A 288,358-nucleotide genomic window follows, 5' to 3' on the forward strand; every position below is an offset into this window, starting at 1 on the left:
TCTCAAACAGTCTGACAATACGCAGGTGGTTCACCGATTCCACACAAGTAGAATTCTACTTGATCCGAGTTAAAGATGTCGTCAAACCATGCCTTAAGTGCATTTTCGTCCAGAAAAGTGTTTTGATGACGGTTTTTCGATAAGGAGCGAGAATGGTAAACATTTGAGATTAATTATGGAAGGAAATAATTTTAAAAGAAACTCCTGGAAAGTTTTGTTCGTGAAATCAGCAGAGCGCATTATCTTATAGCTGCAACACGTGATGAAGTTTTGTAGGTGTTTTTTGTTTACACTGCGACCGAAAGGTGCGTCAGTTGTTGGTAAAAAAATACCAGCTGCGATTGGGAGGTCCATGGGGAGTTCTGCATAATGCACGACTCATTTTTTAAGCCACTGGATGTAGATGAAAGTTCACACTGCCATTTGCTCGAGTGCATGTCTTTTGTTGGGACTCAGCCATTAATTTCTCCTTAAGAAGGTAACCTAAGGGCAGCATAACTCATCACCATTAATAATACTGCATAATAATCCTCAAAGAGCGAACTAATGACGTTTAAGGAAAAATGCGGTAATAGTCATCCGTTTTTACATTTATTGGTTTGAATTAGAGCATGCAGCATTCGTACTCCCAACTTCTTAACCTTGTATATTGAATGATATAATGCAAAAATCGCACAACGTTTAAATGATCACAGTTCATGACACCTGTCTGTTATTGAGACCTAAATGTGCAACATCATTCATGCCAGAACGATCATTTTTGAGAAAAAAAGTTCTTTTCTGAGATCTTTCCCCAAAAGTACTCACCCGACACACAACAGAGAAAATCCGAACTGCCTTTATCGCCTTCACTCCACAATTAAACCTACGGCGAATAATGTGTCACAAATCTTAAACCTTTTTCCACTTGAGACACTGATTTGCAACTCCTGAAGAACATTCGTAAGTTTCAAGCACGCAGAATCCAATATGTAACTACAAGACAAATACTAGAACGGCAAATAAAGAAACGACAGTTGATAATAATTTCACATCGCGACGTTCATCAGGTCGGGCAGTGCCTGGTTTCAGGCGGCGAGTGGCTTATGGTCGACAGCCGGTGCCTGGCGGCCGCTGTAGGGCGAGGAAACTGTCGACCGTGAACTGATCCTGACGCAGCCACGAGCTGTTTGGAGGAAATTTTTCTGGAAGTTGTCGCTGTTACTGGTGCGTCGGATAGTGAAGCGAATTATCTTTGAGGTTCCATCAGGCATAATTTTAGCAGACTTCCAAAATACGGTCTAAAAAAAGCAAGACATCGAGGGGTCTCGAGGTAGCGATTTTATATCTAGATATATTACGAGCAGTTACAGCTTGGTAACGGCTCGCGAAGAATGGTAGCACTTGCTTCATACACATCTGCATCCTACATTGTTGTCTGATCGTGCATATAGCTGGACTTAAAATTCTGAGGGGCGGTCAGTGCATATAGCTGGACTTAAAATCCTGAGGGGTGGTCAGTTATATTGGCCGCCTCAAGTGAACGATTCCGATTTAGTATCTGCGGCAGACCACGATCGGCCATGTTTTGTATCTAAGATTGCACTTTTTATCTGAAACCATTTATCCCAGAGCAAGCTGAGGAGATTATTTCCAAAAAGTGCCAAACAGGAGAGACAAAAATCGTTTCACGACCACCGTACTATCAAATATGTTCTGTAAATTTGTTCTTATATTCAGACAGATGATGGGACACATTACGCCAAGTAACTCTGTTAAATGTGTATTTTTTAAATTATTACTGGATGAATGAAAATGGATTCGGTACCTTTTGGCAGAAAATTGTTAAGTTTGTAACTGTTGTTCTGGAGTTTCTATTGGTGATTCGCGGTACTCATCTGACATATCTGGCTCCATAACTAAATTAAAAACTCACAATGAACATAAAAAATTCCAGATACGCTCTTAAAACATACAATGTCATGTAAAGAAGTGTGGGTCATGTTGTTGTGACATCATTACCAAGACGAGCAACTATTGGCTGCTGGGATTTGATACTTTCTGGGAACGACACAAGACCGGATTTGGTACTCTTCACCATGACCAGCCAGTTTTAAAGTGAAATATATAATGCATACGCTATTTTTATGGCGTACCTAACAGTTTTTATGACAAAGGTAATGGTTCTACGTAGTGCTGTCATGTGTTATCTCAGTTTTCAGTTTTTCGAAATTTTTACGTTTTGTAAACGACCTTCTCAATTGTTTTACTGCACATGCATGAAGTCCCACTTTTTTAACCTTCTATCTATATCCCTATGTGCTTTTTAGTTTAAAATTTGCACAAAAAACGTTTTATAAAATTACAGTTTTATTACGTTATTCTTAACATAACGTCAATTCGTTAGCAAACAGAGTACATGTGTGTGAAAAATTTCAGTGTTCTGCAGTTAATAGTTCCAGAGAAAAGGTGCATTATAAACGGTCAGTTAAACATGGCGGAAAACAATTTTCCCCTTAATAGTCTGCGTATATCTGAATGTCCTAGTCGCGTACAGCAGCAATCCATTTCCGACAACGGTAACTAACTACTGACAGATCGCCTATCGCTGTTCGATGACAAACTACTTGGAACTTACAAGGTTCTGCGATCTTTTTGCGATGCGTTCAGATCCAATTGGAACCCCCACATGGACTGCAATCTCAATACAAATATTGGTAACATTTATAGGCGGAGGCTTCTTCTTCGAAATCAATTAAGCTATCGTGGTGGCATTCCCTGACAGAAACACCCCTACATTTAGCAGAAGTGATTCAGAGGAAATCCAGAAATCATAAATCGTGGTGACCAGTAGAATAATTTGTTACGGTGCTCGCTTATTTCCATGTCCGTATCGTTGCTAGTGCTGAGTTTTCACTCAGATGGCGCTTTGGCGTTAGGTGATTGTTTCCGCGTGTGATCGCTGGCCAGGGCTTAGCTGGAGGCGTGTGAGGAAGGAAGAGGTGGCTGCCTTGGCGTGAAGACAGTTCGGATCGGCTGGGGCTGTTTGCGTCTGGACGCCGAGTGGGGCCCGATGGGAAGACCGGACCGTGATTTTACGGTTAATAGTGTGGACAGCGGCGTGGTCTGCCGTTTAACTTGATTCGCAAGGGGAGCAAAATCTCGCCTGTTGTAGTTTGTCGAGCCTGAGTTTGAAATACCTTCGATGTGGGACGGGATGTCATTTCGTCCTCCTTTCTCTCCGTCGCTGGGATTGCTATCCTCGTTTACCGTCCCATGGATGTATATCGATGGGCTACGCTGCTCTCCGTATTCAACTAGACGCTGGTTATGGAAGTGCGTCGTTCAGCGGCACGTTAGTCTGGGTGCTTTATGTTCGATCTTCAAGTGCATAGTCTTCGAGTGGCACTCCTTAGAGTTTGCCTTGCGCAGTTAGATTGGAGTTTATTTTGTCTTGTGGTGCTTCCGCTTTCCGTCAACGAAGGTTAAGCTTCATTCGGCACTCCATACGACGCTTAGCACCTCAGCAAGCGGGTCGGAGCCACCTTCCCGACTAGACGGAAGCCTTTGGATTGAGAGGTGTTTTGCGTAGTGTTCATAAATTGTTGTTTTGGTATTAAGTTGGCTGAGGTTTCTTATGGATTTCCCGGGATTTGGTCTGTTGTCCGGCCCGGGCTAGGTCTCGTTATTTTAAATGTCGGTCCTTGTTTTGGCTTAGTACGATTATGGTTTACTGCCTGGGGGTTCTGGTAGTACGCCGGGTCGCTGTGGTTGTGTTGCATTTTGTATGGGGCTGTGTGCTCGGAGCCGTGGAGTACCATTTGTGTGAACTGCTTCTCTGGGGAGTACTGATCGGGCCATTCTTGGTCCTCTGCTGTATATTATTTTAAAGTAACATTATCACTTAAATGATTCTATTTTTGTCGCGTTAATTAAAACTTGGGTACTGAGAAATTTAATCTGTTAATTACCGGAAGACCTTAAGTTCATAGTCTTATGGTGTGATTTTCTTAAATTATTGTATTTTTATGTCATGTTATTGCTTTTTTTGTTAATTTGCTGATCACTGGTGTACTGTTCCAAGTATTAAAATGTTTCAGGTAGCTATTACTTGGGTGGAACGCGCGGAACCGCAACGGAGAGAGTAGTTGCGTGCCTTATTGTCCGTTGTTGGCGCGGCCTGGTGTCCGTTGTTTGTTTTGGTGCACCTGAGTTAAGTATTGTGTTGCCTCCTCCCTTGCGGAGCCGTAGTGTTCTTCTCATAAACATTTCCTTCAAGGCATTTTAGTTAATTTTATGCTAGTATTTCTTTATTTCTTACGTTGGTAAAATTGTTCAGCCTTCATAATGAACACTGTTTGCCACAGCGGAGTTGATGTGCCATTGTAATTTCTTAAACTCCATTGTGTGTGCCCTTTGAGATACATATTGTTTATTGATTGAGTATGGCAATTATAATGTCTCGTGTATCATGATGTGCGTGTGTAATGGGGCAATAAATGGATGATTGTTATTTCTGTTTTGGCGCCCTTCATGCCTCCTTTCTTGTCCATATTGGTACGCTATCCTTGTACTTGTGTTGGTAGACCACATCATAATTGAATTGATTTTTTTTCCGTAACAAAGTCCCGTGTTTTAACCTCTGAACAATCTGCTTCAGGGAATCACGAACGAAAGCTGCAGAGGACGAGTACTGATCTCACTGCTGTCAGATAAAGGGCCGTGCGTCGTTGTCCCTCTCGGCAACAGAAATACCACTGGGGGTCAGAAATTCGGATCGACCGTGTTTGCTGTGACAGTGTCATGAAGAGAGCAGCCGCCGCAGCGCGACGCCTGATGTGTTTGCCGGGTGAGCGGTAATCGCTGCGGCTGCTCACCAGCCCCGCGCTGACAGGTGACGGCGGGCGAGGCCTTATCACGGGGCAGCCAGCCAGCGACTGCGCCGCTGCCCACTCGTTATCCCGGATCAAGCCGTCTCCGCTGGACCCCCGGGACGTGGCAGCGAAAAGACCCACCAGTCCAGCTGCGCCAGGAACGCGGGAATAAAAAGCTCTGGGGCTGACGTACAGTGGAAGCATTCTTCTGTCCCAACTAGCCATTTCTCATCGTAGAGCAGACTGAGGTGTCAAGTCAGAGGGGTGTTCTGAACACAATTTCCACATAAAGCAGCTCAATAGGCTGTGGAGTGGAAGGGGTAGGCTAGCAATAGAACAGTGGATTACCATTGACTAGACACTCATTTATTGAACACATAAGTCAGGTATTACCCAAAAGGAACAATCAGTACAAATTACAAAATAATATTCTTTTCCTTTAAGTCACTCAAACATTTAAACAGGCAAATAGCAATAATTTAACTGAAAGCCTTTTAAGAAAGCAAGACGAGAAAATTTGAATGATGAGTTAAAATCATATTTAAATAGGCTGTGACCGAGCACATATTTTAAAATGAAATACTTCCTTTAAGGAACCAGCGATCAAAATTAATTACATAATCCTCAACAACCATATTACATCCAAGACATTTAAGATTAAACAGTAATATATAACATCATAGAGCTGCAGTCCCAAGTTTTAAGCAGCACGTTTCAGATGGACTGCACTGCTACAGTACATTACAAGTCCCTCAGAGGATCTCCCCACACGGGAAGCTATTGCCGCAGTCGACAAAATATCAACATCATTCCATGTACAGACCTAAAACAAACTAAACGCTCTCTTAAGTTTGGTACAGTTAATTCCTTTCAACATAACATACATAACAAGTCTAGCCCTAGGACGGCACCGACATCCTGCAATTTAGCACGCGACAAACTACAGCGATGCACTCATCACGTATCCTTATAAAATCCAAGAACAGAGAGCCGGCTCGCCAATAGCGGAACATTTAACCATGCGCAGCGTGCGGGTTTGCGGGATGCTGATCTCGCCCTAAACCTCAACACCAGTTCAAATACTAGTCAGCCTGCAATCTTGAACCACCATACACATTCCTTCAGTTACTGCATAGAAAGCCAATGTGATAGGCAAAAAGACCAGCATATGATAAAAGCTTAAGCAATTTGCTTACTAGGCAACCCTTATGAATAGTAGCCGTAATTTTTTTTAAGCGTGAGTACACCCACAATCAAAAGACAAACAATGCCAATCATAAGGACAGTAGCACATAAGCAAGTAGCAATGGTAACTTCTGCTTGGATTGGATACAAATCAGCGTGTGATTTAACACACCAGAGAACAGTCTTTACAACATAACCATCAATACAATAGCAAATTACTCACACATGTACTCCCCCACGATTTCGATTCGCAAAGCCACAGACAAACTTAGACCAACATAATGGTGCTCCCTCAGTTACCCCAAATAACTGACTCCCTTAGTTGCACAACAGAGAACCAGACGTAATGAAACCATCACAGTTTTCGCCTCTAAATTGTCACAGTACAAGTGAGACTCAATCACAAATGTAATTTTACATCACCAGTTCCCGTATAGTCAATACAAGCGCCTGATTTTCACCCGTTTATAACGGCAGGCAGCAACATCGTACGGAAAAGAGCGTAGACACAAGTTCTTACCAATTCTCTTCTCCGAAAGCTGCCACCGTAACTCTCGGGAACCACTGGGACATCCAATGCAAAAACGTTACTCCTTCACACAAATTACAGGACGCCCACTTCCCACTGCTTGCTACGGCGCCTTCCGTTCAGAGCCAACTTGTATATCTCCATGCGATAGGTCCGGAACCACACTCGCTGCGTCAACTCGACAACTGTCTTCTACTACGTCCCGAAGCACCACTCCTCACAGGACCTCGCCTCGTTACTCCTCGCGTAGGCCCCAGAGGGCGCTGCTTACCGCCCTGACCGTGGCAGGGAAGGTAAACCAGCAGAGTGGCACTATCGATATGAGCCGCCACGGCTCGCAGACCTCTGCAAATCATAGTAAAGCGTGTGGCAAATGACGTCTCGAATCGTAGTATATTTATATCCATGCTTTTAGAGTTGCTGTTGTTGCAGTCTTCATCCCCAAAGACTGGTTTGATGCAGCTCTCCATGATAGTCTGTCTGTGGTATCGCAGATCGATATCACCCGACAGTTGTCTTACAGCTGGTAACGGCAACGTAAGTTTCCAACAAAGGCCGACAGCAGTGATACGGGATCCAGTGCACTCAATGGAGCACAACTGCTGAGAAACACCTCCAGCAGCTCCGTACCACAAGTGCCCTCAGCCGTGGCAATATAGGATGGTCGGCGGCAGCCACACAAGTCTATTCATTACAAGGCATGGCCCAGTCACAGTGGATTCGTCACTGCGACACAACCTAGTCACGGTCCTGACTATCACTCATGCCTTACTTAAGAGAGTCTCTCCCTAAGATGAACTTGTTGCTGTTGTACCAGCTGGGTATTGTTGTGGTATGTTCATTTACACTACTGTCCATTAAAATTGCTACATCACGAAGATGACGTGCTACAGACGCAAAATTTAACCGACAGGAAGAAGATGCTGTGATATACAAATGATTAGCTATTCAGAGCATTCACACAAGGTTGGCGCCAGTGGCGACACCTACAACATGCTGACATGAAGAAAGTTTCCAACCGATTTCTCATACACAAACAGCAGTTGACCGGCGTTGCCTGGAGGAGCGTTGTTGTGATGCCTCGTGGAAGGAGGAGAAATACGTACCATCACGTTTACGACTTCGATAAAGGTCTGATTGTAGCCTATCGCGATTGCGGTTTATCGTAACGCAACATTGCTGCTCGAGTTGGTCGATATCCAACGACTGTTAGCAGAATATGGAATCGGTGGGTTCAGGAGGGTAATACGGAACGCCGTGCTGGATCTCAACGGCCTCGTATCACTAGCAGTCGAGATGACAGGCATCTTATCCTCATGGCTGTAACGGATCGTGCAGCCATGTCTCGATCCCTGAGTCAACAGATGGGGACGTTTGGAAGACAACAACCATCTGCACGAACAGTTCGACGACGTTTGTAGCAGCATGGACTATCAGTTCGGAGACCATGGCTGCGGTTACCCTTGACGCTGCATCACGGACAGGAGCGCCCGCGATGGTGTACTCAACGACGAACCTGGGTGGACGAATGGCAAAACGTCATTTTTTCCGATGAATCCAGGTTCTGTTTACAGCATCATGATGGTCACATCCATGTTTGGCGACATCGCGGTGAACGCACATTGGAAGCGTATGATCGCCATCGCCATAGGGGCGTATCGGCCGGCGTGACGGTATGGGGAGCCATTGGTTACACGTCTAGGTCACCTCTTGTTCGCATTGACGGCACTTTGAACAGTGGACGTTACATTTCAGATGTGTTACGACCCGTGGCTCTGCCCTTCATTCGATCCCTGCGAAACCCTACATTTCAGAAGGATAATGCACGACCGCATTTGCCGGTCCTGTACGGACCTTTCTGGATACAGAAAATGTTCGACTGCTGCCCTGGCCGGCACATTCTCCAGATCTATCACCAACTGAAAACGTCTGGTCAATGGTGGCCGAGGAACTGGCTCGTCACAATACGCCAGCCACTACTCTTGATGAACTGTGGTATCGTGTTGAAGCTGCATGGGCAGCTGTACATGTTCACGTCATCCAAGGTCTGTTTGACTCAATGCCCAGAGGTGGTTGTTCTGGGTACTGATTTCTCAGGATCCATGCATCCAAATTGTGTGAAAATGCAATCACGTGTCAGTTCTAGTATAATATATTTGTCCGATGAATACCCGTTTAACATCTGCATTTGTTCTTGGTGTAGCAATTTTAGTGGCCAGTAGTGTATAAACAGTCTTTATATACTCGGAGAAAGCTCAAGTTAAGTATTGATGCTGTTTACTTTATTTACTTATAAGCTAATCATTTGTGCTCCTGTCCAGTTTGGCTACAACGACAGCTGCTACACCACCTGTAGCCCATTCTCCTTACTGTTATGTGCAAAGTAGTACACAACACTATACTGCAGAAGCCTCTCCATAGCAAGTGCAGCTTACATCCATTTGAATGTGGTCACTCTCTTCAGTTGAAATCCTTCTACATTTTTTCGCCTGAAAACGGTGTTCCAGTACCAAACTGATGATTCCATGAGGAATCAGGATGAGTGCTGTTGACCAATCTCTTCTTTTAATAACGTTCTGCCATAACTTTTTTCCTTACGAATTCGATTCAGTACCCTCTCAACTTCTTCATTAGTTGTTTGATATACCAATGTAATCTGTCATACAAATAAAACAGAGTGCATGTATGTGAGTATATTCAGGGTCTCCTCCCAAACCCTGGGATTGATTTCAGTCAAATTTCACAAAGAAACAGTAGGCCTCACAAGAAACAGCAGGCCTCACAACTATCAGCATAGAGTGGTTTATGACCTTCTAGCTCCAATGTGAGTGGAGATACAGACAAAAACGCATTTTCTCGTGTAACTGGAATTTAGACTGCCCTACAAAACACGCTTGTTTGTGGGGCCAATACTGGCTTGCCAAATCAACATGCTTTGTGGGGCAGCCTACATGCGAGGGGTGAGGAACTGTTTTCGGTCTGCCTGATGAGTAGGATGCAGTCCATGACATGTATGTTGTGTTGGACGAGTATTGCCCACTTTATCGACCTGCATTGCATGGCACCCTGCACATTAGAGGCAAATAAATTATTTTCAAGCCCCTGCGTGATAGATGTGTTGTTGGAGCAGTAACAATCTGCTTTATAGAACTTTGTTTCAGGGGTTTATAGATAAAAATTCGCTTCAGTTGCCAGTAACCTGCAACTGAAGAGGGTATTTATTGTGCAAATACGCTCCTTGATTGTAGATGTCCACTTAATCAGATACTGTGTATTGCAGGAGCTACATTGCCGATGAGCATGGCTGGGAACAGGTTGAGATGGATAGAGAAGGAGAACAGAGTGAAGGGAGTAGGATACAGACAGAGAGAGGGGAGGAGGGGGACATGAATGAGGAAGGTGGAGGGTATGAAGAGTGGTGTGCAGCTGCAGAAGGAAGAGGGGAGACAGAGATAGAAAGAGAGGGGGAGAAGAAGATGTGGTCAGAAGGAGGGGGTAGGAAGGTATGGTCTTATAGAGGGCGTTGAGCTAAACAGAGGTGAGGGGAGCTGAAGAGACAGGGAGAGTTGAGAGGAAGCACACTGCATACCATTAAAACAGCAACATTAAGTAGAACGAATAGCAGATTTTCACTCATTGTGCGCATACGGACTATTGGAAAAATACGTGACTAAATTTATAGGTTATTTGGGGGTGTACAAAGTGAGAAATTTACTAGATAGAGCTGCAAAGTCCAGCAACAACTATGGCTCTAACCATCCTGTGCATCGAATGAAACTAAGCTTGGACGCCCAATTATGGTATGTGATTCTATGCTGAATCGCTAATCGTAGTATGTGGTAGGTGGTGACGTGCATCGCTCTCGCTAACGCACGTCCAAACACTTTAAATGGGTGGAGAAACCGGGAGAACGCGCTGGTCAGGTCATACTGGCATGTGTTAGGACACCATGGAAAACATGTGGTCTCTTGATGTCTCACTGAAAGATAACGTCACGGAAACCTCAAAGGTAGAGCACTGCTACAAGCCTTACTACGTCAGATAACCAATACCAACTGGCCAAATTAACGGCTGAACAACCCAGAGGTGATCGTGCTGTGAATCTAGTGGCATACCATATCCTTAAGCAATCATCCAGACCCGTATAATGAAGATGAATGCAATATTATAACGTTCATTGTTCTAGGAACCTCCACACTCGGATACGTCCAAATGATACTCTACGAAGGACTGGGACTCGGTGCCACTCCTGTGTCCAGAGCTGTAGTTCCGCACTCCAGTTTGCTCGACTCTCTCTGCAACCACGTCAAGAGAAGTGCAACAATGAGCTCCGTGCTGACAAACTGTGGCTTTCCGGATGATGTCACACTGTTCAAGTGGATACTCGTCGGTATGAACAAGGCCGTTTTGTGACTGACGGTACATATCGTAGATGTATGGTACTGCACAGCTGAGTGAACAACAAGTCTGTAAGTATAGCCTTTTCGGCGCTAGCAGCGTGGAGCCAACATGGTATTGAGTACTGCTCCACAGGGACCATTACTTCCTTATTCGGATGACAAACTTGAGATACACGTCAACTCAAACAGCAACGGAGCCGAATGATAAACCGCTGTCTCGATAGGTCACGAGCATGGCACTATCGAATTTTAAAATTCATTGGTTGACGTGTACCCTCCCCACACGTGCATAACAGCTTAACTCTGAAACAGCCAACATGTAAGTGCGATATCTGAATTATTAACTCCTTGGGTTATCTCTCCTTACACACGACAGACACTAACACTCTGAAACGCTTGTAAGGCTGTTGCGGAGTAGGCTGTTCTAAGGAATAACTATTAAGAAAAAAAATCGGCACATCGCGCCATTTCCGAGTTAATTAGCGTCGAAGTTAGCCAGCTGGGACGATGGGTTCATAAATTCAAGCGCCCCACAGGAGACGGTGTCTGAAAATCGGGCAAGGCAGCGATACCAAAATTGCTCTTGGGATGATACTAAGGATCGAATCTGAGCCAAAGGCTGAACAGCTATGAGAACGACTGACACTAATTGTATCTGACAGGCCACTTGAATTTGAGCACACAGCGGCCTGATTGGCTAACGTCAGTGCTAATTAGCTTGGAAACGGCGCAACGGATCGAATTTTTTTCTTAACACTTATTTCTCAGTAGAACCTACCGTGTCCAACCTTACAAGCTTTTTAAGACTGTTTTGCGTGTGAAGTACATGTCATGCAGTTTGACATTTGCTTCATTTCTCCTACATAACGCTGTAATTTTAATGTTCAGCACTGCATTTTTCAGTTTATTTCTGTGAAAATGTTGTCTGATTTCTCATAGATGCTAAGGAGGGAATACCAAGATGATCTAAAGTTAGTTAAAAATGATTGGCTCCTTAGACTTTGAAACTGAGATGTCCAGAGAGATATTGTGATGTGCCTGATAATATATACAAGACTTAAGAAAAATAAAGTTGCGTTAAAAGGATCTGACGGCTTGGAACGATAACGTAACTAGTGAAAGATGTTTGTAATTCTCAGGTATAAGCTATTGGGGAAGACGGATGTAGCTCGCGCAGAACACGATGGCCGATGCGCAATGACAAGTTTTCGTCCAAAGTGCTGGGCGAGTTCATTCGTTTGTTCAGAAGGGAAGGCCGACAGTGTCTGGAACAATTCGGACACTCGGCAATTACGGAATCGAGGCGCACGCTCTGCAACCATTCTCAAACGATTCTACAGAAACTCTTTGGTAAAAAAATTCATTTTTGCTTTACTTATTCCTTTTATGTCAGGTTCACGATGATGTGCGCATAATGTCATTAATGGTCATGGTTATTGTGATATTTATGCGAATGCAAGACACTGGGCGAAATTTGAAAAAAGTTTGCAGTGAAAAATAGAGATCACTATGTTTTTGTGTTTGACGCATTTATATAACATGCTGCAGCATATGAAATTTAGCTAACATATTGAATTTTTCTTTAGACTTGGGTGGAGGTGTCTACCTATCACCAGTCTCGAGAAAACTGACCTGACGTAGCACACTCATTTGCGATCACACTGCGCAAGCGATAAAGCCAGAGTCAAATTTCAACAAAACGTTCCTCATGTTTTATAAACGGTTTGAGGTATCGAAATGAAATTTTGGCAAATGATAGCATGCAAAGAGGAGACTATTTTGCCATATGGTTACTATGCAAAAACTTTCATTATCTACCGTGTTATTCCACTAACTACATACTTTTTTGATGAAAGAATACTATTTTTAAGTACCTTCGATAGCTGGCGAAACGAGAAATGCTATGGGTTTTGGAACAGCATAAGTGAAGATACTAAACATTTATTTTGTACGGAGAATGTGCATTTTCATAAGCTACTAAATTAACTTTCCCGTGGTTCGTCACTTAATAAACCACTGCATCTACACAACGTGTTAGTGAGGCGAGACTGCGTAAACTTCGCTGTGTTTTAGCAAAAGAAGCAAATTTTAACATGGCAACCAGAGAAATGTGTAGTTTTTACTCAAAATTCGCCACTCATGACGCTTCTCTGAAAGTTACAAATGCTTAAGAAGCCAGGAGAAAATAAATCGCTGCATATTCGGCGAAAGTATTTGAATCGTGAATTTGCAAAACGACTTAAGTCCACATTTTCATGGTTTTGAGTTATGGGCACTGCAATGTTCCAATACTCAACAAGCCTCGCTTAATACCAACGGGACTTTAGTCCCTAACTTCTGTATATTAATTCCAGTAACAGAACATTCGTGTTTACCGGCAAAACAGCCTTAGTCCAGGACTTAAGTTGTTTTGGTACTTTAAACATAGCTGCGCTACAGCAACGGTTCCACGTAAATCAGACTAAGAACAGCCGACCAGTTGCAAAGGATAAAGTAATCTTTACCTAGGTTTCAATAGATATAAATCTATCTTCTTCAGAAGACGGCAGTATTATAACATGAAGTGATATGTCCTTATCGTTTAGGCGGATGTTTGCCTAAACGATAAGGACATATCACTTCATGTTATAATACTGCCGTCTTCTGAAGAAGATAGATTTATATCTATTGAAACCTAGGTAAAGATTACTTTATCCTTTGCAACTGGTCGGCTGTTCTTAGTCTGATTTAAGTTGTTTTGCTTATCAAGTAATGATAATTGTTAAGAGATTCATGTATAGCTTTAAGTTGGTAAAAGTCTATGTTACTTTTGTTTGTGTTAGTCGAAAACGAAAATGGCGTCTAACAGCAGTTCTTTATATATTGGTGTTGTTGAAAATGAAGAAAATGACCAAAAAAGGAGGAAAAGAATGAAAAAAGCTGCAGAATACAAGATAGCTACAATAAAGTGTGCTAAGTTTAAAGAAGTTAGTTTCAGCTAAACAAACAGGACCTGCTTGTAGGTAAGCAATTTGGATTTAATTTTGTTTCATAATATTGTAGTACACAGTATTCTTGTACACAACATTGTAACTGACTGAGACCGGTAAATTACTAGTAATGCAGACTATTGTTTATGAAAAATTGTCATATACTGTATTTCAGATGCAGGAAACAATGTCTCAACATGATTTCCGAAAATGCATTGTTAGAAGCAGTTAATTACATGACAGATTTTGACACTAATTACATGACAGATTTTGTCTTATGGGGAGAAACTGAAAGCATTGCCAAAAGAATACGAAGATAAAGGAAAGACGAGCCTGGTACTAGGGCAACTATGTTCAAGTATTATGTTAAAAATTCAGACAAGCAGATAGAGATATGAAGAAAGCCTTCCTCAGTGTTTATTGTGTTACCGAATCCAGGATGAAGAGACTGTGTAAGTTGCTGCGTCACTGCATGTCTCCTAAAGACCAACGTGGAAAACACAAACCAGGGAACGCAAAAGAGGCTGATAATAATTGCTTCTATTCATACCCGAATTGCATAATTTCCAACTAAACCAACAAACTATGGAAACACAGATGTTTTCTACATACACAGTGAACGAACTGTGAAAACTGTGCATGAAATGTTTCTTGTTCTTGTCAAATATCCCTGACAGTAACGTGTCTTACCGCTGTTATCACAGATATTTCAATAACTATTTCTATTTGAGATTTGATAGGTCCAGTGTAGACACATGCATTACGTGTGAAGAACTGAATGTTAAAGTGAAAAGTGGTGAACTAAATGATTATGTTAAACTTGTAGCCGCAGCAGAACTCCTAGTTCACAAAGGTCGCAGCAAACAGTTGTACAAAACACTAGAAGATGCAACCGAGTTATGCACTGAGAGAGAGGAATTTCTTGCTTTAACATTTGACTAAATGCAAAATTTATGCTTGCCTAAGATACCAGTTCAGGACATGTATTATTATCGTCAATTGACAATTCTAGGTTTCTCTGTCCATAACATGAAAACTAATACAGTATAATTCTACATATATCATGAGGGGCAAGCTAAGAAAAGTGCACACGAGATATGCAGTTTTCTCCTCCACTATTTCAATACCTGTGTCTGATATAGTGTTAAGGAATTCTGGTTGTTTTGTGACGTGTGTCCAGGCCAGAATAAGAACAACACTCTCATTAGGTTTTTAATGGCTATAAGTGCTCAGGGGCGTATTTTGAACATCAGACTCCTTTTCCTTACCAGAGGACACTCCTTTCTGCCAAATGAGAGGGACTTTGTAGTGTAAAGACAACTGAGTCGTGTGGACAGACTCTACACAATGAAAGACGTGTGTGAAGACATAGTCAGCTCTAGTGCTAAAGGAAATTTTAGAGCTACAATCGTCGAAAGTGACAATGTTTATGATTGCAACAGCTGGTAACCACATTATTATAAATAAAAGCCAGTTCCATAGAGACGTCTGTTAAGGACGTTCCTAGATATAAAAAGGTGTCTTTCACTGTTTCAACTTTTATGGAATTCTACTTTTCTGCAGAACAGATCGGAATAGTTGAGGCAAAACCATTCATAAGAGGAAGAATTCAACATTCTTTCATCCTTGGGCCAACATACCCACACATCCCACAACTGTCACAGAGGCATGCTTTTCCAAATGGTGTGTGCCCAATCAATGAAAATAAAATTAAAGATATACTCAAAGTGCTCAAGTACATTCCCAACCCTAATGAATCCGAAGCACTGTATGAGAAAATTGCAGCTTGGGAAACAAAGACAAATGAGTAAAACTGCAATTTCGTTTTGGAAATTTTGTCTTGTATGTTCATTTCCCTGGATTTACTGTTCTATGTATTCTGAAAGTTTTTACCATAAACAAAATATATTATTATGTGTTTATCTACCATAAATTTTTTACATAAGGAACAAAACTGAAGTTAATTTCAAAAACTATTTAATTCCTTCTTTTTTAAACCAAAATTTGAACATGAAGAAAGTACAAGATCATGCTTTTATAATGACAGTAGTTACAATGTATGTAACATATAATGCAATAAGTAGTGCAATATTCGCTTCCATAAGATAATAGGCAGTTTTTTGTTGCTTCTGAAAATGTACCTTGGGGGACTTAAGTCGTTTTGCAAATTCACAATTCATTTATAGATACTAACCAAAGCAGAGGTGACACAGTAAATCTTTCTGACTGACCACTATGCAAGTATAGGCGCGGATACCCACCCCGCCCCCCTTAATATTTACAGAAATTGTGAGTGTACGCTTCAGCAGTCTAGAATGGCACTTCCCTCCCCCTCCCCCCCCCCCCCACACCAGGTCTTGGCATTTCCCCTACAGTGCCTCCCCTTAACCATCTCCACTACCGCTTTCCCCATACATACCCTGCTGTCTGCCCATCTGACGGCCATGGCATTCTTCGCACACTATAAGAGGGGACAATTACAATAGCGATCAAGAACTAAGTGCTTGGATTAAGAAATGTCAGACAAGGGTGCAGTATTTCACTTTTATTTCTCAAGCAAAACATCGAAGAAGCTGTAATGGAAACAGAAGAAAGATTCAGGAGTTAGTTTAAAATTCAGGATGAAAGGAAGTCAGTGATAAGATTCGCTGATGACGTTGCTGTCCTCAAGGAAAGTGAAAAAGCATTGCAGTACCCATTAACAATTTAATAAACACATAATGTTGAATGAAAATAAATAAAAGAAAGGCGAAAGTAAGGTGTAGGAAAAATGAGTGTAGCTTTAAATTTAACATCAAAATTGCAGATCGCGAAGTAGAAAAGAAGGAATACTTGTTCCTTGGAGGTAAAACGACACATTACAGATGAAGGAAGGGGGACATGAAGAGCAGATTGGCACAGCAAAGAGATCGGAATACACTGGGTGTGTTTAGCACTCTAAGATGAAGACTTCAGCAGAGGAGAGGGCTGCATCATAATTAATAGGCTGATAAAAGAAAGCTGGTATGATGCCGTCGACGATCTACTTAGAGCTTATCTCAGTCTCAGTTGCACAGTGTGTCTCTTTCACAGTCTCAACTTCAAAGAAAAACGATATTTACAAAAGCAGTGGGACTGCTCTGTTAGCTATGGAACTGTTTGCTGTGGCATATTAATGGACGACTACTGTCCGATCTAGAATTGTTTTCTTACACTTTCACAAGATTAACCAAAACTGGACTACACAATAGCAGTAGATGAGAAAGTTAAAATGGTTGAAGTCTTATGAAGGCGGATGGGATAAACAAGCTGCATGGAGACGAGACGCCGGGACCTGGCGCCCGCGGCTCTCCCCTCCCACCGCGGGCCACCGCGCCAATTCTGCTCGCACCTGATTGGCCCGACCGACGCCGAGGACGCAGAGAAGCCCGTGGTCCCGCGGTTATAAAGACCCGGACGAGACGTGAAACCATCACTTCGCCTGAAGATGGCAAGTCAGAAACTTGCCGAAACGTTGCCAGAGAACGATGCATTGTCTCGGCTGTCAACCCGAGAAGATTTTATCATCGAGATTCGCCAAGAAGGCCAGCGTTCTCATATCACTGCATGAACTTGTTTATAGACTAAGTAAACTGAACTCTCATTTTAGATGTCCTCGGGGAACACAGAATTACTGATGAGTCGTGTGCTTCAATACAGGAGTGGAAAGTTACAGGGAGGGTTTTTAGAGAACAGGGAGGTGACCAGGGAGAGGCAAGCTATGAAACGGGAATTGATAAAATATTTTGAAAGTAAGATGAAGTAAGGACAATACTGTACATTAAAAACTGACATAGCTGCATGAGAAGAAGACACGTAAAAAGTATTATTCGAAGAGAGATATTATAACAGATGACTCTCAGAGTCCATAACACTAACGAAAAATTGAACTGGGAAGAGGTACTGTATCCTAGGCTTTTTCCACTTGGATGCCATCGCTGCTTTTCTAGACCGACACTTCGTTCTTAGTGTCTCTGGGTGTAGTCTGTTGTGGTTTCTCTTTTCATAACAATACTTTTTACATGTGTTCTTCTCACGTATCTATGTCAGACTTTTAAATACCACATTGTTCTGTAATGTATTTTACTTTTACATCATTTTATCAATTTTTGTTTTATTATTTGCCTCCCTCGTTCCTCTACCACCGTTTCTGTAACTTGTCCCTCAGCTATTTAAGTGCCACCACCTTCTACATCTCATCGGTTGTGTGTTTTTTCAGGGTTCCTGACATTTAAATTAGTGTTACATATATCGATTTCTTAGATAGAAAACAAGTTTATACATTGATTTTGTTATTACGTTTTTTCTTCAAGAGTTGTTTCTCAGCATTATTTAGTTCATTTGAAATATAACTTTTTTAAATTGTAAACAAGTTTATGTAACATTTTTTTTATTATTTTGCTTTTATGAACTTTCTGGGCGAGTTGATTTGCAACATTCATAGATTACACTTGCTGTGGATGATGCCTTTGCTACATTTTTCTCTATCTGACTAATTCAGTTGTACTTTGTTTTAAGGTACTCTGGAGATACCTTCGATTGTGGTCTTGGGGACCGAAACGGGTAGTGGTTTTTGAAATAGAAAGAGAAGTGCAACGGGTTCTGGCAATGTATTCAAAATGCATACGTTTATGTTACATTTTCTTTACATTCTAGTCGATACATACATAAATACACAAAAGATATAAGTTACATTAGGTCAACGTTACGTACAAAGTGTATCACTAAAGATAGCTCTGGTAATTAGAAATGGAGAAAATTTCCGTCACACAGTTTGTTGTAAATGTATTCCAATGCCAGGAAACATTGAGGGCGGAGCTCCTGCGCTGCCTTTACGGAAAGAGATGTTTAGGACTAAAACCCTGACTGAATACAACTGTGTACCAAACCTGACCTGAACCAGAAACTTAGCTTTTCAAGCGATATTCTCTTACCGGCTGAACTATCCAAGTATGGTTCATGACCCCTTCTCACAGCTTTAGTTCTACCACTGCCTTTTCCCTACTTTGTAAACATAAAAAATCTCTTCCGCATAGTTCGCTGCACTGGTGCTCCCTTCTTCCAAAATTGTTGCCTTACCAAATCTCAAGAGCGATTTTAAGTCCGTTCAAATGGCTCTGAGCACTATGGGACTTAACTTCTGAGGTCATCAGTCCCCTAGAACAGAACTACTCAAACCTAACTAACTTAAGGACACCACACACATCCATGCCCGAGGCAGGATTCGAACCTGCGACCGTAGCGGTCGCGTGGTTCGAGACTGTAGCGCCTAGAACCACTCGGCCACCCCGGCCGGCTATTAGCGCCTGTGAAGTATTTAGCAAATTGTTTTAAACTTACATAAATAACTTGGAGAGGGGTACAGATTGTTTAACTGGTTGGCAGTTTTAATAAGTTGCCGACACTACGGCTCGAAATAGCCGTCATTACAGGGCGTTTGTGGTCTTGGAAATGGCGCTGCTTGGAGCGAAGTGCCTTAGCTAAGACAGGGAGCAGTTCCACTTGTGTTGGCAAAAACACAACTGATGAAGTAGTCGACACTGTCCACATGACAACAGGCATTACGTGTTCCACCTAGAGATATTTATTGCAAAAATTCCACAAAGAGTCCTCACACTGTTATGCACTCATTAGAAGCTGTTTATTTTTGTTACCATTAATTACGACTAGTTACTACTTTGTTGGGTGAGTGTAAGATGTGTAAGTACTGTGGACCCAATGTAACTAAGCATCAAGCAAAAATGTAAGTAGTGCAGAGAGTAGTAAGTACTTTGGTTAAGAAGATATACCTAGTGTCTCACCTACAAGTTAACAGGTACTATTTCTCAGGTGTTCCGACGAAATTTTGTATCTAAATTTTGTAAGATGTAGGTGGAGTGGTTCCAAAGGCTGTTTATTATTAAGAAAATTGTCAAATGAAATGATTTTATAGTTCTCGTAGTTGTTTAGGCTGTAAATGTATTTGTCGAATTAATAACAATGTATTAATTTAGTCTGGGATGATATTAATTTAAAGGATGTTTACTTACGGTGGCAATAAAACAAAATGAAAAACCATTATTTCCAGCAACAACAGGCTAACCATATTGGGACTATTGGGTCTGTGAAATTAATACGGAGCCGTACACTCTACTCTTACAAAACTCTCCTGAGATTTTTTCTTAAATGTTGTAGCCCGAAACTCTTATTAAACAGAATTAATCAAAGAGATGATGAGTTCGTTTAGTGAGACAATATCCAGCTGGTGAAGTATTTACCTAAATACGCGGAAAGCTTCGGAACATGTTACATAACAGAAAATTTGTAGCTGCAGTTGTATATAAGTGAGGTGTATCAAGGAAACTGTATATCAAGCAATGCAAGAGTACTCTGGGCTAATGTCTATTTGGCTCCAGTGCAGACACCAAACAATACGTACCTACCAAAGCAGGAAACTAAGCACCTGTGAATTATCATATGTAATGTTTTTTTTCCTCTATTAATTGCTTTTATTAAAGGGAGAGTATTCACCAGTTCTACAAAAAATAAAATTCTTATAACGATATTACATTTGACATCAGCAGATTAGACTCCAAGCTTCCCAGCCTCTAATTAAAGAGATTTGGTGGCTAGCATTCTTAAATCATGAGACAGTGCTGAAAATAATATTTTTTTCTTAGTCGGTGTTAAGGTTAAACCTTATAAAAAAATCAGTGTTAACAGCTTGGATGACGCACGTTATCTACACGACATAGGTCTCTTTGACTCAAGTCGTATTATCAGAACGCAGACGTTTCAAATGCGATTACCCGTTCCTGCATTCAGTGCCGATACCGAAGTTAAAACATTACACTGACCTGTTAATCGCTGAAAACTGTGATGATCAAGTTTGAAGATACAGGCTAAAACGTGGGCAAGAAACGGGAGACACGGGATATCATTTCAAGCTGTGATTACAACCGAATGTAAAACCAATACTCGAGATTTAACTTCTGCACAAACGTGACGCAAAAATTCCTAGACGAACTGACATTTCGGAGATGAATGTACAGCGTACATTTAGGATCACGAAGAAGAGCTATTGTCACACAAACAGCCTTAGAATGGAGACCAACAATTTTTGAAATACTGCAAGAATTAAGAAATCGGATTCTGTATAGAGCAAAATAATTAAGCCTGGCTGTGATATGTTCTACATCCACTTATCAAGCAATATGAACACACAAAGTTGTTGTTGTTGTGGTCTTCAGTCCTGAGACTGGTTTGATGCAGCTCTCCATGCTAATCTATCCTGTGCAAGCTTCTTCATCTCCCAGTACCTACTGCAACCTACATCCTTCTGAATCTGCTTAGTGTATTCATCTCTTGGTCTCCCTCTACGATATTTACCCTTCACGCTACCCTCCAATACTAAATTGGTGATCCCTTGATGCCTCAGGACATGTCCTACCAACCGATCCCTTCTTCTAGTCAAGTTGTGCCACAAACTTCTCTTCTCCCCAATCCTATTCAATACCTCCTCATTAGTTACGTGATCTACCCACCTAATCTTCAACATTCTTCTGTAGCACCACATTTCAAAAGCTTCTATTCTCTTCTTGTCCAAACTATTTATTGTCAATGTTTCACTTCCATACATGGCTACACTCCATACGAATACTTTCAGAAATGACTTCCTGACACTTAAATCAATACTGGATGTTAACAAATTTCTCTTCTTCAGAAACGCTTTCTTTGCCATTGCCAGTCTACATTTTATATCCTCTCTATTTCGACCATCATCAATTATTTTGCTCCCCAAATAGCAAAACTCCTTTACTACTTTAAGTGTCTCATTTCCACACAATAACAACTCATTTATTCAAGAGTGAACTGATGCATAAATGCGGGATACAAGTAGCGTGAACCAATGGCTGCATTACGGTGCGTTTTCACTGTCTCTTACATTTATTTCATTGTTGGTCCGATCTCCCGCAATGCGATTCATGGAGATAAGTTTTAAAGCTATTTATTGTACAGATAAACATAATATTACGTTTAAAGTTTCTTGCACTCACATTCAAGCAGAGTGGAACACATTAACACATCATATGCCTTGTCTCAGAAGTGCTACAACGGAAATTTGACCTTAGCAGTGCGGTGCACCTGTTTCTCGTACGAAAGGCCACAGAAAATACACATTGTGACTTCCCGTTGTAGACCTCCTCCAAGTCACAGAGATTAGCTAAAGGTTCTGACCATGTTGAGAGATACTTGCAGCCATTTTTCGTCTCCATTAACAATTGAAGTCTTCTTCAGTACTGAGCAGTAATGGCCGTACGTTGTCCCAAGTCTGTTGTTATGAGTTTCCGCCATCAAGCTGAAAGAGTGTCGTCGTAGCTTCGTTATGAACTGCTCTACGTCTTAAATAAGACACTAATTTACATATGCGCTCTTGGGTTATCGTATATCAAGGAATGTCAGTGAATTCAGTTTAAAAACAGCACAGGACATCAAGCGGACAAAGAAAATTAACATGCTGAATTTGAGAAAACTTAATAGAACTAATAGCAATTCCTTGTAAATTTCCAAATATTTCACGTTCGTTTCCCAGATTGAAATATTTTTTGGAACAGGCGATCTGTTGACTGTTGTCCAACTAATCGAAGTAACATGATTTCTTGCTCTAAAGGGTCATCAATCAGAAAGGAAATGTATATACTAAAAGGTAAATCATCTGAGCAGACCTAAGTAGATGTTTTATAAATACAATGCACCATTTATGTCAGTATATTATTCAACCTATAATGTTATGATCGTAGTATTTGTGGTTAACCTCTCTTATGGCACCTGGATTTACACTCCAACATCTCTACGACTCCCTACAGATTCTCAAACACCATGCAATCCTCCTCGCCTTCCTGTGTCGGTCAGACCCCCCCTCCCCCCCTCCCCCCTCCCCCCCCTCCTCCCCCCCCCCCCCAGAGCGATCGTGTAAGAACTTACCGATTTCCTCTATCTTCTCAGGAAAACTTTTGGACACTTCCGAAAACCTTGGCACCGGTCACCTACCATTTCATCCCCATACTCGTGCTCTGGCGCATTTGTATCAACACTTCCCCTCTCCACATCCTGTTCCAATGAAACGTTAACTACGTCCGCCGTCCTGACCACGAAGTCCGCCCAGGGCTCTACCGATCTATGCAGCTTCTGCGGAACACCCTTCTTCCTTTCCATGTCTGAATTCGTCCTTCCCCTCTTCCTCTCTCTCCCGTTTCCTAAAGCTTGGACAGTAGTCCTCCTTCCCAACTCTTCCGTCGCCTATTCCTCTCAAGAGACTCTCCCTTTCCAACAACCCTCCTCATCGATTGCTCACGTCCTTAAACTTGGTCAAGTAAAGTGAAATGCTTCGGCTTTTTAAATAGATTATCATCAATTTTCAAGATACAACAGTATTATTCATAGAATCTTGAGCATACAACCGCCCAAGTTAATATTCTTTTTTTTTTTTTTAAAAAAAAATAGCCTTTATTACGTTTTCAATTTTTTTAGAATATTGTACTTTTATATTTTATAAATGTTCACTCCTTATGGGCGGCAATAAAACAGAGCATCGTCCGGATTCGCCCTAACAAACAAAGAAATTGAACAACAAAAGAATTTAAAAAACGCGGTGTCAGTCAGTTTCTCCAGTGAGGTAATTTACGGCTGCCAGTAGTTCTTGCAATGACTAATGCTACAGAACCGTTTGTGTGTTCCTTCGACGACTTATATCAGTACTTCATGGGTGTATTATCTTATGTTTAATAAAAAAAACAGTGTGCTGACACTATCAATACACACATCGTACTTTCAGCAACTTGTACCAATTGTACAAGTATAGGATTCCGATAATCATAGGCGTAAACGAAGGATAAATTGGGAAAAGGAAGTAATTTCATGGAGAAAAAGTAAAAATTTGACAGTTGGCCAGTCGACGAAGGGCCTTAAGAGCAGCTGAACAGAATTGGTAGTGTCTTAAAAAAGGATTACAAACTGAATATCAGTAAAGGAGGAGCAAGATTAATGTAATGTAATGTAATCGAATTAAATATGATGATGCTGATAGCAATAGATCAGGCAATGAGACCTAAAAGCAGTCAATGAGTTTTGTTATTTGGGCAGGAAAAATACTGATGATGGCAGAATTAGAGGGGATACTGCAGATTGGCAATACCAAGAAAAGAATTTCTGTAAAAGAAATTTTTTTTAAATCGAATGTAAATTTAACAGTTACTAAATTTTTGCGGGAGGTATTTGTATGCAACGTAACCTTGTCCGGAAGTGAGTTGTGCACGATAATCAGCACAGAAGAGGGTAGAAGCTTCTGAAATGTTCTGGTACACAAGAATGTTGGAGAATTAGAAGAATGGATAGGTTCTGGATTGAACTGGGGAGAAAGGAAATTTATGGTGCAGATTGACTAAAAGAAGGTGTTACTTAATCGTCTATTTGGCAATAACGAAAGTGTGTGGGTTACCACTGTGGAGGGAGACTAGAGCTTGAAAGCAGTAAGCAGCTCCAAAAGGATGTAGGTTGCGGCAGCTATGGAGAGTGTAAGAGTCTTGCACGGTATCAACTACCGCGGTGAACTGCATCAAAGCAGCTGAAAACCACAATATCAACATACAATGTGACACTCTCATGGAATGTTTTCAGCAATCATTTCGCCGAAAGAAATCGTTAAAGTATTCTGATGCTGTAGGGAACTTCTGAAGTTCTTGTGCTGCACCTAGTTCTGCTAAAACGACATCCGCTAGTTGATTAAAATACGATATGCGTAGACAGGTGGAAGGAGGTCAGGATTAAAGACTCTTACTAAAGAGTATTCGCATGGTATATGTAGCGAATCGTTCTTAACAAATATACTGATAATTGTGACTCTTCGCTGTTCTTTGTTGCATTCTACTATTCTATTTGTTCTTTGTCAGGGAGGCTTTTGTTACGGTAACAGTTTTCATTAATTTAGAATGATTTGAATACACACACAATTTCTCTTAACCTTCATCAGTAGCACCTAGCCTACTGTTTCAGTTTTCATTGATCAAGCGTTCTCAATTACGCAGTGGTGCACTGAAGAAAAATCTCACTCTTAAACAGTGCAAACGCATAATATGATGGAAGACGTAGATGTGAACATGAGATCAGTAGCCTTCTAACCTTTTTGCTGGAAATCTAGGCTATTCAAGCTTCTCGAAATCTCGCTTGTCGTTGAATTACTCGGAACGCCAGTCAGCGGACAGGCTCGGAGTGGAGCGGATTCTTGTCATGTGTCACGCCCGTGACGCATCGCCGACTCTCCTCTAACGAGCACGCGTATCACGTTACGCGGATGAGGTAATTTCCCTGATGTAATTGCGAGAAATATTCCGCAGCCGACATAGAGCCGTCTAGCTGGAGGCGTACACCGAGAATCCTACGCCCTGTCACCGAGGCACGTCGTTAGGCTTGTGTCGAAAATTACTTAACTCATGTTTCCGCCCGGAGTTCACTGAAGCACGCCACGCAATGAGGGACTAACTTTTTAAATTTTGGGCTAAGATTACACGTTTCAACATGAGAACACTTCTGTTCGTTGATCTTTCAGAAAATTCGTATATTCACAACTATTCCATCGATTTCCTTCCTTCTCCGTAAAGTAGTGCAAAATTTATTAAAGCAATAATAGCAGAACAAAGACTCATACGGATTTCAAATGCAAATAGGTGCCAGAAACATCCTAAGTAGGGGAGTTCGTGGCACGTTTAGGGATGGCAGAGCACTTTTCTCGGGAACCAATCTTGCTAGAGCACTACCCAGGAGGGAGGTCTAGTACTACCATCTTCTGAGAGCCCTCACAAGAATACTCCATCAGGTGAGTGAACGCCTTAAACACGAACAGATTTGTGTTTTAGTACGAAATGAGTAAATTTTGTTACTGAACTATCGAAGCTCCTAGGGAGCTTACCTTTTAGAAATGAAAGTAAATATATGTTCTGTCCATTATAATTATCCGGGCTGTTATGCCGTGGTTTGATGAATTCTGTGTCGATTCCCAACGTTTCGTCTCCGACTGCGGGAGACATCTTCAAGGGGGTCCGTAGCTCGATGGAAGGTCCAACACACCCACTGGCTCGCTACTGACTGCCGCTAAATTCCGTGTCAGCGCGCTCCCACGCCGCGGCGTGACGTCACGTGTTTTGAAAACGTCAGTGCAATTGGCCGTTGTCCGTCGCCGTCGATCGCCGTTGCCATCACCCAGTAGTGGACGGGTGGTACACATCTTCTTTAACACCGGCATCCATATACCGTTAAATTTCACGCCCTCCTCCTTTCGGTTGAAATTATTTGGGTGTTTAGTGATTTCGATTGCCTCCCTGTAGAGCTTTTCGTAATATCCGCTTGTGGCCGCTAGTACTTCCGCCTCCTCGAAACAAATATTGTGGTTCCCTGGCTGGAAAGCATGTTCCGCAACAGCTGAGCGTTCCGTTTCTCCTCTTCTACAATTTCCCTTGTGCTCTTCCAAACGTTTAGAAACCGTTCTTTCAGTGGTACCCACATAAACATCACCACAGCTGGATGGGATCCTATACACTCCAGCTTTTTCCAATGTTTTGCGAGCGTCCTTGGCAGGCTTAAGGTATTCCTGTATCTTCCTGGTGGGCTTGTAAATTACGGTAATATTCCGCTTCGTCAAGATCCTCCCTATTCTTTCCGTTACATTTTTAACAAACGGCAGGAAAAACTTAGATTTTGCAGTAGCCTGTACGTCAGTATGATTTCTGCGTGGCTGCCTCAACGGACGTTTTATTTCGGCGGACGGATATCCGTTCTTCATTAGTGCATTGTGGAGATGTTCCATCTCAGCGTCGAGCAACTCAGGTTCACAAATGTTTCTAGCTCTGTCCACTAACGTCTTGATAACACCCCGCTTCTGTTGTGGGTGGTGGTTCGAATCCCGGTGCAAATAACGGTCCGTGTGCGTGGGTTTGCGGTATACTGAGTGGCCCAAACTACCATTATCGTTTCTAAAAACAAGCACATCGAGGAAATGTAATTTGCCGTCTACCTCCTCCTCCATTGTAAACTGAATTCTCGTGTTTATACTGTTCAGATGTTCGTGGAACCGGCTTAGTTCCTCCCTACCATGTCTCCACAGCACAAACGTGTCATCCACGTATCGGAACCAAACATTTGGTTTCTTGCTGGCAGTACCTAAGGCCTGTTCTTCGAATTTCTCCATAAAGAAGTTTGCAATTACGGGACTTAGGAGGCTTCCCATAGTCACTCAATCCATTTGCTCATAAAACTGTTCATTCCACTTGAAATACGTGGTCATCAAACAACACTTAAACAGTTCTGAAATGTCGGCAGGAAAAATTCGATCCAGCTGTTCCAATACATCATTAAGTGGAACCATGGTAAACAGCGATACCCCATCGAAGCTGACCAATATGTCCTCCGGCTGGACCACTATGCCATTCAATCTGCTGATGAAATGTGTCGAATTCTTTATATAAGAGTCCGAACGGCCCACATGTGGTTTTAACAGCGTAGTCAAAAACTTGGCTAACGAGTAGGTGGGTGAACCAATGGCACTTAGTATCGTTCTTAACGGCACATTTTCTTTATGAATTTTGGGCAATCCATAAAGCCTCGGTGGTAGCGCAACCGAATTGCAGAGACCTTTATGTACACTCTCTTCAATGGAGGACTTTTTTATTAACCGCGACACAGTTCTGAGAACGTTGTTAGTGGGGTCCTTATTCAGCTCCCTATATGCTTGCGGATCCAGTAGATCAGTAATTTTACTCTGATAGTCGGCCACATCCATAACCACCGTAGCCCTTCCTTTGTCAGCTGGGAGAACCAAAATACTATCGTCGTCATTCAGGAGTTTTAAAGCTGACGTTTTCAAAACACGTGACGTCACGCCGCAGCGTGGGAGCGCGCGGACACGGAATTTAGCGGCAGTCAGTAGCGAGCCAGTGGGTGTGTTGGACCTTCCATCGAGCTACGGAACCCCTTGAAGATGTCTCCCGCAGTCGGAGACGAAACGTTGGGAATCGACACAGAATTCATCAAACCACGGCATAACAGCCCGGATAATTATAATGGACATGATATTTCCGGCCGTGAAAGTCTACATTTTAGTATTAAATATATGTTCGTTTACAGCATATTATTCTGCTGTACAAGGTACTTTTCTATACTCTGAAAGCCTAAAAATTGCTACTGTAGTTTCCAAACTACAAAGCGTGGCGATGGGGCGAGTTTACACAGTTCCGTTGGGACACATTTAGCGCTATATTGCTTTGCGTAAGAGAGGAAATCAGCCATCCTAATTCATAAGGCAGTCAACATTTAAAAACGCAGTCTAAGAATAATGAAGACGTGGGAGAATGAAAGAAAGAAGTTGCTAACGAACTATTTGAACTAACAAATCTGAATCAGAAAGAGTTAATTCTATGAAAGAAAAGACTAATAAAGAGAAGAAATTACTAAAAGGAAGAACAGGGAAAATGTGGGTAGGCCTACTTCTACTGATGTGGATGAGAACTGCCTTATGTATTCACTGCTTGAAAGGATACAACCAATCAAAAAGTAATCAAGAATCGGTCCAGTGCCTTAAATGTAAAATGTAGTCTCGCGTCCGTCGGCTGTTTTAATTTATTATATTATTTAAGACAAAAAATTATTGGTGATGGTGATTGTTGCCGACTTACGTGGTGGGTCTTAATAAAAATGATAGTTCATTTTATTTTGATTTACAATTAAATGCTTTTGTGAACTTCTCCCTTTTTTAACAATATTAAACTTGAGTGGAAATTATCTTTCACGTTAATGAACGTTAGACTCACTGAATCTTAAAGCATGAACATGTAAGTTGAACAATGGAATAAACTTTTCATATTAATTTCCTCGGCTAGTCAGTTCACTTTAAAGCAAGAAATCTTTAGTTATTAATTACAATTACGGTCCACACACACACGCGAGAGTATTTTTTCTTACCTCCGTTAACCATTGCATTGTAGTCGGAGTCCTGGCTCTGGCTCTCGGCTGTTGTACTGAAAATAAGAATCTTGCTGTGGAGAAAAATGTATATTATGTTAATAGCGGGCGAGTTTTTCGCCTCCGCTAATTTTTATAAGTTAATATCGCCACGTAATGGCGTCGTTGGCTGCATCGACCGCTGTGATTGTTGCAATGTAAGTTACTCGAATGCAGGTAAATTCAAGGAAGGCGGACATGAAATCGGGATCACCTGTTGCAAATTAAAAGTGATCAATAATATTAAATCAATATATTATCTGCTCAATTAGTACAAATATGCTTACATTTGCCAGCACTCGCAAGATGTCCGTCTACACGCAACCAAGACAAGAGAAGAAGTGAAGACGACTAAAAAATTAACAAAAGAGCATGTCTTGTCGTCTCTTTAGATCATTTTGCTATATTTCTTTGCCCTCGAAACTTATACAGAGAAATTATTATAATACGGATACATGAGGAAAATGTATATTATTCAATTTTTAAATGTCTCTTCTTTATAAATACTGTTTTTTAAGTCTTTTATTATTATTTCGCTTGGGACGGTATAGTGGACTCACGCCGATGGTGCCACAAAAAACACGTTGTTTTCTGTATGCGTAAGTTGCAACTCGGACACTTATGATGAATAGTCCTTTACTTAACATCAAGCATCTAGGTAGGCCATATTATGCTAACAGGCGGAAGTTCACAAAAAAATAAGGAAAGTGAAAAAAAGGAAAAGCAGAATAAAATAAAATAACAAATAAAAAAATTGTTTTCTACTAGCGCGATGTCTGTATTTTACGATTATAGTTGGTGTAAATAATGTTGTAATTTTGTTCACTGCAAATAAAACGTATTTCGAAAAATTGAGTGCTTTGTTTTGTTTACTCATTATTGTGTTCTACACTGACGGAAAAAAAAAAAATCGCAACACCAAGAAGGAGTTTTGTGACATGAGAGAAAGTTGATATCTGTTGAGATTTTCCGCCAGTCGCGTAAAAGTGACGTTAATAGCGCCACTATGAGGATGCAAGTTAGCTACATTTGATACTGGACGTGGTGAGTTGTTGTTTGTGAAGAACTCCTCTAAGGCGACACCCGTTATCAGCACCTCACTGGGTTTGAACGAAATCGTACGACAGGGCTACAAGAAGCTGATGTTCCTTCTGCGAAATGCAAAAAGACGTTTCAGGGATGTAAACACTGCGCATGACTGCTGGCACTGGTGATCACGAGAATTTACGGTCGCAAGAAGACTGGGGGCCCGACGCCCACATGAGACTAAGGAGAAGGAAGTCTATCTTGTTTAGTGTATGGCTCTGGCGCATCGAACTGTGTCTACAGCAACAATTAGAGCAGCAGTTGGTACCACAACGACAATCCGCTTACTTCAAGGACAACTCTTAGCCAGACGCTCGGTAGCGTGCATTTCACTGACCACAAACTACCGCTATTTGCGACTTCAGTGGTGTCAAGCGAGAGATTATTGGAGGGCAGGATGGAGACGTGTTTTCTGATAAAAGTTGGTTCTCCCTCGGTGCCATTGACGGCTGTGTGTTGGTTAAAAGAAGGCCAGTAAAGATCCTGCAACCAATCTGTCCGGGTACTAGACACACTGCACCTACACCTGGAGTCACGCTTTGGGGTGCGATTTCTCATAACACCAGGAACATTCTAGTCGTTATCCTACACACCGTCACTGCAAATTTGTACGTCAGTCTGGTGACTGGAACTGTTGTGCTGCTATTCATAAACAGAATTCCGGGGGCTGTTTTCCAACACGATGACGCTCACTCACATATCGCTGTTACAACGCAGTATGCTCTACTGAATGTCGACATGTTGCCTTGACCTGCTCCATCACTAGACCTATCTCCGATAGAGCACATGTGGGACATCATTGGACGAAAACTCAAACGTCATCCACAGACACTATTATCTGTCCATGTATTGACCGACCTTGCGTAACAGGAACAACGGCATCTGTACCACACAACGAACGCACGTTTGCATGGTTGTATTCAATATTCTGGCAGTTACGCCGGTTGTTGATGTACCACCATTTCACATTTGCAATGGCTTATCTCGTGCTTAGATTAACTTGTGATCTTGCAATATTGGTCACTTAAATATGTTACCTAGAGAAATGTATTTCCGACATTTCATTACTCTGTATTAGTTAGTTTTTCGGTGTTGTGATTTTTTACCGTAAGTGTGTTATATGCGTAAGCATGTTTATGCACTCGACTTAAGCTTACATAAAATTATTTTGCACTCTTGAAATGTAATGAGAAGTTAGAAGTATATTTACCAAATTGTATTTCAGTAAAGGCGTTATAAGACTAAACGATTTTAAATAGGATAAAACTAGCGAAAAAATTTAAAATTCCGAAAATAAATCGTCGTAAATGTGCCCCTGTCTTCCACACACCTGTCTGAAGAATCTACCGGAGGATTTCAAAAGTGTTGTCGATAGCAGAGTATAGAACCACCTTACCGTTCATTGCTAAATGTCCCATTGCATTTTCTCTCTGTGCCACTGTTGTTATGCAGGTAAATATCACCGCTCGACTCAAAACTGATCATCCATCATCCATCGTCCACTCTCTTCTTTTCAGTGAAATTATCATTGTACTGGTCCCAGTGGTGGTTCGAGTCCTCCCTCGGGCATGGGTGTGTGTTTCTGTCTTTAGGATAATTTAGGTTAAGTAGTGTGTAAACGTAGTGACTGATGACCTTAGCAGTTAAGTCCCATAAGATTTCACAAACATTTGAACATTTTATCATTGTACTCTTTATGTCGATGCACAACGACTTGTAATTCAAACGCTCTCACCTCGAAAGCAGGCTCTTGCACCCTACGAACTCATCTGTATGTTGGATGTGTTCGAAACCCTTATTACTCCTAGACTGCCTCTAGTGCCATGTAAGTTATTCCCTGATATCTTAGCACATGTCCTGCCATCCGGTTACTTCTTCAGGCGACCGTTTTCCGTATCTTCGTTTCTTCGCGGGTTCTGCGGAGAACATCCTCATTGCAAAGAGGTAGCCCAAACTAATCGAAGCTGACTGTAATATGATGGAAGAGAACATTAAAAAGACAAAGTCACAATTGTAAAAAGCAAAAGTATTGCGGGAAGACTGAAAGCAAACATTGAACAGGCAACATTCCAGTTGTTCCTGGATGATGCGAGGGTCAACGTTTTTACAAACACCATATGCTTTACTTTCTTTTTCAGTACAGATCGTTTTACCATTTCTCAAAATGTTTGCTTTTAAAATTTCCGAGCTTTTTGGATCGTTCGAAATAATTCTGGAGACATTCTTTTCCCACAATGAAAACATAGTTTGTATGAATTGAACAGGTCCTTAAAATGATGAAAATCTATGTCAGAGGGTTTCTTTTCTTGACATACAGAAACATCAAGAAGCTTATATGTGACAAATCATATAAATATGGGCAATAAGAGAGTAATTCCTTGTTTTTTGTCAAATAATCAATTCTTTACTTTGGTTTATGATGGGTGGTGGAGGGTACTTCTGCTCTCACTATCATACCCCACCGTACGTGTTCAGTGGCGGGTGGTGGGAAACGGCTGTTGATCAACTTCCGTATGAGCTCTAATTTCCGTGATTTACTCGTCATGGTCACTTTACCGGATGTATGGGGGAGGAAGCAATATGGTGCCCGACTTCAAACGCACTGTCTCGGAATTTTTACAGTAAGCCATTCCTGTCTCTCACTGGAATTTATCGAGAATCTCCGTAACGCACTCGCGTGTACTGAACGATCTCGTGACGATACGTACTACTGTTCGTTGAATCTTTTATATCTCTTGTGTTAATACAACCAGGTCAGGTCCCAGGAGTAATGAGAGATTTCAAGAATCGGCCAAACAAGGGTTTTTTAAGCGACTTCTTACGCAGGCCAACTGGCATTATCACAATCGGAACTGTTCAATGAAGTTCGTAAAGTAGCTGAAGTTGGTGATGTAGTAGGAAAGGGGGATTACTTGTAATTTCGCGAAGCTAAAGGAAAGAAATGTGTAATCAATATAGCGTAGGGGGGATCCCTTTCAAAGGGAGGTAAGGCAGATTGCTAGATTACGTTACAAACTGTACGACTAATCCTACAACGGAAAAGCATGGTTGCCGCTTTTCAATGTTTCTAAGAAACAATAAGTGACGGAACTAGAAGGAATTTTAATTATCCACAATTTCTTATTATTGTCTATTCTCTTCGTAAATTGCAGAGTTAACAAGCTAACGCAATATTATAAAGCGTCGCCTATCGTCTATATCTTTCGGCATTGGCTGGATCACTTCTGCACTGAGGTAAGTGTCAACTTTTGCAGTACTCCATGGTACATATCTCTCACTTCCCTGCGTTGTTAACCGCCTTAACCCTTGCTTGTCATTACAGACGCTCTCGTCGTTTTACTACATCTTACACCAATGTCTCCTTTTTGTTACCATGATGTCCCCAGCATTACTTACTTACAGATTTTGATTCGGTGCTCCCTCTACATAAATTTCAGACCTGACTTCGTAGACCACCATTCACATATTTAAAGATTCTTGGAAATTTATTTTTGTTTACTTGCTACGAGCCTTTAGTGTCACGCTCACGGCATGAAGCTACATAACTTAACTTAGCGTTAAACGTTTATCAACACATGAAAATGTGTGATTTTATGTGCGGCTTTAACTTACAGTACTAAAATTGCGCGAGTACAGTTCGCTGACCTGCGCGGTGAATTTCATTTTTTGTGATTTTGACCTGAACGGAGACAAATACAGTTTCATTCAGACTTACGTGTGATAGACACATCACGTTACTCCAAAAGAGTCGTTTAGCCCATTAGGGAAAACTGAGACCTGAGAACTCGATTTGAAATACGTTACACGCTAGTGCGTGACCGAGCTGTCCAGTGAATCACATACAATAGTTGCAAACGCGCTTGGACTTAATGCACGAAGTTGGAATTTAATTTTGAGACAAGTGCTGATTTTGACAAAAATGAACCGAAAGTTTATTCAAAATATCGTGGTTCTGTTTTACTTGAGACATATAGCCTTGGTGATCGCGTTGCTTAGCAACACTGTAATGCGGGTTAATTAAATCATTAGAACGATTTGCGACGTAATAAGTTCCATTACACATACCAACTGTTACACGAAATTTGCTGACAACATGAGAGTATGAGAGTGATTTTATTTCCAGAATTGCCAATAAACCGGTGGTTTCGGAATTTAAATTACTAACTGCTGTGTAAATTCATTGATAGTCCCACGTCACCAATCAACGTGTTGTATCGTGTCTCTTCACAAGAGATCTCAAGAAGCCAGGATAAACAAGAAATAAGAAGAAGTCTTAAGAAGAGGCATCGATATACGCTGCTTCCTGGACTCGGGTAGGACTGCCAGCCCCGGATCGACTCCGCCTGGCGGATTAACGACGAAGGGTCGGTGTGCCGGCCAGCCTGGATGTGGTTTTTAGACGGTTTTCCACATCCCACTAGGTGAACACCAGGCTGGTACCCACGTTCCCCCTCAGTTACACGACTCGCAGATATTTGAAATACATTCGCACTATTTCACGGTTAACACTAGACGCAACAGCTGGGGTGCACTACTTCCGTCCCAGGTGGTACAGGAGGCGACAGGAAGGGCATCCGACCACCCTCTGAAATTAACATTGCGTAAATCCGCAGTAACAGCCCATATCGGGCGGTAGCTGGAGCGGGATCTGGATACAACAATTCTATTTGGCTTGTTACAATAGCATTGTCGTTAGCATTCGTGATTTCGGGATTAGAAGTACCTTTCAGCATTTATTTCTCATCCACGATTTACTTCTCTTTTTTCTTTTGTTCACTACTTCCTCGTCTATACAACTGTCGCGGAGCAGACGCCGCTGTTTCATCGTCGATGCCAGCTTATGTCCCACGTATACAGACACAATAGCAAATTTTCGATATATGAGAGCTTTGAACGAAATATGTAGTCACGACAGAGTAACTGTTGAAAAATGTGCCTTTGTCGTATGCTGCATTTTTCTGATGGTAATCGATAACTTTTAGCTTTCATCACTGGAAGTTGAATAGCTCCCCCCTCCTGTGTCTTCCTCTTTCCCAGTTGTTCAATCCATCAGCAATTAAGCCCCTTCCCCATTTTTCCCAGGGGCTTACTCTTCAGTGCATCGCATGGTTTACTAAAGGCTTGGCTTCTAGATACATGAGGCACATTTCAGAAATAACGCTGAATTGGATATAAAAAGCAGTTGGTATCACTGATTAGATTGAGCACGCAAGATAAATTCTAGAGGTCATTAGGGCATTTATCTTCCAGTCTACTACTGTTAGTTTCGTGTGACTGTATTTAGATTATGATTATGAACAACTCCACCAACTGTAAATTCAGCTTAGTGATCCGAAATAGTAGCACTGCTGAAATTAATCCTTTTTAAAATACTCGGTAGCGACTAAAGAGAAACTGAGGCTATGGCATTGTGAATTTACGGAATATTGTTCATCCATTTACAATCACGTTAGGGCAAGCAAACAAAGCGTTCGAAAGGATGACATTTTCACTAATTGTTTACATATCGGAGTGAAACAATTTTCCTCATTTAAACAGTAGCCAGTCTCCTCCAATGAATGGAAAATTATATGATAAATTCTTTAAGCTCTTATAATACCACGTTTTATTAGTCAGCGAACATTCCACAGCGTGTCTTCATCTTCAAAACAGCAAGTCGATATTGAAGAACCACCATTGCGATGTTCATACTTCTTGTAATATACCTTTTGATTCTGTTGCATGTGACGTCGAGGAATAGTTTATTACACATGATTTTCTTTCTGTAGATGTACTGTTTCATACACACTATTCCTTTTAACTTATCTTGTCATATTTGTAAGCTTTATCGATGAAACAATTAATTTGCATTGAAAGTAATATTAAAAATTGCATTGTTATTTATCTGCGTAGAAAGGTAAATGATAAGTTCACTAAAACACGTGAGATACAGATATTTATCCTTATGATGTCGCAGTGAAGAGTATTACACGGACAACTGTAGCTTTAAGAATGAATATGATGTTCGAAATGAAACATGAGCTAAAAATATAGGACAGTGTAAGACAATCTACAGATTTCATTGCTTAACATGCTACCGAAAAGAAGCGTCATTTCAGGTGAATTATGTCACACATTTACTGAAGTTTCAATGTGGAATCGGAAACTAAGGTTCTGAGCTATGGTTGGTTGTGAATGATATGAGACGCATCTGCCGACGAACATTCACAAAGATGAAACTTCCTGGCAGATTAAAACTGTGTGCTGATCCGAGACTCGAACTCGGACCTTTGCTTCTAGCGGGCAAGTGCTCTACCATCTGAGCTACCCAAGCACAACTCACGACTTGTCCTCTCAGCTTTACTTCCTCCAGTACCTCGTCTCCTATCTTCCAAACTTCACAGAAGCTCTCCTGCGATGCTGCAGAACTAGCACTCCTGGAAGAAAGGATATTGCGGAGACATGGCTTGCCACACAGCCTGGGGGTGTTTCCAGAATGAAATTTTCACTCTGCAGCGAAGTGTGCAGTGATATGAAACTTCCTGGTAGATTAAAACTGTGTGCCGTACGGAGACTTGAAGCACTCGCCGGCGAAAGGCAAAGCTCCCGAGTTCGACTCTTGGTCCGGCACACAGTTTTAATATGCCAGGAAATTTCATATCAACACACACTCCGCTGCAGAGTGAAAATTTCATTCAGGATTCACAAATATCACAGACTAACATCTTAACGCACATCTGAACTCGAGAATAACGCGTTAATATAGTCTCCGGCAACGAAAAATGTAGCTCGCGCATCAAAGATGTGTAAAAAAGTAACTTACACCTACTTTATATTGTGGAAACAGAACGAAGTTTTCTTGTATTTGAAGGAGGATGTAAAATTAATTTACATCTTTACTGACAAACACTTGCAGGAGGACGAGGGAGTGTTCATTACGGCAACCAAAAATTTGATGTGTACTGTAGTTACCCCAAGAGATAAGACGATCCGCAAAATTCCTCCGTGCATAGAGACAATTAGAAACTTCAGAGAGAATTTTTCATTCTTTTTTTCTTTTAAAGCTTCCATTGCAGAAGTGATGAACCCACGCGTCCAGAAAACTGCGACATCTCTTACTAAACTTCTATTTAACAAGAACATTGTTAAAATTCATCAAGATACCGACTTTTACAGCTTTCCCTAATTCATTAAGATGAAACTAGTAATGGTTTGTTTGCAATGGAAACGGTCGATTTCGTAAATCATATGTCCTGAGCGAGATTATGTCCCGTCTTCAATGACTTCGTCGTCGACTGAATGTGAAATCTAAAATGTTTCTTCTGTACTGTATATCTTATTCCTGTATCTGTTTCTCCCTCTTTCAGAATCGTGCCTGCGCCTCAGTATTGAACAACAGGCCAGTAAAAACAAATGGCAGCGACAGAGTCTGCTTTATGTTTTTGCTTGAGCTTGGAACAGTAATATCACATTACGAGTTTCTGAACACAACCCGCTAGTTAATGGTCGACACAATCACATGCACCCGTACGTAATGGCATCCTTCGCATATGACGGAAGTGTTTTTTTTTTTTAAATTTATTTATGAGTTTGGCCAGCTTTGGACCGCATAGGGTGTTTCTTTTTCTTCCTCTCTTCCCAATACGTCTTCATTTTCTCTCCAACTGCTCGTCTCTGCGCATCTGTCCATACTCTCTTGGGTCGACGTTATGGCTCATCTTCTTTGCGTTTTCTATCAGTAGCCTGAAGGGATTCTGTTACGTATTATGTCTTCTGTTACACCTATTTTGCTGGCATCTTTATTTACTGTTTCTATCCATCCTACTGTTTTTTCAGCTTACTAACGTAATTAAAATTTTTCTTTGTAATCCGTGTTTCTTCCATTCTTTTTAAATGTCGATAAAATTTTAGCTGTCTCCTCCTCACTGTATCTGTGATCTTTTCTGTATTTTTGTATAAATCTTCATTTCTCCTTTTAATCCACCTATTTTCATTGTTTCCTCAGGATCCAGAATTTTTTTTAGTATTTTTCTCTTTTTCTAGTTCTCTTAGTTCACCTTCCTTATTCCAAGTTAGGCACTCTGATCCATATGTTGCTTGTGTCCTAATAACTGAATTACGATGTGTAATCTCCGCTTGTATGGATATTGATTTCTTGTTGTAGTAGTTTTGTGTTAATTTATATGCAAATTCTAGCTTTTTTATTCTTTATTTATTTGTTGCGTTATACAGTCCATTAGCTTGGATCCACTCTACAAGGTATTTGAATTTATCAACTCTTTTAATTTTTCCGTACTTTGTTTTCACAAACTTTTCTGTATTATGTTTGTGTTCTACATACTCGGTTTTTTCATTGTATATTTTTAGCCCAGTTTTTTCAGCAGTCTCGTGTAACAGATTTTTGGTTTAGGTTTTTTCGGTAGGAACATGGTCTTTATTTCAGTCAGATAATGGTCTGAGTCTATGTTTAGGCCCTTCCTCACTCTGCAATCCAAGATTTCTTTGTAGTTACGAGTTGTTATTGCCACATGGTCTAATTGATATTCACCTTGATTTTGATTGGGCGATACCCACTTTTTTTTTCTTTCTTGCAAGTTTCCCGACTGCAGTAATATTAGACTAACAAAAACAACTCACCATGCCAGGGGTGTCCTCAAATCGTTTCAAGAAGCAGGCTTCTAAGAATTCTAAATAGCTCGTTGAGTTGCTAGGTGAGCTGGAAAGAGGACATGTTTCAGGTTAAGGACGAAAGTGTAAAGTGTAGGGTTAGGCATTTTGGCAGTTAAAGCTAATAGGTTCTGCACACTGACCTGTGATTTTAATCTTATATCTACCCTACTAACTACATAATTGTTAATATAAGTGAATGTAACGACCACTTCGTTTAAGAACATATTATGATGCCATTTTGGCTGACTGTGTCCGACTGTTGATTTACTAGCATCGAAATAACTAATGTGAATTTGGCCTGCTCATCTTATTCTGTGATTATAACAGAGATGATATCACAAACAACACAGTATGATAATTTGAAAGGCATTGCTGTAGGCTTTCCTGTCAAAAATTCTTTGTTTATATTATCCACTATTTAAATTATGACGCTTAGGAATTTTCAAGAGCAAAACAGTGAAAATTTTACGTTTCAGCCCATACAAAATTTTAAAAATGTCAGTCATACATTGAATTTCATCCTTTGAATAAATAACTCGACGGTGCTGCACATGTTCATCATTAAACATCTGATATTTCTAAATTGTGACAGACACTGAAGCGAAAATTTGAAATATATTCTTCTTGAAAATAGCTCAACGGCAGAAACTGCGACAGTGGCTATTACAAATAAATTATCTCTAGCAGCCAAAGTCGAGAAGACGATGACGTATTTAAAAAAGTTTTGTATGAATGTAAAACCCATAAACAAACTTAACGCTGTACACTATTTCAATTGTTCCAGCAACATTTTCCACAATCGAGCTTCAAAAATTGATCTGTTTGATACAGGACGTCTTACTGTCCGCCATCAACTGTGCTTTATGTTTGTGTCACACCGGAAATCGATCATACAGCTGATTAGCAGTGGAATTTTATACAGGGGACAGGCAAACGAATGGATGCATATCCATCTCGGAAACAAACTAATATTTTGTATTGAATAAAGTAAAAACATAAAATAATTTACATAATGTATGCATCGACTTGCAACGACGTCTTTGTGAAGTGTAAAATAATTTTTTACTGTTATAAAGATTTATAATTGTCAGATACGTTGTTTGATGTAGACGCCCAAGTATGTAATTAACCGTGTGTTTCTACTTTAGGGTACACAAAATGCTTTTTGTAGCATCATCGATAATCATATTACTCTGCAAGGCGAACTCCTTACCTGGCCAGTTTTGCAGTACCGTCTTGTTTACGCCCAAGAAGTATGGAGGAGAGGGGAGGCAATAGCTGTAGTGTACACTCCACTACGCTCACAAGTGGACACCTGTTACAGTTACACGCTACAACTGCACATGCCACTGATAGCGGTGCCTATTAATAACGAATACGGAATCAAACTGCGTAGTTTCTGATGCTTCATTCTTTCGAATAAAGACTGATGTGATATTCCAGTATTGTACATCTTGAGGGCTAGAGGTAGCAGTTATGGAGATAATCGTTATTGTTAGTTTAACATATGACTCACAAATGTAAGGAATTCTTCATATTTGTTTGTTAAATGCTAAAATAACTATAAATAATGTAGTATGTTCTGCTTAACACCTCTCGTCTACCCATAATTGCTTGTTTATTGTGGCATCTTTTCAGATCAAATCCTATCCAAGTAACATTTTTTTCTCAGAGTATCTTTGCTAGGCTGGAAGTCCGATTACAACAAAAGCTGTGAAATTATTGTAAAGATGGTATTTCCTTGTGTTGTTCGTTACTTCGCCGTCTACAAATACATTTGCCTACATCATGAATAACGTATTGTGTGCTATTTACTTACTCCACTTTGGAGCAAGTATCTGAAAATTGCTTCACTAATCGTATCCCTTCGTGTGTAATATGCACACCGTTGCTTTACTTTACTTTCTCATGTCAAAATTTGCTCGCATATTCCTTCGCCTCCTCTGTCGGCACTGTCACATCTTCCTCGTTCTAGTTTTGAGTAAAATTCATGACGATATCATCACGTTGTCGTGACTACCCGTGACTGTATTTTCCACGATCACTTTTTATGATCATTATCCGCGCCTGCACTGCCAGGTAACAACGCGCGCTACCTTGAATTGGAATGTGACTGTACCTAGTCACGCGACCAAGTTAGTTACCGCGTCATCAAGTAACGAGATCGGCTTGCCGAGTAATATATTGGTCTGTTTGTTCTCTGCGTAGATGCCACTGATGACGTACTATATGCTCGATTTCAGGTCTAGTAAATAAATTCTTTTGTAGTGCAACTGATGGTGTACAACAAGATACATACAAGCTGCGGAGAATATGTAAAAGTCAGATAACTATGTAATTCCAGAACATTTTCGAACCACGCCTTCTTATTTTGTCCCTTCGTAACGATGTAGCGTTAAAGGTATTCGCTGGCTTATGAATTTTACGTATATGTTTCTTGCTACTATTTTCTACCACCGTTAACTAACCTTGGTTTGCCATTACCATAATACACTCCTGGAAATTACACTCCTGGAAATTGAAATAAGAACACCGTGAATTCATTGTCCCAGGAAGGGGAAACTTTATTGACACATTCCTGGGGTCAGATACATCACATGATCACACTGACAGAACCACAGGCACATAGACACAGGCAACAGAGCATGCACAATGTCGGCACTAGTACAGTGTATATCCACCTTTCGCAGCAATGCAGGCTGCTATTCTCCCATGGAGACGATCGTAGAGATGCTGGATGTAGTCCTGTGGAACGGCTTGCCATGCCATTTCCACCTGGCGCCTCAGTTGGACCAGCGTTCGTGCTGGACGTGCAGACCGCGTGAGACGACGCTTCATCCAGTCCCAAACATGCTCAATGGGGGACAGATCCGGAGATCTTGCTGGCCAGGGTAGTTGACTTACACCTTCTAGAGCACGTTGTGTGGCACGGGATACATGCGGACGTGCATTGTCCTGTTGGAACAGCAAGTTCCCTTGCCGGTCTAGGAATGGTAGAACGATGAGTTCGATAACGGTTTGGATGTACCGTGCACTATTCAGTGTCCCCTCGACGATCACCAGTGGTGTACGGCCAGTGTAGGAGATCGCTCCCCACACCATGATGCCGGGTGTTGGCCCTGTGTGCCTCGGTCGTATGCGGTCCTGATTGTGGCGCTCACCTGCACGGTGCCAAACACGCATACGACCATCATTGGCACCAAGGCAGAAGCGACTCTCATCGCTGAAGACGACACGTCTCCATTCGTCCCTCCATTCACGCCTGTCGCGACACCACTGGAGGCGGGCTGCACGATGTTGGGGCGTGAGCGGAAGACGGCCTAACGGTGTGCGGGACCGTAGCCCAGCTTCATGGAGACGGTTGCGAATGGTCCTCGCCGATACCCCAGGAACAACAGTGTCCCTAATTTGCTGGGAAGTGGCGGTGCGGTCCCCTACGGCACTGCGAAGGATCCTACGGTCTTGGCGTGCATCCGTGCGTCGCTGCGGTCCGGTCCCAGGTCGACGGGCACGTGCACCTTCCGCCGACCACTGGCGACAACATCGATGTACTGTGGAGACCTCACGCCCCACGTGTTGAGCAATTCGGCGGTACGTCCACCCGGCCTCCCGCATGCCCACTATACGCCCTCGCTCAAAGTCCGTCAACTGCACATACGGTTCACGTCCACGCTGTCGCGGCATGCTACCAGTGTTAAAGACTGCGATGGAGCTCCGTATGCCACGGCAAACTGGCTGACACTGACGGCGGCGGTGCACAAATGCTGCGCAGCTAGCGCCATTCGACGGCCAACACCGCGGTTCCTGGTGTGTCCGCTGTACCGTGCGTGTGATCATTGCTTGTACAGCCCTCTCGCAGTGTCCGGAGCAAGTATGGTGGGTCTGACACACCGGTGTTAATGTGTTCTTTTTTCCATTTCCAGGAGTGTATAAGCACCTAAGAGCATACGTGCCTACGCTGACAATGGATGTGCGTCAGAATACGTGCGTGCTCCTAGAGTGCAGTCTCTGGAGATAGCGTAAATTCGCTGGATCTCTTTTCCGCCTGGTTCGACTACTAGGCTGTTTGTTATTGACATGTACAATAAACACTAGTTTTATTTCATGTGTTTTTATTTTATCTGTCACACAACGGTAATTTTAGTGTAGAGTGTTGGATTTACTCTGAAGAGCCAAAGAAAGTGGAATACCTGCCTAATGTTATGTAGGGCCCCCGCGAGCACGCGGAAGTGCCGCGAGACAACGTGGCATGGAGTCGACTAATGTCTGAAGTAGTGCTGGAGGGAACTGACATCATGAATCCTGCAGGGCCGTCCATAAATCCGTAAAAGTAGGAGGGATTGGAGATGTATTCTGAACAGCACGCTGCAACGCATCCCAGAATTGCTCAATAATGTTCATGTCTGGGACGTTTGATGGCCATAGGAAGTGTTTAAACTAAGATAATATGAATTAATGAAATTTTCCCGGGCTTCCAGCCTCGTCAGGTTATTGAACACCCACGAGCCTTCGACCGAGATCTCCCGGTCATTGTCAAGTGTCGCCGTGGCTGCGTCGTTATGTAGCCGCTACGTCGGCTAAACAGTACGCACGGTGGAGCAATGCTGGACAGAACAGGACGGTACACGAGAGGTGCTTACGCCAACGCTATCCAGAAAAATCAGCCTTGCGGAACACGCCTTAGAAAATGGACACCGAAATCTATTCGACGAAACATCTGTCGTTATGAAGACGAAGGGATTTTGGGATAGCGTAACACAAGAAGCTATTGAAATAAAAACCTCTGAAAAAACCATCAACAAGGACGGAGGTTTCCAGCTCAGCACAGCCTGGGACCCAGCTATGGCGATGTTAAAAAGGGCGCGACGGACGCGGAAGGAAAACATTCCCATATATGGCAAGGAAGAGAACACCAGTGCCGTCACAGCCAGCAGTGCGGCTAGATAACGACGCAGGCAGGGCGACACAGCAGTCAGTCTTACCACTTGACAATGACCAGGGAGAGCTCGGTCGAAAGCTCGTGGGATTTAAACCACCTAACGCGGCTGGAAGCCCGAGAAAATTTCATTAATTCATATCGCCATGAAACCATGCATTCATATAAGAACAGTGTTACTGGAGCCTCTCTGTAGTAATTCTGGGTATGTGGGGTGTTACATTGGCCTGCTGAAATTGCACAATGGAATGCACAATGGGCATGAATGGACGTAGGTGATCAGACAGGATGCATAGGTACATGCCATCTGTCACAATCTTATCTAGATGTCTCAGGGATCCCATATCACTCCAACTGCATACGCGCCACACCATTACAGAGCCTCCCCCAGCTTGAACAGTTCCCTGCTGACATGCAGGGTCCATGGATTCATGAGGTTGTCTCCACACCCGTACACATCCATTCGCTAGATACAATCTGAAACGAGACTCGTCCGACCAGGCAACAGCAGTCCAAAGTCGATGTTGACGAGTCAGGCGAGCTGTAAAGCTTTGTGTCGTGCTGTCATCAAGGGTACATTTGTGGGCCTTCGGCTCCGGAAGTCCATACTGACGATGTTTCGTTGAACGGTTCCCAAGCTGGCACTTGTTGATGGCCCATCATTGAAATCTGCAGCAATTTGCGGATGGGTTGCACTTCTGTCACGTTGAACGAATCTCTTCAGTCGTTGTCGGTCCCGTTCTTGCAGGATATTTTTTCCGGTCGCAGCGATATCGGAGATCTGAAATTTTACCGGACTCCTGATATTCACGGTACACTTGTGAAATGCTCGTACGTGAAAATCTTCACTTCGTCGCTACATAGAAGATGCTGTGTCACATCGAGCGTGCACCGACTGTAACACCACGTTCAAACTGGCTTAAATCTTGATAAACTGCCATTATAGCAGCAGCAACCGATCCAACAACTGCGCCAGACCATTTTGGTTTTATATAGGCGTTGCCGATCGCCGCGCCGTATTCTGCCTATTTACATATCTCTGTATTTCAATACGCATGTCTGTATACTAGCTTCTTTGGCGCTTTGGTGTATATGTGTGGTTTAGGATGCTCAATGATAATATATTGATGCATTTTGTACTTTATTTGTATAAAATACGTTTCTAAAGATGATCGAGCTAACTAACACACTAAAATACCTCAGACTAACACTTTATCGCCGACTAACATGGAAGCTTCGCCTATTAACCATTCGGCAGAAAGCTCACAGTAGACTAAACTCACTGAAGCTACTAAGCGGCCACACATGAGGATTGCACCATTGCACGATCCTCCACAACTACATATCCCTGATCCGATCTATCCTCTGTTATACAAAATTGTCTTGCGGCTCCTCTCTTCCCTCCTGTTATCACGCCCTACAGATCCTCTAATGCTGTGTATCCGCCTGGCCTTTTGAATCCTGCACGAGTCATCTACTAGCTTATAAAATTCCGGTCTGCACTCTGCGTGTATCCTACGTTTCCCACATACCTGACTCTATCCATCCTCTAGTTTCTCTGCTGCTCACTGCTGCTGGCGCTCTGCTGCGTCTCTGCGATCACTTTCCTCCTACACCACTCTTCCACCTTTCCACCCCACCCTTCACCTCCTATTGAAACTTTAATCCCCTTCCCTTACCCGGCCATGAAATACTCTCTGATGTAGGCCCGTCCTCCCAGATCCAGAAGAACTCACCCCTCCTCCCCTGGTTGGTCAGGTCTCCCTCTCTGCCACTCCACCCACATCCTAAAGCTTGGTCCAGAACGGCATCCCGCTTCACTCTCTCAGGTTCCTCCTTCAAAAATCCACTACACAAACACCCTCTTATGCACTACCCCTGAGAGGCACCCACATGCCTTGCTCATACTGTGGCATCAAGCAGTCAGGCCTGCAAGATGAGTGGTCTACCAAGCTAGTGGATTCATTTTTTATTTATCAAGTAACATGAGCTCTAGTACTCACAATTAAGTTACAAATTATTCTCCTGTTTGAATATTAACCAACGGAAACGGATAACGCACATCTGACTATTAAAAATTTACACAACTCTGATTGTTCACTACGCACTGGCAATACCACATTTTCTTTCTTATTCAACGGCTTTGATCAACACGTGGGCATCGCACTGAATAAGAATGGCGCACACATTATAAATTCTGGGTATCATGACAACATACTATTCGAAGGCGAAGACCACCAATCTTTTTCTTTTCACTATCTTATTTATTCCGATAAATTCTATAACCTAAACACACAAATTCTATAACTTACAACAATAACACATGAGAATTTCCTCCCAGTGGGTATGGCTTTACATTCGTGATTCTCTATCTTATGGTCTCGTAATTATTTAACGCTACAGTGCACTTTCTGGATAGGATGGTGGATCTTTTGCTATATCTCAGACTTCGACTCTCACACCCATCATCACGAAACTTTCCTCCAGGCCGAGTGGTACAAAAAGGAACATGCAATACCCACTGCCTCTGAAACTATCTTGTTACTCTCCCATGCCAACCACACATACTTAAATTTCATGAAATACATCACACTGGCGACATACAATACAAAACAAGGAATAGTCACAGCGTTATAATCACATCACTTTCAGCTTTCCCACTTCAATTAAAATTCATCCCAGTTTCACACTACACTGCCCCACTTCGTAACTTTTCTTTCCTACTACGAAGTCTGGAGGATATATGCACGTCTTCCTGTGCAATGCAAGCCAAGTGGCGTTGCTGGATAGACGGCTGACTCACCTTGCTTCACTCTCAGAGTATTGTAGTTTGAATCAAGCGTCACACGGAAACATAGCACGCAAAGTAAAATTAAGAATATATTCGTCACACACGCGAGTCCTCAACTAATACCATGGACGAGTACTTCTCTTTATCCTTTGTCTCATAAACAGATTGAGACTCACACAGTACTCACCACTTGGAAGTACTCGTCTCTAATTTCAAGTCCTGCACACGCCATTTCTTAAACATTTCCAACTTACAGTACACACGCTAGTAATTCAGCTTAACTTAAGCACTCGGAAGTATTTCAACTTATTGCTACACGTGGTTTCATTGTGACCGTTGGTCACTTCCGAATATCACTACGGTCCCCTTAATATTACCTGCCTGACATTTAATTCTCCCCACAAAAGTTCCTGAAATAGAGAAATTATTATTCCAAACTACTCTTAAGTATTTCACATGCATACCATGTCTCCACTCTTTTGTCTTTACGGAGCACACCTAAGACAGGTCTTAACAGCACAAGATCCAGCGGCAGAGTGCTGAAACATGGCCGTTCTTCAGGTCATCTCGCATCTCCGTCGAGGTGGGGGAAGACCATGCTACCCATTGGTCAGCCACATTTCAGGCGCTCAAAGCTCCGGTAAATTTAATCTCTTTGGTTCCACCAAAGGTGACCAAAATATCATCTTAAAGATGATCACATATTCACATTCACTATCTGCGGTTAGCAGACGACCATACATTCATTCATTTCACAGATCTCACCAAACTGGATGTAGGGAGTGCACATGTGATCAATTAAATAAATTGTCATTCTTTCCCACACTGCTATCCGGCTTCGCTGTATTAATTGAAATTGAGTTATTATTAGAAAAAATATGTTGTACTGACAAGAATATCGAGGAATGTTGTACCTATTTTCAATGTCGGGCAGTACTGTACCCTTTCACCCCGACCACTGCGTTCCCTTGATACGCCTATCCCTCGCAGTCTATAACCACTCACTACTTTTCTCATCTATGTCTCTGTCTTAATCATTCAACAAATTAGCCTTTTACCTTTTAATTTATGCACCTGTCCATCTGTCTATTATATTTTACGAAACATTCGTTTTCCGTTTCATCTGTATCAATATTTTAATTACTCAACAAACTTTCTTCTTCTTCTTCCGCTACTGTTGCTCTACAACTCACGATGAGGTTTGTCCTCTACAACTATCTCCTTCCATTCATATCGGTCGACAACGTCCTGTCTGTTCACCTGGCTTTCCTTGTAAAATATTTTGTGGTATTTCCATATCATTCTTCCATGCCACGTGTCCAGTTCACCTCAGTCTAGACGACTTCACAATTCTAAGAGGCTTATCTTCTTAAATGGGTACAACTCACGGCCATATCTCGTCCTTCATCTTTCCCTTTCGCCACCTGGGCCGATGATTCTCTTGAGCGTCTTTCCCCCAGATGCATCCAGCGATTCAGCATCCTTTCCTGTCAGAGCCTGTGTTTCAGAGGCATATGTAAGCACTGCTGTCATCAGTGTTTTATAGATGGTTAGTTTGTGGTCCTAGTCAAGAGTCTAGGAGATAGAAGGTTTGTTAAGGCGAAATAAACTTTATTGGCTGCAGTTAATCTCTGCTTTATTTCACAGGAGGTATAATTTAGATTGTTTACAGTCTAACCCAGGTACTTGAAAGAATCGACTCTTCCAGAGATATAACTACCCATCGTTATTTCGGCTGACATGTTCTCCTTGTGCGCCTTCCTAGCTGCCAGGTATTTTCTTTTCTGTTCGTTGACATTTAGTCCTAAATTGACAAACCAGCCTTTAAAATTTGAACTTACGCAACTGTCGATCTGTCTTGTCATTGTGTCAACCATATATTTTCATCAAACAACCTGGCAGGTTAAAACTATGAGCTGGACCGAGGCTGAACTCGGGACCCCTGTCTTTCACGGGAAAGTGCTTTTAGAGACCTTTTTCTCAAAAAAGTGCTCGATTTTTGTTCTCCTACCAACATTTTTTAAGGATTTTCTTGAAAGAAGTAAATGAATTCCCTCTTATGTTAAAAAAGGGTAACGTCTTCCGCGTAAAAAACAAAAATTAAACACCTTCTACATTAGTAAAATGTTGTAAGTAATGACAAAGCAAATGCGCCGGCCGGAGTGGCCATGCGGTTGTAGGCGCTACAGTCTGGAACCGACCGACCGCTACGGTCGCAGGTTCGAATCCTGCCTCGGGCATGGTTGTGTGTGATGTCCTTAGGTTAGTTAGGTTTAATTAGTTCTAAGTTCTAGGTGATAGTGCTCAGAGCCATTTGAAACATTTTGAACCAACAAAGCAAATAAACGTCTCTGTTGTTCAAAAATAAAAGACGCTGTTCTTCATTAAATAAATTTTTTTTCCTTGAAAACGTAAATGATTATACTTTTTCAACATCACTTTTTTCCGGAGCATGTATAATACCACTTTTTGTTTTTTGTTTTTTTTTATTTGTTAGACCACGTACGACGCCCTCCAGCTGGAAAATAATGATGCGCAATTACCATCAACAACAAACTAAAGATAAATGGATAAAAAGTCCTCCAGGCAGAACAAGAAAAATGGCATCCGGGCCCTACCAACTTTTAGGTAGCCGCACTCTGAATCCCAAGGCAGTCAGGCACCATTCGGGCATGCCTTCTCTAAGAATACATAATTTTGCCGATACATTGCACCAAGTCCCGGTATTACATAACCACACTGAAATCACCTGCTCATACCTGGGACCCCCTCCCCCCCCTCCCCCAGCTGCAGGAGATTCGAAGAAGGTTCAAATGGTTCGAAATGGCTCTGAGCACTCATTCCCGAGGCAGGATTCGAACCTGCGACCGCAGCGGACGCGCGGTTCCAGACTGAAGCGCCTAGAACCGCTCGACCACTACGTCGGGCTGTCGAAGGAGGCACTACCCAAAAAGTTCGCATAGTGTTGATGGTATCGCGGATGGTGCATGAGAAAAGTAAAACGATCTTGCAGCAACGTCCAGAAATCAAGAATACTCTTATCGCTTCCGTGGAACAAATAAGAGATCTAGAGGCCCTTTATCCAGTTCACCGCATTGGTCTTCGTTCGTGGGAAGTAAGTCTCAATTGGGAACAGAAGTGTCTTCGGTGTAATGGCATGGGGAGCCGTACGTAGAAGAAAGACAAGCATTTTGTGAATCAACTGCCCACCTCTGCAGAAGGTCCGAGCATCAGTGGAATGTTCGTTCGTATCAAGAAGGTGACAACGAGGGAATAACGACGAATCTGTCGTATTTGTGGTCCAAGATGCTACTCGAGGAGGGTGGAAAAATGAATATGCGCAACGGAAAATACTGAACGTGGAAATGAAGATTTGTCCCAGTTTGACTACTCCCTGAAGCAGGTCTTAGGTTCTCTTAATGGTGATATTATCTCCTCCACCTTGCTCTATAACATATAAATTACAACAAAAATATAAATGAATGATCAAGGGAACTAGTAACTACAAAATGATAAATGCTGTTTCTACTTATACATTTATTGTAGCATAAAATCCCATTATGAATGTCGAATGGACGTAAAGAGATACCAATGATTTTCCTAACTTATACAACTGATCAGTTGCCCAAGTCTGCCCCTTTTATGGGTACGCGACCTAATGTAGCTAACGCGAGATGACTTCGTACCAAATACTAGAAGACTCTATTTTCAAAGATGATCTACAATGGTGTGCAACCTCACTGGAAATAAAATTTATGTGATCACAGCTGTTTAGCTTCATAGCCCTAATAAGCCGAAGCAGTTAGCAATATCACCGTATATACTGCGCCCGGAGCATCGGAGTGATGGTTCTGGTACACGTCTGCGACGACGGAAGAACTCCGGCCACAAAATAAAACAAATTCTCATTCAAACACTAGGAAGCAGAAGACGGTCCTCTTACTAGTATAATCTAATTCTGTCTTTTCCTCACTGTTCTACAGACGAGAAACGCGAACTCCCAGCCACAAGGATGGAGTTCAGATAATGTCTCAACGTGAGTGCAGGCAGAATAAGTGCTCTCAATCACTGAACGCTCCATACTCAACGACGACTCCCTACCGGGAGGCGAAGGCCAGAATCGTATAAGTCCGCAAAAGTACAGTGTCTAACCGTTCCAACTATAAAACCTCCTGAGAGCAAAGACAGCAAGTCCGTCTGTACCAAACAAAGCTGATACTGAGCGATCGTCAAACATCGGTGCTCAAAACGGAAGACAACTTTCTCTCCACCGCTAGCTTCCCAGCAAAGCTCGGCTCCCCTCCCACGTAACTGCAGAAAGCGAATCATATTCTGGTAAGCACATAATATTCTCCTTCTCTACAGATTCTTCCGAACGCCAACAAAGCATATTTTAGTCTTTTGTCGTCCAGCACGGAATGTTGGCGAGGAAATACTTATCTTCGTCAATTAGAAATACGTTCAATGGTACGCTTCTCAGAGTAAATATCCTGGGAAGTAATCCAGCCTGCGTGATTTCCGCGGTACCGCATCCTCTTCCCTCTATGCTGCGTCCCAGATTTCCAGAGTTTCCGAAGTATTATCCGGCTGTCCTTCCGGCCCTGCTATAAACCCGCCGGCCGCCGCTGTGTTGTACTTCAGCGCTCAGGTGCCATGACCGTCCGTCTTAGCTACTTACCGTGTCAAGCGGGACAAACACACCTGTGCACGCTTTTCCACCCAGGGCTTGAGTTACGCCCGCCGTTTCATTTCCACTGGCATTCCAACTGCTACTAGTATAGGCAATCATTCATTACGCTGTTTTAACAATAAAGACACTCCGTCACCTTTCATTCAATAAGCATTAACAACTATTTACGAGGTGTACGGGACAATGTCAGTCTTCTTTAAATATTCATATATACGATGTACAACCTATCAAATGATACCTAATTCCGGTTGTAAATCATGGCAAAGTATGTAGATGAGTGCTTGTAATGTGTGAAATTATAGCCAACTTACAATACCCCCATCTTATGAACTATTTTGTACTTGGATGGGGTAATTCTTACAGTATTACCTCATCCAGTACAAAATAATATAACTATCAATTTTCTGTACAAGCGAACTAATAAGAATACGAGGGCAGACCAACAACCGAATCATGATATGTTCTTCTACAGTTATTCTGCTTTCATTCATGGGCTTACTGCCATAAATTTATTTACCACACATTTATTATCTACTCTGTCTGGTTCTTATGTTTTTGTTTCTGGAAATTTTTTTCGAGATATGACAATTGGAATATGCAATAACTTACTGAACAATCCATGTTATCAAAATAAATTTAACGAACATTACAATTTTTTTATACTCTTTCAAAAGTATCAGTTCTCATCTTTCTTTAGACTTTAGGCCCATGTTCTCTGTCATCCATCCATCCCTAGGACATAGGTTCAGGCAAGAAATATTAAAGTGTCCTAATCTTCTCAAGGAGGTCCTCCAATAAGTTACATGTGCCTCATTTAGCCACTAATATGCAGAACAAGTAGTTACATCAAATATTCTAGAGGTTATCTGTTGGTCATTATCCAATTTTATAAAATTCTGTGAAATATCCTGCATAAGTTTTATACATGGTCATATTTATGCTCTTGGCTTACATTAAAAAAAAAAGAAATCATTTCACAAAGTGATTGTCAAAGTCTAGTGTTTCCCTAACGTGTATACTCTTCAAACATTTCACAAATCTTATGTTCTAAAGTGTTCTTTGACAGGCAGCATTTACATTTACTGCGGCATCTGATTTTTGTAATAAGAGTTCAGATCGACCACAAATTTAACTAATGTTCTTGTTCACAGTTTATAAAAATGTAATACATTAATACTTTAAAACTCATAGCATCATTATAAAAAAATGACATAAGTAAATACAGAAATAATTAAAAACGTTGAAGCGTCTGGCATCATTATGAAAGAGAATGACGAACAATAATTTTACATGAATAAATACACAAATATTTTCTTAAGACTACCCTGTAAAATAAGTACAAGAAGTTTACAAAAATAATAAATATGTTGTAAACTGTGAGTTTGTGGGTGTAACTCTTCACTATTTATTAAATTACACAGCTTTTGTATTATGAAGAGCCACACACTGATTCGGATATCACAATACACTTTCATCCTCATTTGTGTATGGGGATGGAAACTATAGTTTTTTTTTAATGTTTAGGAAGCGATGATTGGTTCGAAACATCCTGGCAGATTAAAACTGAGTGCCGGATAGAGACTCGAGGACGGGGCGTGAGTCGTGGTTGGGTAGCTCAGTTGGTAGAGCACTTGCACACGAAAGGCAAAAGGTCCTGAGTTCGAGTCTCGTTCCGGCACACAGTTTTAGTCTGCCAGGAAGTTTCATGTCAGCGCACACTCCGCTGCAGAGTGAAAATCTAATTCTGGAGATGATTGGTTCATCAACTGTTTGAGATCAGTCATGGTGGCTTTTCAAGTCCGTCTCTGGACTCTCAGCCCATTGTTGATCCTGTCAAGTTACAAGTCTCTTGCAGAGCTGATGATGTGGAAGATCCTTTATACAGCAAGGTAAGTGGGTGTATGTTTTGAAACAGCCAAGTTTTCGTCGAATTTGCACACAGTATGAGGGAGGTACAATCAGGTAGGATCTTTATAGGTCTCCTAAAATTCTTCTGCGTTGGCTTAGAGAAGTGTAATGGTATCTAGTCTTCAGTTCTATGTGTTTCTTCATTTTACTATGTTTGTGTTCCTACTCTTCTGTTCTTCATGTCACTTCTTTCTCTTGATATAAATATTGTATTTTGGATAAGGATACTGGTAATTGTGGACAGGTAGGTTATCTGTTTGGTGACATTATACATGGAACTTGAGTCATTGTGTGTGACTCACACTCCTCAGAAGTCAGTGCCAGGTGACTGACTGCTGCAAATAGAGTTCACAGTTCCATACAGCATTAACAGTTGCTGTAGGCTTAACTGACTATCATCCCATCTCCATCGTGTAACAGAACAGTGGAAAGTCATTAGTACCCGTTTCAACGCCCATCTTGATCCGCCCAGTAGGGCTGCTGTGGATGGTCGTTTGCTACCTGCTCTGTTGTCGCTGGCCACCCGGCAGCGGCATTTGAATAGGTCTGCTGTTTGCTCTCGTCCACGACATGGTTTTGGCTTACCCTCGACATCCCTTGCTTCCGCCTTTCTCTGCAGCTGTGCCGTTAGCCCCCCGTTCCATCTCCACATCTCGTTGTTGCTTCCAGTGTGTCCTGCGAAGCTTTTTTGTAAATCCTGTACCTACTAATACATACAATTAATTTTCGATTAACACAAATGCTTTTCAGTACATAGCAAAAAATCACTGACATGGTTCCGTTATTATATGCAGGGTGGTCCATTGATCGTGACTGGGCCAAATATCTCACGAAATATGCGTCAAACGAAAAAACTGCAAAGAACGAAACTTGTCTAGCTTGAAGGGCGAAATCAGATGGCGCTATGGTTGGCCCGCTAGATGGTGCTGCCTTAGGTCAAACGGATATCAGTTGCGTTTTTTTAAATACGAACCCCCATTTCTTATCACATATTCGTGTAGTACGTAAGGAAATATGAAAGTTTTAGTTGGACCACTTTCTTCGCTTTTTTATAGATGGTGCTGCAATAGTCACAAACATATGGCTCACAATTTTAGACGAACAGTTGGTAACAGGTAGGTTTTTTAAATTAAAATACAGAACGTAGGTACGTTCGAACATTTTATTTCGGTTGTTCCAATATGATACATGTACCTTTGTGTACTTATCATTTCTGAGAACGCATACTGTTACAGCGTGATTACCTGTAAATACCACATTAATGGAATAAATGCTCAAAATGATGTCCGTCAACCTCAATGTATTTGGCAATACGTGTAAGGACATTCCTCTCAACAGTGAGTAGTTCGCCTTCCGTATTGTTCGCACATGCATTGACAATGCGCTGACGCATGTTGGCAGGCGTTGTCGGTGGATCACGATAGCAAATATCCTTCAACTTTCCCCACAGAAAGAAATCTGGAGACGTTAGATCCGGTGAACGTGCGGGACATGTTATGGTGCTTCGACGACCAATCCTCCTGCCATGATATATGCTATTCAATACCTCTGAGCTATGTCCCGGACATCCATTATGTTGGAAGTACATCGCCATTCTGCCTTGCAGTGAAACATCTTGTAGCAACATCGGTAGAACATTACGTAGGAAATCAGCATACATTGCACCATTTAGATTTCCATCTATAAAATGGGGGCCAATTATCCTCCTCCCGTAATGGCACACCATACATTAACCCGCCAAGGTCACTGATGTTCCGCTTGTCGCAGCCATCGTGGATTTTCCGTTGCCCAATAGTGCATATTATGCCGGTTTACGTCACTGCTGTTGGTGAATGACACTTCGTCGCTGAAAAGAACGCATGCAAAAAATCTGTCATGGTCCCGTAATTTCTCTTGTGCCCAGTGGCAGAACTGTACATGACGTTCAAAGTCGTCGTCATGCAGTTCGCGGTGCATAGAAATATGGTACGAGTGCAATCGATGTTGATGTAGCATTCTCAGCACCGGCGTTTCGGAGATTCCCGCTTCTCGCGCAATTTGTCTGCTACTGATGTGCGGATTAGCTGCGACAGCAGCTGAAACACCTACTTGGGCATCATCATTTATTGCAGGTCGTGGTAGTCGTTTCACATGTGGCTGAACACATCTTGTTTCTTTAAATAACGTAACTAACCAGGGAACGGTCCAGACACTTGGATGATGCCGTCCAGGATACCGAGCAGCATACATAGCACACGCCCGTTGGGCATTTTGATCACAATAGCCATACATCAACATGATATCGATCTTTTGCGCAATTGGTTCAAATGGTTCAAATGGCTCTGAGCACTATAGGACTTAACTTCTGAGGTTAACAGTCCCCTAGAACTTAGAACCTAACTAACCTAAGGACATCACACACATTCATGCCCGAGGCAGGATTCGAACCTGCGACCGTAGCGGTCGCGCGGTTCCAGACGGTAGCGCCTAGAACCGCTCGGCCAACCCGGACGGCCGCAATTGGTAAACAGTCGATTTTAACACGGGTAATGTATCACGAAGCAAATACCGTCCGCACTGGCGGAATGTTACGTAATACCACGTACTTACAGGTTTGTGACTATTACAGCGCCATCTATCACAAAGCGAAAAAAGTGGTCGAACTAAAACATTCATATTTTGTTTGGTACTACACGAATATGTAAATAAATGGAGGTTCCTATTTTAAAAAAACGCTGTTGATATCCGTTTGACTTACGGCAGCGCCTCTAGCGGGCCAACCATAGCGCCATCTGGTTTCCCCCTTCAAGCTAGACGAGTTTCGTTCCTTGTAGTTTTTTCGTTGGACGCTTATTTCGTGAGATATTTGGCCCAGTCACGATCAATGGACCACCCCGTGCCTATCACACTTCATTGTCCGATGGAACCAAGAACACCACGTCATCCACGTAAGCACACGAGATGAAAGCAAGCTCCCTCATTTTCATCCCTGTCAACCGGCTCCTCAGACCGCGTAACAAAGGGTCAAGGGCGATGGCCGAAAGGAGTATCGACAGGGGATCCCTGGCGGACAAACCGCGTGATAGTAATAGGGCCTGCCACATGGCTATTGACCAGCACTCACGACGTAGCACCTCGGAGTAGTCGCAAGACGATGTGTATAAATGCGTGGGGGAAGGTCATCCGTCGGAATACGTTTTCTAGAAAGTCATGAATCACTCTTTCAAAGGTGTCGCGGCTGCGGCAGGTCCTAGCCATGGCTAAGATGTCACGGTAATCGCTGAATGTCGTTTGAATGTTACTGTCACCACCAAAGCACGTTTTATCCGTAGAGTTCAAAGCTGATGTGCCGAAGGTCAGCGGCAAGAATCCGGGTGAAGTAACAATTTAACATGGTCAACTGCCGTAATGTCCAACTCTCCAACCTCCCGACGGCTTGGGGACCGGGATAAGCAAGTCTTCTATGAATACCAGTGGGAGGGGAAGGTTCTTCATACATCGCAGCCCAACGTGAAGCCATGATGTCGTGAAATGGCTGTATAACTACAGCGGAAAACCCTCGGGACCTGGAACTTTGTTCACTGCACCCTAATGAAGAATATCAGCGAGGTCATCAGCCGTAATCGTGGCTCTGAGAATCTCCGCAGCAGCCCCATCATGGATTCCTGTCAACAAACGGAGGACGTCAGTCATTACCTCAATGTTCTGGTCCTCTGCTTCATAGAACTGTTTGTAGTGGTACACAAAGACATGTGCGACATCAGTCTGGGACGTCAAATGGCGACTATCTGGTATGTCGAGGGCATTGACCAACTTTCTCCAACACCGCTGCTTCTCTCGGGTAACATGATGCATGGACGGCGGTTGTTGTCGTTGAAATGAGGGGGCATGGCCTGAGAGTTCACAGAGAATTTTAAAATAGTATTCCATGGTACGTCGCTGCCACAGAATTTTGTCGCGACCGACTATAATTCGTCATCGAATGAGGTAAAGCGGGCCTGGTGCAGTCGAGCCTCCACTGAGGAGTTGAAGGATATGCTGGAAGGCGTCGCACACATTTGGTCCACGTAGTCTCTAAACCTGCCTGCGTTCCAGATCGTTGAGATGGGCTTCATATAGCTTCCGCAGGCCCCGACAGCACTACAAGTTCTACCTCTGGAGCGATACAGTGCAAATGTAGGCGATATGGTCAGAGAAGGCGGTAGGCCACAACACAGCGTCCAGCGTGGCAATTACGATTCCCTGGGAAACACAGACACGGTCAAGACGACTTACTGAATGGTAACATACGTATATCGAGGTCGATCACCATCCATGCGGTCCCAGGTATTAGTGAGGCTCAGTTCATGCACGACAGCTTTAGTTCCTGGCACGTGATGAAATGTTGCTGTTGGCCGAGAATAATATGGTCATAGGGTCCACAAAAAAAGGAACGACCTCTTCTGAATTCCCGTTGTGTGGCAGTGCCCGAGGGAGTGTAAGCATTGATGATTCGGACACCATGGGAAGTCACAGCAAGAGCCCTAGACAACAGTGGGTAAACCACGTCTACCTCAATGCCTTTCTTTAAAAGGATAGCCGTCCCACTGCCACTGTCAGCACACGGCTTAAGGTAAGAAATATAACCACAGATAGCAGGAAACGTTGGTAGGCGAACTTCCTGCAGAAGGGCAATGTCGAGGTCCTACGCCCTCAACACTTCTCGGAGAAATTGTAGTTTGACAGGGGTGCCAATGCTGTTGACATTTGGAGCCAATCCTGTAAGCTTGTCGCGGAGCTGGAACTACTGGGACACACATGAACGTACGAAGAGCAGCAGTGAACGGGGAATGTTGTCCTAGCAGGCAGCACATCCCCATCCAGTAACCCTGTTGATTAACAGTCGTGGTTTGGAGCAGCAGCATTCTCTGCTGTTACAACAATGGATGTTTCGTCATCTACATCATCAGACCACGCAAAGATACCTAGGTAAGGTGCACCCAGTTTAATTGCACAAGTGATCTTTAGTGTTCGAAGACGCCTGTGGATCCAGATGGTCAGGCACAAAAGCATCGGTAGGCACAACAATGGAGTCAAGGGTCATCCCCACACCAGAGACGCAAGAGCGTCAGTGCGACCGTAACAGCCTGAGGCATTACCGGAGGCGACAGTGTGTCAGTATTAAGAGCCAGTGGTGATCGCGGTCAGGGGTCGTTATACAGAACTTCGAGAAACGTCAGCGGGAGCGTCGACGGAGCGGTCATGGCCTGCTGGTTCCCAGGCGTTAACTGTGCGATTCTGCGTTACAGACAGCTAGAACGGCGGTGTCCTTTTTGGCTACATCCAGAGCACGTCTTCGGCTGGCCATTATAAATTACGGCAGCCACCAATACATAATTAGGACGGCACCTGTTTGGTTAGCTCTATGCGGATCTGTCGTAAGCCATCGAGAACAGGGTATGCGGTGAATTGCACTCACTTTTCAGCTGTGTGACTAATCACCTTTCCATATGGATGGAATGTGAATACCACCACCTCTGAAGGTACCTTGAAAGGGAGTTCAAATACACGAAAAGAGTGCAGTCCAAGTCCCTCATATTCCATAGTTACGCCACCGATGTGTCCATCAGAATGACGGAGCTTATGTTCACTTAGAGTTGCACGTACAATTTTGTCACATAATTGTTCATTAATTAACTTCACGTATACCACACTGCTAACTACAGAGAGGTTGATGCCAATAAGATCGTTGTAATCAATCATGGCTTCTTCTCCGATAAACTGATTTGAAGTGCTTTTCGTCGGGCCTATTCAGATGGAAAGCTAACCTTCAGTGCCGATTTTCTGTGGCCATAAGCCACTCTCTTTCTAAGGAAATATAGCACGTAAGACGGCAGAATCACGTAAACAACTCCGCCAGCTAGCTGCGCGGCGAGGACACAAAAAGATGTCCATGCTGCTAGCCTGCTGAAGGGCGCCTGCCGATGGAGCTACACATACACGACTCGCAACCCATCCTCACAGCTTTAATTCTGCCAGTACTTCAATCGGGTGATCGATGATAATTCTGAGCCAACACCTAAGTCTACTGCCGTTTTGCCTTACGTAGGAAACACGTCCAACAAGATCGGTCGTATTTTCCGGAAATACGATGTGAAATGTGTTTTCCGACCTCCATCTAAAATTAGAGCACTTTTGAGTTCCGTTAAGGATGATCTTGGACTGCGTAAGGCGGGTATATATCGTATTCCTTGTAGCTGCGTCATGGCATATATTGGTTAAACTATCAGGACCGTGGAGGACCGATGTACTGAGCATAAACGGCACACACGATTATAGCAGACAAGTAGATCTGCTATTACCGAACATTGCTTGGATACTGGTCACTCCATGTTATATAATAACACCGAGATATTGGCATGCACGTCCAGCTATTGCGAGAGTGTTATTAGGGAGGCAGTTGGGATTAAATTAGAGAGCAACCTCATTAACAAGGATGGAGGGGTCTGTTTAAACTGTTTGGAATCCGTCTCTCTCCCTTGTCAAAAAACAGAGGGACAGAGTCAATGCTACCTCACCTGCGAATTCATATTCTCACTATCGATAGCTCTTAGTCATCTTAGGTGGCACTAGTATTCAGTGCGTGTGTTATCTTTCCTGCTTCAGTCCGAGAACCGAGGTTTTAAATTTGGTTGTACGCCGCCTGTCCGTTGCATTTTGCCTTGAAAATGGCGGGGTGTTCTCCCGCCGAAATATCGGCGGTCGCTGAAAGTGTTACCTGGCTGAATTCCCGGAAGTTATTTGAAAATTATATACACAAGGTCAAACAGTCCACCAACGTAACACATAGGTGTTTTACAGTGCAGTCACGAAAATCTGGATTAAAAGATATTAAACATTACCTACATTCATTGTATACAAAGTAGTCATCAATAAAAGGAATAAAAAGTAGTAAAAATTGAAAATTGTATACGCCAGGAGAAACTCAGGTCTCACATTGTGTATATAATGTTTGCATCTCTAACTGACCAAAAGTTTGAAACTGCAATACTGGGCTTTTTAATAAATGTGCAATCAATGACAAACATGAAGTCTGTCAGAGAATTTCACGAGACTATGAACCAACAGCAAATACAAATTGAGTAAAGTAAACTTAATTCATCTAGTTTTACTGACGGCGTGGTATTGATGTCCTGCAAAGCTGGAAGGTAAAATAGCAGAGTAAACACAACCTATGCAACATGAGACAATGAGAGCGTTCCATAAACATGAAAGTCATGAGTATTCATTCAGCGTACCGGAACGGAGGCACTAAAAGAGAGCGAGCGACTTTACTTTCAGTGCCGGAGACGGCCGCCGCTGGATGAGCGCACGGCAGCGGAGATAGGCATCGCAGACTGGCGCCACTTGCCGGATTCCCGGCGAGGCGAGTTACGGCGGCCTACCGGAGATCACGCGCCATTAATTTGGCGCAAGCTGGGCGCCGTTCTTGGCGGCGACGCCCCGCCGTCCTACCGCTGAGGTACGCCACGTCGCCCCCACCGCTACCGCCACCGCCGCCTCCACGCGTCGGCAGCTCCGCTCTTCAGCCCCCCAGCACCGGCGGCCGAGATGGACGGCGTAATAAGCGCGCAGCCCCCCACCGCCAAGCACCGCAGGGCGCGCGAAGACTTCACGGCCCGCCGGGGTGGGAACAGGTGAAGACTCCCGAAATGCGCGCCTTCACCCACGTTCCACCGGCAGCCCCACTCGATGCACGCACCCCAGAGAAAAATTCTGATCTATAAAATGAGTACGTCGGTAAAAGGGAGAAGATATTAAGTGAAGCGAGCAGTGAGTGTACCATCTCTCGTCGAATTTGCTCGGATTAATCTTAAGACCGAGCCGTACAGCAATACACCTGTTTGATAAGTCTGCAGTCGTTTCAGAATGCGTCCGTGCATGCATATGGAAGCACGTAGCACGTAAGTGGCGTAATAGGATTAAAGCAGTCGGTATGCGTGGACTGGGAGACGTTTTCGTGAGGGTGTAATCTTACGAGGGGTGGAGAAGCTTGAGAGGAAATCCTTAGGAATGTGTTGAGCAATAGCTCCTTAGCATCTGTCACTGCGTGGTATGAAGACGATTGTTCCTTCTTTTGGGCTTCGAAGCCTTTGAAGAAAAGAGAAGCAGTTGAACAAACATTAGGAGAGCCAGTACTAAGCAAATAAGGAAAAGGCGAAAGGTGGAAGGAATATGTAGAACGGCTATACTGGGGCACTTGAAGACAATACTATGCACGTTATTCGATTTGTCTTGATCACATTTTGTTCATAAAGAAAACAAAAATTGCGTCACGCAAATGTTAACCGGCATTATTACCTTTTTGAATGAAAAACGGTCTTGATTGCAAATTATTCTTCAGTTAACAACGTGCTTCGCCTTCGTGGGGCATCTGCAGATTATCTAAAGGGATGACAAAACAAGCCAAAATTAGGGTATGGTCCTAGCTTGCGAGATTCTAAATATCAATAAGAAGGTGTTACTGACCTTAACTTTTCCTTTTCCAACTTTCAACCATAAAACGGCTCTATGCTAGACTAAAGCCTGAGTGGAATCAGATTAACCCTCAAAGACCTAGTCAAAAACAACTAATATAATGTCATTTAACAGTGGGACACAACTCTAAATAAATTATCAAATTGAACGATACGTACCGTGAAGTCGTACCAGCAGGCCACAATGGAGCTATAGTAGGACCACACTCACAAAGAAGTGTACAAGTTTAAACATAATACACAGTTCTCCCACCGTAACTTCATAGCAGGAGCGTCCAGCAGGGACATTAGCGAGCAGCGGAATGAGGCTTGCATAGGCTGTCTGCAGAAGACGCAAATAAGTGGCGGTCAAAGCAATAACATGACAGCAGATTTAACGCTTACAAAAATATCTGATTCATTGTAATTAAATTAAGCGATTACAATTAATCAGGTCATAGTCGCCCGTAAAGGAACCTTTAAATTACTCCAAGTAGATCAAGCAGTAACATCTGCTGTAAATAAAGACAGCCTTGCGGACATTTTTATGAATTCCCAGGTACAAAAATACTTTAACTGAAACTTCCATAATGCGATAAAATACTTGTTTATCGGCGGTATGTAGATGGCATAATTATGATATTCGATGGATCTGACACGGATGTTTCTAGGTTAACAATGGAATTTAATGCTTTACATCCCAATATGTCCTTTACGCATGAAGTTATCAACAATGACGGACGTCTTCATCATTTAGATTTACAATTGCAGTTCGATAAAAACACTATTAATTTTGATATTTTTAGAAAGCTCATAACTAATTATTTAAGTACCCATACTTCATCATGTCATCCGTGTCAGCACGAACAAAGTTTCTCTATAGCAATGATGACCGCCTCTGCAGTGTCTTTCTCAGCAGATTATCTATAAACGGAGAGCATGATAATTTAAAGTTTATTGCATGCAATCGAATCTTTTGTGATCACCACAGAAATATACAAAGCATCCGTTTGTGGATAAAATATCGTAACAGTACCTACATTATTCCAAAACCTTGACATCCGTGTAGATTTTTCACCACATAACGAAGCTGTAAACTCTTCTGTGCATAAAGAGCGGCCTACTAAAGATTAGTATACCCCCTTTAGGTTTATAAATTGGAACGCAATGCCTGCCATAAATTCTGTATTGGCCAAACTGCAAGAATTGTTACCACGAGATTTACCGAGCATTTGTTAGCCACAAAAGTTCAAAAAAAGTAGCGCTGTACATTTCCTGAACACCTGAAGAACGCAGTGCTCCAGCCACGCACGCTTTATCTTTTCTGCGTCTTAATTGTGCTCGGAAAGGCAAAAATCTTTATTTATTGGAAGAGTTGGATATCCTTAAGCGTATTGTGCGATCGATGAATAACTGCTGAGTTTCAGCTCCTTAGTAAGAACATAGACTATTATGATTCAATAGTACCAGTTTTTTTTTAACTTTTAGATTAGTTTCGTTATGCTCTTCTTATGTTCCATTTCTGTCTTATTAATTCACTGCTGCCCCCCACCCCCCCGTCACTCAAATGATTCATTTGTAGACACTATAATTTTAAAGTCGAGTCGGGATTTATTGTTTTACTGTTTTAGGAATTTCTTTTATCCTCGGTTATTAGGATGGCGCCCGTCTTTGGTGGTTATCTTACGGTTTTATTTAGGTACTACTGATGTTACTACTTTATCTGTTATCAATCCTTTAGAGGTTACTTTATGAGTGACTATGGTCTAATTAATTGTAACCATTTAACTTCGCTATAGTGAATCAACTAATTTTAGATCTTTTGTAACCATTAAATATCCTGATCATCACATAACTGCTTTGTGCGCCAGTGATGTGGATCCTTTGCAGATACTGTATGCAAGCCTCATTCCATTCATCCAGGTGTGGCAGTTGGACGCTCCCGCTGTGATGTTATGGGTGCCAGAATTGTGTATTATGTTTAAATGTGTACACTTCTTTGTGAGTGTTGTCGTTCCATTGCACCATTTTGGCCTTGGCCTGCTGGTAAGACTTTAAGGTTTGTCTCGTTTATTTTGAATATTTATTTAGCATTCTGTTCCTTATCCACACGACATTATATATTTAAGGTGTGACGGCCAATGATCTATTCAAAGCAAATGCACAACAGACTCGGACTCCTACGGGAATCGGCGAATTGCCGCGAATTATGAGGATAATGGGAAGGGGCACTACATTTGAAGTGTGAGGATAAGCTGAGATTTTGGGTGAGACAGGAAGCGTACCAGGGTATTCCGTGCAATTGAAGAGACCACTGGCTTAGTGGTCATATCATCTGCCCAGTAAGCAGGAGAGCCGCGTTAGAATTCCGGTTCAGCACAAATTTTCAATTTCCTCCATTGATTTCAATCAACGCCCACTCGCAGACTACGTCTGTAATTCCTTTGTGTATTACACGACCTTAAATTATTGGTTTTTGACTAGGCCTCTGCCGGTTCATCTGATTCGATGCATGCTTCAATCCATCAGAGAGCACTTTTATAGTTTTAAAAAGTTGGAAAAGGAAAATCTCTTTGCGGGTTTATCCGATTTGAGGCCTGCTTCATTCTAGCAGAGAGTCGTTTTATGATTTATTTAATATGTTATAAAAGGAAAATTTTAAGGTCAGTAACAATTAATTATCCACATTTAGAATCACGCAAGTTAGGACCTTGGCCCAATTTTTGGTTTTGTCATCCCTACAGATAATCTGAAGATTTCCCACGAAGGTGAAATGCATTATTATTGCATAGGCTTCCGCTGCCAGAGTCAGTCGACATAAAAGTTTTCTGGGTACGTTACCGCGTCGTAATGTATAAAACTACTGCTGCTCGAGAAAAATCAACGTTCCGGCCACTGTTGCAGCGGCCTTCATCTGGGTCTACACATTATGACGCGGTACCATACCCAGAAAACGTTTATGTCGAGTGAAATGCATTGTTAAGAAAACAGTAAGCTGCAACCAAAACTGTTTTTAATTCAAATATTCTATATACGATTGCTGTATTAGATGGCCTAATGGAGTGGAAGTAGCATTATGGTTACCTTTCTTCTAAATTTATTCGTTACGATGATATTGAAAGCAGTACGTCTGTTTTAAACAGTATTCTATGTTGAAATTCTTCACGATAAAGGATGACAGCAAAAAACAGTAGCAGGATAAAAATTTATTAAAATTCTTGACCAAGGTTTCGGTACATATAAATATACCTTCATCAGAAGTAAAAAATCTAAAATTACATCATGCAATGGAGATTAATAAAACTATTGTGCCAAAGGCGTCGTCAATAATTAAGACATCTTCTCCATTTCTACAACATGACTATAGGCACAGGGCCTATGAAGGCCTATGAAGGCGAAGTAATGGTGCTAAACTGTTCGCTTTGACCCTGTGCCTATAGTCATGTTGTAGAAATGGAGAAGATGTCTTAATTATTGACGACGCCTTTGGCACAATTGTTTTATTAATCTCCATTGCATGATGTAATTTCAGATTTTTTACTTCTGATGAAGGTATATTTATATGTACCGAAACCTTGGTCATGTATTCTATGTGTTTTATTGAGTAACCTAGCTCCGCTAGTCAGTACCTGGTCCAAAACGTATCAGAATAAATCATTCACAGAAATATGAAATTCACTAAAAACTTAACACTAAAGAGACTTCGACTCTCCCATAGTATCACACAGGCTTAGATAGCCATAACAACGTAACTGATCCACTTGCTGGTATTGACAGTAAAAAATATGGAAACAGAAAGCAAATGCTCACCAGACGCGCAATCAACCATCTATACGTGAAAGTGTGCGTGAGTACAGACTACACCAAAAAAGAGCAGGCGGCTTGATACTCATCTATGGTAAACACAAGTTAGCAGAATGGTTTCCATTGGTTTACTGTTAACTCCAGTAGGTGCACAAGGTTTCCTGGCTACCTACAATTTATTGTAGTCCATTTTGTATGGTTTAATAAAAAAAAATGGTTCAAATGGCTCTCAGCACTATGGGACTTAACTTCTGAGGTCATCAGTCCCCTAGAACTTAGAACTACTTAAACCTAACTAACCTAAGGACATCACGCACATCCATGCCCGCTGCAGGATTCGAACCTGCGACCGTAGCGGTCGCGCGGTTCCAGAATGGTTTAATAATGACTTGGTTAAGTGAAAGGTGCACTCTGACACTTTTTTGAACAGGCCTAGAGGAGAGGAAGTAGAGTAGCGAATACAAAGTATGGTGTGTTACGTAGAAAAACACTTACACCTTTTGCTATCTTCATATCAAGGAAAGTTAAAAACAGGTAATCATGCTGGTTAATATCCCACTAGCAGCTGAACAACATTTGTTTGATACATTTTTCTATTTTACTTCTGGAGAAATAGTATTTTCGCATGGTCAAGATAAATGGGACGCCCTGTAGATAGGGAGGAGCAGTTACGTGTGACAGGAGATTTCATACTTGCTGTCTCGGGACACTTCGTCCAACAGCAATACAGGCCTGTTCGGTGAGTTGCTGAAGCCCAGTCCTGCAGGCAACTACCTCGGGAGAATCACATATAAACACATACATTAACACTGGCTTGTTTTCGTGTAAAACTCCAGCAGACGCCACAGGTAGCGTTTGTGTCGCCGCTAGAAGCATGACTGGATCAGTGGTACTTGCTTCAACTGTCCCCAGGTAGGCCGAGCAGTATTCGACAACCTGAGCCGTAATTAAGAGGCCGCCAGTTACGGACCCATTACATCCAGCCACAGCACCAGTCTAAGGGACAAACCATAGCAGCCACAACTAGCATCCAGTCATTGGATCGCAGTGCACGTTGTATGTGAATCATTTCATTTTATGTGTGTTGGAATAGTGCGTTTCTTTTATAACTACCAGTGAATCTTGTCTTGAGGTGTGAATTCATGGAAGGTCATTGCAGGCAAAGGCAATGATGTTTTAAAAACTCTAACCGTTCCTAGTTGTCAGCGCATTCCTCAGATTTTTCATGGCGTTTAGCCAGGGTGCTAATGCGACAGGCTATTTTCAGTATGGCCGCAGCCATTGCAGACATGAGCACCCAAACTTGCAGATGCCACAAAAATTACTGCTGGGCCATATGGCCGTTATCACCATAACGCTGAATGTGTCTAATCATCTCTCATGGACTGAGTCCTCGGTCAAACGTTTCCCGCCCGCAACGCTGACATCTCCCGCTTTTGAAAACGGAATGGAACTACTTATCGCGCCTTGAGCTACATTTCATTGCAATTGGAATCACAGGTGATACTCATCGATGAGCTTTTTTGTCACCTTACAACGGTGCCAAATCGGAAGATTATTTTGACTCCGAGATCTATGTGCCCTCTACTGGCCAAACGTATTACGAGTGGATAGCCGAGTTGAAAGATTTTGCTAGGGTCTGTGTATTGGTCCTTGGTGCGTGACGTGATCCTGGTACATCTACCAGACGAGGGACTTTGGAGCGACTTAATGAAACTGAACGACTCATCGTTGGCAGCATGTCTGTCACTCATTCGCACATTTGAAAAAACCATGAGGTGATTGTCAGCCTCACTTGTCCCCCCTTCCCGCACGTCAGCTCCCCAGGAACCTGGCCTACTCTCGTCGTTCATGGAACACGTTGCTACTGGTCACAGCAGCCCAAGCTCAAGAGGATTCTAGAGGATGTTCTTCAAGAAAGCTACATTCTTGCCCTAGTTATTTCATTACTCATCATCGAGGGCAGTGTTCCTTCAGTATGTCATGGTGTATGTTGTGGAGCAAGCTACGGCACAAAGCAGAAGTGTACCGCTCTGCTAGCAATATGCATGTACACAGTGCACATCTTCAGAACTCAGCCTCCGATAGTGCTCCAAATTCATGCAGTACTGCCCTCTTCCACCCACACATTGACTCTGGACGTGTTGATCAACGAGACACCTGTCAATTTCCAAAAAAATACAGACTCCTCGGCAACGACCTTCAACATGGTAACTTTTATCGCCACCCTTTTTGCCATTTCCAAAGCAATTTCATAGTTACACCAACAATGATGTCGCCGTGATAGGCTTATTTAGCCACACAGTCTACTGTAAGGGGTCATCTATAAGAGACAATTTATCGGTAGTTCAAACAAAAGGAGACCAAAAGTTAAATGTTTTAACAAGATGAGGCCTTGAAGTGTACAATTCTACCAATCAGATAAGGGCCTCCTTACCAACTCCGGATCTCCACAATCCTGCATTTTCGATGATCAGATGACTTTTGTTGCCAACTATGTGGCAGACATAACATTGCGACCGTCAGTAGTTCTTAAACTTTGCAACACATTGAATATTCCATTCGCCTCAAGAGAAAAGTTGCGATTAAAGCTTCCATGGCTACAGGACCAAGGGATTCTCACGCCAGTGACCAACAGTTTGTGAGATAGCATCATCGTTTATATTGAAAAACCAGACAAGTATATATTGGTTTTCGGTCGACCATGAACGCCCAGGCAATAGTGCACACCTACCCTATCCGAAATTGGAACACATTTTGTCTGAACTAGTGGACAGTACTATTTTTGTGAATACTTACCTCCATCTTACCTACAATTACCTTCGGGTTCAGCATCCAGACACACTCTGGTGACCAACACTCTATTTGGGATATCTCAGAACAATTGTTTGCCATCTGAGAATTCAAATGAACCAGCGATGTTCGACATTCCCTGGAACAGTTGACCCACGAAGTCCCAGAAACAGCAAACTATTTGAATGAATTATAGACATGGAACGAAATTCAAGGGACGTATCAGGAAATTCGTAGATGCTCTTCCAGTTGTTGATGAAAGCAATTCTCAGATGCAATATCTAGGCCATATGTTCAGCACTTCAGACATCCATCCAACACCTGAAGCTATACAAAAGTTGCTGGCACGCACAAACACCAAACAATTAAAGTTGGTCCTGGAGCAACTTAATTATTACTAAAAGATTATGTCAGACATCGTCACCATCACAGGGCATTTGCACCACCTTCAATGCAAAGATATCAAGTGACATTGATCACCCACCTGCCAGAAAACGTTCCGGATCTGAAGCAGTGTCTCTTCCATCCCCCATATCCGATAGCACATGATCCACAAAAACTGCTCAGAGTCCTGGCTAGCACATCGGATCAAGGGTTGGTAGCAGTTCTTTCCATTCAAGTGAATTGTGTGGAATGCCCTATGGTCCAAAACACTGGCGCTGGCGCCAAGGAAGTACAGCTAGACTGAGAAAGATGTGCTCGCTTCAGTTGTCGCCAGCACACTGGTCGGCAAAGATGTAGCAAGAAGAACGATAGTAGGTGTTGGATCAAGCACGCCTATCAAGACAGAGGCCAGAGACAGACTCGCAAGCAACATGCAGACAACGCCCCCTCAGCAGCATCTATATAGGCCGCTGACCGTAGGGTCTCACTGACACACTCATCCCAGTTGATGTCAGCATACTCGCCGAGCGGGCTCAGTGTACATTGCAGGTTACAACGGTACACAGCGACCAGCACTATTACTGATGAACTTGTACCACGAACATGGACTCTATTCAAGTTAAGTAGCAGCTTGATTTAAATAAAAAACCGTATTAATTGAGTGTGCATTTGTGTTGTAGAAAGAGGATACCAGCCACCCATGACAACATCCTCTCCCTTGCTTCCTTGCGGTACCAGATTCTACACTGTGACGAGGATGAGTTACTACAGTGGCGAACGAGGATAATTCAGTAGCGATCGAAGTTAATCAACTTGACCGAAGATTTTGCTTGCTTCTCTTGTGTTTTAGCTTGCAGGGGTGCTCATATTCAAGTGTTTATATTTCCTAATTTGTTGTTCTATTATTACCTGTATTCCAGGAGGGGAGCCGCAGAAATAATCAAATATCTCTTTTCAGAGGAACTGCTTGCTTTTTGATATGACGTATTTGTGCGAATCATGCATTCCCCGTCCCCTCCACTCCGTGCCCCCACGCCACAGCCACAGACAGCCAATGTGATGGATCTAACACAAGCTTTTCAGCTGCAGAACAAAGAAATTACAACTTTACTGACGACGGTATAACAACTACTCGCTGCACAAGCTGCGACGTCCACACAAACTACCAACCAACCAGCCCAACAAGTGCCGCCTCCCAGTGCACCAACGTTCCAGCAGTTTAAGTACACAAAAGAGGAATGGATTGAACACCTGACTCAGTTCCAAGCACATTGTCAAGTTTGTGGTGTTGAAGGTACTGTAAAGTTACACTTCCTTTCAATTGCGGAATTCCAAGTGTTCATGCTAATAGCAAAACTGTCCCCAACAGTGTCTCCCAACGAACACAGATATGACCAAATAATCGCTGCTTTAACTCAAAATTATGACCAGCAAGTCCAAGTAGCTGCAGCTAGACATCAGTTCTTTCGCTTGCAGAAAAAGCCGGAACAGACGTACCGCCAGTGGTATACAGAATTAATGGGCATGACTAGGAAGTGTAAATTTAGGTGTAGTTGTGGCGCTTCAGTCCGGAACCAAGTGGCTGTTACGGTCGCGGTTTCGAATCCGGCCACGGGCATGGATGTGTGTGATGTCCTTAGGTTAGTTAGGTTTACGTAGTTCTAAGTTCTAGGGGACCTCAGATGTTAAGTCCCATAGTGCTTAGAGCCATTTGAACCACTTGTAGTTGTGGCAACTTTTATAGTGGTTTAACGCTATGGGATGCAATAACTTTCAGTGACCCGGATAGCGGAATACGGTAACAGATCTTAAGGTACTCTAATCCATCACTTCCGCAAGTATTGCAAATGTTAGATAAATATGATTCGGGTGCCGTATCGGCCGATCTGTTTGACCATGCCCCTATTTGTCGGGTCGAGTCGCCCCTTGCTGGCTACCTCCCCAAGCAGCCACAAAAAGGAGCTGTCCGAAATAATAGATACTGTTAGTGATCGTGCAGCTCTCGAAGAATCAAATTACAATGTAATCCAGACCATTATCTGCTCACAGGCGTTGATAAATATCAACGAGAACAGCTGGAAATATGTTCCCCGCCTGGGACTCGAACCCATGATCTCCTGCTCACGAGGTGAATGCTCTATCCGACTGAGCCACCGAGGACACACAGGCTAGTGCGATTGCAGGGACGTATCTCTGACACACTCCCTGTGAGATCCACACTTCCAACTTCCACTGTTCAAATGGTTCAAATGGCTCTGAGCACTATGGGACTTAACATCTGTGGTCATCAGTCCCCTAGAACTTAGAACCACTTAAACCTAACTAACCTAAGGACATCACACACATTTACGCCCGAGGCAGGATTCGAACCTGCGACCGTAGCGGTCACGCAGTTCCAGACTGAAGCGCCTATAACCGCAGGGCCACACCGGCCGGCTCCACTGTCCACACACCACATTTGCAGTGACCTGCGCACTATACACATTACTCGCGGTAGTCAATCTATCGACTCCCGTAAAAGAGAGTGCATCGACACTGAAGAAGCTCGTTGACCGGTAAGCCACATGTGTATGAAGATGGTATCTTTTAGGTTTCGTGCGTGTCATTTGACTTGTGACTCTGCTGCTTCTCTTCCCTCCAATTCACGTCTTCACAGGACAGCGCGGCCTTCACAGCCGCCAGCTGGCGCCACCAGGGCACCCCAGGGGGAGCGGATGCATGATGCAGCCTCGCCCCTTCGTCCCCGCTCACCGACCCAATCGACGAGGACCCGTTGTCGCCGTCGCCGTCGCCGTCATCGCACCAGTACACGCCCTCAGGCCTGGACGTGTGCCCTGACATGAGATTTCCGGAGGATGTTCCTGCTGCCTCGCCTCGCAAGGCAGATGGCGGGGAACGATAGGGAGTACGCCGTCCTCCACAGTCACGGCTCCTAGCACTTCTCTACGTCCAGCTTACTGCCTACTCTACCCCTCTCCCCGTTGTCGTTTGCATCCTACTGTGCAATAATAGTGTGGCATTTCCGGGGTGCGAGAGGGGTAGGAGGGTGGGGTGGAGACATGGCCTGGCGTTAGCTGTTGCCAGCATGCCAGACGTCAAATGTGTAGAGCAAAGATAGACAGTAGGCGCTGGATTAAGTGCGCCTATCACGAGAGAGCCAGAGAACGGACGACAGCATGTACTTAGGCCGTCGCCGCTGACCGGAGGGCCTCACACTCATCGCAGCTGGCGTCTGTCAGCATAGTCGCCGAGAGGGCCCAGTTTACATCGCAGGTTATGACAATTCGTAGGGAACGGATTAGTGCCTTCAGCGAGGCTAGCAGTGAGACTAAACTTTGTAATAGCAAGATAACCGATATTACTGATTAGCTTGCACGAAGAACATGGACGCTATTCAAGTTAAGTAGTAGCTTCATGTAAACAAAGAACAGTCCACGTGTGCATTTGTGTTGTAGAAAGACGATACCAGCCACACATAACAACATCCTCTCCCTTGCTGTCTGGAACCACGCGACCGCTACGGTCGCAGGTTCCAATCCTGCCTCGGGCATGGATGTGTGTGATATCCTTAGGTTAGTTAGGTTTAAGTAGTTCTAATGTCTAGGGGACTGATGACCTCAGATGTTCCGTCCCATAGTTCTCAGAGCCATTTGAACCATCTCCCTTGCTTTTTGGGGGTACAAAACTCTACACAACTCACTTAGGCTGTTCGGACGATGGATTCTCAGCCTAGAGACCTGGCTCACGTAGAGTCTTCATAAACTATGTAGTCAAAAGTATCCAGATACCTGGCTGAAAATAACTTACAAGTTCGTAGCGCCCTCCATCGGTAATGGTGGAATTCAATTTGGTTTCCGCCCACCCTTAACCTTGATGACAGCTTCCACTCTCACAGGCATACGCTCAGTCAGGTGCTGGAAGGTTTCTTGTGGAATCGCAGCCAATTCTTCACGGAGTGCTGCACTGAGGGGAGGTATCGATGTCGGTCGATGAGGCCTGGCACAAAGTCGGCATTCCAAAACACCCCAAATGTGTTCCATAGGATTCCAGTCAGGACTCTCTACAGGTCAGTCCATTACAGGGATGTTACTGTTGTGTAACCACTCCGCCCAGGCCGTGCATTATCAACAGGTGTTCAATCGTGTTGAAAGACGCAATCCAATGGCCATCCCAGAACTGCTCTTCAACATTGGGAAGCAAGAAGGTGCTTAAAACATCAATGTAGACCTGTTCTGTGATAGTGTCACGCAAAACAACACGGGGTGCAATCCCCCTCCATGGAAAACACGACCACACCATAACACCACCAATTCTGCTGTGGCACTACACACTCTGGCAGATGTCGTTCAAATGGTTCAAATGGCTCTGAGCACTATGGGACTTAACTTCTGAGGTCATCAGTCCCCTAGAACTTAGAACTACTTAAACCTAACTAACCTAAGGGCATCACTCACATCCATACCCGAGGCAGGATTCGAACATGCGATCGTAGCGGTCGCGCGGTTTCAGACTGTAGCGCCTAGAACCGCTCGGCCACTCCGGCCGGCAGATGACATTCACCGGGCATTCGCCATACTCACACTCTGCCACCGGATCGCCACATTGAGTACCATGATTTGTCACTCCACACAACGTTTTTCCACTGTGCAGTCGTCCAATGTTTACGCTCCTTACACCAAGTGAAGTGTCGTTTGGCATTTATCGGCGAGATGTGTGGCTTATGAGCAGGCACTCGACCATGAAATCCAATTTTTCTCACCTCCCTCCTAAGTGTCATAGTACTAGTAGTTGATCCTGATGCAGTTTAGAATTCCTGTATGGTGATCTAGATATATTTCTGCCTATTTCACATTACTACCCTATTCTCTGTCGGCGGTCCCTTGTCAGTCAACAGAGGAGGTCGGCTTGTACGCTTTTGTACTGTACGTGTCGCTTCACGTTTCCATTTCACTATCATATCGGAATCAATGGACCTAGGGATGTTAGGAGTCTGGAAATCGCGCTTACAGACGTATGACACAAGTGACAACCAATCAACTGACCACGTTTGAAGTCCGTGAGTTCCGCGGAGCGCTCCATTCTGCTCTCTGACAATGTCCAATGACTACTGTGGTCGCGGATGAATCTTGCAGTAGGTGGCAGCACAATGCAAATAATACGAAAAACGTATGTTTTTGGAGGTATCCGGATACTTTTGATCACATAGTGTAGTTCTTAACCTATGTTGATGCCTTCCAGAACCTCAATGATACCCTTCCGGCACGTCTCGCAGCGGTCCGCTCTGCAAAAATGCGGTTATTCAGGCTTTTCGCAGGAGGCCACGTCAGTGTGATTCAACAGAACTTACATGGGCTAGAGAAGCATCTGTTACGGTTCACCAATACAGAATGATCTAGAGAAACTACATAATTGTCTATACAGAGGTATCGGTCTGCATTTAAGCATTCATATCTTCCCCAACTAATGCGCTGCTGGTGGAAGCAAATGAAATGGTGTTAGAACCACGGAGGAAAGCATCATAGCTAAAGTCATTTAGAAATGGTTCCACTACTTCCATTAGAGTTTATTAACAAATATCAGAGAATGCGCAACAAATTGATATGTAGGCATGTATTGGCTTCACAAGAAACTACGACCTTAGCAGATTTTAGTATACACCCATCAAAAAAGTTTTGCATCACCTCGGTTCCGAGAGTTCCGGAACCTTACAGAAAATTGGAATAGAGGTCAACATAAACATCACTTTCGCCCTTTTTATTGCTCATATTGCATGTTGTACCACCATACAGCGAGACCTTCAGAGGTGGTGGCTCGGATTTCTACGCACACCGGTACCTCTAATACCCAGTAACACGTCCTCTTGCATTGATGCATGCCTGTATTCGTCGTGGCATACTATCCACAAGTTCATAAAGGTACTGCTGGTCCAGATTGTCCCACTCCTCAATGGCGATCGGCGTAGATCCCTCAGAGTGGTTGATGGGTCACGTCGTCCATAAACAGCCCTTTTCAATCTATCCCAGGCATGTTCGATAGGGTTCATGTTTGGAGAACATGCCGGGCAATCTAATTGTGCTATGTCGTTATTCTGAAGGTAGTCATTCAGAAGTTATGCACGATCAGGGAGTGAGTTGTCGTCCATGAAGACGAGTGCCTCGCCAATAGGCTGCCGATATGGTTGCACTATTGGTCGGAGGATAGCATTCACGTATCGTACAGCCGTTACGGAGCCTTTCATGACCATCAGCGGCGTACGTCGGCCCCACGTAATGCCACCCCGAAACAGTAGGGAACCTCCATCGTGTTGCATTCGCTGAACAGTGTGTCTAAGGCGTTCAGCCTGACCGGGTTGCCTCCAAATACGTCTCCGACGAGTGTCTGGTTAAAGGCATATGCGACACTCATCGGTGAAGAGAGAATGATGCCAATTCTGAGGGGTCCAAGAGGCATGTTGTTGGGCCCATCTGTACAGCGCTGTATGGTGTCTTGGTTGCAAAGATGGATCTCGCCATGGACGTCGGGAGTGAAGATGCTCAACATGCAGCCTATTGTTCACAGTTTGAGCCGTAACACGACGTCCTGTGGCTGCATGAAAAGCATTATTCAACGTGGTGGCGTTGCTGTCAGTGTTCCTCCGAGCTATAATCCGTTGGTAGCGGTCATCCACTGCAGTAGTAGTAGCCCTTGGGCGTCCTGAGTGAGGCATTTCATTGACAGTTCCTGTCTCCCTGTATCTCCTGCATGTCCGAACAACATCGTTTTGGTTCACTCTGAGACGCCTGGCCCTTCCCTTGTTGAGAGTCCTTCCTTGCACAAAGTAACAATGCGGACGCGATGGAACCGCAGTATTGACATACAACACGAGCCGTGTACCTCCTTCCTGGTGAAATGACTGGAACTGATCGGCTGTCAGACTTGCTCATGCATGGTTGTTGACATCTTTGGGCGGGTTTAGGTACATCTCTGAACAGTCAATGGGAATTTGTCTGTGATACAATATCCACATCAACGTCTGACTTCATGAGTTTTTGGAACTGGGTGATGAAAAACGTTTTTTGATCTGTGTAGATGCTTTAGATTTACGTGAATATTTCGCCATATTTCCAAATTTAAGGTGCTGCAGCACCTATAGTGCCTTTAAAATTAGTTGCGACTTTTGAAATTTCCGTGCGAAGTTAGTGAAAGGAAGCGTAGTTACCAGTGTATGTTTAGCGCGTGAGCAGGTGAAGCAAGCGCCAAGCCTAGTCGGCGCGGAACCCGTCAGGCTCGATCGCCTGCATGAACACGAAGCCGCGAAAGCCGGCCGAACTGCGATATTTCTCACACGATTTAAAGGAATATATTCGTTAATAAACTCTCATTCTCGCACATTTTATAGCTTATATAGTCAGCTTCAGGATGAAAAGTGCCTATCACATCAATAATGTTCGTAGTTATTGTGATATTTCCATATTAGGTAAACTACTACAAGAAATTCTTAAACTTTGCAATGAGAAATAATGGTTGATATGAATTTGTTTTTGCCGCATGTTACGTCACATGTTGCTGCGTATGAAATGTAGATTACACATTGACTTATTCTTTAAACTTCGAAGATATCGCTATCTGTCTGCCGTCTCAAGAAAATGGAATGCATGTAAAGAGCGCTGTCACGTACTCAAGTGCCAGTGAAAAGACCAAAATGAAATATTCGCAAATCCCTCGTAACTCATAAATGGTCTGAGATACCCAAACAAGATTTTAGTAGACGATGGCACACAAAGAGAAGAGTATTTTGCCATTTGATTAATAAGTGAAACTTTCATATCCACCTCGATATTCAAGAAAGCAGAGATCTTTTTTCAATGAAATAATGAAAAAAGTACAGTGAAGGCCTCTATGAGTGAGAAGACTTGTCTGATGACGTTATAGAAGAAGAAACAGGAGCGGATGTAGGATAGGGGATCCAGAGTTTAACAGAGCTTTGGAAGTCTTAAGATCGTATAAGACAGAAGGGATAGATCAGATTCCATTAGAATTTGCAGAATCGTTGGGAGGGGGTGGGGCTGTGTGTAAGGGCTACAAAATGGGTATTCACGTTGATGCGTAGAATGGAGAATGTATGAGTATGGCGATATACCACGTGACTTTCGAAAAAAACGTTATCAACACAATTTCGAAGATTTCAAGAGGATTAACGCACAATCAACTTCACATTTGATACGTCCTAGGTACTGTGGCGTGCGAGTATTGTGGTTTGATTGTGTGCCGAACAATTTCAATAGGATTACAATAAAACTAGTTACTTATTATCGATGTAACACGAGGTTTTATTTAAACACTGCTTTTCCTGGCTTATGATCGTTGTTTTTTTATATAAATCTCCACCTTGTTGTCTGTCAAGCAGCGTAAATGGCACTAATTTGCAGATCGTTTATCGAATTTAACGCTATTGCTATTCAAGGTGGCAGCACTTTTCTTTTAGTAAAGTGAACAATTTTGTCACACAATACTATCCGCACACAACACTAATGTATTTTTCCTGTCGAAATATTTCATACAATTTGTTACGAAATAACCAAGCTTCATAGATCAGCAGATAACATTTATACCACGTAAGATGCTTTTTGCACCGATTCACATGACACTGTGTCACCCAAACTACCGCCAGTTACTGTAGTAGTATTTCAAACTGTAGAAGTAGAACCCACACCATTTGCGTCGGAGTCTCCTTCAAATACTAAATAACGTATGTTTTTTTCTTTTTTCTTTTCCTTACTCAGCGGTCTTCTCAATAATCTAGTGCCAACCTCTTCATCTCAGAGTAGTACTTTCGCCCTACGTCTTCAATTATTTGTTGGATGTATTTCAGTCTCTGTCTTCCTCTGCCTCTCACCTGTGACATTTCACTGTTTCTGGATTAACATAAAGCGAAATAGAAATAATCTAGCTATTCTCTGTAGAGTAAGCATAATTCAAGCAAGATGGAGAATCAGCTCCACGCCGAAGAGCATATCAACTCATTGCCTTTGCTTATGTTGACATCTACTAATCCCTGGCCCAAACCTATATTCTTTGCAAGTCGCGAAGTGAAGTTTTTCAATCGCTGTAGTTAAGATAGGAAGAACCAGGCCTCTGAGCATCTGGTTGCCATGTGTGAAGCGAGCATCAAGAAGATTGTTCTGCTAGAACGAGACGCATACAGACAAAAGAAATGGAGCCTCAAGATAGCTGACCTAAGTAACGGAACTGTTCGAGGATGAGGAGGAGGAGGGAGAAGAAGAAGAAGAAAAAAGAAGATGAAGAAAACATTTTCAGTAGGGCTACGTCACTGGTAAGTTCACACTACAGATCATCCATTCTCTCAAGAAGCTGAGCTCTTGGCGTCAGCACACGACAATGCCGACAGTCTGAATCGAAAGTCAGGAAGAGCAGCGCACGGCGCGGTTTTACATTTTCTGGCGGAAGAGCAGCCGTTTGCGTCCGGCGGTCGTCGCGTGCCGCCATTACCGCTTCCATTACGCGGCCGGCCACAAGTGTTTAGCGTGCAAACGACCGGCTGCTGCGACGGCCGAAATAAATGCAAAAACATACCCGCTCTGCCCCATAACGAGAACCAGGCCGAACGAATTAAACACCCTTTCTCAAAGTCTTGTTCGTTCACACGGTGGAGACACCTTGTAACACCTACCATTCGCAAAACCGTGCAACTAATATCTTCATAACCATTATAAATAACAAACTTTGAAATACTACAGTTGATTCTGTTAGAACAACTGCCAGTGTCGATCACTGAGAGCTAAAAGTACGGATGATAAATGCACACCTAAGAACAATTTCGGAAATATACTCGCCAGTGCGAAAGTGAGAGAAACTCTGCCTGAACTTTTAGCAAGGTTAATGAACCCAAATAACATTTTAAATTATCGGTACTCTTCTTTTATTATTTCAAATTTCACCAGACAGCGAAAAACGTTAAGTATTTCTGGCAGCATCCAACACAGACTACCTGCACAGTGCAGACCAGAACTAGACTTAACGCAGACTAATTTGGCTGGCAGCGCTGCCGATGTGTAAATAACATACAAATGTTCAAATATTTCAAAGTATTTTACATGAGTGTATATTTGAAGCTATAATTGAAACTTCTTTTACAGTTCGGACACAGGATCTTCTACTAGAGAATAAGGTGGCAAGTTTTATGTAAGCCAAATTTGGGTAGCCAAATATTTTGTATACGGGGGCTATCGCGGAAGTAACAGAAAAAATGGTTCAAGTGGCTCTGAGCACTATGGGACTTTAGAGGTCATCAGTCCCCTAGAACTTAGAACTACTTGAACCTAACTAACCTAAGGACATCACACACATCCATGCCCGAGGCAGGATTGGAACCTGCGACCGTAGTGGTCACGCGGTTCCAGACTGTAGTGCCTAGAACCGCTCGGCCACCGAGGCTGGCAAGTAACAGACAACTGGTCTTTCGCGGCCGGGGCAGGAGGGGGGGGGGGCTACAGCCGCCATTGGGGTGGCTACAGCCGCCATCTTGGTGCAGTTACGTGCCTACATTCAGTACGCATCCGGTGGTAGTAGCGTGTTGTCTGTGACTCTGCTAGTTTGCTTTCTGCGAAGTGTTAAAATGTGCACTGCAAAAGAAAGTCCCGCAACTTGTGAGGTGCTTTCTGTCATTATGATTGGCTGGCAAAAAACTGCAAACAAATTCAGATTAATCGCGACCTTTTGTCATGTTTATGAGTGAAACCCGAGTGTGGCAATGGTGCACTGATTTTAAAAATGGCCGTACTAATGTTCAAGATGAGTACTGCAGAGGCAATCCTAGCCCTGTGACTGTCGAGTGCAAGGAATGTGTCAGAACACTCCATTACATTGAAAACAATATAGCCAACCTAACGCTATTCTTTGCATTGCGAAAGCACTAAGACATCGATAGTAACAATCTGAGGGCGAAACATGGGAGTGCGATTCTAAGCATTGTTGGGAGACGAGGTCTGTCTGCGAGAGTGGAAGTAGTAGCGTCTGTCGAGAGCTCGGAAGCAGAAGACGTGTCACGCTGCCCTCACGTCGGTGATGGGAGATCTTACCACACTCAAGGCCTGATTTCATTTATATAGTCAAGAGAGATTTAGATGGCTTAACTACGTAGAGGGAGACCAAGAGATGAATACACTATGCAGATTCAGAAGGATGTAGGTTGCAGTAGGTACTGGGAGATGAAAAAGCTTGCACAGGATAGAGTAGCATGGAGAGGTGAATCAAACCAGTCTCAGGACTGAAGACCACAACAACAACAACAACAACTACGCTTGAAGATAGATCTCAAGTTAAAATTCGCAAGCTTAGCGCAATAGCAATTGCAGGGTTAGGCTCGTGATTTTTGGTCCGAGTTTGCAATAATCCCATGTTTTTCTTGTCAGTTAAAGGAGCCACCTTACCCTCCAAATAATAATAATAATTATCCTCATCAAATTAATAAATATGCTGCGGTTATTAAATGTTAGCGTAGCTTTGAAATTGAAATAATTTGTTAATCTGACGCTCAGCCATTATTGACACCTATGTCATTATCATTTAAATAGAGTTAATGTATGAAATCCTTTCTCACAAGTTATTTAGTAGTTCAGAGAACAAAGCAAACTCCTTTTCATTAAATTCATTTTAATTAACAATAAACTTTAGCCACTGCTGCTGCGAATTGCGGCAAACCACATGGAAAAAGGCAGTCGTCTAAAGAAATGAGTGCAAAACTTAGGGCCAAAACAGAGACACTGATACATCACAATATGTCATGTACTCTAATCCAGTAAATTCCATGGCACAAGTACATTCTTGTTCAAATACGCAGTCAGAGAGCTTATCCAAATGTTAGTTTTAAGTTTTTCATGTAACGATCTCTTAACGGCTTAAATGACACTAATACAACACTCACACTGTATTAGGCAGGTTAGATTTCGTTTACTGATAGCTCAGGTTATTTATCGAGTCGATTTTCACAGACGAACATAGGCATATATTGGCTGTAGTTACGTTAGATATTGTCTGTGGGATATACGTTACGCGAGATGGTGATGTAAATCAACGGCAAAATTCGCGAAAATCGTCGTTTCACGATTACGGAACTTTAGCAATACTTTCTCAAATTTCAAGGATTTTGGTGTATGAAATTGTGGCGGAGAAGCCCGGTTACCACCAACTTTGTGCAAGGTGGGTTCCAAAACTCCAATAGCAGGCGGCAGATTTCTACAGAGACAATACTGAAAAACTTGTGCCACGGTATAAATGTTTAATAGTGTACTTTTAAAGTGTAAAAAAATTTGGTTTTCTCGTATTGCAAATTTTTTACTTGAAAATGTCTCTTAGTTTCTGGATAGCCCCACTAAAAAATTATAGAAATAGATCTCGTAAAGGATTAGCACGATAAATTTAATTTAAATGTTAGTTACAAAGTTATTTACCTGCTAATATTCGCCCTAGATCTTTCACACAATGTTGTTGTTGTTGTGGTCTTCAGTCCTGAGACTGGTTTGATGCAGCTCTCCACGCTACTCTATCCTGTGCAAGCTTTTTCATCTCCCTACTGCAACCTACATCCTTCTGAATCTGTTTAGTGTATCCATCTCTTGGTCTCCCTCTACGATTTTTACCCTCCACGCTGCCCTCCAATACTAAATTGGTGATCCCTTGATGCCTCAGAACATGTCCTACCAACCGATCCCTTCTTCTGGTCAAGTTGTGCCACAAATTTCTCTTCTCCCCAATCCTATTCAATACTTCCTCATTAGTTATGTGATCTACCCATCTAATCTTCAGCATTCTTCTGTAGCACCACATTTCGAAAGCTTCTATTCTCTTCTTGTCCAAACTATTTATCGTCCATGTTTCACTTCCATACATGGCTACACTCCATACGAATACTTTCAGAAATGACTTCCTGACACTTAAATCAATACTGGATGTTAACAAATTTCTCTTCTTCAGAAACGCTTTCCTTGCTATTGCCAGCCTACATTTTATATCCTCTCTACTTCGACCATCATCAGTTATTTTGCTCCCCAAATAGCAAAACTCCTTTACCACTTTAAGTGCCTCATTTCCTAATCTAATTCCCTCAGCATCACCCGACTTAATTACACTACATTCCATTATCCTTGTTTTGCCTTTGTTGATGTTCATCTTATATCCTCCTTTCAAGACACTGTCCATTCCATTCAACTGCTCTTCCAAGTCCTTTGCTGTCTCTGACAGAATTACAATGTCATCGGCGAACCTCAAAGTTTTTATTTATTCTCCATGAATTTTAATACCTACTCCGAATTTTTCTTTTGTTTCCATTACTGCTTGCTCAATATACAGATTGAACAACATCGGGGAGAGGCTACAAACCTGTCTTACTCCCTTCCCAACAACTGCTTCCCTTTCATGTCCCTCGACTCTTATAACTGCCATCTGGTTTCTGTACAAATTGTAAATAGCCTTTCGCTCCCTGTATTTTACCCCTGCCACCTTTAGAATTTGAAAGAGAGTATTCCAGTCAACATTGTCAAAAACTAACAAATTTATTCCGATGTGTTGTTACGCCTGCTAGTCCGACAACACATCATACGTCGCGGCGATGGGAGTTGCCTGCTTGCCAGGCAGCCAAATTTCGCTGCAATGTTGATTTCCTCGTTTTCTACTAGCCGTCCCTACAACGTCGCCATATGTTGTGGGTGGCGGGGACCCTGCGACCTATTTACTTCGTCAGTACTCGTGGCCGAAAATAGATCTCAAGATATTCTGCCGCTGCGCAGTATTTAGGCTGGCGATCGGCCGTCAATCGGCATTTCACACCGAGCAGACATTCAGCCATGCCGACCCCGCCATCTCCACCGACGACCAGCTGCCGCCGACAACGTACAGCGCCTTCGGTCGCCGCGACTCCGCTGACGGATCTGTCGTCAAGGTTGTGGATGTCGTAAAATGGTACTGAAATTATTCTTGTGATAAACTGAATGTAGACTGTTCCAAGGGATCTATAATTCCCTGCCTACACCGAAGAACCTACACCACGGCTGGAAATCTACCTCCGTGCTTTGATGGAAGAACTGAACGTTTGGTTGAACTTGTGACCAACTTGTTTCTAAAGTACGGCCTTCAGTTTGTCATTTTCAACGTGCCAGTCTTCTATCGTTATTCGTTGCAATAGACGAACAGTGTCCCTTGGTTTTGGTAATTAACATTTTTGAAGAAGAATCTTTGACTTGTTTGTGTCGCCTACGGCGGATTTTTCATATATAGTCGAAAGTTTCTTAGAAATTTTGTAAGTAATTTTAAGCTGAATTGCTACAAATTAATTTTTATGTACAGTAACGATTTCGACATCTGACGGAATAGTATTCAGTATATTTACATTTCAAAAAAATGTTCAAATGTGTATCAATTCCAAAGGGACCAAACTGCATAGGTCATCGGTCCATAGACTTACACACTACTTAAACTAAGTTAAACTAACTTATGATAAGAACAACACACACACCCATGCCCGAGGGAGAACTCGAACCTCCGCCAGGAGTGGCCTATTTACATTTGCATCTTGGAGAAACATCAAAATTATGAATCCCAGGAAGGTAACAGCAATCAGAAATATTATCATTGCACGATCTATGTATCGGGTTATAGCCTATATTTAACTTGGGCGGCCAGACTGTATACTATTCTGTACCATCGACCACTCCATTATAACCACAGTGATGAAACAAGTGGAGTAAGCACCAGTAGAAGCGCCAATGCACAGTTTAGCTTACTGGGCGGTAGACTGGGCGGTATTTACCATAATTGTTTAACAATGGAGAACTTTCAAGTTTACTGAGTTTGTTTATTATGGGAAGTAACAGACTTTGTGGCCAAATTTCAAGAAGAGGCACTGTGACATGGGGTGGTCGTCGGCTGCTGAAGCCTATGCAGTGCATTTGCTCCCGTACGGTCCTCGCATAAATGTCTTTCTGACGCCCCACATTGATATAGGCTGCGTTTTCCCTCTCAGCTGTACGTAAGCTCCGTATGGCTCTGTGGAGGCGACGTGACACTTACGATCGCCTCTTGCGTAGGTTTACACAGTTGGGGACGTATTGTCTGAAATACTGAAGATACACTCTTGAAACTTTTAATCTCGGAAATCATAATTCTTGTCTTTTCCGAAATATTATGACTCATGCATCTCGCACCGATGATCAGCTCACGCTCAAAGTCGTTTAAACCGCAACCTGCTGCCTTCCTCACCACATACCTGTTGAAACTACTCACAAGGGAACCTCCCCATCGCACCCCCGTCAGATTTAGTTATAAGTTGGCGCAGTGGATAGGCCTTGAAAAACTGAACACAGATCAATTGAGAAAACAGGAAGATGTTGTGTGGAACTGTGAAAAAATAAGCAAAATATACAGACTGAGTAGTTCATGGCAAGATAGGCAATATCCAGGAGATCGGGATCACAGGAGCGCCGTGGTTTCGTGGTAACGTGAGCAGCTGTGAAACGAGAGGTCCTTGGTTCAAATCTTCCATTGAGTGAAAAGTTTAATTATTTATTTTCAGTTTATGTGACAAACTCTTATGTTTTCATCACTTTTTTGGGAGTGATTATCACATCCACAAGAAAACCTAAATCGGGCAAGGTAGAAGAATCTTTTTACCCATTCGCCAAGTGTACAAGTTAGGTGGGTCGACAACATATTCCTGTCATGTGACGTACATGCCGTCACCAGTGTCGTATAGAATATATCAAATGTGTTTTCCTGTGGAGGAATCGGTTGACGTATGACCTTGCGATCAAATGTTTTCGGTTCCCATTGGAGAGGCACGTCCTTTCGTCTACTAATCGCACGGTTTTGCGATGCGGTCGCAAAACACAGACACTAAACTTATTATAATGAACAGAGACGTCAATGAACGAACGGACAGATAATAACTATGCAAAAATAAAGAAAGTAAAATTTTCGCTCGAGTGAAGACTTGAACCAAGAACCTCTCGTTCCGCAGCAGCTCACGCTACCACAGGACCACGCCACTCCTGTACACAAAGCGTCCATTATGTTGCATATGTGGGCCATGGACTACTCAGTTTGTATATTTTGCTAAATTTTTTCACAGTTCCACACAACTTCTTCCTGTTTTCTCAATTGATCTGTGTTCAGTTTATCAAGGCCTATCCACTGTGCCAACTTATAACTAAATCTGAAAGGGGGGGGGGTGATGGGGAGATTCCCTTGTCAGATACCATATCTACAAATATGGCACCTAATCGCTATATTCGTCCGTCATGCAAGACACTTATTTAGATGTAACGTCCCTTCCCATTACCTTTGACCACTCACAAGGGGACAACGTCTACTCGTCAGCAACTATTTCATATAAATATGTGGTATATGCAGGGCTTGCAAGAAACGTGAGGGGGCTGGTGGGAGCTCCAGATGGCACTTCTGGCGTGGGTTGGACGAGACGTAAGTGATTTATGCCTCAGTTTCAGATCGATTCCGTATTCCTGGATTTCCGGAGGCTTTTGATACTGTACCACGCAAGGGGCTCGTAGTGAAATTGCCTGCTTATGGAATATCGTCTCAGTTACGTGACTGGATTTGTGATTGCCTGTCAGAGAGGTCACAGCTCGTAGTAACTGACAGAAAGTCATCGAGAAAAACAGAAGTGATTTTTGGCGTTCCCCAAGGTAGTGCTATAGGCCCTTTGCTGTTACTTATCTATATAAACGATTTTGGAGACAATCTGAGCAGCCGTCTTCGGTTGTTTGCAGATGACGCTGTCTCTTATCGACTAATAAAGTCATCATGAAGATCAAAACAAACTGCAAAACGATTTCGAAAGATATCTGAATGATATGAAAAGTGGCAATTGACCCTAAATAGCGAAAAGTGTGAGGTCATCCACATGAGTGCTAAAAGGAACTCGTTAAACTTCGGTTACACGATAAATCAGTTTAATCTAAGAGCCGTAAATTCAACTAAATACCTAAGTTTTACAATTACGAACAACTTTAATTGGAAGGAACACACAGAAAATGTTGTGAGGAAGGCTAACCAAAGACTGCGTTCTATTGGCAGGACACTTAGAAAATGTAACAGCTCTACTAAGGAGACTGCCTACACTATGCTTGTCCGTCCTCTTTTAGAATACTGCTGCGCGGTGTGGGATCCTTACCAGATAGGACTGACGGAGTACATCGAAAAAGTCCAAAGAAAGGCAGCACGTTTTGTATTATCGTGAAATATGGGAGAGAGTGTCACAGAAATGATACAGGATTTGGGCTGAACATCATTAAAAGAAAGGCGTTTTTCGTTGCGACGAAATCTTCGCACCAAATTCCAATCACCAACTTTCTCCTCCCAATGCGAAAATATTTTGTTGACACCGACCTACATAGGGAGGAACGATCACTTATATAAAAATAAGGGAAATTAGAGCTCCTACGGAAAAATATAGGTGCTCATTCTTTCCGCGCGGTATACGAGATTAGAATAATAGAGAATTGTGAAGATGGTTCGATGAACCCTCTGCCAGGCACATAAATGTGATTTGCAGAGTACCCATGTAGATGCAGAAGTAGATTTACGTCAATCGTAGCTTCCAGTCAGCGGTTGGAGTAGCGGAATGAATACAGAACGATAACTCCAGCGTCATGGGGTGAAGTCGCTACGCGTAAAATTTACTAGTGATGAAAATAAACCGAAATAATGATATATCGCGTTTATTAACATTTTCATAAAAGGTATGGAAGTGGAAGGCAAAGGAAAAATTAAAACTGCAGGAAAATTTGCGAGAAAGGATTGTACTGACAATGTCCACGAGGATTATACAAGGAATTATCAAGAAGAGGTTGCAATTAAGGCGTGCACGAGCAGCCCTCGGCAGTTGCACGCAAACAATAGGTCTCCGGTTCAACTAAAATCGACGTATCGACCGTTAGGCTGTGGAGCTCATTCTCTTGCTAGTTCTCCACCGATTAGTGTGATTTTTTGAGAATATTGTGAGAATACTATTTTTCTATTGAATTTAACAACAGCAGTCCAATAGTGAAAATGTGGCAGGATGCCGAGAAAATTACTGGTTCCTGCGTTTTTACCCTGAATATCCGTCAGCATATGTAAATCATAAACTGTAAAATAATAAAAGTATCTAATTTTACACACGAAGTTCCCATGCATACCTTACAATCTCTTCCTGAAGATTTATTTGTAACCCAAATTTTTCTCGTTACCTTTTTCCATGCGTTTTACGAAAATGTTTGTAATACGATATAGTGAGCATTCTGTCGGTTTATTTGCAATGTAAATAACGTGAAAATTGAAAATAAGAAAATAAAATGTTTTCGCATAGGACTCGAACTCATGATACTCTGTTACGTTCTGTACTTCCCCTTCGGTAAGTACTGACTGGAGGCTATGCTAACATACACGGTTCCTGACTTTCCCGACCAGTGCCAAATATGCTTTTTTCTCAATGCTTTGCTATCTGAAGCTCCCACTTCTGCCTCTTTCATTTCTCACTAAATGCATTCGCAAATTGTGAATACGATTGTACAACTGATATACTGTTTACTACTAATATATGAAAATTCTGCTAGACCGAGACTCGAAACCTGGATTTACCGGTACTCGGACCTGTCATTTACACTGCTTTAGTTTAATGCACTTTTCCTTCGGACATGCATGCATCAGTTAGTTGATTATGTCACTTCAGGGATAAAATTACTCTCGAGTTACATTCTAATATGAATATATTACACTACTGGCCATTAAAATTGCTACACTACGAAGACGACGTGCTTCAGAGGCGAAATTTAACCGGCAGGAAGTAGTTGCTGTGATATGCAAATGATTAGCTTTTCAGAGCATTCACACAAGGTTGGCTCCGGTGGCGATACCTACAACATGCTGACATGAGGAAAGCTTCCAACCGATTTCTCATACACAAACAACAGTTGACCGGCGTTGCCTGGTGAAACGTTGTTGTGATGCCGCGTGAAAGCAGGAGAAATGCGTACCATCACGTTTCCGACTTTGATAAAGGTCGGATTGTAGCCTATCACGATTGCGGTTTATCGTATTGCGACATTGCTGCTCGCGTTGGTCGAGATCCAATGACTGTTAGCAGAATATGGAATCGGTGGGTTCAGGAGGGTAATGCGGAACGCCGTGCTGGATCCCAACGGCCTCTTATCACTAGCAGTCGAGATGACAGGCATCTTATCCACATGGCAGTAACGGATCGTGCAGCCACGTCTTGAAACCTGAATCAACAGATGGGGACATTTGCAAGACAACCATCTGAACAGTTCGACGACGTTTGCAGCAGCATGCACTATCAGCTCGGAGACCATGGCTGCAGTTACCCTTGACGCTGCATCACAGACAGGAGTGCCTGCGATGGTGTACTCAACGACGTACCTGGGTGCACGAATGGCATAACTTCATTTTTTCGGATGAATCCAGGTTCTATTTACAGCATCATGATGGTCGCATCCGTGTTTGGCAACATCGCTGTGAACGCACATTGGAAGCGTGTATTCGTCATCGCCATACTGGCGTATAACATGGCGTGATGGTATGGGGTGCCATTGGTTACACGCCTCGGTCACCTCTTCTTCGCAGTGACGGCACTTTGAATAGCGGACATTGCATTTCAGATGTGTTACGACCCGTGACTCTACCCTCATTCGATCCCTGCGAAACCTTAAATTGCAGCAGGATATTGCACGACCGCATGTTGCATGTCCTGTACGGGCCCTTCTGGATATAGAAAATGTTCGACTGCTGCCGTGGCCTGCACATTCTCAGATCTCTCACCAATTGAAAACGTCTGGTCAATGGTGACCGAGCAACTGGCTCGTCACAATACGCCAGTCACTACTCTTGATGAATTGTGGTATCGTGTTGAAGCTGTGTTTGACTCAATGCCCAGGCGTATGAAGGCCGTTATTACGGCCAGAGGTGGTTGTTCTGGGTACTGATTTCTCAGGATCTATGCACCCAAATTGCGTGAAAATGTAATCACATGTCAGTTCTATTATAATATATTTGTCCAATGAATACCCGTTTATCATCTGCATTTCTTCTTGGTGTAGCAATTTTAATGGCCAGTAGTGTATTTGATCATCTTGAATTGTACTGGAGTGAGCAAACATCCTATTTTTAGTGCATGTAACACGATATATTGCTTACTTTCAGTTCAGTGATGTAGACTTCTTAATTTACTATGTGACCTGAATACTGATTACCCTAAACACACACACACCCTTACATACTCTCTCTCTCTCTCTCTCTCTCTCTGTCTCTTGCGGGTACAGATTCACATGTCAGCTAAGCTAACTTCCGCCTGCGATATCACAGTACCTCCAGGCGGCTGTTACGAGACACAGGAGACTTTATGTCGCTTGTTGCTGAAGGTCGTACCTCTCTCGCTTCGGGTACCTCTAACTCAAACCAACTTTGAAATTTGTTTCGTGTCCTTGCGAGCATAGTTCGAAACTCGAAGTTCTTGTAACTTGGCGACCAGTTTATTAGTTCGACGTGAGTAATGGTCAGCCGAGTTACCCGAAATTCCCGGGACGCAGTTCTGAATTTATGAAATTCACTGCCCCAGCAGGAGTTAGAGACTCTGCATGACGCAAGCTACTGAGTGATCAGGAGACTGTCTTCACCAGCACGAAGTTCAGAAGTGAGCCGCGAACGACAAAAGCAGTCTGCTTCTCCATACCTGAGCGGTGTCTTTGCTGCTCAAAATTCTGCCATATCAGAAAAGAGGAAAGGCATTATTATTATACAGTATTTTCGGGATTATTTTACGGTATATTCATTGACTAGAATCTGTTTTTCTTACGAAGAAATCCTGATTCACAAAGACATTCCAAAGATTGTTCACAGATTTGCCACTCCAGTCTTCAGTTTTCAGTTGTTTGCGAAGTTAATATATGTTTCATTTTATAGTTTTTATGTGCTACTGCTATGTTGTCGATCTTATTACTGCCACGACTGTTCCATTATTTTACATCCACAGTTTTGCATTGTCGAGTTTCATTTACTGTCGGCTGCTCTTTCCTGCAGCAAAAAGTAATCAACTACTATTATTCTTCGTTGTGTCTCACTCTTTTGTGTTATAAATTACAGTTTTCTTCTAATGTACTTATGTTACAATTGCAACATCTGGTTTTGACCAAAAATAGCTTCGTGTAGTACTTCTTTTGTCGCGCTTGCATACAGCTCAATTTACAGCTGATAATTTAACTGTGAATAAAATTTTAGTTAGTCGATACATTATACATCACTGACCTTCAGGTTCGGTAGATGAATGTACTATCTTGCCCCAATAATAAAATAATGTTTTTAGAACACAAACAATAACAAAAATGTACCGTATAAAACCTGTACCATAGCGCTGCTTTTTTAAAATTTCGTATTTATTCCGACCCTTTTCGATCTTAAACCATCTTCCACGGCTTGTAAAAAAGCTCTCACATGGCATTCCTGACACAAGATTCCGAGCGTTACTGATATCGCAACTGTTTTATTAACTTATACACCATGTTTTTGATTCCAGTAAGGATGGCAACCTGCCAGACCTCAGTAACAAAGTTGGCTATTTGATGTACACTTTACTTTCAGGAATGAATACACTACGTTGTTTCGGGGTGACTGGTATTAGGACGATAGCACTACTGGGATCAACTGTATCTTACAGCATACAGATAATTTGATGAAGGAGAAGAAAATGATGAAAATTGAAAAGCGTTTTCCAGTATGCTGTAGACAAATATGTTCCAACCAAGGTCTTAAGGCGTCGCAAAGACCCGCCGTAGTTTAGTAGCCGTGTTAGAAAACTGCTACGTAAACAAAGAGAGATTCATCACAGATTCCAGTGAAGCCCAAACCTATTGCGCAAACAGAATCTGAACGAAACGAATGTGACCTTAGGGAGAGCAATGAAAGGGACATTCAGTGACTTTGAAAGTAAAATTTCGTCAACCTATTAGAGCAAAGGTCTTACGTGAAATCAGTAAGCGATTAGTAATTATCCATTCATAATCATCTATTCATTCACTCAGTACCATACTGGTACCAAAAGGGATGATAATAGAGAGAAGGACGAAATACTGAATTCTGTAGCCGGCCGAAGTGGCCGCGCGGTTCTGGCGCTGCAGTCTGGAACCGCGAGACCGCTACGGTCGCAGGTTCGAATCCTGCCTCGGGCATGGATGTGTGTGATGTCCTTAGGTTAGTTAGGTTTAACTAGTTCTAAGTTCTAGGGGACTAATGACCTCAGCAGTTTAGTCCCATAGTGCTCAGAGCCATTTTTGAACTGAATTCTGTCTTCTGAAATTGCTACAGCGCAGAAGGTCATAGCACATTCCACCATTTCAATCATTGTACGAAGGTCGAAATACCTGATATTGAGACAACCGATCGCAGAGTAGGAAAGCAACAACAATCGCTTAGTAGTGGAAAGTAGTAGTTGTTGTTGTAGTAGTAGAGGGTTTTTGGGCGCACGACAGCAAGGTCTTCGGCGCCCGCTGAGTAACATAGTGAGACGGGTGTCAAGAAAATACTCAGAACAGTAAAACAGAATGTAAAACCAAGGTAACAAGCTTCGAAAAAATGTTTCTATCCACACCGAAGCGTGGGACGGAGAATGTCGTCAGCAGTAAAACATGGACAACACAGGAAGAAAGTGGCAGAGGGAGCTAAAACAATATAGCAGATGGAAGTGGCTGGCTGACTGCAAGGAAAAAAGGGGGGGAGTCAGCCACTCTGCAATACACAAAAACCTCCAGCCTAAAAGCTTAGGCCAGAGTCCAGACACAACACAAAACTTTAAAACCTTAGACACACGCATTTCAGCGTTAGCTACAACACAAGGCAGATCCCCATCAACATGTTCTTCTGCCCTTGCATCACGGCATAAAATGCAGTCGGTTAAAATGTGCCGGACAGAGAAGTGTAGTGGAAAGGCGTCAGTGCCAGATGATATTCCTATAAAATTCTACAAATATTATGCGAAAGAACTTGCTCCTCTTCTAGCAGCAGTTTATCGTAGATAATTGGAGTAACGAGAGGTAAATAGCCACTGGAGAAAGAAAACCCAGGTCATTCCCAATTTGAAGGTGGGTCATAGGGCAGATACACGTAATTGTAGACCAATATCGTTGACGTCAATCTGCTGTAGAATTATGGAACATATTTTATGCTCAAGAATTACGACATTTTTGGAGAACGAATATCTCCTCTATAAAATTCAATATTATTTCTGTAGACGGATATCTTGGGACACTTAGCTCGCTCTTTTCCTTCTTGAAATCGATTACAATGTAGACAAAGGCGCTCAGGTTGATGCGATTCTCCTTGTGTTCAGGAAGGCATTTGCAGCATCCCCCACTGCCAATTCGTGAAAATGTTCTAGCTTGCCAGACATGGGACTAGATTTGATCCTGGATCTAAGACTTCCTTGCAGATATAACTCTCAAAAGAACAAAATTGACAGATGTAAAGCTAATCTACGGATTATCCCAAAGAAGTGTGATAGAGTCGTCACTTTTTACAATGTATGTAAATGTTAGTAGAAACCGTGGGAAGATATTAAAGATTGTGCACAGATGATGCTGTTGTCTGTAAGAAAGCAGCAACGCCACGAGACAGTATCGATTTGCAAAATGACATTCGGAGGAGTGATGAATGGTACAAGCTATGGCAATTGACCCTGAATGTAAATAAATGTAACATATGAGCATAAATAGGAAAAGAAATATACTGCTCATCTACACTATTGATGACAAATTGCTGGAAACAGTATCTACCGTAAAATATCTAGGACTAACTACCCAGAGTCACTTTAATTGGAATTACCACATAGAACAGATAGCAGGAAAAGTAGATACCAGACTGAAATAGAATTTGAAGGCAGTTAACCCATCCGCGAAGTAAGTGGCATATAAGGCTCTTGTTTAACCGATGATTGAGTATCCATATGGGATCATTACTAGGCAGGACTGATAGAAGAGATAGAAAAGATCCAACGAAGAGCGGCGCCTTATTTACTTAATTGTATAGTGGGCGCTAGAGTATTACAGAGATGGTTAACAAACTCCACTGGCAGACGTTACATGAGAGTGCGTCACTGACAAGAAATTTCGAGCGAGCACTTTCCGGGAAGAGACGGACAAAATATTACTGCCTCCCATATACATCTCGCGAAATAATCAGGACGAAAAAATTCGAGAAATTACAGCTGATACAGTGGCTTATCGACAATCATTCTTCTCATGCGCCATTCGGGAATGGAAAAGGGAAGGTGGGATATATTAATGCCATCAGAAGCACGCTCCACAACACACCGTTAGTTGGCTTGCCAAGTATGATGTAGATAGTTGTAGATGTCACAGAGGCTGATCAAACCCTTTCTCTTAAGTAGTCCAATACCCGTCTCCATATCAAAGAGAAGAAGGGAGATTATTGTGCAGCGTTACATCGACGATGCAGTCATTGGAGACTGATAAAAGCTTGGTATTTGGGAAGGATGGGAAAGGAAATTGTTCACGTACTTTTTTTATCGTCTTCTGAAGCGATTCCGGCAAACCACAGAATATCTAAATCTGACTGTCCGTAAGGGGATCCAAATAGCCGTCCTCGCGAGTGCAACTGTGTTATCTAGTTTGAGCAATGAATACTCGACCTCTACGTTGAAACATCAGTTTTTCTGTCAAATATGTGACTAAAATCTTAAAATTTTTGTTGTAGAACTATTTTTGTGCAGTGGGGTAATATAGCTTGTTTTTTATGTTACATGCAAAATCAATTGAAAAGTATTAAATATTGTAATTAAAGGACGGTTGCAGAGTTCTGTTACGTGACAAATTAGATAGGAAAGGAGAGAGAAAAATTTTCTAAGTTAGAACACCTAGCGTTACTCAACCACGTGGAAGTAGCAACAGCCGCCATCCGGGAAGCATAAACATTTCTACACCGTCACTCATTCAGGAAGACAGCATCCTCTACAGACTTTAGTTCGACTGGGAGAGAGCTCAGCAGAGATTGGTCAGAAGAGTGCGGACTGAGCTGCCTTCGTAATGTTACAAATGGTTCAAATGGCTCTAAGCACTATGGGACTTTACTTCCGAGTTCATCAGTCCGCTAGACTTGGAACTCCTTAAACTTAACTAACCTAAGAACATCACACACACCCATGCCCAAGGCAGGATTCGAACCTGCGACCGTAGCAGCAGCGCGGTTACAGACTGAAGCGCCTCGAACCGCTCGTCCACAGCGGCCAGCCGTAATGTTACATGAGAGACATTAGGTAGTACGCAAAAGCGTCTTGCAGGAGTTTGACTAAGAAGTAAAGACACTGCAACGAATACGTTAAGCAAATGTAGCGGCAGTGAAGACCGCTGACAATTCGTTGTCGTGTCTTCTACGACGGCTGGTGGCTATGTAATCTGGGGAGAAATCCACTGACCTGACGGTGGACGCGCGGCTGCCGAGGACGCTGCATCATTACGAGTGACGAAGTAGAGCCGAGCCTCTCCAACGACATACATTCTCCACGGCCACTGGCTTAGAGCTCTCGATCAGTAGGATCTATACCGGTCATGTCGTTCGCACTCCATGGTATGATCACATCGTGTGTGTGAGATTGTTCTCCTGTTGTAGTAACTTTTCCGCCTCACGAGAAGATCAGCAATAAGTAGCCACGGCCATAAAAGTCCAATCATCACAGCAGCCAGCACTGGTAGGTACTCCAAGCGTGTATCAACACTACTCCGTTCCAGGGCAGCATTGTTGGTTGATTTGGGGGAAGGAACCAAACTATGAGGTCATCGATGCCAAAGGATTAGGGAAGGATGGGGAAAAAAGTCAGCTGTGCTCTTACAAAGGACCCATCCCGCAATTTGCCTGAAGCGATTAAGGGAAATCAGGGTAAGACTAAATCTGGATGGCTGGACGTGTGTATGTACCGTCGTCCTGGGTATTCCAGAGGTCTACCAACAGTGCTCCGTTCTGGTTGGTTGAGTCGAGGGAAGGGACCAAACAACGAGGTCATCAGTCCCATCGGATTAGTAAAGGATGCGGAAGGAAGTCACCCACACCCTTTCAAAGGTACCATCCCGGCACCTACTTCAGCGAGTTAGGGAAATCACGGAAAACCTAAATCAGGATGGCTGGAAGTGGGTATGAATCGTCGTCCTCCCGAATGCGAGTCCAGTGTGTTTACCACTGCGCCACTTCGTTCGGTAGGGCAGACGCTGTCCTAATATCTCAGAGTCGCAGGAGTCTAATGGCCTATCGCACCGGTGGGCCAGTTACAGAGTTCAGCACGACATCACGGCATCCTAAATAGGGTCCACCCGATGGGACAAAGGGACAGTGATGTGGGAGCTATTGAGTCCGAAACGGCATGTGAATCAGAGATGTCGCGGTCACCACCATCTCCAAGGTCTACCGAAGGGGCTTACATACGACGCCAGCGGGCAGTAAGCCACTGTACCATAGTGTCGAGGTCTTCCGCTCCGAGCTGATGCAGCGTCCTCGGCAGCCGCAAGTACACTGTTAGGTCAGTGGATTTCTCCCCAGATTACGTTGCCACCAGCCGTCGCAGAAGACATGACAACGACTTGTATTCTGAGAAGGAAATGGAATAATCTTGCATACTGCATTGCGACTAATGACGACAACAGGTGCTCGGTCGGCATCGTGACAAAGCCGAAGTGGTTTCTATCCCGGCATTGGGTCACCCCAGCAGAACTGTTACCAAGAACTGTTTTGTAATTGAATGGAGAACCGGAATTAAGATGTGTAGGTTGAAGTTATGGGTAGGGAAATAAAGCACCATTGCAGCAACATTATCTGCTACTTTCCTAACAAGAATTCGAACAATGATGAACGGAAAATCCACGTTATGAACAGGATATTTGCAAGGAACAGTCGTGAACATTTAACTATCACTTCTAAAAATTGAAGCTGATGTGTGCAGTTGTAGTACACATCGAAATCTGTGCACCAAAGTGCCGTAGCACACCATTATGTTTGGCTCGTGTAATGACATGGCACTGTGATGTAGAGCAAAGATTTCGATGTGTATCGCGACCGCACAACAATATCTAACAAAATTTGATTACGTAAGTCTACTTTATCGAGGTGGTAAATTTTTATGGCTCTTCTGGAACAGAAATACTTTCGTATCAACGAGAACACTAACACAACACTAGAAAGAAAATATTTCCTTAGTATGGAAGACCACAATGATAAAGTTAATTAGTTACTTTCATGTTCCGTGAATCATTTGAACGATTCTTTTATCAAAATGATGTGGAACAAATCTGTTTACAGAATACATATAAGTACATGAGTATCGTTAACATTAATTAATAGTTTATTTTTAGTCCTTCTCATGCAACTACACTTAAATACACTATGTGATCGAAAGTATCCCTACACCTGGCTAAAAATGACTTACAAGTTCGTGGCGCCCTCCATCAGTAATGTTGGAATTCAATATGGTTTTGGCCCACCCTTAGCCTTGATAACAGTTTCCACTCTCGCAGGCATACGATCAATCAGGAGCTGGAAGGTTTCTTGGGGAATGGCAGCCTATTATTCACGAAGTGCTGCACTGGGGAGAGGTATCGATGTCGGTCGGTGACGCCTGACACGAAGTCAGTGTTCCAAAACATCCCAAAGGTGTTCTATAGGATTCAGGTCAGGATTATGTGCAGGCAAGTTCATCACAGGGGTGTTATTGTCGTGTAACCACTCCGCCACAGGCCGTGCATTATGAACAGGTGCTCGATCGTGTTGAAAGATGCAATCGGTATACCCGAATTGCTCTTCAACAGTGGGAAGCAAGAAGGTGCTTAAAACATCAATGTAGGTCTGTACTATCACAGTGCCACGCAAAACAACAAGGGGTGCATGTCCCCTTCATGAGAGACACGACACACCATAACACCACCACCTTCGAATTTTACTGTTGGCACTACACACTCTGGCATGTGATGTTCACCCGGCATTCGCATACCCACACCCTGCCATCGGATCGCCACACTGTGTACCGAGATTCCTCACACCACACAACGTTTTTCCACTATTCAATCGTCCAATGTTTACGATCTTTACACCAAGCAAGGCGTCGTTTGGCATTTACCGGCGTTATGTGTGGCTTATGAGCAGCCGCTCGACCATGAAATCCAATTTTTCTCACCTCCCGCCTAACTGTCATAGTACTAGCAATGGATCCTGATGCAGTTTGGAATTCCTGGATGATGTTATGGATAAATGTCTGCCTATTACACATTACGAACTTCTTCAACTGTCGGCGATCCCTGTCAGTCAACAGACGAGGTCGGCCTGTACGCTTTTGTGCCGTATGTGTCCCTTCACGTTTCCACTTCATTATCACATGGGAAACAGTGGACCTTGGGATGTTTAGGAATGTGGGAACCTCACGTACAGATGTACGACACAAGTGACACGCAATCAACTGACCACGTTCGAAGTCCGTGAGTTCCGCGGAGCGCCCAATTCTGTTCTCTCACAATGTCTAATGATTACTGAGGTCGCTGATATGGAGTACCTGGCAGTATGTGGCAGCATAATGCACCTGATATGAAAAACGTATATTTTTGGAAGTGTTCGGTTACTGTTGATCACATAGTGTAGTATTTTTTTAATTCATCACTGGGATGAGAACTGTCCAGGAAATGTGATTTTGTATTTGATTTAAAACTTGCTTCACTACCTGTCATACATTTTATATTATCGGGCAAATGATCAAAAATTTTTGTTTCAGCATGCTCAACTCTTTTCTGAGCTACTGACAGCTTTAACAATGGGTAATAAAGCTCATATTGCCCTCTTGTATTGTAGGTCTGTACATTGCTGTTCTCCTCATATTGTGATGGATTATTTATGACGAATTTCATTAGCGAATATTAGCACTGTGATGACGCAATTAAAATGCCTAGCTCCATGAAGAGGTACTTACGTGACGTGCGTGGGTGAACACCACATATTCCTAGTGCTCGCTCTTCTGCAATCAATACTTTCTTTCTAAGTGATGAGTTACATTAGAAAATTATTCCTTACGGCATTATTCAGTGGAAACATGTAAAATACGTCTAGAGGTTCGTAGATTTGTTTGAAGGACTAGCAATTGCACAAAGAACAAAAGTAACTGAACTTAATTGTTTGAGAAACTCACTAACATGCTTCTTGCAGTTCAAGTTTTCATCAGTGTATACACCCAGAAATTGGGAGCATTCCACCCCATTTACTGAGTCTTGCTCAAATGCTACGTCAGTTGTTGGTATGACTCTATTTGTTGTACAATAATGCATGTAGTTTGTTTTTTCAACATTTAAGAAGAGTCTATTTTCGGGAATCAATAATTCTTTAGGAAACATGATCTACCAGCTCTTCTGTTACTTTCTCTCTGGTGGGATTTATTGTAACAGTAGTATCACCTGCCAACAGCACCAATTTTGCTTGTTAAATGTTAGGCGGAAGGACGTTTACACACATAAGGAACAGGAGAGGAATGTGACAGGGCTGTATACTTCATTCCACCTAGCCAAGTGGTTTATCCGCATCGATACACAAACAAACTGGGAAACTTGATTCACTTTGTTTTCGTGGGATTGTCCAGATCATTTCTTCTATACTGCTACGTGTCCACGTTATTGGTGACTGTGCTTTTTCCATACAAGCGAGAGGCACATGCCCACCACGTCACCGCCATGACTACGTGTTGCTAGACCAGCAACATCTACAGTTCTGCAAAGTTGCCACTACACTGTTTTAATGCCTTGACAAATATTATATCCGTTGACCTTATTTGTGACACAGAAGTGAAACCACCGGTGTTCAGGTCGCACAAGAAAACTATGTGTAATGTCCAAATTTTCTTTCACACAAGTTTTAAAAGTAATTGTGGCCTAGTTGTAGGTCGTCTCTACTGCCTCTGTGTGTTCCTCTAAACTACCGACAAAGGATCAGCCCCATAAGCACTACATGAATGTAGCGATTGTGGGACATTGTGGAGGAATCATGTGCTTGTTGCTGGTAAGCGCCGAGCAGCGTAGGCGCAGGCTAATTACTGTCTTATATGGTTGCCAGTCACAATGGCCGAGCGGTTCTAGGCACTTCAGTCCGGAACCACGCCGCTGCTACGGTCGCAGGTTCGAATCCTGCCTCGGGCATGGATGTGTGTGATGTACTTAGGTTAGCTATGTTTAAGTTGTTCTAAGTTTAGCGGACTGATGTCTTATAGTGCTTAGAGCCATTTGAACCATTTTTTTTGTCTTAGTTGGTTACGACGTAATTCCATGCTTGTACTGCATGAACCTAAGTCTCGTAATTTCAGTCTTTAGTTGTGATGAAAATTGTTTCTCTTAAAATGATCTTTTAACCTTTGGCATTTAGATTTCTGACAGAAGAACAACAAGATGAAGGCAATTGTTAGAATCCTCTCCGTTGGAGGAAATCAGTTTGACAAAAGTAAACAATGTTGTAGAAATGGTCGATTCTAAATTTGAATTTGCTTTTGGGATCTAGATTAAACTAGGGACGAAGGTGCTTTCGAGACTCCTCAAGAATAATTTATCTCGGTGACGAGAAAGGAATTATGAGATTTGGTTTCCGAATTCTGTAAAACAGAGAAAATGTTATTTTTAAATGTAGAATAACTTTACACATTATCGAATATATCACAATATGATGATAATGATGATGATGTTTGGTTTGTGGGGCGCTCAACAGCGCGGTTATCAGCGCCCGTACAAATTTCCAACCTTTACTCAGTCCAGTCGCGCCACTTTCCGGAATGAAGGTGAAATGATGAGGACAACACAAACACCCAGTCTATCACAATATGACCCAACTTCGAAACACACAATACGAAGGCTGATGCAGGAAGGCAGTCTTGACTGTGAAATACAATGGCTCAAAAAATAGCCACAATTAAAAATAGTACGGCAGAAAATTTGCATGTGGTATACGTAAAAATAACTGTGAGGCGAATGAGTTAACAGAACAAACTCGCGAACAGCGAAAAATCTACATCTTCGAATACAGCAACAAACATATCATGCAAGCTACTGAATTGTGGAGAGCAGAGGATGTTTCATAGCTAAATTAGTGATTTATTATTAAGCGAGGGGAGAATGACTGACCCTGCCAATATGCCTCTGAATGCTTCATAATCGCTGTAATTTTCATGATCACACTTCATCCGACATATGATGAGTGCAGCAGAGTGGTCATGCAGCGTTCTTCAAGTAGAAATCCCTTAAATTTCGCTAGCAGGGTTTCGCAGATATCGCCTTTCTTCAATGGATTTCCATTTAAGTTCGCTGAGCGTTCCTTCTACAGTCTCCGAATTACTTCCATGTCTAATTTCATCCCCAATAAATATGGGCTCCAGATATTAGAACATCATAAATAGTCACACTCTGTAAATTCCCTTACGGATGCACTGAACTTTCCCAGAGCCGTCCCAACTAAGTCTTCCATTCGACTTCTCCGATATTGATTTTGCTTCTCTTCTTGGTATTACTCTCAAATACTCACACGATCCAACGTGCTCAAGCATGTCACAGAAAACTGTCTGGCTCTCTCTCTCTTCGTTATGGACACAGTTTTTAATTTTCCACATATACAGTGATCTGCCACTCCTAACACTAAATGTAAATTTTGTTCAAGTCATCCTAAATTTTCATAACTGTTTGACCATTTCATAACAGTGCTTACATATACGCGACAAAACTACTAACATATAAAACTGCATCAGATTTCCAATAGTCCGCTGTAACTGTATTTGTTTAAGTCGACTACAGACTCGTAGAACCGCTATCGTAACTTTTAAAATTATTGTGTTTATGATGCTGTCTCATATGGTATAGGGTGTTACTATAGAATACCGCAGAATAACAGTTGGCTTGTTAGGCAAAATTATCAGGCTACTTAAATTGATGAAAACCATCATCAATGATGAATGTCCAATCTGTTAAAATCGCGAACGTCCAACGACGATCTTCAGAGAATTATCTCTTGGAGTTATGGAACCTCTCTGATAACTCGTTTATGTATGGAACATTAGATGTCTTACTAAGCTTCCTTGACGATTACACAATGCTGCTCTCATCCCTATTGAACTTTCACCCCGCAGTAAAACATATTACGTTCTATTAGTCAAATATTCATTGAGACTACCACATCTGCGGATATGTCTGCATGAGCGTATCTCGGGTAGCAGTTGTTGAGGCGATGCACTGACGAAAGTCTTTCGATAAAGTTAGAAGTCGATGTACGGACAGGCTTTTGTACTTGCAAGTAGCCAAACTAACAAGTAATCGAAATAAAAAGTTTGTTAAGTGAAGAGTGAAATATGCTGTTAGAAACAAGGCAATGATAAATCACGATACATTTAAGATGACAACATACCCGGGCAGGGATGCAGCGGTGAGGCCGAAAGAAGTGACTCGATGACGTCATCATTACCCTTCCGCTTCCCTCTCCACCTTTACCTACCTGTAAGTCAGTCAACGTCCCTTTCTTGCAAATAGGCCAAGTAGAGAGGGTCTAAGCCAACATACACATATTTCGTTCCCCCAATTACAGCCCAGTATTTTATCAGACATTAAGATGAAATAGTCAATCAGAAAGTACCACAGAGTCAGCCATCTCGTTCTCTGTAACATACTTGGCGCCACAACACGCCTGTACTTCGATCTTTGGACACTAGTTGGCACTAAGTAGAATGGACCTCCAAAATGAAATATCACATAATTATTTCCAAATCTAAGTTGTCTATGTTATTCTTTCTTCCTTTCTTTCTATCGCTACTGCCTTTATCCCGCATTGTGCGCAGGGTCGGCAGGTTAAGTACGGATTTGGCATGGTTAATTTGAAGGGGTGGCCAAATGCCCTTCCTGCCGCCACCCCATACCCCCTGGACGGAATTAGTGAACCCCAGCTGTCTGCGTCTAGTGTGAATGTGTTTCAAATGTCTGCGAGTCGTGTAACTGAGGCGGAACGTGGGGACCAGCCCGGTATTCACCTAGTACGATGTGGAAAACCACCAAAAAACCAAATCCAGGCTGGCCAGCACACCGGCAGCCGTCGTTAATCCGTCGGGCGGATTTGATCTGAGGCCGGCGCACCTACCCGAGTCCAGGAAGCAGCGCATTATTGCTCTCGGCTACCGTGGCGGGTAAGTTGTTTGTGTTATTGTTCTGGTGCAATATAAGATATGTGTGACTCAATCATGAGCACCAGTGACTGAAAGTACGGGTTAAGCTATATTTCGCGAGAACTATGATTCAATCTTTGTAAGAAAGCAAAACAGCAGTTTAAAGGAAGCAGAAAACTGTCTGTCTTACTTATCAAACTACGTAAAGATTTGCACTATAACAGCGCAAAACACATTTATCTCACATTGTGGACTCTACTGGTGTAAGTTTCAGCTTAAGACACATTTTACACCTGAAATATGACTGTGGACACTCAAATTGTCATAATGTTATTCACACATCTAAATTGTCTTTTGTGTTTATGAAAATACGTAAAGACGTTGACACTTCGATCTTTGGCCTACTTGATGCTACTTTACTGGTGGTACAAAGTTCGAACATCAATCTCTTGATGTTTTTAAAAGTGTTTAAGTTATGCTTCACCTCACCAAGTACCCCTTTAAAGGGAGAGGTGGAGAAGTATGTACTATATTTTATTATACACTAGAAAAATACAGCTGATGTTGTTAACTGCTTTTATGTTTGCTGTACTTCGTGAAAATTCCCACGTAGTTTTATATTTTCACAGGGCGACTCTTAGAGTCATGCTGAAGTGGGCTGCTAGATTTACCAATCAGAAGTATGGTGACAAGGCTCTCTAAAAAGTATAAGACTGTATCTCTCTCTTTATTTTCATAATTAACTACTAAATACTGTAATACTTAGAGTTTACATCAAGATGAGATCTATAGGATGTTTAGCCGCTGCTCTCACATTTTCTTACAATTTAGTACGACATACTACACTAAAAATGAAGTATTTTGGAGAGATTTTTTATGGAGTATGTCATTTAAACACTATATTTTCGAAAACCAAGTATAGCTGCAAGAAGCACCAAACACGCCAAATTATGATTACCATGGCGAGTGCTATGTTTGCCTAAATGGCTTGCTGTACCGCTATGAATTTCAGGAGTAGCTGTGTCTTTGGAGAATATTTCACATAGAGCGAAGTTCGATCTGTGATCGTCGACGAAATTTTGAGATTTTCACAAAACGAAAATATCACTCTAAAGAAAGCAAAATTATCTGTGTTATTTGTTAAATTACGTTAAGATTTGCACCATAACAGTAAAAAACTCACATGGCTCACTAATTGGCACTACCGAACAAACTTACAAGTTGACGTACACTTTTTGATGACCGACTTATGCTATCACACAAAAGAAACCACGTAATACTTCGATGAAATAACACACTGAACAATATTTTCAATATCTTAGTTAAAAACACTTTTGTATGGGTAAGAAATTTAGATGGCTATGCTGTCAGTTAAGTGCTTTCATTTGCTTTTAAAAATCGACAAAACATTATACTGATCCCCATACTGGAGCATTATCTTTATCGTTCAATACAAAACGTGCCATGTTCTGCTGATAAGGCTAACTTCTACATCTACATCTTCATGGTTACTCTGCAATTCACACTTAAGTGCCTGGCAGAGGGTTCACCGAACCATTTTTATACTACTTCTCTACCATTCCACTCTCGAATGGCGCGTGGGAGAACGGAACACATCTTTCCGTTCGACCTCTGATTTTATTATTATGATCATTTCTCCCTACGTAGGTGGGTGTCAATAAAATATTTTCGCATTCGGAAGAGAAAGGTGGTGATTGAAATTTCGTAAATAGATCTCGCCGCAAAGAAAACCGCCTTTGTTTCTGTGACTGCCACCCCAATTCGCGCATCATATCAGTGACTCACTTCTATTGCACAATAACACGAAACGAGCTGCGCTTCTTTGCACTTTTCCGATGTCCTCCGTCAATCCTACCTGGTAAGGTTCCCACACTGCGCAGCAATATCCCAGCAGAGGACGGACAAGTGTAATGTAGGCTGTCTGTTTAGTGGATACTACAGGACACTTCGATCTTCTTAGTTTTAACATCCGAATTGAATATATATTCGGTGAGGTAAGAAACACGCGATGCTATGCTGTCAACTACCCACTTTCAGCTACCTTTCCAAGTCACCCATACATTATTCCTTTAGCTGCCAAAGCTACTGCACATTGGAAGCTGGTATTTAATACATTTAGACAGTCTTCCACAGGACCAAGCACACCTTCCATTCCGTATTGTTATTCACAGCTTCCAGTCTGGTAATTGCATGTTATTCCCATGGAAGAGATAAAAGTTTCTCATAGACAGTGCGCCTCTAGAGCTGAGTGGTCAGCCTCGCAGATCAATTTCTGACCGTGTTGGAGACGTTCTCCATCCCAGGTCTGGGTGCTGTGTTGTCTTCATCAATATTTCTCCCTGACAGACACGCCGATGTGTCGTCTAATAAAAAGACTTGCACCAGGCGACCGGTCTGCTCTAGGGGAGGACCTAGTCACATGCACGTTTGATTTCATTTATCATAGACGTACACCACGGACAGTTTTAAAATCGGTAAATGGTTATCGACATCACTGTTCACTCTTGAGCTTGTGATTTTACTTACAAAATTGTTCTCTGTTTAGTCTACAGCTGAAGCTCATTCACATTAAAATGCCTACTCCCACTGGATTAACAGAGGAGAAGGTATAGGATGGATATCAGAACGAACAGAAGCATTATCTCTACCTATTAACATCCTTATCCTAAGACTTACCCTCACTCTCGATCTGTGCTTTGTAGCAGCTATTGTCACCAGCTATTAAATTTGACTAAAGCTCAGCTTATTTATTTCGCTGTTATTAGTAATTTACTGCGCGAAACGTATAACACAGAATGCAATACCTCTCCACTTCTACATAATTATTGTTGTTATACACTGCTGATATTCCTTCTGGAAAGACATCTCGGAGTCGCTGTACATACACGTTAGCCTTCCTTCCCTATAACAACTGTTCAGTTCTGGGTGATGCTATTTGATATTTCTAGGTAATAATGAATACAAAATAAACACAATTTTAAATCAACCGACATGCACAAAGTAAAGTATTTTTACTCAGATATTTTGTCCGTTTTGAGTGACTGCTGTTACTAGCGTATTTTAACTAGTTAAAGTGATACTACTGCAACCTCAAATCGTCCGACACTAGCTGGGAAACCTCTTACGACTACATGATTTGTAAAATTAGGAAGTAACGTGTGATATATTTAAAATGTGGAGCAAAAAATGAAAGAAGAACTGAAAAATTATGTGTGCATGCCATTTTAAGTAAACGATATAGTCCCAAATTACGTACAAAAGATACACGAACGTCAAAGTTACTCCATATGCACTCCGGGCAGTGATACCGTAGAAATCAGTGTTATCTACAAAGTTATTACCCAGCTAGGTTGGGAAAGTGACAAGTGCGCAGTGTTGCATACCCTCGATCGTTGAGGGCTGGATTTACATTAAATCAAGGAGACGTAGCGATGTTTCGAAATTTATTATGCGTTAGCAGGCCTTCGGCGCCAAAGACCGGGACAAAACGAGTCTACAATAACAGTCGTGACACATATTAAAACTTCTACCTTTTTACGAAATGTCAAATGTGTAGTGCGAGCTGGATAAGTGAATTACGTAATTTACATAATATATAGACAGTTTTGCGTTATACTGTTAGAGGAAAGAGTTCATTGAATTTGGAACACAGAATTTCATCTAGTGCTTCCAGCTGATAAAATTATTGCTGGGCTTTTACTTCTCAAACAAAAACGAGACTTTTCGTATCTTAATGTATACCACTCGTGATGTAAGTGAGTCTCAGCAATTTACAGCTCATGTCTAAGGAATTTACAATCGTAGTGCACTATGTGAAGCACGTTAATACGAAGTCAGCTAGCGTATGTGTATGGAAGTCAATTATTATACTGAGAACATCCCCTCTAATGTTACGACACCGACAGAGATCTGTCCGTAATAAAATACTGTTCTCCCGTAAGGAGAAAAGCTGATCGTCAACAGTGGATGAGTAAACAGAACGCGCTGGATCACACAGTGAGAAGGGTAGCACGAATGTAGTATTAGATCATCTGTGCGACATTTTAAGTAATAAGAATGTGTCCTACGTACGGGGCAACATGTGGTCACACGCAATTTGCACTGGAGACTGAGGTAAAAATTAATTATCGCGTAATTCCTGGCAGAACTTCCAAGAATGTAATGGGATTACTGTATAAATTAGTTTTCCGTTATACTGTTAGCGGAACGATTTCATTGAATTTCGAACAAAAAATTTCATCTTGTGCTTCGAGCCGATAAAATTATTACTGGGTTTTTACTTCTAAAACAAAAATTAGATTGTCTGGGTATTAATGTATAGCATTCTTGATTTAAGTGAAAGTCTGAGCGAATTTCAGCACATGTGCCAGGAATCCACAAAAGTAGAATGTCATCTAAAAGCATGTAGTTCCAGTAGTGCTATAAAATTACAATTTCGTTTGATGGTGTCGACGTATAAATGGAAAATATGAACCCTATTCTCAAAGTGTGTAGATTACGTAATCGACTTACACAGTGCACGCTGCACTTTTGGCATATCATAAATAGAGCGAAGCTTTATTCTTGGTCACGACTGTTGTTGGATGTGGTAGGCTCGTTTTGGCTACGTCTTTAGCGCCGATGTGACGGCACCGCGTGATAAATTTCGTTGAATTAGTTTATACTGTAGTACAATATCAGTGAAATAAATTAATGGAAATAATTCAGTCAAAAACTTGCTCCTGACCACCAAACTGACGTCATTTGGATTAATTAGGTAGCATGTTACACTTGAAAACCCATCCCCCTCCTGAGATATTAGGAAAGGAACACAAACGTCACAAACATACATGTTGTTTCTCTTGTGGGATTGAGTCAGGAGACTGGCTTTATGCAGCTCTGCAGGTTACTCTATTCGGAGCAAGCTTCTTCACATCTGCCTGACTACTGCAACGCTCATCAATTTGAAACTGCACGCTATAGACTAGCATTTATCTTCTTCTATGATTTTTACCCCTTCCTCCCTCCCCCTCCCCACACACACATAAACCCTCTCATTACCTAATTAATGGTTACTTCATACGTTGTGTCCTATCAAACTATCTTTTCTTTTATTCAAGTTGTAAACAAATTACTTTCTTGAGCAACAGCATTCAGAATCACTTTATAAGTTATTTGATCTACGCATCTGACCAGTATTCTTTTGTAGCACCATGTTTCAAGTTCTGTTCTGTCCTTTTCTGAACTGTTTCTCATCCTCACTTTACTTTTGTACAAAACTGCTCTCTTTAGATGTCAACAAACTTCTCTTTTACAGAAACACTTTTCTTGCTGTTGCCACTCTGTATCGTATATACTCTCTACTTCGCACATCAACAGTTATTCTGCTACCCAAATAACAAAATTCATGTACAATTTTTTGTGCTTCTTTTCTTTATCTAATTCTATCAGCATTCCCTGATTTTATTCAACTGCACCACTGTATGTTTTACTTTTTTTGATGTTCATTTTGCAACCTTTTCCCTAGACATGATTCATTGCTGTCGTTTGCCCTAATTTGGCTACACTCAAACTTTTTGCTTTGTTTCCCTGAGCTACAATTCCCTTTCTAAACGGCTCCTTCATTTCCTTTTCTTTCCATTATGGCAGTGCCTGTGAGTTTACTGGTGAATGAGGTTATGCTGGGCAATGTGGCTTTGCTGAGTGTCTCCTTCGAATCCAGGTATTCCTAAGGAAAAAGCCCCTTGTTTGTCTCAAGCTGAAACTTTGCATCATTGGGATGTGCAAATTCTCCTGACAAATTCTCTCGTCAACTTTCTGAAGAGAGGTGTACATGTAGATAATGAATCCAGGAAGCAGAGCAACTATTCTTAATGTGATTCCCTAGGAGAAGGAAATGTAGTTTTCTCTATTATTCAGTATAACACTGACTTTATAAAGTTTGAAGCTGAAACAATTCAAATGCTCAACAAGAAATTGAGCCTCATAACAGCTCAAATTATGACACGAGTAGACTATTTTAGTAGGTTCTTGCTCAGTTCTAGTTCACTAGCTCACCTGTACCTCATGAGCTAGCTCTCTAGAACTAACTAAAGCACTCACTATAACTTACTTTTCACGTGTACCTCATATAATTTCATGTAAAAAAGTCTATTTTATATTAAATTAATTAGCAAATTAATAAAAATGAACATTTTTTGTATCACATTCAGCAATTTTCAGAATAATTTTTTCATACAAAAGGTGAACATAAGAAAATAAATTTAATATTTTTTATAAAAAGTAAATGTAAGAAAACGAATAAAATCAATTATGTTGAACATAAGAAATCTGTTTATTGCCCAAAATTTTACTAATTCTTTCTTCTTGAGCAGCCATAAGACTGATATGAACTGTTGACTTATCATGGCTTTTTAAATGTTTGCTTGACTACAGTTCTACCACAGCCAAATGCAACTTTCATTTTCATGTATTTATTTTTACATTCTTTACAAACACAACAATATGCTTCCTGCTGATACCTATCTTTATGAATTTTTTCAATATTCTTTTTCTTTAGACAGTGACAGTAATGCTTTAGCTGCTTGGTATTGTCCATTTAAGGATTATAAAATTTAATAGAAAGTGGATTCCAAATCTTGAAATTCATTCTAAAAAAATGCAAAACATTCAGTATTGAAAACCTTCTATTCCATTATTCCTATAGACCGACCTTCTGGCCTCTAACCTTCTGTACGTCAGTGCACCATGGAGACCTACCTCTGAGTTAACAGAGTGTCCTTTTATTTAGGGGTGATACACACCACCCACTCTTTATGACAGGTTTCAAACCCATATATGGGATGGTGATTAGCTGTACAGAAGCGATGATAGAAAACGTTTCGTCAAATGGCTATCTATCCTCTACACTAGTGATGCTTTGATGACTTTGTGACATGATGGCCAACATCTTTCAGCCTGTGTACTCAGTTTAGAGATTTTATAGAGTAAAGATTTGCAAAGATTGCTTGTGTAGTTGGTATTTGAGTAAAAAGTACATTCTAAAAGCACCACTTTATTTTGGACATAAGTATATGATTTTCTTCAGATTATTGTACTTCTTTTGAAGAGACGAAGTGAAAATTACATGTAAATTTTAGTATGAATACTGAAAAGAAAAAAAATTAACTTTTGCTTAAAGTGAAACATGTTCCTCTATTATTTTCAATGGCATGTACATAAGCGCCATCTCTGAACTGCATAGTTAATGGCGAAAGAGAAAGCTTATGTAAGTCAGGCTGTGAACAGCATGAGAGAGTGTTTACATAAGTCACTCAGCATGTGACCTTGCTTGCAGGCTTAGAACTACCCATTGATCTCACACAAACATTAACCGATTTTGGAAATACCAAATTTTAACATACTAAAGTTTATCAGTCTTTATTTTCTCTGTATTTCTGAAAATACTTCAAAATGAAATGCGAACATGCTGTGAAGATTTCTTTAACATTTTTCTGATTTTTTATTCATTTCTCGTTAAAACTTTTCAGTAAGTATTCTGTGCTATGTATCGTCGGTTAAATTTTTCTTAGCATACACTGTTGCACATGCTAAAGTGTCAGTAGGAATTTTTTCATTAAAAGTTGCACAAAGTTTCATAGTCGTTTCATGTGAACATATAATATCCTTTGTACATGTCATTTTAAGAACATAGATAGCATAGTTCGTCTGATTTGAGGGGTGTGACTCGTTTAAAATCGAGAAATGCATTGTATGCTTTGAGAAAACTGCTTAGTGGCTTACTATTCCACATTGCCTGGGGGAAATTTTCGCTTCTTCCATTTCTAAAGTATATATGCTGTAGATTAACATGGTCGAATAATGAAGAGTGAAGTAACTGATTGTTTTTGCGATTTGTCTGAAATGTAACAAATATGAAACATAGCACATCAAATTCCACTTAGTTATAGTAATTTATGATATCTAGTTCGAAATTTATCTTAACACTCAGTCTTGCAACTTCTTCTCTTTGAGGTTCATAAAGAAATGTCGAACTTCTGGATTTTTAAGAATATTTTCTCGTTTTTCTAACTTGCAAATTGGTTCATAATTAACAATTAAACTGTGCCGCAAAACATTTGTGAAGCATAGTCTTCATCCTGCAGCATTTCTTCATCTTCAAGGTTCCTCTTGGCATTCCTTTTAGCACTTCTTGCTTCTTTGGTAACTTGAAGAGTGGATCTTTTAGTTCCATGCACCCATTGTCTGTCATATGCAAGCAACTGATCTTCCATATTAGAGCCAAATCTTAAACCCAAAAGTCTCAAGACTTCCAACCTCCATATCACTCCATCATTGAAACATATCACTGCTTCTAGTACACTAACTTTTAATGTATGTAGTCCTACAAAAACATTCTTGGGTAATCTTCCTCATATGCAATGGTTGAAATTTTCCTCTGTATTCTGAGTGCCCCCATGGATACATTTACTAACCAAAACAGGGTCATTAAGATCTCTAAAAATTTGATCTTTCCTACATAACAGGCTCAGGAAGAGAATGCTTATGATGGTATATTTGATCACTTCCTTTTGATTTTTGGTAACCACACCAAGAATCTGCTCCTTTAAGGCAAATTCCATGAACAGGGTGGTAATCTGTGAACAACTTATGAAAGCAGGTGGCCCATAAAGCTTTTCTCATTGCTGTAACATCATTCAGAGGTTCTGTTCGTCTAATGGCCAGTCCATAATAACTCTGAAGAAGGTGTGTTTCAGTTTCCATCAACCTGCCTCGGCCAGACATATATTTTTCATCAGATTGCTACTTTCCTTTGATTTCTCTTCGTACCTTCCTCAATCTAGCACCAATTCTCTTTTGCACATGTCCACAACACTTCAGTTTTGTAAACAAGGTATTTCCGTGAACACTGAACTCATTAATTTTATTGATAGCTTTAGAGTACCCATTGCCTAGGTATTTCGTATATCTAATGTTATAAACAGGCAACGACCTCCATCACACTCCATACCTACACCTCCATACCTCCACATAATTTTTAGAACATGGATGTTCAATATGTCCTTCTGTGTTACCATGGCAGGTGTGGCAGTACATATATAAGCAATCAACATCAACAACTTTTACATTCTGCAGAGAAGTAGCACTTACAACACCATTCAAGGAACGAGGTCTGGCTGTCTGCTGTGACCAAGTGCTTCTCGGCACTTCAGGGTGGAACCGCACAATTACTACGGTCGAAGGTCCGAATCCTGTCTCAGGCATGGATGTGTGTGATGTCCTTAGGTTAGTTAGGTTTAAGTAGTTCTAAGTTCTAGGGGACTGATGACCTCAGATGTTAAGTCCCATAGTGTTCAGAGCCGTTTTTTTAAGATGTCCTTGACGTCGCCATGTCCCATCAAGTGCAACAGCAGTGTCCTGTGTTCCGCTAATAATCACAGTTCCTTATACTGCACATTTCATAGATGCTTTAGCCACAATTGTCAAGACACCTAATAGTACTTTTATGTACTTTCTGAACCTACAGAGAGGAGGAGAAAGATCCATCAATCCACAAAACGTTTGAGCAGCCATTTTCGTTTTCCTATTGCACACATTACATACACTAACTTCAAATTCACATCATATGACTTATGCACAATGTTCGAAGTGATTTTCGAGGTAGATGTATTGTAGGATCTGCACAGAGTAACTAATTTTTACGCTAAACTATTCCTGCTATTGTGTTGTTCAGTTATTTCCAGATAGCCTGCGCCATCACATTGTTTACATTTCACCACTTGATTTATCAAAGAAGATAAGATGTGCACTTCAACAATAACAAATAAACTACAAAGAGCATCATTGTTCACACAAAAATTTGAATCACTAGAAGGCATGCCATATGGGAGTTCCTTTCCTGAAGAAGTGATACATAAGTTGCTTTCAACAGTGTTTTTTTTGTGAACTGGTTACCACAGAATTTCCTTTTATTGACTTTCTTGATGTGTGGCATAATTCGTATTTATTGCACACTAAAGGATATGTACTTCCACAAATATATGTAGCACCTGGGCATCAAACATTCAGTAACACGTGAACAAACTGCTTCAGCGAAACAAAAGTAAACAATCATTTAAAGACACCAGAAACCTGCGATGTTACCAACATATACAATGTATCACATGTATAAACGCTGGAAACAGAGATTTCAAAGCTCTTTTCGAAATATTACTGATTTTTGTAACAGAAATAAAGGGGCTTGGCATCATACATGACCATAACTGTAAAGTTTGGTATACATAGGTCATTTTTTATTTGGAACCCTATAATGTGTATATCAATGTAATCAGGAAAGACTATATAATTTAATATAATAAAAACTTTCAATTTTTTCACAATTTATAAATACCGTGTGTATCCTTAATGTCAATCAGATTGTCATTTTCATCAGTTATATTAATTCCTATATTCTGGATATGATAAAAAATATGTACAGGATAATGTGGTTTTTAAATGATTGGTCTTCCAAATTCAGCATTTGGTTTAGATGCAGCAATAATATTCGTTTGCCTATGAACATCATTAGTATGTTTAAACAAGCATTCCATCAGCTAGATTAAAAATTTATATTTACAAATTCAAATAGAATCATTTTAGGAATGTCTTTAGCAACAATCTGTTTATTAGCTACAGAACCTTGTTACTAAATCCTAATATACTACCATTACCATCTTTTATATCCATGTACAATTTTACATCACTTTTGATAACCATTATATTTAAAATTTCTTCTACTCTAATTCAATATCTGGATTTTTTTAATGAATAATTTTTTCTGAATTTCAAACTATACTTACCTACAGAAATTTGTATCATCTCTCCATTGCAATATAATTTATTCATTTTTAAATGTAATATTTTGTGTTGGGAAAGTTGAATAAAAACCAATTAGAGAAACACTTAATCTATTTTTAAGATTAGATGACCTACCAATCAATTCAAATAGGTATTCCAATTATATTAACGGAAATTTATTTAAATAAATGTCAGATTGGGAACCAAAATTAAGAATCCCAGAAAAGAAATAAGAAAGTAGACATGGTAAACGTTTACCTAATTCTAATTAACAATGGTTGTGGAAAAACGACATTATTAATCAAAAGTTGAACTGGACAAAATTAATCATTTGTATGTTCACTCAAAAATTTTAAACCAACCTAAATATCAAGGATTTTTTAAAAATGTGAAAAATTAAAGATAACCACAACGATAAAATTACTACTGTCACTGACAATAATGAAGAAATTATCCCATTAGATAAATGTCTACATTGTTCAGCAGTAGTATTTGTTGACTTCATACATAAGAATCAGGATGTAGTTAGAGAATATGTTACTAGAGGAAGACATAAATGAATAGAATATTTTTTTAACTCAAATTTACTCAAAAATAGGAAAACAGTTAGGCAAGAAATAATTATGATCTTTTAATTCTTTTGAGACGAGATGGGACAAATTTAAATTGTATAAGAATCAGGATGTAGTTAGAGAATATGTTACTAGAGGAAGACATAAATGAATAGAATATTTTTGTTTAACTCAAATTTACTCAAAAATAGCAAAACAGTTAGTCAAGAAATAATTATGATCTTTTAATTCTTTTGAGACAAGTTGGGACAAATTTAATATGTATTTATCATGAGTTTCTTGATGCTGATTTACAGTCTGATGACTTTAAACATATGTGTAGTAAATATTGGAATGAACAATTTACAATAGAGATGGATAGAAAAGAGAATGAATAAGTTCAAAAATAAAATTCAAAATTTCATTGAAACATAACTGTTAAATATAAATTTTAGATGATAAATTCCTTAATTAATGTTTTTATTTGTAAGTAATGTATAGCAAAATACAACTCAGAAGTTGTTAAAAAAACTAGACGAAATAGAAAGAAAGCTGAAGAATTGATACAAAATTCAAGCTTTGGGAAAAAGAACAATGAACAAAGTATGAACAGTATACATACGATCAACCAATTATTGTTACTTTTGAACATGTAAAACAAGGAAGTGAAATTTACTTGATAATGTTTTGAAAGCTATTGAAGAAAATAGAGAAGTAGAAAAAGAAATGTTTCTTTATAATGAACATCCTCATCTAGAAGAATTTGGAGATTTTTTGTCAATTAGAATACTATACAATTTGTCTGATGAATTCCTGATAAGTATGACTTTACATGAAGTGAATCAGAAATTCAAGCACCATTGAATAAATATACAGAAGAGGAAAAAGGTGCTTTAAAAAAATAATGGAGATGCACTCTGATAAAAAAATAAATGAGGATAATGTTTAAAATAATAATTTTAGTGAGAGGATGTTAAAGTGTATTTACCATAATGAAGCTCCAACTTTTGAATTAAAACCCTTTGATAGATTTAAATTTGTAGGGCCTTTTTTGCAGTTTATTTCAATGGTAATGATTAAAAATTCGTACAAAAGAATATAAGGCACAGGTGGTCTAATGAATATGTTAACTAAAAAACAAATTACTGTCGATGATACGGATGAAAAATTTTATTCTGTTGATTTACCAAATTATGCAGATATATTGTATGGTTCAGAGGATTTATATTCTGATAGTAACCCAAATAAAAGATAATCAAGTACAGGTAAAAAATACAATAAACTGATAAAAGAAATTGTTATAATCTATTTTTCAAATTTATATCAACCATCATCAGATTCAGATTATTCATATACAAAAACAGGCAAATGTTTAGTTAAAAATTGACAGAAAAGCGAGTTGAATATGTTTGGGTAAATAATGTTAGAAATTTAATCGATAGGTTAGCAATAATTCATGATGAAGAATCAACTGGAAATAAAAATTATCATAATGAAGAAGTTGGCATAGCACAACTGTTAACAAATAAATTTACTGGTTTGATAGTCAATAATCCTAAAACAATTCTGTATGTGATTAGATTTTGGAAAAGTGAAAAACATGCCAAAGGATTTGAGATGCATCTTCCAGATCATCAGTACAGTAGGCGTGGGACCACAAATTTATCCATTAGTTGAAGCCTGTAAAAACATGATATTGGCCATATAAATAACAAAGATTTCGTATCTAGCTACAAAGCAGATAAAAAACTTCAGTTATCTGAAAAACAAAGAATTCATGCAAATGATACTTCATTAGGAGAAAAAATAGATGCAACTGCAGATAGAGCTATCATGTATATAAAACGAAAATTAGGTACGGTTATTGAACTAGCGCCAGCTGGAGTAGCATGCAGTCCAGAGACTGCTTCAGCAAATGGTGGCTCTTACTGCAGTTTGATTAAAGGTGGTGGGGATTGTAAAATTATTGATCTTTATAAAACAAATTTTTACTCAGAAAAAGAATTAAAAAAACCTGAATATACAAGTTTTTTAATGTAAAACTTCCTGGCAGATTAAAAGTGTGTGCCGGACTGAGACTCGAACTCGGGGCCTCTGCTTTTCGCAGGCAAGTGCTCTACCAACTGAGCTATCCAAGCACCACTCAATCCCTGTCCTCACAGCTTTACTTCTGCCATTACCTCGTCTCCTACCTTCTAATTTAGTTGTTAATCTGTTCATGTAGTTGTTAATCTGTTAATAAAACAGACTTAACTCCATTCTTAAACGATCTAAGTAATCTTATAAAAAAGTGTGTGATAGCCAAATTATTGAATTTATTTTTAGGACTGGAGGTGACAAAATATACAGATTTTGGACTATAGATTCATTCTTAAAAAATTCATATTATTGGTCGAAATATAAATAAAGTATTATCTTCTAATGATTTTGGTTTGCAGTAAGTGTCTATGATAGTAAACAAATTACTTTTTGTACTGTACAATAAAAATATTCTGTTAAAACTGTTCCAGTTGATGTAAAGTTAATCATATTTGTTGAAATAATTTAAATCTTCTTAAATTTGTATTCTATATAAATGGAAAATCATATCTACTGTTCGAAGTGTAAAAGGTTTACTGACACACACAATCCTTAAAGAGCAGCAACTAAAAATGGAAGACTAAGAATTGAAGGAATTTGTACAGCATGTGAAACTAAAGAGTAAACCCATTAAAATATTTTGTAGATGAAGGAATACATTCATGCAAAGAAGTTATTAATGAATTACATGTACCAATGTGAAAATTTTGATAGAAGAAATGTAATTTCTCTCAATATAGATGGGTTATGGCAAGCAGATCTATTAGAAATGCATTCTGGAAAATTAAAAGGAATTTCAAAAATAAATAAAAGATATAAATATTTATTAACTGTCATGGAAGTTTTTTCAAAATATGCTGGAGCTATTCCAGTTAAAGATAAAACAGCTAAAATGTAGTCGATGCTTTTGAAAAAAATATTTAGAGTGAAGTCACCAAAAACTTACCAAACACATAGTGTTAAAAATTTTATAATACAAATATTCTAGAATTTACGAAAAAATATAATAATAATCATTATTCAGCTTTTACAGAATTAAAAGCATCTGTTGTTGAACGATTTGATAGAACACTAAAAGAAGAGATGTGAAAAAAGTTTTCTCTTCAAGGAAATTATATACAGGCTGTACCAATTTCGAAAATGTTAGGAATATAAAGCCACAAAACATATAACTGTAAAAATGAAACTGTTAGAAGTTAATTAAAGTAAATATTAACCAATTGTTGTAGTGGCTAAAGGAAAAAATAACTTTAAAAAAGGAGATAAAGTCAGATCAGCAAACTTTAAGTCCTTTCTGAAAAAGATTAAACAGCCAAATGGTCAACAGAATGTTTTTAAAATGAATATGTTATTCGTTTCAATCCAATCACACATAAATTGAAAGACTTAAGTGGTGAACAAATAATAGGAAACTTTTATTAGTATGAATTACAGAAGACAAGACATCCTCAGATATGTCTTGTTGGAAATGTATTGGGAAAGAAAGGTATATGTCAGGTGGTTTGGAGCTAATAATACACACAACAATTGGGTAAATGAAAATTATACCGTCTTACCTGAAGATCTTATGAGAGAATTTCAAAATAAAGTAAATTAGAGTCTTATATCTGTGTTCCAAAACAATTAACTGAAGGAATTATCAGAGAATTTCAAGACAAACTGAGCTGAAGTGATATATCACAAAGACAAGTTTTGTCTGACGATTTTATTAAAAACTTTCAGGTTAAATTAATCTGGAAAGAAATACTGTGTGATAAAAACTTACGATTTCATGAGAGAATTTCAAGATAATCTAGATTTGGAAGGTATATCATATAGACAAGAATTGTCTGAAAATTTTATTAGAGAAGGTCATATGCATATGCTACCGTAAAGTTCGCACAGTTATCCCCATCCAGTTTATGTAGGAGGTGTCCAAGGGCGACATCCCAAAAGACAGGGGCACAGATTGATCCTTGCGGGCAACCTTTGCTGATTCCTTTAATCACTTTCTGATTTCCTATGCACCATTCAACCAACCTGTTTCTATAGTAGCTATCGTCAAGTACCTTAGGTACCTGTATCTCTCTGAGTCTTCCAAACAATGAGGGCCACTATATATTATCAAAGGTGCCCAAAATGTCTATCGGTATAGCAACTGTGTATTTGTTTCCTATGTTATTAACAGTAATTAGTACCTTATTTGGTGCGTCATTTGTAGATTTTCCGGCCCTGAAATCAAACTGATGCGGACTAACGCCAAGAAGCTGCCAATGCATTTGCTATAGATCGCACTGAAGACGTTCCTCGACCTTGGCCAAAGTGTTAATCGAACATGTGGACCTTAACCAAGGTATTAATTAAGCGTAAAGGTATATACGTTTTTGCATCTGAAAGATCCTTGTCCTCTGGTTTTTTATTTATGACAACATTTGCTGCTTTCCAGAGCGGTCTGGAAAGTACCTGTCCCAGCCATAAGATTTCGTTTAGTAGATCCGTCAGGTATGGAACAGTCTGTGGAACGACATTTTTCAGCGTCTCGGAATGGATACCATTAGGCCCAGGGGCTTTATTGTTCTTTAGTTTGGCAATCGCAAGTGCGACCTCCTCACATGCAAGCGGAATATGACGGCACCATTTTCATAGCAAGAGTTCATTATATTCGTTGTTCAGTATGAATCTGTTCATGCCACTGTTGATCGTCGTCGGGGAGTTTGTTTAGGAGGAATTCCGCAGAAGTTCTCCACCCCTCTGTTACATATCGTCATTTCGTCTCAGCGTTGCTAAGACTACTGACGTCTTTAGACGCTCCGTTTGTATTTTGAGATGCTCCTCCCAAATGTTGGTTTGGAGCTGTTTCAGCATGTGTGGGGTCCAATGTTCTTCTCGTGTATTTTGTAGCTCTTGTTTGTAGCGCTGTAGAAGGAACACTGAATATGCACAGGTACCGCTGCGACCTAATAGATCATCTTACACGGATGCTAGAACAGACTGGGAGGAACGTATGGTACCAAAGTGATGGATATTCAGCCCACAGTGCACGAAGACCTGCAGAATGTCCCCACGGTTTTTTGCCAAATCGCTGGACTGGACACAGAGGCGCGTGCCCCGGATTTGAGACTTGCAGGCATTTTTCAGTGGGAAAAGCTGAAAGCCGCTGTCTATAAGGACATATAAACTACATCCAATTACATGCAACGACGTATTACTTCTGCTCGGTCACATCCACTGAAATAGCGAAAGTAAATCTGTGAGGACGGGGCGTGAGTCGTGCTTGGGTATCTCAGTTGGTAGAGCACTTCTCCGCGAAAGGCAAAGGCTCCGAGTTCGAGTCTCGGTCCGGCACACAGTTTTAATCTGCCAGGAAGTTTCATATCAGCGCACACTCCGCTGCAGAGTGAAAATCTCGTTCTGGAAACAACTACTCGATAGAATACCCTGAAGCACCATTAAGAATTAAAATGTAGTTTGCTGTACCGTATGATCTACATCAATTTGCAAAGTGCTAACAGATATGAAACGAAGCCACCTAATAGCCCGTCTGGCTATCTTGGAGACAAAGTCATGCCCTTCTTACTGCCACGTTCCCTTTCGGCAGCCCACTTTCTCACTCATATTGTGCGGGATTTCGTTCGAGAAATATGTGTACAAAGCGCACAAACTGCTAGAGGACGCCATAATTTTCATCCTACTGTCGGCTGTAGGAAGTTCTTCTACACAATAAAGTGAACTTCAAACCCTGGAAATGTGCTACAGTGATATAAGGCTGGACATGGCCCAGAATGTGGAAAAGTTATCGTAAAGTTTAATATATCCTTTACTTGTCTACATTGCGAAGGTTACGAATTATAAGGTGATGTGAATAAGGTGATGTGACTGATCTAGATTGATTTGATCGCGCGGGTATGAAATGATGTGACCAGTTTAGATTCTGCTAGCAATCATCTTTAGAGTCCAACATGTGACATGTAATACTGTAACAATATTTTGTGGTACGATTATGACTGCTAGGACAATCTGCTAGCGCAATCGAACCCGCGCTATCTAAAGTTTACAGTGTAATACAATCAAATAATATCTTAAAAACGCCACACAACGTATTTTTGGCGAGACACAGTCGCTATTCCAGAAATCCGTCGCCTGTCGCAACTGGCCTGTTGAGCATGCACTACAGTCCTGGATTCGCTGGTACTGTGATAAACCTTTTGCATTTCCTTTATGTTTTCGTCTTCCTTAAAGGCAAAGAGACAAGATGAAGCGGTAGCCCATCATAGAGCCTATGCCTACCGTCACGTATTTTTGACTTTCAGTTGTTAATAAACAGAGGATTTTTTCTGGTACCGGTAGGAGGAAGGAGGGATTCGCGCTCAGCTAGTGAAAGAGTGAGAAGCACGTCAATTTTTTAGCGAGTAATTGTAGACCGCCATTTTGGGGTCACTATGAATAAGTGAGGAGTGTGGATTTCATATGTGCACCGTTTGGAAAAATACAGTATTGTTTTATTAACAGAAAGGTCGTGTGAGTTGTTATTTCAAATAGTACAATAATTACAATAACTGAAGCCCACCTGTGTACTTTGGAAAATTACGAAGATCCGATAAGTTTAATAGGAACACGGTCAAGACTTCAAAGGTGAACGCGGCGACCAAACGTAGTATTATAAAGAATGGTAAGCACAAATCTACAGCGGAGAAAGAAACTACTCCGCCCTGCAAAATAATATGAACTAATACGGACTTATTTCCAGGCATAGCTCAGCTTATTGTGCTTGTCATTCACGCCGAAAAATTAATCTCATTAATTCAATACATTTTAAAAAGCCACGCATTTTATTATCATCTATTCCATTATTTTATTATACTATAGTACACGCCATAAAAAATCTACTGCATTGAATGCGTTATTAATTACACAGTTCTTTATTCCTTGATTAGTATCGCCTGATATCTTATTTATTGCTGAGTCTTGGAGTACGATTTTAAAATGAATGCGTGTAATTGCTAAAGGGAACCAATAGTAACTGATTACTGCCCCGTCCACAATCGTAGCCAAATCCTGCTTTCCTTGACTTCCAGGTCACAGGAAGATGAGAAAGTAATCCAACCTTAAAACTACACGACATTAGCATACACAGACAACGGAAAACACGACACTTTTGTATGAAACTCGACGAATGACTGTCCTTTGACGAACACGTAAGAACAACGACTGACAGGGCTGCGAAGATCATGCACAAGTTGGACAGACTCAACATAACACACTTAGGGGTACCGTTACACGCACTGAGAACTTACCATTGGGCGCTCTTAGTATTTGTGGTACGTTTTGCAGCCAGTGCATGGCCCCACGGAGAAACTCTGGTGACGAATCGAAACGTCATGCGGCGAGGGCAGGAAAGTGCCCTGGTTAGGCTGTCTGGACATTTCAACATCGCGTCAGTGGTGTCACTCTGCGTGGTGCTTTGAACCTTCCCTATCGACCTAACCATTCGGGTTTGGGGCTACATTGTACTGGCTGAGGCGGGAACACAAGAGAAGGTAATCGAGATTACCGGGCAGGACATTACTGAGAAGCACCAACTCGTTAAATGGCCGGTCGACACCTGGCAAAGGGAATGCGAGTTAAGCGATAAGGGCCGTAGGATTTCGTCCAGGACATCAGGGAACGTCTGAGACTGGGCCATACCAATCCCACTTTCTGACAGGTCTTGCCCCTTACCTGCATACTTCCACCGCGTTGCCGCAGCCAGACTGCTGCTTGTACATGTGGGGAACATACAGGCAACAAGAGACAAACACGAGAGGGAAATACTAAATAAAATCGCTTATGATGTATCAAGTACATTACATGACGAATACAGACAGACACGGCCGTATAACAGAAAACTGCAACACACACGAAGCACGTAAGACAGCAGTTCCAATTCGTGCACCAACACAGACAGCGGCACGGAAACACACACTCACTCAGACAGCTAACACTTTCACCAACACGTACCACAGACAACCTTACACAACATCTGAAGTAATTAAAATGTATCAGAATAAACAGTCTAATGCAATAAACCCTGTGAACCTGTTCTAGCTTAAATACACTACTGGCCATTTAAATTGCTACACCACGCAGATGACGAACTACAGACGCGAAATTTAAGCGACAGAAGAAGATGCTTTGATATATAAATGATTAGCTTTTCAGAGCACTCACACAAGGTTGGCGCCGGTGGCGACACCTGCAACGTGCTGACATGAGAAAAGTTTCCAACCGATTTCTCATACACAAACAGCAGTTGACCGGCGTTGCCTGGTGAAATGTTGTTGTGATGCCACGTGTAAGGAGGAGAAATGCGTACCATCACGTTTCTGACTTTGATAAAGGACGGATTGTAGCCTATTGCGATTGCGGTTTATCGGATCGCGACATTGCTGCTCGCGTTGGTCGAGATCCAATGACTGTTAGCAGCATATGGAATCGGTGGGTTCGGGAGGGTAATACGGAACGTCGTGCTGGATCCCAACGTCCTCGTATCACTAGCAGTCGTGATGACAGCAACAAGAACGTTAATTTCCCGCTCTACTGTCGGCACTTGTTACCCTTTGTTACAATGTCTAGGTGTTACACTATCGCTTCAAGTAAATGGTTGAAGAGGTTGATAAAAACACTGCCGAGATGGTTGATATCTATTGGGATGTCTTGCCGCAAGCACCTTAGAAGAGCGACCTGCGTTCGTCCTACACTCTCCGTACGCTATCAACACGTCAGCTTTTTCTGCATTGGTGAATCTCATCACCCACTCACGACCTTCTGCTTGGACTATCACACACTGACTAGCAAGCTGCAGTGCCCTTAAGAACCAGAGAAGTACATTTTTGTGAGAAAACAACATGGTAACTCGTAACTACTCAAGTTGAATGGTACAAATAAGTGTCAGTGCGGAAACTTTACAAAATACGGTAACTCGTAAACGAATCGCACTACATTTCGGAAACAAACGCCCCTGGCATTGTAATTTATCTTACTTTTAGTCCGTTACTGTCAATAGGCACTGTTCCATCTAAAGTACATGTTGACATAAAAAGTACATTTTCTAAGTATTATTTTCTCAGTATTGTTGGCCAACAATACGAGCCTCTGACTACCAGTCCATTCCGTGATAACCGGTGCAAGTTTTAAGTGATTCACCCTGTATTCATAAAATTTGTGTGGTTAGTCAAATAACACAGGAGAGAGCGTCTTTTTTTTTTTCTAGCCACATGTCGCTCACTGACAAGCACGAACGTCTTTCCGATAGAAAAAACCGCAATGCAGCACTCATCTCCGAGCACAGAGATGTCGTGACGTCCACCACGCCTACGAAAGTTGAAATGGATTCTAACCTCCTTAACAGAGATTAACATAACGAAATTCCCTTGATGCCGCCAAAAACAGGCGAAAGAGATCGGATGTACAGTGACTATCTCCGATGCTATCGGGTGACGAAGCATTCGGGCTATGTATTATAGGCTGATCTCTGGCGATGGGGTATGGCGATCGCTGTCGGTGTCACAGTGAATGCAGCCCTAGTGGAAAACGAAGCGCCTGAGATTGGCAGGCCAGATTCGTCAGGATTATCAGCGGAACTGGCCTGCGGCTCTGGACCGTCGTAGAAACCCTCTCGTGTGTAAAGCCAGTTAATAACTGATGATGCTCCGGACATGGTACTAACTGCTGCCCACCAAGAACGAAGCGACTGCCCGTTTAACATTCCCCCCAGAGGCGCCGCGCGGTGTTTCGGCGCGACGCGGCCGGCGTGTTAATCACGTGATCGATGCGCCGCCGCGGGCGCCGCCCGGCCAATCAGCACCGCGAGGCGCGCGTATAATGGGCCGCATTATTCGGCGCGCTGCCGCTGCCGCTGTACTGGCTGTGACGCAGTCTGCACGCAGTGCGGCCCGAGGCAGGATCAGCTGGGATCACTCCGGCCCGCAGGCGTGTTACAGCTGATGAAGACGGATGGCGGCCGCGCCGCGCCCCACTGCATCTGCAGCGACCTGTCTGCCGCACTCGTCGTCTCTCTATAACGCTGATGGCGGTCCCACTCTCTCTCTAAGACCTGCATTACATTTCCGTCCAGGCTGCCTATTCTGTATCTTCCCGCCATTGTGCCGATCGTTTCGGTACTCAATAGCACCGAACGGTCGAGTACTCAAATTAGAGTCTCTGCGTTATTCAGTATGCATTTCGGTAGCGATACCGTTCGGGTCTAGAGAACCGAAGCGCTGTTGTCGGTTCGTGTCGCACAAGCCAATCAAAAGCAAGCAGCCGCAGATCCGCGCATGCGCACTGCAGCGCGCACAGCGCCACGAACACAAAGTGGCTAGCGGACGACACAGGCATGCTATTCTTCCAAGTACCGAAAATTGCGTTTACATTGCCATAACGCATTACGCCGCATTCCATCGAGCTTACGTGCCCGCCTTCATCGCCCTTGCCTCCTCCTTAACAGTATCAGGCACAGTATATACATTTCCATGATTCATGCATAAAATTTTTTACAGTTTCAATGACCGCATGTTTCCATGCATGCATAATAACGATAGCGTATTTGACTGTATTCTGCAGATTGTCGTAAATGCCGCATTATATCATCTTACTCTCATTCACGTTGACATCGTGTTTTGCATTCTACGTTTCGGAAAATGGGTTAGGTTTAGTGTGTAGTACCACATTGTACTAATACATCTACTCGTATAAAAACACCCGAAAAATTGATTCTGTGAGTTTCAAAGAATAAGAAGTTAAACAGAATGTGGTTATAACACGCTCCTAGAGATCCATATTATTAAGCAGCCCACTTCCCTATACGATGCGTCACCGATTTGGGTCTTAAAAACGAAATTGGAAAAAAAAGGCATTTTCGAGATGTCCTCCAGTTCTTCGAAGTTTATAGCATGCATTCCATGAATTAAAATGTTTCGTATATGGTGCTACTGTCAAAAAATATTTCATCTCTATCTACTGTGGTTGAGGACCCGATCGCAGATAAATGGTTCAAATGGCTCTGAGCACTATGGGACTTAACTGCTACGGTCATCAGTCCCCTAGAACTTAGAACTACTTAAACCTAACTAACCTAAGGACAGCACACAACACCCAGCCATCACGAGGCAGAGAAAATCCCTGACCCCGCCGCGAATCGAACCCGGGAACCCGGGCGTGGGAAGCGAGAACGCTACCGCATGACCACGAGATGCGGGAAATCGCAGATAAATATTTATGACAAGCAAGGTTGTGAAGATGACTGCTGCTAGTTAGATTCCCAGTAATTTAAGTTGTGCTCTTAGATTCCTGTCGCTACGCATTCGGAAAAAATGGTGAATTATTTCTGACAGGAGAAAATATAAAGGTCACTGTCGGTTGTTAAACTCACAGCAATTTCATCTCCAACAATTTCATGTTTCGTATTTTGAACACTCAGAAATCACGAAATCATTACTGAGAAAGTGCGCTCTTACATATAAGTACTAACAAATATTACAGAAAAATCTTAACTTACACGAATAACAATGTCCCAGAAGTGTTGCATATAAGAGGAGGAAAAAAATTTTTTTGCATTCACCCATACGCGAAACCGCGATATTTGGAATAGCATTCCCGCTCGCTAACCACTTGGCCACGCCAAACAACAGCAACGCAGTGCTCATCTGTTGTAGTATTGCGTAGAGGAACGTAGGCTGACTTCGTTGCCAAACGGTGCTCCATGAGTCATAAATGCGTGACAGTTTGGAAGGTTTCCAATATCAGGCTTCATGTAATTGCTTTCCATTGTTACTTGAAAGTTGTAAACACGTTTCGATAATTACTAACCTACCTATTTGTGGGAAATGTACACAAAGGCACTACTAACGTCAGTTCACACTCATGTAATATACCTTAGCAGAGTCGATGTCTTGATATTTAATGATCTTTAAACACTTATTTGCATAAAAATAACAAGTACTTTGAGAGAATATTGACAGAAAACGTTTTTTTTATGTAATCATTCACAGTAACAACCTAGCCTAACCATATTTCTAACAAAGGAAAATAGTCTATTACGAATTCACTTTCCAATTGAATGTGTCCTCTGGTGATTCTTTAGCAACACAATCACTAAATCCAAAGCTAGAACCGCTAAATATGTTGAAAATAACAAATTATAGGTGTACATAAACCACAGCTCACCGATCGACAGGGCCAGACCGAAATCCAAAACCTCTCGGTACAATTGTCGTAAAATCTGTGGGAGAACCGTTTGGTAACAATACTCAGAAGCTTACACAATAGGATATTTCGATAAAGAACCGAAAATGACGTCACTAGCGAGACTAACCTACTACACCGATCGGTATGAACGATACAGAATAAGGCCCCAGGCCACTGACTGGAATTACGATCTCATTGGCTCTAACATGGGAACCTCACATCCAACGCGTCACTGATTTTGATCTTTTGCACGGCTATAGTTCACAGATATAGCAAACAGGAAAAGATCCAGGGTTCGTTTCTGCAGGGACGAACAGTTTGTTACCGTATCTCTCACCACCTCTACAAATTTTACTGTTATTTACAGTCACTTAAAATTTTAATGTTCCACAGAAGCATACGATTTTAACAAAATAACAGTAAAATATAGGATATGTTTCAATAGACTAGACGGTTAAAATTAAACTAGAGGCGTTTCGAGTGTTGCAGTGTGGGTCTTATACACTGTATGGCGCTGAAACATCGTAGATATGTTCAGTAATCGTTGCGATCGCGAAGTACGTTGAAAAATTCTTAATTACACTTCCTTTTCAGCCATCCGGACGCAGTAAGCAGTCAGAATGTGGAAGGTTTCCTATTTGGATGTCAGTATGCTGTCTTTCGCTTGGTGACCCGTGTTGATGTCTTTTGTGAAGTCACCGGTAGTGGGCTGTTTTCATACGAAATACATTGGCTATTCATACGGAAGACTGTGAACTGCTTGTAAAGTTTAATGCAATTTTTCCAAGTAAAGACTTAGTTGGAGATCATGGCTGTTATATGAAGCAAATTGTTGATGGTGTATAGCAACCAGATATAATTTGGCTTTAGGTTAATAAAAATACGCAGCGCACCCTTTTGGTTGCATTTTTATATTTGCGAATTATTGTTTATCGTAGGGCAACTCACACGAAAGCAATGTCTAATTTATTTTGAATAAACCATGACTAAACCGTCGGATGATGAATTGTGAAACATTCGAAACTGGTAACGGTACTTTTCAAATAAAGTAATTTGAAACCAATTTGTGGCTGGTTACTGTACATCATCATCAATTTGCTTCTACAGTTTTTTTCTCAGACGGCAGCAATAGCATCGATGCATTACGGGAATGTCGCCGACAGAAATGGGTGCGAAGAGGCCCCATGTTAGCAAGTGGGCGAAACAGTATGATCAAAAGATTGGAAGAAACAGGTGAAGTAGGTGATGCAGCAGGAAGAGGGTGGCGACTCATGGAGGCTTTTGACGAAGTTGCTGTAGCTATAGCCACCGTGCAGCACATGTCTAAGATTCTGCAGCCAGTGGTCGAAATGGAATTTTCTCTTCACTGGTCAACAGTTCAAAAGATTTCGGGGCGCACTGAAGGATTACTCCTGTATGGACAAGGAATGAAAATAGCCCAAACCTCAGTGGATATCCTTCAAGCATGATAAATATTTATTTTTTCTCTGTGTAAATAACTGCGTAAAGTGATATGAAGATTTTGTTATGTGTTAACGAATCGTCTTTGAAAAGCAGTGATATGTAATTAATTTTTGCTCTCTATTGAACAACAGAGCGCACTTCCTTCTCTTGTCTTGAGTAAAACCTGAACGTCACTCACTCTCTCTCTCTCTCTTCTCAGCCACCTTTTCCTTTGTTTCTATTATTTTTTGAGACATCAGTCTTTTTGACTGGCTTGATGCGGCCCGCCACGAATTTCTTTCCTGCGCCAAAGTCTTCATCTCAGAGCAGCACTTGCAACCTTCGTCCTCAATTATTTGCTGGATGTATTCCAATCTCTGTCTTCCTTTAGAGATTTTGTTCTCTATAGCTCCCTCTAGCACTATGGAAGTCATTCCCTGACGTCTGAAAGGATGTCCTAATCCGGTCCCTTGTGCTTGTCAGTGTTTTCCACAAAATCCTTTCCTCTCCCATTCTGCGCAGAGTCTCGTTATTCCTTACCTTATCAGTCCAACAAATTTTCAACATTCGTTTGTAGCACCACATCTAAGATGCTTAGATTCTCTTCTTTTCGCGTTTTCCCACAGTCCATGTTTCACCACGACACAATGCTCTTCTCCGAACGTAAATTCTCAGAAATTTCTTCCTCAAATTACGGCCTATGTATTAAACTAGTGGACTTCTCTTGGCAAGGAAAGGCATTTTTGCTAGTGCTAATCTCCTTTCGATGTCCTCCTTGCTCCGAGCGTCATTGGTTATTTTACTGCCTAGGTAGCAGAATTCTTTAACTTCATCTACTTCGTGACCATTAATCCGTACGTTAGGTTCCTGTTGTTCTCATTTCTGTTACTTCTCATTACTTTCGTCTTTCTTCGATTTACTCTCACTCCATATTCATTACTCATTAGACAGTTCATTCCATTCAACAGATCATGTAATTTATCTTCACTTTCGCCCAAAATAGCAATGTCACCAGCGAATAGTATCATTGATATTTCTGAACCTTTCTTTCATTTCTATCATTGCTTCTTCGATGTACCAATTGAATAGTAGGGGCGAAAGGCTACATCTTACACATTTTCTAATCAGGGCACTTCGTTCTTGGTCGTCCACTCTTATTATTCCCTCTTGGCTCTTTTACATGTTGCAAATTACTCGTCTCTCCCTACAACTTATCCCTATTTTTCTCGAAATTTCGAATATCTTGCACCATTTTACATTGGTGAACGCTTTTTCAAGGTCGAAAAATTCTATTACCGTGTCTCGATTTTTCTTTAGTCTTGCTTCCTTTATCAACAGCAACGTCAAAATTGCCTCTCTGGTGCCTTTACCTTCCCAAAAGCGAAACTGATAGTCATACAACATATTCTCAATTTTCTTTTCCATTCTTCTGTAAGTTATTCTTGTCAGCAACTTGGATATATGAGCTGATAAGCTATTTGTGCGATAATTCTCGCATTTGTCAGCTCTTGCAGTCTTCGGTATTGTGTGTAATATATTTTTCCGATATTCAGATGGCATGTCTCCAGACTCATACATTCTACACACCAATGTGAATAATAATTTTGTTGCCACTTTATTCAATGATTTTAGAAATTATGATGGAATGTTATCTATCCCTTACGTCTTATCTGATCTTAGGTCCTCCAAAGCTCTCTTAAATTCTATCTGTTCTCAATCAACTCAGTTTCTTCTTCTCTAACTTCAGCCAAATCTTCCTCCTGATAGAGACCTTCAGTGTATTCTTTCCACCTATCGGCTCTCTCCTCTCCATTTAAGAATGGAATTCCCGTTGCACTCTTAGTGTTTCCACCCTTGCTTTTAATTTCACCGAAGGTTGATTTGACTTTCCTGTATGTTGAGTCAGACCATCACATAGAAATTTCTTTTTCGATATCTCCACATTTTTCATGCAGACATTTCGTCTTAGCTGACCTGCACTTCCTATTTATTTCATTCCACAGCAACTAATATTAATATTCCTGAATTTTCCCGAACATTTTTGTACTTCCTTCTTTCATCTATGAATTGAAGTATTTCTTCTGTTACCCATGGTTTCATCGCAGTTACCTTCTTTGTACATACGTTTTTCTTCTTAGAGATGTCCATTCCTCTTGAACTGTATTGCCTACTGAGTTATTCCTTATCGCTGTATCTATAGCCTTCGAGGACTTCAAGCGCACCTCGTCAGTCCTTCGTACTTCAGTATCTCACTTCTTTGCATATTTATTATTTCTGACTAACCTCTTAAACTTCAGCCTAGTTAGTTAGTCGTAGCAGATCTATTACGTAAGTGCCGCTCATGTTTTTGTTATTTAATTGAATGATAACGGTGAATTTATGTTAAGCAGCAGTGTAATTATTTCGATGCCTATTCCTAGTCCATCCTTGTCATATTTGATTTTTATTGTGTGTTTCCTAAAATAATGTTTCAGGCCGTATTAGAGAGAAGTTGCGGGAGGATTGTTTAGTGGCAACGAACGAATACTGATAGTGCTTATTCGTCGCTTAAGCCATCATTTCAAATCTATACGTCCATGAGATAATCTTTCCGATCTTTTCTATTCGTGGTTCGGGCTATGTTTAACGGAAATGCGTAATGTGTCAGATCGGTCGTAATCCGCCAAATAATGTCGCCATGCAACATTCTCGCTGGTCTGTTGCAATGATACACCTAGAGAGCACAGATCATCACAATTAAATAAGGGAGTAAAAATAATTACTAAAATTTATCTTTTTTATATTTTATTCCGCATAATGGAGCCTCCACCGAAGCATTACGTTAAATGAGGGTGTTGCACTTTCAGCCAGTTTAAATTCATGTGTGAACAGATTTATGTTTGAATTCATGGTAATATTTCCATGGGATATAAATTCCATTAAATCCGTATAAGAAACACTGCAGTACTTTACACTTGTATCCCTACAAGATTCTCAATGCACTCAAAATGAAGCCCCAATAAGACTAAAACACCCTGACTTTGCCCTACGTTTTTTGGTACGCATTGAAAATAATAATATGTGGTCGGGGAGTTTTCTTTGGACAAACGAGGCAAATTTTACTCTACACGGTGCCGTAAATGCACAGAACCGTCGCATATTGCATTCCACTCCGCTACGTGTTGTGCAGGACCATCCATTGGACTGGGCTTACCCTGCATGTGGGTGTGCGGTGTGGTTTCGCAAGCTCCTTCATCGTCGGTTCGTTTTCCTTCGTGGAGATGACACCTCGTGGGCCAATTTGGTGTACAGTGACATCTGCACGTTATAATGACCTCCTTGTGCAACTCTTGATTCCAGATTTGCAATAAAGTAAGTGTGTCTACACCGCTATTTTCATGTAAGATGGAGCGACACCACATATTGCTTGTCTGGCAAAAGAGTTGTTGCGGGAAACGTTCGGTAACGACCGCCTCATCTCTAGGCAATTTCAAAACGTGTGACCTTTCGGAGCCCCCGACCTAAATCGATGAGACTTCTGGTTGTGGGATATCTGAAAGGTCGTTTCTGTCAGGGATGTATCCGGACTCTTCCTGATGCGAAGCACAGCATACGACGACGTATCGCTCTGATTACACTAGATATTTTGCGAGCAGTTGTCGACCATGCCGTGTTACGAATGCAGCGCGTTGCCACATCGGGAGACCATATTGAACTCATGTTGTAACTTGTGGCCGTATCCTAATAACGTGCCAGTATAAACGTTTTCTTTTCTTGCATCAACATTACTGAAACACCCGCTAAACCTGCAGTGCAGGACAGGTGATTAGGATTGTGGAAAGAGCCAAATAAGGTGGCGGTCAGTTTCACTTCAAAATTGTAGTGTATTCACAATTAAATTTGAAGATTTTAAAATATATACCATAATTTTTTAAGGCAGAAGGCCGAAATATTTTCGCTTAAGGGGAAATTGTAAGAATAAGACTGTAGGCGGCTGAAGGCCCACAGCTGATTTTTCCTAAATTAAAAAAAGGCCTTAAACCTTTACGTTTTAAGTGGCCAAAAGCACACTAAATGAAAAAGCAATGCAACGACAATAACTAAATTTAAAAATAAGGTTTTAAGCCGCTGAAGGCCCACAATTGATTTTCCAAAAATTCAAACCTTTAAGTTTTAAGTGGCTGACAGCACACTAAATGAAAAGATAGCACGACAACAGTAACTTTCAGCAAAATATCCACTTGCCAGAATTCAAACTTACTTATACGGGTTGAAGGCCCCTGATTTACATAAAACACAGTAAAAAAATTATTAGTAATTTTTTTAAACATCGGCTATAATAACCAACAGACCATTAAATACCCATGAAAAGGACGGTACAGACAACTGCACCCAGACGCTTCCAGAGGTGGGTGGGGGCTGCCCTCGAAACATTAACGTTCACTTAGGTGAGAATGGTGCTGGGCCTAACTACACTTGATCCGTCGGTAACCCAACCAAGAGACAGTCACGGACCGATCGACCAAAGGACTTGCTAGCCACCAATCGTTTCATGGAAACTAAAAGACCAACCTGTTACGGACGTGATTATCCTCAATGAAATATATATTAAGCTGCCTAAACTACACACCATGTTGGACAGCGACAACAGGTGAGGAAAGGACACTGACTGAAATTACGTTAGTGGCCAGGGCAGGTAACCGGAACACTAACAGCCACAAGGCAGAAAATTCCGCTGGTACACTTAAATTTGAAACAAGGTAATATAGTTAACTCCACCAAAAAAGAACACTGCCTGAATTTACGTCAGTGGCCAGGGCAGATAACCAAAACACTAACGGTCACAAGGCAGAAAATTCCCCTGGTGCACTTGAATTGTAGTCAACCAATGTAGTTAATTCCACCGAATGGCGGCTAAATTTCAGCAGTACAAACACTCGGTGTTGCCCACAGGAAAACCTCCCCAACAACAAACCACCGAAACGAACCACACAACATGAATGGACGTGGCTTGGGTACTTAAAACACCACTCAACTTTGACGTCCTGGGTCGCTGAGCAACGAAGCTCGTAGCGATCGGGCAGCTCCACACACGCTCCGACACTGTTCAGGGACCGCTAGCGGACCCAGCCGACTGCACCGCACGGAGATATCCTCCCTGGTCGGCACCAACCGACCGACTCCTCTCAGAATGCCGACAACATCTAAAATAGTCGTCAGTGGAAATAACGCCAACTACACACACAATCTGACAAACACTTGCACGAAGACCTGAATGATACCCAACAGTAACTAAGCACGCACGAAGACAAATCTGGAGTCGATGCACGCACACACAGCCGACTCATGAACGATCGGTGAGCCAAACCGTCCGGAAGGACGACCGACCGATGATCCACCAAGACCGTGGTCCGGCTCAAGTGACGCGTGGCGGCAATTGTCGGGCGAGCCATGTCGACGCAGACCTCTCTGCTCCAGCCCGACTGCACTAGTGCCACACTGCAACTCCCAACTGGCAGGTCCGCACTGCGCTCCAGGCGCGTTCCAAGTGACTGGCAGCCCGAGCTCACGACCCGAACTCGCTTACGACAGACAACGACCGGGAAGTAATAGCAGTCGAGCAAAGATACTATGAGAGGGGACATATTGATACGCGCTGCTAGCGCCGCTCACGGTCAGGCAAAGCAGCAACTGAGTGACACCATAAATTATCGTAGTGAGGTGGAAGTACGTTAAAAACAGGGTGTAAAATAGATGATGGCGGTAACATGAGCCACGCATGGCTCAGTTCCCTTCTGAGTGCTTACAGCGCCCTGTTTTAACCTGATTGCAGAAAGTGGAGTCATTAATTTTTGATCAACGATTGATGAACATACCTACGATGTTTCAGCCTCCTGCAACGCATACAGCCCGCATTACAGCACTAAGTGTTGCTCAATGGTAAAGTGCATGTCTGTCAGTTGGACTGCACTTTGGGGCCTTGCGTGTTCCTGATCCACCCATGTGATCCAGCCGGGAAAGGGGATATAAACTCTAACGTGGATTTCGAACCAAGTGTTGTTCCTGGAGACTCCTCGCATCGTTGAGAATTCAACGCCACCACCTCTCGGTTCACAGAGACGTGCTTTACCACTACACAAGAAGGTACTACATGTAGAAACATTAATACCTTTACATCAATAATTAGTTCATCGCTTTAGTGTAGCATCCAAGAAACTGCATTGCAGAGACGTATTTGTTTGAAATTTTTGCCTGCCCAAAAGAAGTGAGTACCCAGAAAACATGGTCGGATTAACTTCGTACTCATACATTTTACGTAACTGATTATAGTTGCATTTCCCTCTGACAGGTAGAACGACCACCAGATTTCATTGATGTTTTTCGTATTTAGTGTCGTTATCAGTCCTCTCAAGGTACATGAGGACCGCGAACAGCGTCAGACGTTGAGTGATCACTGTGAAAGGCACACCGATGCCACGTACTAGCATGAGACTGTGTTATTAGCAACTGTCAAAGTCTGAAAGGGACGTCAATTGGGTTCTTCTTTGACATTCGAGCATAATCCAGATTTGTGGGGTACTCGGATGTGACAGTGGCCCGTCATTTGACTGCAGGCGAACGTCAGGACAGGCATATTCGTTGTTAAGATTCCAGTCGGCCGGGTCTGAGCGAGAGAGGAGCGCTTTACCGTGCACCAAGTACATCGTAACCTCTACACATCTGCACCCAGTGCGACATACTGTATCACCCCACACCTTTCGTCGGGGTCTATCAGCAGCAGGACTAGGGAATCAGCGTCCCAGGAGTAGGCTACCTTTACCACCGCGCCCGCAGGTCGTGGTCGTGCGGTAGCGCTCTCGCTTCCCGCGCCCGGGTTCCCGGGTTCGATTTCTGGCGGGATCAGGGATTTTCTCTGCCTCGTGATGGCTGGGTGTTGTGTGATGTCCTTAGGTTAGTTAGGTTTAAGTAGTTCTAAGTTCTAGGGGACCAATGACCATAGATGTTAAGTCCCATAGTGCTCAGAGCCATTTGAACCATTTTTTACCACCGCAACGCAAACGGCTGCCTATGGAGAGGTACTGTGACTGTGTAGCATGGCCTGATGATGATTGACGTCGCATTGTTTTCGGCGACGAATAGCAATTTCGCACTACCCTTGGTGACCATTGTCATCGATTATGGAGGCTAGCTTGGGAGGTGTCCCATTCTTCTGATGTTTTTACTCCTTGAGTCATGGCATGTCTGTTCATGTCTGTTGGTTACTGAGGGAACTCTGACGGCACAGGTGTACCTCACGGACATTCTGGATTGAAGTTTCATTATGTTTTAGTCTCCCCTCTTTGATGCTTCATTTTTTATGTTAGAGTTCAGTGAGCAATGTAGACTCCCGTGGGGTCGCCAGTAAGATTGGTAAAGGAAGAACGTGGTGTTACTATTCTAGTTGTACGCTCGATCGTGTGACTAAGTTACAAGATCTCCAACGATCACGAATGTTACCATTCGGTTAGCATTTGCGAAAGATATATACCGAGTGTTTCATAAACAACTTGCTCAGTTGTATTAATGTAAGGCCGAAGTCGATTTTACTTCACCGATCAAAAATGTGCTTGTTGAGAATGATTTGTTTTACACAAGTGTTTCCTGTAAATCAGCTGCTCCAATTTCGTCAATGGGTTGAAGCCGAAGTCTGATTCGTCAACCACGATTATCCATCATCTACGGGCTCATTTTTATTGAAAATCATTAGAGCTCTTCTGAGCATCCTGCGTATCACACTGTAAGTTTAAAATCTTTCTTCCATACCTGTACATTTATCAGCATATAGTACGCTTACTTATAAATTGCACGTGTGTATCGACTATTACTTTCAGTTGTAATTGACTGCTTGTCCCATTTTTTAAGTTTTAGAAATTGCTGCAGCTACAGTTCTCAAGACAAATTGTATTAATTCAATAATTTAAGAATTTATGGTGATTTAACAGCAAGTATTGGTAAAGAATACGAGTGTCATGCCGAAAGTAATGCCTCCTGTTTTTATTAATGGAAACTACAGCAGATACATAAATCACAACAGCACAGAAAAATGGAGACATATTTCAGCTACAGACTGTCATTTTTCCTCATAGTCACCACCATTCGTTGTGCACTTTTGCCAACGATGAACCAGGGCCTGTATGCCGCGCTTGTAAAAATCGGAATCAGCTGAGGCTGACCACTTCCTTACAGCTTTGCCAACACCGGCCGAGTCTTGAAAATGTTCGCCATGTAGTCAGACTTTCAGAGGTCCAAGGAGATGAAAGTCTGAAGTTGCTAAATCAGGACTGTACGGTGGATATGGTAAGACAGTCAAGCCGAATTCTGCAATGTGTTGTGTGGTCACAGAACTGCTGCGGGGCCTGGCGTTATCACGTTGCAAATGAAAGTTAGTCTTCCTCTCTTTTAAATTCTGGTTTTCAGCTTAGTCTCTGTCGTCTTGTGGCAAGCTTAATTAACAGTTTCTTCAGACTCAGGACATCCGGAAGAACCACACCCTGCTATCCCGAGAGACTGTGCACATCACTTTGCCTGCAGACGGCTGTGTCTTGAGTTTCTTCTTTGGCGGACCAATTGCATGTCGCCAATCCATGGACTGTCTTTTGCATTCCAGTTCGTAGTGGTGATACCATGTCTCATCTCCGGTGAAATTCTGTTCACAAAATCGTCAATTTCGGCTTCATATTGGTCCAGCAGCTACCGAAAAATATCCGTTCGATGAGTTTTTTGTTCATCTGTAAGCATCCGGCCGGCCGAAGTGGCCGTGCGGTTAAAGGCGCTGCAGTCTGGAACCGCAAGACCGCTACGGTCGCAGGTTCGAATCCTGCCTCGGGCATAGATGTTTGTGATGTCCTTAGGTTAGTTAGGTTTAACTTATTCTAAGTTCTAGGGGACTAATGACCTCAGCAGTTGAGTCCCATAGTGCTCGTTGTCGTTGTGGTCTTCAGTCCTGAGACTGGTTTGATGCAGCTCTCCATGCTACTCTATCCTGTGCAAGCTTCTTCATCTCCCAGTACCTACTGCAACCTACATCCTTCTGAATCTGCTTAGTGTATTCATCTCTTGGTCTCCCTCTACGATTTTTACCCTCCACGCTGCCCTCCAATGCTAAATTTGTGATCCCTTGATGCCTCAAAACATGTCCTACCAACCGATCCCTTCTTCTAGTCAAGTTGTGCCACAAACTTCTCTTCTCCCCAATCCTATTCAATACCTCCTCATTAGTTACGTGATCTACCCACCTTATCTTCAGCATTCTTCGGTAGCACCACATTTCGAAAGCTTCTATTCTCTTCTTGTCCAAACTGGTTATCGTCCATGTTTCACTTCCATACATGGCTACACTCCATACAAATACTTTCAGAAACTACTTCCTGACACTTAAATCTATACTCGATGTTAACAAATTTCTCTTCTTCAGAAACGATTTCCTTGCCATTGCCAGTCTACATTTTATATCCTCTCTACTTCGACCATCATCAGTTATTTTACTCCCTAAGTAGCAAAACTCCTTTACTACTTTAAGTGTCTCATTTCCTAATCTAATCCCCTCAGCATCACCCGATTTAATTTGACTACATTCCATTATCCTCGTTTTGCTTTTGTTGATGTTCATCTTATATCCTCCTTTCAAGACACTGTCCATTCCGTTGAACTGCTCTTCCAAGTCCTTTGCTGTCTCTGACAGAATTACAATGTCATCGGCGAACCTCAAAGTTTTTATTTCTTCTCCATGTATTTTAATACCTACTCCGAATTTTTCTTTTGTTTCTTTTACTGCTTGCTCAATATACAGATTGAATAACATCGGGGAGAGGGCACAACCCTGTCTCACTCCTTTCCCAACCACTGCTTCCCTTTCATGCCCCTCGACTCTTATAACTGCCATCTGGTTTCTGTACAAATTGTAAATAGCCTTTCGCTCCCTGTATTTTACCCCTGCCACCTTCAGAATTTGAAAGAGAGTATTCCAGTTAACGTTGTCAAAAGCTTTCTCTAAGTCTACAAATGCTAGAAACGTAGGTTTGCCTTTTCTTAATCTTTCTTCTAAGATAAGTCGTAAGGTTAGTATTACCTCACGTGTTCCAACATTTCTACGGAATCCAAACTGATCTTCCCCGAGGTCCGCTTCTACTAGTTTTTCCATTCGTCTGTTAAGAATTCGCGTTAGTATTTTGCAGCTGTGACTTATTAAACTGATAGTTCGGTAATTTTCACATCTGTCAACACCTGCTTTCTTTGGGATTGGAATTATTATATTCTTCTTGAAGTCTGTGGGTATTTCGCCTGTCTCATACATCTTGCTCACCAGATGGTAGAGTTTTGTCAGGACTGGCTCTCCCAAGGTTGTCGGTAGTTCTAATGGAATGTTGTCTACTCCGGGGGCCTTGTTTCGACTCAGGTCTTTCAGTGCTCTGTCAAACTCTTCACGCAGTATCTTATCTCCCATTTCATTTTCATCTACATCCTCTTCCATTTCCATAATAGTGTCCTCAAGTACATCGCCCTTGCATAAACCCTCTATATACTCCTTCCACCCTTCTGCCTTCCCTTCTTTGCTTAGAACTGGGTTGCCATCTGAGCTCTTGATATTCATACAAGTGGTTCTCTTCTCTCCAAAGGTCTCTTTAATTTTCCTGTAGGCAGTATCTATCTTACCCCTAGTGAGACAAGCCTCTACATCCTTACATTTGTCCTCTAGCCATCCCTGCTTAGCCATTTTGCACTTCCTGTTGATCTCATTTTGAGACGTTTGTATTCCTTTTTGCCTGCTTCATTTACTGCATTTTTATATTTTCTCCTTTCATCAATTAAATTCAATATTTCTTCTGTTACCCAAGGATTTCTATTAGCCCTTGTCCCATAGTGCTCAGAGCCATTTTTTTGTAAGCATCCGCAGGAACCGTCTGTCACAAACTTTTCGATAACCAAGATGTTTTAACATTGTTTCCAAGGCATGACAGCCGAGATTCAGCTTTGCACACAATTCTCTGGTCGTTATCCGCCGATCAGCGCGGATGAGTTGATCAAGACGCTCTTTATTTCGGGTAATGACAGCTGTGCAGGTCCGACCGGGCAGGGGCTTGTCATGCGAAACCTTTTCACCATCTTCAAATTGCCATACCCATCGCCTCACAGTGCTCACGTTGACTTTATTGTCTCCACACACCTTTAGCAAGCGTCGATGGATTTCAATCGGCACAATTTATTCAGCAGTGAGGAATTCAATCACACATCGCTGTTTTATATGTGCATCCAAACAGACTTCATTTTGGGACACTCCTCTGCTGGCGCCAACTACCGCAGAACAACTGAACCATCTGCAAAAGAAAGAGGAAGGTTCAACCATTAGTACTGTTCCAACGACATCTGGCGCAGACATTCAGTCACCACAAAAAAAAAAAAAAAAAAAAAAAAATAGGAGGTATTACTTTCGGAACGACCCTTATATATACTGCAGCGGTTACGATAAACGGGACCAGGAGACATATTGTGAGATGAGTAATTAACTGGTGTCCATGAATTTAATTACTAAATTTTTACTGTTGATGTTGGAAGGAAAAGTACCTACCTTCATAACGGTGCCCGCAGACCGCGTCACGCTGTGTCGTAGTGTTCCACACAATTTCTAGAAAGGATTTGTGATTACCGGTACGTCGATCCAGCTGCTCAAATTTGATGACTTTCCTTTTCGTTTCATCAGGGGATACAAATCTAGTAAAACTAGTAAACATAGTGTCTATGGGACTAAACTGCTGAGGTCATCGGCCCCTGATGCAAAACATTTTGATGTACCAGAACTCAGAGCTAAGAAATTTCCGAGGTGCTGAACATTGTTCCGACGTTCATACACTTTAGCAGGTGAAATACCTGGAAATCGTGCAGTTCTGGGTCACGTTGTGCGGGACTTACTTTTAATCTCCAAGCTATTAATTTTTTCTTTACACACAGCAAATTTCTCTTTGAGAATCATTTCCTGTTTTGATTTTTCTCAGTAACTAGTTCATTTGGTAGTTTTGCTTGTGAATTTCTTCAGAATACCAGGAACTTTAATTTAAGCTAAAACCCAATATGTTTTTTCTAACAAGTATTTTATACAAAAAAAAAAACCCTTGGTAAATGATACGAAATATTTTGACGTTGTGATCACTGCTAAAAGTGTCAATAAATTTCGTTCCGTATTAACTTAAATCAATTTTGAGCATTTGATTAACAATTTGTGCATTTTAATGTATGATCTGCTCTAGGAAAGAACGAGCTTTGTGGGGAAAAGACAAACTCTAAAACAAATATGTTTTCCAGTAAATGGTGAATCCTGCTCCTTGACACACTGGACTTTGAGTATCACGTGGAGCATCACGGAATGTGCCTTGGTGACTTCAAAAATTTTGCCGTTGTACCTCAGAACACTTTTCAGACTTTAGTCTGTAATAGAAGTTTACTATATTGCCTCATTAAATTTTGAAGGGACAGCACTGATTTTAACTGCGCTGCAATCTTCCTCTTAAATTACGAAAATTACTGTGGAAAAGTAAGATTTTCCTAACAGGAAAAACTGTTCAAAGGTACAACATGGTCGTGTATCTAGTAACATATATTTTATTCTAATTTAAAAGTGTTTCAATCGACAAAATCTTGTCAATACTGTATTGAATTATCCATGTGTTATAGATTATTACTCTGCTGCACGCAAATAATCGTAAGTGAAATAAAGTTTAGAATAGTTTAAGTTAAAAATATTTTGAAATAGAAACTATTGACAACGAAAACAAACTTCCATTTTTAAGGCAGAAAAACATTTTAGTATGTTTATTTGCAAAATACCACATAATCCATGGTAGGAGACCTTCCCTTTCAAGGTATAGGATGGTGTATGGCTGACAAGCATGGTTTAACTATGTAAGCGTTATGTAACTAGTAACAAAAATACACAGAATTTCACTCGCCATAGAACTCTGTAACTGAAGAATTAACAGTAGCTTCCAAATAGCTTTAATATTTTGCACAGCACTTACATATGTAGAACTCGTAATGTTTACAAACGCTGCACTAAACACAACCTCATGTCTCACAGCAACAAAAGCAGTAGAAAATGTTAGAGACTGCTTATGGCGGTCTCTAGTGAGTGTTCTTTTATGTGGTTCTTAAATTGATCACTAGAATCAAACACCGACGGGAAACACCAAGCGTCCCTAGGTACACAAACCTCGAGGTACAGCACTCTATCCTGTAGTAAATTTCGAATCTAAAACATTTTAGTTACACCTGTATTTTGCTTTCTGTGAATGTCATCCTTAATCGTAAAATATTTGTTATCATTAATATTTTACAGGCTAGCTGTATAATACTACCTGTTAAGCGGTCCGTCGTCATGGAAACAGCTGTATTCACTATATTCTGTCTGTTACACTGTATTCTGTCTATTACCCTTTTAAAGTTCACAGGCACACCACCAACAGTGGACTAGAGCAGTCGCTGATGTGTCTGCTACTCAGCTAATACCCAGTGACTAGTCCCCGCTCGAAATCACTGAGCCCTCTTTATAGACATATTTTTCGGTTACTGCTTCTCTGTTTCTCTGTTGTCCGTGTACTTTTGATGAGATAGTGTACTTATGTAATCAGACACTCGTAGATCAGAGCCACTCTGAGTCGATGACACAGAAAATTACTTGATCTCAAATTCCTCAAACATCACGTGAAAAAGTAATATGGTAAATACTGCTTTGCAAAGCACGTAGGATGTATTGCATAAAATGCCGTCTCGTAGAGAACTTGATTAACCAAAATAAAGAATAAATCAGCAAATCAACTAATTAATATGAAAGTAAAGACAAAAAAGTTTGTTGCTTCAGGCACAGAAATTCTGTTCCTATACTAAAGCAACAAGAACACCGTAAATTAATTCTGCAGTCCAAATCTGATTTAGAACAAATATAATATTAGGTAGTGCATTCGAGGTCCACGTGTTGCTGAATTATGGGTACAGCGAATGGAGCCCGTGGTCTAGATGTAGCCTCTTCGATTAGTGACCAAAACGTCCTTGGTTCCGGACTCGAACCCTGCCACGGCTGAAATATCGAATAAAAATCATCAGCATTGGCGGCCGAAGACATCTGGCATAAGAAACCATCCTCATCCTGCCAACGGCGTTGTCAGAGGGCTGAGGAGCAGACACAGGTCGACGGCGCTCTCTTGTGGTGGAAAACTGCTACTAAAAGCCGATGAATCAGCAATGTTCAACGGCATGAGGATACAGAAGGCATTGGAAACCACTGAATTACAACCATGTAACGTGCATTGACGGAACATGTGGCCCGCAATTGAAAAGTGTCATGATGATTTCTCCATTGGCAAAAGATCCCCCATTCGGATCTCCGGGAGCGGACTGCCTAATGGGCATGAGAAAAAGACCGAATAACCAACAAAAGGATAACGTTCTACGACTCTGGACCTAGAAAGTCGGTAGTTTGAACTTGGTAGGGAAGATAGAAAATTTAAAAAGCTAAATGCAAAGCCTCAACCTACTTATAGTTCGGTCAGTGAAGTGAAATGGAAAGAAGACAAGTATTTCTGGTGAGATGAGTATATGATAATATCAAAAGCAGCAGAAAATGCTATAACGGGAGTAGGATTTGTTATGAATATTAAGGTAGGGGAGAGGGTAAGTTAGTGTGAATAGATCAGTGGTAAGTTTGTTTAGAATCGACAGCAAACCAACAATGACAACGCTAGTCCAGGTAAATATGCCACCGTTGTTAGCTGAAGAAACTATACGATTCAGTACATAAAAGGAGATGAAAATCTAATAGATATGGGGGAAAGAAAAGAACAAAGGGTTACGGGAGAATGAAGGCTTAGTACTAGGAAGGAGCAGGAGAAAGACTAATTGAGTTCTGCAATAGATTTCAACCAGTAATAGCGAATACAATGTTCAAGAATCACAAGAGTAGGAGGTATGCTTGAAAGATACAGGAAGATTTCAGTTAGATTACCTCATGGTCAGACAAAGAGTCCGAAATCAGATATTGGATTGTAAGGCGTACCCAGCAGTAGATGTAGACTCAGATCACAATTTGGTAATGATGAAGAGTAGGCTGAAGTTTAAGAGACTAGTCAACAAGAACAAAGCAGCAAAGAAATGGTGTACAGAAGTACTGAGGAATGAAGAGACACGTTTGAAGTTCGCTGAGGCTACAGATACTGCGATAAAGAATAGATCAATAGACAATTCGGTTGAAGAGGAATGGACATCTCTAAAAAGGGAAGTCACAGAAGCTGAAAACAAAAACCATAAGTAGAAAGAATGTAACCGCAAATAAACCATGGCTAACGGAAGAATACTTCAGTTGATCTATGAAAGAAGGAAGTATGAAAACGTTCAGGGAAATTCAGTAATACAGAAATACAAGTTACTTAGGAATGAAGTAAATAGAAAGTACAGGAAATTCAGGAATACGGAAATACAAGTTACTTAGGAATGAAGTAAATAGAAGGTGCAAGGAACCTAAGGCGAAGTATCTAGAAGAGAAATGTGAGGAAACTGAAAAAGAAATGATGGCCGGAAGGACTGACTGAGCACGCAGAAATGTCAAGACAAGATCGGTGAAGTTAAAAGCAAGAATGGCTACATTGAGAGTGCAATGAAAATTCCACTATTACATGCAGAGAGGGGAGTGGAAAGAGACTCAATGAGGGGAAAGATGTGTCAGATGTGATAGAAGAAGAAATAAGATACGATATAGAAGAGATAAGGGATCAAGTACTAGAATCTGAATGTAAAAGAGCTTTAGAAGACTTCAGATCAAGTAATGGAGAAGGGATGGATAACATCCCATCAGAATTTCTAAAATCATTGAGTAAAGTGGCAACAGAACGACTATTCACGTTGGTGTGTGAAATGCATGTGTCTGGCGATGTAACATTTGAGTTTCGGAGAAATATCGTCGAGGATGCGTTTGATAATGATCAGTTTGTCTTCAAGGAAGTTAAAGGCACCAGAAAGGCAGTTCCGACGCTGCGTTTGATAATGGAAACAAGACTAAAGAAATATCAAGACTTGTTCATAGGATTTGTCAACCTGTAAAAAGCGTTCGATAATGTAAAATTGTGGAAGATGTACGAAATTCTGAGGCAAATAGCGGTAAGCTGTAGGGAGAGGCGGGTAGCATACAACATGTAGATGAGCCAAGAGAGAATAATAAGAGTGGAAGACCAAGAACGAAATGCTCGGATTGAAAAGGGCGAAAGACAGGGATGTAGTCTTTGGCCCCTACTCTTCAATGTATACACCGAAGAAGCAGTGCTGGAAATAAAAGAAAGGTTCAAGAGTGGAATAAAAATTAAAAGTGAAAGGATATCAACGATAAGATTCACTGATGACATTGCTATCCTGAGTGAAAGAGAAGAAGAATTACAGGATATACTGAACGGAATGAATAATCTAACGAGTATGGAACATGGATTGAGAATAAATCGAAAAAAGACGAAAGTACTGAGAAGTAGCAGAAATAAGAACATGGAGAAATTTAGTATCGGTATTGATAGTCTTGAAGTACATGAAGATTGGGGAGTAAAATAATCAATGATGGACAGAGCAAGGGAGACGTCAGACTAGCAATGGCACAAACGGCATTCCCGACCAGGAAAAGTCAACTAGCTTCAAACATAGGCCTTAACTTAAGCCGGCCGGAGTGGCCGAGCTAATTCTAGGGGACAGATGACCTCAGATGTTAAGTCCCATAGTGCTCAGAGCCATTTGAACCATTTTTTGAAGCAAGTATATGTGGCACAAAAGAAGAACTTGTAACACAACCACTCAGCTATTTCTTCACATCGAGATTCTTCAAAAAGAGCTGCTGAAAATGATGAACAAAAATCTAAATGACAATATTCGTCATTGTGGTAGGCGGAGTGAGTGAGACGAAATGGTGACGTAATCGGCGCTCGGCGCTAGCGGTAGAAACTGATACATTTTGATTCACTACGCAGACATGTTTTATTCTGCCATTTGCCTGCAGTTACCTTTGTTAGCAAAGCGGTTATCGCCAAGCGTGAACGTGCATCGTTTTTCTTTCAAAAAAATGACTCTGAGCACTATGGAACTTAACTTCTGAGGTCATCAGTCCCCTAGAACTTAGAACTACTTAAACCTAACTAACCTACGGACATCACCGTAGCGGTCGCGCGGTTCCAGACTGTAGCGCCTAGAACCGCTCGGCCACCCCGACCGATTTTTCCCTTCCTCTAAGAGGGAGGGATTAGGCAGCCTGCTTGCTTCTTAATTTAGAAAATATCTAATAACAATCCTCATCTAAATATACAGCTCTAAAACCAGCAGTATATTTACAATGTGCAGCCGATATTTTTATAGCCAAGTACGTCGACACTTTTTCCGCCGATATGTCGATATACAGGGTGGTCCATTGATAGTGACCGGGCCAAATATCTCACGAAATAAGCACCAAACGAAAAAACTACAAAGAACGAAACTCGTCTAGCTTGAAAGGGGAACCAGGTGGCGTTATGTTTGCCCCACTAGATGGCGCAGCCATGGGTCAAACGGATATCAACAGTGTTTTTTTAAATAAGAACCCCCATTTTTATTACATATTCGTGAAGTACGTAAAGAAGTATGAATGTTTTAGTTGGACCACTTTTTTTGCTTCGTGATAGATGGCGCAGTAATAGTCACAAACGATAATTACGTGGTATCACGTAACATTCCGCCAGTGCGGACGGTATTTGCTTCCTGATACATTACCCGTGTTAAAATGGACCGTTTACCAATTGCGGAAAAGGTCGTTATCGTGTTGATGTACGACTATTGTGATCAAAATGCCCAACCGGCGTGAGCTATGTATGCTGCTCGGTATCCTGGACAACATCATCCAAGTGTCTGGACCGTTCGCCGGATAGTTACGTTATTTAAGGAAACAGGAAGCGTTCAGCCACATGTGAAAAGTCAACCATGGCCTACAACAAATGACGATGCCCAAGTAGGTGTTTTAGTTGCTGTCGCGGCTAATCAGCACATCAGTAGCAGACAAATTGCGTGAGAATCGGGAATCTCAAAAACGTCGGTGTTGAGAATGCTACATAAACATCGATTGCACCCGTACCATATTTCTGTGCACCAGGAATTGCATGGCGACGACTTTGAACGTCGTGTACAGTTCTGCCACTGGGCACAAGAGAAATTACGGGACGATGACAGATTTTTTGAACGCATTCTGTTTAGCGACGAAGCGTCATTCACCAACAGCGGTAACGTAAACCGACATAATATGCACTATTGGGCAACGTAAAATTCACGAGGGCTGCGACAAGTGGAACATCAGCGACCTTGGCGGGTTAATGTATGGTGCTGCATTATGGGAGGAAGAATAATTGGCCCCCTATTTTATCGATGGTAATCTAAATGGTGCAATGTATGCTGATTTCCTATGTAATGTTCTACCGATGTTACTACAAGATGATTCACTGTATGACAGATGTCCGGCACATATCTCGCGTGTGGTTGGAGCGGTATTGAATGGCATATTTCTGACGTCCCCGGATTTATTTCTGTGGGGAAAGTTGAAGGATACTTGCTATCGTGATCCACCGACAACGCCTGACAACTTGCGTCTGTCCATTGTCAATGCATGTGTGGACATTACGGAAGGCCAACTACTCGCTGTTGAGAGGAATGTCGTTACACTTATTGCCAAATGGATTGAGGTTGGTGGACATCATTTTGAACATTTATTGCATTAATGTGGTATTTACAGGTAATCACGCTGTAACAGCATGCGTTCTCAGAAATTATAGGTTCACAAAGGTACATATATCACACTGGAACAACCGAAATAAAGTGTTCAAACGTAGCTACGTTCTGTATTTTAATTTAAAAAGCCTACCTGTTACCAACTGTTCGTCTAAAATAGTGAGCCATATGTTTGTGACTATTGCAGTGCCATCTATCACAAAGCCGGCCGAAGTGGCCGTGCGGTTAAAGGCGCTGCAGTCTGGAACCGCAAGACCGCTACGGTCGCAGGTTCGAATCCTGCCTCGGGCATGGATATTTGTGATGTCCTTAGGTTAGTTAGGTTTAACTAGTTCTAAGTTCTAGGTGACTAATGACTTCAGCAGTTGAGTCCCATAGTGCTCAGAGCCATTTGATCCAGTCTATCACAAAGCGAGAAAAGTGGTCCAACTAAAACATTCGTATTTCTTTACGTAGTAAACCAATACGTAATAAAAAATGGGGTTCCTACTTAAAAAAACGCAGTTGATATCCGTTTGAGCTACGGCAGCGCCATCTAGCTGGCCAACCATAGCGCCATCTGGTTTCCCCTTCAAGCTAGACAGGTTTCATTCTTTGTAGTTTTTTCGTTTGACGCTTATTTCGTGAGATATTTGGCCAGTTCACGATCAATGGACGACCCTGTATAGTTATACTATTTCTTGATATATCGAGACGTTAATGATACTTTTTTGAGTATAGATGGTCGGACCAGATATCTTTAAAAAAATCAAGAGTACTACTACATACACAACAGCTAGCAAATAACAGACAGAGAGACGGACTGCACGAGGTGCCTGCGGCCTATCATTACCTACATGCCTTAGCGGTACCACCTCGTTAGTCTGAACGCAGCCTGGCTGCATGCTAAAGCACTCCACTGGTAGTTTGTTGACTTCATCGTCTGCAGACATGCTGTGACTGACTCACTTGGCACCAGCCAGCGCTGCTACCCTCCCTCGTCGGTCACAGATCACATTCGGAATTTAGCAGTTCCAGCAATCGCCTCTGATGTCGATGGTACAGATGTTCGTGGAATGGCTCAAAATCAAAACCATCTTAATATAAGTTTAGACCCTGTATAATAGTATACCCTAGAATAGAAGTGTACTTCAAAATAGTACAACATGAACTTACAGCCGCCCTTCCTGTAAGACAATTATAAAAAGAAAAACACTAAATGATACATTTGCTGGGACAATGTTAAAGAGAACCAGCTCCACAACCGTTGTTCCAGTGAAACACCACTGGGACGTATCTATCCCTCTCTCTCTCTTAGCGTATGGCACTTGCCCCATAGACAGAATTCACCTGTGTGCAGCTAGTCCAGTCCTCAGCAGAAATATACCGACAGCCACAGTCTGCGCTCTGCCGTCCTAGTAAGCGATGTCGGCTTGTTGATAACAAATTACTACTAGCCACTAGCTCAGATCCGACATCCACTCATTAGGCTGCCCCACTGGTGGGCACGCAATTTGCAGGACCATCCGTGTTGCGCAAGCGTCGTAATTGCCTTCTACGCTCTCCTGGCTGTCCCCTAACAGACGTCTGCCATCCTCCAGCTGTTCCGCAGGCAAACACCACACTGCATTGTCGGCCGAGCTTATGAGACACAAGGCACCAGGAAAGTCCTGTGCTGTCAGCAAGACAACTCAGGGTGGCCATTTCTTGCAGCACAGGAATGAAGTGCGCCACACAGCACCATTCGCCAAGTGGACGCACAAGTCGCCAAAGGTGTGTCCAACTGGAAGATTTAGGCTGTTGACTTACACGAAATTATTGTTAGTAGTGTTTGACATGCCAGCAGTGTATGGTCGGTATTATCAGTCTGACGTTGCGGTATAGTAAAAAAGCGTACTACACTCCCTGTGTGTGAGCTGACGTATCTACAATAAGTTACTCAGCTGCTACTGGATTCAGTTGATAGCGCGTGAGGTCCTAAAATTACTATTTAAGACAGTTCATTTATTGCTGTCTGATTCATAATTTTAATGGCTCACATTGCACAGTCTGCACAATATTTAAATGAAACTCAATTAAACTGGGGTATCAGACGTGTATGAGGCAAATGTTAAGGCGAATATTGACACTTATATATCATAAGGAGAGTGTGTCAATAAAAACTTTTTAATTTGCAGTACAGGATGCAATACTTTTGCAAATATTAACACTTTCATGATTTAAAGCAACCCATCTTCACACATCTCTTCGTTATTGGATAACTCGACAGTTCAAGAGGCAAGTAGTCAAAGTAGCTAAACTGACAAATTACGTTGTTACCATAGTAGATCTAGACATAGGGCTATTTGTCACTCAATCACACACACACACACACACAAACACACACACACACACACACACACACACACACATGTACACACACACACACACACACACATACACAAACATACACACACACACAATTAAGTTTGAAGTACAGCTTTTAGTTGAGTGTAGTTTTATATAACATGGGTTAGTTTTGTCAGACCTACAGCCAAGTGGTTTTCCAGTGCAATATTTTGGCAATGGATATTAAAACGTTTGATGCAGGGACAGCCAGGAAGATCGATCACAAGCCGTGCCCTTACATGTGTGTCACAGTGATCAGCCTGGTTTCACACTTCCCCCCCTCCCCCCTACCACACCACAGAAAGTACCTTCAGAACGAGGAGATGGGGATTCTGCAAATGGCCGTATTGAATGGGGAATGTAGTCGCACTGCATGAGATTGATTTCATGTGTCATATTTTCTCATGAAATTTCAAAAAAACGAATAATTTTCAGTGTGATGGAACTTTTTTGACACGCTGAAAACGTAATACAATTTTCATCTTATACAAATTGTCGTCATATGGGCAGTCACGGACAGTTTCACAGATTTTTGCACAGAGGTTGCCATGTAATCTTCACTTATTTAGATCTTTCAAACAAATATATTGATCGAAAATTGGAGCATCTTTAAAAAACTAATTATGGAGGCCTCGAAAGTCTACCTGACGAAGGCGGTGTGGACTTCCTGCACATATTTAACTCAAAAGAATATGTGATTCAAAGCTGATGAAACCGAACATCTGCTACAGGGAGAGGGCCACCATACGGGAGCTAAGAGAAGATCCAGACATAGTAATATTACTTGCAGACAAGGACAGTGCAACAGTGATCCTATCCCGACAGGATTATGTTGAGAAGATGCGGGACCTACTTGGTGACAGCGCATACCGCAAGATTGACACCGATCCTACCAAGAGGGCCGAGAGAAAGACTCTGGTGCTTCTCAAGGATTCCGGCTTCCCTGACGAGATTACCAAGAAGCTACTTCCGACGGCTGCTGTTCCTTCTAGACTTTACGGACTGCCGAAGGTGCACAAGGAATCGATTCCGTTACGTCCCATTGTCAGCAATATAGGTGCCCCAACGTACCTTCTCGCCTAGCACCTCAAACAACTGCTTAGCCCTTACGCTGGGAGATGTACACACCATATCGGTAACTCCGTGGATTTCCTGGGACGCATCAACAACCTTGCGCTTAAGGAATCTGACATACTGGTGAGCTTCGACGTGGTATCTCTATTCACTAAAGTTCCGTTACAAGAATCCTTGGAACTCATCAGCCAGAAATTTGACGAAGAGACCACCAATCTTTTCAGACACGTTCTGACATCAACTTAATTCTTATCTGGCGGTGAATACTACGAGCAGACAGAAGGAGTAGCCATTGGGAGTCCACTCTCATCCGTTGTCGCAAATATCTACATGGAACATTTCGAGGAGGAAGCTCTTGAATCAGCACATATAAAACCCACCTGTTTCTTTAGATATGTGGATGATACCTTAGTTATCTGGCCACGTGGAACAGATAAACTGGCAGACTTCGTCACACATCTCAACTCCAGACACGAGAATATCAAGTTCACCATGGAGACCGAAACGGATGGGATGCTCCTAGATGTTTTGATTAGAAGACGAGCTGACGGCACTTTGGGGCACAGCGTGTACAGGAAGAAGACGCACACCGGTTTGTACCTACATGCGGATAGCTGCCACCACCGGGCACAAAAGAATGGCGTGCTCAAAACTCTTCTAGTCAGAGCTCACACCATCTCCGACAGTCTCCAACAAGAATTGGACCATCTGAAGACCGTGTTTCGGAGGAACGGTTACAAGGAAGGGCAAATTCGGAAGGCTCTACATCCCACACCTGCAGCACCGGCGGAAACTGAGGATGAGCCTCAGGAGGAGGCGGCCTTGGCTATTATTCCGTTTTGTGGGGCCATATCCGGAAAAATTGGACGCATTTTACGTAAACACCAAGTGAAAACATCTTCCATCCTCCAAGCAAAACCAAGAGCCTTCTTGGTAGTGTCAAGAACAACCTTGGTGTACGTAAATCAAGGGTTTATCAGATACCTTGCCAATGCGGTAGTTTATACACAGGGCAGACAATTCGTACCACTGAAGACCGATGCCGAGAACATGAACGGAACACTAGACTGCAACAGCCTAGTAAGTCGGCAACCGCTGAGCATTGCCTGTCGGAACTCCACGGCACGAATAATGACCAAACCAACACAGACTTCCAAATACTGGGACTGTGTCATCAAAGAAGTCATAGAGATCAGAGTAAGGGAGCCACAACTAAATCGTGACAGCGGTTACATCCTTAGCAAGGCGTGGGAACCCGCGATCACCTGGATTAAGAAGAAAAAGGATATTTCCCATAGTGTACCGACTTCTGGGGAGGAGGGAAGAATAACGAGAGCGGTGCCGGCAGACCCTCCTCAACGAGGAGACCTACGACGTTGATAAGAGGTTCGCGAACTTATACCAGTTATTGCTCGAACCTTCAGTTTCTGAGCCAAAAATATGCTTTGGGAATGGGAAGAATTACCCCAAAATACAATACCATATATCATAAGTGAATGAAAATAAGCAAATCACTAATCATATACCCATTCTGTGAAATCAAAGCGTAAGATTTTGTTGAATTGTGCGTTAGAAAATGCAAAAACTGAGTCTTACTGTGATTTAGCGTTAAGTTATTTTCTACAAGCCAAGAACTTTTGTCATGAACTGCGCTATTCGAAACAGTGTCAATGTTGCAGACAAGATCCGTTATTACCTAGGTAATGTCATCAGAAAACAAAAATATTTCAGAATCCCCTGTAATACTAGAGGGTACGCAATTTCCATAAATAGAGAACAGGACTGGGCCCAGTACTGATTCCTGTGGCACCCCCCATTTGACAATGCCCCTCTCAGACCTCACATCATAGCCATTCTCAACACTGTGGATAATGACCCCTTACTGTGTGCTGTTAAGGCAAAAAGTGAACCAATTGTGAACTACTTCCCGTATTCCATAATGGTCTTGCTTCTGGAGCAAAATCTTGTAATCAATACAGTGAAATACCTTAGTCAAATCAAAATAGATGCCTAGTGTTCGAGATATTTTATTTAATCCACCAAGTTCCTCACAGGGAAAAGAGAACACAGCATTTTCAGTTGCTAAACCACTCTTAAAACCGAAATGTACATTTGATAGGAAATTATGTGAAATAAAATGTTCAATTTTCCTTACATACACAGCATGTCAATAACTGTATCAAATACTGATGGCATAGAAATAATCTAAAATTGTCTACAATATCCGTTTCCCCCTTTTTATAAAGCAGTTTTACTACTGAGTTCTTTAATCGTTCAGGAAACTATGATTTTAGAAAATCTTCCAAGATCCTTTTTCTTGCATAATCACAGACAAAATTAACATTGAAGTTACCACATATAACAACTTACAACTCCCCAGTTTGAACAGAAATGCTTTGAAGTGAAAGTTAGAGGACGTATAAACAACAACAATTAGACGTTTAGTTTCAGTAAATTCAGTTGCCACTGCACAACATTCAAATACCTGCAATGCTGTGATATGTCTACAGACTCAAATGGAATACTGTTTTTTACGTACATGGACACTCCCTCACTCCACAAAGAACTCCTTGAAACACACCCATCTAATTTGTATCCTGGCACAGGAAGCCTCCGCATTGTCACATTATCAGTAATGCTAGAGTCAACATCTATAAGCATTTTACAACATTTATCTCTAATACCTCTTGCGTTTTGATGAAATATGCTAATTCCTTCACTACTGGGATACCTGAGCTCCCTTGAAGGTCATTCCTTTGTGAGACGGAAAATGCGAAATCTGCAATCCATTCCGTGTATTCTAATTTTTTTTTCTCCAATCGTTTTCCCTTCATAAATTCAACAATAGCGAGTAGTGAACAGAAAAGTCGTTCCAGGCGTGTTCCTTGAATTAACCAACTTGCTTTGAAGTATTATATATTATATCCTTCATTCAATTCCATCAGCAACTCAGTGGAATAATGCATGCCACGTCATAAATTGGCGCACATTAATTGCAATATTCATACCACCAATTACTTCACGTGCATCGTGCGTGCAAATTTAGCACACAATGCTTCTTGATGTAGGGTAACTCGGTGTGAGTTGGACCACTAGGTGAGACGGACCAGTGACGTATTTCGTGAATGCTCCGGTAGAGAGCAGCACCGTTCATTGTGAGTACGCTCTTTGCTGAACGAAAGTCATGCAAAAGTGTTGTTGTCATTATCGTCTTAGTTCAGAAGAAAAATCACATTTTCTGTTTTGGTGAGTTGAAAAGTTTTATCATGCAGTTACGTTCTTTTAATATTATCGCACAGTTTGCACAGTATTCCTGCAGTTTTATTACTAAAAGCTTGACAAATGTGTTGGCACGTACCTAACCTAAAATGGCCACCGAGCTCTAAAATTGCAGGCTGAAATCGGGGTGGTCCAGCTCTACCAGACAATAGGGATTGATGGACCATGCATTTTAATTGGGGAGAGATGGACACAATTAAATATATCTTTAGTGACCATGGAAACTGCATTAATATTTTAAAAATTGATCGAATAACATGTTTCTGCAAAGTTGGTATTTTTCTGTTTCAGAAAAATGCCAACTAATTACAAAAGGACCAGATCTTGTGAGTGAGGCAAATGGACCAAAGATGGATTGATGGAGGCCATACATGCTGTGCGGGATAATATCATGGGTGTCAATGCTGCAGCTAAAGCTCTTGGTATACTTAAAAACTACATTGAAAAGAAGACTGGAGTCAAAAAATTATTCTAAGGGTATTATGGGACCTCAGCCTTTGCTGGGTATTGAGAGTGAACGAAAAGTCATCGCTCACATTAAGAAACTTCAAGAGCGAGGTTTTGCACCATGTAGAGACACGGTAAGGAGTATGGCATTTGAATTAGCTGAAAGGCTAAATATGCAACATAGTTTCAATAAGGAATTAAAAAAGGCTGGTTATGACTGTCTTCATTCCTTTCTTAGACGTAGTCCCAATATAGTTGTAAGAAGAGCGGAAGGTGTGTCAGCTGCTCGAGCCAAAGGGATGAATAAAGACACTGTGAAAGAGTGTTTCAAGCTTCTTGCAACTGTCACGCGCGAAAACGAATGGTTTGGCAAACCAGGCTACGTCTACAATGTGGATGAAACTGGACTGCAGCTGAACAACAAACCTGGCAGCGTTTTAGCAAGTAAAGGTTCAAGAAACGTTGCGTCAGTCACATCTGGCGAGATAGGAGAGACAATCTCCGTTCTGTGTTGTGTCAATGGCGAAGGAACATTTCTTCCATCCTTTTCCATAATGAAGGGGAAAAACCTAAAACAGAAATTTACGGATGAAATGCCACCTGGTGCAATTGTAAGAATGTCTGAAAAATCTGCATATGTAAACAGTTCTATTTTCCTGGATCGGCTAAAAAACCATTTCTCTCCCACGATACCAGCAGGAAAAGTGCTGTTAATACTTGATGGACACACATCTCACACAAGCTGTTTGGAAACTTTAGAGTTTGCAGAGGAACAAGGGATTGTTTTAATGAGTCTACCTCCACATACATTCCACTGGTTGCAACCATTGGATCGAACATTTTTCAAATCACTGAAAAACTATTTTTACAAAGCTTGCAACAATTTCTTGACAAATAATCAAGGGAGGAAAATAAACCGTCTTCAGTTTGCAAAACTACTAAATTCAGCGTGGACTAAATCAGACACCGTCGAAAATGGTACAAGTTGCTTCAAGGCATGCAGAATAGTTCCACTGAGTATATCTGCAATCCATGGCTATGCTTTTTTGTTGGTAGTTGAGTCAGTGTCAACAAATATAGGAGCTGAATCTAGCACTCAAGAAAAACCAACCAGTTCACAGCTCATCAACCCAAGGACATAACACACATCCATGCCCGAGGCAGGATTCGAACCTGCGACCGTATCGGTCGCTCGGTTCCAGACTGCAGCGCCTAGAACCGCACTGTCACTCCGGCCAGCAAAGGTCTACATCTGCGTCTACATAGATACTTCGCAACCATCCACACAGTGTGTAGCGGATAGTACCCTGTACCACTCCTAGTAGCGTACCCAGCGACACCGACTGGCCGCCGTATCATCCCCAACCTACAGGCCTCACCGGATGCCGATACGGAGGGGCATGTGGTCAGCACACTGCTCTCCAGGCCCTAAGTCAGTTTCAGAGACCGGAGTCGCTGCTTCTGAATCAAGTAGCTCCTCAGTTTGCCTCACAAGGGCTGAGTGCACTCCGCTTGCCAACAGCGCTCGGCACACCGGATGGTCACCCGTCCAAGTGCTAGCCCAGACCGACGGCGTTTAACTTCAGCGATCCGACGGGAACCGGCGTTACCACTGTACTGTGTGGAAAGGACTTTGGCACACCTTTCCTGTTCCACTCTCAAATAGAGCGAGAAAAAAACCACCATCTACAGGGTGTTTCAAAAATGACCGGTATATTTGAAACGGCAATAAAAACTAAACGAGCAGCGATAGAAATACACCGTTTGTTGCAATATGCTTGGGACAACAGTACGTTTTCAGGCAGACAAACTTTCGAAATTACAGTAGTTACAATTTTCAACAACAGATGGCGCTGCGGTCTGGGAAACTCTATAGTACGATATTTTCCACATATCCACCATGCGTAGCAATAATACGGCGTAGTCTCTGAATGAAATTACCCGAAACCTTTGACAACGTGTCTGGCGGAATGGCTTCACATGCAGATGAGATGTACTGCTTCAGCTGTTCAATTGTTTCTGGATTCTGGCGGTACACCTGGTCTTTCAAGTGTCCCCACAGAAAGAAGTCACAGGGGTTCATGTCTGGCGAATAGGGAGGCCAATCCACACCGCCTCCTGTATGTTTCGGATAGCCCAAAGCAATCACACGATCATCAAAATATTCATTCAGGAAATTAAAGACGTCGGCCGTGCGATGTGGCCGGGCACCATCTTGCATAAACCACGAGGTGTTCGCAGTGTCGTCTAAGGCACAAATTCGCGAAGAATGTCCAGATAGCGTGATGCGGTAATCGTTTCGGATCTGAAAAATGGGCCAATGATTCCTTTGGAAGAAATGGCGGCCCAGACCAGTACTTTTTGAGGATGCAGGGACGATAGGACTGCAACATGGGGCTTTCGGTTCCCCATATGCGCCAGTTCTGTTAATTGACGAAGTCGTCCAGGTAAAAATAAGCTTCGTCAGTAAACCAAATGCTGCCCACATGCATATCGCCGTCATCAATCCTGTGCACTATATCGTTAGCGAATGTCTCTCGTGCAGCAATGGTAGCGGCGCTGAGGGGTTGCCGCGTTTGAATTTTGTATGGATAGAGGTGTAAACTCTGGCGCATGAGACGATACGTGGACGTTGGCGTCATTTGGACCGCAGCTGCAATACGGCGAACGGAAACCCGAGGCCGCCGTTGGATCACCTGCTGCACTAGCTGCGCGTTGCCCTCTGTGGTTGCCGTACGCGGTCGCCCTACCTTTCCAGCACGTTCATCCGTCACGTTCCCAGTCCGTTGAAATTTTTCAAACAGATCATTTATTGTATCGCTTTTCGGTCCTTTGGTTACATTAAACCTCCGTTGAAAACTTCGTCTTGTTGCAACAACACTGTGTTCTAGGCGGTGGAATTCCAACACCAGAAAAATCCTCTGTTCTAAGGAATCAACCATGTTGTCTACAGCACACTTGCACGCTGTGAACAGCACACGCTTACAGCAGAAAGATGACGTACAGAATGGCGCACCCACAGACTGCGTTGTCTTCTACATCTTTCACATCACTTGCAGCGCCATCTGTTGTTGAAAATTGTAACTACTGTAATTTCGAAAGTTTGTCCGCCTGAAAATGTACTGTCGTCCCAAGCATATTGCAACAAACGGTGTATTTCTATCGGTGCTCGTTTAGTTTTTATTGCCGTTTCAAATATACCGGTCATTTTTGAAACACCCTGTATATGCCTCCGTATGAGCCCTAATTTCTCGTATCTTAGTGGTTCTTACGTGCAGTGGAATCGTTCGGCAGTCAACGTAAAATGCCGATTCTCTAAATTTTCTCAATAGTGTTTTTCGAAAAGAAAAACCTACAGAGATTCCGACTTCACTTCCCGAATCGTTTCCGTAAAATTTACGTATTGTTTGGACCCCCGGTAACCCACTTCTAAATTGCTTCGATGTCTTCCTTTAGTCCGACCTGGTATGGATCCCAAACACTCGAGCAGCACTCAAGAATAGGCCGCACCAGCGTCCTATACGCGGCCGCCATTACAGATGAACCACTATTTCGTAAAATTCTCCCTTTAAACTGAAGTTGACAATTCGCCTTTGCTCCTACAGTTGTCACATGCTGGTTCCACTTCTTATCGCTTTACGACATTGCGTCCAGATATTTAAGCGACTTGACTGTGTCAAGCAGGGGACTAGTAATACTGTATCCGGACATTACAGGTGTGTTCTTTCTATTCATTCTCAGTAACTAACATTTTCCCATATTTAATGCTAGCTGCCATTCATCTCGCCAACCGGATATTTTGTCTTTGTCTTTTGTGTCATTCAACTTCGAATTCTTGCCGTGCAACACAGCATCATCAGCAAATAACCGTAGATTGCTGCCCACCCTGTCCACCAAGTCATTCATGTATATAAAAAACAATAGCTGACCTATCACGCTTCTCTGGGGAGCCATGACGATACCCTTATCTTTGGCGATTACTCCCCGTCAAGGACACCACACTAGGTTCTATTATTTAAGAAGTCTTCTAGCCACTCACATACCTGAAAACATTTTCTTATGCTCATACCTTCGTTAAGGCCTGTAATGGGGCACCGTGTGTCAAATGCTTTGCGTAAATCTAGAAATATGGAATCTGCCTGCTGCCCTTCATCCATTGTTCGCAGTATATCATGTGAGAAAAGGGCGAACTGAGTTTAGCCCGAGCGAGACGGCAATGCTGAACACAGGCGTGGCACCGTATCGTCTGCTCAAGCTACTAGGACCATGTAAATGATTGTGATGGAAGTATCCGTCTCACAAGCTGCGACATTGTCGTGATTAAATCAGTGACCCTTATATACAATAAGTTTCCTTTAATTTACGTCTATGGTCACGAACCTTTAGCTAACAGATTACCGGTTTCGGTCTATAATGACCATCACCAGATCTGTTCATAAAAACAAAGCAATAATGTACTGCAGCCACTACGGCTGCAGTACATTAGGTTTGTGACCATAGACGTAAATTACAGGAAACTTATTGTATGTATCCGTGTTTGGATGTTCCGAGAAGAAGTGGTTCTCACATTTCTTAAATCATCGGACACAGGTGCAGCACCCGTCGCGAGGGCTTATAAAACAAACACCTCTGGTTCCCACTGCACAGAAGCTGTCACTTTTCTAACCTCTCAAGGCTAGGGTTTGTTCAGCATCTTCCAGGTTTCAATGACGTAAGCTTTCTAACAAGATAACGCAGAAACGCGTTTTACCCGTGCAGTCATGACGTACCTCGATGCACAGGTTGTCCAAATGTGCCCTGGGCAGCTCGTTCTCTAGATCGCTTTGGACATGGGCTGCCGAGGGATTGGCACACCACCACTCAGCAGCCACTATAACCGATGAACGCTGCTGTTGACTTAGAACAGCGCAAATGACACACTCTTGTGAAAGGTTTCTGATAGATTAGCAACTTGTTTGTTATTAGCGAGTACTCTTCTGGTGTAATATCTGCGCCAATTAAGTTGTTATGTCTCTATAGTCCCTACTGTTCTGTGACAATGGTTTATTTCAAGTAAGGTGTTTGCGACAAGTGGGGCTCAACCAACGGAATTGCAGGGCACAGGTAGGGACAGCATGAACTGCGTGTTTGAAGACACTGCTTTTCCTGTTCGTTCTTCATGCTTCTCTTCTGTGGTATGACAGGAAAGGAGGCTGGCTGAAACATACTGAAAATGAAACAGAGTGTTGTACAACTGCAAAAAGGGTTTGTATCAGTGTTAATAATAAGAGAATTGCTGTGCACATTTTCGCTGCACGTGAGCTGTGTGAACCAAGTAATATAGCAGCAGTTTGTGAGCTTGGCAAGCCATGTTTGATAAGTATTGTTCTTGTTCGAATCGAGTCGTGATGAGGGGCACTGTGAGACTTACAGTTTTCGATTCATGTAGGACCAGTCTCGTGTTTTTTACATAGTATATTGATTCGTAAGTGAAATGAGCAAAGAAGTTCTCACTCACCCAACATTTTCCTACTTTTGATGATTTCAAGAATAAGAATGTCAAATCCCTACTCTTTATTTGCGCTTCTTTCCCTCATCAAATGAAATATTACACTGGCATTGATGTCTCATACAACAATGATAAAGGACCATAGCCTTCTGCCTTCAGCACAATACTTACTTCGATAACAGACGTTTCTCATATTGACCAAAAGTTAGGAAAGAACAAAATCTTTTAAGTTTTTCAGATAGATTGTTTCCAGGTTTCAAAAGGCTTGTTCACCTAGAGACTTTGGACCAGCAGTTATTATGGTATATTCCGTAGAATTTCTATGGAAATTCTGTATTAGCAGATCGTTATAGCGTAGTATTCTGAGTTATAGTCGCCATCCTAATCACAGTATATGTTTTGCTCATTATGCGTAATGTAGAAAAGGTTCATGGTGTCAAAAGGTACATCCAGTAATGATAAGTTTGCTCATTAAATAGCAGAAAACTGTTTCAGGGTGGGGCAAATAAATGTGACCGGGAGAACAGAGTTCCTAAGTACAAGAAAACACAGAAGAGGAAAGGAAATACAGCACTAGCCTGCGTACCGCAGAAGTTGAAAGTGACGATCATTTATCTCTTGGCACATTTGGGCTCTAGTCAGCAAGCTGCTCAAGGCGGATCAAATTACTACAACTTCACCCAAAATGCTCTGCTGCAGTTCTTACAGACTATGAGACCTGTTGCGATACACCTTAGAATTGAGAGCTCCCCTCACAAAGTAATCGCACACTGAGAGATCAGTGTGGGTTCCCACAGTGTAATATCTCTTTATGTTCTACTAATTATCCCTGCACAATTCTATGAGTGAATTACGTTTCCTACTTGACCATCTATATACTCGCAGAATCGATGCTCAAAGTAGTACAGTACTATGACTATTGCATGAGCGCATAATTACTCTTTGTAATATTCTTTCTGATGTGTTGAGGGGACTTTAGGATCTTCTCCGTGCCGAATAGACGCACTGAATAATTGTAATTTTGCTATCGAGGTTACTGGAAGAAAGAGATTGAAAATATATTGTATGCTACTCAAGAAAATATATACTGAGCATTTACATCAAAGGTGTGTAAGGAATTTCGTTATATATGTATTCTCTAATTGGAAATTAGCACGGAGGTGTCGTTTCGTTGGTAATCAGAAGGGAACTTCCGATGAATTGGAAACGAACCTGCAATTATTGGATCCAAGAGCTCCATTATTTCATCGGAAACATTCCGCTTGATCTGAGGTTTCCCGACGGACTAGGCAACGCAAGAAAACCAAGACATTTTATTTACACAGGACTGCATATCGCCTCGAATCATCGAGACTGCGGACAAGGAGGGTCATCGTCCGATTCTGATTAAACAAGTAAAGCTTAATTATAACTTTCCTGAGTGACTGTGATGACTGTGATATGGCTGCTTATGAATGAGATCATTAATAAAATACTAATAACTAACTTTCCTCATCACCAGCAACCAGTATAGACACAATATTACTTAAAATTATAACAGCGAATACCCGGTCATTCACTGTGAGTACCACCGTTCCCTTTGCACTGCTCCACTCCCGCTGACACAGCCCGCATTACTCTCTGAACCGCTGTGGATCACGTAACATGTGTACAAATGATATGTGCGTCAAAGGATGTGGTTATATGCATACATTCACGTGCGATCGTATCCACTCGTCCGGGGCTCTTTAATTTGTCTCATCCTGTACGTCCTTTGCACGTTGTGTATGTCAGTATATGTCTGTAGCAAATTATTCCTGAAGAGCAGCTAAATCGCGTTATCATTTTTTCTTAGTCACCGTTTACGTACCTAATGGAGTGTGTATATTTTATCACGGAACTTTTATGCTCGCTAGTTGAAACATTTTTACATAAAGATCTCCGTCATCCAAGCTCAGTCGGACACGATAGCAAACCGGATTAGCGATGTTGTTCAACGCAGAGGTGGCAGCCCGGTGAACCAAATTTCTCACCGACCACGGTTCCGAATGACCTACGAACGTATACTTTGCCATTTGCTATTCGCGCCGGTGTTTTAAATTTATTGTTCTGCTGTGCACTTACATTTGGTTCATTCATCAGGTGGTGGAGATTCGTATCCTGGGGGTCACGCAATTCTAAAAGAAAACTGGATAGTTGCAGATATTTGTATGCTCGTATTGTAGATGGTCGGTTACTTGTGGCTCGTGGATAACGTACCGATAGGAAAATTGGATGGTGACGTGGAAGAGGTTTGGGTGGTGGTAGGCGCTGACGGTTCGGGCGCGAAGTATGTCAAGTGGGCCGTCAGTCACTCGGGCAGCTCCAGCAGGTGCGGCGGGCAACCACAAGTGGCTGCCGCGCTGTGGCGGGGGCGGGGGCACCGCTGCCAATCAATGATGGCGTGCGGTGTGGCGTGGCCCACTGTTTGCCGAGTCAACACGGCCGGATCAGCCGGCGATCGATGGGCCCTGCAGCCTGCGGCGTGGGGCCGGGCGGGCCGCCCCCCGAGTCTCACAAGCGGCCGCCAGCTGGGGTGCGAAGGGGGCCTCGTCTCCACCGCTCCATAGCAACGGCTGCTGAGCCTCGCAGGTGTTGAGTTCTCATTTGAGATCATAAACAACCCCTGCAAAACAAATAAATTACAGATTTATTTACGACTCATCACCTAGATGTCGACTCAACACTCACGCCTGGATTCAATATGATGTCTTTGGCTCGAAAATATATAGGGTAGGATCACAAACCGTCGCAAAACAATTCCTTCTCTACAGTATAAATTCTAAAATATTATTAAATGTAGTGTAAATTGAGAGTAAGTAAGAGGAGTCAATATGATTGAGTAAACTGTATACAGCGAAGCTTGGAACGGAAGCACCCGTCATGGATTACACTGGGACTGGGTTAGTGAAGGTTTGTGGGTGGCCGGCAGGAGTGGCCGAGCGGGTCTAGGCGCTACAGTCTGGAACCGCGCGAGCGCTACGGTCGCAGGTTCGAATCCTGCCTCGGGCATGGACGTATGTGATGTCCTTAGGTTAGTTAGGTTTAAGTAGTTCTAAGTTCTAGGGGACTGATGACCTTAGAAGTTAAGTCCCATAGTGCTCAGAGCCATGTTTTTTCTTCGTGGGTCAGGGCGGTTGCCAAGAAGAGAAAAAAGACCCAGGTGTCCTCTACTTGAAATTTAAGGGGAAAAACCTTAAAAAAACTACTGCTTTAAGCTTTTTTGATACTTCAAAACATCAAACAATGCAAAATTGTATTTCATGTCAGCCAAAAAGTTTTAAATTTCTTGAAATGTGTAGCATTCACAACCTTCTTCTGAATAACTTCTTTCATACGGTTGTCAGAAGACAGCAACAAGTTCATAAGCGTTTTTCTAACACAGATAAATAAATTAGAAGCAAGTAAACTGAAGTTAAATACAGGGAGTCCCACTCAAACCTTCCTAATTTCAAAGACCAAAGATAAAAACACGGTAGATACGACAATGAAAAATGACCATATTGTAGAGCATCTCAAAGAATTTATTTATTTATCATCAAGACACCTGTACATGTGAACCATTTGTAGCACGAAGAATATCGAGTTTATATTCAATTTCTTGCCAAATTTTTTGTAACATTTCCTCTGTTATTGTTGCAATCGCATTAGTGATACGATGTCGCGACGTAGGAATATCGTCCACTTTGGTGGCATATACGTGGTCCTTCACGAATACCCACATGAAGAAATCGAGCGGCGTAATGTCGGTTGAAGGTGGTGGCCAGGCATTGCGTCCTCCGCCATTCCGGCCCAACTTTCCTATCCAGGAACTTGCGAACAGACATTGACCATTGCGGCGGAGATCCATCTTGTTGAAAAATGATGTTGGGTTGCAGGTCTTGTATCTGAGGGTACACAGACTGCTCCAACATGTCCAGATACACTGATCCATTCACTCTATGTTCCGCAAAGAAGAACGGTCCAACTATCCTGTCGTGAATTAGCCTGCACCAGACATTTAGTTCAGCGCTATCACGAACGTGTTCAATGAAAACGTGCGGATTCTGCGAACCCCAAATCTGAACATTATGCCTATTAATCCTCCCTGATAGATGAAAGGTTGCCTCATCTGAGAATAAACATCTTTCCAGGAAGCTGGCATCCATATCAATACGCTGGAGCATACCCGCAGATACTTGTTGTCGGAGTGGTTTGTCGTTCGGCTTCAGATGTTGAAGAATTTGCACTTTGTAAGCACATGTGAACTGCACCATGCAGTGTTGATAGACGTACATCAAGTTGCCTAGATGCTTGACGAATTGACTTACGTGGGCTTCTGAGAAACGTTTGTCTGATGTCCTTCTCTGTCTCTTCTGAAACTCCGTGACGTGCACCTCCCGAACGTTTCAGAACACTTCCTGTTGCCATAAACTGCCTATAAAAGCACTCCGTCTTCAGGCCACAAGTGGCCCATCGGGACCATCCGACGACCGTGTCATCCTCAGTGAGGATGCGGATAGGAGGGGCATGTGGTCAGCACACCGCTCTCCCGGTCGTTATGATGGTTTTCTTTGACCGGAGCCGCTACTATTCGGTCGAGTAGCTCCTCAATTGGCATCACGAGGCTGAGTGCTCCCCGAAAAATGGCAACAGCGCATGGCGGCTGGATGGTCACCCATCCAAGGGCCGGCGACGCCCGACAGCGCTTAACTTCGGTGATCTCATGGTAACCGGTGTATCCACTGTGGCAAGGCCGTTGCCTATAAACTTTCTATACCATTCCTTAATTGTTTTGAGATAAGGTGGATCACATTCATACACACGACGATAATTTCTTTGCACAGTAATCGGAGATTTTGTTTCTGCAAACCACACTACTATTGCGCGCGCTGTTGTGGAATCGCCATTTTCACTTCACGCGACCATGCTGCACTCTGGGACGATACTTGGCACTTCTGAGGCGGTAATATAAATTCTTTTAGATTGTTTACAATGTGGTGCATTTTTCACTGTCGTATCTACTGTGGTTTCTCTCTCCTGTGTCCTTGAAAGCGGGGAGATTAGAGTGGCACACTCGGTAAATTACTTTTAAAACTATAGTTCCTAATTTGTCGACATCTATATTTTTGCCAGTTTAGTTTACATACAATTCCTCCAGCCGTTGTTTTCAGTGGATGATTCCTGATGGTGCAGCTGCTTCTTTCTTGGAGCAGCTCCTCATTTACCTCCACGAGGCTGAGTTTACCCCACACCTCAGAAAATATCAGTGGAGGTATCTAAAATCGAAGAACCTGGGTGCTTCCATACCGAAGGTAACGATGTTGCGGAGGCGATCATAAACATTAACGATAGTGACGATTATAATTTCAAATCAAATTATTTCTTTAAAAAAGCACAAGTCATTTTGCTGCTAAAAATTGTTGACAAAACAACCAAGCAGGCATCAGCTGTACATTGCTTTACTAAATTCCACTAAATAAAGAAACTGATTTGTTTCGAAGACCTATTACCTTTTTGTCAAGATACTTCAGGAAAATTATATAGTTCACAACACAAAATCATTCGTGATACATGTGTAAGTCCCGCTTCTCTCATAAGACTTGTAACTTCCAAACAAGAGTCTTTCTGTCGCCAAGTACTAAGACCAACTTTCCTGTACTGTCTCCGCGTGAAGTCTTCACTCCATATCCCAGCACGAAATCTTTTCCTTTCTTCAAGAAACACTGCTGGAATCTCTCTACTGTGCGTGTCTCTCAGATAGCACAGCTATCTAAGTCGTCAGTTGCTGTCGCTTGTAATGCCTCGCCTTCTGTAGTGCCTACTCTTAATACAATCGAAAATTTACTATTTTCGAGCTTGTTTGTTGATTTACATAACCGGTGTCATATATATGAAGCTCGCTGAAACGAGGTGTTCTTCTTCTTATTATAATTTCTTCTTATTACTTATTTACTTTTATTTTAATATTTGTTAGCTCTCGTTTAATTATTTCTTATTTAATAATAAAGCAATCGTTCGCAAGATTGCTTAGTCCCTTCACCGGAATTTCCGTATTACAATTAAAGTACGATTACTAGTTTAGGTTGCTAACTGCAACCATACTCAGATCGTTCAAAACGTGCGAAAGCAGTGCATATGTGTTGGAAAGCACCATTACCTGTCGTTACGCAATGACAATGACAGTAGGTAATATAACGGTGAACAGGCCAGGTTGTAGAGCGTAATCTCCCAGGATGACGCTAATACCGGAAAATGCCGAGTTTCATGAATAAATCCATCCGGAATACTGACATCTTTACAACGTGATGAGCGAGAGACGTAACTTCAAAAATCAGTAGCAGATTCATTTGACTCGTCTTGTCCTAGAACCCACAGGGAACTGGGTTCTAGAACAGTGATCTAGACCTCAGTTCACGGAAAGAACTAAACGTTACTCGTACCCTTAAATAGCACACCGATTACTTCTAAAGCTGTATATCCTGTAGAACTGTTGAGTCTCCATTGCAATGACACAGCAGTTAAGTGATTGTATGAAATTAGCGCAGTGAAATGGTTTGAAGAGTAGACGTGATCTAGAACAGAGATTAGCTATCAGTCTGAACGTGCCCATGACCACACTGTGACTGAGCTAGTCGAATATATTATCAGTGCGTGTACAAGGACTCGTGTACCACTCATAGCTATGTAGGTCAGTGCAGCGTAAGAACAGTGATCGTGGAAAGATCCCGATGCAGAGGACATGGAGGAGTGTGTCGCTCCTTGTCGATGATAATCGGCGTCGGTGCTGCTGTTGCCAGTCTATGCAGGCCAATCTCAGTCTGTTTCCCAGCGAAAACTGCTTTGATAACTACTGCAATGGAAGTCTTGTGTTGGGGACGGCACAAAATTCGACTGGGTCGCCAGAAGTATGAACACTCCAGTACAACGTCTGGTCATACAAATAAAACGGTGAATTACATACACATTACTAATACATTACAAAAATATTAGAACAGTATTACAAACCAATGCACATCTAACACATTGCTGGTTTGAAGACAAGTCGCATAGCAGCTATATCCATAAAAGTATCACAGTTTTAACAGAAACCCGTTTCGAATGACCTATTTGTTTAGCGGGTGTTAAACTCTGATTTTCCTTACTTCCTCTTATAAATTATGCGACCTTTGGAAGTCAGATCTGGAAGCTGGAGAGATCTGGTGAAACAATAAGAGTCTCTAACCGTTCTTTCCAACAGCCTGTCGTTTTCTGAAGTTGTGTTCCCAGCGCAGAAGACAGCTCGGCGGTCGTGGGATCCTCTTCGGCGTAGGCTGCTACGCTGTTAATTAGAACCTGTGATTCTACTTTTTATGGGCTGCCACTTGCCCAGGTTACTCTCCGTATCTACAGACGGCAAGACATGTCCACCCGAAACAGAGATTATGTCCGGCTCTGAAGAACGGCCGAAACAGAGTAACTAGCGCAGACGAAGTACTTCGTCTCACGGGAGCGTCAAAGCGATCCGAAGGTGCCTGAAGCACTTCGGTTGCGATATCGTTACTCTTGTGTTTCTCAAAACTAGTGAAATTTAATAAACAAAAATATAGCCGCGTAGGGTAACCATGAGAGATTGTCATACCAAAAACTGGGTTACATACAATGAAAAGTATATATATAAATCACAAGAGAAATTATGCTTTTTTGCGCCTAGCACCCGAATGTGCCGAAGCAAGTTCAGTACATTTGGCGGACTGTCCCAAGGGACGCGTACATACTGTACCATCTCTCGCTTGGGCCTCACTCCACTCTTGTACCATACGCTAATTCACGTATATCAAGCGTATCAAGGCGCGCTTATACCAAAATAAAATACTGGCTGCCACAGTCAATAATATCACACTCTTTTGTAACAGAAACATAAATGTTGCTAACGTTTTGCGGCCAGAAACGAGTTATAAAACTGGCACTAATTACCACGAAGTCTTACCGCCAAGTCTACATGAGAAGTGAGTCACACCAAGTCTCCACTGAAAGTTAGCTTCATCACATCTCCCTGGCAACTGAGAGAGAATCCTGTGCATATGACGCATGCTGCTAGATGCATAGTTCTTAGGATCACAGGGCAACCATCCACCCCGACCATCCTCCACGCTGCCTATATTTTTCATTAACTTTTAATGTCTTCTATGTTAAATACTGGTTTTCTTATGTCTTGTAGTCTGCCGTCGATCTGAAACTATTCTTCTTCTTCTAAAAGTTAATTTTAATTGTTGGTGTATTGTTTTTATTTACATCTGATTTCTGGTATGCTGATATACTAGATGCTGCTAGATGTCAGCTGTAAAGTTCTGGCTCTCTGCCTGCTAAATAATATACTTCCACTTGCTGAAGAAGCTGTAGGACCACCTATTTACCCTACATCAAACAATTGAGAAATGCTGGGAATGTAATACAGACATGTACATGCTCTTCATTGACTTCAAAAAAGCCTATGACAGCTTACACAGGGGTACTATAATCAGAGCACTGAAAGAATTTCAGTTTCCATCTAAAATAATTGGCTTGGTGGCAATGTGTCTAGAACAAACACTGTGTGAAGTTCAGACAAGTAACGGTCTGTCAGAACAGTTCGAAGTTCGAACCGGCCTCAGACAGGGAGACGGCCTCTCCCCTATATTATTCAGTTTTGTGCTAGAAAAAATAGACCGGGAATTTATGAAAACTGATCCCATTGGAATACATTTAGACAACATGTCAATGACTCGACTGGCATACGCGGATGATATAATCCTAATCAGCGGTAGTAGAGAAGAGCTCAGAAGAATGGCAGGCTCGTATTGCAAGATTGCCAGTAGGGCAGGCCTGCAAGTCAGTGAAGATAAGACAGAATAAATGGTCCTGAGCAAGTCAGCGACAGATGGGGACCCGCTCACGGTGGACAGTCTCCGTTTCAAAAAGTCAAATACTTTAAAATATCTTGGTCGTCTCTGCATTGATCAGAGCCACTGTGAAATTGAAATAAATACAAGAATTGTTGGAGGCAACATAGCATACTTTAGCTTTCAGGATGTGCTGAAGAAAAGATCCCTGTCAAGAAGTTTTAAGAGCAGGCTGTACCAAAGTATGATTATGCCAGTGGTTATGTACGGTTGTGAAAGCCTCATATTTAGGAGAACAGACGAAGAGAAACTACTTGTTTTCGAACGAAAAATCCTTAGGAAAATGTATGGCCCTGTGATAGATTCACAAACAGGGGAATGGAGAATTCGAAAAAAAAACAAGAATTAAAAGAGGTTTACGCACAGCCTGACAGTATAAAAAAATATGAAGATAAAGTTTGTCCTGGGCTGGACATGGAGCAAGGATGAATGAAGGCAGGATACCCCATGATGTGTTTCTGGGAGCTGTAGCTGGAAGGAGATACCGAGGACGACCGCGGACAAGATGGAAGGACAATACTGACAAGGACACGGAGGACATGGGACTCGGAGAGGGCGAGTGGTGGCAGGACGCTCGCAATCGGAAACGATGGAGAAGAAGTGTGGAGCAGGCATTGGTCACTAAGGCCCAAGCCACGGATAAGTAAGTGAAGTAAGTAAGTGATACACTATTTGGCACACATGCCTTTTTTAGTCACCCCCTGGGAGGACGGAAATGTGTCCTTGCTACTCGTGGAAGTCAATCTGCACCAGTGTTTCGCCTTTCTTCCGAGAATCAGTGGGGACCTTGATTTCCAAGTGGAAACACTCCGCTCGCCGCACCTGCCCTAATCAGCACAGAAAACATGGGGCACAAATTAAAAGCACCTCGCATCTTTCATTAATTTTTTCATAGCTGCATGGGAGGATTGTCTCGTTACATGGTGCAGGTGGTTCTCAGTTGTTCTCGGTGCATTTTTCACATTGTGCTGTGGCTTCACTCAATCAGGTTACTGTGTTTGTTTTAAAAAACTCGGTGACCAAGAGTACGTTCGGCGTTTCACAAACACTCATGGCACAATTTGCCTCGTACTGTTTGCAGGAGCGGGTGAAACGGAACAGTCAACATCATTGGCAGGTGTAATGGTAGTTCCGGTTCTGACCCAGAGTAGAGTCGCTTTCTTCTCAACCAGTTGCCAGGCAGGCTGTTATTAGGGCAAAGAAAGTCTTAGTTTATTTGGAAGGGATTTACATTTCAGTCATTCTCCTTCCTACAAAAGAATGCCTAGAAAAGACAGGGAAGGTTATTTCTGGGACAATGTTGTGTGCTGCACCAGAAACGTGAGCCCCCAGCTCCTGTGTGTGTGTGTGTGTGTGTGTGTGTGTGTGTGTGTGTGTGAGGGAGTCAGAGAGAGAGAGAGAGAGAGAGAGAGAGAGAGAGAAAGACGGAGAAAGAGAAAATGAGAGGATGCGTGGATTTTAAACTACTATTTTTATTTAATACTTTTTATTCTCTAGGTAGTCAGGTTGCTCGAGCAATAACTCACTTTTTTAAAACTATTTTTCTATCATTGTCTAGACATAGTGGGTTTTTGCAGTAATGACCGATTGCAGACGCAGGGACTGTTCGGACAAATACCATGCTATCAGATACCGCGCCAGGGGGAGCCCCAATTTGGAGCGGGCACTAAAACCAACCGAAAAAATAAAACAAGAAAGATAGTTTAAGAATTAACCTGGAGACGCACATGTAATGTCTCAACCTCGTGCTCCTGTGCTCTTCCTGCGAGAGGAAGGCTTTCGCTGTTGTCAGAGTGTCAATTCCTCCAAGCAGCATCATAAAAAAATGATTACTGCCTATCAGTCGTCACGTCAAATTTGTGTTAACACTGCGCCTGGTCCATACAGCTGCCACCTACGTCGTTAGCTCGTGTTCAACAGTGGACATTTTGCTGCTTATTCGCTATTCTAGGATGTCAAAGATTGGCGAATGCGAGCTGAAGGAAATATACTGTTTGACGGAAGGCTGCCGATTTTTGCGGATTTCTGCCAGCTAAGGAGTGCAGTGAAACTCCATAAGGTAGAGTGCTTCATAGTCTTTGAAACAATAGTAAGTCTTACTTGTAACAAACCGTTTCATCTCACTTTCATTTGCTGCTGGGAACTCCAATACGGCAGAAATATCAACACGGCATGGTTAGTTAACGAAACAGCGGGCTTTCAAATTCCGGTAGAAAGAGTCGATAAAAACCACTGACACAGCTTCCCATTTGGATATTTTTAAGCTTTTTTTGAAGGTGTGCTTACCCACACATCAAAATGTTTTTGAGGATATTTATGTCAATTCCAGTGATTGCAGCTCTTGTCAACGCAATGTCAGCAAATTAAAGATGACAAAAGATTACTTAAGGTCAGGTATGGGCCAAAGCATGCTGTTAAATATAGCCTTGTCTTTCAATAGAATAAGACATGCTAAATGAATTTCCTTCGCTCAGAGGCAATGGAAAGTAAAATTATAACTAAAACTATGTTCTTGGAAATAAATATGTTCTCTAAACTTCGTTATACCTCTTTCCATTTTATTTAGCATGATTATTTATGCGCACTAATACACTACTGGCCATTAAACTTGCCACACCATGAAGATTACGTGCTACAGACGCGAAATTTAACCGACAGGAAGAAGATGTGTGATACGCAAGTGATTAACTTTTCAGAGCATTAACACAAGCTTGCCGCCGGTGGTGACACCTACAACGTGCTGACATGAGGAAAGTTTCCAACCGATTTCTTATACACAAACAGCAGTTGATCGGTGTTGTCTGGTGAAACGTTGTTGTGATTCCTCGTGTAAGGAGGAGAAATGCGTACCATCACGTTTCCGACACTGATGAAGGTCGGATTGTAGCCTATCGGGATTGCGGTTTATCGTATCGCGACACTGCTGCTCTCGTTGGTCGAGATCCAATGACTGTTAGCAGAATATGGAATCTGTGGGTTCAGGAGGATAATACGGGATACGGGACGCCGTGCTGGATCCCAATGGCCTCGTATCACCAGCAGTCGAGATAACAGGCATCTTATTCGCATGGCTGTAACGGATTGTGCAGCCACGTCTCGAACCCTGAGTCAACAGATGGGGACGCTTGCAAGACAACAACCATCCGCACGAACAGTTCAACGACGTTTAAAGTAGCATGGACTATCAGCTCGGATACCATGGCTGCGGTTACCCTTGACGCTGCATCACATACAGCAGCGCCTACTATGGTGTACTCAACGACGGACTTGGGTGCACGAATGGCAAAACGTCATTTTTTTCACATGAATCCATGTTCTGTTTACAGCATCATGATGGTCGCATCCGTGTTTGGCGACATCCAACTGAACGCACATTGGAAGCGTGTATTCGTCATCACCATACTGGCGTATCACCTGGCGTGATGGTTTGGGGTGCCATTGGTTACACATCTCGGTCACCTCTTGTTCGCATTGACGGCACTTTGAACAGTGGACGTTACGTTTAAGATGTGTTACGACCCGTGGCTCTACCCTTCATTCGATCCCGGCGAAACCCTACATTTCAGCAGGATAATGCACGGCCGCATGTACGAGCCTTTCTGCATACAGAAAATGTTGGACTGCTGCCCTGGCCAGCACATTCTCCAGATCTCTCACCAATTTTAAACGTCTTGTCAATGGTGGCCGAGCAACTGGCTCGTCACAATACGCCAGTCACTACTCTTGATGAACTGTGGTATCGTGTTGAAGCTGCAGGGGCAGCTGTACCTGTACAAGCCATCCAAGCTCTGTTTGACTCAATGCCCAGGCGTATCAAGGCCGTTATTGCGGCCAGAGGTGGTTGTTCTGGGTACTGATTTCTCAGGATCTACGCACCCAAATTGCGTGAAAATGTAATCACATGTCATTTCTAGTATAATATATTTGTCCAATGAATACTCGTTTATGATCTTCATTTCTTCTTGGTGTAGCAATTTTAATGGGAATTAGTGTAATTTATCAGGAGGAAATAAAGTCTGCTCTTTGCTACGTATCATAGTAAAATACTGTATCTGCCACAAAGAAGAAGAAATTGTTTCAAATTTAGCTTTTCAGATAGTTTATACAATTTGTAGTTTATTTACTACAGTCTCACTTGCTCTGTGTAAACTCTACTTTTTATCTAAATCTGACTTCCAGCCTGCAAAATTTCGTATATATGTGTTAAAAGATTAATAGTTTTTCTGGAGGAGGGGTCAAAAAATGGTTCAAATGGCTCTAAGCACTATTGGACGTAATATCTGAGGTCATCAGTATCGCCGGTTGCTGTGGCCGAGGGGTTCTTGGCACTTCAGTCCGGAACCGCGACACTGCTACGGTCGCAGGTTCGAATCGTGCCTCGGAATGGATGTGTATGATGTCCTTCGGTTAGTTAGGTTTAAGTAGTTCTAAGTTCTAGCGGACTGATGACCTCCGATGTTAATAATTGCCATAGTGCTCAGAACCATTTGAACAATTTTTTCGTGAGTCCCCTAGACTTAGAACCACTTAAACCTAACTAACCTGAGGACACGACACACACCCATGAGCGAGGCAGGGTTCGAAACTGCGACCGAAGCAGCAGCGCGGGTCCGGACGTGGAGGGGTCAAAGGAGGGGCGAGGGGTTAGCTTTGGAAATTCTGCCCAGGGCGCAGGATAACCACGGTATGTCTCTGCTTACAGCCAAACGAAGCCGTCTAAATAACTTGGTCAGAAACGGAAGTTGGGAACTGTAATTTAGCTATGGAAACCTAGTGCATATGTAAGAGTTTTTGAGTGTATACACGGCAAAGTCGACGGCATACTCTACATGTGCGGAGTACCTATGTCAAATGTTTTGCTTTGACCCACAGATGCTACGGAGATCGAAGTTTTTCATTTTAGTGCTTCAGTGAGCTTCGACATTCATATTGGCGAATCACTTGCGAGAAGATTCTGCAGGAATTGTTGATGTTTTCCTTTCATTACAATGTGTAATTCCAACTCAAAACGCATTGTAGCTCTAAGTCTTATTCGTATTTCAGCAATCTACCTTAGAAAATAGATCAATTTCTCTTCCTCTCTTAGCCTTATTGCTCCGTGGCTTCACCTGGGGTAACAAACTGCTCCTGAGGCAGTTCACGAAATAGTCGTCATTTGGAGCGAAGCACCCACGAACCAGATAAATAGGTGCTATGGAGCAAAAGGAAGTATGGACTAAGCAAAGACACTCAATCGGTACGCTGACGATGTGGAAGCCGCCAGTCAGTGTCTCCGAAAGACGAAGCTGGGACGTGTTGCAGCACCACCAGGGCTTCTGGAAGAGTTGACCAGCCAGGAAAACCAGGGAAATGCAGTCATAGTTGAACGATGATTGCACCGGACCGCCGCAGCCTGTTGTGGCTTACAGACTAAGAGTGTTTTCGCTGGGAAACACATTCCAGCCCAGCTAACATGTATACTAGCTAATTTAGACACTCAGTGCAAGACATGGGATACCTGCTGGCCTGTCCAATCTGTCCATGCAGATGCATCCTCGACGATTTGTGGCTGGACAAGAAAGAAGTCCATGTCATGGACCAGCACTTGACAGGAAGACTGTGACTGTTATCCGCACACGAGAAAGCAGAATAAACTAGACCATCAGTCTCAGTGTGCTTAGTGGTTTCCTATGGTGGAAAGTATGCCGAATTAGTTAGTCCAGCCGATAACCACGAGTAGAAAAGCGTTTGCCATGAAGCAGCTAGTTATCACCGACCATCGTTGCAGCCAGTAGCTGAAGGTCTCTGCGTGAGATGCTGTCAGGTTGGCGCCTTCGCACCGTCGGGTCACCTTCTACTGACGGTCACCTCCATATTAAGCAGTCTGCTCGAGCCTGAGCCATACAGCTGCCCGGGCACACGGTCGCCGTCCATTTCTCCGGGTGAGCCTACATTGTTCCTGCCCACCGACCGGAGCGAGTGCAAGCCAATCTCATTAGCCTTGCCAGAGTCCGCGGTCGCTCCCGTGGTCCTTTGGCCGCCGTTAATGAGAGTTATAACGTACGTGTCAATTTACACTAACGTGATGAACGTCATGGGACAACTCCAGATAACGTGACGAACCTCGCTTTGTCCGGCGTAGTGCAGCAACTCGAGGTGGCGTGGACTCTCGTTGGAAGTCCCCTGCAGAAATATTGAACCACAGTGCCTCTAAAACCGTCCATAATTGCTAAACTGTTCGCCGTGCAGGATTCTGTGCACGAACTGACCTCTCGAGTAAGTCCCATAAATGTTCGATGGGATTCATGTAATGCGATCTGGTGGCCAAACCATTCGTTCGAATTGTCCAGAATGTTCTCCAAGCCAATCTCGAAAAATTTTGGCGCAATGACATGGCGCACTATCACCCATCAGAATTATATCGTTATTTGGTAAAGTAAAGAACATGAATGGCTGCAAGTGGTGTCCAAACAGCCGAACGTAATTGGAGGACCCTATGCAGTCCATGCAAACACAGCATAGACCATTGTGGAACCGTCACCAGCTCGCACAGTGCCTTGTTGACAACTTGGGTCCATGGCTTCGAGAGTTCTGCGCCACACTTGTCCCCTACCATCAGCGCTTACCAACTGAAACTGGAAATCATCTAACCAGGCAATGATTTTCCAGTCGTCTAGAGTCCAACCGATATGGTCACGAGCTCATGAGAAGAGCTGTAGGGTATGTCTTGCTGTCAGCAAAGGTACTCGCCTCAGTCATATGCTGCGATAGTCTATTAATGCCAAATTTCGCCACGCTGCCCTAAGGGATACGGTTGTCTTACGTCCCATATTGATGACTGCTGTTACTTCCCGCAGTGTTGTTTGTCTGTTAGCACTGGCGACTCTATGTAAACGCCGCAGCTTCGGCCACTGCGTTGTCCGTTGTACACTCAGACGCAATGCCTGAAATTTTGTATACTCAGCGCACTCTGTGGATCTCGGGATATTGAATCCCTTAAGTGGCTCCGGAACGCCCTATACTTGCAGTGTTAAAATAACGCTTATAAATTACATCTTTCCTCACAAAGCATTTGAGGTAGGAAGTTGAACTTTTTACAGATTATTTATTGGAATATGGGCTAAAACTTAACACAGGGATTTTACAAAATTTTAGTTCAGTTATTAAAGATGATTTTTTTCAATTGTAATGAAAATTCACAACATTTTTTTGCAATTTTTTATTTATATATTCAAAAATATACAGCTTTTTGGATAAAGGCTGTGTTAAATTATGCAGAAGGTACTGTGTAACATTTACTGGAAGTTTGAAACAAATATGTTTGGAAGATCCTTAGAAAACATGTAATTAGTATGAGAAAATAAAAGTTTTGGGAATCGAGCGACAAAGATTGGATTAACTTTTAATGCATTCCAGGTCCATAGGATGGATTATCTTCATCCTCTGCAAACTCCTCCTCCAGCTTCCTCTTGTTCCTCCTCCTGTTTACTCTTGCTTGTATTTCTAGACTCTTTACAGCCCTGTCTGCAGCCCGACGGCGTTCCTTGTCTAAAGCAAGCATCGCTCGTTGTTGTGTTCGTAGATTTTGCTACCATTTTCTTCAGTTGCAGTTACTGCAACACTGTTCCAAAAGGTGGTCATGTATGAACACTTATCACATTTTAGTTGTATTTCACTAGCAAGTCCTACATGCTTTATTATGGAGAGTTCCAGACCAACTTCACTACAATGAATACATCTTACACAGTTTGAAAAAATTCCTTTGAGGACCGACATATCAAATATTTCATTCACATCCGATTCGCCCATAAAACATTCATAGTTTTCACTCATTGAACCAAGCTTCTTCTGTGAAGTATTTTCTTTCCCACTTTGACTGCTATGGGCAGGTGTACTTGAGAGGTTAGGTTCACTCACTTGGTTATCGTCTTTATTGTTTACAGTAATAACACATACCTTTGGCTTTCCAACATTTCTCCTTTTCTTAAAAGCCTTCAGAGGATTTCTAATAACTTTACTTTTACTCATTATTATACTTCAACAAAACAGAGACTCAAGAAACAGAATTAATTACGAATATTTTCGAGATAACGACAGAGTAAATAAACATGAAACAATCGACAAGCACACCAGAGATATATATTGAACCATCACAGGTTAGCCACAACACATACTTTAACTCACATCACTAAAATGTACCTGATGAACACGGACGTTAATAATAACACCATTTGACAGCAGTTTAACAGCGCCACAGTGGGTCACGCCCATGTAGAACACATTTCAAAAAAAATTTCAAAATAGTTGTAGTCTTCGGAATTGAATAAATTATATAGCTATTAAAAGGTAATAGTCTGCAGATTCAGAAAACGCAGAAAAGTAAAAATAGAACTTTTCATGATTTGAGCCTTTCCGGAGCCCCTTAAAGATTTCAGAAATAGAATGACCCATGCTTCCAGCTCCAACTACAATTCCGCATTCAAAGTCTTTTAATTCCCGTCCGTAATCACTCCATAATCACGCCCGAAACCTTTTCACACGAATCGCCTGAGTATAAATGACAGCTCCGCCTCTCCACTGCCCTTTTGAATGGAGAATCGTTCTAGCGGTGGTAAGCGGCGCAAATGCAGAAATCCGCTGACTAAAGCGATTTTGACAAAAGCCAGATTGTTGTTGCCCAATGCCTAGGAGCGAGAATCTCGGAAACGGCAAAGCTGGTCGGCTGTTCGCGTGCTACCGTCGTGACCATCTGTGGAAAGTGGTTGAAGAATGCTGAAATCACGAGTGGGCAACAAAAAGAAGTTGGACATCCGTACGTCGTAACAGAACATAGGGATCAGAGGCGTGGCCGCTCCCTAAAGCAGGATAGGCGGTGATCTGAGGCAGATCTGATTTCAGAGTACAGTGCTGGTGTAGGCAAAAGTGTTTTGGAGCTCACCGTTCAGCGCACAGTGTTGAACACGGTGCTCCTCAGCAGAGAACCCCTACGTATTCCCGTGTTGAACCAACTAGATCGTCAGTTATAATTACAGTGGGCACGGGATCATCGAGATTGGTCAGCGTATCAATGGAATAGTGTTGCCTGGTCGGATGAATCCCGTTATTGTTAAACCAGGTCGATGGTCGGTCCTGTTACGCCGTCATCTAGGCAAACGGAGCCTCGAAGTGTGCAGCGTGCCACGGACGTGGGCCGGTGGGAGCAGTATTATATTACGGGGGACATTCACCTGAGTTTCCAAGGGAGCTGCGTTAGTAAGCAAGATGACGGCTGTGGACTACGTGAATATTATTAGGGAGCAGCTGTAACCTCTTGTGCTTGATGTCTGCTCCAACAGCGGTGGCACCTTCCAGCAGGATAACTCCCGAGGTCACAAGGACAAACCTGTGCTGCACTGGTTTGAGTAGCGTGATAGTTAGCTCACTTTGATGTCTTGGCCATCAAATTCGGCTTATCCTGAATCCGATGAAACCCGACTGGGACGTCATTTGGCGCCAGTTCCGCGCCTACATACCAACTGCCCTTAAATTACGGGAAGTATGGACCTGTGCTTAGGTATCTGGTGCCACAAACCTCTGGAAACCTACCAAGTACTGTCGAATCAAATACACTCAGAATCACTGCTAAATAGCGTTCCGGAGGTGGACTCACACGCTTTTAAGAAGGTGGACATAATAGGTGGTCATAATATTTTGGCTCATCCCTGTGTATGTGTATACCACTATCCCTTGACTTTTGTCACCTCATTTGAGTTCACATGCTTTTCCATTTTAAAGCTGGAACAAGATGTCCCCCGCCCCCCTGATATTCCCAACTGTGCTTTTCCTCTGTCCCTCTACTTGTTGTCCTGCTATTGGCTGGGAGGAACTGGGCTCCATGATAGATTTTGAGTTGTCCGCTCAAACCCCTGTGAGAGAGAATAAGTGGTATACATAAATAAAAAGTTTTCCAACGATGAACATCAGAGCAAAACTTAATGAGGCACTCGGATGGGTGTCCTAATAACCGATTTTCAATAACCAATTTTCAATGACCAATTTTACTTTTCCACAGTAACGGCATTCGTATCTGTAACAGAACTTCATATTTTTGGATGTACTTTTTCAGTCTCTTGATTTCAACAAACAGTTTCGAGAGCTTTCGCGTGTCTGTTGGGCAACAGCTGGAACTGGAAATACGTAGGTTGGAACTTAAGTAGTGGCAACACTGCTGTGGACACACTATGCAATGGAATCTACTATTGTCGCTGATAGCACACGTTGTTGACAGACCTACCTTACCTCCGAGGAAATGGACTCGCCTGTCCCACGTCACCGGCGTACACACAATCGAGGGAAACACTGTCACTTGTGAGTGAGCGATCAAACGTAACGGTGTCACTACGTGTTCGAAGCAGGAACAACGGAGTTGGATCAAGATTGAGTGTGCCAGAGGTCGTACAGCACGACAGTGTCATCAAGGTGTGCGGGGAATCGGCATTGCCGTACAGAACAGCGGCGCGTTGGGTAAAATCCTTCAAACAAGGTCTGCAAACTGTGGCAGACATGCATCAGGCAGGTCGTCCTAGCGTGTCTGAAGAAGTGCATGCTGTTGCCGTGTTAGTGGAAAGTGATCGACGCCATACGTTTCGTGAGCTCGTCCACGAAACCGGATTAGCGCATACGATTGTGCTTCGCATCCTGAAGGTACGTCTGGGCACCCGAAAAATTGCACCACGATAGGTTCTGCATGACTTGACGGAAATGCAGGAATGGATGCGTTACGACGCTGTTCAGAAGCGCTTGGTGCGTTATGACCGCGAAGAAGAGGCTTTCTTACGCCGTATCGTAACACTGGATGAGACATGGACCACATCGTGCGACACAAAACTGAAACAACAATCCAACGAATGGGGTCATGATGAGTGGCCGCGAAAATTGAAAGTGCGTCAGAGTCCCAGTATGGTGAAAGTTATGGCAATTCTCCCGTGCGGCTGTGATGGTGTTATCCAAACGCATTACGTTCCTCCTCGGGAGACCGTCAATGCACAGTATTACTGTTCATTTATGGAGTATCACCTGCGACCAGCTTTGCGAAAGAAGAGGCGATACTTTCTTCGCAACCCACCCGTCGTTTTGCACGATAATGCGCGGGCGCATACACAGAAAATTATGACTGCTCTGTTCTGTCGATGGGACTGGGAAGTACTGTACCATCCACCATACTCCACGGACTTAAGTCCTTGTGACTTCGATTTGATTCCGAAGATGAAGGAACCACTTCCTGGCATTTTCTTCAGAACTCTTCCAGAGACTCTACAGGCAGTAGACCGGTCCTTTCGCACCATCAACAGAACAGACTCTGCTAACGGTATAGTACACCTTCCACATCGCTGGCAACGGTTTCTACACGACGCTGGTGACTACTTTGAAGGACAGTAACAGGTTCAAACATGTAACTCTTTTATTTCGGTTGTGAATAAATAGTTGCCACTATTTAACTTCCAACCCTCGTACGCTGCCGAGTATTTACAGTTCGTAAAGGTTACCTCTTAATTCAAAAGAACATTTCAGTTATGTACCTGTGAGTATTATGGTTTTCAAAAATGATAGCAGTTGACATCATTATACATGAGCAACAGCTGTAAACCTGTTCAGTCTGTTACATGCTTTCCTGTGCGGCGTACGATAGTAGTGTCGCATTAAGGTCATCAAGCGTGAAAATACTCGCTCTGTATAAAACTAACAGATGATCGTGCAGCCAATATTACATACGAATGATACGTAGCTGCGTCATAGCCTGAGTGAGTGTTTAGCGAAACAGCAGTTTCTGAGGAAACTATATCATTTCATTTGGTTTGCGCTGCTTCAGATTCATAAGCACATCTAAGAATGAAAAACAGATTTGTGGGCTTTGTCTAAAACTAGTCCAAGGCTACACAATTAGGTTTACTTTACTATTTCGTACTTTTATAGGAGCAGAGACCATACATAGAAAGCCAATAAGTTGCGAATATAACTTGTAATCGTTATGTATGTGGGCGAGCGTTTTAAAGACACAAGAGACGTTAAGTATAAACCATAGTTCATTCCAGTTGGCGTCAGCTAACAATACAAGTTTAAAAATTAATTCATGAAGTTACTGTTATCAATGTATAACTTACTGGAAAGAATGTCATTCCTATTTTCCTCAGTCACTGGTATTCTTATTTCTCTTCGGCGACACATCCAAGTTATAGTAAGTCTGTATTCTTCTATAAGGAAAAATAAGCAAAGAATAGGTGTACGCATTGCACCAATCGAATCAACATCGAATATACTTCCCCAAAGCGATCGAAAATTTAATTCCTTTGTGCTTACAGCAAACCTGAAAACGTTTTCAATTTTTATTACATTAAATTGCAAACATCCAAACGTACATATTCATCAAAACTTATAAGTCAAAATTCTAATTTAAAATGAGTTATTTTTGTATTTTCAAAGTGACAAAATTTCACTTACTTCAAATTTAAAATTCTAAGTTAAGAGAAAATTTTGCCTTACTACCGAATTCAGAATATATCTATCAAACTACAAAATTAATTCTTCCTTCTTTAAGTTTTCCTAAATTTTTTAGTGCCAGACATCTTTTTGCTATAGCATCATTGAGTCAGGAAAATGCAAAGAATTTATCTTACAAACACTTTCGTATTTAGAGCTTTAGAGCTCTATTTAAAGATACACTACCGGTGAAAAGTGTTTGATCACCCATGATTAAAACTACGTACTCAGTGTAGAAACACATAGTACAAACGAAGTAGACTAACAAAATTTTCTCTCACTGTAATTAAGCAGAATACAATGTGGTTTAGATTTTACCCTCTTCAAAGTATCCACCCTTTGCCCTCACAAGAGATTCACAAACTCTTGACGTTTTGGGGATAAGATTTTATAGTGTTTTTAAGTATATTGCAGTCCAACACATCTGTAAATTATTCCACGGATCTTCAACATTAGAGGACCTCACTTTTCTAACCTCTCTGTCAGCCGCGCGGTGTAGCCTCGCGGTCCGAGGCCCCTTGTCACGGTTCGCGCGACTCCCTTCGTCGGAGGATCGAGTCCTCCCTCGGGCATAGGTGTGTGTGTTGTCCTTAGTGAAAGTTAAATTAAGTTAGATTAAGTAGTGTGCAAGCCTAGGGACGAAAGACCTCAGCAGTTTGGTCCCATAGGAACTTACCACAGATTTCCAAATTTCCTCCCTGTCAAGTTCATCCCACAAGTTTCCAGGGAGATTTTAATCAGATGACTTGGCCAAATCATGTTCTTCAGTTCCCCACATTTCTGTTTTCTGTTGACTACCCTCTGCAGGATTTAGAAGCATGTTCCAGATCATTGTCCTGTGGAACACACCCATGGTCAATAAGTCTCTTGTCAGATCGAATTTGATTCTTGATCGGTATACTGCGACATACTTCCTTAATCAATGTTCCATTAATTCTCTCTAGATTACCGATTTTATCATCGCAAAATATCCTCACACCATAACCTACACTCCACCATGTTCCACTGTTAGCGTCACATACTGACTCCATCCTTGAATAACAGCTTGAAGTTCTGTTGCACGCTCCAATTTTTAAATAGCTGTGCCAACTGGATTCTTTTCATTTTATTTTGATTCCGTAATAAAAATTTTTAGGGCGTTATGCACCGCCTTAAACCTTGTTGACGAAGAGATCGTTGCACTGTTGAGACAGAGATAGGAGTTTCTCACGAATTTCAGTTCCAGCATTGCTGCTCTGTCGTGTTCTCTGTGCAAATATGATTTCTTCGTGGTGCTCTAGATCGCGAATCACTCGCATTTTCTCAAGTATGCTTGAACCGCAGCAACGTTTATAATACTGTAGATCGGGCTACGCCAAATTTTATTCTTGTTGTCCTGCTAGAACAGTCCTACTAGAACAGCCTTATTGATGTAGGGTTACAATATAACAAGTTTTTCAGATTCAGTCTAGTGCCTCCGCGCTATTAGGAGGTAATATGGGAAGAACCTGATCACAAACACACGGCTAGATGCAGATATTAACTGTAAACTAATGGGAACTAGTTGTTACACAGACAGTCGTGGAATGAGCTGTAACCAAATGGAACTGTCTTAAGTTAAAACTCGCCAGTGTTGTTGAGGGTACTCATCAGCTCCACTCTATGAGGGATGATGTTTATACTTATTTTATTAACAGATCGGAAATATGGTAGAATATTCAAAAATAAGTCCCTATTTTAATTATAAATCCACGATGGTAATAGGTGGTTGATAACTTGTGACTGGTTGTGTACAAATCTTGTGCAAAATTCCAGTTTGAATTATATACACTATGTGATGAAAATATCTGGACACCAACAGAAACATATGTTTTTCGTATTAGGTGCATTTTGCTTCCCCCTACTGCCAGGTACTGCATATCAGCGACATCAGTAGTCGTTATACATCATGAGAGAGCAGAATGGGGCGCTCCACGGAACTCACTGACTTCGAACGTGGTGAGGTGATTGGATTTCACTTGTGTCACACTCCTAAACATCCATAGATACACTGTTTCTGATGTGATAGTGAAGTGGAAAAGTAAGGGGTCACGTACAGCACAAAAACGTACAGGCCGACATAGTCTGTTGACTGACAGAGACCGCCGACAGTTGAAGAGGGTCGTAATGTGTAATAGGCAGACATCTATCCAGACCATCATACAGGAATTCCAAACTGTATCACGATCCACTGCAAGTGCTATGACAGTAGGCGGGAGGTAAGAAAAGTTGAATTTCATGGTCGAGCGGCTGCTCATAAGCTCATTGAAAAACGACGCATCGCTTGGTGTAAGGAGGGTGAACATTGGACGATTGATCAGTGGAAAAACGTTGTGTGGAGTGACGAATCACTGTACACAATGTGGCAATCCGATGGCAGGGTGTGGGTATGGCGAATGCCTGGTGAACGTCATCTGCCAGCATGTGTAATGCCAACAGCAAAATTCGGAGGCGGTGGTGTTATGGTGTGGTCGTGTTTTCCATGCCGGGAACTTGCACCCCTTGTTGTTTGGCGTGGAATTATCACAGCACAGACCTACATTGATGTTTTAAGCACCTTCTTGCTTCCCACTGTTGAAGAGCATTTCGGGGATGGCAATTGCATCTTTCAACACGATCGAGCACCTGTTCATAATGCACGACCTGTGGCGGAGTAGTCACACGACAATAATACCCCTGTAATGAACTGGCCTGCACTGAGTCCTGACCTGAATCCTATAGAACACCTTTGGGTTGATTTGGAACGCTGACTTCGTGCCAGGCCTCACCGACCAACATCGATACCTCTCTTCAGTGTAGGACTCCGTGAAGAATGGGCTGCGATTCCCCAAGCAACCTTCCCGCACCTGATTGAACGTATGCCTGCGACAGTGGAAGTAATCACGGTTAAGGGTGGGCCAACACCATATTGAATTCCAGCATTACTGATGGAGATCGCCACGAATTTGTAAGTCATTTTCAGCCAGGTGTTCAGATGCTTTTGATCATATAGTGTAGCTGAAAATTGTTGGTTGACACAGTTATCGACAAAAAGGAGTGTTAGCAGTAAGTCTGATAGATCATGACATTGGTTCTATAAGCTGCGATATTTGTTTGCTCGTTTCGTATTTACGTAGACTAAACAATATTTACTTTCAATTACGTGACAGCGCGGGTCACTAATGTATGGAAGAGAAAACTGTTTGGAAAAAATCTTGTAGGGATTACGAACTGAAAATAAGGTCTGGTATTAACCATTCGGTTTCATTTTGTCCGAATACGTAAACTGCACTGGTGATTAGGATTAACACTTGCTCCTTCTATACCAAGAAGGAGCAGGATTTTGCAGCAGCCAGTTCGTTCCACACGCAGGAGGCTTTAGAGTGCTCTCCGGGAATCCAGGCGGCCATTTGTAACGTTGGTAGTCGTTATCGGGGGAAGGGGCTTCTGGATCGGCTTCGCTCCTAATCGATAGCTTCCGGAGACCCTCTGGTAATGAATTAACTCTGCCGCCCCATCCTTTGCACCAGCAAGGCGGTAATACACCAGTCCCCCAACGTATTTCGCTTTATGACTGTGGTAGCGACGGGGTGAAGGAATGCATGAAGAGGGTTCGGGGCGGTGTAGGTAGAGGTGGGGACTGCAGGTTCACCTGAAATTGTCATACATGACCATCACAGAAATTTTGATATGGTTGAAGATTTTCCCAGAAGAAACACGCTCTTTCAGGAGTCTGTAACACAGTTCTGTTGACCTCTTGGTAAACTTGTCCTCCACTTTGTGTACCATTTGCACTTTAATTTTCATGTAAAAATTACGTTAGTCCTTTTAGAGGTTTAGCAGTTAAAATATCACCTTCAAAGATTCTAGAGATTGTTTTTCTGCTTGATAGAAAGTGAAGCTTTTGAAATGTGATGCCACGAATGACTGCTGAAGATTAGATGGAGAGGTAGGATAAACTATGAGGAGGAAGTGCGTTTATGGCAAAACTTGAGGAGGGATCAGTTGATAGAATACATCTTCAGGCGTGAGAGATCCGTAATTTTGGTAATAGAGGAAAGGATGTGGAATAAAACTTGTAGACGAAGACTACCTTTGACTACAATAAGCAAATTCAACCTGATGAAGGATGCAATAGATATGCAGAGATGTAGATACTTGCACAGGACAAACTAGCTAGGAGAGATGATTGAAATAAGTCTTCGGACTGAAGACCAAAATAACAAAAACACAGTTCTGCAGGAACAATTTTTAATGGTTACAAAATTACCATAAATAGACAGGGTGTAGCAGCTAGGACAGTCCACTGCAAAGAAATTCGGAACGAGTAAATATATCGATGTGCAGTTTTTGATAAATTATAGCGGACAATATGGCGAATGTTTCGACATACGCCAGTAATTTTAACGTTTATAGCTATCGAATTATAACCAAAACTAAAATAACTACATCCGAACATACCGTGAAGGCCCAAAGGTACCGACCGGCCTCAGACCACAGGCGTCGCTGGATGCAGATATGGAGGGCATGAGGTCAGCACACCGCTCTCCCGGCCGTATGTCAGTTTCCGAGACCGGAGCCGATACTTCTCAATCAAGCAGCTCGTCAGCTTGCCTCACAATGGCTGAGTGCACCCCGCTTGCCAACAGCGCTCGGCAGACCGAATGGTCACCCATCCAAGTGCTAGCCCAGCCCGACAGCGCTTAACTTCCATGATCTGACGGGAACCGGTGCTACCACTGCGGCAAGGCCGTTGGCATCGAATTATAACAAACAATCTTTATTAGTGGAACTATACAGGGTGAGTCACCTAACATTACTGCTGGATATATTTCGTAAACCACATCACATACTGACGAATCGATTCCACAGACCGAACGTGAGGAGAGGGGCTAGTCTAATTGGTTAATACAAACCATACAAAAATGCACGGAAGTATGTTTTTTAACACAAACCTACGTTTTTTTTTTAATGGAACCCCGTTAGTTTTGCTAGCACATCTGAACATATAAACAAATACGTAATCAGTGCCGTTTGTTGCATTGTAAAATGTTATTTACATCCGGAGATATTGTAACCTAAAGTTGACGCTTGAGTACCACTCCTCTGCTGTTCGATCGTGTGTATCGGAGAGCACCGAATTACGTAGGGATCCAAAGGGAACGTGGTTTCCGTTTTCAATTACGGAGTGGAACAGAGTGTGTCCCGACATGTCAGGCCAATAGATGTTCAATATGGTGGCCATCATTTGCTGCACACAATTGCAATCCCTGGCGTAATGAATGTCGTACTCGCCGCAGTACATCTGGTGTAATGTCGCCGCAGGCTGCCACAATACGTTGTTTCATATCCTCTGGGGTTGTAGGCCTGACATGTCGGGACACACTCTATTCCACTCCGTAATTGAGAACGGAAACCACGTGTGTTTGTGTACCTCACCCCTCATGGTAATGTACATGTGCGTCAGTGAAAAAGACCAATAAAAAGGTGTTAGCACGTGGACGTAATGTGCTGTTCCAGTCTCTTCTGCGCCTAAGGTCCATCACCGTTCCCTTTGGATCCCTACGCAATTCGGTGCTCTCCAATACACACGATCGAACAAGCGGAGGAGTGGTACTCAAGCGTCAACTTTAGGTTACAATATCTCCGGATGTAATTAACATTTTACAATGCAACAAACGGCACTGATTACGTATTTGTTTATATGTTCAGATGTGCTAACAAAACTAACGGGGTTCCATTTTAAAAAAACGTAGGTTTGTGTTAAAAAACATACTTCCGTGCATTTTTGTATGGTTTGTATTAAACAATTACACTAGCCCCTCTCCTCACGTTCGGTCTGTGGAATCGGTTCGTCAGTATTTGATGTGGTTTACGAAATATATCCAGCGGTAACGTTAGGTGACTCACCCTGTATACAGTGGTGTGCAGAACTTAAACATGAAAATAAATTTCACATGATGTTTCATTGCCAAGTAACATAGCTCCATGAAACTTGGACCACACATAGAAATCCCTGATACAGCACAGTAAGGAAGATGAATGAAAGAAATTTGCAACGAGACGAACAAAAATGACACTTTCATTCACAGACAATAACTACAGTGAAATCACCGTGATTTATGATGTTCCCCTGGATATTACAAAAGGCGGTACTTGGTTCTTGATAGCGTGTCTGATCATCGAAAACAGCAATGGATGCTCTGCAACGCGCTCCCACCCTGGCCACAAGGTTGGTAAGGAGTTCTTGTGGTAGGTCGACAACTGATGGATGGTCGTTGGTGTACGTGGACGAGCTGTATTACGCCTCCGCAACGCATCCCACACGTGCTAGATGGGATCTAAGTCGGGGAACGGGCTGGTCAGCTCGTTCGCCAAATACCCTATCGTTCTGAGAGCTTCTTCATCGCCACTGTTTGATAGGGAGAATTCCTCCATTTGCGCTGTCTGCTGCAGTCGCGCATTGTCATCCATAAAAACGAAATCGAGGTCGATTGCACCCCGGGAAAGACGCCCTTGAAAACTAATACACTGCGACAATAAGTTGAACAATGAAAGTACCGTGATCAAAGATTTGGAGGTCAGTAAATCCATGCAACATTGCGCCTCCCAAAGCAACAGCTGGACTATCAACAAATGTTATGGGTACTAAAGATATTCCCAGGTCTCGCCGAATGAAGGTCCAGCCAGTATTGTCAAACATGATCGTTTTGGTTGTCCATGTGTTATGGGGTGGGGAGGAATAATACCGGACGCCATACTTATCTCCAAATCTTTGAAAACGGTATCCTCACAGGTTAACCTTAGAATGAACTTCTTCACTATGAGCAACTTTCGAGCGTTCATTCGGCCCTGATTACATTTTTATTGACGACCATGCGTAACCTCACCAAACAGTGCAGGTGGTCTCCACACGATACGGTATTCGGCGAACGGATTGACCTGCCTATTGGTCCAACTTAAACCCGTCGAGCAAGTGTAGGATGCGTTGCGGGGATATATTGCAGCACGTTGACATTCACCAAGGACCATGCAGCAGTTGTGAACCGTGCTTATGAAGGAATGCAACGCCCAACCACAGAAACGCTTTACCAACTGAGTTGCCAGCCTGGGAGGGGGCTGTAGATCAAGCCATGTGTCGTGATCACACATCCTATTGTCACCATGTCCCACCACGTACCACCTTATCTAATGTCCAGAAAACCTCCATAAATTGCGGTGGCCTCAGCGTAATTATTCTCTTGAACAAATGCGTCATTTTTGTTCTTCTCGTTGCGTATTTATTTCAATTATCTCCTGTAGTATATTGTAGCAGGACTTTCTATGTATCGTCCAAGTTTCATCAAACTATGTTATTTGGCAGTGGCACATCATGCAAAAGGTACTTTCGTGCTTAAGTTTTGCAATCCAGTGACGTCATTCATCATGGCGGATTTTGGCGGGAAGGTAGGACAATTGGGCTACCTCTACTAACCTAACACCCCTCCCCCAGAAAAACGGCAGGAAGTTCAAATTCCAACAGGATAATCCATCACACCATGGTTATCTCTACTAAGCTAAGAAAATCGCGGGAAAATAGGTCACTTTGCTGCCTCCACTAACCTAAGTCATCCGACTGTGCTGGGCTGCTGGAGACAGGAAGGCGTGTACTTTATTTATTTTGGATCAGTTTATTTAGGGATGGAGTATTTTTATTACACTGATACAAAACACACGCTCTGACATGCTTGGGGTCATGCCACACAGCCTACGGACATGCAAACTACTAAAAGACTCTTCAAACATGCTTGCTAATTATCAACTGTCGAAATCAGGCACAAGTCCTTAATTAAACAATTTAGGGCGCTACAGCTATCCAGTGTGTTCGCCATGAGGCTCAGAGCCCAACTCACCTAATACACAGTGCCACCACCAGAGGGCGCTGTCATATGTTCTGTGACACTCCAAGATGACGACCATGACATCAGCTGATGGCACAAGTACCATTACCCAAGATGGCGGCAAACAGTGTGTTTGCCACTAGGTCTAGTACACAGTTACACTACCAGAGAGCGCTGTCATCCATTCCATATGTAATCCAAGATGGTGGGGGGAAGCACTGTGGTTGCCATGGGGTCCAGAGTCCAACTAACCTAGTACAAACTATTGACACCAGAGATTGCTGTCATCCATTCCGTGATTTAACTCAAGATGGCGGTCTGGGGTGGGGGAAAATGGTGGGAAAACGACTCTACCTGTGCTGAATGTAACTCTATATTTTGCAGGCAATGTCTCCACCATGGGATCTAGGGGACCTAGTACACAGTACTGCCACCAGAGGGTGCTCTTATCTCTCCTGTGACATAATCCAAGACGGTGGTCAGGAGGGGGAAAATGGCGCGAAAATGACTTAGCCTGCAGTGGGCTGCTGGAGAGAGTAGGGAAGGAGTGTACTATATTTATTTCAGACAATTTATTTAGGAATGGAGTATATTTATCACACTGATACAGAACACACACTCTGACATGCTTGGGCTCACGCCACACAGCCCACAGACCCGTAAACTACTCCTAAATAATACTCTGCAGACATGCAAAAAATACTCCTAAATTACTGAAATACACTCCTGGAAATTGAAATAAGAACACCGTGAATTCATTGTCCCAGGAAGGGGAAACTTTATTGACACATTCCTGGGGTCAGATACATCACATGATCACACTGACAGAACCACAGGCACATAGACACAGGCAACAGAGCATGCACAGTGTAGGCACTAGTACAGTGTATATCCACCTTTCGCAGCAATGCAGGCTGCTATTCTCCCATGGAGACGATCGTAGAGATGCTGGATGTAGTCCTGTGGAACGGCTTGCCATGCCATTTCCACCTGGCGCCTCAGTTGGACCAGCGTTCGTGCTGGACGTGCAGACCGCGTGAGACGACGCTTCATCCAGTCCCAAACATGCTCAATGGGGGACAGATCCGGAGATCTTGCTGGCCAGGGTAGTTGACTTACACCTTCTAGAGCACGTTGGGTGGCACGGGATACATGCGGACGTGCATTGTCCTGTTGGAACAGCAAGTTCCCTTGCCGGTCTAGGAATGGTAGAACGATGGGTTCGATGACGGTTTGGATGTACCGTGCACTATTCAGTGTCCCCTCGACGATCACCAGTGGTGTACGGCCAGTGTAGGAGATCGCTCCCCACACCATGATGCCGGGTGTTGGCCCTGTGTGCCTCGGTCGTATGCAGTCCTGATTGTGGCGCTCACCTGCACGGCGCCAAACACGCATACGACCATCATTGGCACCAAGGCAGAAGCGACTCTCATCGCTGAAGACGACACGTCTCCATTCGTCCCTCCATTCACGCCTGTCGCGACACCACTGGAGGCGGGCTGCACGATGTTGGGGCGTGAGCGGAAGACGGCCTAACGGTGTGCGGGACCGTAGCGCAGCTTCATGGAGACGGTTGCGAATGGTCCTCGCCGATACCCCAGGAGCAACAGTGTCCCTAATTTGCTGGGAAGTGGCGGTGCGGTCCCCTACGGCACTGCGTAGGATCCTACGGTCTTGGCGTGCATCCGTGCGTCGCTGCGGTCCGGTCCCAGGTCGACGGGCACGTGCACCTTCCGCCGACCACTGGCGACAACATACTGTGGAGTCCTCACGCCCCACGTGTTGAGCAATTCGGCGGTACGTCCACCCGGCCTCCCGCATGCCCACTATACGCCCTCGCTCAAAGTCCGTCAACTGCACATTCGGTTCACGTCCACGCTGTCGCGGCATGCTACCAGTGTTAAAGACTGCGATGGAGCTCCGTATGCCACGGCAAACTGGCTGACACTGACGGCGGCGGTGCACAAATGCTGCGCAGCTAGCGCCATTCGACGGCCAACACCGCGGTTCCTGGTGTGTCCGCTGTGCCGTGCGTGTGATCATTGCTTGTACAGCCCTCTCGCAGTGTCCGGAGCAAGTATGGTGGGTCTGACACACCGGTGTCAATGTGTTCTATTTTCCATTTCCAGGAGTGTAATTTCAGTACAGACATGCAATCTCCTCCTAAACAATCAAGTACACAGATGTGCAGACACGAAATTAACTTGTAAACTGTCCAAATAGTGCATAACACAGCCTGCAGACCTGCTCGCAAAATAATGCAACAGACACGCAGTCAACATGCACTAGCACAGTCAGACAACCCCTGTCCAGTAGACCGCACAGGAGGCTACCTGCAGCTCTGCAAAGTGACGTGGCCATCAGCTGTCAAACCATGCACAGGAGCCCTCAAGCATTAAGTGGCCACACCCATTCCATACTTGGTACCTGAGAAATTCTTCTCGAAAATGTGTTCACCTAGGTACTGTTGCTGAAGTGACCAGAAGGGAACACAGACATCCCAGGGGCGCGCACACGGAGACAGATGAGACAGGTGCAAGCCACTGCCAGAAGCAAGCCAGCGCGACCCATTGCTCTCACGAGGCTACAGATGAAACTTGCTTCTATTTACGAATGTACAGTGTTATACTGATGTCACAGAACTCCAAGGCACGCTCTCCCCACTCCCATATGCGAGACACCTCTGGGCGGTATGTTGATGACAGAGTAGCATGGTGTGCATTGTTCCTAACTGGACATGTGAGCTGTGTCTAACCATGCTTAACTGCCCAGCATGAGAGACACTACGCCGTGAAGTACACGCGTGTAGCTACAAACCATCGCAAGCAAATCTAACAAGGTTCTCAATCTTATATAGATGTCACATGGCTATGCAAAATCAGAATTGAGTCGACCTCTCGGAAATTGCATTGTGTCCCAGAAATAGTTAACGCTCGCTTTCTTGATGTCTCAGCTTGTATGCATGGAAATTCTTGCCCTAACAGAAGCTGTTTACGAAAATAGCGTAGAATAACATCGAAAGCAGTCTGTCTAGCGGTCCTAACGTGGCATCTCCTCCATCATGTGTCATCCAGATTGCTTTTAACACATACACAAATTATATGTATGAAGATGGTAACTGTTCTCGAAAGAACAGATACCATTGATGACCATGCAGCTTCTCTAGAATAAATGATAATTAATTGGAACCCTCAGCTGCTGACAGGCCTTGTTGACATACCTCGATGGGGACAGCTTAAAATGAGTGCGCTGACCAGGACTCGAACCCGGGATCTCCTGCTTACCTGGCAGAAACTCTATCCATCTGTTTTTTTTTTTTCTTGTTTTGTTCGTTACCGATCGTTGTGTTTGGTCGTTGCGGACGTCGCAAGACATCCTGTTCAAGTTCAGTGGTTGATCCTTCCACTCAGTTTTTTTATTACAGAGGCCAACCGGCTCTCTGACCGAACACGCTGAACTACCGTGCCGGCTATCCCTCTGAGCCACCGATGACACAGATGAATAGCTCCACTGCAGAGACTTATCGCTTGCACGCTTCCCGTGAGACCCACATTCCCAACAGTCCACATTGGACATAAATAATGTACCTAATATGTATTTGCCCATCCACTCATTACTCGTGCACACTAAGGTGACGATTCCCGTAAGAGTTCTGGCAACCTGTGCACATTCGCACAAACGAAGGTCAATGGCTGGGTAGCCTTTTAACTATATATATGAAGATAGTAACTGTTCTCGAAAGAACAGATACCATTGATGACCGTGCAGCTTCTCTAGAATGAATTTATATTGTTGACGCAAGTAATTTCATACCCAGATTATCACGTTTATCAACAACTGTTCAGAAGCTATGCTGATGAGATGAAGGTTTCTTATCGTTTCACGAAGAAAAAGCACTGGATTATAATTCCTATTAACAAGCCCATGGATTGTAAACAGATGACTAAAAATTCTTTGTGCAATACTTGAAAGTTCTATCAGCAAATACTGTCTCACATTATGTATTTTGAGGTTTCCTGCATCACAGAGTACTACAACGTACGTGTCAGCATCATTATGTAACCATAGATCCAACCCATCTGCAGTTTTCACGCTTAGTGTATTCAGAACAACATGAAACTCCTAAATACTCGTAGGTAATTTCAGTAGAATTTGGCGCCTAGCTGTCTTTTCCGCGTGTTCACGTTTGAGTTGATTATGTGTAAGTTTTTATAGTCTCTCCCATACATCTTTTGTGTATTTCCTCTTCAGAGCACATGCTATTTTCTACCTCTGAACGTTATGTCTGAGTGGTTGTGATTGTCTTGATTCTCGACCACATTGGTGCCTTCTATCTAGGCAGTTTTAATAAAACTTCTACAGTTCTTAATGTTGCACGTCCATTGCTCTGCACCACCTATTAAAAATTTTTGGAATACGAAAGCGTAACCTTCCTGAAGTACCGGGGATTATAATTAAAGTGCAGCTACTTAGAGAACTCCAGTGTGGGCCGTAATTCTCGTATGACAGTGAAATTACTCTAATGCGTTAGTGCATAACCGATTTACCAGGTATAGAAGTAGGAAGACGGAATTTTCCTATAGATGGTGCTAGCCGTCTGTGTAGGGCCCATGAGACCGCGTCTGCAGCGCCATCTGCTTTCTGTAACGGCTGACGACGAATATCAACACACAGTAACCCAAGTTCCATACATCGGTATCCGTTTCAAACCTGTTAACATATTTAGTTTTGTGCCTACGAACTACGATTTGCGGACAGCATTGGTTTTCTGTTACCATTTGAAGAAAACTGCTGCAGCATCGAATGCTTGTCGAAGCTTTCGCCAACATACTTTAGGGAAAACACTGTGTTTCGAGTAGTTAAAAAAAAATTCAAAACTGGTTGTTTTCACGTGAGAAACGACGAGGGCGGGAAACCACCGAACTGCAGGCGTTATTGAATTAAGATGATAAACTCAACAGGAAATCGCGGAAAAGTTGAGTGCGACGCAGATAGCCATTTCTCTTCGGTTGAAAGCTATGGAAAAGGTGCAAAAAGTAAGGAAACGGGTACCGCACGAACTGAATGAAAGCCAGCAAGCAACTCGAAACACCACTTGCGAAACGCTGCTCGCCAGATTAAACAGTCGCAGGTGATGAAAAATGGATATATTTTGAGATCTCTAAGCGTCGTAAACCATGGGTGAATCCAGGCAAACCACCGACATCCACTGCAGGACCAAATCGCTAGTGCAGGTGGTCCCGTCGGAGGTTCGAGTCCTTCTTCGGGCATGGGTGTGTGTGTTTGTCCTTTGGATAATTTAGGTTCAGTAGTGAGTAAGCTTAGGGACTGATCACCTTAGTAGTTAATTCCCATAAGATTTCACACACATTTGAACGTTTTTTGAACCATATCGCTTCGGAAAGAAGACAAGTTTGATGGTATCAGAAGGGTTTCATCGGTTATGAGCTGCTGATATCTAGTGAAATCGTTAACACTGATCGCTACCAACAGCAAATGATCGATTTAAATCAAGAATTATGTGAAAAATTACCGAAATATGGAAAAAGGCAACACAAAATCATATTGCTCCATGATAACGCCGCATCACAGACAGCAAAACGCGTCAGGGAAATGATCGAGGCGTTCAGTTGGGAAATACTAGGGCTTGCGGCTCTTTCTCCAGACTTGGCTCATCTATTTGCATCACTGGGACACGCTTTCGCAGAACAACGCTTCAGTTCGTATGGAAATTTACGAAAACGGCTCGCTGACTGGTTCGCTTCAAAAGAAGAACTGTTTTTTTGGCCTGGCATTCATAGCCAGGCGGAGAGGTGGGAGAAATGTATAAATAGCAATGGAGATTATTTTGAATAAAATATCTGTTGATCAGTTTCTAACAACAGGCTTGTAATTATTGCAAGCAAAATCCGGTTTCATACTTCTACACCAGGACCAATGAAGAAAGCTAGTTCCAATTTTGGCGACCAGGTGGAAATTAGACGCTGTGAATGCAAGAAATACGTAAAGCAACTTTTACAGATGTAATGTTTTAGGAACGGGATTTGGTCTGAAAAGGCTAAACAAGTAAGAAAGGCATTATGTTCATGTTATTGTTACTTGCCAAATGAGTTTGTTCGATCTGAGCACCGTAAACGTCGACGAGATCCTGTACAGCGCCATATTTGTGCCCTGTGGCCAAAATTGGAACTAACTTTTTAACAGCATAAATCGGTTCCACATTAACGCATTAGAATATTTACCTAGTTTCAGTGCCAAGCGATAACTACAGGCCACGCTGCTTCTTCGTGAATAGCTGCACTTTAATTATAACCACCCAGTAGCATTTTCTTTCCCGTTCTGCTCGCAGTAACTGCAACAGCGTTGGAGGACGTGTTCACTATGAAGCGATATGCCATAGACTGAAACCAGATCCCACACTCTGAGAAGGCACAGGGGGCTCTGGACTACTACTTATGGGTATTTACACTTGGGACGAGACATGGTTACTGTTATCCTCTAAACCGGCCTGCTTACTGGGGGCTTGTCCCCTGCGCGCAAAGACCTGGGGATAGATTCTTACTAATTTTGATGCATAAGTTTGTGGACTACAATGAGACAGACTCACCCGACTGCAAACGCCCACTGAAAATCCACTCCTAGCTACTGCAGATTGCCAAAAGCAAGTAGAACCACATAAACTGTGCCGCATCTTTGCAACACGCGAGTGAGTCCGCCTGTGGTGCTGTATCATTTGAGTAATCAGGGAACAGCTGCGCTTGCAGCACCGCTGGGGTCGTGCGCCTTGCCTTCCGCGGCTTCCCACAGGCTGTAGGCGGCGTGGGTGGGAGGAGGGGGGGGGAGGCAGTGGTAGCAGGCAGAGGACAGACGGCGCCCCCGGGACTCATCGGGTCGGCGGCGGCGGCTGCTGCGGGCTGCGAGTACAGCCAGAGAGGACACGGAGGAAGGGGAGGGCAGAGGGCAGGGGAGGGCAGAGGGCCCACACAGCACACGGAGACCCTTTGTGCCTCCCAGGGCGCCTCTTTCCTAGACCTCGGCGACAAATTTTTCAGGCCAACGGGCCCTGTCCTCGCCGGAGCCCCAAGCAGCGACAAATCTTTCGCAAATGTGAATGCGTGGAAGACGTCCACTCGCTTTCCTCGCTACATCGTGTAGCGCCTGTAGATGCACTTACTGCCTCTGAACTGTTGACTGTTTACTGTAGTCTTAGCTACAAAGCGTCACTCGTAATATTTGCAAGCTATATGCTCTACGCACTGTACAGTTTGTTTCTGTTGTGACTTGGCAAGACAGCCAAGTCACAATGAGGTGAAGCCGAAAGGCACGCGTTTAAGCTCACGCAGGCTGGCGTGAGGTCTAGAACAGTTAAAGGAATTGAGTCTAGTAAAAAAAAGTACGGAGCTTCTGGAATACTTAACTTTAATCCATAATTTGTGAACATCGGTCTGACGGTACATGCATCACAAGATAAACAGCAAATGATAATGGCGCCTTGCTAGATCGTAGCAAATGACGTAGCTGAAGGCTATGCTAACTATCGTCTCGGCAAATGAGAGCGTAATTTGTCAGTGAACCATCGCTAGCAAAGTCGGCTGTACAACTGGGGCGAGTGCTAGGAAGTCTCTCTAGACCTGCCGTGTGGCGGCGCTCGGTCTGCAATCACTGACAGTGGCGACACGCGGGTCCGACGTATACTACCGGACCGCGGCCGATTTAAAAGCTACCACATAGCAAGTGTGGTGTCTGGCGGTGACACCACAGTTTCTTAAAGATTTCTCCGATTTCAGAACATTATACTTTCTACACGGATTAAAAATAAACGAACTTTGGGCAAATTTTAACTCATGCGTAGGACAATGAAATGCAGAGGCTTACCATTATGATCCCCACTGCCCCTGACACTGAACCACGGACGCTTGCTTATTTCGCTTATTTTCAATATATTACCTCGCATGGTATTATATTTTGAGGAACTACATTTTGTATATTTGTAAACAGTTTTATAGCCTTACGAAGGTGGAACTAGGACGGCGCGGTACCCAACATTACGAAAAAGGCTGCCAACAGCCTGCAGCAAAATGTTGTACGATGTAGAAACACTAACATTTTTTTTCCTGCAAGTACCTTTTTTTGGGCTGCAGCCATGCGAATGAGTATGGAGCAAAGAACGGCAAATCTGAAAAACGGAGGAATATTGAAGAGTAAGTCAGAAGCACAAACTGTCAATGGAAGGAGACGCTATACATTAAATGAAGCTAAACATAAAGAAAGCAAGGGAAGGAAGAGAGAAACTCGAGCTTATGACGTGTGAGTAAGTGATGGACTAATATGCGGAAGTTGATTGTTGTCCACTATGTGATCGGCGATACTAATGAAATGTGGTGTATCCTTTTTTTCAGTTATTTGTTTGCAAGTCGAGTAGTTACCAAGCTTTCTAGAATCCGAATTTGCTTGGCACCACCACCTGGAACCATGAAGGAAGTTGGGATGAAAAATACGACTTGGATGGGACATGGTTAAGAGGAGTACATGCCATATGTAATAAAATATACCAGCAATGTGGGTAAGGACAACCACAGCTATGATTATTCATCTTGGCTGTATTTAGTCCTTTATTATTTATTTATTTATTTGACCTGATCAGATTAGGGCCATCAGGCTCTCTCTTACATCGGACCAGTGTTTCACACATGCAACATTTCACACATCAGAGTTACATCATGACGATAGTTTAAATAAGAAAATTAGATAACTCTAGTGACAGTATGAATAAAGAGTAATGACTAAGACCTAATAAAGTAAGTGCTGGAAGTATTTTTACAACAGGTGTTATACATACAAATTATGATAAAAGCAATAATAGTAACAGTAAAAAAATCAAATAATAACGATAAACGTGAGAAAAATTGGCAATAGTAATAAAGATTTGTGCAGATGTACGTTAATATCTTGGTGTGTAAAGTAGATGTTTACTAGTATAGCGAGTTTTGGGGAAGGGACATTTAAGGAGGGGGAAAGGGGGAAGTAATGAGGTGAAGTGCATTCATGTACAGAGGAAGGCATTACTGTTGCTTAAGTAGATACGTCATTAACTGTTTTTTGAAGCCGGACATGTTTTTAAGTTCTCTAACATAACGAGGGAGGCTATTCCAGATTCGGGTTCCCGCTACTATAAAGGACTTGGAGAAGGTGACTGAGCGATGCAGTGGAACAGAGGATTTTATTATGATGGGAACGTGTGTTTCTGTCATGTTGTTCCGACATAAGCGTTAAAGACGAGGAGAGATATGAGGGACAGTGTACATTTATAAGACAGTAGATGAGACAGAGTGTATGGAAATCTCTGCGTTTGTCTGCACGCAGCCAGGACAATTTTGCATATGCTGGTGAAATGTGATCAAAAAGTCGAACGTCACAGATATATCGGACGCAGGCATTCATAACCAGTTCCAGACGTCTCGAATTTTCCTGAGAGAAGCCTTGTAGGATAATATCGCTGTAGTCAATGATTGGGAGTATAAGCGTTTGTACTAATTTCTTTTTCAGATCGAAAGGGAAGAGTTTTTTATATTTTTGTAGGACATGGAGGGATGCTGATGCTTTTTTGCACACTGAAGTTACGTGCTCTGTCCAATTTAGATTTTCATCTATTATTACTCCCAAACTCTTTGCTGAGGGAGAGAAGTTAATATTTGTTCCATTTAGGATAAGAGATGGTACAGATTCCCGATGTTTTGGGCTAATGAGCTTAGAGTGACCGACAGGTACAGCTTGGGTTTTAGATGGGTTTCGTTTTAGTGCTATGTCTGTGCCCGTTTTGACAGTGCATCGAGGTAAGTATTGAAATTTTCAATAGCTTTCTTAAGATTGCTTGGTTTCGCACTTAGATACAACTGAAGGTCATCAGCATGCATATGATATTAGCAATAGGTGAGAACCGATGACACATCATTGACACACAGAGAGAAGAGTATGGGACCCAGTACTGAGCCTTGGGAAACGCCTGACACTACCTGCCGCCATTGTGATTTTATATTCCCGGACAGGACGCGTTGCTGACGAGACGTCATGTATGAACGAAACCATTGCACTGCACTTGGTGAGAAATTTAGACCGCTAAGTTTGGCTAGTGAGATGTGGAAGCCGACACTATCAAATGCTTTGCTGAAATCTAAGAAGCAAATGATAGTCGCTTCTTGTCTGTCCATGGCAAGTTTCAGGTCGTCTGTCACCTTTATCAGTGCGGATGTTGGTATTCGTCTAGTAGGTTGTTGGTAGTTAGGCAGTTTGTGAGCTGGTCATAGACTATATATTCTAAAGCCTTTGATAGTGCAGGAAGAAGGCAGATGGGGCGGTAGTCAGAGGGTGCTGTGGCGATGTCCTTTTTAGGCAGTGGCTTAATTTGTCCCAGTTTCCAGGCCTCAGGGAAAACACTTGTGATTAATGAATCGTTGAAAATGTCTGTTATAGAGGGCATTAGTTGATCAATAATAAGTTTTACCATCTGGATAGTGATGCCATCATGTCCAGTAGATGCTGATCTAATCCGCATTATGGCTTTCTTGACAGTATAGCAAGTGACGTGCTGTAGATAGAATCGGTTCAGTTCTTCAGCTGGGACCATGGGATTTTCTGCAACTTTTATTTTGCCTAAACCGAGACTACGGAGATTTTTCCACAGGATAGCTGGTCTGCATCTATTGTCAGCTAATGTACGGGCATGCCTGAGCTTAGCGTTTCTCACCGCTTTTGACTGAGTTTGTTTCGTTTCTTCTTGTATACAGTGTGATTTTCAGGTGTAGGGTTTACCTTCTATGCTCGATGTGCAGCGTCTCTGAGATTCATGACCTGTTTTAGTTCATCAGTCAGCCAAGGTGCAGGGTTCTTTTTTACTTTTCTGGTCTTTATTGAAGCGTATTTGTCATATAATTGAGTAATTTTGTTATTGAAATCTTGGAGTTTGTCGTTTATGTCCATGAGGGGAGTAGAGCTCATCCCCCAAACTATTTCTTGTGCCTCAGTTTCGAGTTCAGGCAAATTTATGCGTTTGAAGTCTCGGTATGTAGACAGTTTTTGTTTCTTTCTAGGACATTCTAGTGAATACGTCATGAAAACGATGTCATGGGCAGACATTCCAGGCGCAGATATTTGAGGGGTGCGGATTATTCTGTTTGGAGATTTCGTTGCGAATTTGTCTATGAAAGTGTGACTGGTAGTCGTGTGAGGAGTAGGTGCCAGCTGAAGTAGCGTCATATTTGAGGAAGAAAGCATCCCCTCAAATTTCCCAGTGGAAGGACTATTGCGCAGAAAATTTATGTTAGTGTCACCTGCTATAATTACATTATTGGATCACTACCGATTTCGTGGCACTAAACGCCACATCTACAGGTGAACATCTGTGTAACAACAAATGCACAAGGAATAACAACCCTGAGACATACACTGGTATGGTAAATTATTTTAAGATTTGAGAAAATTAAAAATATTAAAAACTTTTACATGAGAATATCAAAATGTTAGTATTCACATGACTAAGCTTTTCCGCTCTAATGTTCAGTCATGTGAGTACTAAAATTCTGATATTCTCAAGTACAATTTTCATAATTTTTTAAAAAAAAATTTGTGGTTATTAATACCCAAGAGGAAATTGTGGGTAAGGTTTGTCTTTCTTTCCTCTTCTTTTTACACTTTAATTTGTTTCTGCAGTTGGTCGCTGCATTGCTTAGATAACTGCATGAAAATAGTTCATATAAATGCTTTCTGAGTATATTAGCGTACCACAATATAAGAAAAGCTTTACTGGAGAAACCACTGTAACCGTTGCCCAAACGTTGGTTTCTCCAGTACAGCTTTTACATTATGACACGCTAACATACCCAGTAATATTTCATATCAACTGACTCTGGCCAGGTATATAAAAACTGCACCCACAGATATTTACACTCAACCAGAAATCTGTGAAATTTGTACCCACTGTATCTGGAAACAAACTGCTCTCAACGTAACGGCCTACCTGCATCCCTGGTCCTCGCTCACCCCATCCCCCCACCCCGCTACACTCACACGCAGGGTGCCGTCCCAGCTGCGTCGACTCAGCCCTGCAAATGACCAATGTGAACAAAATATCGTCCTGCCGGAAGAAGAGCAAGTGCGTCACCAATGGTCTAAATAACCCTGTGTCATATTCCCTCTTACATTCGCATATGTCACTAGCCCTACTTAACTGAAGTTTATGCACTACTTCTTCTTCTTTTATGATGCATATCTACATCTGCGTGCCTATTCTGCAATGCACCATTAAGTGCCTGGCAAGAAGTTCATCCAGTCACGTTCAAGCTGTTTCTTTACTGTGCCAGTCTCTAACAGCAGGCGTGAAAAACTAACAGCCGCCCGGAGTGGCCGAGCTGTTCTAGGCGCTTCAGTCTGGAACCGCGCGACCGCCACGGTCGCAGGTTCGAATCCTGCCTCGGGCTTGGATGTGTGTGATGTCCTTAGGTTCTAAGTTCTAGGGGACTGATGACCTCAAATGATAAGTCCCATCGTGCTCAGAGCCATTTGAACCATTTTTTTGGACTGATGACCTCAGCTGTTAAGTCCCACAGTGCTCAGAGCGATTTGAACCATTTGAAAAACTGACACCTAAACCTTCCCGTGCGACTTTTGATTTCTATTATTTTTTTATAATATCACTTCTCCCTTTGTAGGTGGGGATCAAAAAATATTTTCGCAATCGGGGGAGTTGCTGGAGATTAGAATTTCGTGATAGATCTCGCCGCAACAAAGAACGCCTTCGTTTTAATGATTGGCACCCCAACTCGCTTAAAATATCCGTGACACTACCTTCCCTATTTCGCAATGATACAAAACGAACTAACGGTCTTTAAACTTTTTTGAAGTCATAAATCCTGTCTAATAAGAATCTCATACAGCACAGCAGTACTCTAGCAGAGGACGCACAGATGTAGCGTAGGCAGTCTCTTTAGTAGAGATATTGCATCTTCTAAGAGTTCTACGAATAAATCGCAGTGTTTGGTTTACCGTCCCCATAACATTATCTATGCGATTGCTCCAATTAAACCTCTTCGTAATTCGTACCCTTAGATAATTAGTCGAATAGACAGCCTTCAGATTTGTGTGATTTATCGTCTAAACCAAATTTAACGACTTTCTTTTAGTACTGATGTGCATGACCTCACAATTTTCATCATTTACTCAATTGGTACATTGTCATACTACACACATACTTCATCTAAGTCATTTGCAAATGGTTTTTGATATTCTGAGAAGTTTAATAGACATTAAAGGGCAGTAGAGAACCCAAGATAGGTGCTCAGAAGGTGTCCTGAATAACTGTAAAGATTAGGAACAGCAGAGGGCCTATAACACTTCCTTGGGGAACGCCAGGTATCACTAGCGTCTTACTGGAAGACTCTCCGCCAATTACTACGAACCCTGACGTTTCTGAAACCAATGCAGTCGTACAACTGAGACGATACTCCATAGACGTGCAATTTTATTACAAGATGCTTGCAAGGGATGGCATCAAAAGTCTTCTGGAATTCTAGAAGTGTGGAATCAATATGAGAGCCCCTGTCGATATTAATCATTACTTCATGAGAATAAGAAGCTAGCTGTGTTTCAGAGGAATGATTATCCCGAATCCGCGGTGCCTTGTGTGATTATATCCTGGAGGTAATTCATAATTGTCATACTCCAGGACAGTATCCTCGGTGCACACTAAAAACTAGTCCAAGTTCTACCATGGAAGTTCCTGGAAGATGAACCATCTGTGTCAACGGATAGTAGACTGCCACCAAGGGTGAACTGCTGAGCACGTTGCAGCCAACATTGAAGATATCACGGCACCGGGAAACGACAAAGTACACAGGTCTGTAAGCGACACATAATGACATCGTGGAAGCCGAGGGACACTGTTATACTAGTGATAAATCTGTTTTATAAGGAAGGCTATGTACAATGCAGAAACAGGTATTCAGGTGCCGAAGCAGCAGAAAAGAATGTCTGAAAGGTGAAGTTGCGAAAATCTGAAGTCACCAAGAGAGCGGACAGTGAGAGAAAAACCAGGATGCATGATGTCATAGCCATCCCCGCCTTCGTAGAGAACACGGGAAGTGCCACCATGAGTACCCCACCGTTCTTCAAGTATGTCTCACTGCTGAGTATTGATTGCCGTAGTCCCAGCCCTTGTGTCAGCTGCAGCTGTCGAGTAAGAGGTGAGGCTATGGAGGTCGACCGTCTGCGTGCTTATCTGGTTCTGATCATCAATGGAACTCCGATTCCAGCTCTAATTACACTTCTATTGCCAACAGCAGTGCAACTTCTGAGGCAACTATGGTAGGGTGCAGAGAACGCCATCACCCTGCAGGACTGACGGAGGCTTGGTCTGCATGATCTAGACACTGTCTGTCATCCACATTCGAGACGGGTGGCACTGCAGCTGCTCATCTTGTACCTGTGGCGGACACTGACGCTGCCGGCTCCTATTTCGTAAACGGGGGCCGAGAGCCGCCCCCTACAAGTTAGCGAGTACTTCAGGTGGACCTGAAGCCTGCCTCCTGATTCCAAATACTCGACTTCAAAGGGAGCACTTTGGCTGTCGATATCAATATCTGGCGGCCACCGGAGTCCGCGGGTCGATGGCCGTAACGTGACGTAACAGCCGCCATCCGACACACTGCACACTGCGAGATGGGCGCACGCCAGCTCAAAATGGTTCAAATGGCTCTGAGCACTATGGGACTTAACATCTGAGGTCATCAGTCCCCTAAACTTAGAACTACGTAGACCTAACTAACCTAAGGACATCACACACGTCCATGCCCGAGGCAGGAGTCGAAACTGCGACCGTAGCAGCAGCGCGGTTCCAGACTGAAGCGCCTAGTGTGTCGTGTTTAATAAACTACCGAAAAGACCATATACAGTATGCAGTATAGTAATAAAAATTGATTACAACTTATCGTGATAACGGTACAAAAAAGTCTGCCTTCTTAAGGCAAAATACCTCAAATCATTACGAATTAGCAAGAGAAAGTTAAGAAATCATTCAGTGCCACACTTAAGTCACTATTATTGACAGAAGTAGAGTGCACATCGTAACAATGAAATATGCAGATAAACTTTGTAAAACTGAAATATGGAAGTGGAAATGATAATAAGTTTGTAACTAAGTGGAAAAGCTGTCACCACAGCGTAACTATAATAATGATGCTTCATCTTTATGTAAGTACACATATATTTTCAACAATTGCTGCCTTGCCACCTACAATTGTCCCACTTGTATCTCTTTAGTCACCAGCAAATAGTTTTTTTTGTATTTATGCAGTTATCTCCAGGAATATAAACACGTACATGAATGTATAAACGCCTCAGGATGGGCGCAAGTCAGAAACAGGTCGTGTGACAAATAAATAAGCTTTTATTGTGACTGGTAGCGGAAATTTTCCTACACCCTCAAAACTAAGAATTCCACTGTATAACAATAAAAGCACATTCAAAGGAAACAAACGAGAGACGAAGTATATAGAATACATATGCTACAAGATCCAGCATCACATGTTTATAGAGATAATATTTATGTTTAAAACTAAAATATGAAGTGTGAGGTGGTAAGAATAATACACATAGCTGCTGGTGAAGCTTTACAGAAAAGGATAAAATATAAAAACAAAACGGAGACTCCCTATCCGAAAACAAAAACTAGAATATAAAGAAATGTAATAAGCAGTTCTACCTGAAATATCTACAGTTATATAATCAAAGACTATACAGAGTATTAGCGACACACTACAGTGGTAAACGAGACAGGAGAAATAATAGAACAAAGCTGTGAACATTTTCCGAGTGAAACGGAGCATGATGTACAGGGGGCTCACAGTAATGCCTAAAGGATGCTGACGTAACTTAGTAAAGATGAAAGAGATGTGGGTCAAATAAACCCTATTTCAGAAAATGAGTGGTTGGATTATTTCCAAGATCTATGTGCAAGTGATGAGGAGAAAGTGAAAATACAGTTAGTGACGAGATTGTTAATCTTTCGTCAATGGAAGAGCTAAAAGTTGCGTTGAAACCATAAAAAAACAGAAAATCCCCAGTGACAGACAACCTGAATGTGGAATTATTTAGACATGCTTCGGAATCATTATTTATAAAACTACTGAGTTTTGTAAATACTTGTTTGAAATACAGCAACATACCAGAGGGTTGGCAAACAGCAGTTGAATTATTTAAAAAAGGGGATCGGAGGAAAATGTGACAATTGTTGAGGTATGAACTCTGGATACAAGATATATGCAAAACTACAGTGGACTAAAGGTACTTTCGGAAACGTTCTTACTGAAGAACAGAATGCGTTTCGGATAGGAAGATCACGTTTACACAGTGTTTTTCCAGTCAGCCAAATTGTTAAAAAACGTAGTGAACACAATCACCCTGCATTCATAGCTTTTATTGACTATGAGAAAGCTTTTATTTAAAGCCAACAGAGTTACATTATAGGAAATTTTAGAAAAGAACGGTATATACCAGAATCTAAAAATGTAATTCGAACTACGTAGACACACAACAAAATCAAAGTACAAAGAGGAAGTCCTTTTGCGAGAAACATCTGCCAAGTAGTGAGACAAGAGCATCTTTTATCTCTCACATCACTTAATACACTCATGTACATCACAAAGAAATGGCACGTAAAGTAGTCCACCATCATAAGTTTGATAATAAAGTTATGAGTACACTCCTGTTTGCAGATGATCAAATAGTCTTAGTGGACTCAGAAGATAAATTACGGAGAGGAATTTAGTTCTTGCGTGAGGTGATAAATGATCCTAATATGACACTATGTAAAAGGCAAACTAAGATAATGGTATTCTGTGGCAAGGAGCATTTAAGAGCAAAAATACTAATTGATGATAATTCGCTAGAAGAAAGAAACACTTTTAAATACTTGGGATGTGAGGTCTCTTATACACACACACACACACACACACACACACACACACACACACACACAAAGATCAAGAAAAAAACATCAAAAATTCCAGCAGTTGATAGGTATTATAAATCGCTGTCTTCTCCAAAAAGTTAGAAAAGTGACGGCACTAAAATTCTACAATGTTGTGGATCATTCTTGGTCTCGCACAATCAAAGGAGGAAGGAGGAAGACCGAGATAGCAGAGATGAGACTGCTAAGACCTCTAGCAGCTTACAAACTCATAGATCCGATGAAAAATAGTGATATGAGGAAATGAAAAATGGCTCAAATGGCTCTGAGCACTATGGGACTTAACATATGAGGTCATCAGTCCCCTAGAACTCAGAACTACTTAAACCTAACTAACCTGAGGATATCACACACATCCACGCCCCAGGCAGGATTCGAACTTGCGACCGTAGCGGTCGCGCGGTTCCGGACTGAATCGCCTAGAACCACTCGGCCACAACGGCCGGCTTGAGAAATGAACTGGACATCAAAAGCATACTTCATAAAAAAGAGGAGTACAGAAAAAGTGGTATGGACATATTCAAAGAATGCCAAAAGAATGAATACCTAAAATAATATACAAATATACACTTCAAGGGAAAGGAATGTTGGGCGTCTAAGTAAAGATCGATAGATCAGCTGCAATCTACTTCTTAGATTACTGAGGGAATCTGAAAGGTTTCCAGTTGGTAACTGCAAACACAGAAATTTTCATGGTATTTAGTAGACATTCAAGATTAGTATAGGACCTAAGGGATAGCCGATAACCAACAGGTCTACTAACAGTCCTTGTCCATGTAGTCATGAAGTGTTTCACACAATATCTCGGTTCAATACGGTGGGTGAAGGAAGCGTTGCTGAATGTCATGTTGAGATTTTACACCATTTCACATCCTGCAAAAGTTGATTCTTATGCACCATACGTGGGTACAACGTGAACAAGAACACATGGCTGAATATTTTATTAGGTAGATGCACAGATTTGGATGAAAATGTTTCGAATGCGGCAGTGGCAATCATATAAGGCGGAATTTTCATTTGGTTGAAACATGAAAATCCGGAAAGCATGAATGAAGGACTGGAGGATCAAGGAGCGGACTAACAGTTCAGAAGTCTGACTTATGTAGCAGAATAATCAGCATTTCAACTACTCGGAGTCCTTTGCTTTGAGACAGTGTAAAATGAAAGGAATCCATGATAACTCAAAGTTATTCATTGCTCACCGCTCACTTGTAGGACAAAGGTTGATTACCGAGATCGAAGGGTCAATTGTGCTGAGCCTGTGTTGGTGTTTCTCAGTTACAAGCGAGCTGTTGTTGTACAGTGGAAGGTGTGCGAATTGATGAAGGCTGCTGAGTGTCACTCTCGCTATTGGTTGATACTCAGCAAAGAGGCACAATACATTGATTAATGAGAAAAATGTGTTTTTATTAAGAGTACATATCAAAACGTATACTGGAAATTAGCAGTATTCACGTCAACCACGCCGAGAATTACTAAATAGTAGTGTTATATGGATTACACTGTTAACTTCAAGTGTGTATCGTAAGAATAGTGTGTGGCAATATTTCAGTTTACTTGTCCTTTATTGAGATTATCTGTGAATAATCTGTAAGATGAAGGGGGTTAATGTTTTGCGTTGTGGCTAATGTGGACTTCATCGTATTATAGTACAAAAGAAAAGATTTTGCCTATCATAAAACCTGTATTTTTTCAGTCCAATATTATTGCAAAGCCAAAGTTTCCCTTGACAAAACCGATTATCCTTACTCATTAGGTATAGTCTAAAAAGTAAAAATTTAGCTTGCTTTATCATCCTAAAATTTTTAGCAGTCCGTTAATCGAAAATATTATAACATGAACAACAAATTGGAGTGAGGCAGTATTATTTCCTCGGTCAGTGCAGACTGGTACCTCAATAACCGTCTGTGCTGTAAATCTCCATCGGTGTGCTTAGGTGCTGAAACATGCAGTGTTCCCAGTGCAGATGAGAAGTAACTGCTACGAAAGCTACGAGTACTGTAGCGTAGTCAGGATTTCACTTGCAAATTTCGCGTGAGCGTAGCATGTGACTTAGCAATATCAGCTATCATATATTGGTTCTGATTTTACACAACGTATGGGCATGGTACCTAACAGGAGGGTGCGTAAATTTTATTTTGTCTTTTGCAAGTGTAAGACATAAATTTTGTCTGCATGTGAGTCACTTTAGGGCTCAAGTTGATGAGTGTAGTAAGAAGAAAGGTTTATAACATTTTTTGCCCAATCTTGCTACACAGATGTGAGACTTGTGTCTGTCCTTCCCTGATCAAGTCGCTGGCCAGTTGGGAGTTACACAACAGGTGCACACCAATAAAAAACTAAAGTTAGAAACAATGTTCCTGTAAAGTGAGTCTGCCGGCCGAAGTGGCCGTGCGGTTAAAGGCGCTGCAGTCTGGAACCGCAAGACCGCTACGGTCGCAGGTTCTAATCCTGCCTCGGGCATGGATGTTTGTGATGTCCTTAGGTTAGCTAGGTTTAACTAGTTCTAAGTTCTAGGGGACTAATGACCTCAGCAGTTGAGTCCCATAGTGCTCAGAGCCATTTGAACCATTTTCAAGGTGAGTCTCACCTCCACACATGAAATAATTTGTCTAACGATTCTATGTTAACCGAGGGAATAGTCACGCCTCGTTACTCCCCGTATTTTGCACCAGTTATTTCTTGTACTGTAAGGGCTTGGTGGATGAGCTCCCTATTTTGTTAGGACAAATTTTCTATAACGCTAGATCTACATCAGGCTTATTACGAAATCCAGCTGACAGAAGAGTCGAATCCTAACTTCGTATGCAGTCGATTGGAATATATATTTATTTGCAATAGTCCTGCTTAGCATTTCAAAAGCGACGACAGTTATGTAGCTTTTCCTGGATTGCTTTTTATCGTACGTGAAGTTTAGATTGTACATCATATACGAAATCTGATTATCCACAGAATCTTTATGTAGAGAAAGATGTGGAAAATGTTGATGAAAAGGCAAGATAGTAAGACAAGTGTTGAGACAACAAGCAGTCAATTACAAGGTACTTGTTGGAATTATAGAGGGTGAAAGCTTTAGAGTAAGCCAGAGATTGCAGTATATACAACAAATAATAAATGCCATCGAAGCAAGTGCTACTCTGAGAGGAAGAGGTTCACACAGGAGAAGAATTCGTGCAGACGGCATCAAAACTATCAGTAAACCGACAATACAAAATAAAGTATTTAGACGACCTCATGACTTTTAATTAATTTTTTGTGGATCACATTGGACTTACAGTGGAAGTTATGAAGCAACTTAAAGAGGCAGGTACGACTGTCAAGCCATCTAAGGTTAAATTTTCCCAATCGTAGATGCTATTTTTAGTCCACATCACTACTGAAGGCTGTTGCATCGACCAGTTTCACACAGAAGCAATTCATAAATGTCCAACTTACAAGTAAACAAAGGGTATATCGACTTTTTCAGGGGTGGACGACTTTTTCCTTAATTCTGCAGGCAGCAGTGGTCTAATGGAAGAAGCAAATAAATCCGAATGAGGTAAATGGCCAGCCGCGGTGGCCGAGCGGTTCTAGGCGCTTCAGTCCCGATCCGCGTGACAACTATGGTCGCAGGTTCGAATTCTGCCTCGGGCATGAATGTGTGTGATGTCCTTAGGTTAGTTAGGTTTAAGTAGTTATAAGTTCTAGGGGACAAGTGCTTCAGATGTTAAGTCCCATAGTGCTCAGAGCCATTTGAACCATTTGAGGTGAATGTCAGAAGGCTGCATTCCATGTAATATCAGCTCATGCGAAGCAAGATAATGGGGAAACTGCTGCCTAGGTTTACCAATTCCACGGGAATTCCTTTTACTATCATCGTCAATTCCTGAAACTTCAAGGTTCATCCCTCTCTCTCTCTCAGAGACAAAACGAGATTTGTATGAACTTGAGAATTCTTATAATTATACAGGGTGGTATGAAAGAGTCTTAAAAGCTTGTAAGGATGTTACAAGTTAGGACCGTGTTGGGAAATAAATATTTAAAAAATTCGATACATTGCTCTATTTCTAGTTAATTAGCACTGAAGATAGCCAATCAGGGCATTGGATTCTAGTTTGACCACCAGAGACAGTGTCGCCAAGCTTGATCTCCTATTTCCCAAAACTGAACAAGAGACCGATACAGAAATTGGACGTGGGATGACAGTAAGAACTAAATCCAAGCCAAAGGCAGAGCAGTCTCGTGCTCTACCGCGTACGCTGTCAGAACAACTGACGCTAATTGTATCTGATGTGGAGCCTCAATCCGCACATGCAATGGCCTGATAGGCTAACACCAATGATAATTAATTCGGAAATGGCGCATTGAATCGAATTTCTTTTCTACACAGTTACTTCGCAGCACAACTTACTTAGCAGTACCCTCAGTACCCTTATAAACTTTTGAGACTGTTTCTTACCACCCTATACATGTCGGTCAGAAACCAGAAATCCACTGATATAATGTGTCATCATAATCAGATGCAAGTACAAATCATATCTGAGGATGGTGCGTTTCTGTCAGAGACTGTTTAACACAGCGCAATACAGCTGTGTGAAAATCATAACTTCCAAAAATTTCTAAAAGTTGTAGATCAGTTGCGAATTATCTGAAAGTAAATTGCACGTAATCATCCTCTCCTTCCCACTCCATTTTTGCTCGGTATAGCTGACTTACTTTGACTATATTCCTGCAGTTGCTGCACATCACCTTTTAAATGTATATAAATAACATAGTTAAACACATTTTAGTTTGCAAAGATCATAAATAACGAATGTGATTAATGAACATTACCTTCCCAAACTGCATAGCATCGTAAATCCGTCCCCAGACAGTTTGCTATCTGTCACCAGAACGAAGCACAATATATAAAGCAGCTTCGCAACATATCGCCAATAAATTGTTCACTACACGCACAACACGCAGAACAGAAGCTGTTGTCTCTGTTCCTCTTTCTTTTTCGTCTTTTATCGATTCTAGGCAAAACCCATTTCACCAGACACGATAAATTGCTCTCTGGATCTGTACGTATACTCGCCCAGAAATTGATTACAACTACGTCATTTAATGAGAATAAAACAGGTCTGTCTGCAATATTCCAAAAAAGTCTCGCAGCGACTAGAATTTGTCAAAGGAAGACACCGGGTGGCAGAACGGTTAATTTTATTAGGTGTTTGGACGCCAACTACGACCTGCTTACGGCAGTTTCCAATCAGTGTACTGTGTCCGCACAACATATTATTGAAGATAACAGCATTAAACAAGTCATCCAACGTGTAACTCATTTCCTCTTCACTCACTGGCCATCTGGATGCCCAAGACTGTATTAGGCTCACGCACAGTACTGACTCGACTAGTTAACATAACTGCATAAAGAAAGTGTCCTTCCGCCTCTAAGAAGAATAGAATATTTGGGCGTGTCACATAATGGATACATCATCAGACCTAGTACTCGTTGTCGCAGTGATCGTCCTAGAGCAAGGACATTTACGGAGGGAGCTTTGCCTACTCTGTCGTCACCAACATCAAACCGAAATGATGACTTATGGAAAATTATGCCTCTTAAATCAAAGAAAATATGGTCCGTAGTAAGCATTAGTGTACATGATCTTTACTCAAATCACGCGATTAACTAATTTCGGGGGCTTGTCAATTTCAAGCACATGTGTATATTACGTATTACATGTCATAGTCAAATTATTTTTCGCCACACGTAAAATCTAGATTTTATATTCCATTCATACATTGCGCATGGTCCCACATTAACGTGACAACTTCAAACACCAATAAGATGTTAAAAGTTGTCACGTTAATATAGATCCATTCATAATGTAAGGACCGAATATAAAGTCCACATTTTACGTGCAGTGAAAAATAATTTGACAAGTATGACATGGAATACGTAATGTTAGACATGTGCCTGAGAATGACATGTCGTCGAAATTAGCTAGCTGCGTGATTTAAATAAAGATCATCTAGATTACAGCATACTACGGACCATGTTTTCTTTTATTAAACAAAATTTTTCTGTCTCTTTAGAATTGACGCAATGTTTTGATATTCTACTTATTAGCCCTGTTTTTTTATGTATTTACTTACGAGTAACAACAGTGGCAAAAAATCGTTGCTACTATGGATGGAAATTGGAAAAAAATGGGGGGAAAGTTACCTTTCATACGTAATTAATACAAATGTCTAATTGCAGTTATCATACAAGACAGTACCACTTTGTGTATTGGAAATAATGAGGCACAGTGTAATAAAGCATTAACATTGTATGGCAGTTTTATACGACTGCATGTGCATACACTGTAGAGCCACAGTGCGCTGCGGGATTAAGTTCTGCTGGTTGGCGTTACAGGTACGTCATACTGTAAGGAGAGTACAACAGTGGAGCAGACACAAATGGGGAACAACTCTAGTAACGATACGGGCAACAATTTATGGGTGGGTGGGTGGATGGAGGCGGAAATACACTGACATGGGCAACTATGGCAAGTGGCAAGTTCTTATGGGCCCGCACCTGGCAATCAGCGTAGTGAAAACGGCGTGCTACTGTCGTAATCATCTAGGAATTTGGTTGAAGGTCGGTAAAATCACGAGTAGGCTACAAGATGTTGGATATCCGCTCCTCGTCATAACACGTCGAGGGGGGTGGCTTACCAGCTCTCTTAATCTCTGTGGCAGATATGACGATAGAATGCAGTGCTGATGTAGGCAATAGGCGCAAATGTTTTGGAGCATACCGTTCAGTAAATATTGCTGAACAAGGGGCTCCCCAGCACATGACCCACACGTGTGCCCATGTTGATCGAACGACATCGCCAGTTACGATTACAGTGATTATGAGATGATTTAGGTTGGTTTGTGTAGCAATGGAAACGTGTCGCGCGGTCGGACGAATTACGTTTCTTGTTACACCATCTCGATGATTGTGTCCGGATACGCCTCATCTAGGCGAAAAGCTACTAGAAGAATACAATGCTCCGTAGATTTAGGGATGCGGGGGCAGTAGTTGGACGTTCACTTGGGCATTCTGGGACCTGTGTTAGTAATACGCACCACGACAACAGCAGACTACTTCGGCACTATTGTGGACCATCTGCATGCCTTTACCCTGATGTCTCATTCGACGACTGGGGCATCTTTCAGCAGGATACATGTCCGCGTCACACGGCCACAATCGTGCTGGAGTGGTTTGAGGAGCATGGTAGTGAAAGCGCGTTTGTGTCTTTGCCACTAAATTCACCTGTTCTGGACCTGATGGAACAAATTTGGGATGCTGTCGGGAGCCACTTGTGTACCCACAAACCACCGGCCAGTGATTTGAAGCGATTGCGTAACTTTTGGGTGGGAATATGGTGCAACATACATCCAGAAACATAACGAGGACTTGTCGAATCCATGACACGAAGACTCGATGCTGTACCGCGATAGAAAATTCAACCGACGGACTATTAACGTAATGGTAGTAAGGTTTTGGTTCATCAGTGTATATTTATGAGACAAATAATAGATGAATTGGCTAGCGTGGGTTCGTACTGCTAGTCAGTCTGTGTTCAAAGTTCGAACAGTTTTCACCAACAGAAAACAATTATATTCGACAGTTATATAAATTATATAGATCTACTAACCATAATGCTTATTTTAAACTAATCACAATGAGAAACTGTGGAACTAGTATCTATGTAACTGAGAACAATTATAGACGATCAATAATTTAGAAAATATTTTAATGCATGCTAATTCGCTAATTTTCTGCACATTATAACTCCAAATGTTTTTCATGACATTCTCATTTAAAGCAGATCACTGTGGATCACATTTTCAACAACTGGCTAAAGTTAAGCTAGTCCTTTATGGATATTGTAGGAAACCTTAGCTATATAAATATACTGACAATTGCGCACTGTCACTTCTGAAATTTTATTTCCGTGTACTAGTTTTCCACTCCTTTTCGTGCCAAAGGATGCACATGTAAATTTCTGTATGTCTCATATGGAGATGAGCTTGAAAATGCTTGATAACTAGTAAATGGAAACAAAGCAATGCTACAGAAGTGAGTGTTCATAGTTATTTGTATTTATATTCATCCCGCTATGTATTTGTAAACAAGTGGAGTTTTAGTTTTGTTTTAAACTACGACAAAATTTAGTAAATGGAACACAACCACTTACAGATATTATTAATTCAGAAATTAATGGACGCAATATTCAATGACAGAGTTCACAGCACGAGAGTGCCTACAAAAATCCCGTTACTTTTTTGGCAGACATTCTGATGCTTTAATGCTGCATAGAAGCATGCATCACGGTTATAAGCCAAAAAGGGCATTCTCATACAATGTGAGAGCAACCTGGTTGTCCCAATCTGCTAGCCAGTGCTTCGTCGCCATATATTGGTAATCAGAATAATAATTTATGTAATATCTTTCCAGTATTTATTTTATACTTATGTATGTACAAAAATAATTGAGGCGCTGAGAACCACAAGCGCCTAAAGCACATTGTGATAGATTTTTAAATTGTAGCATATATACATGCTCTTGGCATCTGTTGAACTTACGGTGAACCAATTAATCAGTGATGTACCTCTACGCTGTATGTGTTAACATTTCCGAACAGTTGTCTCAACCATTTCTCTGATATTCACTTCCATTAGGGCCTAAAGCACAAATTTTCTTTACTGTACGAACGCTCTCTGGCGACCCTGACGTCCATTTTGTCATAAAAGTTTTAAGTTCTCGAAGGAATAATCCACAAAAACCTCGCATTCCATGGTTTCAGAATTCCATCTGTAAAATGGACGCTGAGGATTTCAGAACACTTAAGATTGTTACCGACCCTACTACCAAACCAAAAGTTGTTGTTCGTGGCAGCAATGTACATTTCAAAAACTTTATAATGATTAAGTTTTCCACAGGTTGCCATGAACTGCTGCTTAAAGTAACGTAATCTTCGTTGAAGTTGTGGGAGGCCACCATTTTCTTCACATCACATCGACGGAGACCACAATAGTTTGTTATATCTCCACAGTTTGTTGACGCCTTGTAAAATCTGGTGCCCAAATGCATGCACAGAAGGCCAATATTAACCATTAAAAACAAACAGGGGGGGGGGGGGGGGGGAGGCGACGAGGGGGTACTTTATGCTCACGCTAAAGAAAAATTGAAAAGAACAAAATTCGTAAATCGTTGTCGAAATATATTAACATACTTTTTATAGGAGTACTGGTGTATAACAAGCGTTCGAAACCTGAAAATAGCTATTAGAAAGCTATGAGTAACATCGATGCACATTCAGTAACACGTGCTACAGACAGCGCGGCGGAAAAAAATTTAAAAAATGCACATTTGGTTCATTATTGATGACATTTACTCTTAACGTACTTTTAGAGAGATACTGGTGTGTAAGTGTGGCCAAAACCTGGAAATACTGAATACGACACTCATTGGGGACATCTGCTACAGAGACGTAAATTTTTGGGTCAAGTTTGAGAGAAAAATTTAGAACGCAGACAGAACCTGGAAGAAGAATTCATTAAAAACAACAAATATTTTTTTCAAAATTTTGAAATATAAAATAAGTGACTAATTTACAGTACATTCAAAAGGTGGGCATAATATCCCTTTCCCTATATATATATATGTGTGTGTGTGTGGGGGGGGGGTGCATTTAGTATCTCTTCCTTATGGTCTGATTCTAGTTTCACATTAGTTAAAAATTACACAGCAGTCAAAAAGACACGATTGTCACTAGCCACAAATGAAAATTTCGTGGATTAATATTAGTAATTAGCATTAAGTAAAATATCATAACAAAATGGGTAGGTGATTTCCTATAAAAATATAGGATCTTGAGACTTGGTTGGAATGCAAGTCAAACCTATGGGACTGCCGGTTTGCCGTCAAATTTGATTTTCATGAATATCCACTTTTCTCAAAAGTTGGTAGTTGTACTCTAGTCCTCAGTTGTAATATTTTTGAGATTGTAACATAAGGATTTTTCTCAACTTTTGTTGTTCCGTATGAGAGATTTCCGCTGATAATCATTTCACTGTCGATACCACTGTCGAATTAATAAGCTCATTATGGAGCAGAGTAGGAGGAGAAACTCGTGAGCTGGACTGTGTTGGCGCGTTTACAACTTGTCTGACAGATCTGACGGAAGGCGCACTTGAAGTATGTACTATTATTGTACAGAGGTAGCAGTAAATGAATTACAGAAGTATGTTTACTAAAAGATTAGCAAGAGCTGTACGGAGCAGAGTACATTTCAGAGCTTAAGATTTAGAGCATCAAAGCGTTTGTACGTTATTGGCTGGAGTGAAGAATGAACCCATTTGAAATATGGATCAGTGCTATTCAGTAAAAGTATCAAGATGTTGTACAAAGTGAAATGGTTACTGCAAGCTATACACAGGAAGAAAATTTGACTGATACACATGAATTGCGAATCGAATGCTATGCTTACAGGAAATACTTCTTTTCTCTGCCCTGAAAGTTTATTCTTCATTGAAAATTTTGCATTCCCGACCATACAAAACCTCTACAGAGTGAACACCTTCATCATTCAGCAACAGCTATTTTTATCACGTACTGAATTCTCCCATGTCTGCAATTTCTTCTTCGACGAGCGTCGAGCAGTGAGCAAATGTATTCAGCCAGTTAGCTTCAGCTATCTTCCACAGGTTTTGCCCCTAGGTCTAGCGGTCTTCCTCCTGGTCTCTTTCTTGAACTCAATTTTTTTCCCGCCTTCGTCCACCGGTCATCATTTCTTCTGGCAACATGCCCGGCCCACAGACATTTCAAGTGGCTGTTCTCTCCAGGATGTTTCCTGCCCTTGTTTGTCTTTCCTTTTAAAATTCTACAAAGTCCTTTCCTTGCTCGCTGTGTAGTTCTAAGTTTCTGTCTTGTATATTCATGAAGTATACACGTGGAGTACACAGGTGATAAAAAACCAGTATTCTCAATTTTAAGGCCGTGGGTTCCAAATGCTTGACTGCCTAGTTTGATGCCTCGAAACATTTGAGATCTTATGCCCCCAGTCGTATTTACAACTGGCCAAGACGGAAGTACTCGCTGAAGGTATCCAGTAATAAATTTTTGGGTTGAACGTTTCCTACTGTGCTCCTTACATTACACATAATTTTTGTCTTGAAAACGTTCATGTTTAGCACCCCTGAGTGACATTCCAAGGCAAGATCCGATACCAACGTCTGTCGTTCTTCAAAATTATTCGTCAGTAGTACAATGTCATTTCCAAATCTAAAGTTATTAAGACTCTTCCAGTTGATTGTGATTACTTCTTCATCCCCGTCAAACATCTCATTTCCAGGACGGCAGAAAACATCTCTCCACTGTGGACACTTATAACCGATATTTAAAAATTCATTTAATATTTTGGTAATGCAATGTGACTTGCGCGACAACTGACTTTGTGTCAGATTAAATAAATTTGGCTGCACCCTGACGTGATTTTCCAGTATTGTCTCAGTTCTGTGTTGTATACATGAAGGGAGTGTGTAAGTAGTTATCGTTGGACAGGGCCTTAAAATTGAGCTTTCGCAACTAACAGATTTTTTCCAGTTGTTAGTTAGACTCAAATGGCGTACATTCATTGAAAATTAATATCTCAGTTACCAAAAATAATTTGTTCTCTGATAATTTGTTACAGAAGCTTCGATACCGATAACTATTTTCATATGACTTAACGATTTTTCCGAAATGCGTATAACGGTGCGTATTTGACACGTAGAAAGAGTTTTCAAGCAGAAACTGTTTCAGATTCTATATAAACCTCTTGTCAGTTTTCAGCACGTTAATTCCAAGGAATGCAGTCAACTATTTTTGTATCTGCACGGTTTGTTCATTTCTGTGTACGTATAAGTAGCGTTTAGTGGGTGCTACTTGTTTGTGTGTGTGAATACTACTATTGTTTTCAAATTGTGACAAGTTCTTTGCAACCAACTTGATAAAGTAAATATATTGTGAAACTTTGCTTTTTAAACACTCGTCGGTATGAAATTCGGGGATGAGCAGCATCCATTATCTTTGCAGTACGGATATGCGCGTTGAATAGATTGCATCTATGTGTGTTAATGCTCCAGAAAATAATTCCCAACTACATTTATGAAAGGAATTGTATAAACGTAGTCAAAAAATTGGTCGCACACGACCTGAGAAGAGGGCCCAGACGGGAATCCCTATTGTAATTGCAACCTCACACACAATTTTTGTCCGACTTCAATAGTGGCAGCCACAACCTGACGTGACTTTCCAGTATTGTATCAGTTCTGTGTTGTGTGAATGAAGGGAATCATGGCAATTAGGAGCGCCGACTGTGGTGTTCCACAGAAGCGTCACGCTCTCGACGTAGAAAAGAACGTAAACCGCCGCCCAGAAGTGATTCCGTAGACTGAAACGTCCCCTTTGAACAGTTCTACACGACTGTCCTTAAACTGATACACAATATTTTTTTTAGCGCAACGCAATCTGACTTTCAAAAATCCCTACAAAAGAATGGCCCTGACTATCATTAAACTACACCTTTCACAAATCACTTACCTCACAAAAATCTTCGCTGCTCAAGCTACTGCAATACAGCGAGTGCCACTACTGCCAGCTAAATAAAAGATTCAAACTATGGAAGGCACTAACTACTGATAGGGATAGTTAGCAAATGAAAGATATTAGTAGAGAACAAACAATGTATTTACCTTGATATCATCATATATAAATATAGCAGTTCATGACAAATTACAAATCTCCGCCATCTCTCTCCCCACATCCACCACTGCTGGCAGCTCACCTCCAACTGCGCAACGCTACGCGCTGTTCACAGCCAGCTGCCTAACACTACAATGGCGAGTATTACAACAATGCAAAGCAGCCACAGACTGCACACAGCACAGCCAGTGATTTTCATACAGAGGTGGCGTTACCATAAAAAAACCTAAACAGCCTACTTATGTAGGGAAAACATAAACAGCCTACTTACATAGAGAAAACATAAACAGCCTACTTACATAGAGAAAACATAAACAGCCTACTTACATAGCCCCCATGCTCCCCACAAAAAATTTTACAAATTGGTTTGGGCAGTGCCCAATACAGATTTGAAAAAATTTTTCATAATTACAATAACAAAGATATCAATTGCACACACTTATTGATACAATGTTGGTCAAAAGCTAAAATTTTCTCACAGTCCATAAAGACAGTCCTAATCGTTCATCACAGTAACATTGCAGTGTTTTCACAAAGTCTGAGCAGTAAAAGAAAATGCACGCGGAAGTAGTGGATTTCCATGCAGTCTTGAAGAAGTAGTGTTGTCCTTCCAACGGAAAGACAGTGCTGTCTCTCGACATGCAGACAAGTATTGGGTCACAACAGAGCAAACCCACAGCAGAGTCATTCGAAGTTTGGAAGAATATTGGTAGGTAGGTCATCACAGAGCAGACCCACTGTAGTCCTGGTAGAGATTACGGTATTGGTGGGCCACCAGAGGTGCAGACCCACTGTAGTCCTTGTAGAGATAATGGTAATGGTGGGCCATCAAAGATGCAGACCCACTGTAGTCCTTGTAGAGATAGCCAGTAGCCATCTGTTGTGACTGTGCAGGTGCACAATCACCATTGAAGAGTCTTGCGAATAATATAGCAAGTCCATAAACCACCACTTGTGCACTCACAAAGTTTTTGAAATTGTCCTTAGAACCAGCAATGCTGTTATCCAGTCCCTTGCTGAGTTATTAACACACGTGCAAACACTAACAGTCCCTACTTCTCACATATTGTCCATATACTATAACCAACAGAAATGTGTGCAGTGAAATGAATGCTTACAAGTTACTTAATTTGATGAACTGGTGTCAATTACAATGTTATAACATGAGAATACAATTACAAAGGTACTAAATACATCATTAAAGAACATAACAATACAGATAACATTTGTAGTACAGGCTTTACAACAGAATAGAAATAGACATATACATCAGTGTTACAGGAATTATGACATAAGTAAATACATAAAGATCACAAGAACTTTTGAAACATCACCTTCACATGTGAGCAACAAACCGGAATAAATAATGTCTAAGCATATTTACAAGGTAAATAACATATTATTAATGCAAATTATATTCGAGGATAACAGTATTCCTCATCATAGTGAATGTAGCTTAATATTAAAAGAAGAAAAAATTCTATGAAACTACACAGAGACAGGAAGAAAACAAATACACAAGGGTACACAAACACATAGTGGGATAACACCAATAGGAAAGGACAGGGTTCGTTTTCAGTGTAACATTTGGTACTGCAGTCCAACCCAAAACTTCATATATCTTTCCTCTTATTTCATCCTTTGTTTCCACCAAAAAAATTCTATCTAAGCATGGTTTCTGTATTTTGTTCACATCCTCTGTCAATAATAGTTTTTCTCCACTGTACAGTATCCTATTTCTTATAAATTTATAATAGTTAGTTTCTTATATAGTCTACCCCCTCTTAAGCTAACTTAAATCTACTGAGCTCAGATGCTAAACTAAGGGACAAGGCAATGCAGCAGCACATAAAACAATTAATATAAACAGCAATGAAAACAAAACGCAGATTTGCGAAGCAAGCAGCATTAAGAAATTAGCAAAGCAATTGTAATATTACAACTAATCTAAGGCAATGTGCAGCAAACAATAAAAATAAATCATTAGTAAAACTGGCTTAACAGAATAATGTAAAGTCAAATTCAATAATAGTATGCCTGGCAAACAGCAGCAACTTATACCTAAACATGACATAGCTCAAGCAGAAAAAATATTACAGTAAAAACAACAATGCAGATAAGGGAAATGTATATTCACATCTTAATGTCTACGTAATTAAAGTGGTGCACCACAACAACTTATTGTAAAAGAAATATTACCATGTACTTGAAAAGAAAATTATGTGTCCAGTTACTGTTACTAGTCCCTTCTTATTGTTCTTTCCTTTCCAAGTGCTCCTTTTTTTTAAAAGAATGTGGATTACAAAATTATTTAATAGATCTGTTAACAGAAAGTGTTCACATTAGCAAATGCATTTTATTTTATAAAAGCAATGCTGCAACACAGCTGGAAACCAGATATCAAGTGAAATAAGCAACTACAAAAAGCAAAGCATAAAAATATCATTCAATAGTCATGTGAAATTTCATAAGTTAGTAGAAATTCTCTCAACTCTCGTAGAAAGACGCTTGTCGTAATCAGGTGTGCAGATGTAAAAATATTTCTCGTCATTTCATTAGGCATTTTAGTAAATATCATAAATTACGAGTAATCATATGTTTTCAGGTAATGAGCGTGTAATATTTGCGATGCTTTCTACAAAGGAATGTCAATAGCAAGGTTAATGGAAGTAATGAGGGTGTCGCATTTGCAATATTTTCTCTAAAGGAATGTCAATGGCGAGGATAAAGGCCTGCCTTTTTTTTTTTTTTTTTTTCTACCTGTGCTTCCGGAAAGGCACACCCTAATGGCTTGTTCTCCAGGTGTTTGACACAGCTGCGTGCCCACAACGCATTACGTGCAGGTGGTCACTTAACTTTCTTACGGAAATATTTACGACACCAGTTTCCGCTACAGTGACAGTCTCACATAAAAATATTTCACAGATCAAGAATTAGCGTTGCAAATTTATAGAAAGAAAATCCTATAAATATAAGTGTCCAAATAAAATATTCGTCAGCATTGTGATACAGTCACGAATTTATGCACATTTCATAACTCTTAAAGTACGATTCTTGGTTTCCAACATACTTCTTATTCCTCATATACGGTAGCATCATCTTATTGATCATAAACATATCTCAACAGCATAGTACACATCGTCGTCGTAATAATAACATCATAACACTTCAGTCAAATCTCAAAAACGTCGTAGCTTTCTGCAATAATTTCAAAACCTAAAAAAATTCTCTGCTCATTTCAATAGTGTCATCTACCTCAAACGTACTTTAAAATCATGCTCCCTTACCAAATACATCATTCAAAGCTCTCATAGTATCACAATGATTCCAAAAAAAAAAAAAAATATGAACAGTTTACAAAGTACAGACAAAATACAGTTTCATAAGTGTGAAGTTACCCAACTGTGTATTGCGTAAACATGTGTCACTTATGTAGTAAAAAAATGTTTATCTCTCAGTTAAATGATCAGATAGCTGTGTAATTTGTGTGTTAGAGAAATATGGTACCGATGTGTAAAGTTGTATAAGCAAATACCATATTAGCTAGGGTTCCTTGTGGTTGCCACACACATGGTACACAAAGTAAGCGTGTACCCCCCTGAGGATTAATGTAATTATACCCTCAGGTGTTACAGATTACAGCAATGGAATGAAATGTATCACGGAAAACTTTCTTTGTAATTCAAAAATCTTTAAAGATAAATGTTTTAAGTACAAAATTAATGACTCAAATACGTGTACTGTAGCGCTAAATGTGCCTTTTGCTGTAAGATAATCTCTGTGGAAGTGCCGTAGTTATTGTCCTCCGAAAGCTAAGTTCTGCAGAAGTCAATGTACTTACCTCATGATAAACAAAAGTGAAATGCTTTATGTATAGATATCGTAGTTATTGCGCTTATTGCCATGATGAAGAAAGTACTGTGCTGTAACGTATTGTTGTGCTACGGAAAAAGGCAGTCTCATTGTAGCTATACCACAAAAGTTACTACTAAAACATGTTTTACTTTCCAGAATAAAACAGAAAAACTGTGCAGATATAAAACAGAAACACCGCAAAAGCAACATTGTATATTGTCACTCATTAGTAGCGTCGTGATAAAATCGTGTAGCTGTCACATAAACTAACCACTGTGTCATCTGGTATCTCACAGAAAGTACTTTAAATCCATAATATATTTTCAAGTAAACCAAAATGTTGCATTAAAATCTCATTAGCAGTACTGGTAAATGTTCTAAGTATGTGAGCCTTATAGTCGTTACGTAATCGTGCAACTAGCAAGCAAGAATGTACAAATACAACACTGTGTCGTCTGTTCACTATAACAATGCATTCGTAATTTCTGTTTAAAAATGTTCTCTTGGTTCTTGATTGGATATTTAACTTCAACATTGTTGTATGTTAACAGATTCTAAGTCTGACAAGAATACTAGTAATGTAAAGTGAAAAGTTTTATGGCAATGACAAAGTTAAACAGCAGATTATTTTTCAATAAACGGTTTTACATGTGAAATGTGGTGTAAACCTTTACTCTTCCTAGTGCACAGAGTTTCAACTTCAAAGCAATTATCATGTTGTATACATCGGTAAAGAATGCTAGAATTTTTCACAAGGTTAGCGTCTATGTTATTTTTCTCTGAGCCAGCCGGCGCACGTGGGTGCCTGCGGCGCGAGTCATTGTCTGTCTCTTTGTTGGCGCGCGTTGTTATTGGGATTAGGAGACCTAACTTCTACGAATTCGCCTTGCCGAGAGGGCCCAGCTCTGTTAGAATCCCGCCAGTTCTGATGAAATTCACGTCTGTCGTTTTGTCGGTAGTTTACATAGTTTCTTGTTTGTCGGTCATGTGGTGGAGAATTTCTCCCTGAATCGTAACTCTGCGCCGAACTGTTGCGTCTGAAGTTATTCTGCCTCCCTTGATAATAATTGTTTTGGTTACCATATTGTCTATTTCTATGGTTATCTCTGTCATATTCATTTCTAGGGAAATGCGATCTTTCTCTGTAACTATTTTTCTGCCAGCGGTTGTCATAAGGGTGGTGTCTATTTTGGTCACGATTTGCGTTGTAAGAATAGACCAGTCGTGTCCGGTTATTGTTTCTGTCGTCACGGAATTGTGACGGATGTGACCTGTAACTGTTGTGTCCTTGTTTTCGCGTTCCGCGATTATCAGTGTCAATTTCTAGTTCTTGTAACAGTCCCTGAAAAGCTTCAATGTCGTCTTTGCAACGTCCTGCTAAAATAATATGCCGTAAATGTTCAGGTAATTTGATTAAGCAAATGCGGATGAGTTCTGAGGGGCTGTATGGGTTTGACAGGTACTGATTCTTGTGCAACATGTCTTCAAAATATTGCACAAGACTGGAGAATTCAGATTGTTCGAAATGTTTCATCATTATGATACCATGTTTTACTTGGTCTTGTGTGGCTTGAGACCAATATGCTGAGAGGAAGGCATGGTAAAATTCTCCTTCACTGTGGCAATCGTGAATTACCGATCGCATTCTTACAGCTGGTTCATTCTCTAAGTAGCCACACATAAATTCTAATCTGTGTTCCAATGACCAGTTGGGAGGAAAACAATGAGAGAATTGATGGAGCCATGCTTGTGGATGAATGTCGTTGCCAGAATTCTTAAATGTTTTGAATTTACGTGTAGTAATGAACAGCTTATAGTCAAAATCGTCATGTCGGCGAGTCGCATATCGGTCATTGTTAGGTCGTGTCGGCCGTTCCATCTCAAAATTCGGTGCACATTGCCAATTTCTTTCATAACTTCCGAAATGCCCTGTGTTATTATTTTGCGGCTTTTCCGTGTTTTTAAGTCCCTCTTCCCGTGTTGGAGCGCGAGTGTCCTCTGAAATACGTAATTCTTGTATTACCTGTGTCAGCTGATCTTGTACTTCCCGGATTTCTCTTTGGTGTTGTGTATTAATTTGATTCTGATTTTGTTTGAATTTTATTATTTGTTCATACTCTTCTGTGTCAGTGAAGGCTACGGGTCTTGTGTCATTCAGATCATCATCTACCTTTGTAGATAAGTTAGTGACATGATCCGAAAGTTCGGCTACTTTCTCCGATAGTGTACTTATTTCCTCAGTGTGTTTTTCTGAACCACGTTTCAGAGTATCTACTGTGTCCTTTAAGTTTTCCTGAGTTTTTGCAAGTTGCGTAACCGAATCGGTAGATGCAACTGAGTCAAATTTAGCTTGCAAGGTCTCATGATTTTCATGAACAATAATTTGCAGTTCTTTTATGGCTGCATCGTGATTCTGTAATGCATTTTCATGCCGCGAAAAAATAGGTTGAAAATGCTCACAAATTTGTGTTTTTACGTCATTACAGACTTTTTGACATTTCGATTCAATGTTATGTAACTCAGTAGTTAAATCTTCACGTGTTTGTGCAAGTGTTTGTTCCAATGAGTCTAACTTTTTAAGATTTTGTTCCACTGTGTCTAACTTTTGAAGCTTTTGCTGTGTTTGTCTCTGATTTTGTTCCATTGTGTCTAACTGTTGCTGTGTTTGTCTCTGATGTTGTTCCATTGTGTCTAACTTTTCAAGCTTTTGTCCCATTTGTTGCATTAATTGTAATAACAATGCACTGGTGTCTGAAACATGTTCCTCAGTGCTTTTCGGCAGTGAAGTTGCACCGGCAACATTCACATTTTGACAAGCAGAAAATGTGTCTTGACTCATTTGAGAAAACGGTGAGAACCCAAAACCTGAGTCTACAGTATTTGCAAAATTGTGTCCTGTCATTCCCGATTCCTGAGGCGAGCTGTTGCCGACCAATCGATCGATAACGCTTCCCTGTTCACTACCTGTTTCACTGTCTACACCATTGTTTGCCGTCCGCTCCATTTCCCTATGCGCAATTACCAAATTACTATTTTGAACATTAGTTAATTCATTACTCTGCGGCGCTAACACACTGCTTTCGTCTTCACTGTCATTTCTCAGTTTACTTTGGAGCCTAGTATTACGTTTTTCACTCGCCATTATTGTCACAGTATTTCACACGATAACACAGAAAAGCGCAATTTGAAGAGCAAAATAAAATAACATAGCAATGGAAATAATGTCTACTTAATTGCCAGCGCAGCTGCGAAATACTTGGCGCAAATCTACATGCATGCCACGACTGTTTTACTGTACAACAATGAAAAACTACAACTACAAAGGAAATTCTCTCTATAATTACGCGCTAGCAATAAACAATAGCTACACTAATTACACAAACTACAAGAAAAAAAACAGAAGATTCCTGTGAGGTATCCTCGGCCAAGGGTCGACATATGAAACGTCCCCTTTGAACAATTCTACACGACTGTCCTTAAACTGATACACAATATTTTTTTTAGCGCAACGCAATCTGACTTTCAAAAATCCCTACAAAAGAATGGCCCTGACTATCATTAAACTACACCTTTCACAAATCACTTACCTCACAAAAATCTTCGCTGCTCAAGCTACTGCAATACAGCGAGTGCCACTACTGCCAGCTAAATAAAAGATTCAAACTATGGAAGGCACTAACTACTGATAGGGATAGTTAGCAAATGAAAGATATTAGTAGAGAACAAACAATGTATTTACCTTGATATCATCATATATAAATATAGCAGTTCATGACAAATTACAAATCTCCGCCATCTCTCTCCCCACATCCACCACTGCTGGCGGCTCACCTCCAACTGCGCAACGCTACGCGCTGTTCACAGCCAGCTGCCTAACACTACAATGGCGAGTATTACAACAATGCAAAGCAGCCACAGACTGCACACAGCACAGCCAGTGATTTTCATACAGAGGTGGCGTTACCATAAAAAAACCTAAACAGCCTACTTACATAGAGAAAACATAAACAGCCTACTTACATAGAGAAAACATAAACAGCCTACTTACATAGAGAAAACATAAACAGCCTACTTACAAGACGTATACGCCAAATGTCGCTCACGCCACGCGCTCCTGTGTATAAGGTGAGTTTGGAGATCTTAAAGTGATCAGACACTGTGTGATCAAAAGTATCCCGATACCCGGATGAAAATGACTTACAAGTTCGTGGCGCCCTCCATTGGTAATGCTGGAATTCAGTATGCTGTTGGCCCACCCTTAGTCTTGATGACAGCTTCCACTCTCGCAGGGATACGTTCAGTCGGGAGCTGGAAGGTTGCTTGGTGAATGGCAGCCCATTCTTCACGGAGTGCTACACTGAGGAGAGGTGTCGATGTCGGTCGGTGGGGCCTAGCACGAAGTCGGCATCCCAAAATATCCCAAAGGTGTTCTACAGGATTAATGTCAGGACTCTGGGTAGTCCATAACAGGGATGTTATTGTCGGGTAGCCACTCAGCCATAGGCCGTGCATTACGAAAAGGAGCTCGATCGTGTTGGAAGATGCAATCGCTATCCCCGAATTGCTCTTTAACAGTGGGATGCAAGAAGGTGCTTAAAACATCAATGTAGGGCTGTGCTGTGATAATGCCAACAAAACAATAAGTGGAGCAAGTCCCCTCCATGAAAAACACGGCCACCCCATAACACCACCACCTCCGAATTTTGCTGTTGGCATTACACGTGCTGGCAGATGACGTTCACCAGGTATTCGCCATACCCACACACTGCCATCGGATTGCCACATGGTGTACCGTGATTAGTCACTCCATACAACGTTCTTCCTCCGTTCAAACGTCCAATGTTTACTCTGCTTACACCAAGAGATGCGTCGTTTGGCATTTACCGGCGTGATGAGTTGTTTACGTCCAGCCGCTCGACCATGAAATCCATGTTTTCTCACCTCCCGCCTAACTGTCATAGTACTTGCAGTGGATCCTGATGCAGTTTGGAACTGTTGTGTGATGGTCTGGATAGATGTCTGCCTATTACACATTACGACCTCCTCCAAATGTCGGTGGTTCCTGTCAGTCAACAGACGAGGTCCGCCTGTACGCTTTTCTGCTGTACGTGTACCTTCAGGTTTCCACTTCACTCTCACGTCGGAAACAGTGGACCTAGTCATGTTAAGGAATGTGGAAATCTCGCGTACAGACGTATGACACAAGTGACACTCAAGCATCTGACCACGTTCGAAGTCCGTGATTTCCATGGAGAGCCCCAGTTTGCTCTCTCACGATGTCTAAAGACTAGTGAGGCCGCTGATATGGAGCACCTGGCAGTAGGTGGCAGCACAATGCACCTAATATGAAAATCGTATGTTCCTGGGGATGTCTGGATACTACTGATCGCATAGTATAGTAATCAAAAAATTGTCGCTTTTGACCAATTTAACCATACGTACTTTCCTTAAGTCGAATAAAGGGTTTTTAACGATTCCTACTGCAGGCCTGTAGTAACTTATTAAACAAAGCTTTGATAAGGAACCTTGAGCCGTGAGAGATCCTTTATGGATACCTGCTATTGTTGTGTAAAGGACTTGGCCCTTTGCCTGAAACCCGTAATTAGGCTGTCCCGCTAGGTGGTAGTGAAGTAGTACTTTGCAATAATGAAGCCTTGCGCATGACCAACTATAGAAGCTTGGTTAAGAGTCTACCGCAGTAGAGCGAACTGTGGGCGACAATTTGCTGAAAAGCTCCATGTACCGGCCGAGGGACGGGTTTAAGCAGGTGGGTCCTATAGGAGTATCGAAGCGGACGTGTTTATCGTTAAGGGGGCGGCCACGCTGTTGGAAGTGGCAGTTTGCTTTCTGCTTGAGGAGTCTGAGTCGCTGAATACGCTGTTTTGTTTCGTGGACAAGGTGCTTGTGGCGCTTTGAACACCTTTGGGATATTGTGGAACGCCGACTTCGTGCTAGGCCTCACCGACCGACATCGATACCTCTCAGTACAGCAATCCGTGAAGAATGGGCTGCCAATCCCCAAGGAACCTTCCAGCGCCTGTTTGAACGTATACCTGTGAGAGCGGAAGCTGTCATCAGGACTAAGTGTGGGCCAAAACCAAACTGAATTCCAGCTTTACCGATGGAGGGCGCCACGAACTTGTAAGTCATCTTCACCCAGGTTTCCGGATACTTTTGAACACATAGTGCAACTCTTAATAGTACTTGATCCCTCCTGAATGATTTGATGCATCATTTGTCGATTAATTCCAATCGGAAGTTAATAGTGCAAATGTAAAAAAGTCCAATCGTTCTAGAAGGCTGTGGTTTTCAGCGATTTATTTCTGGAATTCATATTAATGTTTGTCTTAAGAGGTTGGATGCAGTGTGTAAACAGAAACGGTAGAATTGCACATGCATTTTTTGGAGACGCTAAATTTCAAAGGAAGCATTACAGACGAAAACATTGTGAGCTCCAGCAGTATTGTGGCAACAAAAAACAATACAGATGACCTACAAGGGAGAAAAAGAGCAGTGTGGGCTACATTCTTCCACAAATTATCCACCGATGGTACACCTATACATGGTCTTTGCCCACCTGGTGATGATTGATGATGCAAGCACCGCAGCAGGTACAGAGGAACAGCTTAGGCACAAAAATAGCACATAATTTGCGGTGATGGAAGCTAAACCAATATATAGAGAGTTAGCTCACCACGACCTTTTTCCCAAATATCTCCGTGGTCGAACCCAAAACCCGAATGAGTCTTTCAGTTATGTCAACTTGACACGCATTCCAAAAAATTACTTTGTAGGAACGAAAACTTCATGACTGGGTGTTTGTGAGGCTGTGATGACGTTCAATGATAGTAATAACGGAAGAATTAGGGCACTGGAGCAATTTGGTGACACTGCAGGAGCCAACGCACTACCAGCCTTCCGACGAATGCATCAACCTAGGATCATGAAAGCCCATCGTACAGCAGAGGAAATGACTACAGAAGCAAGGGGCGTGAAAAGAAAGAAGCTTTTAGATTTCAGGATTATCAGGAACAGGGTCCAGGTAATGGTGATTATGGTCCTGGTTGTTTCTAAGACCTGGCATGCTTCCTGAAAACGACCTCTTTTTTTTTTTAAATATTTGACTCATCATCTCAGGAACTATTACAGATACGTATATCTACACTACTGGCCAGTAAAATTCCTACACCAAGAAGGAATGCAGATGATAAACGGGTATTCATTGGACAAATATATTATACTAGAACTGACATGTGATTATATTTTCAGGCAATTTGGGTGCATAGATGCTGAGAAATCAGTACCCAGAACAACCACCTCTAGCCGTAATAACGGCCTTAATACGCCTGGCCATTGAGTCAGACAGAGCTTGGATGCCGTGTACAGGTACAGCTGCCCATGCAGCTTCAACACGATACCACAGTTCATCAAGAGTAGTGACTGGCGTATTGTGACGAGCCAGTTGCTCGGCCACCATTGACCTGACGTCTCCAATTGGTAAGAGATCTGGAGAATGTGCTGGCCAGGGCAGCAGTCGAACATTTTCTGTATCCAGAAAGGCCCCTACAGGACCTGCAGGATGCGGTCGTGCATTATCCTGCTGAAATGTAGGGTTTCGCCGGGATCGAATGAAGGGTAGAGCCACGGGTCATAACACATCTGAAATGTAATCTGAAATGTAACATCCACTGTTCAAATTGCCGTCAATGCGAATAAGAGGTGACCGAGACGTGCAACCAATGACACCCAATACCACCACGCCGGGTGATACGTCAGTGTGGCGATGACGAATACACGCTTCCAATGTGGGTTCACCGCGACGTCGCCAAACGCGGATGCGACCGTCATGATGCTTTAAACAGAACCTGGATTCATCATTCGTGCACCCAGGTTCGTCGTTGAGTACACCATCGCAGGCGCTCCTGTCTGTGATGCAGCGTCAAGGGTAACCACAGCCATGGTCTCCGAGCTGATGGTCCATGCTGCTGCAAACGTCGTCGAACTGTTCGTGCAGATGGTTGTTGTCTTGCAAACGTCCCCATCTGTTGACTCAGGGATCGAGACGTGGCTACACGATCCGTTACAGCCATGCGGATAAGTTGCCTGTCATGTCGACTGCTAGTGATACGAGGCCGTTGGGATCCAGCACGGCGTTCCGTATTATCCTCCTGAACCCACCGATTCCATATTCTGCCAACAGTCATTGGCTCTCGACCAACGCGAGTAGCAATGTTGCAATACGATAAACCGCAATCGCGATAGGCTACAATCCGTCATTTATCAAAGTCGGAAACGTGATGGTACTCATTTCTCCTCCTTACACGAGGCATCATAACAACGTTTGACCAGGCAACGCCGGTCAACTGCTATTTGTGTGAGAGAAATCGGTTGGAAAATTTGCTCATGTCAGCACGTTGTAGGTTTCGCCACCGGCGCCAACCTTGTGTGAATGCTCTGGAAAGCTAATAAGTTGCATAACACAGCATCTTCTTTCTGTCGGTTAAATTTCGCGTCTGTAGCACGTCACCTTCGTGGTGTAGCAAAATTTAAGGGCCAGTAGTGTAATTTTACAGCGTGTTACCTTTTTGATATAGAATTGCTGCTGAAGCAACAAAATGTTTCTACTTACAGAAGCGAAAATGGATTAAAAAAAATAATAACGTAAATTTCAAAACAAATAATTCATAAGTAACTAATTATTTGTCCGTATATTATGATTATGTTTCATCAAGCAGAAAAGGACTGAAACCACACTTCCCAAAAAATTGAGATCTCTGTCTGTCAAAGGTTCTGACGTAATGTGTTATCAGTATTCAGATTTCACACTGTAGATGTCGGATGCATGTACTTCCCTTAAGAGAAGAATATGCGTGTTACACAACATGTCTAAACGGTTCTCACACGGAGGTTCCAGAGGGCGCCACACCACTTCCCCGGAAGCCACCGGAGCTCTCGGGAGGGGCGCCAGGAGCACTGTGTGGACACAGTGAGGCGAGGTGAGGTCTGCTCCCGTGTGGACCAGCAGCGCAGTGCGGGCCGGCTGCAGCAGTCCCTGTGGGTGAGCGGAGAGGAGTCCCAGCCCGGCCTGGGGCTCCATCAGGCGCAAGCACCGGCCGGCCGTTTCCCGGGAACGTGACCCGCCTCTGGCCGCGGCCGCGGCCGCGGCGGCTCCAGGGCCCACCGAGTCCCGAACCACAGCACGCTGCTGCACTTTCTCCTTAGTCACTCCTCAGCGCTGCTCTGCACAGCGCGGCCCGAAACTCTGATGCTGCGCGAGAAGTTAGCTGTCAGTTCATCCCCAGATATGATGACGCTCTTTTTGCTAATATAATAAGAAAGAGATTGAATAACCAACGGAAGGATAACGTTCTACGATTCGGGAGGGGGATTGGAACGTCGGAAGTTTCAGAAGTTTCAACGTGATAGGGTAGCTACAGAAACTTAAAAGGAAAATGCAAAGGCTGAATCTCGATCCAATAGGGATCAGTGAAGTGAAATGGAGAGACAATAAGGATTTCTGGTCAGATGAGTGTAGGGTAATATCAACAGGAGCAGAAAATGGTATAACGGGTGTAAGATTCCTTATGAATAGGAAGACAGGACAGAGAGTGTGCTACTGTGAACACCTTATTCTTATCAGAATCGATAGCAAACCAACACCGACGAAGATAGTTCAGGTACACGTGCCGACGTCGCAAGCTGAAGATGAAGAAATAAAGCACGTGGGGATGTTGAAACGGTGATACAGTACGTAAAGGCAGATGAGAATTAATAGACATGGGGACCTGGAATGCAGTTGTAGGGGAAGGAGTGGAAGAAAAGGATACAGGAGAAAATGGGCTTGGGACAAGGAATGAAAGAGCAGCTAGCAATACCGAATACTCTGTTCAAGAATCACAACAGGAAGAGCTATACTTGGAAAAGGACGGGTAAACCGTGAACATTTCAGTTAGATTACATCATGATCAGACAGAGATTTCGAAATCAGATACTGGACTGTAAGGCGCACCCGATAGCAGATATAGACTCAGATCATAATGTAGTAGTGGTGAACAGTAGGATGAAGTTTAACAGACCAGTCAGGAAGAATCAATAAGCAAAGAAATATGATACGGAAGAATGAGGAGATACGCTTGAAGTTCTGTAGGGCTACAGATACAGCAATAAACAATAGCTCAGTAAGCAGTACAGCGGAAGAGGAATGGACATCTCTAAATACGGCAATCACAGAATTTGGTAAGAGAAACATATGTACAAAGAAGGTAACTGCGAAGAATCCATGGGCAACCGATGAAATACTTCAGTTGATGGAAGAAATCAATACTTCAATTGGTCGATGAAAGAAGGACGTCGCTGATGAATGAAATAAATAGAAAGTGCAGGGAACCTAAGGTGAAATGGCTGTTGGAAAAATGTGAATAAATGGAAAAGGAAATGATTGTCGGAAGGACTGATTTAGCATATAGGGAAGTCAAAACAACCTTCGATGAAATTAAAAGCAAGGATGGTAACATTAAGAGTGCAATGGGAACTCCACTATTAAATGCAGAGGAGAGAGCGGATAGGTGGAAACAATACACTGAAAGTCTCTTCGAGGAACAAGATTTGCCTGATTTGATAGAAGAAGAAACAGGAGGCGATTTAGGCCGGCCGTGGTGGCCGAGCGGGTCTAGGCACTACAGTCTGGAACCGCGCGGCCGCTACGGTCGTAGGTTCGAATCCTGCCTCGGGCATGGATGTGTGTGATGTCATTAGGTTAGTTATGTTTAAGTAGTTCTAAGTTCTAGGGGACTGATGACTTCAGAAGTTAAGTCCCGTAGTGTTCAGAGCCATTTGAACCATTTTTTAGTCGATTTAGAAGAGATAGGGGATCCAGCGTTAGAATCAGAAATTAAGAAGGCTTTAGAGGACTTAAGATCAAATAACGCAAAAGGGATAGATAACATTCCATCAGAATTTCTAAAATCATTAGGGTAAGTGGGTAGAAAACGCATTCGCGTTGATGTACAGAATGTTTCAGTCTGGCGGCATAACATCAGACATTCAGAAAAATATTATCCACATTTTCGAAGACTGCAAGAGCTGGAAAGTGCGGGAATTATCGCACAGTCAGACTAACAGTTCATACATCCAAGTTGCTGACGAGACTTATATGCAGAGGAACGGAAAAGAAAATTGAGTATGTGCTTGATGTAGATGAGTTTGGTTTCAGAAAAGTTAAGGGCACGAGACGCAATTCTTATATTGCGGTTGTTAATTGAAGGAAGACTATAGAAAAATCAAGACACTTTCATAGGATTTGTCAACCTGGTGAAAGCGTTCGACAACTTAAAATGGTGCAAGATGTTCCAAATTCTGAAAAAAATAGGGGTAAGTTATAGGGAGAGATGGGTAATATACAATTTGTACGAGAGCCAAGAGGGAATAATACCACTGGACGATCAAGAACGAAGTGTTAGGATTGAAAAGGGTGTAAGACAGAGATGTAGTCTTTCGCCCCTACTGTTCAATCTGTACATCGAAGAAGCAATGATGGAAATAGAAGAGAGTTTCTGGAGTGGAATTAAAATTCATGGTGAAAGTGTATCAGTGGTAATATTCACTGATGACATTGCTATCCCGAGTGAATGTGAAGAAGAATTATATGATCGGCTGAATGGAATGAGCAGTCTAATGAGTACAGGATATGGACTGAGAGTAAATCACAAAAAGACGAAACTACTGAGAAGTAGCAGAAACGAGAATACCAGAAATTTAACATCGCGATTAATGGTCACGAAGTAGATGAAGTTAAGGAATTCTATTACCTTGGCAGCCTGCCAAGTGATAGAGCGAGCAATAGAAAGCAAAAACTGTAGCGGAAGGAAGACATAGAAAGCAGACTAGCAATGGCAAAAAGGGCATTCCTGGCCAAGCGTAGCCAAACATAGGTCTTAATTTGAGGAAGTAATTTCTAAGAATGTATATTCGGAGCATAGCATTGTATGGTAGTAAAACATGGAATGTGGGAAAACCGGAACAGAAGAGAATGGAAGCATTTGAGATGTGGTGCTACAGACGAATGTTGACAATTATTTGGACTAACAATGAGGGGGGCTCTGTGCAGAATCGGTGAGGAAAGGAATATGTGGAAGACACTGCCAAGGAGAAGGGACAGGATGATAGGACTTGTGCCATGACATCAGGGAATGATTTCCATTTTACTAGGGGGAGAAGTTGTTACTAAGGGGAGGGCAAAAGCTATAGAGGAAGACAGAGATTGGAGTACTGTCTATGGAATCAACATCTACATTTGATGTGACACTATTACTGTTCCCCTTTAAACTGAATTCAAGATGTTTACAAACAGGTCCGTTGGGACTTCATGCTGCCTTTGTGGATTTAGTTAGTTTCACATTTCATGAATAATTTGCAAGGTAAGTCGTATGAAGGAGAACGATTCATTTTATATCACAAATTATTCTGTAAATATGCCTACACGCCCATTTGTGTTATTAAAAATGGCATACAGAAGTAAGTCAGTAATGGCTAACCACCACTTTGTGGCATTGCAATAATAGAAATTCCTCTACGGAATAGGATTCGTCAAGCACCCAGGGGCTCAGCATTCATTTGCTGGGTACGGGCTTGGCGACCCCGAGGTTCCTGAACTGGGGACGGGTAAGCGCCGCCAGTCCCCTGTCCCCGTAAGCTCTGGGCATACTTGAGCGACCACCGTGCGGCTCGGCGGTGGAATGTTGTGTGTCTCAGGGAATGGGGATCTTGGCTTGACCGCCCGGATCGCGAGGATGGAATAAACCTCTATAAACAACCCCTCAATCTCAAGGTGTGCTGCGCACTGATGAGATGCATGGCTGTTGAGGTGGAACAGTCGATAGCGGGCAACCTCTGGGGAACCTGCCGCACCTCAGTTGTATAAGGCTTACCTAGGCACGTGGGGCTCTGTCTAGGTGGACTTCTAGTTCCCTAGCTGCTCGTGGGACCGAGATGGAACCCTCGACTTTTATTCTTCTCCTCCCAGCGGAAAGGGTGGACCGCTGGTGGGTTCTAACACCCAATCCAACAAGAGGGCTCGTGTAGCCAGTCCTCCCGATTCAGTTACTAGTAACAGAAAGCAAACTGCTTCGCAGAATGTGTTTCTCATAATTAAAAGAAAGGAGGGGAGTTTCGATAAAGTTTCACCATTTTATATACAGAATGGCTTAGAAGGCATTGCTGGCACCTTAAAATCTGTCAAGCGCCTGCGAAATGGAACCTTGTTGGTGGAAACATCTAGCTTCCAGCAAGTCCAGAACCTTCAGAAAGCACAATTTCTTGTGGAGTTTGCGATAGAGACTGAATTTCACAACGCCTTGAACTACGAGTACAGCAAGGGTGTTATGACTTGCAGAGATCTCGTTGACATTCCCCAAGACGAACTGAAGGCTGAATGGACCCGGGAAGGAATTGTCGACATGCAACACGTTATGAAACGGGTGGATGGTGCCCTCATGAAGTCTGACTCATTTATCCTTACGTTTAACAGCACCAAATTGCCAGAGCATGTGAAGGCAGGTTTCCTACGTCTCAGTGTACGGCCTTATTACCCCAATCCCATGTGGTGTTTTAAATGCCAACACTTTGGACACACTACTCTCGGCTGTAGAGGGGAAGCCACTTGCGGGAAATGTGGTACAGCCGCCCATGAGGGAGTTGATTGCTTCTCTCCTCCCAAGTGTGTCAACTGCTCTGGGGATCACACTGTGTGGAGTAGGGAATGCACAGTTTTCCTTGACGAACGGAAGATCCAGGAACTTAAAACCACAAAACTCATCCCGTATGGTGAGGCAAAGAAAATATACAAGTCCATACAGCCGCCCACGTTCGCTGCCTCCTTTTCTTCCGTTCTGAAACAGCCAGTCTTGAAAACTGATGCCGCTACACAAAAGGAGGTTGCTGTGTCAGCACTAGCACCAGCGTTTGTCAATGTACGTATGCTGCTGCTGTTCGTGTGAAGCCTGCTGCTCCCCCCTGGCCTTCTGACCAGGCCGTGGTAACTGACGCCATGGACCTTCCTGCCCCTTCCCAGGTCCAGTCTTGTGCACTGCCTAGTGCTGCTACACCCCCTACTGCTTCTGAGGTTTTGGCTCCAATGCCACCTCAGGCCAACAAATCTAAGCCAAAGCCAAAGGTAAAGACTCGCCAGCTGAAGGAGACTCAAGTTGTACAGTGTGCTGATGTTGATGTCATTCTTTCTGACATCTCTCTCGCCTGCTCTTCAGGGGCGATGGAGGTTGATGTCAGACTGGGGCAATCATCTCGCCCCAAAACTGAGCCTCCGCCTGTTGTGGGCTCTCCTCCCCTACAGAAAGTGAAGATGAAGGTACTCCCACCCTGATGAATGGTTCCCATTATACAGTGGAACATGAATGGATTCCGGGCACATGTGGAGGAACTGAACCTCCTAGCACGGCAACGCCCCCTGTGCTTGTGTTTACAGGAAACGCATTTAAAACCATCTGATGCTCCTGTACTAAGGGGCTATACGTTATATCGCAAGGATGACCTGACTGGGGAAAGGGCCAAAGGCGGAGTCGACGTGTTTGTCAATAATGACCACCACTCCTCTGCTTCCCCCTGGATACTGACCTGCAAGCAGTTGCAGTTGAAATTCATTCATGTCGGAGGCTTACTGTTTGCTCCCTTTATTTACCTCCTCTGGATGCAGTGAACTTAGAGGCTCTCACAGATCTTATCGAACAACTCCCTCGCCCATTTCTCCTCCTGGGCGACTTCAATGCCCAACATTCCCTGTGGGGCTCCACTTCTCTTTGCGATCGAGGTCGAGTTTTGGAGAGCCTCCTGACACCTCAAGTGCCGTGCATCCTCAACACTCGTACTCCGACTCATTTCTCTGGTGCTACTGGGTCATTATCAGCCATTGACCTATCTTTCTGCTCTCCAACCCTCACCGACTCTGTTCACTGGGAGGTCATTGACGACCTTCATTCCAGCGATCACTTCCCCATCCGCATTCATCTCCTGGATAGTGTATTGCTGGAGCAGAGGCCGCCACCTTGGCTGATTGGCAGGGCTAACTGGCCACTGTTCAGTCGGTTGGCTGTCTTTGAACGCCGCAACAGCGTACAGGAAAGGGTGGAGCACATCACACTTGTGATCATGCTGCTGACCTGTCCATACCAAAGTCTTCTGGCCCTCTTAAGCGGCGGCTTGTGCCTTGGTGGACAGAAGAGTGCCATTCAGCCATCCGGGACAGGCCTGCAGCTCTTCAACGATTTAAATGCTGCCCAACAGCGGTCAATCTTACCGCCTTTCGAATCGCGAGAGCAAGGGCACACCGTGTTATTAAGGAGAGCAAGAAAAGGTCATGCAGGCGTTCCTGGACTCCATCAACCGTTCCACTTGTTCCACAAAAGTATGGGAAGCCATCCGGAGGATTTCCGGTAAACGCAGCCGTTTACCAATAGTTGCAGTCCTGAACCAGGGATGCCTGCAAACGACACCCAGAGCCATTGCACAGACGCTGGCAGAGCATTTTGCACAAATTGCTGCTACTGCAAATCAGGGTCCAGCGCTTCGTCGCTACCGTGCGACTGTCGAGAGAGCAAACTTGGACTTTCGGTCGAGCAGTTCTGAGGCCTACAACTCCCCTTTCTCCATGTGGGAACTTGAATCAGCACTTACTGAGACTTCTGATACTGCACCAGGTCACGACCACATCCGGTACTCCACGCTCCGTCATCTGCCAGTGGCGTCAAAGGAAATCCTCCTCGAATGTTCTAATCTCATATGGCAGACAGGAGTGTTCCCCACCTCGTGGAGGGAGGCAATTCTCATCCCTCTCCTCAAACCAGAAAAGGACCGCACATGTCCCAATAGTTATCGGAGTATCGCGTTGACGAGCTGTGTCGGAAAGACCCTGGAACGGATGGTTAACCGTCGTCTGGTCTGGCTGTTAGAAACAAGACAGCTTCTTAGCCGCTCTCAGTGTGGATTCCGAAAATTTCGGTCCACGGTCGACAACCTGACCCTCCTAGAGGCGGCTATTCAGCAGGCTTTCCTCCGTCAGCATCACTGTATCAGTATCTTCTATGATATCAGTAAGGCACGTGATACTTCTTGGAGACACTGTATTCTTGCTTGCACAACTGCATCAATGGGGCTTTCGTGGCCACCTCACCATTTTCATTCGGTCTTTCCTGTCTCAGCGGTTTTTTCGGACCCCAGTTGGTAACACAATGTCTGATCGCTTTGAGCAAGAGAACGGTGTCCCCCAGGGCAGTGTTTTAAGCGTTACCCTCTTTGTCATAGCCATCAACAGTATAACGTCTACAGTGAGGAGTCCAGTACAGTGCTCCTTATTTGTGGACGACTTTGCTGTTTTCTGTTCCTCCTCCAGTGTTGCAACCGTGAGCCGTCAGTTGCAGCTAACAGTGCAGCGGTTAGAGGAGTGGGCTGCAAAGACGGGTTTTCAGTTGTCTGCCGATAAGTGTGTTTGTGTTCATTTTAATCGTTCTCGTCGTCTTTTTACTTTGCCTGCCTTCCATATGGGGGATACTGTCCTACCTTTTCGAGACACAGTGCGGTTTCTCGGCCTAATTTTTGACTCCAGGTTGTCATGGCTGCCACACCTACGCGGCTTAAAAGCCAGAACCCTGAAGGCACTGAACATCCTCAAGTGCCTCAGCCACAGGTCTTGGGGAGCGGACAGGGCGTGTCTCCTTCAGTTTTATCGAGCTTTTGTGCGTTCACGGCTGGACTACGGGTGCGCAGTATATGGGTCAGCGAGGCCGTCTTATTTGCAGATCCTAGACGGTGTCCACCATGCTGGGATTCGACTGGCCACGGGTGCTTATCGGACCAATCCCATACCCAGCCTCTGTGCTGAGGCTGGAGAACCGCCACTTACCAGCCGGTGGCAGCTCCTGCTGGTGCGCCAGGCTTGTAAGTTTCTTGCAGCTCCCACCTCGCCTGCTCACCATCTTGTTGCTCATCCACCTCTGGATCGCCTTTTTTCCCACCGTCCCCGGGCTACGTTGCCGTTTGGGATCCGTGTGCAACGTGTGCTAGAGTCCTTCGGTGTGGAGTCTATACAACCCCAAATCCTGGGTTTTAACGGCCAGCCACCCTGGTTACTGAAGGGGCCCGGAGTGATTTTAGATTTATTGTAGTACAACAGAGATTGCACTCCTGCCACCGTTTTTAATGCAGCATTTCCTGCCATTTTATCTGAGCACCACGACTATGTAGCTGTTTTTACGGATGGGTCGAAACAAGGGGATTCCATTGGTTGCTCTGTTGTTTTTCCGGATCGTGTCCTCAAGATCCAACTGCCTCAGACTTTTGCTGTCTTTGATGCAGAATTGTCTGCGATCTTGCGGGCACTGTAGCAGATGAGACTTTCTTCCTCTCCTAAATTTCTTGTCTGTTCCGATTCACTAAGTCCCCTCATTCTTTGCAACGTTTGTATCCAGCAGATGAAATAGTCCAGACCATCCAGGATGCCCTCCTCCAACTACAGCGACTGGGGAAGGTGGTGGCTTTCTGCTGGGTTCCGGGGCATGTCGGCATTGCTGGGAATGAAAGGGGAGATCTCGTAGCCGAGGAGGCGTGTCTCGATCCACAAGTTTCTCAGTGTGCTATACCCCTGCACGCACTCACCTCGCTGTTGAGCTCACGAGTCATGCGTCGGTGGGAGGATGAGTGGCTGGATGTGACTGACAATAAGCTCCGTATAGTCAAGCCCACAACGCGTGTGTGCTGTACTTCCTTTCAGCCCCGTCGACGGGACGAGGTTCTCCTCACTCGGCTTCGGATAGGCCACAACCCTATGACGCATGGCTTCCTGATCCGGCGGGAGAACCCTCCAATGTGTGGTGCTTGTGGCGTCCAGGTCACTGTGCGCCACGCTTTATTGGATTGCGTTTTACTTTCTGACCAGCGGGCCGCGGCTGACTTGCCAGCGGACCTGCCATCTCTTTTAGGCAACACTCGGACGAATGTGGTTAAATTTTTAAAGTTCTGTGCCATGTCAAATGTTTTTACAAAGAGTTTAGGGAGAGGATCTTAATTTGCTCACTGTCTGACAAGCTCGCCCATATTCTATGTAAGTGGCCAGCCAATGACAATTTACTGTGGCATTCTTGTTGCTACGTTTTCCCTTTCCTTACGTTCTACATTTTTATGTCGCATTTTCCATCTTTTCCCGCTTTCTTTGCGTGTGTTTCAGTTTTATTAGGTCTATCCACATTCGTTCCCTTTAATGTGTGTCAGGGCGCTGATGACCTCGATGTTGAGCGCCCATAATCCCCAACACACACACACAGGATTCGTCAAGGAGAAACTGACATTTTATGTCATTGGGTAAGATGTTAAAAATTTTAGTTGCAGCATTTTGCACTCCTTCTTGTGCTGAAGATAGCCTTAATGTGAAGTAGTAACTGATTATTTCCTTGTTTTGTATTTACGTACCTCATTGCTTCACTTGAGCTGCAGTGGATTATTTAGAATAAACTTCAAGAAGAAATAAACATAATGTGAAGCAGTAGTTAGAATGACCAACTCCTTAAACAGATATGTACAAAACACCACATACTATTCTTACAACAGGTTTCGAGCAATGAAGACTTTCTTTCTTGCAGATAAGTTACCATGGGCACCATTCCCTATGTCTGTTCCCTTAGCTAAGTGTTCAGTGCATGACTGGCGTGCAGTGGGCCTGGGTTCGATTCCCAGTGGGTTCGGATATATTCTCCGAACGGAGAAGGCGTGTTGTGTTGTTCTAATCATCATTTCGTCATCATCATCGACACCCACGTCGCCCTTGTAACGTCAGGTGGGAAGACTTGCAACTCAGAGGCCAAACTTTCCCAGATGGGAACTCCCGGTCTTCTATGACATACGATCACTTCATTTCATCATTCCATAAAAGAAAATATGCCCACTATCTAATCTGTTCCTCCTTGAGATTTGCAATGAACCTAATTACAAATGTGGCTGAGCGAAGGTGTTTTAAGAGTTCCAGTTTTAATTCTCATCAATATGAAAACATAAGAATTTTGGAGTTTTCTCACTATTAATTATTTCCTCACTATGTGGTATGCTTGTCATTTGTGCAGTACTTTTAGATGTGCAGAACTGAATATGTTTTTTTTTTTTTTTTTTTAAATTGATATTAGCAGAAAACGAGTCAATTTCAAGGACTTTTATACCATTTCTTCTGTTGCTGTAGGTATGCTTGGGTTGATTACAGTACTAGTATCATTCGCAGCAAGAATTAATCCTGTTTGTTTATATTAGACCACAGATTGTTTGCAAACATGAGAAAGAATAGCTGACCTACAATAGAACATTTTTTCCCAATCAGAAGAGTGTCGCCTGACTACGTTGTTTGAATGAGTAAGAATGCCTTTCTGCATTATTTTGGTTAGATATGAATTATCTGTACCATCAGTCCGATAAAATCTAAATTTATTTAGGAGAATAGATATCTGGTTTATTACCATGTGTTAAAGCTCAGTATGTATCTGTGTTTATTCTATATTACTTTTATTCCCCTAAACAATGGGCACAAGTGACGTATGTCTTTGATCCGAAATGGCACACTGTGCACTTCTGTCATTCTACTTTAACACTAGAAGTACCATGAGGATCATTTTTGACCCACGATGGGTTTTCAAATTAATCATCGCGGGACCAAACGCACACCGAGCGAGGTGGCGCAGTGGTTAGACACTGGACTCGCATTCGGGAGGACGACGGTTCAATCCCGCGTCCGGCCATCCTGATTTAGGTTTTCCGTGATTTCCCTACATCACTCCAGGCAAATGCCGGGATGGTTCCTCTGAAAGGGCACGGCCGACTTCCTTCCCCATCCTTCCCTAATCCGATGAGACCGATGACCACGCTGTCTAGTCTCCTTCCCCAAACAAACAACCAAACAACCAAACAACCAACCAACCAAACGCTCCAGTGACTTGTCATCATTTATGGGGTTGTACAACTCACCTGGTTAGTATGAAAAATTTACCTGCTATACCAGTAGTACCATGCGGGACATTTTTGATCCATACCAATTTTAACGCAGTCTGATGTCAGTAACACCGGTTTTCAGGCAGTAAATAGTTTATGGGCGTGCCTCGGCGTTATTGAAGAGATGTTAGAGTATGTTATGATACTTAGGGCAAAAAAAACAAAAAAACAAAAAAAAAAAAAAAGAAACGTGAAGAACGAAGTATCCGGTGGTCGAATGATACTTTATATCAGCGCTGCTTTCCGTTTTCTATGGACTGGCTATATGCAGACCTACTGAGTGACTCTGCGAAGCTACAGAATAACATATTATACAGTGGGGAATAGCCCCGTCCCCTTCTACACTGCTGTCTGGAGCACTGCTGCCAGTTCTCTTACACGACAGCAGATGTCAGGCGCGTCGCCCTGACGGAACGTCACGACGGACTACATATTTATCTCTGTGAAACTGGTAGATGAGATGAAACAAAAGGGAACAAGTGTATTTGGCGCTCCTCGGAGATCACTGAAGAAGGTCCTTCCTGCAGCGCGAAGTGGAGACGACGCATTGTAATCAACAGAGTTACAAGTCAGGCGACAATCTTCTGACAGTCTACCAATGGACAAAGAAAGAAATACCCGTATCCTGAGCAACATGCATGCTGGATGTCAGATGATTGAGAATACTGAGAAAAAACTTCCATAAACTGTGAAGTTTTATAATGAAACTAAGGATGGTGTCGATATAGTTGACCAAATGGCTAGGCACTACAGTGTCCTAGCTGGCACCCACCGATGGCCTGTGCGTGTCTTATTCTTTACCTTGCCATGATAAACGCTCACTCTATTTTTAACTTACTTACCTCTAAGAAGATTTCTCGTCGGGACTATATCCTCACAGTAGCAGATGATCTTGCTGCCCTCTACAAACTGCAGACAGGAGGCAGTCTCCCCTTGAAGGCACTCGATACCGGCGCTGGTCAGTACTGAAAAGGCGTTGTCAAAGTCAGGACTTTATCCTCAGAGTTGCAGATGAGCTTTCTATCGCTAAAAAACTGCAGAGAGAAGTCAATCTCCCCTTTCAGGCACTCGATACTGGCACTGGCTAATATGAGAGTAGGAGGTCTTGTCAAATTCAGGTTTCCTGCAAACAACAAAACAACAAAGGGAAATAAAACATAAGGCATATGCTTCAAGTGAAACAAGTATGTGTGCTGAAGTTGCCGAGCAAAAACTCTTGTCGAATGTCTAAATCCCAGCTTAGGAAATTCTGTAACGACCTCGTTCTTACATATTTCCTAATATTTATTGTCATACGGTGAAGTTATTTGTTCTTATATTTTAGTTCCTTGATTGCACTAAGCAAGAAAACACGCAGAGCATTTTGATCACCTGCTGCATTTTAGAATCTTTCAAAAATATTTGGTACTTACCTTATTTTTCTATAAAAGTAAAAATACTATTAATACTCACATAAACAATATGTTTTGATTCTGCTTTAGTCTTTTTATAAAGAAAAACATTATAACATTGTTTTACGTACTTGTTTTAACGACGGTTCATGAAAGATTGTGGAATTTATCTGCAAAATTTAAAATAAGAAAGTGAACTTCTGAAAATTTATGTTTGACAATGTACTATTCATTTTAGAGATGTATTGTCCACATGAAGACACTCAAAACACCGCCCAAATACGAATAAAACGGTGGTTTTCTACTGTGAGTGAAAAAGGAGCCACATATTATTACTATGTGGTACGGCGAAGCCCGGTACTTCTAGTGTCAACATATGCTTGTAGTGTAACAGTTAGAAACGGAGCACCAATGGATTCCAACTCTTGGCGTAAACAACATGAGTGTTTATTGATTTATTACGGCACTACCTCACATCTAACCAAGCATTCATGTTATGACACATATGCATTTAGTATGAACTCAAACAATCAGAAATAGTACCGACGGGATAAAGAAGGTAATGCAGTACAGAGAATCTCAGTTTCCAAATGGTTATAAGGAAAGACGAAAGGAGATAATTACGTAAGTAGACAGCTTGAGACTGTATAGTGTGGAACACTTGTTGTGCGAGAAGAAACGGGAAAAAATTAACGTCTGAAAAGAGAAGAGAAAGCAATGCTGATATGTTAATTTGTGGGAAAAAAAATTACGTCCATGACCAAAAGAAGTGCTTCTGCTTTACTTCCAATGCAATATGATGTAATCTGATTAAATTGCAGAGTAACTTATTCTAGATGAGCTCGACGATCGGAAAAGTGCTTAAAAACCACCGACAAAATAAGGTTTCGAAACAGATCCCATTCGTACATCAGTACGATTGCGTATCGCAATAATGAAAAGATGAAAGATTTTTGAAGTACCACGGGGTCCTGATCGGTCGGAGGAAGCAGATAAGGTGTAGAATTTCTGCAACCCATCCGGTCTCAACCATCCTCACTCAGCGTATGAGGCAGATGTAGCCAGCACAATACGTGGAGGCATTCACTATAGTGTGTCGTGCTGAATTCCATCGCAATAGTGCAGGTGCTTAGAAACAGTGATTGCAAAAACTTAAGTTTGGAGCTCCGTGGAAATAAACACTGAGAATTTCTATGACGCAGAGGTACAAGTAGAAGTCTCCCTGCATGTGGCGACAGACTTCATTGTCCAGTTGAGGTAATCACGCAAATTAACGCCAAGAACTTCCAACATGTTTCTTTCATCTGCTATTAGACCACCGTCACAAGAACTGGTGAATATTGTTGGCGATACTGGATACTAAAGAGAGAAAAATCCAGGCGACATTTTAATTTTAAGCCTAAGCTCTGCAGCAGTTAACGCTGGTCGTAGGTCATCATCACTGTAGTCGATGACAGAATTTCCTCAGATGTGACACTTGCACAAAGCTAAAAATCATCAGCTTAGAAATTTTTTTAGGCCGCAACAGGGCACACACCCATGATAAATTTCTTGAAAGAAATTAGTTGCCTGAATTGGTCTCTTATGGATTTTATGGACATATAACGGTCAATGCACGAAACTTATTTCCGAAGTGCTATTACGAGCTGAAGACTAAATCAGGACAATACAGTAGTAAAGCGGCATAAACGACAACACCCCTTGCAAATACTAGACCATATTCTTAATTATTCCAGTGGAATGTTTTGTTGTAGCCAATAATTTAGAAGCGTTGTTCAACAAACTGATCAAAATTAGATTCTAGATTTATATGTTCGTGCTTTCTTCACCATATAGTATCCTCGTGGTGACCAATACATGTAATCACTTTCCATTTGTGATGTTACAAATTTATTTGCCTCTTCTCCAAACTTTATGTCTTCCAAGTTACCACTAGTTTATTACTGTTTAAAGTTGTCCCTTAGCTGTCTATTTTCCTTTCGAGTGTCTTTCGCTTGGTATATGTTGGTTCCCTCTTGCTTCTCATACATTTTTGCACTTTCTTAACCAACAAGTTACAACGCTTTTCGCTTGATAAATCTGTTTATATTTGCATTTCTTACGTCTTTACTGTGTTAAGTTTTCATTGTACTACATTTTTCTACTCTCTGTCTACTTTGCTTAGAGGCTACAATTAGTGAGAGTGATATCGGTCCCTACGTAACTTGAACGGGTCTAGAAGATTCATATACATTTATTAGAAATGAACATCCTGTATGAGTCAGAGATCATTGTGAATATTTTATGAATAAAACCGTGTAGATTGCTTATTACAATTCTCTTCATTTGTTACGAGGTTTCGGCCATCGGCATAATGAAATGTGAGAAAAGTTCAAACTTATAAAAGAAGGTTCTGTGTCAGTGTTAAGAAGTATGACTAATCCATGGTACTGAGACAGAACCATCTTTTATAAGTTTTAAGCTTTTTGATATTTGATGATGGCAGTAGCCGAAGCGTCGTAATAAATATACAAAATTGTAATGAGCGATCTAGACGGTTTTATTCACAAAATATTGATACATATACTGTCTCATCGAAATCCGAAAATCCGACTTTAATCTTGTGTGTTAAGATGGTTGGTTGGTTGATTTGGGGAAGGAGACCAGACAGCGTGGTCATCAGTCTCATCGGATTAGGGAAGGATGGGGAAGGAAGTCGGCCGTGCCCTTTCAGAGGAACCATCCCGGCATTTGCCTGGATTGATTTAGGGAAATCACGGAAAACCTAAATCAGGATGGCCGGACGCGGGATTGAACCGTCGTCCTTCCGAATGCGAGTCCAGTGTCTAACCACTGCGCCACCTCGCTCGGTGTGTATGTTAAGACACGACTTACGAAATGAAATGCAGTAACTGGAAATACTACCCTTTTTTCTACGAAGCAGTCCTTTCTGTCGTTCGCTGTTTTTAGTACAAAATTACCGGTTTGGTAGAATCTTCAAATCTGTAAGACAACAAAATAAATTACAGTTTTTTTTTCTAATCCCATGTCTACAAAGCTTAAAATATTTTTAATCTAATTTCAATACAATTACCGTGTGTCGTAGTTCTGAGTAACCTACTTTAAGAGAGCTATCAGTTCGCTCTAACATATTAGAACCATACTCACATCTACCACTTTGCATCCAGATTTGAAAAGGAATTTAACTGGTGCAAATGCCTGCTGCGTTACAGCGGGACCTGTATCTGTACTAACGGGACAAAATTCAAATACTGAAAGAATTCGCGAATACAATCGTTCCTATACATTAAAAGGTAAGCATTGACTAAGGTTTCACAGCTTTCCGAAGTTTTTAAAAGTCAAACATTCTTCTACTATAAACTTTGCAAAATATTTTTGTTATTGGTGAAAACTGACTTTAGCATTAAAGAATGCCCTCTACACGGATTAAAGTAATCTACTGAAATAATTAATACATAAAACATTCCAAGGTATCATAACACAACAAGTCAACCAAGATTTCCTTGCTTTACAAGCATATTTTTATTAAAGGGTAAACTTAAACAACCTTAAGAATCTTTTAAAAAGGATCTTCTCATCTTTCCATTGGACGGCCGTTGAGGGAGTGGCGTAGGCGGCTGACTGAAAGCAGCGCCAAGCTAAACTTTCCGCCTTCGCCGTGTCAAACTCGTCGCTGCCTGTGTGTTACCGGGCGAAGCTGCTGAGATTTGGTAGAGCGTCCTATCTCATCCAGAAGTTACTAAAGCTAAAACGTGTCTTTTAAAATTTCATAATAAAGCCTTAGCTCAAAGTCACATTCTTCATCCAGCAGTTTTTTCTGGGGTTTCTATCTGTTGGACATAAATCTCAACTTCCTCCAGCACATTTGGATAATAATTTTTTTCAGCTCCTTTTACTATTTCTATTTGGCTATTGCGCTAAGTACACGTTTGTCATTTTTCACGTCCGCTCCACATGAAGAGTGATTACTGTGGGCAGAATGTTCCTCATATCTGATCTCAAGGTTTCGACAAGAAACATTTTGCACATTTAATCTTGTACACGCCGGAATTGTTATATTTGTTCTATTTTGAAGCACTTACTTTATGCCTTCATTCAGGTATGCAACGGCAAAGGTTTTGGAAATAATTTGGTAACTCTTTTTGACAAACCACCTTTGATACAACATATGTCTTTTTAACGTTAGCCTTCTTACTTTCACCACTTGTATCAGTTAATTTGTTTCTTTTTTTATGTTCCTGGCGTCCTATATTAGTTTGCTGTAAGTACATGTTTCGTAACTCCTAGCTCTCTTTGTAATTCTTCTTCTGCGAATGGCCGTCTGAGATGTCTGTTGCACACTGCATAAGGGTATTATGCACTCTAATTTTGCATAAACGAGGATCAAGGCTGACTCCCTTGCGATGAACGTGTCCAGTTCTGTTACTTAATTTATATCTCCTTTGCAGTTATTAGCCTGTAAGAAACTAATCTTCGTCATTATGAAAATGATACTTTGATAGTTAGCCCCGACAGAATAAACTTCTGTTTTGTCAAGAAGTGATGATGAAATGGTCTACATCCAGACATAATAACAAAGAGAAGATTACGTTTGTGCAGAACATATCAGACAGCAGAAGAAAAGTGGCATCCGAGGAATACACCATCGTAGCAGCTATGAACTAGTCTCAGATCATCCGTTGATACGTTTGTCACACTTGATAGTGGGGGTAGATTATTTAGGAAGATAATGGTAGAATACCGTACATTCTGAGAAAAGAATGCCTTGTTAATACTAAGCAAAGACGACCACACTATTTGGAGTTTTATTTAGAGTTGAAACACATTGAGGGGTACAGCTTTCACATTTTTGTGTGAATGGTGACGCAAAGTTAACGATGGTCTCCAATTCTGGAGGATAAGCAATACGTAGGAACAGAGTATCTCTTTAGTTATATGATCCTAAACTGTCAGTAAGGTGACACATTTCATACGTACATTGAACGAAATGTGGTAATTTTTATTTTAATCACTTGCTTTTCATTAATTAAAATTCAGAGACGATGAAAACCTTAGGTCAGTCGAACAGAATGTATAGTGTCTTGAAAGGAGGTGCGAGATGAACATCAACATAAATGAAAAGAATGGTAACGGAATGTAGTCAGAATAAATCTGGCGATGCCGAGGGGACTACATTAGGCACTGAGACACTAATACAGACTTCGAGTTCTTCTGTTCAGAGAGCAAAATAACTGCCGATGTAGACTGGCAACAGTAAGGAAATCATTTGTGAAAAAGTGGAATGTGTTAACATCGAGTACTAATTTAAGTGTCATGAAATCTTTTCTGTATGAATCTGTGTGGAGTGTACAGAACTGAAACTTGAACATGAACAGTTCACATTAGAAGGGGGTAGAAGCTTTAAGAATGTGGTGCTACAGAAAAGTGTTGAAGGCTACATGGGTACATCTGAATAACTTATAAATGGGTACTGAATCGAATTGTGGAGAAAAGAAATTTGTGACACACCTTGACCAAAAACAAGAAGGAATCAGTTGATGGGGCACAGCCTGAGGCATCTAGTAATGATCAGTTTGGTAGAGAAAGTGTATGCAGAAAAAACTGTAGAGGGCAACTAATAGTCGAATATGGTAAGCAGAGTCAGAAGGATGAAGGCTGCAGTAGTGATACGACAATTACTGGGCTTGCATAGGAGAAAGCACAGATCACCGTGGAGAACTGCATGAAAATAGACTTCAGACTGAAGACGAAACAAGAATTAGTCGAGCTCATAACAACCTGAATAACTCACTAGATGAGGATACAACACAATTCGTGGAGCAGCTCTAGATGAAACAGGCAACTAAAATATCTTCCCGGACACAGACCATCTGTGAATTACATTCATGTACTATTAAGGAACCTGACTGCTTATACATACTATCACACAATTTTATTTTAAAATTTATTTATAAAGCTTCTTCCATTAATTTTCACTATTTCAGCTTAGAGTACTTACCTTCTGTAAAAAGCGTCCGCCTGATGCCAGACAAATAATTGGCAAATTAAATTTTTCAATATTGTTCTCATCACAATTGGCTATTAAGAACGCTCGGAACCAGATTTTCAAGGGTATAAGGAAGTGTTTCCGCACAGTGTACTTGTAATCATAAAACAGACCTTCTACCTGCCAAATGGAACGAAGTGTTGGACATTATACGCCCTTTCATCACAAACGTAAAAGTGCTCCATCACATCAAGTTTGATAAAGGTTATATTCGTTTTGATTTGGAAAAAGTTATAGCATGTAAATGCAAGTAAAGCAATTAATGTGTACAGAAGTCCAATCAAGAAAAGGTTTAAGCCCAAAATGTGGTTAAGTTATATGTATTAACAGTAGTATATGCCATAGAACTGCAATTTGCGTAGAGTTCCATGCTGTGTCCGCAGTTAACATGGTACATAGTAATTTACAGGTTGCAAAAGGTATAAGAGCAGGTATTTTTATGTGGTACCTTAATATATGCATGTATAAGGGTGTTGGTTTGTTTTTGCTACCCACTGAACAGTGCTCACACTAACACGCCACAAATTTTACGACCTGATATTTTTTGTGCGGTTGAAAATGCACCACTATGGACTACGCTTGTCAGTAATGACCTTTCTGCATCGAAATGTCCACACACCAACACTTGGCCCTGTGACTTGGGAAAAATAAGCATTATTGCCACATTTTCTTGGAGCTTCTAGCCAACCTAAAGACATACAACTTGTAATGGCTATATTTATTATTCCACAAACGACGTAAATACTAATGCAGTGTTGTTCCACACACAATCCTCAGTCACCAACAGAAATATCTATTCTTATACCAATCACAGTCTCTAAGTAGAGGGCGCAACACAACAGCATAAGCTATCAGCGTGGCCCCACTTAGTTATGGTTAGACACCAGACAGGTGACGCACATCACAGGAACCATACTACGCTTCCACCAGTCACATCCATATCCCGTAGCTCTGTTCGGCCATCAGGGAAGGTCTCCAAGGGATGGACTATATTCACCTCCCACCTGAAGCCAAATAGTTCGCAAATGCGCAAATGAACATTCATCCGGCACTCGCGGATGAAAGCTCAGCTAGTTGTCGCACTTGCCATCAGTTACTAGCATTTGGCAGGAGAGATCATCGCACAGTCGTTGTGCAGTGTCGCCATATAAGCCATGGGTTGCAGTGGGCATTACTAACACAGAACTTTGATACTTTCAGCGATAGCTGAGCCCAACAGGTTGTACTAATAGATTAGTCTGGCCTCAGTCCCTGGGTTCAGTTCAGACTGGTATTTAGAACACTGAGATCAGTGCAACGCCATAACATCCTTGTAACACAAAAAATGGCACTGCTAATAGATTAGTTGGACTTCAGTCATTGCGTTCGATTTAGAAAAGTATTCAGAACACTGACATCAGTCCCACATCATCACATCCTTATTACACAAAACCTGAACAACTGTTGCAGTAGTTAGGTTATGGTCAATGACTTCAGTGTGTACTAGTGTTCAGAATGCTGACATAAATGCCATGCTATCGCATGCTTATCACATAAAAATTGTAAATACTGCTAAACTAGTTAGGAGTCTGTTTAGACTGGTGTTCAGAATTGTGACATCGGTGTCACCCAATCATTCTCTTATCACACATAATCCGGAACTACTGTTAGATTAGTTGGCCTTCGGTCACTGAGTTTGGTTCAGAATAGTGTTCAGAACACTAACATCTGTACCATGCCATCACATAGTTACCGCACATAAACTGGAACTGCTATTACATCAATTAGGGTTTGGTCATTGAGTTCTGCTTAGTTAAGTTTTGAAATCACTAATATCAGTGTCACGCTATCAGATCCCCATCCCACAAAAACTGGAACTACTATCAACTCAGGCTTCGGTCACTGGGTTCGGTTTGGAGCTGTGTTAAGAACACTGACATTAGTTCAAAGTCAACACGTTTTTAGACACAAAAACTGGAACTACTATTAGATTACATAGTCTATGGTAAAGGGATCGGTTTAGGCTATTGCTCAAAACACTGACATCAGTGCCACGCGATGACATCCTTATCACACGAAATCCAGAACTTCTGTTAGATTAGTTATGATTCAGTTTCTGAGTACCATTCAGACTAGTGTTCAGAACACTGAGATCAGTGCCACCATATCACATCTTTACCACACAAAAAACTGGAGCTGCAGTTAGTTGGGCTTTGATCACAGAGTTCTGATGCCATGTAATGTCCCACTGCAGCTGATAGCAGTCATCCCCCTTCAATTTACATATAGTCTTGCACAACTGCGGGACTTACATGGTGTCTGTTCTTTCTAAGGAGCAGACACCATGCATTCAAATAACGAATAGTTCTCTTTGGACTAGTGCTCAGAACACTGACCTTAGTGCCAACCATCACATGCTTTCCACACCATGATCGGGAACTACTGTTAGATTGGTGGGCTTTGGTCACTGAAATAAGTTTAGAGTAAGGTTCGTAGTGCATCATTACCACGCACAAGCTGTAACTACTATTAGATTAGTTAGGTTCCCATCAATGAGTCTGGCATAGACTAGGTTCTGGAACACTGACACCTGTGCATTGGTCACTGAGTTCAGTTTACACTAGTGTTCAGAACACTAGCATAAAAGCCATATCCCTATAACTGGAGCTACTATTGGTAGTGACCGCAGTCACTAACTTTGGTATGGACTAGTGTTGAGCCTAATCGCTCAAAAAGAAGAACTGGTGTTAGATTAGTTTGGCTTCAGTCGCTTCGTTTGATTTAAGCTTGTGCTGGAACTGTGACATCAGTCCCACACTATCACACCGTTATCACACTTAACTGGGACTACAGAGTAGTTGGGCTTTGATTGCTGATTTCGTTTTAAAGTAGTTTTCAGAACACTGGTGTCAAAATACTTTCCACTCAAATACTAGAACTACTCTTACATTAGGTAGGCTTTGGTCACTGATTTATGTTTAGACCTGTGTTCAGAACACTGCATTCTGTGCCACGACATCACATTCTTACTACACAAAAACTGCAACTTCCGTTAGGGGTTCGGTTTCACAGTTTCAGTGTTTCAGTCTTTAGAACATTGGCATCAGTGACATGACATCACATGCTTACCTGACAAAACTGGAACTGATATAGATTAGTTAGGCATTCGTCTCTTATTTTGGTTCGGACTGGTGTTCGTAACACTGACATCAAAGTTACGCCACCTTTCCTTTGCACACAGTAACTACAACTACTATTAAATTACCTAGGATTTTGTCACTGAGTACAGTTTATTCCAGTGGTCAGAACACTGGCGTCAGTGCCACATCATCACTTCCTCACCACACAACAACTAGACATGCTATTACGTTAGTTAGTCTTCGGTTTATGCTAGTGTTCAGAACACACCATCAAAATTGGAACTACAATAGATTACTTAGGTTTCTGAATTTCGGTTTAGACTGTCGTTCACTACACTAACATCAGTGCCACGCCATCATACATTTACGACACAAAAACTGAATCTCCTATAGGTTAGTCAGGCTTTATTATTGAATTCAGGTTAGACTAGCGTTCAGAACACTGACATGAGTGCTACGCCGTCACATCCTTACCACACGTAACTGGAACTACTACTAGACTAGATAGGCTTCACTCAATGAGTTCTGTATAGACTAGTTCTCAGAGCACTGAAATCATTGCCACACCATCACATGCTTACCACATAAAAACTGCAACCAATTGTTAGATTAGTTGGGTTTCTGTCAATGTGTTGGGTTGAGACTGTTGTTCAGACAACTGACAGTGTTTCGACGCCATCATATCCTTATCAGACGAAAAGTGGAACTACTGTTAGATTAGTTAGGCTTTGGTCGCTGAGTTCGGCTTAAACTTATTTTCAGAACAATGACGTCCACCGAGTTATACACTCACCACACAAAAATTGGAAATACAATTAGGTTAGTTAGGCTTCGGTCACTAAGTTTAGTGTTTATCAATATTCAGAACACGGACATAAATGTCACTACTTCACATACCTACCACACAAAAATTGGAACTACTGTTGGATTAGTTAGGCTTTGGTCACTTAGAACTATATAGATCAGTGTTCAGAACACTAACATCAGTGCCACACCATCACGTCATTACCACACAAAAACTGGCACTTCTATTATATTAATTAGGCTTTGTCACTGGGTACGGTTCAGACTATCGTTCCGAATATTGACATCTGTCCCACGTGATCAGTTCTTTATTACACAGAAACTACAACTCCTTTTATATTAGCTAGGCTTCAGTGACGGAATCAGTGGTACACCATGACTTCCTAATCACACAGAAAACTAAGAATTCTCTTTTAATAAATGATTGTAAGCGGTTGCTGATTGTGTCGCCAAAATGGTTTTTGTTGCAATCCGGTTTTCCCATGTTGCGAAAGTGTTACAGCGTGCAATAGCACCAATTGAGTACAGCAACTACTCCTCTCTGCAATAGATGGTTCTCTATTTGTTACCTTTCATGTTGGACGCCAGACTTACTTGTTCAATATAACATTTCACATGGAGTTTTTTTAAAGAAGGATGACGTAACTTTTGTGCTGCTTATACAAAGTCATGTTGTGATTTATTATAATGTGGTGACTCCGTCTTTCAGTACTTAGCGTGACAATAAGAATACTTCTCTCAGCATTCATAGTAAGTTTTACTGAAGAGCAAAAAGGTAATCAGTTTGCTTGCAAACAAACAACATAGCTCAGTACATCGGTGTGGAGAACCTCTCTCACCGCATGAAATGTTAATAATAAACTTGCGACATTCTTCCACAATAGGCCAGTGATTCCCAACTTGGGGTAATTACCCCCTGAGTGGCAAAATGAAAATTTTGAAGGGGTAAAAATGTGGGTTCAGTAGTATTTGGTTCTCGAAACTGAACTGTTGTCAAAAATCATTATTATTATCATCATTATTTAGTAAGACTGTAATACTGATTACGTAAGTTACCAAAATTACATTTTTTGTTCCAAATATTAGCGTTTACGTTTGAGACAATGTGGTGAAGGCTACAGCTTGTGACACGAATGTATGAACATCTTCCTTGTTCCTCAAATAATCCACCTACTGCACATATGGTTTGTGACATCCGTCTGTGACAGTAAATTTGATAAATATGTGCTTAAATATCACATAAAAATGCCTTCTCCGAGTTGCATGTAGTAGTTCCCACAATCGACTAGAAACTGCTTCATTACTCACTTCGCTACAATTAACGACTTAACAGAGATCACAACACAGCTGTAAATGTGTGATGTTTACTCCATTGCTGTGTTACAGTGGTCGGACGCGAAGCATTGGCAGCCAAAAGTACTCCTATTTCTGACATTCCAGGGGTAAGGAGTCGAGGAATCGAGTGGTATACGAGGAGCGCGTATAGTGTACGCTATTTGCCTTGGTTGATTTTGAAATAGAGCTGCAAGGTGTGAGTGAAGCAAATGTCACTAGGGAGAGGAGTGGTGCAGAGAAAGAAAGTTTTGTAGTAGTATCTACCATCAATACGGATAGTTAGCTTTCCCTTCTGAGTAGTTGAACGCAACACTCGCGATGCACTGAGAACAACTTCATCATTTTATAAATACAAATAACGCGTTGTTAGAACTAAGCAGTACCAATTTGTGAGATTGTCCGCACTTTGCATCTGCACAGCGAGTTGACTAGTGTGTGCAAACTTAGCTCACCACTTAGCGTGCAAATGAACAAAACATCTGAACTGTCTTCTCACGCCCAGGGTGTTAATAAGATATTCTACACAAATATGAACCTGTCCTCGTAAGTCAGCTAGTATCATGTGCAGATCTTAACAAAAATCATTGGAAATGCTGCTGTCACGTAACTAGAATGTATGAACTAATAAAAGTGGAAGTTCGGTATCTACTGTAGAAAGACAACACTGTTCCCTTTTTTTCTATTGCTTTCTGTTGATTCTGCCAAATCTCACACTGGTTTAAGGTATAGGATTTAGAAAGGAATATTGCTGTCTTCTGCTATCATCTTGGGACCCTTTCTTCTCTTCGTTTCTTGTTGCGTCTTCATGTCTTCGTTCTTAGAAGTTACAATTTCTCAGGTATAGGGGTAGGATATGTTATTCAGTGAACGTTATTTGGAAGCATTACCAGTAATTTTGTTATGAGATATGGTCAGATCTGAATAGATCATTTTGGAAGTGATATTTTTGTGGTTAGTTATTAGCTTGATCATCTGGTATTGAGAGAAACATTCCGAGGCAGTTGTACTATAATGCTGTTACTGACAGTCTGCTATTGTTATTCTCTTCTATTGTATGTCGCGCTAATGGGTTCGCTTCACTTTCCCTGCAGATATACATCCTTTTTCGCTTGCTATTGCTGGGGTTTCCCCATCTTCTCACCGTTGGGGTGAAGCGTGGGGCAATATTCTTGAAAATACACCTGGCCCAGTCTCTGCGCTAATGTGAAGCATGAGTCAGTAAATTCCTTACTCCGGTCTCCAGTTTGTGGCCAATGCCATATTGTGCAATTGTATAAACTCTCACACTCAGACCGTAGCCTCCCATCAACCGTCCGCTTCTGTTGCCAGCTTGTCGTCCTTCCCCAGACAACTGTAGTGACGTGGCGCTGTGTGTGTTCTCTGTTTCACCTGGTTACCATGACTTTTTGTTTAATGCTATTACTTACAAGTTTCTTTATATAAATTTACAATGTGTTTTACATTGAATATTTACATGAATAGTAAAATGAATATTTTAATAGTTTTTTTCGGTACTTTACAGAAAAATTATCATTTACACCTTACGTTACTTGATTTTATAACGGTTCCTTTACTTCTTGAATTAGCATGGATTGATGATATGTAGGTTAGTTAATTAGTACATCATGCCATTAGTTTCCTTTATATTTTGACCTACTTTTACGATTTAAATGACTGGTATTATTGAACCTCTATTTGAATATTTACATGTTTGCAATGCGACCTGTCTGCCTCTTGAAATCTACTGCTACCTGAAACATATCTACATTATTTTGCTGTATCATCTGTGATCCATTTATATTTTTGTTTTCATGGCTAATTGACGTATGACCACTGCAAGAATTCCTATCCAGTGCGTCTGTAGAACAGCACATCATTCTTCAGCAAATAATGCTGACGAATGTGAGCCGAGCTCTTGTCTTTACATTTATGTTTGACCCTTAACACGTCTGGGTCTTTGTTCTGTTCGAATAAGTCATTGTCACCATTGCAACGATTGAATAACGGCTCTGATATCGCCATTAACTCACTCCCACTATCAACTATTGCATTAATGACAATACCCTCGACTATTACACGAAGTAGCAATCTCCAAAGTACTCTCGTCTCCGACGTCCGCCATTAATATGTCCTCAATTACTTGATGGACGTGTGTTTGTTGCGTCACCACTGGATGTTTATGGGCATCGATTGTTGCGTCATTTTCCATCGACATTTGATGGTATTCATAGAGAGTTTGGCTAGAAGTACTACCCTTTCTTAAATTGTTCAACTGTAGTCTCGCTGCTTCTAGATCGGCTGCTAAAGTAACCGATCTAGATTTCAAATCCTTATTTTCACACCTTCTTACTTCCTTTAAGTTTATCTCTTCGTAACACACCTGTGAAATCGAGTTTAATTTAGATTTTAGAGACTGGCAAGTTTCTTTAAGTGTGACAGTACTCGACACTTAGATTCTTGGGATTCGTCAGATTCTACATTAATTTTGTCTGTACTCACACCTTGATTCAACTCGTTAACATATTCGTTATCTGCCATTGAGAGTTGCAGATTGAAATTTTCAGTTATTTCGTCATTTATTACGACGCTGTTTTCTTTGTCTGGTGTATAATTAAGTAGTCTCGGCAATACTGCCGTACTATGTCCTTTTATGTGCCAAAATTGCATATTTTTCGATCTGATTTATCAGACTGTTCACGTCCTTTATAATCTGGTTCCTTTTCCGATCCAGACGGGATATTTTCCCTGTCATTTTCCACCCCATTATCGCCTTGTTCTTCCCGATTTTGTTCGATTCCCGCTGTCCACAACGCTTCAGACTCTATCCGCTATTCTTTCAAAGTTTCCAGGAAGGATTTTAGTTGATTTTGTAACGTATAGAACTTTTGATCAGGTGTACTTATCCGTGCTTCCTTTTTTCTATGACCTTTACTAGCTGTATTTTGTTGGTGAATCCTGTCGTCTTGATCAATCATAATGTTACAGCTTACAGTAGGATATGTATTATCCTGCTGAAAATAATTTTTCTTCTGTGCGGAATCAAATATCTGCGCCATATATGCTTCGTCACAACCAAATGGTTCATTACTAGGTAATGCTGGGAGTTCATCCTCATCTTCAGTGTCAGTCCAATCTATCTCGTCCCTGTTGTGTATCTGTAGGATACTTTTGATGATCACTCTGTCGTTCCTTTTCCCAGTTCAGACTCTTGTACGTCACGTCTTAGCCTATTTACTGCTGCGGTCGCCTTGTCATCCGTTTCTGCTTGAACTCCTGCAATACCTAACGTCAGTCAATTCTCACGCTTCCCAGGATTTGGTGGTCGTAATTAAACCTCCATCTGTGGTTCGTTTCTCCAGTAACTACCCCCAAGTATTTTCCTGTGGCTGAATTCTCGCATCACCTCCACTTCTGCTTTCTTTCGATTCCTGTTTTCATCTATACTCCGCCTGTTGGTTGGTTGGTTGGTTTGGGGAAGGAGACCAGACAGCGTGGTCATCGGTCTCATCGGATTAGGGAAGGATGGGGAAGGAAGTCGGCCGTGCCCTTTCAGAGGAACCATCCCGGCATTTGCCTGGAGTGATTTAGGGAAATCACGGAAAACCTAAATCAGGATGGCCGGACGCGGGATTGAACCGTCGTCCTCCCTAATGCGTATTCCGCCTGTTCCAAGCACTAATAACACCATATCCATCACGCTGTGGTCTAGTGTTTCCACTACTCCCATTTCCGTAATTGCTCCCATTTCGTTCACAATTCAATCCCAATACCGGCCAACCATCGCTACCATTATTATTGTCTTTACTATTACGTTTTCTTTCAAAACTAGTCTGGCCTGAATTGTGACGTCTTTGACCATCGTTTTCATACATGAATTCTAGTACTCTCAAAACACCTTTGAAAGTTTCTACTTTATCACCCCCACGTCCTATCAAGGCTTGTTGATACTTCATTGGCAGTCCCGTTTTCCATATTTGAATCAACTATCCGTCGCTATTTGGGTTATCTAAGTATTGGTTCCTTTTAGCAATATTCTGACTGCTGTTTTCTCACACGAATTTACGGATGAGACATTTTGTAATAATCCATACTTTATTATCCATACTTTATTCTCATCTGAGTCTCAGGTAACCAATATCTTGCTATAAAGGCAGCTCTAAACGAATCATACGAATCGCAAGTTTCTGCTATCTTCTGCATGGTTTCAACAACACTTCCATCCATATGTGCACAAATGAAATCTAACATGTTTCAATGGCCAATGTGTCGGTATTCCTACTTTAAATTTATCAATAAATGTGCGGGGATGGAGAATATTTGCAACTGCCTTATAGTGCTGATACTTCCGCACAGTAAGAAAGTGGTTATCATCAAAAACCTCTCGCTTCTCTGTGAGATGCACCTTCTGTGTTTTGAAGACTGGAATTCTGTCCTTGGTTTGCGTCAAATCTAAGGAAACGAGTGTAACTTGGTTCATTCCGCTACATTTGTGCCGTAGAATCACTTGCGAGTCTCATTGCGCAATATGCAATCATAACGCCCGCTACCGGCTTTGTATCTTGACGTGTAAGCAATTCTGGCTCGTTAGACGCCATACTGTAACCAATCAGTACTCGTCCTTCAGATTGTGGCGTTGCGTAACGCGCCTCTATGGTTTGATCAGCGTTTGTCACGCTTCGTTTGTCACGCTTCGTTTGTCACGCGTTGTACTTGAAGTACTGAACCTTGCTGCAAACCACACTCTTGTATTCCCGATTGACCTGTTATTCTTTCTCGAACAGTGTTCCAAATCCACACTGTTCTCTACGGTTACCGTGATGTTCTGGCATACGCTGGTTTGGACTAATTTCCCGTTCGCGCTTTGCGGTTTCGGACTGGCATCCACACGTGCATTTCCGTCTTACGTCACACGTAATTTCGCATACGGTACCCTTTCTGTCGTATTATCGGCAACTGTTCATTCTGCAGTCTTCACAGTAGTATCTACCGACACTTAAGTGGATTCTGTCGTGGTTTGCAACTCCTCACTAACGCTTTCTACGTCCCTTCGACTTTCGATCGAACGTAAAACTTCCGATCTCAGCCGTTGAAATTGGTGTTCGTTTTTCCCTTGTATTTTTTAAATAAGAGCATCGAATTTCTTTAATGCCGCTTTTGTCGTTCTTTTGCGCAACGTCGTTTCTGCAGTAAAATGTTTCGCTTTCGTCGTCGCTTTGGTGGCAAAAGCTTCGACCTATTGATTAACCTTTTTGACACTTTGTTGCGTAACTTCACGCAACGTAATCATGTCTCTTCGGACAATGTCAATGTGTGTTCTCAATTGTTTGTGCCCTGTAACGACAGTTTGAAGCGTTATTTGCGCTTCCTTAGCTTTAGTTCGTATTTGATCCAATTGGCCTTGAATTTTGTCAGGCGTTTTTTGTATTTCCTTAATAGTTCCTTTCAGCCCCAGTGTTAATTCTTTTTGTCCTCTTTTTGCGCTCTTCTAATTCATTTTGCCCTTGTATTATGCGCCCATCTAATTCCTTTTGCCCTTGTGGTATGCGCCCATCTATATACCTTTCTGATTCCTGCGACTGTTGTAACAAACGCTGCAACATTCCATATATGTTGGAGTTTTTATCTACACTATTTTCGCCAACTGCCATCTGACGCAACGTTCCCTATCTCGTTTTTCGTGAAGCGTGTCCTTCACTTCCGAAGAGAGTGTAGGAGCACTAAGACTCGTTCTTTCATACAATTGCAGGTCTAACTGATTCAATATGATTACGTTTGGTTCACTATGCTGTAAATCACTGTCTACAGACTCAGCGTCTGATTCCTTAGCAACGCCGTTCTCAGGTCCATTCTTTGGACCATAGTGAACATCATGTGTTGCATATTCGGTCTCATTAGGTATTTCTACGTGTTCTGTCTCGTGTTGTTAACGCTGATTTACCTGTTGCGTGTCCAACTCGATCCTATCAAGATCTTCCATGGCTTATCTTTGTCTCAATCGATTATTTTCCGTCATTTTTGAGCGAATATCATCCACGGTTCTACATGTAGTGTTTGAACTCGTTTCCTCGTCTTTGATTTAGCCTTTTGGTTAATGTAGTTGAGTCACAACACAACACAACCCATTTCAGTGATATGTTGGACCAGCAAATAAGAAATATATGAATACAATTCTATCTACACTTCCTACACAGTTGAGTCACATATACATTTACATTTTTTTCTCAGCTTAATGTTTGGGAAGATTATGTGTTTTGTGCCTATCAAAAACTAACCCTCAGTCTGTCAGAATGTTGTAATTTCGAATCCTGGCAGAGTCGCCATTTGTGAGATTATCCACATTTTTATCTGCACAGCGAGTGGACTAGTGTGTGCAAACCTAGCTTACCACTTAGCCCCCAAATGGACAAAACTTCTGACCTGTCTTCTCAAGTCCATGGTGTTAAACGGACATTCTATATAAATATGAGCCTGGTCCTGTAAGTCAGCTAATATCATATGAACATCGTAACAGAAACCATTAGAAATTCTGCTGTCACATAACCAGATTGCATGAAGTAATGAAAGTGAAAGTTTGGGATTTATTCTACATGTAATTTATCAACTGCGCTTTCAGGGGTCAAGTGATACACAACAATCATATTCAATTACTTTCAACACTCAATAACAAAATATTTAGCTACTGAACATTCGAACTGATGATTATTAAAATAGTTATCTCTACAAATGAAAAATTGTTTATCACAGGAAAGAATGATTAAAAATCTTCATCAGCTCATTTACATCTACATTGTCATAGCTGATCAATACACTGAGTTGGTGGAGAATTAACTTACTTTTTGAACCAATGAAAAAACTCTCAAGTACTCAATATGAGAGTAGGTTAGTATCCCAGCTTTTGATAGTCAATGGTCAAAGCGTATGCAAGTTGGAGTGAGAAAAATCTCGACTCAATGTTTACTGTGGCCTAATGCACAATGGCACTCTACTAAGCAGCATTTGCAATGGCGTTGTCTCTGTGCCGCAACTGAAAGGCTAATTCCCTACTCTGGCCTTGACTGAATTCACTCAGTCTCAACTTTCCTGCATTCCATAGAACGTTAGTTTTTCCCTAGTCGAAATAATGGCTATTCCACACTAGTTAAGGGTAGGTGCAATGTGCACAATTTATTTGCCCCCCAAAAATTCCCCAGGAATAATTAACTACCTCTTTGATACCTGTTGCCACGATACGTGAAGCATATCGTCCACACTACGCAGAAAGCAAAGCTCTCAGTGTCTTTGCTATTTTCCGCACACTTGTGCAGTCTGCCATGAGACAAGAGAGATATCTAGAAATTTTAGATCTCAATATGCTTTTATATAATGGGAATCTCTCCACCGTGTCGCGTCTGCACCGCCCAGTATGGCTTCAGCCAACCTCCGTCTCGTTAGAGGTGAATTCTTATTTTTCTTGCCGGGTCGCCGCTAGCCCTGTTAAAGCCGTCCAGCCACTTATCCTCAGTGCCGTCCGTATTTACGTTAAAAGGAATAATGTACTGTTCTGGTCTTATCGCTTTCTGCACTGAAGCTCGACGTTCTCTTGTCAAGTGAGGGTTTCCCAACGCCATTAAGCACCTGCTCGGTTCGTCTCCAAAATGCGTTTCACTTTAACTTGTTTATTCATGCCCCTGTCCATATATAGGTGAATACTGTTTTGTTAGTTATCAGTACATGAGATTGCTGCAATTGCCTTTTGTTGATATAATATAATTATTATTTTCTCAGGATCTCATATCGCACTGTCGTTATGGATCAAGCTCATGTAAGGTCTGTAAAGTATGGATGCCTTACAAATTGTCTCAGGGTTTAATGAGACACCTACGAAAACAAAACATCGTTTTTCTTCAGCATTTAAAAAAGAAAAGAGTTCAAAGCAAATTCTTTTTAATTCCAAAATTTAGTTAGGAGCTAATGTTATTGATGGTGAGAGATGGGGGTAGGTACCAGCCAATATCTGATAGCACTCAGGGGTAATATTCTCGGGGAGGTTGCTAAACACTGCAACAGATGACAGGCAAGATACTATAGGAACGAAGTACAGTGTAGGCCACGTAGTTTTTGCACTGAACTGTACATAGATTTCGATAGTGGTCACTGCAGAAGAAAGAGTTGATCGGGACTGCGTTTTGTTGACAAAAATATCAACCAAGACCACTTATTTCTCTGTCCGCGCTATGTCACCTCTCTGTGACGTATCTGCATGTGGGAGAACCGACACGCACAGCCAGCCAAGTGCAAAATTCATATTACTGTTCCATTAACTATCCGTAGCTAATGTCCATGCTGTCGGCAGGCGGTTAAACTCTAATCTTCCTTCTTTTTGATCCAGTCGACTAAAAGTCCATTGGTTCGCACATAGTTCTATTTGGCAGCTGATACTTACAATCCACTTCTATGTCCTTTGAGAAAAGCTCTGTCCGCTGTTTTGAGCGTTTTGCACCATTTCAAAAAATTGCAATTTTTCAGATGGACGTTACCAGTCTTCCAGAGAGAATCTACGTTCAGAACAAGCAGTGTATGTCACTTTCTGTGAACCAGAAAGATTGTGAGAAGCATTCTGGCGAATGAAAATACACTGACGGAAACATAATCGCAACAACAAGGGGGAGTTGCGGGACAAAAAGTGAAGTTGGTAAGCGTGTTAGGATGAAGTAAATTTAAATTTCGCTCCATCTAGGTAAGCGTAGCTCTAGTAGTGCTGTTTTGAGGATAGAAATCAGGTTGTAACGGCTCTGAACGTTAGCTATTTTTTCAGACTGTACGTGGTGACTTGGTACTAGCCTAGAATGCCTTTTAAGGAACAAAGACACCATTATCAACATCTCACTGAGTTCGAGCGACGTCGTGTAATAGGGCTATGAGAAGCCGGATGTTTCTCCTGCAATGTTGCTGGAAGATCTGGGAGGAATGTAGCCACTTTACATAACTGCTGTCAGCGATGGCCACGAGATTGGGCGGCAGGAAGAAGTCTGGGCTGCGGATGGCTATGTGGTAGTACCGAAAGGGACGACCATCGTGTTCCGCATGGGGCTCTGCATTTGCAAAAGCAAATTGAGCTGCAGTTGGCACCACACTAACTCATCGAACTGTTACAAAACGGTAAATCAAAGGACACCTCCGAGCCAACTTGCATCCCACTACCCCAAAGTATTTGCTACTTCATTGGTGACAAGGGAGAGATTATTGGAGGGAAATGTTCAGGTCTCTCCCGTTTCCAGATGAAAGATGGTTCTGCCCCTTGGGCTAGTGATGAAATTGCGTTAGTTAGGAGGCCAGATGAGGGCTAGCAATCATCCTGTCTGCGTTCTAGACACACTGGAACTCCACATTTAATTATGGTCTTGGATACAATTTCGTATTTCAGCAGGAAGACTCTGGTGGTTGTCCCACGCACCCTGACTGCAAATCTGTACGTCATTCTGGTTATTCGTCCTGTTACGCTACGATTCATGAGTAGCATTCCAGTGCGTGTTTACCAACAGGATAACGCTCGTTCACATATCACTTTCGTAGGCCAACACGTTCTGAAGAGTTTCGACATGTTGCCTTGGCCTGCATCATCACCAGATCTGTCACCAATCGAACACACACGGAACATCATTGGATGACAACTCCAACGCCAACCACAACCAACATTAACGGTCCCTGTATTGGTCGACCAAGTACAAGAGGCATAGAACTCCATACGACAAACGGACGTCTGGCACCTGTAAAGCACAATGCATACAGATTAGCTTGCCAGCATTCAACATTCTGGCGGTTAAACCGCTTATTAATGTACCAGAATTTTACATTTGCAATGACTTATCTCGCGCTGGCAACAGCCTGTGGTATCGCAATGTAAATAACTTAAATGCATTACTTAGAAAAACATATTTCCGAAATTTCGTTACTCTTTGGTGGTGCGATTTTTGTCCTCCAGTGTATGAAAAAGTTGTCTCTGGCCTGAGTGCAGACTAGCTCGTCATAGTCGTACGGAAGATAAAAATATTTTGATGTAGAGGAAAACCAGAGTTCCGCAAGAGGAAGAACGTAAGAAGGAGAGCTGCCAACTTTCCAGCGTAACTGTAAGAACTACCAGACGTCGAGACATCCTCGACGGAAGAGATAAGAACTTCTCTGCCCAGAGTTCTTAGAACTTAGAGTTGTAGCATGCCGGCCACAGGCAACAGCCAACAGGATTACAAAGACAGAGGACAGCATAGGTGTTAATTAAAAAAGAGCCAAAGAAGACCTGTGAAATACTATCTTTATTTATCATGATCGCAATACCACCCATTATGTGAGATGTGTCGCTAGTGCTCAGAATGACTGCGTCCACGAGACGAACTATGTATTTGGTGTGCTGTGTCTTTCAATTCGATCGCCAGGATACTCACCCAACACCTGTATCCAAAGTAAATAAAGAGGTTTACGTTGTAACATAATATGAGAAGAAGTTGGATTTCACTGGATATATGGTATTTCGTTTCCACTGTTGCAGTGGCGGCTTTGTAGTTTGATGGGCCGCAATCCGCTAACAGCATATATATACCACCTGCATAGTACACTCTTTTGCTATTGTAATCACACAGCAAAACAGTTACTCCTGTTGCCACAATCTGAATAACTCTTGTGTAATGGCTTTTCAGTTTACGTACTCGGAGAATAACTGCTGTGCTTAATTTCTTTCTAAAAAAAAAGTTACGATTGGTCCCAAGTGAATACAGGGGGCCTTCGATTCACTATAGCATACTTTAATCAACATCAGAACACTCTTGTAGTGATTATTGTTTAAAACTTAAATGTTGTAATTCGAGTTTTACGAGAAAAGAAACGTTCCGCAATTTGAAATGAAAGCAAAGCTTGCTTACATTCCGTTTTATTACTCTCATTAAGTACCATACATTCGTTATTTACAAGTTCTCGTAAGTTTTTCAATGTTCATTGCTCTTTCCTTCTTAAATCTATACAACAAAATGTTTTTCGTGACTATAATCTCACAGGAGACAACGAATTTCATTTCAGCGTCCAAGAGAACGAGAGCATTCTTTAAGAATAAGAAATTAATTCATCCCCATATCAAAGAATATATTATATTGTAGTTACATGTATGCTATTGATTTCCAGAAAAGGAACCCTCACTGGCGCTGCTTAGATTTTCTCACTCGCTCGCAGATGTCATTCCCGTCGATCAGTCAAGTCCATATTGAGTCAAATGTTCAAAACGTGTGTGACTTTCTAAGGGACCAAACTGCTGAGGTCTTCGTTCCCTACGCTTACACACTACTTAAACTAACTCATGCTAAGAGTAACACACACACACACATGCCGTAGGGAGGACTCGAACCTCTGGCGGGATAATCCGTACAATCCGTGACATGGCGCCTCAAACCACGCGGCCACTCGGCGCGGACATATTGAGTTCTTCATACCAATAGGTAGCAAAATTCTCGCCTATCCTAGATTGACTCTGACGCTCTTTCCGTTGCCTGCAGAATGAATAATGAAATAAAACCCACTGTAACTGATACTTCCTCTTGGCCTATCTAATTTTAAACCTTTTACTTTAATTTATTTCATTTGCGTGCTGGGAAAAGCTGTCTGCATTTCATGGGGTACATAGACACACTGCCTGGAAGCTAAATTCGCGTAGAAGTCTATACGTGAAAAAGTGTTACCTTAGAGTGTAATATGACGATATCAGCAGCGTAATCTTGGGACATTAAAATGAGTAAAATGTTAGTAGCTAACAACATGTTATAGCCGAAGACTTTCCCTGTTCTCAGCTGCTTATGAAAAGAAAATCAAAAATGCCTCCGTTGGAAATAAACTTTTTTACAGAGTTTTTATACTTAATTTTATTCGCGCGTTTATCGCCATGTTGATTATTTGGGGCAATAAGCTCTTCTTCTCAGTAGCAAAAAATGAAACTTGCTTTAGAAATGAAAGAAATGTCTAATTCAGTATTTCTGTAGGTATCATATCTTGTCACTGAGTTAAATACCTTTAACATGCTTTCTTTTAAAATAAATAAAACATCATCTTTCAAAGAAACCAAATGAGTTGTTGTCTTCTTCCCCTTCAAATCTTTTTCTCAACTCTTACTAACGATCACTACATGTCATTCCGTTGTCAAGTTACTCTTATGATTAGATCTCTTATGATTACTGATATTACGTTGTTTCGTGACTAACATCACAGTAAATGATTTGAGACGATCTTTCATGATATACATAAAGTATTTGTCAAAGTCACTTCTACAGAACAATATCCAATTTTTTAAAATTTCGGCCCACTTTTACTTGTATGGGTCTTGATTAGCAAAAGTAATGCAAGAAGTAATCACATTGTAATTGTGGATCTTGTAAAACATTTATTGTACGGTGTAATAGTCTCAGTTACAATTATTCATACTCGATAACTAGTTTCGACTTTTGGACGACTGCAAGAATGATTAAAAAGCAACGTAACAGACGGTCATGTGATCATAGTTAAAGCTGAATCGTGATTAAGTTATCTCTGTGCTGCAGCAACGTCAAACTCCGTTTAGCAAAATGTGTTGAGCTAACTGCGAATTTGACCGCAGTCAACTCCGTATGTTGCAAGGGAACCCGCCCATTATACAAGCAACGATAATGATAACCGCTGTTTGTGGTGCTTAAGCGAGTTTTTCAGCCTGTTACCCTAGCGTTGGCATTGTTATTGCACTTGGAGAACAAGAAAACGGAGCCTAATATATCAAAATGTAAACCCTTTAAAAACGCAAATGGTTTCAATCCAGCATGTCTTTAGCTCTAGCCCCATGCTTTGTCTTTCACCTACTACGCAGTAGTCTCTATTTCTTTACAGTAACTGTATATCTTGAAGAGTACCTCCCAAACATGAACTGTTCTGCCACGTTTATATCTGCCTGGTGAATTTTCAACTATTCTTGTGGACTTGAGTCGCAACTCTTCTACATGTTCCTCCCAGAGCTGAATGCTTCAACTTCATTTTAATGATATGACGCTATTGCAACTTTATCTAATTTACTGAAAATTCAAACCATTCTATTTGTTTCGGTTGTCTTTGTACTGCAGCTGCCTCATGATCATTGATACCAGTTTCTATGTGGACATCCTCAAACCACTCAGGTCTGTTTTTCATATGATATCCAATAGACACAGATGAGCCAAAACATTATGACCAACTGTTTAAGAGTTGTCTTTGGAACGAAATACGTACGATTCTTCGTATCAAGAATCCGACAGTTTGTTGGTAAATTTGTGGGGATATATCGCATTATGGATCTAGGCACAGGTCATGTAATTCGCGTAAATAACAGGCCGCTGATTTGTGTAAGCGGTGATGGCGCAAGTTATCGACCGAGATGGGTTCTATAGGATTTCCGTGACAAGGACAATTCCACTGATGAGAGATGAAACGGCCGTCAGGGAAGACATCAAGCGTGAAGGGATGCAGGTAGTTCGCAGCTCTCAGCGTCTGTTAGATTACTACCACAGGACCCTTCTAGCCTAGCAGAATGTCATCCATAGCTTAATACCGCTCCCAGCAGCCTGCGCCCGTGACGCGCCTCATGTTTCGAGCCGCCATTAACCTCAATGACGACGTTTGTAAAGACGACCATCGACCTAGTGTAGCAAACATGTCATTCACCAGAAGAATCGATACGATTCCCGTGAGCTACGGCGAATCCCGTTGGTCCCACACCCAATGCAATCGTAACTGACGATATCGTTGGGTCAATACGTGAACACGTAGGGGTGGTATGTTGCGGACCCCCACGTTCAAAATGTACGATGAACGGTGTGCTCCGGAACAGTTGTGGGAACACCAGCATTGCGATATTCCGGCAGAGTTGTCACAAATCACTCTCTAGCCTAGTTTACAATGGAAGAAAGCTTCCGACCCGCACATTCTGTGAAAAGTAGTGGACGTTCAACCATTTATCGCCTTATGGTAGTTTCACTGTCCAAGCACGTGAATATTATACCAGCTTCGCCGTTTTCGAGACACTCGTTGACTGGCTGCGCAATAATAATCTGCCCTTTGTCAGAGTCGCTTATCTCAATGGATTTCCCTTCAGCACCCGATGTCTTTTCTAGAGTGATCCCCCGTTTGTGCCTGCTCCGCTTGCATACTTTTGTTACAGCGACACGTGCCTACAACGCCACCAGGTGTCATCTGGCTTCGAGACAGACGGCGGTCATAATGTTTTGGCTTATCAGTGTATTTCCCTCATCGCTGGACTTCCTAAAGGTGTTCTAGATAATTATCAGATAACACGTTCAGTAATGTTTCCTAGTAAAGTTTCTATCGGTGTAGAGCTCTGTTAACCTGCTGAGTTCCCAATGTGTCTCGTGAAATTTTAATTTTGTCCCTCTCTCCTATTCCACAGATCGAGTAAATTTCCATTGAAAGTAAATTTAGCTTCCAAGGAAACATAGGTCGCACATTTCAAGTTGAAAAATAGCGAATTTGTACTTCCCTATGCTTTCCTAGTGCTGAGTCAAGCGAACACCTCCACGCCTACCATAGTGTTAAACTTGCCCCCGAATTTTGTGACACGTGGTACCTTGTAGGGCTGTAAATCCTGAAGTGGATGTTTGCCATTCATATGTCCATATGCTATAGGCTAAGGTCACTGTCGTTTTGTTACAGGTCACAGTACTCGTAATGTTTGAATAACCTATACATAGTGACTGCCCATCTTACATCTGGTGTGGCTTAGGTCATACTTTGCTGTGTAAAAAATGTGCCTAATACAGTTAAAATTACTTATAAAGCTGGAAGCAGAATGATATCTATTTCCAGTGTAGATTAAACAGATAGTAATGGAGATATATACCTCGTCATACCGTTCTTAAGACTGTAAACACACATTACCACATATCCTGTGTAGTATTTATCTATGCGATAGATACTCCAACCTGTTTTCTGCAGTCTGACAGCTTGACTGTCAAGTCGGATTTCATATCTGATTCTAGTAGAAGTATATATATTAACAGCAATTCAGAGAAAAAATAAGAAGAAGTTTAATAATGTTCAACACATGAACTGTCTAATCTGAAGGGCAGAAGTTACGTTGAAGGACGGTAAGACTGTTTGTTGCATTTATTGTCACCGTCTATGTTTTGCCTGTCGTCGAAAACAAATTTAATATGAGGTAATGGCCAACGATCTTTTTGAGGCCATCGAATAACTATAACTGATGTACTGTATTCAGTTTCACTACTGGTATTTTACTGTAATATCGCAGGACATTCGAAAGTAAAAATGAAACCTTTTCAAATCTACATAAACCTGCAAGGATACATACATTCTTATTACTGGTCTCCTTCTGAATTTATGTCGCTCACCCACCATGTTTTTCAAGTTTGTCAACAGTATTTCAGGTCAGATGCAGAAATATCTCCCATATAAATGTGTCTGTGAGAGACCAGTATTGTCCTCTCAAGAAATTATTTGGTTTTATACGAGAAATGATAAATACAAATGGTATGTATATGATATATATGAAATGAGATTTCATATATAACATCTTTGTACCAACAATTCAAAAATGACGTGCTCTCACAATAACAAGACAAATATTTACAAGTTATTCTAAAGAAACTACAAACAGTCACATTTACATCAATGATGAAAGATAATTAAATATAACTGAGAACAAAAGCTTATAGAGGTTAAGTAGCAAATTTCTGTAAAGTAATTATAATCTTCCTAGTGTTAAGTGCCTTAAAATATGGGCCTTATATATAAGAGCTTTGCAACAACTGCTCGAACGTAACGTGCTCCTAAAATCTTGGATTTATTTTATGAGCTTAACATGGTGTCATAGGAGCAACGACGTACATGACATAATTTACTACTAAAAAATCATCCGTAAAGTAAGTTGTAATGCGCCTAGTATATCTACAGATATGACTTGCTCCTACACCAAAGTCACAAGTGTAATGTATTCAATGTATGACACTTCCGTTTTAGATGAAAATGGCCGAAGGCCGAAATTGTACAATCGCACATGAAAAAGAGAATGGCAGGTAAAACATCAAGAAATCTTTTTAAAAAATAAAGGGTGTAGTTGAATAGTAGTGTTTTTCTTCTTTTTTCAAACAGCTTCTGCTATATAATAATTGTTATACTGTCCGAGTGTAAAAATGTAGAGAAATTTGAACAGGAACTATGCTTATGAAATGTGTTTCCAGTAATGTTTTGGGAACATTCTCTTGAGAACAAACTTAAAGTTTATACCGTTTATATCGTGGCAGTGCATAGCTATTTTTATCTACAGCGATTTTATTCGACTACACTGGTGAGAAAACGAATACACAATTGCAGAGAAATAAAGAGTTTCACTCAAAACACATTTCTCTTCATACAGCTGCATAAAACAGAGCACGAAAGAAGTAATTAAAATTGAAATTCGCTCTTTGTTTTTACTGTACTATTACGCACCTGGCGCTCTAGTCTGGAGCCAAGGATCAAATCTAAAACCACATAATATCGTCTGGCAGAATTAGCTCACATTTAGATTCCCGTTGAAAATACGATATACGACTCATTTAATAATACTGAATCGGCACTGTCGTTTGCGAGTGATCAAAGAGACACTCGAATGCCCATCCGTCAGGTTTTTCAGTACAGTTAAGAATATTGATTCGTCTGTACACGCACGATACACTACACGAAACGTATGTGAGGGAGCAACGAGAATTTAATTATGTAGGTCGATATGGAGTACACCCGCAAGCGACTGCGGGACAAAAGCGAACAAGCTTTCTAAGAACTAGCAGCGATATGAGGAAAAGAACAAAGGAACCAAAGGTACTATGATGACTGGTCTTCAGCGATCGACACAGGAACGAGAGCTGCAGTGAACAAAGGACAAGAAGTGCTTCGAGATAGACCGCCTGCGTCCATACATCATCAGACAGGTCAGGCTCAGGAGATCAAAGGACGCAACCTCGTTACAACAAGGCAGAAGAACCTCCCTTCAGTGCCACATTGTGCGACCCACACTGTTTTCATTCCCCACCCACAGTCTGTCCTCACTCCGCTCTTCAGTCGAGTGGCTTCGGTCTGTTTGCTTTCCCACGCAAATATAAACGCTCGAGTCGACATTCGTCTACGCATGTGTACATTCAATTGACTTGCTTCCTGGGACATTTTCTTTGCTATCAGACAAACTCGACGGAAGCAACCATCTGCTTATTTTCTGTCAAATGCGTTTCTTATTCACTTGCGTGGAGTTGTGTTCATTAGCACATGAGAAAATGTTGTAAGAAGCTATTTTTCTGGGTGATCTCTATATAAAGGGTGATAGCATTAGTGATTATGAATAAAAAAATCTTCATATGGGTATATGAGCTATTCCTAATGGTTTCCAATACAAAACATGTTTAATATCACTTTTTTACGTTTCTCTTCGATAACTCGAAAACTGTAGTCTTCAGCGGATGCGTATCGCACTAAAAAATTAAACTACATCAAATTTCCTGTGAATATGTTCTACTCACGTTTTCTCCAGGGCTAATAGTTTGCACAGAGAAAGCGAGAGAATACAGAAAATCTCACGCGACGTGCATGAGCAATAGCTTAGGTTGTTCATGTAGAGGCCGGCCGTTGTGGCCGTGGGGTTCTAGGCGCTTCAGTCTGGAACCGCGCGACCGCAACGGTCGCAGGTTTGAATCCTGCCTCGGGCATGGATGTGTGTGATGTCCTTAGGTTAGTTAGGTTTGAGTAGTTCTAAGTTCTAGGGGGCTGATGACCACAGATGTTAAGTCCCATAGTGCTCAGAGCCATTTGAACCATTTTTGAACCAGTTCATCTAGGCTAATTTGAGGTAGTTTCCCGACTTGATAGACCACAAGTGTAACGTATAAAATTGTTCGTCTAAGCTTTCTCCAGACTACTGTGGTGCGCTTGAACCAATGACAGTGGTTGAATAATACAATATACCTGTTCTACGTTGGAAACCAAGCGAAATAGGGCATATGTTCATATGAGCTTTTTTGTTCAAAACCATTAACACTATTACCCTTCAAAGCATGTACCTTTCCTCCTGACTCACCTGGTATAAAAAGAAATGTCCTGACTGACTCACTGAATCATCATCGCGCAGCCCAAACCGCTGAGGACAAAAACTTCAAATTTTGAGAGGGTGTTGAACTTATACTGTAGGCATCGTTTAAGAAGAGATTTTATTATTTTTATTTAAAAAATATAAATTACCTTCAAAGAACTACTCAGTGTTTTTAAAGTTACGTCTATGTAAATTTGTATTTGATTTCTCTACTAGAAATGAAAAAAATACGAGTTTCAGTGTTTTTGGAAATTCCACGCCTAAGGAGGAGAGATAGGGGTCGAAGGTTTTTTTTTAAACTATTTCATCATGAAAGCATCTTTGAGCTAAATGTAGGAAAATTTATATTCGGTTTCACGCTTTGGAACAAAAACTAATTCACTCAATGTTTTTGGAAACTCAGCCCCTAAGGACGAAAAGTTTTAGAGAAATATTTCATTATGAAAACATTTTTAAAGCTAAGTAAATAAAATTTGTATTTGGCTTCTCGGTTAGGAATAAAAAAATGGGTTTAAACGGTACAGTAGTTTCCGGTCTATAAGCAGCAGGTTTCGCTGCTCGCTCGCACCGGGAAATAGAAACAGAGGCGGCTCCGCAGCCGATTCTATTACACGACGCGGCCGGCCGCGGGTGCAACAGAACCCATGTGGACGGGTGGAAGTAAATGTGTCAGGCTTCATAATACGCATTTATATGTGTCGCGTATTATGCATTTCTTGTTCGTGGATGTGAATCTGCACATGAACTTTCCTAATCCTCCCCATACCCTTCCGTAAAGCGTGGCCAAATCTTTGTTGGGAAGTAGTTCTGTAGTTTAGTAGTGCCAACCTTACTCCTGGCTAGCGGATCAGAGAGGCGGCACAGGCAGGTAAAAGTCAAAGACTTTCCAGTGTCACAAGATTTGGGGTGGAGAGGTTGGTCACGGCCAAGTGGTTCGACCACCCCCTCCACCGGGGCCCGCCTTATTCTAGGAGTGTTACAGAAGACGGGTAAGTGAGCAGACGTGCCCTCAGTGCGTCTGTCTCAATGTTCACGCATGGAACAGAGGTATTTGAATATTTGTACTAATTCTTTTATTTCCAGCTTCGGATTGCGTAAGGAAATGAATGATCTCGTTAATTTAGGAAATTTGACCCCCTGTGTTAATGTATCTGGTCCCCAGTTTGCCCGTTATCCTCCTCACATAGTGGATGTCCTATGTAAAATGTTGGGAGACTTTGCTGATATACATTTGGCCAACGCAATTCCGTCTTACCTGTAGAAATGTGCGTGCAGATTAGTATATAATATACCGAGCTATAAACAGAAACAATCGCTGCTATCGGGGTAAAGTCGTGTGATAATGCTTAATATAAATAGGAAATCAACTGTCATCAATCTTTAACATACCTTAAAAATCACAAAGAAGTCAAGTTAAAGGAATTTATTTAAAATAAAAGCTATAGAATGCAGGGACCCACACATCAGCGTGTGAGCACTCCAGCCCCTTGCCTAGCAACGTACAGAAAGAACACGCTCTAGGTAGCGCCCTCAAGCTCGTCTCCCCAGTTATCCGTAGCGCAATTTTGATTCAGGGCTTGATCGCATCAACTTTCATCTGGCGTCGCTAGGCAAGGAGGTAAGACGGTAAACTTTCAGTGTTTCAGTGTTTATGGAGAGAGAATCCCTGATGGGGTGAAGTAGGGGATGAAAATTTTCTCTGAAAATCCAGAATCGCTTTTTGGTCAGAAGCACATTCGAAAAACACCATACTTCTATGGCGTTAATAGGACTGAAAAGTTTAGATGGTGTTGCAATTTGAGAATTAAGTCAAAGAAAGATATTTAACAGTTACCAAGATAAAGCGGCTTTGTGAGAATTGTATAGAATATCAAAAGGCTCTTGAACACATTAATTTTTCAGTGGGCCTAAAATATGTTCATAAAATTATTTTTGTAGTAATTACTTCGCAAATGAGAGCGAAGCAGCGGGCGCTGAACTAGTGTGCTATATATTCTCGATTGTATTGCAATTGCGATCCTCATAATAAAAATTTTACTTCAAGAAATTAAGACTCTCCACTGAAGTCCGTCGACAATGTTTTAGTGAAGTACATTGCTTTTACATGGTAGGAAGTTTCATTAAACAGCGTAAGTGTTGCATTGAAATTTTCTACCCATTTATGTTAATTTTTTGGAGGGGCTGTTGGCGTATAAGGATGCCTACAGACAACACCATTACTTTCGTAACTAACACTAAAATGATACAATATAAATAGTTTAAAAACTTAATCAATTTCACACATGAAGAAAGTTTGACTACTAAAAATGGATTACAAATATGGCGATACATATTGTTATTTTTCCGTGACAAACAGAAGAAAATATGGGTGACCCTCTCTTCACAAAATGCTGTCTTTGGGAAGGGTGGGATGCCGAAGACGTACACAATCACCGCTGTGACTGAATCTCGTGCGTTCAGACGTAGTTCAGAAGAGCCGCGTCGATCTGTTTTTTTGCGGTGGAGGGTATATTTCTGTATAGATTTTATACCCTTCCTCTGCTCTATTATTGGCAATTACTGTTCCACACGCACATACCTAATCCTCAAACTTTTCGTCATAAACTGGTAGCTTATTACACAACAATTATTTCTCCCATTTGAGTGGTATCCTTGTACAAACACCTACCATCCGTTTTCCGTAGGTACCATCAAGTTTCTTTGGCAACAGCTTACGTCCTGTAGAAGTTTTTCGAATAATGTCAGCAGTTTAGAAAAGGTGCAATATGCCGTTTTTTTAGTGGGCACAGCTCAGAAATGGTCAAAGTTTTGTGTGGAGTAAGAGTCGAAAGGAAAACGAGTTTCATGCTGCTGTTAAACATTTCCATCGAACGGTTGACTGCCAGATAAAAACTCATTTGTGAATCTCTAATTCTGGGTAATCAATTTAAACGGGAGCCACAACAGCGCAAATAAAGAAGCGCATGTGTCCGCCACTGTGATGACCACACAGAAAACCACCGAAAAAACCGGCGTCAGACCGCAGAGTTAAAGCGCACCAGATTGCTCTTGTTGTAGGCAAGTTCATTGCATCCCGTACGAAATGTTTGTATAGAGAATATATGTGTCAGCGCTGGTTGCCGGATTGCTGTTTTTGATCACAAACACAAAAGATGGTAATATATCCATTAATCTGAAGGAAGTTTTGCGATAATTTGTGAGCCTGTAAGAAACAATCATCACATTCGAATTCCAAGCAACAATAAAATGTTGAACAATCTTCATCTATGTCTGCATGACTGCTCTGAAATTTACGATTTAATATTTCTCGGAGAGATGATATTATCATTTTCAGGTTTTTTCTTTCGACCGTTCCAATTTCGAATAGGACGTAGGAAAACTTAGGTCCTACATCTTTCTGTGCGAGCCCTTACTGTTTTATTTTATTACGTTGGTAATTTCTTCCTACGTAGGTTAGAATCAACAAAATACACACGTCAAAAGAAGTTTTGCATCACCCCGGTCCCCAGAACTCCTGAAGATAGACGTTGACTGTGGATATTGTATCACAGACACAGTCTTTTTGTCTGTTCAGAGACGTCACTAAACCCGCCGAAAGATGTAAACAACCATGCATGAACAGTGTCTGTTAGACAGAGGGTGTCCGACAGTCGATCAGTTCCAGTCATTTCACCAGGAAGGAGGTATACGGCTCGTGTTGTCTGTTGTTCAACCATGCCTAGACGGTCAATACCGCGGTTCGATCTCGTCGGCATTGTTATTTTGCGACAGGAAGGGCTCTCAACAAGGAAAATGTCCAGGCGTCTTCCAGCGAAGCAAAGCGATGTTGTTCGGACATGGAGGAGATACAGAGAGACAGAAACTGTCGATGATATACCTCGTTCAGGCCGCCCAAGGGCTACTACGGCAATGGATGACCGCTACCTACGTATTAGGGCTTGGAGGAACCCTGACAGCAACGCCACCATGTTGAATAATGTTTTCCATGCAGCCACAGGACGTCGTGTTACGACTCAAACTGTGTGCAATAGGCTGCATGATGCGCAACTTCACTCCTGACGACCATGGTGAGGTCCATCTTTGCAACCATGACACCATGCAGCGCCGCACAAATGGGCCTAACAACATACCAAACGTACCGCTCAGGATTGGCATTACATTCTCTTCACCGATGACTGTCGCATATGCCATCTACCAGACAATCGTCGGAGACATGTTTGGAGGCAACCCAGTCAGTCTGAACGCCTTAGACACACTGTCCAGCGAGTGTAGCAAGGTGGAGGTTCCCTGGTGGTTTGGGCTGGCATTATGTGGGGCCGACGTACGCCGCTGGTGGTCATGGAAGGCGCCGTAATGGCTGTATGATATGTGAATGCCATCCTCCGATCGATAGTGCAACCACATCGGTAGCATATTGGTGAGGCATTCGCCTTCATGGACAACAATTCGCGCTCCCATTGTGCACATCTTGAGAATGACTTCCTTCAGGATAACGACATCGCTCGACTATGGCCAGCATGTTCTCCAGACATGAACCCTATCAACTGGGATTGATCGAAAAGGGCTGTATATGGACGACGTGACATCCTACCACTCTTAGAGATCTACACCAAATCACTGTTGAGGAGTGGGACAATCTGGAGGATCTGGAACGGAGCAGTAAGTAGTGAGATATGGACAGTCAGTACTCGCCTGACCGCTGGCGACACACATGCACTGTCCGACGGAAGGATGTGGTCACGAGAGTGCACGACATGTCGAGGACTGAAGATGGTTTGAGCTGAATGGACCGTGATATTCGAATAGTGCAACTTTCACCTGTGAGTGTGTCCGCCCGTCGAAGTTTCTCGAGGCAATAAGTTGTCAGTCGGCGATTTATACTGGGACCTTTTCCGCGGCTGACTTTAGTGCAGATGATCGTTGGTTGGTCGTTCGGCCGGTCGTTGCAGTGGACGACGTGCATTTGGATTTCCGACCGCTTCTGGCTTCTCTGTATTTGTGCCGACGTATAATTCGTCAATGTTGTTTCACAGCGACTGGTTTTAGTATTGCTTGAGACACTGTGGAATTGTCTTCGTGGATCCGTCTGTATCTTGGGTGGTTTTTATTGTTCAGTTATTTAAATGCTGTCTGCATTCTGGTGTCGGCAGTTGGGTTCAGACAGAGCACTGAGGAGGTCGACAGCACGAGGGCAGGCAGGGACTGCTGAATCGAGGGGCTGTAGCCGATGACCAATCCCAACACAAAGTTGAGTGGACCGTATCCAGTACTGAAATCTCCACCGTTATAGATCTCGCTGTTCTTTGCATGTTGCTGCTCCCTGGGTTGGTGAGACTAACAGCAACAAATGGAGTCTGTCAGGTTGGTGGAAGCTATTACTCCTTGATGTTAGTTTGGATTTAGTATTATTCTTATTAGTGAAGTGCAAGCAGCGGTATTTTCTGCCCGGTGACCGCTATCGCCCCAGGTACCTGCCCTGGATGTTAAGGTACTTTTTTCGCAGAGTACGTTTCCACATCATGTTGATGCTGTCCCACACGGCGTGTAGTTCGATAGCCTCTTGAATTGTGCTGTGCATATGTTTTTGTGAGGTCTACCTTGGTTCTAGTGTTTCCTTCTGCCTTGGGTATTTTTCTGAAGACGTAGTGCTGTCTGTCTCTTCGCCCTTGCCAATAAATATTCCATTCTTGTACCGGTGATCGGATGTTAGCCGGATTGGTTAGTCAATCAGTCGGTGCTGAAGCTACCCCTAGTGTGAGTTGCCATCCAGTTACATGATTACAACTATTGGCTGCCTGTCTCATCGCTTACACAGTTGTCGTTTCCTTCCTCAGGTCGATCCAGGGAGCACTGTCTGTGGATCATTCCATCTTATTTGGACAAGTTGTTATAACTGTTTAAAATTCACCCTAATGTTTTAATATGTTATTGCCTTCACCTCTTGTAATTCTGACCTTCAGCCTTGAATTGTTTGTAACACTGCTTGTGGCCTTCAGCCGACAAAATATTTTCCTTTTTCCCTTAATAAGGCCTGCAGCCGTCACTATAGCCTGTTACATTTCGTTAAGACTGTTTTAAAAGGGTTTTAGTATTTTAGCATGAAACTGCCTTCCTTACTTTTAATTCAGACCTTAAGCTGTTGAGTATTCTGAAAATTTCTTGTGGCCCTTAGCCCCCCATAATTTTGAATCCTTTCTTAATCAGGCCTTCAGCTGTTAATTGTTTGTAGCATTGCTTGTGGCCTTCAGCCAGCAAATAATTTTAATCATGTTTTAGTTAAGACTTCAGCCATCACTATAGCTTGTTACAAGTTATTAAGATTATTAGAAAGAGTTTTAGTATTTATGAAGTGTAATTGTCCACCTTATTTGTAATTCAGTCCTTCTGCCCTTGCGTATTCTGAAATCGCTTGCGGCCTTCAGCTCACGAATAATTTTCAACCTTCTTAATCAAGCCTTCAGCCGTTGATTGTGTGCAACACTGTTTGTGGCCTTCAGCCGACCAATAATTTGCAATTTGAGCCATGACTGGCTCATGCTATGTGTTGGATTAAACTTTGGTTGCTATTCTGTGTTCGCGATTACGCTGTTACCCTCTCATTCCCCGGGTGGCAGCAGTAGTGTGTGTCGATATTCCCACCTTGGGCTATCTTTGGCCTGGCGATTATAGTTCCCAGCTGGGCTGTGTGCTGGCAGTTGGTCGTTTGGCGTGGAGCAGCGAGGAAATCTCGACAGTGCGTGATTTGACCGGGCACGCTGGCGGCCTATATGTGGTGTTGCAGTGTGTGGTGCTGTTCCCATTGCTACGAGGTTCGTGAAAGTTGAGTCTTGACTTAATCTACCAGCAAGTCACGATTGCCCACGATTGCCCACATTGTGTTGTCTGGAGTTCGTTGTCGGCTGTTGGGATATTCCCATGAGCAACAATGTGTGTTTTCAAGTTGGTAAATTTTAGCCACCCTCCAGTGGAGTTTAACTGTATTTGGATATTTGAATTGAAGTGCACCAGCGGAATCTTCTGCCTTGTGGCCGTTATCGTTCCGGTTGCCTGCCCTGGCCATTGACATAAATTCAGGCAGTGTATTTTCCTCATCGTCTTGTCGCTGTCCAGCACAGTGTGTAGTTTCACAGCTCAATGTATAATGGGTTGTGGGCGCCAATAGCTTCTACGTTGTCCATTGAACTCCCTGTTTTGTGCTAGTTGGGTGAAGCACAGGTTATCTTGTTGGTGGATCCGTTGACTGTCTGTCAGTTGGGTTGTCATCGGATCGACAATGGTTGGCCTGGCTGCCTGTCCCACCTAGTTAGTGTTTGAATTCCAGGCCGACCCTCGGAACTTCTGAGCGCCTTTCGGTGTACTGCCTTTTCTTGTTTCTTCTTGTTGTTTGTACTTGTATGGCTTCTAGCCGATTTTTAGATTAAGGTTGTTTTGCCCTTAAGGCGTTAGATGGTTTGGGCCTTCAGCCTAATTTAGGAACTGTTTTACGTAAAGCCTTTGGCATTTTCCTTTTAAATTAATGTTATTGAGTCTTAAGTGTTGGGCCTTCAGCCGATTTTGAATTTCAGTTGTTTGCTCTTAAAGTGTCAGATTCTTTGGGCCTTCAGCCTAATTAAGGAACTGTTTTAAGATGAGGCTTTGCCTTTTAAATTTCTGATCTTGGTTGAGCTTTAAGTTATTGGCTTTCAGCCGGTTTTAAATTAAAGTGGTCTTGCTCTTAAGACATGAGATTGTATGGCGCACTCAGCCACTAGTTAAGTTCCAAAACCGAAGCCTTTTTTTTAATTTCTTGGCTCTTGTAATGTTTGATCAAATAAAAGGTTGTACGTTCGAGTGTACCTGACAGCCGCTTATTTGGCCCCTTTCCACAACTTAAACTACCTGTCCTGTCCTGTGGGTTTAGCAGGGTGTCTCACAATTTTTTCTTAATAAGGCCTTCAACCGTTTTGACTGTTAAGAAGAAAATATCTTAGTATTTGTTGATGTGTAACTGCCTTCCTCACTTGTAATTCGGGCCTTCAAACCGTTGTGTATTCTCAAATTGCTGCTGGCATTCAGCCGTTAACTGTTTGTAACATTGCTTGTGGCTTTCAGCCGACAAAATGTTTCAGTTCTGTCTTGATAAGGCCTTCTGCCCTCACTATAACTTGTTACAGTTATTAAGATCGTTAAAAGGGTTTTTGGTGTTTTTTAAATGTAACTGTCCACCTTATTGTTACTCCAGGCCTTCAGCCGTTGTGTATTTTGAATTTGCTTCTGGCTTTTAGCCAACGAAAAATTTTGAACCTTGTTAATCAGGCCTTCAGCCGTTGATTGTGTGTAACATTTCTTGTGGTCTTCAGCCGACAATAACTTGCAGTTCTTCTGATAAGGCTTTCAGCCACCTGTGTAGTAAAATCTTTTAAAAATGATAGTTAACAGTTTTGTTTTTTAAGAATAAGGTGTATGTGTTTTCTGTGCAACCAACGGTAACTGATTAAGCCCCGTCCACACCTTTTTCTGCTTTCCCTAAGTCCCACCAATAGTGACTTGATGAACTTGTGGGTAATGTGCCACGACGAATACAGGTATACATCAATGCAAAAGGACGTGATACCGGGTATTAAGGTACCGGTGCGTACAGCAATGTGGTCCACCGCCTCTGAGGGTCTCGCTGTATGGCGGTACAACATGCATTGTGTGGTGGCGGTACAACATGCAATGTGTGGTTTTCATGAGCAATGAAAAGAGCGGAAATGATGTTTGTGTTGATCTATTCTAATTTTCTGTACAGGTTCTGGAACTCCCGTAACCGAGGTGATGCAAAACTTTTTTTGATCTGTTTTTGATATTTCTAGAATACAATTCGCTGCAACGAAAAACGTCTTTGTTTTAATATTCGCACCCCAGCTCTTTTATCGCAACCGTGATACTATCTCTAATATGTCGTCAAAATATAGAATGAGCTGCCCTTACCTGAACTTTTTCACTGTCCTCCATTAAACGGATCCCGTAAGACGCAACTGTACCCCAGAAGAGGCAACACAAGTGCTACCTCTTTTTGTAGATTTGTTGCATTATCTGTTTGGGCAATAAAATGCAGTCCTCTGTTCACGCTCTCACGTTATTTTCTATAAGATGTCTTGAATTTCAGTTGTTCGTAATTGCTTAGGGTAAGTTGCACTTTTTGTACTGCACAGATATCTTGTCTAAATCACTTTGCAGTTCGTTCCTATGGCTGAACTAGACGGTAAATGACAGGATAATCTGCAGACAATCTAACGGGGTTGCTCAGATTGTCCCCTAATTGGTTATCTAGGTTAAGAACAGCCAGGTGCCACAAATTTCCTTTGGCAACCACACATATCACTTGTGTTTCATTAGATGACTTCCCGCCAATTCTACAAACTGTGATCTTTGTTAGACGAATCCATAAATCAAGTCGCATAACAGACTACTCTCCATAGCCAGTCAATGTGATTCGAAGCACTGCTGAGAAACGACGCAAAAAGTTTCCTGGAAAACAAAAAATATGGAATCGGGATTCTCTGTCGACAGCATTTATAACCTCATGCGAATAGAAAGCCGATTACTTCTCAATTTGGGCTAGTAATGTGTCAATAGATCTGTTCCTCTAGGTACTTCTTAAGAAACCAATATAACTTTCTTTTCAGGCAACTTCTTTATATAACAATGTATCAACTGTGTTTTACAGATAATCGACGAATTTAACCATAAAATTTTCTTTAACAAAATGAACAATTTGCAGAATTCCTTGGACCTTAACCTTAAGTTGAATAAGCTTTTAATCGTTGCAAAAGAAATCTGAAGTACTGTATTGCAAAACAGCAAACAATATGTCAATGATTACAAGACGGCCGGACCTACAGCCCGCCCGTTATCGGGTGAAACAGCGGTTTTACTACCGCTCTGGATACAGTCTGTCTTCTTAAATGCCCTTTTGCAACACATGAAAACTGTATAAGCACCACTGATGACAAGAGTGATTCAGTTACTCAAAACAGATGACAACTTTTAATTTGAAACCTATACGTCGAAAGGTACGGTGTTAAGATGCGCACCTGTGCTTAAAGGTTAAACAGATTAGGAAACAATATGACAATGATAAGGCTTACTTCAAAGCAACGAACCTCTTAATTTCAATCGGCTCCCAGCCCGTCCCTTCCGACAATCTTATTTTCACTAAAGCCCTGGTGCCAGTTGGCTGTTAATATTTTCGAAGTTAAACCGATTGTCAGTTATTAAGACTGCTCTGAAGGAACGTTTTAAAACACTACTTCTAACACGTATTACAAGAGAACTAACTCGGCGGAACCACAAGATCCAGCTAAAACACACCAAAAATTACCCTGTCTTTCAAATACAGAAACGAACAGCTTAGTACAACAGGTTGTTCAGATTATAATTAATGAATAAGAAATGCAATTACAGTCAAAGAATTGAACAGGTTAAGAGCTAAATCTAACCGCAAGGTTCCTCTTTTGTTTAACGGCAATCTGTGCCATAGTACAATTGTTCCGGCTGTACTTACGACCAAGAGATGATTATTTAGAACATTAATGATCGGGTATAAACCAGAAAGGTAATACAATATAAGAGCGGGACAAATTTTCGTGACAACTAGTGTCGTAGTACAATACTACTGCCTATATTTACGATCAAACCGAGCAAGTAGAGCTCTGAGGGTCGCGTACAAACTATAAATTAATAAGGAGGGCAGGTAGACAATGAAACAAATCACGACGTGGATGACAGAATGTTACTTCCCTTTATCAGCAAGCAGTTCCACGGATACACGGTGCGTCGAAGCGTTACTGAGTGGTGCCGATAAAAGCCGTGTAGAAGAGCGCAGCCAGGCCACGAGCGGTCGTCCGACATGAACGTTGCCAACCAGCCGATGGGGTGTCGGTCTGTTGCTTTTAGTCGACACTGACTCCGGTGAACTACTCCGGTGTCTTCGCTCTGCGCAGGCCCTCCTTGTGCAGCTCGTGGCTTCGGCCGCTCGGACTTCGCAACCACCTCTTGTCGAGACGCTACCGCCAATTCCCAAACTTCATGCCTCTCTCTCGGGCCAGCGATATATATATATATATATATATATATATATATATATATATATATATATCAGTAAGCAAAACCCTCTAAGGACACAACCCACAGATACCACCTATTCCTCATATAAATTGGCAATAGGTCGCAAGAGGGATAGCCGAAACTACATTTTAGCCCGTGGCGCCAGGCAGAACAGTCTACTAACTCAGTGGTGCCACGGCTCACAACTGATGTCGGCAGATTATTTCTGATTATCTTTTTGAGCATTGGTGTATTACGTGCAACTTTCCATTCCTTCAACACGGATCTTCTGTCGAGCGAGCGGTTGTAAAAGATTACTAACTATGGAGCACTACATCAGCATACTCCTATGCCACTTACTTGGTATACAGTCTTCAGCGGAAGACTTGCCTTTGTTAATCTGATCTAAATATCTACTACAAAATTCGTACTGCTGATAGCTGTTATCGATGCAGATTCTGAAATATTTACTGAACTGTCAGATGAGAGCCCACCACGAAACAGAAGTCCGTATATGGTTACTTGCAAACGTAATGAGTTATGTCCATAGAGAGTCCCACAGTATAATTCCGACAGAAAAAATGGTCAAGTCTTCTCAAGCGTATCACTTGAAGTAATCGCTTACCCTAAAATGGCCAAAATTGACACATTAAGTGTGGAGGAGCAGACAGAGGTTCAGGACACTCTCTTGCCCTTGGGGTGAAAATTACCCCTAAAGGCGGAAGAATCAACAATTACCACCGGCATGAGGATACAGAAGGCAATGGAAATCGCTATATTAAAGACACATAACGTGTTTCCACAGGGCATGTGGCCTGTAATTGAAAAAAAAAGACTTGATGATCTCTCTATTAGCAAAGGACACCGAACCACTCGCTCATTCGGATCTCTGAGAGTTGACTGCCAATGGAAAGATGACCAGGAGCAAGAAGATTAAATAACCTAAGAAAGGATAAAGTTCTACGAGACGGCGTGTGAAATGTCTGAAATCAGAAAATGGAAGCGAAGCTAGAAGATCTGAAAAGGGGAACGCTAATGTTGAATTTCGATACAGCGGGAGCCAGTGAAATGAAATGGGAAGACAAGGATTTCTGGTCGGATGAGTATAGGGTGATATCAACAGGTAAAGGCACCAGAGGGGCAGTTATGAAATTGCGGTTGATAATGGAAAGAAGACTGAAGAAAAATCAATATACGTTTATAAGACTTGTTGACCTGCAACAGGCATTCGACAGTATCAAAAGATTCAAAATGTTCCAAGTTCTGAGAACAATACGGATAAGCTTTAGCGAAAGGCTGTTAATATCTTGTACAAGAGCGAAAATGCAACAGTAAGAGTGGAAGACTAAGAACTAAGTGCTCTGATTAACGTAATATTTCGCCCCTACTGTTCAATGTAACGCCGAAGAAGCAATGACTGAAATAAACGAAAGATTCAAGAGCGGAATTAAAATTCGACGTGGAAGGATATCAATGATATGATTCGCTGATGACATCGCTACCCGTAGTGAAAATGAAGAAGAATTACAGGATCTACTAAATGGAATGAACAATCTAATGAGTACAATATAGGAACTGAGATTAAATTGAATGAAGACGAAAGTAATGCGAATGAGAGCAGCGAGAAACTTAATATGAGGATTGGTGACTATGAAGTAGAGTAGGTTAAGGAATTCTGCTACCTAGGCAGCAAAATAAACCATGACGAACGGAGCAAGGTGGATATTAAAAGTACTTACAAAAAGGGCACTTCTGGCCAAGACTGCCGGCCGCTGTGGCCGAGCGGTTCTAGGCGCTTCAGTCCGCAACCGCGCTGCTGCTACGATCGCAGGTTCGAATCCTGCCTCGGGCATGGATGTGTGTGATGTCCTTAGGTTTAAGTAGTTTTAAGTCTAGGGGACTGATGACCTCAGATGTTAAATCCCATAGTGCTCAGAGCCATTTGAACCAATTTTTTTGGCCAAGACTAGTTTACTAGTATCCAACATAGGCCTTAATTTGAGGAAGAAATGCCTGAGAATGTACATTTGCAGTTATTGGGGGATACAGCTACAAAGCAGAGTCGTCCGCATAGGTCAATTGACGGGCGTGGTGCAGGACTCCGCTTAAGCAGCAGACGAAGGCAACCCCGTGCTACGCCCTATCGGTAAGTTCAAAAATGGTTTAAATGCCTCTGAGCAATATGGGACTTAACTTCTGAAGTCATCAGTCCTCTAGAACTTAGAACTACTTAAACCTAACTAACCTAAGGACATCGCACACATCCATGGCCGAGGCAGGATTCGAACCTGCGACCATAGCAGCAGCGCAGTTCCAGACTGTAGCGTCTAGAACCGCTCGGCCACCACGGCCGGCAATGGTAAGTACTTATAACTCCTCGGGCCAGTTTTGTTATTATAGGGTGTCATTTTTGGTCATCAAGTCGAGCAAAACGGTGCACGCCTGGCCCCCAGCATTGAGTATTCAACGTCACCACTGTGTGTGGACCGGGCCCTTGCAGTACACTGAGTCAACAATATTCCAGTACTGTCTGCCGAATACCATTAGGCAGCTAGCTCGCCCGCCATGCCCCAGACTTTGAAATAATTAAGAAGAGGTACTGTTGCAACGACAGTTGCTGTTGAAAGTCTGAATGATTACAGGGAATTCATAAGTTAAAAAAAAAAAGAAAAAAGAAAAAAAAGGTTTCTTTTTTTTAACAAAGTCACCTTTGCGCAAACACCATGTTAAACGTTTACAGTGATTCCAGTGTGATGAGAGTGCTGTACTCGACGTCATACATGTAAAACTGAACATATCTTTAACATGCCCCAGAAACCATTTTTTCAAGTGCAGAGGTCATATCAAGACTTAGTTTCAAGACAATGGCAACAATATTCAAGGAAAGACTTTTCATTTTGCTGATTCCTTTATTAAAATAACCCGTTCACACTATGTAAAAGTATAGCTGTTGACCAATAGAAGATTGAATGATTGCATGGCTATAAACAATAAAAATGACTGTCTTATATTACATACTTAATATTCATCAATAGTACAGTGGTAAACAGTTTGGTGATAGGGTTGTCCTCATCAGATTCAACAGTAAACCAACGCCAACAATGGTAGTTCAAGTCTACATGACGAGATCGCAAGCAGTAGATTGAGAGACATAAAAACTATACTAGAATATTGAACAGGTAATTCAGTGCGTAAAAGGACATGAAAATCTAATAATCGTTTGGGTTGGAAAGCGGTTATAGATGAAGGAACAGAAGACAGGGATACTTGAGAATATGGGCTTGTCGACAGAAAACAGAGAGAGGGGGAGAACTTATTGATTTTTGAAATAAATTAAAGCAAATACCCTGTTCAAGAATCGCAATGGGAGGACGTATACTTGGAAAAGACATGGAGATACGGGAAGGTTTCAATAGGATTACATCTTTATCAGAAAGACATTTCAAAATGAGGTACTCGATTCTAAGGCGTAGCCAAGACCCGATATATGCTCACATCACAACTTAGTAAGTTTAAGAAAATCATCCGGAAGAATAAGTTCGGTTCACCTGAAGAGGACATTTGTAAAAGGGGCAATCACAGATAATGGACTCAGACGCATAGGTACAACGGAGGTAACTGCAAAGGTACTCTGTACTATCACAAGTCATTTCCCTGTTCTATTCCACTCGCAAATAGAACGAGGGAAAAACGTTTGTTTGTATGCCTCCATACAAGCACTTATTTCTTGTAGGTTACCTTCCTGGTCCTTACGTGGAATATATGTTGACGGCAATAAACTCGATCTGTAGTCGGCTTCAAATGCCGGTTCTCTAAATTTTCTCAGTACTGCTCCTCGAAAAGACGTCGTCTTTCCTCCAGTGATTCCTATGTGAGTTCGTGATGCATGCCTGTAACACTTGTTGGTTGCTCGAAGCTATCGGTAACGAATCTAGCAGCCCGCCCCTGAATTGCTTCAAAGTTTTCCTTTAATCCGACCAAACACTCGAACAGTACTCAAGAATAACTCGCACTATCGTCGCATATTCGGACCCCTTTACTAATGAACCACATTTTCCCAAATTTTTCCCAACAAAACGCCTTCCGTATCACAATCCTCGCATGCTTGATCAGTTTTATATTGCTTTGCAACGTTATGCTAAGATGTTTAAACGACGTGACTGCTTTAGCTGCGTCCGAACATTATGGGTTTGTTTTTCCTACTCGTCCACATTAACTTACATTTTCCAGATTTTGGAGGTAGCTCTGATTCATTAATAACCAACCAGGACTTTGTCCAAGTCATTTTGTCTTCTACTTCGTAACTCAACTTCGAAACCTTACCATCCACCACAGCACCGTCAGTGAACAACTCTAAAGTGCTGTTCACACTGGCCGCCAGATTATTTATGTATACAGAAAATAATAGCTTAGTATCACGCTTCCGTGGGTCCCTCCTGACGATGCCCTTCTCTCTGATTAACACTAGCCGTCGAGGACAACATACTGGTTTTAATTGCTTAAGAAGCCTTCCAACAACTCATCTAGGAATCTATTCCATATGCTTGTACTTACGTTAATAGTTGCCAAAATGAGCGCCGTGTCGAATGCTTTCCGGAAATGTATAAAAATGGAATCTGTGTTTGCCCGTCATCCATTGTTCGCAGAATATCACCTGAGAAAGGAGCAAGCTGAGTTGCCTACGATCGATGCTTTCTAAAACATTGCTGATTCGTGGACAGAAGCTTAGTCTCAAGAAAAGTGTTGTATTCCAACTGAAAGTATGTTCAAGGATTCCGCAACAAAACGATGTTAGGGAGATTGGTCTCTAATTTTGCGGGTTCGCTCTTTTACCCTCCTTATATACAGGAGTCAACATTTCTCGGCGAAAGGAGAAAATACAAAAATGTTCCGGGAAAGACAGAAATACAACAACATAAATTCCTCAGGAATGAAATAAATAGGAAGTGCAAGGAAGCCAAGGTTAAATCGTGGCAGGAAAAATGTGAAGAAATAGAAAATGAAAAGGAAGTCACGAAGGATTGACTTACCATGCAGAAAAGTAAAACAACTTGCAGTGAAATTAAAAAAAAAGGTGGTAAAATTAAGAATGCATCCGGAATTCCACTGCTAAATGCAGAGGAGAGAGCGGATAGGAGAAAAGAGTACATTTAAAGTCTCTATAAGGAGGGACAACTTGTCTCACGACGTGATGGAAGAAAAAATTGGAGTCGATGCTGAAGGCATGTGGTATCTAGTATTAGATTCAAAATTTAAGAGCTCTCGAAGACTTGAGATCAAATAAGAAAA

General features: G+C 42.0%; 1 pseudogene; it reads right to left on the bottom strand.

The window, feature by feature from the left end:
* Nucleotides 1–184,307: 184,307 nt before the first annotated feature.
* On the bottom strand, nt 184,308–184,425 carry LOC124596771 (annotated as a pseudogene).
* Nucleotides 184,426–288,358: the final 103,933 nt, after the last annotated feature.

The sequence above is a fragment of the Schistocerca americana genome, chromosome 2, assembly GCF_021461395.2.
Source record: "Schistocerca americana isolate TAMUIC-IGC-003095 chromosome 2, iqSchAmer2.1, whole genome shotgun sequence".
Classification (NCBI taxonomy): domain Eukaryota; kingdom Metazoa; phylum Arthropoda; class Insecta; order Orthoptera; family Acrididae; genus Schistocerca; species Schistocerca americana.